This window comes from Pyrgilauda ruficollis, unplaced genomic scaffold (assembly GCF_017590135.1).
Source record: "Pyrgilauda ruficollis isolate IOZ18807 unplaced genomic scaffold, ASM1759013v1 scaffold4, whole genome shotgun sequence".
Classification (NCBI taxonomy): domain Eukaryota; kingdom Metazoa; phylum Chordata; class Aves; order Passeriformes; family Passeridae; genus Pyrgilauda; species Pyrgilauda ruficollis.
In genome coordinates this window covers 19,357,535-19,645,892 of record NW_024525489.1, presented here as the reverse complement: position 1 = coordinate 19,645,892, position 288,358 = coordinate 19,357,535, and the positions used below count along the sequence as shown (strand labels likewise).

Below are 288,358 nucleotides of genomic sequence, written 5' to 3'. Positions count from 1 at the left end.
CAGGATATTTTAATGCTAACATGTAAGGGCATTTACCTAGAGGAAGAGTACAGTTCTAGCTTCTGTGTCCACACAGCCTTCAGTCTGCTGTCCCCCTGAGCAGGTTGGCAGGCATTGCTGTCAAGAAATGGCCATTTATGTGTTGCACAGGAGGAAATGGGTGTTGCTACTCTCTGACTTCTAATTTGACAATGTATATGATGATAACGTTCTCACTATGGCCCTCTCAATTTTTAGGTTGTCTGGATCCACTAGTGGTGTAGAGTTTCTGTTTGCTGGTTCTGTTTCCATTGTGTTCTCAAAAACTTGTTCTAGTTTTAATTTCTCCTCCCACACACCCCACACTTCTTGATCAGAATAAAATCAGTGATTAACAAACAATTAATTTTTCATGTATTCTAAATCTAATTTTTAAAGACACATGGCAGATAATTCACATTTTGTGCTGTTAAACCAAACAGAATATTTTGATTTTTGGCCATTATATTTTTTCCCTAATTTTTGGTTGTTGTTAATTTCTTGGATTAAGAGCTAATGTTTTTGCTTATCTTCCAGTCATGCAAATAAAGCAGATACATTTATTGTCACGGAATACTTTATATATAACTCTTTTTGGAAATTATTTTAATGAGTTTTATCATAAGGAAGATTTGGCAGCTAGGGAGATTTAGGTGTGAAAATATATACGATAAAATTACTCTAACATAAGGATTAAAATTTGGATACCATTCCTAGCTCATAATAGCCTCTTCTTTTATTTGTCTAGACACAGAAGTGCTGAAGCTATTTAACATCTTAATTTGTTCCAGCCAGACAACTATGGCTTCAGATTTCACAGTGAAAGCATAACTCATGAACAACGAATCAATATTTCTGTGCTCATGGTTAAGTAAAAATGGGTTTCATATCAGTAAGCAGATCAAATTAATGCTTACATCTGTAAGTTTTGTAGCTACCAGCACTGCCATTGTAATTGGTGTTGGGCTCCACAGCGAATGGCTCTTGGTCCTTCATATACACTTGCATGCATGAAGTTAACAGGTGTGTTTCTTGTTCACAGAAGGTAACTAATGCAGAATATCTCTGGTTTAGAGATAAATTTATTCAAAAATTATATGCATTTTTGAATAAATGGGGGTTTGGGGGTTTTTTGTTTGGTTGGGTTTGGGGGATTTTTGGGATGTGGGTGTGGGTGTGTTCTGGTTTGGCTTTTTTATTCCCCAATTACTGCATAAAATATGTGAGGGTAGCAAGCCAGCACCATCACAGAAAATATCTGAAGGAGATTGATGAATAATTTTTCACTGTGCAGAAAAAACACTTTGGAAGATGTTACCTTTTTTTTGTTATTTTTTAAGACAGTGTTGCCAGTGAATATGACTAACTCCATCTTTCATTTTTCTTCCGTAGAATCTGACATAATGCAGTTGCTATTTTATATTAATTTCTTCTAATTTTTTCTAAAAATAATGAAAATGAAGATTTACATTCCCCTCTTCCTTAGATTTGGGCTTCTTAATTGTTTCATATTTTGAAATTAATTAATGGGGAATCACACATTCTGTGATTTTTTGGGGAATTAAATTCCCTAACACAAGGCTGTATTTTCTATTTGTTGAGTAACTGCCTACTCACTTAGGGAAAACATAACAATAGAATAATAACACAAAGCTGTTAGAAGACAGTCCATATATGCTGTATTTAGGCACTCATGCTGTATATACTAAAGCATAACTGTTTTCATTTGAGTTTGCCCTATGTTTATTTTGCACATATAGGGAGGGAAGAGCCCACTTTTCTGCATCTATAGCAAATGCATCTCTGTAAGTCCAGGTGAAGGCTGGATGGTCAGCCAGGCACTTTGCTCTTCTACTTTTGTATGATGTGGCCTGGTAAAAGTAATCTAGGAGAGCTGCCAAATCTGAAAAAAAAAATCCGTCTAAGAAAAAACTCAGTGAATCAGGATTACCAAACTGCATTACTATAAAAAAAAATCAGGGGAGAGGGAAATTGTTCAAGTCATTGGAGGAGAACTGTGTTCAAAGCTCTCAAGGTTTCCTCAGTGACTACAGTGGCAAGACCCCCTTTATATTCTTCCAGGGCATGTAAATAAACTTTTGCATAATCTCTTGGTTCCAACAAGTGGTTCCTTGAAAGGTACATAAAATATCTCTGGAGTAATGGTAGGTAGAAAACAGCCTGTGGTGAGATACAAAAAATAAGAAGTAAATCTACTTTGGGTAAGCTAAATCTTGTTTTCCATAAAAGTGACTGTTGAATGCTACTTATTATCTAAATAGGTTATCTGAGTACTAGCAACTCTGGTACAGTGCTGTTGTGGCAAATCCTGGTTTTCAATGAAAGATAAGATTGTGAGCCCTATAGGGGATCTCAATGTACTTTTTCTGAGCTGTCAGTATCCTTTGAGGTGAAAATAATTTCAGACAGCTAAATGCCTTCATGTTTGTGAGGACTGTTACATTTTGGCCCGAGAGAAAATAACACTGGTAACTAAAAGGGGTTTTTCTGTGTATTTGTTGCTTAATGTTGCTATAGGGCTCAACACTGTCAGTCTTTAAACATATTTATTTTCTGGTTTTTTCTCTCTTATTTCTCTTTCCTCCTTTGACCTAGTTTCATAACTGCTCTTCCCACCAAGAGGATCCTTCTACCTGCTTCAGCACTGTGATGAAAGTAATGTTAAGGTACTCCTGACATCTGTCCCTAGTGGCTAAGCACCAAACACAATTGTGCACACATTTGATCATGTGTGATAAAATGCTATGCCTTTTCTTCAACTCCAGCCTTGGGTTTGATTAAGGTGAAAGTTAAATTTAGGAGAATACTGTGAAGAGGAAAATCTATTTACAAAGATTCTGTCTTGCAGTAAAATATGTTAAACATGATAATATATATATGTGATGCATTTTGGTTTTTTTCCCAGGGAAATATAAAGTAAATTGACCCTGATTACTCTTGAGGGCTTGTGTAAATTTCTGTTGCCAGGTCTTGGCTGCAGGGAGTTCTGGCTTCGTCATCTTGTAGAATATATCAGACAAGTTCTGTGGTAGTGATGAAAACAAATAATAACATTAGCTGGCAAAAAAATTCTCCCTCTTTTCTGAGATTTCTGTTTTTATCATAGCTCTTATCACACCAGTGATGTTTCTGTGTGGATAATAATGTTGCAGTACCAGAATTAAATGAAAGAGCAGACTCAGTACTGCGGCTCATTCAGGGAAACAAGTCCAGATGCTGGCTGGTTTCTTTCCAGTTTTGACATATGCAATTTCTGATGAAGAAATCAGTACCATATTCAAGACTGAATGTCTTCACTGTTCAAAGGGGCTACTCAGGTTTGCATCTTATGTATGGCTTTGGTTATACAATCTTGACTGAGCTACTTTTGAGTCAGTCCTTTAAAAAAAAATTAAAATAAATAGATGATGTTTGCAACTCTGAGAGTGAATATGTGCCCTCACAAAATTATAGAGACTAAACATATTTATATAGTTTTTGATAAGTAACCACTAATAAAGAGTACAGAGAAAGATAGATATTCTAAAGAGTGTCTGAACTGCGCATGTTTACTTTGGTGAAGGGTCTGATATCCTTGGAAGAACTGTGAACTAGAAACTGAATGTGACCACAAATTATTAACAAAACTCCATTCAACCAAGAACGTATTTCAGCCATGCAGTATAGTAATAGCTTCCATGACTACTCTACATTTATGGGAGAAGATGCTTGACATGTTTAAAGAGGTTTGGGTTTCTCATCTGAATTTTCCATTACACTCGATAAAAAGTTGACAGATCAATTTTATTTAAGGAATAAGTTGTACAGAGTTTCATTGAAAATTACTATGAGAAATTTTTTTTATTAGGCAAGAATACTGTATATTGTGAGAAATTCTGAATTTACTGCACATGACAAAGAAAGACTTCACTGTTTTCTATGATTCTGTAGCAATTGCATGAATGTACTGGGCTATTGCTGTCACATTTAAAGCAAGAAAATAGCTGTCTGGAACCAGTGAGAAAGAACTTATTTGGTTTGTTAATTGGTTTTTGTTTTTCTATCTTTGATTAATATAAGAAGATGCAGTACATGAAAGGCTAGATGAGAAGTTTTGTTTCTAAAACACATTTTTGTACACATTTGTCTTTTACAACATAAAATGCTCAGCCCAGCCTTTTGGTGTTTTAATTGCCTCTTGACCTTCTCAGGTCCAAACAACCTAAATGACACTGAGCTGCCCCTTCACCCTAGTGATTATGTCATATTGCAAGTTAAGGGTACCAAAATCTCTCCTTTGTGCATCAGTTTGCCAGTTTGGTTGTTATTCCCATATTATCCCTATCTATCTATGCAAAACAATGCCCAGGAAATCCCATTCAAACTCGGTGATCTTGTAACTCTGTACAAAATATGTGAGGTATATAAGAAATGGGTTGTAGTGGAAATGCTAAAAGAGATATAATGTCCTCCAAGTACTTGAAGAAACCAGAGCAGAAATGTACTTGTCAGACTCTGAAGAAGCAATAGGAAGACACCAGCAATATAATTTCTGCAAAAAGGAAAATATTCTGTGCATTTCTGTTTTGATGTTAGATGAAATCACCTCAGAAAGATAAATACAAATGAACTGACTTGCATTAGGACCTACAAGACTTCCCGAGCTGTATGGCTTTGTGATATTGATAAACAACTCTGAAAAATTCATTTCATGCTTATCTACTGTAGCAAAATCATTGATTGAATTGCTACAAAAAGGTAAAAACTGGGTTACAGGAGTGCCAACACAGCATGAGGTGCAGCTACACAAAGGTTTGTGTATTCTGATATTGTTTTATCTGTGACCTTGTCTTGTGGTTCCTTCCTCATGGGAGCAGGAGCTGTGATCTCACACTGATTGCCAGATGGCAGCAGGAAGCCCAGAGCACATGTACTGACAAACAGTGGGGAAAAACCAGCTGCACAAAGTGATTGCACACTGCCAGCAAAGAGGCACTGAGCTGGAGCCCAGAGAGAGCATTGAGATACCTGCCAAGTCTAAAAACCCAGGTGGGAGCAAGGGTCTGCAGTTCTTTTCCAAATGACACTAGAAAAAATGAGCAAGTTTTGACATGTGCTCATAAAACAGGACAAGTAGCTGTGAACTTGCTGTGCTCCTTATTATTCTCTGTAATAGAAAATTTCCAAATAGGCTAAATGTGGAAGTTATATGATTTTGTATGCACATGCATAGGGCATAATTTTCTAATAGTTAAATGAGCCCCAGAGAGCAGCAGGGCTCATTTGTGAAGTACTGAATAAAACCCTAACAGTCTCCTGTCTGTGAAGTGAAAGTCACTTTCTTAACAGTCTCTGATCAGACAGTAACTTTGTCCTATAAGCTGACACTTCTGACAGGTGACTATTGGTTTATTATATCAGGCATTCCAGGAAGATAATGTTTGTGAAGCTCAAAACAAGCCTGGCAAAAATAGAAAAATGTCCTTATTTCTCCTAATAGGGCAGCTCACAGTCATAAATTCCTATTGGATGTAGCCTTTTCCTTTTTTGTGGGCTTTGTCTTGCTTCTCCACAAATGTACAGAGAAAATTAAGAGAACCAGAGAAGTCAAAGGGAAAGCTTTCAGCTGTTGTGCACCCTTTTCTATGTTTCCGTTTGGTTATCCACATCTTATTCTGATGTCTTGAATCCTCATTGCTGTTGTGTGTGTTATTCCCCTGTTGCTCCTGCCTCCAGGAGCATCCAGATGATGTGCTGTCATGTGCAAGACTATTTTTCTTATTGCATGTTTTGGTAGTCTGTTATTTTTTTGCAGACAGCAGTTCCCAGGGTTTCTAATTGGCTTCTTCTAATATAAAGGATGTGTCTTTACTTGAGCTGCTCAGGTATTTCTGTTTGGTTCTGTAAATGTCGCCAGGTTTGATCAAGCAGAAAGAAGCATGTGACACTGGGGTGGTATTGCTGTCATCTGGAGGGAAGACTTTGTTCCCTGGAAGATGTGGTGCATGAAGATATTACAAATTTTTTTTGTAAATCTGCTGGTGCTTGACACCTGCAGTCTGCCTGGAAACAAATCTTTAACGCTATTAGAGAAAAGAGACTTCTTTTTACTTTATTACTTTTTTAAAATGTGAGTTTTATACTGTTGGAAAAACATCACTGATTCCATTGTAGCTAGAGAAGAAGCCTGGGATAGGGCAGAGGAGGGAAAATGCTGCCATCCCAGAGCTTCCAGAAAAAGTGATTTAGGAATGCTTTGGGGAGGTCATTTGTCTTCTGGAAAAATTCTCCAATTTCACTCAGCTGCTTTACCTAGTATATGGGTCGATTTCCCCTTGTCTTTTACCTTTGGGGCTGACCTATGTTGTGCAAAGAATCAACCCCAAAAGTTTATGTGCTCGGTCAGATACAAACCCCTGCTGCATGTGCTGCTGTGACAGGTGTACGGTCAGCACTGTACAGCTGGGAGAGCGCACCTATAAATGCCCATCTGTGGCCAAGGAGGCAGCAGTCAGGAAAACTGTTGATTGCCTGAAGCTTTCTCTTTGTTCATGAGTCAGATCCTGGCTTTCATTTTTCTGATGAGAGAAGAAGCAGAGAAAGAGCTCCCACTGCTTTTGTGCCCACCCACTCGATATCAACCTAAAGTTTTATGTTATTCTAAGTGCTGATTCAGGCTGGATTTCAACTTGTTGCCTAAAGGAAAAGAAGTTGTTTCTTTCTAGTACAAATTTTTGGAGCCTTTTATTTTATTTTCCTTTTCTTCTCGCTTAGGCCACCAATACAACTTGAGATAAGAAATTAAGAATTGATTTTGCCAAGAATTTGCACATTTCTTTAAAACTGAAGACTAATCCAGCCTAGATATGTTTTACAAGCATAAGACTGCTCTTATGCTTGTAAAATTTGTAGGCACAGTTTTCATTGGCTAAAAAATAAGTGCATGGAAACTTTTTCATCACCAGCAGTCTAAACTCTGTCCTTACATTGAATATCAGGACGGATTGTTTTACTCATAAGTACTACAATCATACTCTACCTTGCACATGTGTAACCCCCACAGACTTAGTTACATTTCTTCAAGTGTGACCCATGGAAATTTTCACAGCAATGCTGTTGTTGCAAAGGACAAACCATACCTAACTTTTCTATTATCTTATCTGATTCTGCAAGATTAGCCAGATAGGGCTTTGTCCCTAGGGCAGGCTTGCATGACGGGATGTACATCTGGCAAGGTTTTGATGAGAAAAGCAATTTTGTTTTGTGTTGGTCATTTACTTGAGTTACTAATAGTAGTTTAAATTGTTAACATTTTTTCAGGTTTGAAGCTCAGTTGTTTGGAAGTTGTTTTCCAGCACTGAAAAACTGTACCAGTAGAGTATGATCTTGTCAAAGAAGAGATAACAAACCTCTTTGCTAGCTGATTGAAACAGAGAGAGGCTGCAGGAGTTGCTTCAAGACTTCTCACTATTCTTTTCAATGTTGCTTTGCCCAGAAGATCAGCAAAAGTAGATTTTGTTGAAAAGGAATAATTACAGCTTTCAAACTTCACATCTCTTTTAATAAGACTTCTCATGTTCTTTCCTTATAAGCTGGAAGGAAGAATCCAGTGGTGCTGAGGTAAGCAGGGTCAAAGTGGGAGCAGTTGTTATCCCCTATTGCCCACTATCCTGTCAGGATGTTGAAGGCAGAGACAAGATAGGAAACATGATGTTTCAAAAGTGAGCAACTAGTGAAAAACTCATGACTCCCAGGAGTGAGAGTCCAGTGTTGGAGTGAAGAGTATCTTTTACAAGGACTTCAGTACTTGGAGAGCACCCAGGGTTAATTTAAGTGTTCGTTATAAAAGACTGCTGGTTAAAATAACTTTTTTTCTTTTTTTTAAATAAGTAGTGGAAAAGCTAATGTAAACTAAAAGAATAAATCCTCTACAAAACCCACTTCAACAGTGCTTTATCATGATTGCCCATTTGTTAGTAGATTAACATTATAATTGACATAACTGAATTTAGTTACAGAGCCTGAGCTTATATTTTGCATTTTTTTTCTTTTTGTGTTGTTTTTGTGTCTGTTTGTCTAATTATATCTAGTTAGATTTGTTGGTGGGGTTTTTCTGGGGTTTTGTTTTGGTTTTTTTTTTTTGTTTTTTTTTTTGAGAAAGAGAAAATCCTTCTTTCAGACTGTATTTTTATTATCTTAATCTCCCTCCAAATCCTCCCCCTTCATTTATAAGTCTCATGCCACAAGAAGCCAAACAACTTACACAGCTTTCTCATACAGACATTTTCTTTGGCTAAATTAGAGGAAGCATTTTTACAGTAATCAGCAAAAAATTGGATAGCAAAATTCCCTCTGTTACTGAATTGCATACCCCAAATGTCCAAGGACATCTGGTACAATTAACACCCTCCTTCTAAGAAGAAGAAAGTGCTACTTCCTGCTCAGTGTCTCTTTATTGCTCCTAGCTACAAGGACATGTGTGACAACTTCTCATATCCCCTCACGAAGATGAGATGTTTTATCACAAAAGCCACCAGAAACCCAACAATCTATACTGTGTTATATCGAAAATGATCTGGGTTGCACAATGAACCACTAATCTCAAACTGCCCTTTCTTGTTTTTCAGTTCGTTACCAGTGTAGAATGCCCTACTTTTCCCTCACCAACTCAAATGTTCTTTTGACTGTATCAACAGTAAAAAGTGCACTTCTCATACTAAAAGGGGAAATTCAAATACCAGTTTTGTCCCAGGGTTTTATTTCCTTCTTTAGGGCAGACTTCTGACATACATGTGAGACTTGGTAAAGAACAGCAGTAGGAAGGGGGGGTGTTGACACTCTTTGCCAAGATATGCTCCCCCATTCTTCTTTTCATCCTGAAAGAACTGAATGCAAATGAATTTCTAGCAAATTAATTTTTATTCCTCATTGCAACAGCTTTGTTCAGTCCTTAACGAAAATGCATACACAGAGACTGTTCCATGGTTTATCTGCCTTAACTTTGTATCATGCCCATCAGGAATATGGTTTTGGAAGGGAATGAAAGGCAATCATCTTTGTCATAGGAAAAGTGGAGAGGACAAGACTGAGTGAATTTCAGATCTCCTCCTTTCCCCACTCACTGCTGTACCTAGTCAAGGGTCACCATGGCACAGAGACAAGGTTGATGCTGGCTGATGGTTTGTTGGATTTCGCTCGGATCTCTGCTGCTTTCAGTGTCCTGTTGGAGGTGAGTGTCAGGGAGAGAGAAAAGCAATAGTCTTGCTTTATAAGTTTGTTAATTGAACTATGGAGGGTTTTGGCTGATTTTTTAAAATTTGTTTTTGTTTTGGGTTTGTTTTTTTTTTTTTGTTTTGTTTTTTTTTTTCTCCCCAGGTTTTAAAGATATGTAGGAACTACTTCCACTAAGTAAGTAAGCAAGCAAGCAAGCAGACATCCACTTTAGGGCAAGGAGAGTGTTTTACTCCAGACCTGTTTTGAGAAGCTGAAGGAAGTGGAGGGAAAGCTGTGACACATGAAGTTAATGCAGCCTAGGAGTTATCAGAAAATTAACTTTTCTTTGGGCTTTCTGAAACTAGTGTGTCCCATGCTGAAAAATTAATCAGTAGCTCTGTGTTAGTACAAATGAAAGCCTGTTGAAAAATCCTTCCAGATATTTATACAGTTTATATTCCATCTTCTTCCCAGTTTAAAGCAATTAAAGGAATTTAGTTCCGTACAAAGTTAATGCATACTGAGAAGCTTGGGTTTCTCATAATATTATTTATTAATTATTGATTTTGAAAATTCTCATGGGGCATAAAAAGTAATGATATTTCATCTAAGAAGAGTTTAGATATTATGACACTGCAGAAGGCTTAAGTACATGAGCAAGAGTTCAACTGTTAACAGATTCTACTAGTGTTTGAGAAAATGAAATTGATTGGCAAATTACCAAGAAAAGTCTGTATCTGTAAGTCAAATGCAAAGACTAAACAGAATCAAAAAGAATTTGTCATTTTCTTCTATCTTACTTGTGAATATACTAAGAGCTGGATAAGTTATCATTTAATCTTTTATAAGTGTATTTTGAAAGATATTTTAATAAGCTGCTATTATAAATTATAAGAGACATGAGATAGATAGGGATGGCTACTTCTTGATGGTTATTGATGGGCCCAGAGGACCTACATACACAAATGATTGTGAGCAAGATTTAAACAGGCTCTATGTTTAGAGGTTTAACAGAGTAAACTGAAAATGTTATCTCATACTTAATGTCTTCATAGAAAGAGTAAATAGAATGCTGACAAAGTGAACCTTGCTATTCTTCTGTTCATTGATGAAAATTCCTTGGATCAGATTTATATCTGATTGATTCCAAAGCCCAAGATACAAGTCTTCTGAGGCATGGAGAGGGATGCTTGCTCTCCCCTTTAGTGGAGCTGGCTGCAACAGTCACGCTCCATGTTTTGTTGTACAGCTGATTAAACGTGTCATTGCCTTACTCAGTATGAGGCTGTATCCTGCCTTCTGCTCCATTTCTTCCAGAAATCCAAGATTAATAAAATGTACTGAGAAGAGATAAAACCTGAAATGATCAACGGGAAGATCAGAGGTATTATCACATAGGCAGTGGAAGATTTTATGCCCAGAGGACCACTCTGATTTTGTCACCAGACTGCACAGCACAGACAATTCAACTCTCTAAATGGCTGAACTAGACTTGCTGTGACGTCTCCAATTTATATACCCATTAGTTATGCTTTCTTCTTCAGGCTCAAGATTTTTTTTCTCAGTACCACTTGAATTTTCACCAATTTGCTTTGACAGCCTCTGATAGATAAGGGTTTTAAAATACAATGCTATTGTAAATATGAACTAACCCCACAGCCAGGTGGAATTAAGGATGAAATTTCTGGTTTGTAAACTTCATTATTTCAAGGTGTGTCTGCAGATGCTATGGAGAAGTGAAAAACAGAGAGATGAATGCCAAGGACTGGAAATGCTGATGCCATTAGGTCAGGGCAGGAAATAATTTTCTTTCTTTTTTTCACTCTGCCAAACACTCTTTGAGATAGACTGTCTTCAATCTGAAGCTGACTATTACTAAGAGTGCTCTGAAATTTCTCCAAAGAATAGCCAGGTTTTCTGCCCCTTTCTTAATTATCTCAGTCTTTGGAAAACTCAGTTAGTTGCCTACGCCTTTCAAAGGTAAAAAGTCAAGCCTCAAGCATGTGGCAAGCCTTAGTTCTCACCAAAAGGCTTCTAGGCCTCTACTTATGTTCCAGGGGACAGTTGAAATTGAGTTCTGCTGAACATGTTAAGAAGGCCTGCTTGATCATATTTTCATGCCTAAATATTACTTACTCAGGTATTTCTCCTGGAATTTACCCATTTTTGATGGTCAAAGACAAATGAAGTAATCACAGAACCTAAAAGTGTTTTCTTTTCACTAATTTCCCAAACTGCTTAGATAATGCTAAGCTTGTTGGATGGTTCCCTCCTTCCGTGCCTGATCTTGAAGGAAGAACTGAGCATCTTTGCATAATGTTCTCTTCTGCACTCTACGAATAATAAACACTGATTTTTCACTCAACTTCCATTTTTAAATTTTGCTCTGTCTGTTTCCTCAGTCATAGTGGAAAAATGCCTTGTTTATTTATTTTCTTAGACTCCTTTTTATTTTTTTCTGGTGTTTTTTTTTTTTTTTTTTTTTTGTTTTTTTTTTTTTTTTTTTTTTGTGTTTATTTTTAAGTGTATAGCATTGGAGACATTTCTCATGAGCTGAATTCTGGTAAAAGCTAAAGCTAAATCAGGCTAAAATGGAATATTTTTCTCTTTAGGTAGTGTAGTTTCTTGTGGAGTTATTGTAGGTAAAATTCCTCCTGTAGTCTTCAGCTACTCTGAGTTTTTTATTGACATTTTTCTGCAGACAAGTAGCTTTATTATTCATTTTTGGGGGGAAACCTGAGACTGGGTGGGGGAATGTTATGAAAAAGCAGCAGACAAGAATCAAGGAAATCACGAGAAATTAAATTCTCTGTGAGTTATAGTGTATTAGTGTACATGTCTTTCCTTCAAGCTGAGTTTCAATGTTCAGTCTAAAGGAGAGTTCATTTTTGCCTCTTCCAACTGTATCTCCAGAATTCCTGAAAGAAAAGTCTTGTTTTCACAGCCTGAATACAAGTGACTGGTTTTGTAATCAGTTTTCCTGCCAGTGGGCTATGACTGGCCCGGTCCACTAAATTTTATTGATATAAATTTTATTGATTTCAGTATGAATGTCCACATGGGCCAGGGCTGTAGATTAAAGCATAAAAATACTCTGTGACAGGTGCATGCAGCCTGTTCAGTGGCCTCCTGTTTGTTCCCGCACACTGCTTAACAATTCTTGATTTGGTCACAGATATTAAGTACCTGCAGTTTTGCATTGTGCTGGAGTTGTGCTTTAAGGCTTGATGATAATCAGTATTGAGCAGATTGGGATACTGCTTAGGAATGGCATTGTAGTTACTCCTTTCTCCCTTCCCTGCACTTCCCAGTGAGTTAATGTCTCTTCGGATGCTTCAGCATACGGTGCACAATTTTGAGCATATGTGGGAAACTGATGTTTCATATGTACTGGAGTCGTGATTTTTCCCTCTGCAATGTCTTTATACATTCATTATCACCTGATGTGTGTTTTATTGTTGTAAGTGATAATTTTGCAATGGAGAGATACACCAAAATGCAGAGAAAAAAATTCTATCATTTTTATGCCCCTCTGTCTCCTTCATTCATCTCTTATCCTAGGATTTCCATGAGGATTGAGAATAATAATGACATCCAAGAATCTAACATAAACAAGACTGCAATAGTGCTTTGTTCCCTCTTTGTTTCACAAAGAGAGAGTGTGTAATGGCTGAACTGAAAGATTCTGAGAATGGAGGAAAATTGGTTTGTTCTTGGCTCCTTAGATTATTTCAGCAGCTGATTTCTTATGAGTGTAATAAAACTGTAATTAAACATAAAATGGGAGGAACAATTCAAGCTGTTGTAATCTTGTAAAAAACAATCCTAATTTTCTTACTGTTCCTGGCCTCTCTTTGGCTGCAAATTTCCTTTTCTTGTTTTTTCTACTCCCCCCACACCCATTTCCTTCTCTCCTTCCCATACATGTTCTATATTACACTCTAATATTGTTTTGCCTTTCTACAATTACAGAAGCACACAGAACTTCAGAACTCAGAGCTGCCTTGGAAGGTTTAGTATTAACTGCACAGATCATTGTTACTCAGAGCACAGAGCAGCATGACTGACAAATCTGGCTCAAGAGCAATTTGAACAATTTCTTGTTGCAGTGGTGATTATGGCATGGAACATTATGTAGCTCATTTAGGATGCTTATATTTAGGAGAATTTTATTATTGTTTAGAGCAGTTTTTAACGTTTTATAGAAGGAAAAAATCGTTCTCATTTCTGGATTTCAATTAGACTAAAAAATTTTAATGTTTTACTTTTCTCCTCTTCTAGCCACCACTTAAAACTGGTGCCCCATTTCTCACAGGAGAACTGGATGGTTTTGTTAAATACCTTCCTTTTTTAAGGTGTCAGAATAGGGAGTTTCCTTAATTTAATGACCAGCCTAGGGATAAATTCTCTTACTAAGCCCAGTCCAAAGAGTTCCCAGTTCTTAGTTCTGAATGCTTAAACCTTGATTTCAATCTTAATTCCATGTTGGCTTGAACCTGAGGAACACAAAGTTGCAAAAATTAAGTGCCTTTGGGACATCCTGAGGATGCTAAGACTTGGCTTGTGGATAAGAAATGAATGCCTGGAGATCAAATGAAAGTCTGGAGATAATTTCCCTTGTTCTAATAATGCCTGATGAGTGCAGCATGAAAATACCACCTTTCAGGTGGAAGGGGTATGCTTCCAGCCCTTCCACTTTTGCCAGAGTACAGATCAGCCCAGCTTTTAGGCTGTCCTGGTTACCTAATTGTTTTTGTTTTGGGGTGTTTTGTTTTGTTGGGTTTTTTTTTGGATTTTTTTTTAATTTTTTTTTTTCCTGGCTCTTTGACTGCTGTTTTTGTGGCCAGTAAAGACAACACTTTGGCCATACATTTTCTTTTTCTGCTTGTAGTCCTTATCCTGGTGGCTGTGACTGATAGACCAGCTCTGGCTCCCTGAAAACTGTCCTGTACACTGGGTTTGAAGATTTGCTGAAACAGGTGCTAAAGAATATTGAGACTGTGTTAAAAACCTCAGAACTAAAAACAGTAAATACTCAGGGTCTTAAAATATCTGCTTGCAGGCTGTTGATTCTGTGTTCAGTAGTTCTGTCTTTGCAGCTTGTCTGTCTGAGGGGCCATCCACATGAGGATCTCTGACAGGGGAAGTATGAAATGTATCAATACATTTTGAGGGGACCAGCATATTGAAACCAATGAAAATGAAATCTCGCTGAAGACCACAAAGAACCCATTTAGTTAAAAGCATATCAGTCAGAGGGGAAAAAAGATTATGTGACAAGGTTCTCTAGAAGAAAACGCAGAGAACGGGTAAGATCAATTGAAATTGCAAGCAGCAATGTTGATACAGGCCTGGACCTTATGCACAGGTAGACTGTCTGAGAGTTAATATTCTAATGGATTTGTGGGATACCTTATTGAATTTGCAGTGGATTTTTAAACTGAATGTTCTTTTCCAGCCTCATGAATAGAGTGATAACACTGCTTCTGTAGTGCTGAGGGTCATCTTTGCTTATTCATATCTTATGCTTTCTGGGTGGTATTTTCAGGCACTTGAAATTATCTCTTTTGGAAATATCTTTAGAGAAAACAATGGACTAACCATTTTTGTTTACAATATATAAAAATTAACACATTTATCCACTTAGTTAATCTCTACAGTATAGAATAGGTATTTACAGCCAAACTAAAAAGGTGTTTAGATCATGAAAACAGTGATAAATACTTCACTGTGTGTCAGAGGATGTATCCCTTTTTAAAAAGATCAGGCTGACTCAGCTATAAATTATTAGCTCCTGTGAACCAAAGGTTTAGTAGATTTGCATGATCTCTCTGTAGTGGACGTTAGACAAAACACTTTTCATTTAAAAACATTATTCCTGCTCCTTCTTGAAATAAATCACAGAATCAGAGAGTATTCCGGTTGGAAGAGAATCACAAGGATCACCAAGTCCAACTCTGAAGTGAATGGCCCGTATGGGGATCAAAGCCAGAAGCTTGGCTTTATTATCACCATGCTCTGGACATCCGATCTGTGAGCACAGCAGTATCTGAACACGGTGGCCCAGTGAAATGCTGGTGGAACACTTGCACACTGAACACTAATGCATCTGGTACAATGAAGCTACTTTACATGTTCCATTCCAGCTGCTTTATGTGCCATTCTGCTTCCTTCTTTACCTTTCCTAAGTGTTGGAAGCATCTGCAGCTCAAATATTGATGATGAATTTTGGGTTAATATTTTAGAATAGAATTTTAACTTCAAAACATCATGTGCTGAAGAAAATACTAAAGTCAGGAAAACTCTTGATTGTTTTTTGCATATTTATATCTCGAGAAAAAGTTTCGCGTCTAGGGTTGTGGGTTTTGTTGTTTTCTTTTTTGATAACTTCAATTAAAAGAAATTAAAATGCACACACATGCACACACACACACACCTCCCCCCCATCCCCATTTCCTCTAGTACTAAATAATGATAATGTATTTTTGTGGGTTTTTTTTGTTTGGCTTTTTTTTGTTCTTTTTTTTTTTTTTCTAAAAAGAAATATTCATGTAGTCCATTAAAGTTAATGGTATTTTTTAATTTAGTTAGACTACTATGCTGATGACTGAATTTAGCATGTGAAGGGTTGCAGTAGGTATAACTCTCTTTGTGAGAGTGGCTTCCCCCCTTAGAAATAATGGGACATTCAAGCAGCATTGCTATCTTGCCTTACTCATGGATCAGAATGAGCCACAGAGCAATGACATCACAATAAATTGACTTTCTCTGCTTTTGAGGCTTCTGGAGAACAAGTCTTCTTGTGGTAATTTCTTGATAATCTTCACATTTAAAATTATTTTTCCCTTTTATAATGCAATAGAGTATATATTTTTTTTCTTTAAAGCTGTATTTTTTGTCATTGCAAAACTCTCTTCAGCTGACATAAATTCCACCACAGCTTTTCTCCCCCTCCCCCCCCCACCCCACTTTCAGAAGTGTTATATTCACAACTTCTCCCTTTTCTTTTTACTCAGAACTAAAACTATCAAAAAAATCTCAAACTCCGGACAAAAAGGTTGGAATTAGATTTTGGAATGCGGTCTGTATGTGGAGGTCTTACTGTGTTGCTGTAAATGCAAGGAAAAGGAAGTCAAAATAGGACCCTTATGCCAAGCTGCATCTAGGTGAGCTTTAAGGTTTATTTTTGGTTCTCTGAAAGGGATGACAGAAAGCAGTGTTGTCCTAGGAATAGGAGGTCTGGGTAAAGATTACCACTTGGAGGGATGTTTCTCCTCTCTGTCCTGTAGAAAGAGTGGTGCTGACAATGGGCAGTTATTGGTTATTCTCTTCTGCACTTCCTTACTATTCCATGAGTTTTGGTTGTTTCTTTACAAGAGGAAGTTCTTTCACTGTTTTCTTCAGGAAGCTGAGTGAAAATGTGTGAACTAGAACTTGCAGGGAAACTCAAGATCCCCTTCTGTGCTCCAGGTATTTGTAGAAGCATGTGACGCGACCACTGTATTTCTGGTTCCATGTTTTAGTCTGTTTCCTGCTGGTTGTCTCATGTCATTTTTCAGTCCTGAGATGCTACTTAATACATCTCATAAGAGATCCCTGTCTTTACCGTATTTTTAACCTTCTCTTTCGGTTCTTATAAAACTTTACACTACAAGAAGGCTGTGACACCTCTCAAAGGATTTTGCTCTTTGTTACATTCTGTTCTGTACTTTCTCCCCACCCTTGGCTCTGTACATAATTATACTAATGTGCCTGGTAATGGTGAGACTACAATTTTAAGAGATCACAGTGATACAATTGCATTGCTGAAGATAGGTGTGTTGTTTCTGCCTCCCACACCTCTGGGATCTTTAGGGACCCTTAGGAGGCTTTAAATTGTGAGGCATGAATAGCAGCACAATTTTGAAGGCAAATGGCTGTCATTTAACTGTGAGATCTGAAAGGCTCATTTGCTGGACTTAGAAGTAATGGGTGGGAAAGAGAGTTACTGGTGAAGCCAGCCTGAAGGGGCTTATTTAAATTGCCTGGTTATTTTTATGCACCTGATTGTAATGAGTTTGGTTTAGTTTCATTACTGGACATATGTTATTGGATTCTAGAGGATTTTCAGTGTTGCTACATTGTTTTCCCCTTAAGATTTCCAAGGGTAGAATATGAAGGAAGAATCTTTTAGAGCCCTATAAAAAGAGAGCTGCATCACTACAGAGTGCAAACATTGGGAAATGGTTCCTTAATGTATACAGTTTTCACTTACGAGTCCTTGAGTCGCATTTCTAAATGAAACTCTTCAGGCTTTGTGCTTGCCTACTTGCCATGGACCACAGCAGTCTGGTGTCCACACCTCTATTGAAAGAAATTACTTTGAAACTGTACTAATCAATCCTTCAAATGTTTTGATAGATCAATAAAACTACTTTCAGTCTCTAATATGTTCCATAATCAAAATGTCACTTTATTTACTCAAACAATCAGATGTGATGTGAAATATTAAGTGCATGAAGGCACAAATAGTGCCTGTGGGGACAAATTCACCTCTGTTTTTTTCAGCTATGCATCAGTTACTGATGATTTCGGGTTTCCTCTGAGGATTGCTGGGTATGTATGTTTTGTAGTAATTTTTTTAATGAGCCAGCTCTGTGACCACAGAAGTCACAGTGGTGGCATAAATAAACCCCTCCTTGCACTGGGAAGAAAGGATTGAATTTTCTCCTGTTTGAGTGAGGGATTTGCTGCATATTAGTGTTGTCTTACCTTGTGCACTATGGGATATATATCTCAATGCATACAAGGCTTTAGAGATGACAAGTCAGATAAAACAAAATGGAAAGGAAGAGATGTGGAGCTGAGACTGAGGTAGGACCTAGATAAAGAGAGTGCTTTCTAGTTACCATCATTAACTTTTTAGCTGTTGTAACTGTGTGCATTACACAGAGTTACGAGGATCTTTTCATATTCACTTAGCCAAGATGCAAATCTTACACCATCAAAGATGTCAAAACCATCATTGCAGAGGTATTTATAATCCAGCCAGCTTCTTGAAATTTCTCTCCCCAAGAAAGAGTCTTTACAACAATTCCCAAATTATCCGTTACTAATTTTCTTACATTTCCTTTTGCAGTGTCAGGAATAAGTTGAAAGCAGATTATCCTGCTTCAGCCTACTGTGAAGTACCTTTTGCTGCAGCAACCCAAACTGTTATGAACAACAGTGCATTGATGAGAAAAGCTACAATTCTGATCTATTTATGGCAGTCAGTGGATACACATTTTGCTGTAGTTGTACTTGAGAGTCCTGTCTGAAGCCCACATGGAGCATCAGCTCTTGTTTCTTTATAAGATTAATTATTTGATTCACATATATGTGAGGATTAATATATATATATATATAGAGAGAGAGAGAGAGTTGTATTTTGTTTACTTTTACATTTTTATTTTGTATTTTTACTCTATAAACTTGATGCAATTGTTTAAAACAGTCCAAATTTTGAAATAATACAGATTTTTCATTAAGCTGTATGAATAGTCTTTTAACTTTAACCCCCATATCAATTCTATCAAATTCATACCACATAAGAGCAAAAATAACCTGTAAATATGGAATTTTTTTTTTTTTTTTTTGTAGCTTGAGAAAAATGTTGAGTAAAAGGTATTAGCTGCAAGTGAGGATCAAGATTTTGTATGAGATTTTTGTCATTACTTTTTTTTTCCCCCATCATAATCACCATCTGATGACTACAGCAGTATATCTAAGATATGGATGCATTGTGGAAAAACAATCAAACAATCAAACCTATATTGAATGCTTTGCCTACACCTAACAGAAAGACTTTCTTGTGGCCCAGTTCTTCAAAGAGCATTAAATAAATCAAGTCTGACCGACATCTTCTATTCTACAATCTGCAAAATATTTGAGCATGCTTCCTTGCTTACAGGTAATAAGAATCAAACATGTCTGAAAAAACCTTTGGGCAAATCAGTAGGGATTGTGTAGGTTTCATCCATTAAAGTTGTGCTAATTGCTTAATTGACATTTTAAAGGGAAAGCTGCATTTATTTATAAATACCTTGAGTTTAAAATTATGTATTTTGCAGAACTAGCACTTAGTGCTATGGATAGGGAGCTTGTTTATGCTTGTTTAACAGTAAAACCATTCAGTGCCTTATTGACCAGATGATTTTGAAGCAGCATACCTCTGGGTGTTCAAATTGTGCTTGTTTATTTTGTCATGTCTTCATGACTCTCTTGTATTAATTTCTTATTATTCTTTTTTTTTTTTGTTATTTTGGAGAGATTTGTTTTTCATTGAGTTAGAATAATCCTACCATTTAGTCCTCTTTTTTGAATTAACATCCTGCAATACCACAGACTGACACCTGAGAGGTGGATAAATGCCTCTCCCCCTCAAGCAGACATTCTTCATAGTTATTTAACCAATAAAATTATGAAGGAGTAATGTTTAAAGAGCTGTGACACCAGCCTACAGCAGTGCATTTTCTTAACTATATAGGGCTGTTGAGGTCATTTATTTCTTTTTTCTTCTCTTCACACAAGGGCCCAGTCCTTGTTTCTGTACAAGAAAACATAGACTCTAACAAAAGATATACATATTATAGGAGTATGTAATCAGGACTCTGTCAGCATTATCTTGGATTATTTATTAGGCAACAATCTTCTCTAGTTCCACAGGTTTTGGGATGCTAAGGGGAGGACTAGAATTCTGGAGCAATCTCCTGGAATAAACTGTCAGAACAGATTTTAAGGCAATACCTTGTTAAGTTGCACAGATGTATCCCTGTCTTACATGTATGCATGTAACTGTTGTAAGAACTAATTCTAAAACTTCTCAGTGTCGAGGGCTGTAATGACTTTCTCTTGATGCTTTGTCCTTGGTTGCCAATGCAAGGGTACAGGGTGCAGTCCATCTTCCTGGGCTCCCTTCCAGCAGCTGGCATCCAATTTCTACAGAGAAGGGAAACATATTTCCAATATCACTCAGATTTTACACTGGTGTTGTCTCATTTAAAGTGTGCTAAACTGTTGTGAACTCCTAGAACTGACCAGATTATAGGAGTCCCCTCAGATGCCACTGGCCTTTCTGTAGCAGATCTCCCCCTGCATCAATCCAACAGGAAGCCTGTCGTTATGGAATCACAGAATATTCTGGCTTGGAAGGGGCCCACATGACTACATGGCCCTGTTCTTGATGTTGTGTTGTGTCAAAATACTTGCAAAGTATGCAGAGCTGAGGGTTGGAAATTTACAGATATTGAATGTGTGAAATTCTCTGCAAATATTGAGGGGGCAAAGCAGTCACATTCGGATATGTATCTATAGTTCTTTCAACAAGATGGCAGGGGTGCAGGTTAAGTTAATAGGTTGAAGCAGAAACTTCATTTTCTTCTTTCAGAAGTCATCATGTATCATTAAGCTGCTTTTGAGTTTTAAATGCTCCAAAACTTTTGATTGAGTTGTTAAATCAAACTTTAGGGATGCTACTAGAATGTTGGTTCTCCCAGGATTTTCCCTTTGAATCACTTCCTGCTGGGGCCAAATGATCCAATATTCACCATCTGCTGATGATTATTACAGAATGACATTTGAGATACTGCAAAATTAACTCTTCTTATGGTAGTTCATTTATCTGAACAGAATTAATTATTCTGTGTTTGTTTTGGTTTTTTTTTTTTTTTTAATTTTGTGACCTGTTTTCAGTCAAGCAATTCTAGAGGTAGTGACACTCTAAACTCATGGCTATTTTAAAAGCTGGGGTTTTTTTCTTCACCAATAACTAGCAAGTTAGCAAGTGATTCTCCTGCTAAAGAAGCTGTCAAGGTTGTTACCCCGACATTCTTTTCCTGAGTACTGAATCTCCATTTTCTTGGTGTAAAATTAGGTAACAGATTTTTCCTCTACATTCCAAATAAATTAAAAAAAAAAAAAAGTGTCTGGTGAATCTTTGCTTTTTAAAGTACAGTTTCATTTTTTTTTATCTTGTTTTCATTTAATCCTATGCTGAGACACGTTAATGAGAGGAGAGTTATTAATCAGAAATTATTCTAGTACATAGATATACACCTTGGTTATAACTGTAAAAGATGCAGACTATGCATCATCTCCTCAAATGTAAATTTTGCTCTAGTAGGAAGAACCAGATTATATGCCATTTCTTAACTGAGTCTGAGAGTTTTGGTGGTTTACAGGACTTGTGCTGCAGTTCTTCACAAAGGCAAAATTAGCTCTAAGCATTTTGTTGGCAGTACAATCTACTTTGGTTTGTCAAAATCATTGCATACAGTGATTCTTATCCACTCCTGTAACAAAGCAGGATCTAAAATCTAACAATTATTCTGTTTAGTGTTGTGTCTAGGGTAGGATTTAATATTTTATAGCCAATGTGTAACACTGATATGTGATTATATTTGCAGAATTTTGTTTGGTCTTTATCAGGTGTTGAATTTATGGATGCTATTGAAGAGCTGCTTTATTTCACCGTGAAGATTTATGACCCAGATCCCCAGTAGGTGTAATTCAGTACAGCTGAAGTCAGTGGAGCTATATTTCTTTACAGAAAAACAGTTCTTGAAGTTTGAACTGGGATTTTCTTTGGTGTTGCAAGTATTTTACTTCTACCAAGGAAGAGAGTAGTTTTTAATCACTGCTTTATCTCATCCATTGGAATATTCTGCTAGGGGCTGTTTTCAGGTGTTACTCAGCCTTTTAATAATGTAATTTCAGAAAAGATTAACTCAAACCTGTTGCTATAAATAATACAATTTATTACATTTTAATGCTAAAAGACTGTAAGACTGTAAATATTTTATTCATGATTCCAAACTCAGGGATCATTGTTTTACTGGTTATTTCTAAATTTGACATTTAGTTTGATATTTCTAATATTTTTAGTGTTGTGCTGTTAGTTGGACAACATCTTTTGTAGATAAATAATGGCTTATCAAATATATTATGTTTAGAAATTTAAAAATTTAAAAAATTGCATATTAGTCTGTTCATTTTCATAATTCTTCCTTCCTTCCTTGTTTTCATAAATGGTTGATTCTTAATTTCTTCAAGCAAAAGAAAGAAAACAACCAATAAAACCCCAGAATCAAAACAAAGGAAAAACCCCAACCAAATAACAATTAAAAAAAAACCCAGACCCCATCACTTCTAGGAAATGGGATGGGGTGTTCCCCATTTTTCCTTTTCTCCTTTTTCTTTTCATATTTATGGGTCAGATCTGATTCAGAATGCACTTCATGTCTGTTTTCTATGTTGTTTTGAAATATTTGTTAACTGCTATGTATAGAGTTATGGGTGATACAGCTTCATTTGAAAATGCCAGGTAGTTGAGGTACAGTCTTTTCCAGAATGAGCAAAATGTCTACAAAATTTGCTAAGCTTGATAACTGAGCAAATATTTTTACATACTCCTCAAGGCAAGTGGTAATTGGAATTTGTTGAAATTTCTCTTGAGGGTATTTTGTGTATGTGTGTGTTTTGTTACTGTTGGTAAAAGAACTCTAGGACCTAAACAAATTTTCTTCTCAAATACACTGCCTTAAAGTTGAGAAGGCAAAGCTCCAGTTTTCTCTTTTTTTGTAGGAATATAATTATGTATTTTGAATGTTTTTTGAATTGCACTTTTCTTGTAACCTGAGGAATCCTGATAGTGGTGGTTTTGTTTTGGTTTTTTTTTTTTGGTTGGTTGTTTTTTTTTAAATTCCATTGGTAGATATTTTAATTTGGTTTGGTTTGGCTTTTTTTGTTTGTTGGTTTGATGGGGGATTTCTTTGGTTGTTTTGGTTTTTTTGTTTGTTTCTTTTTTTGTTGTTTTTGTTGGGTTTTTTTCCTTTGTTGTTGTTGGAGTTTTTTGGGTTCTTTTTGTGTGTGTTTGGTTTCTTCCCTCACCTTAGCTTTTCAAACAAACATCCTCCAAAATATTTGTTTCTGAAATGAACCAAAAAACACCCTACATATTGCTTTCACCATCATTATACACCTAGATAAGTCACAGAGTTTGAAACATTCACAAGAGCAGTACTAGGCTGCTAGTGCGGGTGGCACCCTGGAACAGTTCCAGGAAGAATGCCACAAACACATTCAGCTAAAAAATTTCCAGAAATTCCTGAATCTAAATATGTAGAATGAACAGTAGTTAATGAAAACCAAATTTTGTGACATGATTTGTCTAGTGGATTAAACTTTGCTGTTCTGAGACCTGAACTTTCTTTCCAGCTTGCTAGAGGGGAAGATGGCATCCACAATCCAGGAAAATGAGGTAGGAAGGATTCTCTGTGCCTCCTTTGTTGCGAAAATTACAGGATTTTTTTGGTTTTGCTTTTTCCAACAAGAATTATGAGGTACACAGTCTACAATCCACAGTAGCAGAAACATCTAAATTTAATTTTCAAAATATGTTGTCATTCTTAACCATTTGCCGTATTTTGACTAAAGGCCATTCTGACCAGAAGGAGCAGCCTCAGCAGCAGTAGAAAGAACTGTGTGTCCTATCTGTACCTCTAGCTGTTCATGTACATATCACAGAGCAGTCATGGAATCACAGAATATTCCCGTTGGAAGGCACCACAGGGATCATCAAGTCCAGCTCTTAAATGAATGGCCCATTCAGGGATCAAGCCCATGAGCTTGGCATTATTAGCACCATGCTCTAACCAACTGAGCTGAAGTTTTGATGGGACATGCAAGTGTAATGTGGTCTTGGAATGTATCTCAGCATGTTAATTAGCATGTGAAAATGTAAATTTTGTATAATTTATAGTTTTGCTCAATTTAATATTACAAGTAGCATTGCTGTAGTAATCAGACAAAAGCTGTGGATCAATGTTTCACGTGTTTAGTGTTCTATAAAAAATTGAGCATAAAAGTGAAGGTTACTATATAAGTACCAGACAATGTACTATGAATGCAGGAGGAGGAGGAGTCAAAATGAAGCAGTGAGAAAATATTGGTTAAAATAGTAAGTGGAACTTGTGGTATTATAATACCCTAATTATTGCTTTAAATAGGATTTGTAACAGATGTAAAATTTGTGGTGGGGTTTGAAAGAGAGTGAACCTGATTTATGGATGTTTTATGAAGAGCACCTAGTTGATGAAATAGGAGAAGCTGGAAAGAGATGCAGTTATGAATGAAGAAGTCAATGAACCACTTGGTGTTAATTAGAGATGATATCTAAAGTGAGTCCTTTGTAGACCTGGGCAACAGAGGTAAGTAGTTTTGTCTTTTATCCTTGTCTGGCTTTAACCCTAGCCGGCAATTAAAGTACCACACTTGCTAACTGCCCCCCACATCAGTGGGAGGAGAGTGATAAAGAAAATGTAAACCTTGTGGAGAGAGATAGGAACAATTTAATAATTGATACAAAATATAATAATAAGAAGAATAAGAATAAATGCTGTTGCTGCTGCTAATAATAATTGTAATGATTAGGAGAGAAAGAAAGTAACAGGATTCAAGAGAAACAAGTGATTCACAATCAGTTACTCATCACATGCTGACTAATGCCCAGCCTGTCCCCAGTCTGCAATTGGCCTCACTTCAGGTTACTCTCCCAGTTAAAATACTAAGCATGATGTTCTGTGGTATGGAATACCCCTTTAGCCAGTTTGTGTGAGTTGCATTGGCCATGCTCCCTCCCAGCTTTTTGTGCAGCTCCTCACTGGCAGAGCATAAGTTACAGAAAAGTCCTTGATTTTAGGGTAATAACTAATTAGCAGCAACTAAAACATCAGTGTGTTATCAATATTATTCTCATACAAACTCTAAAACCCCAGTACTGTAGCAGTTGCTAAGTAGAGAATGTCCCAGCTAAAACCAGGATAGTCCTGTAAAGAAGTCAGACCCCATCATGGGATTGGAGGTCAATAATGGCATAGCTAAAACTATGATTTAAGAAAATTATCATTATGTTTGGAAGTAGGCAGGGAAGAAAATTATCACTGTGTTTGGAAGTAGGCAGGGGAGCGTGTGTTAGCCAAGGCCAGAGCCAGGCAAGACGATGGTATGAACTCTGTGGATGGTTGGGAAAGCAACATGCTAGAGGTGACACCTATTCTCCAGTAGAGATCACTGTATATGTTTTAATTGCAAAAGAGTGTAAAATATTAGTTTGGATAAACATGCCATCTGAAAAGAAATTTTTATCTTTATAGATTTGCTTGTGATCAAAAAGAGCCCTTCTTTGCACTACCATTGCATTTCAGACTTCTGTTCCAGATAAAGCTGCAAAAAATATGGGTTGTGGGATTTTTGTTTGTGGATTTTGTTGTTTCGTTTTGTTTTGTTCTGTTTTAAATAGTTTTCTCTGTAACTGATATTTTTACAGATGTTTTCCCTGAGAGAGAATCTTGGGAAAGTACCAGCTAAGGAAGTACCACTGAACTCAGAAATATATATGAACTGTATGCACTGCTCCTTTAGGATGAGTGTGGGTGGGAGATAAGTCTTCCAGCTGTGACAAGTTTAGTCCTGCTGGCTGGAAGAAAGAGGATACCGTTGCTATGAGGCAAGGAAATGTTGCAGTAAAGCTGCTTTATAGCATGAAGCACCTAATGTAGATCACCACTGTACAACAAAGAGGCACAAACTGCTCCTGTAACTTGGGGTCTGGCAAAAGAGAACTTCTTTCTGCATGTGCTCCCCTCTTCTGTCCCATCTCTCTGGCTCACAGGGGGATATGGAAAAACAGCTAGCTACTTCTGAATAACCAAAGGTGTGTGTTTGGAGCCTACTAATTTCCCAGCAGCAGCTTGCAAGCACATGTCTTGCAGCGAAAAAGAAATAATTCACAGTAGTCTTACCATCAGTGAAAGAGGGCTGAGGGCTGGCTGTGTATTCCACTGTGTATTCCAATGGCTGTGTGTTTACTGAAGAACCATGGATAGGCTGTAAATGCCAATCTCAGCTTACTCCACAGTTACTCTGCCCAGGTGTGTTTTATGTGAGGCTCCCTTCTCATCTTTCCTGCTGTCTCACTGTAACACTGTTCACTTTCGGCACAGCATGACCCATGAACATCTGCCTGGCCCTTTACCTTACAAGGGGAGAAACAGGAAGATCTGTGCAGTTAAGACTGGCTTATAGAAACTATGTCTGTCCTCATCATGGGACAATAGATGCTGGGTAATTTCCTTCCTACTTCTGTACAGTAATTTCCTTCCTACAGAAGTAGGAAGGAAATTACTGTACAATTGTCCCATATGTACAGTACAGCTGATGAAGCCAAGCTCCTAAATATATAATTCTTTAGCATCTGTGGATTTAAGAGCAGTAGACATCTGCACTTTGCTCCTTCACAGACTTACCTTACAACAGCACACTTACTACACAACAGTGTGGAAACAGGCACAGGTACTCTATTACTAAATGTAGAAATATTACACTTCTCAATGTATTTATGTTTATCCTGTTGGAGGTATTTTACAAGTCAAAGGAGAAGGGTTGGGCTTTTGAAACAGCATTAAATTAGGCAAAATGCATTCTGCATTTGGATCACATCATATGGTTCACATATAATCAAATTTAAAAATATACAAAATATGCTATAAATTCAACAGAACATATTTTTCTTTAAAAATAGTGTATTTGGAACTAAGAAAATCGCTTATTATTCAGAACTCCTGTCAGGGTCAAGAAGGGAAGCAATAAGTTGCTTAAATTATAAGAAAAATAATGCAATGCATTTATTGTATCATAAATTGTCTGAAGTGTAGACAATTTCTAGTGAGGGAAATTTAGAAAATACAGAAGAATAAATAAATTGGATTTATCAAAGAATTTGGGAGGCCAAACCTGCAGCACTTAGACAGAAATGTTTTCCTGAATAAGTCTTCTTAGATGATAACTCTGATCTTGTTGGAAGTTGGTGGCAGTGTCAGTGATTCTCTTGTTTTGGTTCAGTCCTTTACTCTGAGCAGGTGTTTCATTTACACTTCCAAAAATTTCTAATTCCTAAAGAAAATTCTCTGAATGTGAATACCTTCTTTCCAAAGATGATAGTGGAAAAGATACTTATCCCTGAGTCAAAAGATCAGAGCAGTCTAAGTGCCTTCTTTGCTAAACTGATCCATTGATAAATTAGCATTTATGTTCTTGTAGTTGCTTTTTTTCTTTTCAGACTTGCTTCTCTTTGCCTTGTGTTTTCATTTCTTGATCTCATATAATTATTCAGACTGAATTCAACAGATACCATTCTGTCATGGAATGTACTTTTTTTTCTGTTGGGCATGTTTCCTATGAATTTTCAAGTTTCAAACCCTCTAGATACTATATAGCTTCTTGTTATTACTTGCTCCTTAGATATTCAATAAAGGGCTATTATCTCTTCTCTAATGCAGGCTTGCTACTTCAAATTTTTGCCATGTGGACCTTTATTTTCCCTTGAGATGCTTTTTTTCAAAATTATTTTTATTCTTTAATAATTTTATCCTCAAAAGAAGAAGTATGCCTCTCCTCTTCCTTCAGTCTTTCTGTAACATTTTACCTCCATGTTCAGGATTTTTTTTTGACCTTTTATATCTCCTACATCTAATGACATTTGTTTCATCAGCTTTAGTAAAGATGAATGACCTTTTAACTCTTTGAAAAAAAGCAAATCCATTTTCATCTTTCTTTGCTCTCTTTTCTTGTTATAGAAGTAAGCTTTGCTCTTTCCTTTTACTTGCTTTAAAGTCTTAGAGTGAAATCCTGGTCCTTATTAAGTTTAGGGAAAGATTTCTGCTGCTGGTAGTTGAGCCCAGATTCGACTACTGGTTTTACTGTGAAGGCAAAATTGTTGCCCAAATTTTCAAGTAAAGAGCTAGTGTTTTTAGCCTTCTTTTTACTAAATAGTAAACATTTAGTAGGTTTTAATATTTGGTCTTGAGAAATGCCTAGAAGAGCAACTTCAGAAAAAGGGACTAATTGAGATTATCATCGGAGCTAGAAAAAAAAAGTTTCCCTGTCAATTAAAAAAATAAATTAAATGTCAAAATCTAACTCTTTACTCAGAATTGGGAAGCACTTTAATTCTTTATGTAAAGAAACATGACTAATTCAGCTAAAAGAAAGTGTGCCTGGGATGTATCAGATTTATGCACAAAATCATGGTCTACTTTTTATGAAGAACAGACCAGATTCTCTGCTTCTGGAAAATAACCTATCCAGGAGGTTATTTTGGTATGTGGCAAGGATTGCCGCCCAGAGAGCTCCTACCAGGGAAAAAGATCAGCTGTGAAGTCAAAACCCAAGCAAAATGACAGGTTGGCTAAAGAACAGAGTAATGAAAAAAATAAATGTTTTCTGTGCTCTAACTATACTTTTTTAAATTACAGAATATCAATGGGTAACAGCTGAATGATCTGGCTCCTAAATTCTCTTTAGTTTAAAATTAAAGGAAATTTATAGTTATCCTTGTTATAAATTTGAATAGTTTTAGCTCATTTTAATGGTTCTCAGATGAAATTCATGGTTGTCTTGCAGGGACTCTGACATCAACAAGTGCTAATTAATCTCTGTGTAACACTTAGCTGTGTATGAATCATGAAGGAATATTTTTACTCTGATGTCACTGGGTAAAACATCTTTGGAGCTGCGTTTTATTTCCCTCTGCTGTCTTATTTCCAAGTAAGATTGATAAATGCTAAGAAAAATCCCTCTTTTATAGGGAGTGCTTTAGGAGTTGTTAAAGTAAACAAGCTTTTAAGAGTAAGACATGTAAGTGCAGCGTGTCCTGTTACATGGTATCTACCTCTCCAAACACACATTGTACCTAGCAGCTCCCCATGCTTACAGAAAGCCATCTGCTCTTCAAATGCAGTGCTGTAAATAGATTTCAGTCTTCTAGACCTAGAGTATGCACAGATCAGACTCCCAGAGAACAATTGTTTCTGATTCAGAATACAGATTCAACAGAAAGGGGATGGACCTTGGAGCTGGGCCCTGCAAGGAGCAGCGGCCATCCTTGTGCCCCTTGGGCTGTGAAGCCGATGGTATGCAGGAGTCCTTCTCTCTCTGTCCAAAGCCTGTGTTAATGGGTATTTGTGTCTGTTTCTTATCCTCCCTTTCAGCAGTTTGTAGTTCTTTGGGAACTGAAGAAAATGCTCTTTTCCAGTGCTTCAGTTTACCACCTTCAGTGGTCTCAAAACTAAGAGCAAAATTCTCTTCTTAGCTATTTAGTAAAAAGGGGAACTATTTGTAAAGCTTATTTGTGCTTTTGCTGCATTCTAACAAATATAACCAAACATTGTGAATATTTTTCCCCAGTTAATTTGATATAAATAGAAAATCCTTCAAAGGAATGAATTTATCTAATAATATTTAACCATGTGATCAAATCCTGATCAATTGACCTGTCCATTGGTGTCTTGGGCACATGAAGCAACTCAACAAGGTTTTTGTATTGGTAATTTATTCTCTGATGCTGTGTTTGATTTTATTCATCAAATAGGATATTTTCCCATATCATTCCTCATCTGTTAATAACAAGCAGTCCATGGTCTATAACTCATGTTGACTTATCCTCATGGGGGACTTGCTTGCTTTCACTCCCAAGAGCAAATATTAAGATGACATATTATTAAGGAGTGTTAAATATTTAAATTCATTAGCAGATGGGATTTAATTTTTTTTTCCTGCTCATCACAGAGTTGTTTATGGAAGTACAGCATTATTAAAAATTCAATCTTACTATAAAAGGTCTGGCTGAAATATGACAAGAAAAGTCCATCTTTGAAAAGAATGTGCCAAGGCCCTTAGGGCTATACTAGGGCTTTACTTTGATTCATCTGTGAGTTAGCTGCTTCCTCATCTCACCTCTGAACCAAGCAGCAGATGTCATCCACCTTAATTCGGTTCCTTCAGAGAATATGTACTACTGGGGTTGTGTAATTTCATTTTAAAATGATTTTTCAAGGTGCAACCTCTGTTACAGACACAACCAGTGTTATCTCATTGATTCCAGTAACCACCTCAGTTTCCTTTTGCTAGATGGCAAGTAGAGAGCACAGGCTACCTGTGATTGTTACCCTTGCAAAACCAGCTTCACACATCCCTTTCCCTTGTTCATATTAATGTGGAGGTCCTAGAGGAAGCTGCTTGCTCTTTATGGTTCTGGCAGCAAGTTCAGTTTTCTGAGGGAAAATGCAGGAGGCTCGCTTCAAGGCTTCTTTAACCAAGGATTTTCTCAAAGCAGGTTCCAAGACCTCCTTGCTCAAATGCCTCCAAGCATAGGAACCCCTTGTCTTTAGACACTGCCATGAAATGGGGGTGGGCATCAATATCAGTAAGGCACAGCAACCTCCAGATGCACTTGGGGAGTCTTGGCTGGTCCCAGGATGGGACATTGTGTTATCCAAAGGGCTGAGTTACCTTCATGATGAACTTCATCATGAAGCCAAGCAGCTTTTGGAAGGTTCTGGTGTCTCTGGCTTGTCACCATTTCTTGAACTTTTCATGGAGTCTTACAACTTTGTTCTAGTACCAAGGTGGACTGTGCACTTCCTGTGCACCAGAAATTAGGCTGAGTGAACATAAATGACCTGAGCATGCAGTTAATCTTCCAAAGTGAGGAATATATATGAGATTTTTTTCTACTCGGATACCCCAACTCTGCTAGAAGTGATAACTTCAAAGAAGAGTCATCCAGAGTAAAATTTTCTGGACTGCAGTAAGTATGAAAGTGGACACCATGACTTTTTTTTTTTTTTGCCTTAAACTGTACAGAATTAGATTGTTTTTGTGCAACCAATTTTTAAGGCCACCATTCTGTAAAAGTTGCCAGCACTGCCAACCATTTTATGATTGTCCTGACAAGTTAAATGGATGAAGAAAAGGTGGTAATTTTAAAACTGGTTTATTTTCTGAGTTCTGTGAGTGTTTAGGTGTTGTCCCATGTGTCCAAGAGAAGAATGTGTAGAATAATTGCACTGTATTTGAAAATATGATCATGTTTTCTGTCTTCCTCTATTTAATGTATGTTGGCCATAGCTTTGCTTTTAATTGCATTTAGGTCTGGCATGTATCCTCCCTGGATTACATTCGCAAAAGATAGCAGGCTGCATTGCTCCACTGATTTCACTGGAGTTATGACAATTTATGCATCAGTCATGTTAGAAATCATAATGAAGGGTTCATTCAAAACTAGAAATTAACATCTTGCAACCCATCCTCACCCTCTGCCCTCAAGAATAAACTGGAAAGAATTGAATAGATAATTTTTTCTATTTTTTTTTTTTTTTTTTTTACCCCCTGAATACTGAAAATATGCCTTACTCTGGGATAGATGATTTGAGTTTAGTGTAAAATTTTCATCGCCTGTTTGCCATTTTTCCTTGTGCCTGCTGTCGGAAATGCATCAGGAAACACAAGTGAGCCTAATTGACAGCTCTGTGGAGGCGAAGGTAGGCTGTGACCTGAAATGAGGACTGTTCTTATAATGAGAGACAGCTGAAAGATTATGTATATAGAGCTACTAAAATAGATTCCCTGGATCTTTTTCATAAACCAGCAGATGGTAGCAGAGTCTACAGATCTCAGAGAAGGAAAATGTACCTTACTGTAATTGCCCTAATTCACTTGCCATTAATCTTTACTTGTCAACCTCTTGAGTGCCTTCTGTAGTGCTGACCCTGAAATTGCATCATTTAATTTGTAATCATATATTGCCAACATTTCCCCTTTCTATCACATATCAGCTGGGTTAATTCTGCTCTGGACCACTGATAGCTATAGGAGCCTCTGTAGAAAAAAGATATTCATAAAATGGAAGAGAGACAAGAAGAAAGGCTGATTTTCTGGATGGAAAAGGGGTGAGGGAAAGAGGAAATGAGAGGAAAGAGATGCGTGACCATGGATTTGTTTGTCTGTTCTCTTTCACCTGTCTCTGGAACTCTCAATGGCCCGATACTATTATTTAAGAGTTGCCAGAGTGCTCCTTCCATAGCATAAGAAAGCACAGATGTAACACAGGTTCTGTTTATGGAGTTTCTTACTTGAACAGAGGTGCTGCATATAGAAATGAGCCAGAAGAGTATGCTTTCTGAGTTGAAGCCAGCATGTATAATGAATGCGTGAGAGTATTTCTAATTAAATGGGATTCATGGTGTGTTTTTGAGAGAGGATTTGAAAAGGGAGGCTGAATGCTCTAGCTTGTGAAGAGGGGGAGGGACCCAGTGTCTTTGATGACTGATGTATTTTTGCCTGCTCTTCTTGTGACTCTGCCCAAGGATGGCAGGGCTCAAAAGTTCAAATATTGTCAACAGTTAGTCATGTTGAAAGTGTCGTTGAGATGTGAGTTACATGCTGTGACCCTGCCTGCAGTGACTGGTGAAAAATTGCTTTCAGGAGACTCTGACAGACTAAAGAACCCAACATGCCAAAATGATTAAGTCAGATGTACCATTCTATCCACAGATCCACTTTTTCCTCTGAAGAAGGAGCTGTAGGACAATAAAGCACCCTGAAAACTGCATCCATAGAGAGAGAGTATTGAAACTAGCATGCCTGCATAACGGATGCAAAGTGCTCTGTTCTAATTTGGTTTCCATCATGCTGGAATTATCCCCTCTGTGGCCCTGGAAAAAAAAATACAAGATTTCTTCTTACATTGCTCACACTGACCTTAGTGAGAGTCAAGAAAAGCCTTTCTTTTCAGAGTTGCTATAACATCCACAGGCTCTAGATGGTACTATGTAATTGCTCTTTTGAGTCTTGCTTTTTGTGATGGTTTCTTACCTTCTTTTGGCATCTACAAAATTTAGTGAAAGCAAAGCAGGAAAAAGAAATCAGCAAGAAACCTACCAAATAAAAAATAAAAAAGGTCGTGCATTTTTATTTCAGACTCCATATTTAGATTAGCTTTCTTGTATAATGGGATGGATGTTCTAACAGTGCTTAACACATTGGATTCTGGTATTAATGAGTTATGCTGTATTAAGCCAGTGTTTTTATTACATTTGCTGACATGAAGAGAGAGAAGAATAATGTAGGGTTTCCAAAGAGTTCTAAGTTTTCTTGCTCACTGTGGTGTGTGTGTACAGTGTGCATGAACATCTGTGCGTACCTCTGACACTTCAGTGGGGACACCCAAGGATAACAGCTCTCTGTCACTCAGGTGACAGGGTCCTACATGAAAAAGTGGGAAGAGCAATTACACACCAAAAAAAAAAAATCTAACAGCAGAAATTGTTATCTATACACAATTTCTCATGACCTGTGGCTCCAGAATCATCTGTAAACCTGAGCCCTTCACCACTCCTGATGACATGGGAGACACACACACACTTTTACAAGAGAGGGGTGGGAGTCCCTAGCCTATCATGTATCCCATTTTTAAGGAGTGCCTTACTGAGTTCAGAGACACAGTAGGATAAATAGCTATTTTCTACAGAGCTGCATTCAGATATATCTGAGTACATAATAAATGCTGTAATATGGATTTTTCAGACTGCTAAGGAAAAATAAAATACAAGACCGAATGAATGTGCTTCCCTAGATGTTTTAATTCAAAATTAAGTTTTCCTGTGAAACTTTTCACAACATAATTGCACTACAACTCCATGAAACTCCAGTTAGGAAAATAAGTGAATCACAATTGATACATTTTATTTTCCATATCCTATCTTACCAGATTTCTGGCACTTATTGCTCTTAGATGAGCTCCTTTTTATTCTTAATCTACAGTTATTAAAGAACCTGCAATTTCTGACAATCAGCCCAAAGTACAAACTTTAGTCTGACCCCAGAAAAATGAAGACACACAAATCAAAGAAGAAAATTCAAGGAGTAATTCAAATTTTGTCCACGGAAATTCCTACCAGGAATTAGGTATGTATGTCATAAGGCTAGTCCATGAGTAATCAGGGAAGTAGAATATTTATTTGAGACAAGGAAGTGTCTGTGATTATGTTAATATTATATTAACATTTTCTTTAATTTTCTTTTCATGGGTGAGCAAGAGACAATACTTGCTCTGTGTCAATGGTTTCTGGAAGTGTGGGATATCTTTTCCAGCAATGTAGAAAATGGCTTACATATGAATAAAATCAGTCCTCTTCTATCTTAATCTCATGAGCTTTGACTCCATACCTCCACACTTGCAAGTTCTGTTGATTTTGTACTTACCTGTCTGATAGGTGCAATATCTGGGAGTCTTCCAGCACTCTCTTAGAAAATGTAAGTAAACAGCTGCCATTGTTTCTCCATGGAGTAGATGTGTGTTCAGGGTAATGCCTGGGTTTCTGATGTATGCAGAGCTGAACATGTAGCTGGAAGACTGCCTGTTCTTTATCCCTTGTGTTTTACACTGTCTCCCTCCACCCTTGACTTCCTCTGTTGAAGCAGTAGCAATAAATATCCCACTATCTTAGAGCAGGTGTAATCATTTTCCTTCTTACTCGAGCAGTCCAAAGGCAACTTTTGATAATTTTGCTTTGTTTTATTCTTTGTCATTATGAAATATCTGTGTGAAAAAGGTATGCACAAAATATTTTCCATTTTTCAGGTTTATTAAAAAATAAAGCTTGAATTTTGATTAAAAACCTGAAAAATAACACATTTTTAGGAAGTTACATATAAACAAGGGAACATGCAAAAAATACCCAGAAACTTAGAGGAAAATGAAAATGTGGTGTCTTCCTGAGTACATGTGTGGGCACCAGCTCAACAGCTGTTCAGTTGAAGAATGAAGTGGCTGAATGTACCAATTTTGTTGTGTAGTGGGGGGCGTTTGAGCTGTCCTAAATCACATGCAACTGACACAAACCAGGAAAAAACCTGACTTACTCATTCCTCTTCCAGTTTTTGGCATGGACTTTGCTGGCTGTTTCTTGGCCTAACTGCAGCAAATGGAAAAGCTGTTCATCAGAACTGCAAATAATGATCAGTATTAGGTGGCTGCCAAACATCAGCATATGAATTTGTTTGATTCCAGATGCCTAACTTTGAAGGCAGTGATAAAGAAGAAAGGATTTAAATGGGCTGAAAGAATTAAAACTGACAATTACTTGAGGCGAAAATATAAACACTTGTAAGGACTGTTAAAAGCAAGAGGAAAAAATACAGTCATCTTAAAAATGGAGGATATCAGTTTCTTCACATTCTTTGAGATCGAAAATGCCATTGAATGAAACTCTGCCTACTGAAGCAGAAGAATAGAGTATTGTTTGATCTTTCAAGGGAGACATGTTTGATGCTGCTGTCATCAAACCTCAGCTATAATAATTTAATCTGTGTTCAAATCTTTTGAAGTTCAATTTGGTTAATTCAGAAACAATGTTTAGTTTGCATTTGACAACAAAATAATCATGCTTTTGTGCCATGAACACAGATTTTATCTAAGTTTACATGCAGTTATAGATGTGTTTATGTGTATTTTATCCATATAGTCATGCAGGGAAAAAATAACTTCATTCCATATATTTAATATTTAAAGAGTGATGCAAGATAGTGAAATCATTCAACATGTTAAATGCTCTTCTGTATGTGAAGAAGTATTCATGTCCATTCTTTTCTGCACAGATAGGTAATCCTGGAATTGTCATACTGGATCTAAAGTGCAATCTACTTGATTACTTTCCACTCCTGGCAAATATGGAATGCTCCAGAGAGAAACAGATGAAACTCTATCCACACCTTTGTGGAAAAAATGCAAATTCTTAATATTAATGCAAACCCTGAAGCACACTCTCATGTCTTTGTTCAAAATTCTAACAATAAACTCAAAGCAGGAATGGTTTTATTAGCCATACTAATACCCCTTCCACAGGATCACAGAAATTAAGACTGTAGGAAGTGAAAGGTGCTGTAAGTTATCCTTTCCATCCTCCAGGTAGATCATCTAAGTCCTGTGCCTTTCTTCATATACATACAGAGGTTCCTGGAAAAAAGGCAAGAAAAGACATGCATTCTACAGCCTCTAAGGTGAAAATTTGTTTTAGGGTTTTACCAGTCAAGAGTCTTCAGGTGATGATGTTATTATAATAATAAAAGGATAATATTTGACAGTTGGAGGCAATAATGAGATAAACAGGAGGGCTGGTTTCATGGTGATTTTATGATTTATTTATTATTTTTATTTATTGATTAGTTTTCCACAGGCACACCAGATTGCTTCTCCTTTTACCAACAATCTTGTGTCTTCCAATGTGGCGTAGAGGAGCAGTATAGGAGAAAGGGGAGTAAATTGAAAATGGTGGTGTTGATGTGCTGCCCTCTGTCCTTTGCTCGGTGCTCCTGCCCTAGGAAATTTGGAAGGGAATGTGAGCTGCAGCTTGGAAGGTACCATGTTACAGCCTGGAGTATTGTTTTTTGTATGTAATGAAGTACATTGTTTGGGGCATGGCAGTCTCTAAATTCGTCCTTCCTCAGGACCATCATGTAAAGCTTTGGAATATTTGTCATGGAGAATACTGGGTTTGAATGGGTTGGCAAAAGCTGGAGAGTTGGCAGTGCCAGATGAGGAAGGAGTTACTAACAGATGTTTGCAGGAGTTACTAACAGGGTCTGCAGCCTTTAGGGAGTGAGGAAAAGGTGAGCAGAGTAAAACAGTCCCAGAAGCTCTTCAGCAAGTCTCTAGTTTTCTTTTACCACATACCTAATCCCTTTGAAGAACTAAGATTCTGCATAGACATTCATTGCTAAACTCGTTATTTCAAGTTTGCCGTTTCCCTCTGCATTTACATGTAAAAGTGCAAGAGTGCTAGGTGAGGTTTTGCAATCTGCCAGGTTACTTTGGGGGTAGGGGGAAAAAGAAAGCTTCTGAAGCAAGCTTTTGGTGTGAGAGCTAAAGACTGACCTTTATTGAAACATCTTAGTAGATACAGAGACTTACCCCAGACAAGTGAGGTGTGCTTGTGCCTTGCTCCCTTCCTGCAGCAGTTGCTGGAGTTTGCTTTTGTTGAGTTTGGGATAACTAAATAAGGACATCACCATTGCAGTTTGCAAATGCCCAAATATATTGTACACTTCTCTGCTACCATGTGTTTAACTGCAAAGGTAGTAGTTATTTCCCTGTGTTTTTATCTTTTCATGATATTTCCTTTTAAGTGGCAGAAGAATTAAAAATGATGGGCTGATAGTCTCTTGCTGAATTCTGTCTCATGTACATTATAGTTCTTCTTCCTAAGGCAGTATGAAATTCTCTGGCTGTTTAAAAGATGGTGTGCTTCGTGTAACAACACAGAATTAAACTTCAGAAAAACATCTGACACCTACTGAAAAATTCTTAGGCTGCATCTAGCCTGCTCTGTTTATACGACTTATATGGCATAATATTAAAATTTCATGTCATTAATTAGGAAAAGTAAATAAAATGGATCATTTATTAAAGTGCTGAATGTGGATCACTATTAGAAGTTGGGGAGTCCTAAGGTCAAACTCTGTCTACATTTGGATATGATTCCTTTAAATGAAGTACTCGGTGCTTTGAAAATGTTGTCAGCTGGCTTGATAGACAAGTAAGGAGCTATTATTTCTATCATGTCCTCTGAGCAAAAGCACTACTCTCTATTGACATCCTAAGGATAGAAGCACAGGCAGCTTATGATGATATAACTGTTTATATAATGTTTATGTGGAAAATAGAGACTATTCATTTTGGGTGCTAAGGGAAATGAAATTCTTTACCTCAAGAAAGAAAAGAAATTGAAATCACTTTGTTCCTATAATAACAGAAAAGAAGATTCCAACTTGTGCCTTTTTGAAGGTCTGGGGTAAAACAAAATTTCAGCAGCCTGATAAATTGTGTATTTTATTATTTAGCATTCCTCAAATAAAAAGAACATGAATGAAAAGGCCTGAGTTTTTCACAGGTCGCAGCAGAGCTCTGACAATAGTAGATATTTACAGCTAATAGTTGTGCAATTTAAGATCTGCTGTATAATGATACATTTGTAAACAATTTTTTTCCTCCTTTCCTAGATATACATGAATAGCAAACTACTGCTGGTAGGTATAAAAATTAAGTATCACTTTCCTGATGATTGTTATCCTCAATGCTATAATTAAAGCTGTGTGGAACTACACAGGGAAGCTGCTGATAAAGGAGCCAAGAAAACAGGCAGAAGAGAGGAGCAGACAGTCACTGCTTTCCTGGTGGCCTAAACACTGCACTGATCAACTCGTGCTACTTTTGATGTCCTTCTGACAAGATATACTGTAGAACTTTAGGAGTATGTCGTGGTGGAAATAGACTAAGAGACATTTTAAAAGCAACAAAATATGGGAGTTGAAATGAAACATGATGTGCTGATGTAACTAGGCATCTAGCAACGTCCAGATGGACTGTCAAGCCTGGAGAAATTCAAAAGTGCTTTTCAAAATAGAAGTCTTCTCTTGCCCCTGGTTAACCCATTTTTGAATGTTTCTTTTTCTTTTTAATGATTACAATGTAATAAAGTTTTTATTTTATTTTATTTTTTAATTACTTATCTTCCAGTTTTCCTATAGTGGAAATCAGCAGCAGCTATTTCAGTACCTGCACATCTGGTGCCTCATAAAGGAATGTGCCAGAACCATCAGAAATGTTTAAAACAGTGCTTAGACCAAACACCAGCTATCAATTCAGGTACAGAGAGAGAAAGAACCCAATTAGAAATAACTGTGGGACCAAACTCTAGCAGATGTTCAATTACCCATGCTACATACCTACCTTGCAACAGACTGGAGGTGCAGTTGGTGTTGTATACATGCATTGTTTCAGGACTGGTTTCGAATTTCCATGTGTGGTGCCATCTGCACTAACACTCCGTGGTCCTACCACTCCCCTGCAGCCATCCTGCAAGGGATGTCTTGTTGCACAGTGTGCAGTTTGTGTGCAGCTTGCATTTGTCTGCAGCAACGCGCTTCACAAAGAATGTATGGATTGTGTTGGTAAGGATAGTTGAAAGGTAATGGGCTCCTACCAGTGCTCTTCAGCAGACACCCTCTAATTTCCTACCTGCAGAAAGGTTTGCATTTCACAGATTTTAGTTATCCTTAATCAACATGGAAACACAGCTTGAACTGCTGACACCTGCAAAGCTCAGGGCTAGGTAAGGCTCTTGCAGCCCTGAGAGGTGTGACTGCTGCTCTGCTAACAGTGAGCTAAGAGATCCAGCATAAGGAGAGAGCACACTTCCCACCTTCAGCTGGACTCTAGGTCATTCCAAGGAATAATTTCCATATTTAGTCATTAACTTGATCTAGTGATAAATTAAAAAAGCATATTCTATCCTAGCCAGAATAGAAAAATTACTTTTTTTATCCCTGCACAGCTGCAACTGAGAGAAACAGAAATTAATATTGCTCCTAAATGTGGATCTAGACTGGAGAGATGCCAGACTAACAGGGTAAGGGTGAAAGCTTTCTTGCTTTTGACAGGAGAAAGGCTTTAAATTTACTTCCTAAGCTGATGGGTTTTGAAATGGAGTTCTGCAAAGCTAGCAGAAGGGAATTAATTTTTATTGCTGAAATTGTGTGTGTGGTGTTCGAAAAACAGCCAGTCTACAAAAGAGTGCCCTGTCAGTGGAGTATAACATTTGGCAATGAATGAGTTACAGTTTTTTCCTCCTCAAAAGCCTAGAGAAACACTACTGTTTACACCTGAGGAAAAGCTGTAGATTGATAAGTAAGTAAAACAAATGAGGGTCCACAACCTCTCCTTTAGAAGGTGTAATATTTTTAAGTAGTTTTGAAAGAAAATGCTTCTTTTTTACCGTACTTTAATATTCCTGAGCCCAGAGTGATAAGACACATCAATCCTTACTCTCTGATAACCTTGGACAAGTTTTCTTTTAGTTTGAGAGACCTGAAGAACTTTAAAAGTGCCTTCAGGGAGTGCAAAAGTCTCTCAAGGGCTGGGAAGGATGGAGGGGTTTTGCTTTTCATGGAAGGGCCAGCATTCACTGCTGATGACTGTCAGTAAAATTTCATTACTGTGGGCTGTTCTTTTGATTGTCCACCACTGTCTGAGTCCCTAAGAGAACTAATGGGTGAAGGTAAGTGATTTAACCTCACAAAAGTATGAAGAGAGTTGTTCAGCCTAAATATGAACAGTACTAAATCTTCCCTTGACCTTGGTGTTGTCCTAGCCATGGGGTTTGTCCAAATTCAGCTGTGTATCTCTGCATCCACTTCTCTGCTCTCTGTGTTGAGATCCACCGTAATTCATGTGTTGGTTTTCAGAGGTAACTGCATGTAGCACAACTTCTAAGGCATGGCCATCATTTGACCTCACATTTCATTGATTTTCACTGTGTTTAGTTTTGTTCAGAACAGGCTGGTGTGTTGTGTGCTTTCACATCCACTTTTACTTTCTTCCTTGCTTTGCCATGATTTCATATGGGCAGCAACTAGAAAAGAATATTTGTATGAGGAAACTTTATGTACATTTCACTAGAGAAATGTACAAAAATGCAATTCCTGCCATATCTAGATGAGATTGAAAAGGAAAATCTATGTGTACTCTTGTCAGTAATTATTGTGTGCAGTTTCAGTGCTTCATTAGTGTCTCAGCACTATAAGACAGTGTTTATGGGTAACAGTGGAAGCAAAGCTGAAGACAATGCAGCAGCAGGCAGGAGAGAGAAAAGGAAGAAACGGGAAATTTTTTCTGATGGTGGCACTTTGGGGCCCGAACAAAAAACACCCACTTCAAATTGAGAAAAAGCAAATGCTACGTAATTAATAACAAGGGAGAGGAAAATCCTCAGTGCATTTTAAAACATTAAAGAAAAATATTCAGAAACTAGCCTATTGGGAAATGCAATTTCAAAAGTGTTTTTTTTTTTTTTTTTAAATAGCGAACATGCCTGAAGTCCTCTAATCTGGATGTTTTGTTTGGTTTCTTTTTTTTTTTTTTTAATCTAGCTGAAGCTGCATGTTTTATACTTGGCTTTGCATATGGAGCGATGGACGGAAGAAGAATTAAACAGTTGTGAGTTGAGAAAATAAAAAAAAACCCCAGCTCTTCAAAAGGAAAAGTTTCTTCACATGCAGAAATAAACATCAGTGAGAAGAATAGTGAACCTGGTACTTCCATCTGAATCAGTGATAAAGATGCCCTAAGAAAGGAAGATTTGAAGGTCAGGGATTGCTAGTGAAATTTCTGATACAATTTTGCTGTCATTCATCAGTGCCTTCTTTAACTTGATGAGCTTTTCCAACAAAAAATAACAGAATTTAGCACTTTGCATATGTTTTTCAGAGGAACTTAAAATGTGTCGAGTAAGTACAGCTGAAGCTGGTGGGAGTTGTACAAGCTCAGCATCTTTTGGGATCTGTCTCTGTGTACACATTCACTGTGCAAACAGCTAATCGAGTTTCAAAAGCGATAGAAAGAAAAGTTTATTCTCCTTCCTCCAAAAGCAGTTAATTTCCTGGGATCTATTGAGTCAAATGATGTATTTACAATGCTCAGTTCCTCACTTAATCAAAACTAAACACTTAATTTTACACTTCATATCTCCAAAGAGGAGGGTGAATAATTTATAATGAATAATTTTATGAATTTGGCCTTTTTCTGTTCATGAATTATCCACAAGAGATCAGGACTTCTCAGAGGTACTTCCACTCAAATTGATTCACTGAATAATTCTTGATCTGCAGCAGTTTGTTGTGAGGCTTGATATTTAAGATTCCAGCTGTTCTGATTGGACTCTTAGGCAGATATTATAATTGCTAACTCAGTGTGTACATGTCCTAAACTGGTGCTTCCAGGCTGACTCATTGCAACTGCTTCAGCACTTTTTATAACTTGATCTATTTTTTGTTTGCTATATTTTAGAAAATTACTCTCAGGAAGCTTTTTTTAGGAGTCATTGAACGCAAAAGTTCCATAACGTAGTGGAAATCATCTATTAGTGATCCTGATGGAAGGCATAATAAGTCTGGGAAGTAGCTAGTGCTTTGAAAGTCTTTCAGGAGGACAGTGCACTGTAGAAAAGTTCTTTGGCAGTGTTGAAAGCTGAGGCAGAGCAGAGCTCTCAGGCTCTACAGTGCAGCACTTGTGACTATCTAGATCAATATTTATAAGGTCAATGTCAGTCCCACATCAGAGCTGTTCTTTAAATCAGTTTTCAGCGACGGGCTGTCATTACTGTGGAAGAATAGCCAGTGGATGATCTTGCTCCAAAGGTGTTTGCCTGCTTAGGATCAACTGTGTTTACTGTGTTGTCTCCTTTATGCTACTGGTTATGGTATCCCAATCCAAACCTCTTTGGTTGTCTGTGAGGAACTAATAAGGGCTTTGGGGAAGGTCACATTTTTAAGATAAATGGATAGACACTAATTCACATTTTGGCTTTTGTAACCGGAAGAACATATACCCAGTACACTCTGGAGCATGTCAGCATCTTTGTATTTCCACTGGCATTCTCTTAATTCCTATCATGTAACAAACCATCATACAAACCAGGTAACTTAGTTAAATAGATAGACTTATTCTTTGCTCCTCAATCCCTTTTGTGATATCAAAATATTTAACTGGATTATCAGACCAGCACAGTTGGTGACATGGAGGGTAGTTAATATAAGATTTTTAATTTGTTGATAAGCTCCAGAGAAAGAGATAATCACCCATGTAGTTGTTGAAGATATAATTATGAATAATGTATATATCCCTTATGGAAAAGGGAAGATTTGCTGATTACACATAGACAAAATTTGTGCCAGATATTTTTTTTAGAGGGTTGGCATGTGCCTGACCTATGTGTACATAAACAACTAGCATCAAACCTAGAAAATGATGCAGATACCTCTAATTTAAACAGGAAAAAAGCAAGCAATCAGATCCTCAGTTAGTACAAATTAACCCTTTTCCTGGTTCCCAATTCCTCTCAGTTCTGGAAAGGTTAGAAAGTTTTTTTTCTCATATGTAAGCAAAAATGTTATTGCCCCAATAGCTTTGTCATTTCAAAGATCACCTGTTGAACAAAATGCCTCCTTCTAAGCCCTAAAATTACTGGTTTGGTGTGATTAAATGTATTCTAAATGCATTGTTTTAGTGTGATTTTCCATGTTTAGAGCATAGTCTTTCTTGGGATGGGAGTTATTTGAAAGCAATGAAATGTGAGTGAATGCATGTAAATGAGGAGGTCAGAGAGAATAAATTTGTGATGTCCAGAGGCCAAAAAAGACAACTTTGAATTAGAAGACCAAGAAGGTTTTTACCAGTTAATATTGAGAATAACTGAAGTGCGACAAAGTTAATATATTTCATTTAAAATGGAAAGATTTCTTTTTATTTTTACTATTATTAAAACATTATCTTCAGCAGAAGGTTAATGGAAATAAACACAGGCAGAACTTCAGTCAACTCCCCTGTCACTCACAATACGCACAGATGTGTGTGCACACATCCAAGGAAAGCCTGAACACTGACACCAGGGCTGTAACTGGTGGGCTTTGGTCTGCACGTGGGGAAATAATGAAACTTGAATATTTTATGCTGAAAGTCAACGTTTTTCCAAAGTATATGAATGGAATAGACCAGCCTAACAAAACATCTAAGGAAACTTCTCTGCAGAGCTATTATTTCTCTTTTTTACTATCTGCAGACAATTCCACTGCACATAAAATACCCTGACTTGGGGGCATCAGATCAGAGATCACCTCTTTTGCACCCAGCTGCTGAGGCTGTTGCAGTACTCTGGAGGCACACCTTTAACCAAAGTAACAGGGCAGTGATCACTGCAGAGCTATGGGAATTCCTTCTTTCTTCATTCAAGGAACTAAAGTTGCTATTGTTACAGTGACATTGAACCAATTCTTTTACACAGAAAGAACACTTAGTAAGATAAAAATGTCATTTCTCCTTTTACAGAAGAGTCTGATTCAAAGAAAGCAGTTCAGTAAACTTGCAACAAACCTGAAGAATCTCAAAGTGCTTAAGTCATCACATGGAAGTGTGTAATAGTGCCTGGCATCAATGTTTTTTCATTGTTTATAAGCTCTAATAAAATCTGGAGAGCAAATGTCAAGAGCATAAATAAAATCATATGCAAATATACTGGCAATAATATTAGGACTTTAGAAGTAACACTTTAAATATTCACATAATTAGATACTAACTAGTCCTCATAACACATCTGTGCCCTGGGTGGATAAACATTACAACCTTTGGGGAGGTGAAAACTAGAGCAGAAGCCAATGATTTAAGCAGAGGGTAGAATGTAAAGTTTTTCTGTTACTAGTCCTTCCTCTGCTCTGGGTGTGCTTCCTAGAGCACTGGAAGACATACGTACTCTGTGTTCTGACTGGCATTCAGACTGCATGAAAGAGAGTTGCCTTGACAAAGGCAGGTTTTTCATGCTACTGTAAGAGTTCAGGTTGTGATGGATGAGTTTTATGGTGTATTCCAGGGTGTAATTCCTCAAATTCTGGTTTTACTAGTCTCAAAAGTCACCATGAATGCCTCTAGTGTGGTCTTCTGGTTGTTCCTAGAACCTCTAGTATCACAGTACTCATAGAAGGGATTATGAAGTAAAGTACCTACTACATATTTCCTGAACTTCTTACCCAACAAAGTTACTTTGGTTTAAATAAATTGATGCAATTGTAGTGTGTTGTGAGTCTATAACAAATTAAAACCCAAGAAAATTGGTTATAAATACAGCATGAGGAGAGAGAACCCACTTTAAAATCAACTGGCAGCATTTCCCCACGCAGGGCCAGCAGTGTCAGGATCTGCATAGAGTGGATGTGTTCCATGTACAGAAGTGACCACCGTGTCACCAGGCCCCTGAAACCCTGTGGCTGCAGTTTGGCCCCGTTCTCCTGCTGAGTGTGACCATATCCTTTGCTTGCATGGTATCTGGGTGAACATCTATGAAAGGTCAGGAATGCTTTTGGTCTGTGCTTCAAGCTTAGACAACTCTTTTGTGAAAATGAAGAGTGCAGCTATGGTTACTTTACATCCTTAAAGTCTTGCTGCAGAGTTAGAAATTAGTTAAAATGCTGGGATTGATTCCTAGCTGCAAATATTTGAAATGCATTTGGAGTAAGATGATATTCAGTTAGCTTGGGCAAGAAAGTCAGAGGCTCACGGACTCAAAAGTTCATAGGTATTCCCTGACTGAGTGCTGGCACTTATGTTATGAGTATGATTCACTTACTATCTGCCATTTTTTCATTCTCGATGAAAAACCTATTATTGTCACTTTTGTCCATGAAATATCTTGAAAGAACAGTAAAAAACCTGCATGTATTTCCAAGCCTTTTAAGTTGGAAAGCCTGTGGTTAGAGAGTGGCATGTCAAAAGTCAGTCCTTCTGGAAGCCTTGTCTAGGGAGAAAATGGGAGAGGGATGGAGGCGAATTTATGCATTGTTATTGGTTTTTGCATGGTTGAAGAAAACAAACTACTAAACATCCAATCATTTAGAGATGCTGGAAATATTTACTTTTTATAACACACACGTGAAGTCCTGAGTTTGTGTAGCTTGCAAAAACTTTTTGTTGTTGTTTTTGTTGAGTTTCTTTTTTTTTTTTTTTAAATATGATAGTGATTCCTGATAAGCTTCTCACAGACAAGTACATTAAATGAGGATTTAGATGAAAACACTTTGGGTTTTGATCAGTCCAGGTGATGATTAAGAATGTCATTTGAACAAAACTACAGAAGTGTGAGGCAGAAGACTTAAGAGCAGAGGAAATTATAGGAGTGCTGAAGCAGTAACAAGTGTTATGTGATGCCTCCAGAGTTGAGACAAGGACCCTGGAACTCACATCAAGTAGAATGTAGCTAGTGCAGGAATTCAAAGTGAGAAGCAGCAGCATTTTCCCAGGAAATATATAGTGGAATGAGGCCTGGAAGAAGGAAGCTGCAATGATCAAGACAAGAAAATTTAAGAGAAATGAAAAATTATTCAAGTGGAAAGGAGAAAAGAGGAAAAAATAATTTCAGTGTTGCAAGGAAGAACAGCATTATTTGATTGAATAAACATTTTCTGAACAAACTTGAGGTTGCAGGTTTATTTTGCATGGACCCCCTGCTCAAGACAGCTCCACTGCTTTTCCACCTCTTTGGTATAATAAATGCCAACCATGTTGACTCAAATAATTTTCTAGAATGTTCCAGTTTATTTTTTAATTTTTTTTTTTTATTTCCCATTTTTCCTATTTTTCTTCCTGAAACTTCTTGTTGTTCAGTTTATCTTAATAGCCAAGAAGTGCTTCCCTACCTCTTCAGGTATCTCTGAATTATTGTTATTTGGTTTAAAAATATAGCAGTTTGTGAGCAGTAAAGGTACATAGGCATGTGACTAGCCAATATGTTTTTCCTAGTCAGATAATTCTGAAGCCTGCACCTGGAAGTACTGACAGGAATAACAGTCTGATGAACTCTACTCATCTTGTCAGAGGACAGTGACACCTTTTATTTTTCCTTGATGCGTTGTAATGTTTCATCAAAATGGCAATTGGCAAAATGTGCTTCACTATTTGCAAGAAAAAAAAGATGTCAAATCTTGTTAATGTCATTGAGCAAAACTGTGTGGATTTTAGGATTATATAGCTGCAAGTATTATGGAATTATTAATTTAAAAATCTATATATGAATAAAGCATCTGGTGAATGAATAAAAGTAATTTCTCTCGCATGGATAATTTAAATACCAGCTGTCTCCATACTAAACCATATTTTCTCATAAAAGCTTTTAAAGAGTTTGTCTGATGGTTGTGAAATTCCAGGATTTATGGACAGTGTAAGGTCTGTCTATACAAGGATCTGGATCTTGGCTCATAATTGAAAGCCACCTCCAATGAATGGTTCAAAACAAGTGCAAAAGACCCCCAGGAGAAAACAAACAATTAAGCTTTACAGACTGACTCCTCTTAAATATCTTGTCAAAACTGTAAAAGCTTCATTTTAATGTCAGGGATAAACTTGAAGGGGATAAAAGAAAATGTGAAAATGTTCCTTTAATTATTTGCTGGACAGGTGGAACAATGTGACAGTCTGAGATCATACCATTAAAATAAAACAATATACTTGATAAATTGCCATATTCTTTTATGATTACTTTATCTGTACTCTTCATCCTTATCCATTTTCTTTCTGATATTACTGAGTCTAGAAAACTTAGCATGAGCTTCTTTTGAATACACTTTGGTGGTACTTTCTTCTTTATTCTAACACACTTTCCATATTGACTCGTTTTCAAAATTTGTATCTTTTCAGAATATCTAAGAAAAGAGGGAAAATCTTGCCTAAGCCATGGATTCTGTGGGTTGAGACTCTGAGATCTTTGCCAGATGGTGTAGGCTGATGGTCTCTGGGAACTTTTTCATTCAGCTCCAGTGGCATGGGTTTCTTGTGTGTTTGTTGCTTTCAGAATGCAAAAAACCACAGCTGGTTAGAAAACAAAATTCTTTTGGAAAAGTCACATCTACAGTGAGAAAATTTGTTTGGAGTTATGAAGGATTTTGAGTGCAACACCACCTCCAATAGTTTTTCCTGGTGAGTATACTTCTGATGCAATACAAAAATGAACCATGTTATTCATTATTTGCTATGGCAGTAATAGGGACTATGATCCTAGGATTTGATGATGTTGCACCTGTAAAAACAATTTATACAATTTATATCTATCTATTGTCACCAGCTCTTCTCCTTGTGCTTCCTCTACTTCTCAACATTTTTCATCTCATCTTAGCAGATCTCATGTCTGAGTTCATCATGTTATGAACAATGTCCAGCTCACTTTTGCTGTTTGAACATGAAATTGTTAAGTCCGTGCATATTGTTCACAAAAATTGACTCTGCACAACCTTGAGTGTTTTCTGAAAAAAGCTGGGGGAAAAAAAAAAAAATAGAAATCTAACAGATTTCCTGTTAAAGTGCCTTGTTTCACGATTAACATTGTTTCATTTTTCCCTCCATAATTGTGTTTCACATTCTAAAGAAATAGCTAATGACTAAGACTAAAATGGCTAATAAATAATTGATGTTCAGCTTTTTGCAGATTTTTTTCTTTGCAGTGCATGCAGAATTCTACTGTTCTCATTCAGAACAAAGCCAAATATTGCAATCCCAGTAGTCTACCTTCAAACTTATTATATTAGATTAGAAAAACGTGGTAAAAGGTGACTAGAGAAACAACCCACGTCCCTTGGGATTTTCAGTCATGATTTGAAGATATTAGGCATCAATGTAGAGACACAATATGTATGGTTTCAATTCAGCCTATTTCCAGCCGCATGCAAATTTATGCTTGATTTCTCATATTTCTCTTCTAATTCTGAATGGGGAACAGGAAAAAGTTAAACCCAGAGGGGCTTCAAAGAGATTCTTAAGATTTTATGGAATGTAAAGTCCTGATTGATTCTCTTAACCACCTTGAACACAGAACTTCCCACATAATCCTTTATGTTTGTACAGCATGTGTTACAGCAGCACTGAGTTGCTGCCCCGAGATACTGCGTTGCTATTTTGGCAAGTAAATCAGATGCACTTGTTCCTCCAAGTGTCAGTGTTCAAAGAGACGAAAGATGAACTAATTTTCTTAAAATGTAGTGTTTTAAGTGAATGCACCAAAATATTATGACCCCTAATTCAACTGAATTTTTCTAAGTGCTTTCCACAAAACATAGTGTAATGACATTTGCATTTTACAAGGAAAGTGCATTAGCGACTTTTATATGGGAAAGAGAGGTTAATTCAATTCTGGACTGTAATGGAGGTTAAATGTAAAGCTTTAATGTTCTGGAGTTCATCCCAAAATAATAATTCAGCTAATGAAATATCTCATTTGTAATTCAACCAGACTAAATGGAAGCGTTTTTGAAGCTGTGTCTACAAGAATTGATTGCTTAACATTTATGAACCAGCCTAAATCTCAGCACTCTTTGGACAATGAAGCATGTTTTAGAATTGTGAGGGTGTTTCAATATCCTCCTAAACACCATATATTTAAAAGCATGTCTTCAAATTACCTTATAGTGCTGAATTATCATTTTTTTGATGGACCATTTATAGATCTAATACGTTCCTTAAAAGTACATGGTATGATGACTATCTAATGCTGAACAATATTTCCTGAAGTAATTCTGATTGAATTGATTATTTATATATATATATATATATATATATTGCAGCTTTAGCTCTTTCTCTTTTTTTTTTTTTTTTTTTTTTGTCTTCACAAATCATTTGTGAAAACTTTTTGAGCACAAGAGCATGCTCATTATTCATAAATGCTTTTTGGGTGTTTGAATTAAAAAAGAGACTATATCGTCTGCGATCCACTGAGCTATTCAATAGCTAGGTTGTTTTTTGTCACATGTTTTTTGTTGGCTTGTCTAAATCGTGGAAGGTAAGTAGTATGTAACAAACCTGTTCTTGCATGAAAGCCCTGACTTCCATGATGTTATGGGTTTGGAGTGAAAATTTGTCCCTTACTAAAAACATTGTCAGCAAAATTTATCCACAGCATTGCAAATGACTATGGATTCTTGGAGAAAATATAAATATGAATTTGGCAGTTTTTGTTATTGAAAGCATACTTCAAAAACTGAAAAACATATATCTGTAATGTCTCTTCTATCGTCTAATGTCTCTGACTAACCAGGTCAGTCTTTTTCTTTCTCTCACTACCTACCTCACCATGTCAAAAACCTCAAACTCAAACCCAAAACAAATGCAGGCTAATTCAGGTTATAACTTAAAGGCTCAGATTGCTGTCTCTCTCAAAAAAAAAAAAAAATTGACAACTTTTGGGATGGTTTGATCAATTAATAATGCTTAATGTCTTAGTAAGCTCCAGGTACATCTCATGGGAAATAATTTATTATAAGGTAAAACTGGGATTGGAATATATGCACCATTCAAGCCACAGCACTCCCTGCCCACGTTGCTGGTTGTGTTCCAGGGAAGAGGTGTTGTGTTGGGGTTCTGGAGGGGAGCATATACTTCTGCTCTGCCCATGTGGCTTCAATAAGAGACTGGAAATCAGACACTGATAGGTGATGTCCCAATTTCTTTGGTCTGGTTTGCTTAAGATTGAAGAAATATGAGCATTTAAACCAAAATTCCTGAAAATGTTCAAATACTTTTCTAAATTTTTGGAAGTCTGGAAGTCGTTTTTCCCAGAGCCTGTCAGATATCTTTGTAACCAAACACTGTATTCTCTGTTCAGAAGTTGCATTTCTCCCTCTGCTCTTACTCCTTTCAGTGGCAGTATTAGTGGTGACATACAGCTATGATACATCACCTGGTCTAGTAAAATACAGTACTTCTCCCTTGAAGCCTTGCTACACTTGAATGGTATTTGAAGTCTTAGGTTTTAAAGGCAGAAAAACTTGTAGACGGTCCAAACTACAAAGGAGATTTCATGTGCCTGATCTGGATCTAACTTGCATACATTATAGAGTACTTGATTAATCACCTTGCTAATGTTCAGGTCTAAACACTCTGCTTACTCAAAAGAGACCAGAAGTGGGTGTCCTCTGCCTAGCTGTGGACATCTGAGTTAGAAGGACAAACTTCTTTTTAAAATCCTTTCAAAGATACTTAGATTTATTAATCTATTAATTTATTAATTAAGGTTATGTCCATCTTTCCTATACCAGGAAGGCTTCCTTACCAGGCTTGATTTTATGTTTAAATTTAGGCATGAACTATAACACTTATGCTAGTTGAATTACTTTGTACCTTGTCGAAATGAGTGGCTTTCTGTATTTCTCACTATTCAAAGTTCTGTAACTTACTAGAGGGAAAGCAATGAGGTCTGATCTTAATAGCCATAGGGTTGGAATGGATTTCAAGCCTCTTCTCCCCCCAACAGCCCCCTGGGATCTCTGCTGCCCTAGCACAGTGGTTGATCAATCGGTATCCCCCACCATGGGAACCAGCAGCAGATGGCAGAAATCTCCTTCCTGCCCCAAAAAAGCAGAGCTGGGCATCTGCCATTGGAGAAACAGGGGAATAAGAGTAAGGATGGGAAGACCGCTGCCCAAGTCAGAGAGCTGGCCTTTTTGAAGAAAGAGCTGCAGGCAAAATAGAAAATTCCTATGGATCTAATTCCCAGGCTGGCTATTAGCTGAACACGTTCATTTAAAAAATAACTTCTCTGTCAGAGCAATATGTTTCGCAAAGGCTTCTACTCATGATCTAAAGACATCAAGAGATGAAGATGGACTTTATATTTTTTCCCCGTGGCTAATCACTTTTGCAATTACAAATTGGTGCATGATTTCATATTTGGCTTCATTTCTAGCTATGATTCTTTCTATATCTGTCTTTGTTAAAGAACCCTTTAGCTCTTTCTATTTTTTCCCTTTGAAAGTATTTAGACTGCAATCATGTCACTCTCAGCCTGCCCTCTCAAAAGCTAAATTACTTCAGCTGTTAAATTTTTTCACTTTAACACAGTTTCTTCAGCTCTCAAAGTCAATTTTTATGACCTTTTACTTCACCTTCTTCTGTTTTCTAATGTCCTTCTCAAAATTTGGCCCCTTAAACTGTGGGCAGCATACCAATACTCCTCCTACTTCTGCTGCTTAATGTCCAGGGATTGTAATAGCCCATTTTGTTACAAAACTGCCCAAGGAGCATGTTCTGAATTTCTTATCAGCTGTTGCTGAAAAATCTGCTTTGGAGGGACATCTTTCCTGCTCTATGGATGGAACACACACTCATCCTTTAAGCTACATTTTGTTGTGCTTTAATATATTTAAACATATTTTGTTTGACTAAGTCAAATTCTTCTAGTGATTGCTTCCCACCAATCTTTGTCTAAGGTGAAGATTCAATCAATTTTTTAATATTTATTCCAATTAATTAATTAGTGGAAAAAAATGGAATAGGATCAGACTTTTTGCTAGTCATAGACTGCTTTGAAAAACTCCCATCAGCAAATATTCATCATCTGAGAAATACTTCTTGGCCCAACCTAGCTGTTATCTTGTCTGAAGTGTGCCATATTCTACAATGTCAATTTTAATCAGAAAATTCCATAATGCTACAGCAAATGCTGAAAAAAGTGCACTTGGTCTCTGAAGTTACATTTAGTGATCAAACAAAATCCCCTCAAAGAAGGAAATAATGTTTCCTTGGTGAGATTTTAAGTGATTTTTTTTGTCAGTAAGTCTTTATTTCTCCATCTTAATACTTTATCAGCGGGCTCCTTTTTCATTTTTTCTGTAATTTTCTTGAGGTTGATGTCTGGCTAGCTGATATACTGAGCTGCTGCTGAATGGTTTTCTGTTTGAACTCTGGTAAATAATGTTCTTCCACCTTTCTGATGTTGGAGGCATCCAAAAATTGTTTTGCTTTAGTAAAAAACAAAGGTCCTACAACCCCATCCAACAATAGAAAAAATCCCAAACATAAGGAATAGATATTTACTTTGGTGAGTCTTCTTCATATTTCAACAGGATTAAAATAATACAAAGAAAATTTAGATATTGTTGTCTTTTTGATGTAGTGGTTGTTTTGGGTTTGTTTTTTTGTTTGTTTGTTCTTAGTTTTGGGTTTTTTAGTATGTAGTGTTTAGTACTCCTTTTGGTGACCAATATCTTGCACAGTATTCTTTACATATCCAGAACAGGAATATTTAGAACATTCCAGATTTGTAATGGACAGTGCTTCTGTTTTCACCTAGGAAATATTACCACGTGTCTGTGAATGTTTCTCTTTGCTTTCAGCAAGTACAGGCTGCAGGGAGGTGCCAAATCCATTCCCTAGATAGAGGCAATGCTGCTGCAGCTCCAGGTCCATGGGGCCATCTGGGAGATGCCGAGTACATGTTCCCTGTGGGAACACATCCTGTTCTCCTCTGGCTGGTTTGGATGAAAGCCCCTTACTGGACAAAAATGTACCCATGTACAGAGATAAGTACAAAGTGATCCCTGCAGTGGCCAGGATGAGATGCTCAGCCTGTCCTGTCACAGTTAGCAGTGTCTCCTGATCTCCCCTTGCTGCACACAAATGTATGCACAGGTCGGTGCATCCCAAAATGGTCTTCCCAAGAACCCCACCATTGGCCCATGTCTCTGTGGGTCCATTAGCTTTTGGGGTGACCCCAAGAGCCCTTCCTGTCAGTTTGTCTGAGGGTCTGTGGGTTGGCACTTCTCCTGGGACAGCCTCAGGAGCAGTCAGGACAACAGGCTTCAAGGTCTTCAGCTTTGTATTGAGTCCCCACCACTGCTCCTCTGAGCTCTCAGAGGTGATCCTTAGTCCCATAACCCAGCGCAACAACTTCTCGTTGATAGGACTAGGTTCAATACTGCCTCTTTATTCTTCTTTCCCTACTTTCTGGGATTGCTAGCTTGAATTATCCTTTTGTTTGCTTACATGTGTTGTCACTTGCTAGGCATCCTCTCATACATATAATGTCCCAAGTTTTTGGCCTTTTTCTATACTGTGGAAGTGAAGATTTTAACTAAATATTTTTCAGGTGCTTAGATTTTTATTGATGTTGTTGGAGCTCCCTTCCAGTTTTGTTTGTACTTTTTCTTGGCTTTGGAAATTACTGCTTTTGAAGTACTGCTTATCTATTTGGCTGTCTACAGAGCCCTTTGAATCTGGCCTCTCCTGGCCCACGTTGAACACAATTGGATTGCTACTATTGATCTTTAGATAACAGCCAACTATCAGTCATCTGCTTTGTTATACAATAGTTGCCTCCCATTGGGTAGAGCATGGTTTGGTTTTAGGATAGAGAAAAGTGTTATCACAAAAACTCTACTAATGATTTCCTGAAAGCATGCTGATTGAAACCTGCAGCCTGCATTCACTGCGCTGAAGCCTCCAAAAACACACCACTTGTTTCACATCACTGATTAGTCAGGATGAGTTCATCCCATTCTGTAGTTTGGTCAGATGATCTGCAACAACCCTTCAACAGAACCCGCTCATTGATCCATGTATGTTCAAGGTCCTGCTGTTCTAAGTTATCAATAATTCTAAAGCAAGTAATTGCCTTCTAAAATGAGCAAAATTCCAACCTCTTTTCCTTACATAGCCTTTCCCAAACAGGTTATAAGCTATGATTTAATAATCCTAGACAAGAAATGAGTCCCACCAGGTTTCAGTGATGTCAATTACTTTTGATCAACAACAATTTTCAATTATTTTTGTTTATCACCTGTATTTCTACTGATGATATAAAATATGAGAAACTTTTATTATTTTCATTATCTTTGCCATATTACTTCAAAATATATTATGCTGGCTTTAATAGTATGAATTGTTTTCAGAATATGTTTCCTTCCTTGTCTAGTTTTCAGACCTTTTTGAAACTTCCGGATAGTTTCTAACAAGCAAATTATTTACCTTACCAATGTGATACAAGTAACTTCTTCAGTATCACATTTTCCTTCAGGGAAATGCATCCAGTATCCCCATGGAATCCAGACTGTCTGTTTAATTTGTACCTAGCAATCTTCTCAACAATTTTCTACCCTTTTTTTGCCCCTCAGTCTAGAAATATTTCAGAGAAGATCATTAGAGCCTATCTCTTAATCATCTCTTTTCCAAGAAGTGGATAATTTCTCTAATATGTGTAATTGGCCAGATGCCAATTACAGTGTTCTGGCTTCCAGTCCTCCTTCCCTTTGAATGAACTGGTTACCTTATCTCAAGATAATATCACCGATGAGGGCTGTTAAAATTTCAGAGCTGATAGTGCAATGAAAGTGCAGTCCAGTACAAACATTCCCATGTTCTCTTCCTTAATTAAGATGCCTAGATATTTTGATCCAGAACATTTGACAATCTTACAGTATCTATGAATTAAGTTGATTGCTTCCTGGGATCTTTCTTGGATAACAGAGCTAACGATGTACTCACACTTTATGTCACTTGCCCTAAATATATTTAATGTCTTTTGTAAGATTATACCTTTTTTGAAGAGAACAGGAAGACATGCAGTTCAGGGGACTGAAGAAGAAATTTCAGAATACAGATAAAAGAAGGCAGAGGGATTAAATGGGAGAGGGTGTGTGGTATCTCATATGAAACTCATATGAAAGGAAAAATAGAACTCAAATTCCAATATATTTTTCTACTATTATATTTATACTTTGGAGCTCAGTAGCGATATGATTAATGCAGATTTTTTTGAGGTATTGGAGGTATTTGCATCCAAATCAGACATTCTAGACTCCTTCTGTGGTCAGTGGAGATAACTAGGTATTTTTAGTACATTTCTCTCATCCTAAATCAAAAGTCTGCATTTTGTCATGTGACCTCAGTCTTAAAAACACTTATTTTCTCCATGAATACCTTAGTTGTGAACACGGGGACTCTAAAGATAGGTGAGATGAATCCTACCATAGCTGATTAATGTCAAAATACTAAATTTTGTGAAACAGCAGTGTTACCTAAACAACTCTTAAGCATTTAAGTTACCTGGAACTTTGTCTTAAAGCAAAATCTTACATAACTAGACTTCTCAGCTGCTGAGATAAGATATATTAACACTACTCTAGGTATTTTTCTGTTTTCCAAATTACTGTAAACTTACTGATTTAAAACCATAAATTGCATTGCATAGCTAACATTTTATTGCTTTTTCATCATACATATTGCAGATTTAGTTTGTTAATAAGTTCCTGGTTTGTACTGACTACATTTACTTTTCTAAGTGAACAAAAATATCTGTAGAAGAGCCTTGAAATTTAAATTCTTCTGCATAATTTATAGCACCTAATTTTACTGTAACTTAAATTTTAGTTTCTGGGTTTTACCTTTATCTAGGCCATAGGTCAACAGTTTTACGTGCCAGCTTCCTTATTAATTTATAAACATGGAGTCAGCAATGTAACAGAGATGAAGGATGTACATTAATGTCTCACAGCACTATCACTTCCACCTGGGGAATTCAATGTTAGAGTTGTTACATCTTCTTTGTGCTAAATTCTCAGAGCTCTTTCTCTTGAAGCCTCCTCTCTTTTTCTACCTGTTACTGCAAGAACTGTTGCCTCAGTTTTGAGTCAGTAGGTTCTTATTTTCTGAGAGTTAAAAAAGGACCCTTATCCTGGGTTGGACAGCTCAGTTTAAATCCAGAACAAACTACTTTGCCTCTGGAGATTGCTCACTCCATTTTCTAAGGCAGCTCAATGGGAAGAGAACACATCATCTGTCAGCAGCCTGACATGCCACAAGCTCTTGGAAAGACTGTGAGTAAGAAAAGACTATTAGAACATGCCAGCAAAACTGGTTCCTAGTTTTAGGTTTGCCTCAAGCTAGCCATACCCTGTTGACTTTTGATGTGTTTATATTTCTCTTTTGGGTCACCACTGGGCACTACTGTGGTGACAATGCTTCAAGAATCTGATTCAGAGAAATCTTTTAGGCCTTTCCTGAACACTTGGACTAAGGCCATCTCCTATTCATCACAGGGGATACTTGTGCTTCTGACTGAAGGTGCACCAGCTCTTGTTCATCATCCATATTCCATCATCCAGTACTGGCTGCCCACTGCTCCCACAGAGCTGGGAATCTCACATACTCAGCTTTAGTCTCTTTAATGACTTCATGGCACTAGACAAGTCTCTTTTTTATTCTTCTTCTGGATTTCTGGATCCCAGCACACTAGCAGGATCCAAAGATGATTTTGGTTTACTTTTGACAAAGTAAAGTAAGAATAGAGTAGAGGTTGGGACAAAGATGGAGGAGAAGAGACATCTTGGAACAAATACAAACAGTAATAATGTTTTCTTCTTTTTCATCTCTCTGTTCCATCTCTAAGAATTAATCCCATCCAAATATTATTGAAAGACTGAAGACGAACTAGCATCTTTCATCCAATACAAAGGATGAAGATAAGATCTGTTTCTGTATGAAGAGTATCCTGCTCCAGTACTGGCTCAAAAGGGGATCTGCATGTCTTTAAAATTTGCCCCAGACTACATGGTGCTGTGAGTAAACAGATGAGGCCATGAAAGGCCTGTTTTGCAGATAATCCTACATGGAAGTGGCAGATTTGTCCAAACACCTTAGGAGTTGAGATGCTAGATGCTTGAGAGCCCTAAGTTAGGGATCTGCTGGACCTTGGTCTGACCCCAGCATGTGGTGATGGTAGAGTGGGCAGACTGACTTTCCGATCATGATCCATATATTGAGAGACTTCTCTTCCTTGCTCTGGCCATCAATTCCATGCATGGCACCAGAAAGACAGCACGTGTCAACAGAGACTCAGAAGATATGGCCAGACAGTATGGCCTTTTCTGCCCCATCCTTCCTAGAAAGTGGATGTTTTATAGAGGAGGAAAAGCACATAAGCCAGGCTGAGGTGCACCTAAGCTGGTTGGTGGTGGAGATGGATCTGAGATGAAGGGAAGAAAAAGGATGCAAGAGTTTGTATTGGGAGCAGACATGAAATCTGTATTTCTAGCAAGAATTACGCTTCTCTGCTTATTTATGGGAAATGTTTTAGGATTAAAAAACTTGGTTACAGCATGCAGATTGCTAGGATAGATGCTGATTGACTGGGTTACACATAATTGTGCTGTGTGTCATCTTGAATATCTAAATGGTTGAGTCATGTCTGAGAACACGTATCCAGTGTATCAGAGGGAGCAGACACTGAGCATCCCTGTGACTGATTGCTCCTGAGCCAGCAGGCCTGCTCCCTGACAGGGCAAGGTAAATGCCATCAGATGACTGAAATGCCAAATGACTGAGAAAGTTTGTGAATATATAAATACAGACTTCATGGGGTTGAGGGGGGGAAGGCAGTGTGTTTGTGTGTGTATATGTATCAGATAGTGTCTGCAGTCTGTGCAAGATTACTTGTCTGTCAGGTTGTTTAAGCTGTGTGGCTCCCCTCCAAGCTGTGACACAACCTTTGGACAGTCACTTTTCTTTTATGGGTTTTAGCATGGAACCTTAAATGCTAGCTCTGATGAATGTAAGAGAAGAAATGCTTCCCCTAGGAGAGGTGAAGTAGGAATTAGGTATTGAACAGATGAGAGTTCAAGGTGAGCTGAGCATTTGTGGATCACAGCACTGAGGACTGTAACTCACTGATGGTAGCTCACTGCAATTACAAGTGATCACGTAGCAGCTGTTCATCAGTCATTCTGCCTTATACCAGAAATCACAGTTTTCTGAGACACACTTGGAAACATACCCACAACCACTAGATCCATTTCTGCACATGTGAGAGAAAACCAGTACTTTCTTGGTCCTTCCAGTAGCAAGAAACTTGTTTTTGAATTTTTCTTTTCATCCTTGCCTTCAATTTTCTGCCTCCCTCCCTCTGCCCCACATACAGGAGTGTTTCCTCACTATAGTTCCTTGGCTGTATGTAAGGAAAAGTGCTGCCAGACAGTGAAATGGAAATTGCACCCTGAACAGCAATGCCTATAGAAGGGATGTGTTCGGGTTGCTTTTGATTTTTTGCAGACTCAGTTGCATGTGGAATACAGTTTTAAGATTCTTGCCTCCAAACATGTCTTTTTTTTTGCTCTGCACTTTATTGGAGTGTTTGGGAAGAAATGAGACTCTTTTCTCCATCTGTAAGTCTATCAAATATGCAACAAGGTAGAAAAGAAACAGATGGACAACATGGTGATTTGGGGATATGTTTACAGGCAATTAGTTATCACTGTAGATGCATTAATTGTGGATTTGTGCAGGAGGACCTGTGCAGTTAAGAACATTCCAACTCCCTTTTCTCATATGTCTGGGATTGCAGCTTGAGGTGTGTTGGGCTAACCTAACAAAACCCAAAATGCAATATTGTTGATGTATAGGAAAGAACATAAATAGTCACACTCTTTAGAGAACTGGCACTTCAGTGCCTGTTTGTGCACTCTTAAGTACAATGGATTTTCAGCCCTACTCCATTTGTTTCATGTCATCTCATTGCACAAACTGCAGCCAACAAACTGATTTTGGAATGGGAAAGCAAATCCTACCCATTTTTCAGCTGACTTCCATTTGCCTCCTCAAGGTACACTATACGTGCAGAAGAGTGAAAATTTATGATTGGCCAAATTCAGCTATAGAAGGCCACAGAAGTCACTGGGGGCTTATTTATCTCTCCAAAGCTGAGAATAGAATTTGAGCTATTGGATATGTTTTTTACTACAAACACTTAGGTAATTAAATTGAACCTTTCTGAAGTAAAGTGATTTTACTAAACAGGTTTTACCTTGCAGGGAAGAGCAGTTCTGTTAAGAGGTTCTATTCTTATGAGGTTGAGTCAGATGGCTCATAAGACTAATAATAAAAAAAATAAGAAAAAAAAATGTTTACATCTATTTGTGTTTCAAGATACCTGTGTTGTAAGACCCAGCATTACAAATGCATTCATTAGAAAGACAGTGACAGATTTAATAAGTATGGAAACTCCTGTGGTTGACAATAACCTTCTAGATCAGGACTTGCAAGTGTATGAAAAGCAATGAAAGGAATACTGTTTTTAACTGTCACAAAGAGGTTAGAACACTGACAGGGCTCTGAATGGTACTGCTATGTGATTTTGTGCTACCAGAGAGGAAAACAGATGCAATATCCCGCTTCTGGAACAGCCTCTATGAAAACTCTCCGGCCCCACCCAACTATAAGGTCAAACACTAATGTTCCCTAGCTGATGGATGTGGAATTACTCCATAGAAGGGAACTGATGCTGTCTTCACCTGTGTTTTCCAGCTTGGTCAATGATCTATCTCTCACAAATGCTGCATTTATTTAAGTGTGACTGTGTGTAGGAAAGTGTCTTTCCCTCTAGGGCCAGTTGTTCTTGCCCTTAACAGACATGGCTTGCATGACTTCCACTGAGAATGGGATTAGCCCTGCTTTTCCAGTGCAAGAGGCCTGGGCTCGGGATAAGAGAGACAGGAAGCTCAGGGAAGTATCCTCTGGGACAGAGTCTAGGGCATGGGTAACAGCTTTTGTTGCACAGATGATGTTTAGTGGAGCTTTTCTTTTGAGCTGGGTGAGAGGTTTTGCACCTGCCTGGTCACTTCAGAGCAGTGTGGGTGGGAGTTTGAGAAAAGCCCAAAAGGACTTTGGAAGGAGGAGCGGTACCTGTGTGTGAGGGTACTGATTCTGAGCAATAATTAACATGAGGTGTTACGTGAAAAGGTGCTAACTGCAGGACTTGAAGCTTAATACAAAATGTTCTGGCTGGTCCTGCACAGCTTTTCTGTGCCTTACATACTTTGCTAAGGAAGTCTTAGTTTCTGACTAATATTTCTCTTTGAGCTCTGACTAATATCCTGAATACATACAGACCTATTCTTTCTTGATCAAATTTTATCATTACCTGAGGCAGGTACTGATTATGCTGTGTCTGTTTTTATCTCCACACTTAATTCATCATATACTGTATTAGTTTTTTATATTTGCCATTTATATTTCATTGTGCATGGTAATTCAGGCATTCTTTTATATGGCATGAATAGCTGTGAATGTAGGCTCTATGGACTTTTGCGGTGCACGAGTAAAACTGAATTCCATTTCTATATAGCATGCCCTTTCTGATTTTCACATGAGAAATACTTGCTCTTGAGCTATCCAAATGAGAATGCTTTGGCTTGGACCGCTGTGACAGGTCACTTACTCATGCTACTTGTCAGTGACACATTGATGCAAGTTGAAACGCATTGCCTTTTCATTTGTTTTTAACCTTAATCAAAACTTGTGTAGAAGAGGTATGCTGGCATAGCAATGAGGAGTGAGTCACTACAGTCCTCTGGTATCCAGAAACGAAATGTCAGTGCAGCTGCTCAATCTTCATTTCCTTACATAACCAAAGGCCAGTCAGGTCTTCAAATTTTCTTTTCTATAGAACTTCTACTTCTCCAGAGCCTCCACACACATGAGTGTGTGGGGATTGTTTGGCTTGAATTTCAGCAGAACAGCACAAAATTTTAATTCTTGCCCTCCTTCCCCCCCACCCCCCTTATTTCCTCGCTGAATCAGACATACTAATTTAATATTGTTAAAGTAAGTGGGCTGTTCTCACTTTATTCATAAAAGCATATTGTGTCATAAGGAGCACAGCCAGTCATATAAGAAATCACCAACCTGTCCATTTCTGCACAAATACATGTATTCATGTCAAAGTAAAGAGGGCATAAGTCATTCTGGCAGCTGAGGCATGCAATATACTGTGTGTTCTTATTGACAGAAGTATTTAGAAAAAAAATAAAATAAAACTTGTTTCCATAGTAACTGAACACTACGTAACTCTAAAGCTAAAGGAACCTGGAATTACCAAGACAGAGCAGCTGAGGTGTCTTGGGTACTTTTAGTGCAAATGTTGTGGAGGTACACCTTCCTTTTCCAACTGTAGATCATAAAGTACTGCACAAACCTGGCACCAAATATTAGTTGTGTCTGTCACCCTTCTCTGCCCAGAGCTGTGGAGTAGATATGACAGCATCCATGTACATCCTTTCTTACTTAGATCCACTATCCTGGTCTTCCAAGCACCACAGTGAAGACCTCTGCCTTCTTTTCGTCTTTCTTAAGCACCTTGAAGCCTGAGTGTTTTGCTGACATCACTTTTAATTTTTTAATACATATTTTTTAATCTAGATATATATAAATTTATAGAAGGAGGAAAAAAGAAGGCTAAGTTTAGAGACCAGGTGTATTTTTTACAAATTGGAAAAACAATTAAGCTGCCATTCCCACCTTCTCTAGTTCCCAGCACAGGTAATGTATTACAGTTTGTTTCACCAAGGAAGTGGTCTGCAGCAGAGATTTAATTGCTCCCTGTCATACAGTGAATAACTGGTGACAATAAAGTCTTTAGGAGTCCTGAAGCAAAGGAGTCTTTGCTTAGCAAAGGACTCCTCTGCTTCAACTTTTGAATATCTTATGCTCATCATAAATTTTGAAGCTTTTAAATTCAATATGTTGGACCTTCTGAAAATGGGGCTTTACAGTGGCATCAGTCATGGAAAGGATAAATCAACCAAAATGGGTTTTGTAATTCATAAGTTTATAGCTTTTATTTTTTTTTTCCAGTTCTATTTCGTCTTTGGTATTGCATGCAAAATATAAGTATTTTATACAGTAGTGGGAAAAATAGATTTTGATAACAAAAAAATATGGTTTTTACCTGTATAATTGGTTGTGAACTGGCGCTGAAAAGTTTTATTAAAATTTAAAAACAACAAAAAAAAAACCAAAAAAAAAAAAAAAAAAAAAAATTAAAAAATAAGAGGAAAAAAGTATTCTGAACAAAAAAAACCAAGCCCCTACTTGAAGTCCATTGAACCTCTAATAATTACTTCAAAGGGTTTGGATTAGACCCATGCAATTCTTTTTTTTTTTTTTTCTTCAACAATTGCATGTGAAATGGCTAAATGAAGATGTGACCCAGGGCTCTGAGTAGCTTTGATTTTGTTCTTAAGCAAAAAAGGCTGTAGGTATTGAAAGTCAGATGCTGTATGCTTCTTGAAGATTGGGCTACTTTTCTGCATATGGGAAAGAAAATATGCATATTTCTGTGCAGAAATGGTTTTTCATATTGAAACAGATCCTGCAGGCCAAATAATTTCAAGCTTTTTTGAATAAATCTTTAAATATTTCTTTCCTCTCCCTTAATGTTGTTGGAATTGTATATTTATTTATTTTCTAGTGTTAGCATCGCTTGAGAGAAATAAGCCTCCAGACAGTATCCTTAATTTAGAAAATATTTAAATTCTAGAAATCTCTGCATATGTGGTAGGGTTAATAACGAATTCCAATTCAAAATATAATGATATATTTTTGAGTGCTTTCGAATAAAATTATCTGGTGGATGTCAGAGTAAGGGAACCAGACAATGAACACTGGCAGTAAAGGAATGAGATCACCACAGTTGCGGAGAGAAGATTTTTGGTAAAATTCTTCTGGTTTAGAAAATAAAGATTAATTAAAAATGGATTTATTTTAAGAAGATACCGATACCAGCAACAACTGTGCTGTGAAGGAATGATCTCTGAATTTGCTGAGCATCCTGGTTGGAGAGGACCAGCCAGCTGGCCCTCGAATTGGACAGGGGAGAGGCAGGTTTCAAGGTCTCTCATGTCACTAAGATCTCTGTGTGATGTCTTCCCAAAAGAAACCCACCTCCTCAAAATAATTTCAGAGACTTTGCTGTTTAGCCAACATTAATATAAAATGATATGTCACCCTAATATTTTTTGAAGACATTTAGATATATCTTTTTTAGTACTAGGATAACTGGGAATGTTTGTAAGGCCAGTGATGGAACTGGCTGGGGTTAAGCACCCAGCATGGCTACAGACTGACCACAGCACCATTACTAGGAATTTCAGAACCCAGGGGAAATATACCCCATACCACCTTCTTTTTAAGGGGCTGATGACTTACCTTCCTTTTGATAAGACAGCGACATCTGGGGAATAGCTTGCTTCTTTGTATTTCGAAAAGGAACCAAATATTCCTACTGTCACCAGAGAGATCAGGGAAATACTTCTTTTTTTCATCTAGAAGAATGTGAAGGGCTGATGTCTGAAATAAAGCATTGACATAAGGCCTCGTGCCTACAGAAAAAAAGGTCTGTTTTGAAAGCTCTAATGACAGTTTTGTTGTGAATAAACATAACCTTGTATCAGTCTTTAAAGACAAACCAACTTTGATATGATAGAGACGATGTGGATGCTCCATCCCTGGAAATGTTCGAGGCCAAGCTGGAGGAGCTCTGAGCAACCTGGTCTAGTGGAAAGTATCCCTGTCCATAACAGGGAGGTTGGAATTAGATGATCTGTAGGGTCTCTTCCAACCCAAGCCATTCTATAATGCTACGATTCTATGAAATTGCAGTGACAGTGTACTCAAAAGTGAGGACTGGCTGGAAGGGGAAATTAAATTGCACTTGAATATAGAAATTTCCATCTGGATAGGTAGAAGCTGGGAGAAGTATTATGGGTGATAGGTATGGAAAGAGTGTTCAGTGGGTGTGTAGTTGTGGTGTTATAAGAATTAAAAAATGAGGACCTGTTTAATGAGCTAAACACATGAAGCAGAACTGGTGAAAATCCAGGAAGCCAATACTTGGTTGCTGCATTAAACACATTAACCTGCTACAGATGGGCCAAAAAGAGTCAAAACCTTTTTTTTTTCTTTTTTCATTTATCAAAAAAAAAAAAAAAAAAAACCATTTAAATTAAAAAGGGCTGATTTCTGCTACTTTGATAATATGAAAATAGTAGAAATAGTAGATTGTGGTGTTGTCTGACGCTGCAGGAAATATTTACAAGCATGCACACTGACAGACAAAAGCTGTGTTAGAAGTAGTGTTCAAGGAGGATATATGGATTTTTAAAAATAAACATATGTTAAATAGAAACTCTTCATATTCTCAAATCAAACAATCTTAAGACATTTCTGATATTGAGATTGCCCTTAAAAATAATACAAATACATGTAGAAGGCCTAACAAAATAGCTCTGATGATGCTACAAGGAAGATTGTGTGCATTTAGGCAATGGAATGAAAAGGATCATAAACTGAGTGGAATAAAAAGTAAAATAACATCTTTAAAACATAATTTTTCTCTTTTCTGGGTTTTAAACACTTAGCTGTCACAACTATATTCATGCTTGTTTCATGATGTTACAAGCTTGCCATATACACACATTAGCACATGTCTGAAGCATACAGAATATAAAAAAAACCCCAACAATTAACAAGTGAGTTAATTAGTAGTGACTACATAATTGTCCAATTTAATTCTTGCTGCTTATAAATCATCAGACTGTATTTTGAATACAGTTTTTTTTTTTGCATGGAAGCACTCAAAAACTTAATAAAGCATATTTCAGCCCATGGGGTGATTCTAGGCTCTTTCTGTGGACTGTCATCAACCATTTACTTATGAGTAATTGACCTTTTAAAACTGTATCCTATTATCTTTTTCTTCATGATTAAATGACAAGAGAGCTCTAAAAGGGAAGGCAGATCACATATCATTGTGATCCTCCCCATGGGTTTGGCATTTGGTAAGCAAATATTTATTGCAAGTGTGAGACTACTATTCCTGCGAATGCATCAATTGTACTAGGTATTTGTTGACAAGATACAAGGTATATTGTTGATATAGTGAATATCTAGTTTGGTTTTTTTTACTGAAAATTAGGAAAAAGTCTCTCAAAACTTATTTAGACTTGTGAATATGAGTTCAATAAATCTTTGGCATGCTACTTTCAAGTTCTGCAAGAAAATAATCTGTAATTTTAAAAACTATTTTTAGTAAGAGGAGACACATAATCTATATTTCTATATTGACTCTTGGACTTAAAATGCCAGTTATAATCTTGGGACTTGCAAAGGATCAATTTATCAGAGATATTGTCCTCAGATATTTAAGGAAGCAGAGGAAGATGGTACCTGATGTGAGTGTTACCAATGGGCTTGAGAAGAGCAATAGAGAGACCTGAGAGACTTACACCCCTGAGCTGTTGATAGGAGCAGACACCAAGACAAGGTATGCTTTTAGGGATGTTCTTAAACTAGGCTATGTTGGCAATGTTTTACATGGCATGAAGGATATATCTCTGTGCCTGATATGAGAAGAGAAAAGGGCAGCAGGCTGATTTAATTTATCTAATTTTAGTTAGGAAAATGCCCCAAGAAATGGCTTATTTTCTTCAAATGAGGAGTGCAGCTAAGTTTATGTAAGTAAATGTGCACATTTATGGATATTCTTAAGTGAGACCTGCACTTACTGCAGGCTTGGAATTCTCAGTAAATCAAAATTTCCACGTGGGCTGCTTGTGAACAGATCTCATGGTTTGATCTTTTAAGGCTTTGTGTCATCCTTTTGTGTCTGAAAGGATGCAAATACCGAACACACTGTATTTTCTGTCAGAATCAGACCCATTGTCATCTGCATTTTAACCTTCTCTTACCACACTAGATGGGATGGAGAAGGCTTTTTAAGGTAGGCAGGTGTAGGAAGTAGGAGAACATTTATTTGGCCAAATTGAAAGCAGGAGACTGAATTTTCTGGCTGATGCAAATGTACAAGGTATAATGTCTAATCTAAAGTCAGTATAAACACTGTGAAATGGGGAAGTCAGGAGTACTGGTAAGAAATCATACAGCACACTTCTTAACATTGGAGTTGTTCTTTAATACAATTAAACCTAGTGTTATAGGAATGCAGTTAATGAGATGTGTTTCTATTTCTTTTTTTTCTGTATTATTTGTCAGTTATAACTGGCTACAAGGGGGAAAAATATAACTTTAAAATAACTATATTTATATTTTATTGAGGGAACAAAGATATAAACTTTTTAACTGATTTAAATCAAACATAGATCATCATCCTTCTGGACAGAGGAGATTGAAATATCATCCTTGTTTAATATCATAAATGGTAAAGATTACCATCAATTGAAATATGACACTTGTTTGGAAGAGCTGAATATTACGTCTGTCACATTTTTCCTGACAAAACCAAGGAACTTTAATGTGATCCAAGATGAGTTTTCCTCCAGAAAAATCATAGCTGCTGTGGAGTTAAGAGCTTGCAATATGACATCTTACACGGGCAGTACAGCTATGCATCATTAGTAGAGATGTGCATAAACCAACCTTTTACAATATGCTGACACAAATGGATGCTGTTTTTAAATACTGCTGAATTTCCTATGGTGAGGAATGCATGAATGGCAAAAGAGTTCCTAGTGATGGATGGCAGAACTATGAATGTTAAGAAAACAATTGTGTTTTGCTTCTGTTGTGTAAAGTGCTGGGCAACAGTCACAAGTGTTGTCTGAATCAGCTTTTTCTAGATACCTGATCCTGAACAGCAACAATTTGTTATGACAGCCTTTGCTATTCAGCAGGACTACAAAGAATCAGTCATTTGTCAACATGCATTCATACAGTTTACATACCAATGCATTCACTTACAGTAAATTGTGTGCTACAGCTGACGATTAATCTGCTACTTGATACACCGAATACTCCACACGGAGCTATTGGCGCAGCTCTTTTAGCACCAAAAGAAATGTTATCTTTTGGAGTGATACACATACACTTTGCTTCCTCCTCTGGCATGTGTTTTAAAAAATGCTGTTGAAAATAATTGGTGCTCCTGCTGGGATGCATGCAACTGTCACAAAGCTGTTGCTTTATTGGGAGTTTTCCTTAGAAGGTGGCCGCTCTGGGAAAGAAGGTACAGAAACAGTCTCTACTCTTTACAGCTACTCATTGCGATAACCTGACCTCAGGGCCGACAAGGGTTTGTTCTGTTTGCTGTGTTTCCTCTTTAAAAAGAGTTTCTTTTCTTTCAGGGAACAGAAGGTTTTACACAGTATTTTTGCTTCAAAGATTTCAGGGAAGGGGTTACAGTTGAGCAGCTTGGTATAACACATATGTGTCTGGTTAGATGTAAATAAGAGACTGAAATTTTTGTGACTAGCAGAGCACACAACCAAGGTGTAAAAACCAATTTGCTGACCTGTGAGTTTCTCAGTCTATATAGAGCTATTTCTATCTTCTTGGCATAAGGACACAGCTGTAGAGATGTGTAACCTCTGCTGATTTAGCCATCATTTAGAAAAAGATCAGGTCTTAGATCAGATCATATACATATATATCTATAGTAACAGCATGAAAGTTTTGTACAATCTTAACACAAGTACAGTGCCTAGGAAAAACACAGTGGAACATCAGGGTATCATTTTTTTTCATTTGTTACTACAATATAGTTTTCATGGAAAAACTTCACCTTCTTAAATTTACTCATGCATTTAATGTTGGATTTAATAGTGCCACTCTACTCTCTTCTGTGTTGTGTCATTAATAATGCAGATTAAATAGAATGAGCTTTCTACAGCTGGCTTTGCAGTTGCATTTAAAATAAAAATGCATTATGTATGTAACTGCAAATGCTCTTTGTTATTACAGATTACTGGAAGTGCACTTGTGGAATGAAGAGGGGATCTTCATACAGGAGGGATTATAGGTTGGATTGAAGTATATGTACAATAACAATTTTTAAAAAACCTTCAAAGGAGGAAGTTCTGCTAAGGTTATACAAAAGTTATCTCACTGTCCGTAACAGAACTTCTGGCACAATCAAATGGATGTTTATAGCAGAACTGTAGCACTATATAATAAGGAAAAGCATGTAATAGGAGTAAGGGAGAACTGTGTGCCAGGGCTAGTGCCATAAATACCTTTTTGATAAGATTCTTGGGGTAAGGAAGAGCAGAGATGTTAATTCAGAAAATGCGTACCATGAAGTTTTTGTGGCTTCATCCATCTGCAAGGTCTTAGAGGCAAGTTTAAGTTTCCTACAGGGAAAAAAAACTCAGTGAAGAACAGATGATGCCAAATTTGGGAAGTGCTAAGGAAATGCCAGAAGTACGCAAGAACATAGTATTGCTAACTGTTCACTAGAGCTGAACATAAAGAAATATGGCATTGTGTGTAATGTGTGACCAACCTCTAGCTGACACCTCAGAGGCTGGCAAGTTGTAGTGGTGCTTATTTCAAAGAACAGCCTATAGTTAAATAACCCTTTCTCCTTTAGTTCATCTATTGTGTGGCTTTGCTCTTGATGCTCCCTCTGTGATCCCAGATCCAGGCAGAAGTTATTTTTTCACTGTGCACTGGTTCATAGTCTCATTTCCTATTCAGTTAGAAGAGGATTTATCCTATTCCCAGAAACTGAGGTAAGAGGAAAACAACTAATTATAGTTAAGAAGAGAGGAGCAGCAGGGCCATATCAGGGAGATACCATGTCTTCATCATGTCTTGCTTTAAGAAGACAGCAAGCATAACTGAACTTGGATGAGTTAAGTCTTTGCTGTCTATGAGTTTCAGGAAAAGGAAGTGTGAAGAGTGTATATGTATTTTTATAAGGGTTTGAAACCTTCATCTCCAGTCAAGTTACAAGAACTAATGTCATTCAGGAGATTGCTATAATTTGTGTGAGTTCTCCCATTTGAGAGAAGAAGAAACCCTTACAGCTCAGTGGAGAACACAGCTGAAGGGGGGAAAATGACATTGCTGCCCTGCTTCTCAGGGACATCAGTTTGTAGATGTGAATGTGTTAGAAATAGTAAAAATAGAGATGATGTACAATCTGTTAAGAAAGATAACATTAGAACACTAACTCCTGTAAGCATACAGGACACAGATTGGTGTGTTTTCTGGTATCTTTATTTTTATAGTATCACTGGTTCATCACTGAGGGTGAATAATGCTAAAGGAGACCCTATTGCAAGGTTACCTGTAACAGGTGGGCACTTTTGCAGATTCAGTAGACCTTGGCTCTATCCTGGGAAACATGCAGATCTTTATAATGCGTTTTTTAGGCTCTATTGATCATTTCCAGGTTATAATCAGTAATAAGCACTGACTGAGTGTCATTCAGACAAGAAATAAACTACTTTGCAAAAGAAGAAGGGGAATTTGTTTCAGATGCCAGATAATAGCATTATTCTACAGGAATTTTTTTAGGGTTTTCTTATTATGAAAACATTATAACAGTAAGCAATAAATCACTCTGACATTTTAACTATTTGCATTATAGTATATATTTTAACTATTTGTATTATAGTGATGTCAGTCATGGTTTACTTCAGTCAAGATGAGAAAACAGTTTCCTTTCTAAGCTTTTAGGATTCTCTGGGGTTTTTTTTCACCCTACTGTAGCTTAACAGAAAGTTGTTTCTTTCTGTGTAACTTTGTTCATGTGTTACAAGAGTTTCAGATGAGTCTCTCAGCACAAGCCAAGCTGATTTGCAGAACCCTGCACACCTCCATCTGGGTTGGGATCACTGTCAAATGTCACAGGATATGTTGTGAGCTGGGAATATGGATGTTCTTCCTTTATTCTTCCACCAAAATGCTCTGCTAAAGTGTTTGTTGAAGGGGTGAAAAGCACACGGTTATCTTCTGAATTTTGTTTGTTGACCTCTACTGAATGGCTCTGCAGGCATCTAGTGACCTCAGGATGCTTTGTACACAACCCTCTGAAGAAAAAGCAAGAACCAATCTAAAGAGACCATCTGCCTTCAAATATAAATACCAAATATTGTGGTAGGGTATTTTTCTGTTTGTTTTTTGGTGATTTTTTTTTGTTTTGTTTTTGTTTTTTTTGTTGTTGGTGTTTTTTTTTTTTTGTTAAACAAACAAAGGGCCTCTCCAAGCAAAGAAGAATTAACAAAAATAATATACTAGCCCCCCAAAACCCCAAATCAAACATGTAATCAAAAATATAAATGGTAAAGATGTTAATAATATTTAGTTTATTTAAGGATTTAATTACTTTTTTTCTGAGACTTTTCTGAGACTTTTCAAAGCAATTTCAAGAGCACTATGGGGATCAAGGAAGTCTACTACCTGTTATTTTCATTTTAACTTTTCTCTAACATGAACTGAAAAAGAATAGAATTTCCAAAGCATTACTTCATATCTTAGGTTTCTAAACCTTTAGATGTCAGACACCTACCCAGTAATGGATTCTGCATCCAATTCTGACTTGGACTATTAGAAGTGAAAGTTTATTTCCCTAAAGTTCCTGCATGTGTTTTGATTTCTTTTTATCAAGCAAAAATTAGTTTACTTTTAGTAAATACTTTAATAGTATTATAGGTTGAAGGATGTAATGTAATGCATGCTATTATTTCTATTATGTGAGTTACTCTTTCTTATGGAAGAAAATCCAGTACCAGTTACTTGAGTCACATCAACTTTGGAATGACTGCAGGATGGGCTACGTTTGTGCTGGGTTTACTTGCAGCTATGGATACTGATTATGGGCCACATTTCTCACTAATTTAACTACCCTCAGTTAAATGGCTTTATATCAGGTCCTGCATTTTCTGTGACTCAGAAGAGGCCATTGTGCCAGAAAGCACTAATTTTACCAAATCTTAGAAAAATATGAAGTCTTTTTGCTTCTGGTTACACAATATTATGTTAGGGGCTAGAGTTATTTTATGAACATGCATGTACCAAAATATTTCCCTACTGAACAAAAAACTTTTTAGGTGTTGTTGGAAGATCCTGTACAAATGTTGTCAGAGTAACCAAAGGAAAAAATGCATTATTAAATAACAAGATTCTTCCAAATATCATAGAAACAGAATGGAAAAGATTTATCCTTCTTGTAATGAAGTAGGAAATCTCTCCTAATTCCATGACTTTCTGATCATCTACGTGAAAGGCAAAAATGTGGTAGAAAGTGATGATCTGGGAGCTTTGGTCATTATTTGTAATTTGGCTGATGTCTTGAAATGCCATGTGGTCTAAGAGCTGGTGAAAAAATACTTGATGTTTTATGAATAAATGTTAATTGTGGGCACAAATTTGAGTGCTGCTCATTGACGTAACAGTAGTTATAAGCCCATAAACTAAGAAAAGGATAAACTCCCCCATATTACCAATTGCTGATTATGGTTCCATAATTTATTGTGCTGAATCATTTCTGTAACATAGCAAATAAAAAGCACAACCACCTGCAATAGATTATGTTGATTCGTTTTGCTGGCAGATGTGAGAGAGCATCATTGCTTATTAGATGGTAAGCTTAATTGGTTTTCTCTAGAATTACATAGAAAATATTCTATTAATCTGATCACACAGAGGGTGCTTACTTTCCAAATCCCTGAATTATTGTTTAATTGTTAACATTTTTGCAGATAGTGGTTATTCTCTGGGCTTGATTTATAGTAAAAGTGTGGCTTTGTCCTTTAGGTGGGAGGGAATTACAGATGAGACACCCACTGTGACCTGCCTCCTTCATTTGGAGTCAATATACTTCCAGTCTGAGAATGGACGTTTTAAAGACAAGCAGTTGATGGGGAAATTCCAGGGAGCAGGAGGGAGAGGGAGAGAAGGGTCAAGCCCAGGTCCAGAGCATTCAATAACAGGTGACTAGAATCAGTGCTCTGAGATTACCTATCTCTGTTTTCTTTTCTGAGCTATCACACCCTGCAGATGGGGGTGATAGCTAGATCAGCAGTTAGATCCTTAGGTGCTCTGAGCTCCAGGTTGAGCAGAGAATGTTCTAATGCTCAAGCTTCTTCATTTCCCCTCTGAAATGCTGTCCCATGGTGAACCTGAGCCCTTGCTGTTGACTGGGGCAGGGAGGCAAACCCACACCGAGGTGCTGTAAGAGGTGCCCGATGGGCGAGGTCACAGTTGCAGAGCCCATGGGCAACTGAACCCTCTCAGACTTTTCTGAGAGCCTCTGGCTCTGCTCACTTCTGTGCTTTGCTGATGCAGCAGCACATGGTAGATGCTGCACATCCTGCTCCATGGAGCAGCTCTGAAGCGGTACTGCTGGGAGCCATGCTGGGATGATGTCCCTCAGAGCAGAGAAAGCAACCTAGGAGAGGGATGTGCCTCCCTGTCTTAGTCCTGTGGTAATGACAAGAACACAGACTCAGAGGATATCCTGAACCACCATTTTCCTGACTCCAGATGTGCTGTGTTGGATAGTCTGTAACAAACAAATCTAGCTACCCCTAAAAACCAGTGATGCAAGTTGCTCTTACTGTGCTTAACAAGTGCTCTCAGAACCTCACTGCCTGAGCCAAACACTCTTTGAAATGCCAGTTAGGGTGTATTCTATGTCATTGGGACATTAGGTAGCCTGTTTCTCCACTGCTAGGGATGACTGCTCTTACCACTGTCTCTTTCTGTTGCAAAGAATCCTGAAATCCTTTTAAGACAGTTTTCTCAAGAAGCACACACTTGAGCCATGTTTTTCAGGGGTGTCTGAAAACCATGGTTTTATTTCTTACTTTTGCAAGGGGGATGTTACAATAGATTCATTTTCAACTGGTGGACTCTTCTTCCTACTTTCTATGGGTCCTACTGAAGGTCCACTGTAGCAGGAGTCAATTTCTTCTGTTTGTGGTATCTTGTGGAGCAATGTAAGTAGTGTATGTAAAATGACATAAATCACCCAATGACTTTTAACACTCTGTATTAATTCCATATCACAGAAGAAGTTTCTATAAAAGATAATTTTCTGAAAAGGATTCCTAGGCTTTCCAAAGCAAACCTTGAGAAATTTCAACTGTCTTGTGTGCTAGTTAAATGTAATGGAAGTCTTATTTTTAAATTCCCTGAGGCTGTTTTAAACATGTACCTTCTATTTTTCCTTCTTCTGCCTTACACCTCCAACCCAAGTTTCTTTGGCAACAAAAAGTAGCTCAGATTTAGATATTAAGTATGTATTTGTCATGGGTCTGGTTCCTTGTGTTCTCTAACACCACATTGGGGAAAAATCCTTCAAACCTGGAGAAAGACATGAGGATACTTTTTTTGCTAGAGATAGAGAGTTTCCCAATAATTGCTGCAATGCAAATGAATGGATGTTGTAGATAGCTTTTTTGAGGCAGGGAATGCATTAGTCTCTTCCAGTCTCCTCTGTCTGGAACCTGAACTTGGCAATGGTTGAAATGAAGGAAGGGGAAACAGGGAAAGCAGAAATATTTATATGTTCTTTTAAAATCAGGATCAGAGATTTGGATCATATAAAATCACTTATCTGTGTATCATTGAATGGCATAACTAGGTCACAGATTAATTTGTGATTAATAGATAGATTATTTCCTAATCTATCTATTATTTGTGAATAATAGATAGATTAGGAAATAATTAATATTATCAGGTACAAAGGAGACAAATAATCAAAATTACCAAAATCCTTGGAAGAATATATAATGGAAAAAGCATAGCTGGCATGCACTACAGGAAGAGAGGTTTCCTGGGCTTTTTTCAAAGCTTCATGCTTAGGGCTACCTTGATTGAGTTGAAAGCAAAATGCCAGGAGTTTGTCATGTTAGAGTCCAAGGTTGCCATTAAAAAAGGAAAATAGAACAGAATAGCAAAATGAGAATTATGACACTGCTATAAAAAAAAATATTGCCTATCAATACAGTTCAAGCAGATCCTGTAAGCAGGATAAAGAATAAAACAGAACAGGAGAGGCCCCACATTTTAGGAGGCAAAACCAAGCCCTTCAGCTTATTAGGATCTTAGAAGTCATCAAGGTCTCAATAAGAAAGTGCAATCAATAGAGCTACAGAAAGCTTTGTTAATTGTTTTAGGTTGCAAGCCTGCAAATAAGGATTGGAACTAGAAAATGCCTGCGTAATTTAATTGGTTAGACTAGTGCCTTTCTGCCAGCTGGCCTGGCAGGATACGGAATTTTATGGAGCAGCTTGCCATGCCATTTGCAGGACTGTTCTCTACAGATGTCAACACCTTAGGTGACATCAATGTATGAGCTTAGAAAATGTGTAGCATACATGCACAATATCTGATTGTAAAGGAATCTGAAAGAAACTTAAAACTTTTTGGAATGACCATACTTCCCAAAAGAGGGACATGGCATGCCTCCATTCTGATAGAGAGCTCTTGGTAGCCTGTCAATCCACACAGTGCAGGGTTTGTTAGGATTTTACTGGGAAGTGTAATAGTTTTGCAGAGAGGAATAACGCTTGTAGTCCACTGTGGGGGGATAGAATATAAGAAAATAAAGACAGTGCAGAGAGTAATCTCACCCCTGAGGAGTTGCAGCTGGGCCAATTACCAAAGATTAGGAACAGACCTGGCTTTAACAGGCCACAGCTGTGACCAATGAGGAGAAGAGTGCTATAAGAGAGTGGGTTAGCTGGTTGAGATGGGAGTTATTTGGCTACTTGGTGGGGAAGAGAGAGTCAGTGCCCTGAGGAGCTGCCCATGAGAAAACACCAAGGAGGCATGAACCTTTTGTAATATGATGACAACAACACGGAACTCTTGTGGTAATATGACAACAGTCCACAGGAGTTTCAGATATACCTCCTCCCTGAATTTGAATTCGGGTTTCCGAGTGTAACATGGGCACAACTTGCTCAGTTGGACCTGTCCTTCCTCTCAGAGTTAAGAGATTCTTTTTGTGAACTCGCAGGTGGTGGCAGAGGAAATTCAGCCATTACAAACTCACCTTGAAGCAACCAAAAAACCCCAGGTAATTTCCTCACTGACTGTTCCGTGTCTCTAACAACTGTCCATAGCTTAAACCCTCCACTGCTTATTTTCTGTCTAAAAATGCTTCTATATCCAAGGGGATAAAAATCTGGACACAGCCCTTCTATTTTGGTTTACAACAGCAATGCACATGCCCTGGCTGTTCCTGTTTCCTGGTGCTCCAGGTACATGGCAAATGACTACAGCCCATGCTGAGGGCTATCCAAATCAAATACACATTAAGCATTGTATAAAAGGTCCTGTTGAGGGGACCTGACTAAGGTCAGCATGAGGTAAAATCCCCAAACTACTTTTGATGAGGGGGCATCAGTACCAGCTGCTTTGATTTATGTGTCTATCCTTATACTACCAAGGAATTTCATGATGTATGTAGACACAGAACAGATCTGTGCAGTTCATGTGGAACAACAACACTGGGTTACACTAATCCCACACTGGTAGGAAAATAGTTATCTGAGGTCATGTACTCCTTGGCCTTGTTCTAAGAGACTACATAGCCCTGATATTAATAGCCAAATTAAAAGACAATTGGTAATTGTTTGGATAAAATTCATACCTGTATAACTGAAGTTGACTTTTGAGTGTTGTGCAATAGGACTGGCAACAGCTTTTTCTTTAACAAACATATAAACATTGCGCTGTAGCTCACTACAATGAATCTTGTTAATTTGCAAAAGAAAGAAAAAATCACAGCCATACAAAATAACACTGCTAGCCTGAGTATGAGGAGGGTTTAGGGACTTTAAAATAGAAGATTAATTGAAAACATGAAATACCTTGAGATTCTGGTATTTGCTTTCCTGATTCTGAGCCACTAGGGTCCATTTACTTCACAGTTACTGTGTTTTCTCTAAAATGATGTAGTTTAAAATTCTATTTTTCTTAAACAAGAAAAAGGTCTCTTGATTGTGCTTTCCAAAAAAATGTTAATGAAAAGACCAAAATCCTGGCAACACTGGAGCAAACTTAGCAGTTTCATATGGTCTCAGTGACTCAGACTGGAGTCTGTCCAGTGCCTTGGCCTCATGTTATAGCTATAAGAATGTATGGTAGGCAAAAATTCGTGAAATAAAAAGCTGCATTTGCAGTAGGCATGAGCAAGGAGACTGGTTGGAAAGGTGGGTAGTGATCACACAGCTATCCTGTCAAGATTTCTCCGGATGAAGAATCAGTTTTACCTTGGAGTAATATTTATTACCATCCAGCTACTGGTACATGAAACCTTCTGCCACATCTTTCCTATACAAAGGTTCAAGCAGAATTATCCTGGCCATCTTCAAACCCAGAGAGGTGCCTGCAGGACACAGGTGAAGACACGGGTGCCATTTATGTTGATAGAGTGGTGAAGGCTGCCTGACTACCACAAAAGACTCCATTAAGCCCCTTTACTCTCCAGTGCACTTCAATTAGGCCTAAGTGCTGCATGGCTTGTCAGTGAGTGAGCCCGGGCTGCCCAATGACCCTCACTGTTACAGTGATGGGAGGCAGCTGACACCTTATCAGCCAGCTCTTAGAGCTGGCATTTGGAGAAGCAGGTCACTTGCCCATTATATCCTACTTCACCCGGGATCTGGGTGGCCAGGAAGAGTAGTCTGCACAGCTGAGGGGAGTTAGAGAATTCACACCCTGGGGGAAACACCTTCCTTTTCCATAGAAATAGGTTTGGGAAAAGGGTTCTGTCCTTTTAGGAGAAGAAAGTCAGCTAGGGGTTGTGTGGTAAGTAATTAATTTTGACTTATTTCTGTATATATATGTGCTATAGGCTGGTTTTGTTTTAACTAGAAGAGTTGTGTTCCCCCTGAAGTTGAACTATGATTTTGTTCAACCACAAAACAGGAGGAAAAAGTATCACTTCAGGTTTGAGGGTATTAAAATCCTGAAATTACCTGAAATAGCCATGGTAACAAGCTCTGAAGTAATGGCAGCTGCTCGTATTACCATAGAAACAGGACTTAAGAAGTGGAAATTACCTATAATTTATCTCAGTTGCTTACAATGACAATAATATAACACGTATTTTGTGAAAAATACATACATTTTGCCTACCGTAATTGTCAAGAAGTTACTAAAAATTATTTAAACATATTCAAAAGTGGTTTTATTATTTTGTTGCCATGGTTATATTTTGTTATTAGTCCCTACAAGAGTGACATGCAAAAAAGAATGGAGAATTGTAATAAAGTGTAAAATTCATAGGTGATATAACCTGTGATATAGCAAAAACAAACTATAAAGTCAGATTATGTTACTCTTGAATAGGCCAAAAATGTTTGTTGTAATTCTTGATAAATAGTTTCCTACTCGAGCAGCTGTGTGTTTGTGCTTTGTACCTGCTGAAAGGGCAGTAGGTGCAGCAGAGCACAGGCTGATGGCACAAGTCCCAAATGGGCACAGGCCCTCTCCTTGGCTGCTGGACAACTGTGGGTACAGCAGGGAAGCAAGTGCGGTGTTAGTGAAGCCAGAGAAGTGAAAATGAATCACAAAGCCCCTGCTTTGGGTAAGATCAGGCATATCCTTGTTCCTGTGGGTTTTTTGAGACCTAGTTGATAAAAATTGAAAAGGAAGATGTAGCAATTCATCTGTCAGTCTGAAGTTGTGAGCTATTGCACTCTTCTCTGTTTGTGATGATGTAAGAGGCTAAGCCCTTAAAAGCCACAGTCATTCATACATTAAGATGGTTTAGAAAACTGGAAGACCAGTTTTGACTTGTTCCCTTTCTATTACCTGCTTCAGAGCATAGATTCTTACTTCTTGGTCATCTAATGTGCTCCAGCCAAGTTCCTAGAGTTGTTTGCACTGAGTTAGGTGCTCTGCTTGGTTGGGGAGGTTTACATCAGAAACACATTTTCTTTCTGAGCTTTTATGCACATGGATTAGCAATTTCATTAATGATTCTTTACTTTCATTATTTCATTTACATCAGGGACAGTATGATCTGCTATTTATATCAGCAGAGGATAAATTTGTCACTATCCTTTGCTGGCTGAAGGGACAGAAATCTGAGTATGTGCATATCTGGCAAGGCTAGATAGCAACAGAGCAGGTGGGCAGAGATCACCGTGAATAGCAAAGAGGGAGGACCCCTAGGTTCATGTAGACTAGTAAAATGATGGGGGTTTAGTGCTAAATATTGATTAATTACTTCTCCATTAGCACAGCAGAGCCCTAATATACAGGGAAACTCTTAACTGAAACAGTTGAATGTAGCCAGTGGCACTGGACTGCTGTGACAGTCTCTGTACCAGCAGGGATTGAGGCAAGGTAGTGAATGGAAAAGCCAGCTCTTGTTGTGTGGCCTTGGGCACGTAAGGAGAAGGCTTGGTGGAGACTGTCATGCACGAGGTCCCTACGGTAGGGACAGGTCTTCTTTAGAAAAGAAACAAATCACAACCCCTTCTCTGATGGCCCCTCTTCCCCACCCACTCCAAAACAACACAAAACAAAAAGCCCCAGCCACCAAAGAGGCAACACCTGACCCCAATATTTAATGTCATCTGCCATCAAACAAGCATTTACGGTCATGAGCATACTACAAGGTGTTTCTTGTTAACTATGCTAAAACTGAAAACTGTACAATTAGGGATTACTGATAATTAATGCTATATAAATCTCAATATAAATAGCTAGTTAGAAGAACAAGATGCCACTCTTCCCATTAATGTCTACAGATTTGGTGTTAGGTTTAATTGAATTCCTAAGGGAAGGATCACTAGCAATTATTCAAAATTTTTAAACATATTTAAATAATGCCATTAAATAACTATATGGCATCAGGAAAAAAATAGTGACCAAAACACATTTTCATGTTAGAATGAAAGATTTCGCTTTGATAATTCCTCCAGCCTTTTAAAAACTGCTTGTATTTAAGTAGAATTGAAAAAAATATAAACTGGCACATATTTCATTGCAGAGGAAATAATAAAGCCAAGTCTGAGGGGGCTTGTGTTTAATCATGAAATGCACAACATTTTTCTGTAACGAATTAGCCATTTGTCTTACTAATGCAAAGCCTCAAGAGAGCTAGAGGCACAGCGGACAAATTCAGTGTTGTGCGAACTCTAGGGACCTTGGTGAATATTCTGCATGGACAGAAAAAGGTCTGGTTTCAGAGTCCCTCCTCATGTGTCACTGAATGTGATCCTGAAGTTGCAGCCACACCTTGCTTCCCCCTGCATCCTTAGCATATCAGTCAAAGAACAAAATATGACTTTGGGCTGCAAGAAAATGGAATAAGGCACCATGAGGTTGTGTTGTAAGGTGATTTTTCATGTGCCTTCTGTAGGAAAGAAATCCATGGTAGCACTTCTCAGAGTTGCAGCATATCCCCTAATTCACAGCCTCTCTTCTGTGTGTTTAGCAGGGTTTGTTTTGTAGTAGGTTGTTTTGTATTTGTGTGAAAGGTTGACTAAGGAAGGGAATATTTGCTGGGCTTCAAAATATGAAAACTTTTCTTCTTCCAAAAGTGAATACTTCAATTAACTAATTTCTTTTTCATTAACACAAACTGTATTGATCAAATCACTTTTGAAAAAGGCATTAATATTTGAAGCCTCCTTAGACAAGAAAGATGAAGTGATATTAATATTTTAATTTATATAACATCAGTTAAATTATCAGCTCCATCAGGCTTTGCAGAAATCCATGTGTACTGTTCATGTTTCCTAGCAGTAACATTTCATATTTGACTTCATTAAGAGCATGTGAATTCAGTCTTATGGATTCTGCCTTCCTGATTTTTGTAGAAAGAAAATTTTTGCCCAGATGTACATTCTTGTCTTTGCTGCATCTGGGTCAGTTTCAGAGGTTGCCTTTTGATTTCAATTAACATGTTAATTTAGCAAGAGTATATTTTTAGGATTGAAATGTAGCTATTAATATCTTTCCCACAACTGGTGAGAATACAGTGATCTGGAGTCCAAGTAGCATTTGAATGATGGAACTGTTAATATTTCAAATGTTCAGGCTGGGAAACAACCAAGCTTTTACCTACAGAGCCTTTTTTGACAGTGTATAAAGTTGAATTACTGAGAGTTGTGAATTTTGAGAACTCTGAGAATTACTGATGGGTATATAGGAATCTCTTACTTGTGTGAGGTTGCTGGTATTACAGGGAATAATTGCATGACCATGGGGAAAAATACTCCTCTGCCTTCCATCCTGGAGTGTACATTCTGTAGTATAGCTGAAGGATTGCTGGATGCTCTTGGTCTGGGAATGGCATGTAAGATTGATTATATCTGCATATTATATAAAGAAACTACCTGTCAAGTTAATAAAAGGTCTTGTGGCACACTGGGAAGGATTTTTAAATTTTTGTGTTCTCTAGCCATGTGTTGCAGTAATACAGCATTGCCATTGTTAGTATCAAGCTTTAAGCTCTGCCCGGAACTTGTACGGCCTCAGGATTGATATTTATGATGCTTTTAAAACTTTTTTTACTGGCATTAAGTTTTTTGTACTTGATTTATCTGGTTTCTTTAACTGATCAGGTGTTTATTCCAATTTTTTAAAACTTTTATCTTTCTAAGGTACAATCTTTTATATAAATAGGATTAACGAGCAGTTATTCTGAGTAAAATGAGAAATTTATGACTAATGAATTATTGTAGTGTAAAGAAGCCCTGGCAATTGAAGATAGAGGAGGTGACATGGAAGGGCACTGGCAGGGAGTAATAAGATGTGACTTGGCTAAGAAGACCCAACAGACATTAACAACTTGCCAATCATTGCTTAAACAGCCACAGAGCTGAAGCTAGAGAAAACTGGCTTCAGAGGTAAAAAAAGAGAATAAAGAAGTAGTATCTTAGGTATGTAAAAGGCACTGTAAATAGTAAACTTAGAGGTGATATGGAGATGCAGACTGATGAAGAAGGGATGGCAGAGTAAATCAGTGTTACCGGGTATATAAAAAGGACTCCAAATGGAGTGACAAAGAAGAAACCCACAAAAAATTATATTCCTCCAGATACTCATAGCTTGCTGTAATACTTTTTCCCTTGCTTCTACAAAACTCAAAGTTAAACCACCAACTGTAAGACTCAGAGTAGCAGTGTAGGGTACCAAGAAATGGGATGAAGACTGAGTCATTTGAGCAAAATATTGAGTGCTACAACAATTATAGAGGCTTTTTTTGTACTCTAATTATATTATTGTCTTTTCCTCTTTTGTAACAGCCAGTTCTGCTCTGACAGCAATCAGGTTTAAAATTTCAGTTTCATAAATTCCTGGCTTTAAACATAGGATGTGTTTCTTCATTATTCATGAACCAGATTTTGAGCTCAAAAAATGTCCTTCCTACTCTCCAAAGCGTGGGCAAAAGCTTTGTTTTTAAAACTGTGGACATATTTTTCAAATACCTGCTTGTGCTCATGTCAAACTGTAGCAATCCAGAAACTCAGGTCCCCACTTATCCTCTTAAAAACAATTTGAATCACTTAAATTCAAAATCTGATGTCGCCAAAATAGTTCTTCACTTGAAGCTGCACAGTGGGCGCATTCATGAATCTGTGTGGAAAAATTAAAGTATTTAATCTGCAAGTATGTTTTTCATGTTATCTGCTTGAAAAAGTATTTTCTTGGGGCAAGGACTGAGTACTTGTTTGTGTTATTTATAGTGCTGCTGGCTGGCTTGTGGCTGGGAGCCACAAGCAAAATCACCAAGTAAACATGTTAGTCCAAACAATGAAGACTTTAGTTTGTTGGAAGGAAAAGACACAGTGGCTGTAACTATGTCTCAGAGATATTAATATCCATCTTTGTTAAAAAATAATCTCTTTAAAAGTAGTGTAATTAAAATTGAGTGGGTATTAAAATAATCCACCCTGCTTAAAATTCTATTAAAGTACAAGTGATTAGGAGGATAATTAAGTAAACCCAAAGATTATTCTATTGGCACTTTTGAGACGATCCAGTACTCTATGTTGTACAAATTTTCTTCTTGCAAGAGTCCAGGGAGAGACAAAAACAAGCTCTTTAAGGAAATAGGAGGTTGACTAACCTCATTCGTCACATGCTGTGACATGACTGGTGCTCACAGTGCCAAACAGTTACCCAGCGTTCAACACAGATTTCCAAACATTCTGATCCTTTGGCCACTTTGTCCATCAAAGTAACCACCAGAAGATCATGGTCTGTCAAAATCTTTGAACTGATACTTGAGTTTCAAAGAGTAAGCTTTAGGAAAACCTGAATGAAGCCTGGACTCATTTCTGAGCCAGTCATCGGCATCCATGTCCTGGGGGTTCTCAGTGCAAGAATATTTTACAGGGATAGAGGGACCAGTGCAGAGCTGCTGTGCCACTAGAAACTGAAGGCCTATGTGACAGAAACAATAGTGACATGGGAACAGAACAATTGAAATGAGACTGCTGGAAAACTCACAATAATGGAAAAGGGGCAAAGGGAATACAAGAGGATGAGAGCTGAAAACAAAACAGGAACTTAAAATATGAAGAACTGGACCCATTCTTATATACATTGATATAAAGTCAGCACAGCTGTTCTGGTAATTATTCTAATTCAAATTTAAAATTTGGGTTGTCATAAAGTAGTGTGTCTCAGAGGGACATCTATTGCTTGCTGCAGTTTGATCTTCTCATTTAGCACCATTTGCCTTGCAAATAGGAAAGAAAACATCTGGAGGAGAGTTAAAATAGCAGGAGGAAGGAGAAGAGGAAACCTACTCTTTGTGAACAGATTCTTGCTTCAGTAATAAAGCTTCTTTTCAGACTAGCAGTGAATGTGGTACAGATGGATACAAAGTAGTATAGTAAAGCTCTGTGGGCTTTGTGAAAGGCAGGATAGATGTTTTAATACTTGTTATAACCTTTTTCACTCATATTCTCTAAAGAGATATTGAGAAGAGGAAAGTTCCTCTTGAACAAAAAAAGCAGTCTGCAAGGGATGCTTTCACTTCCACTTACATATTATATATATCTGGCTTCCACAGCCTGGGTGGTGGAAACTGGAACAACATAACATGGAATAACCTTAAATATTTTCTCTGTTCTGGGCTTTTTACTGGCTCTACTAGAATCTTGCTGAAAACAGTGTCTCACTAGTTGGTATTTCCAGCAGGACCTTTTGGGTTAGAAAGAACTTCTAAGATCACAGCCCAACCATAAACCAAACACTGCCAAGCCCAGCAGAGGCTAGTCCCATGTCCCCAAGCACCACATCTGCATTTCTTTTAAATTACTTCAGCAAAGATGACTCAACCACATTTCTGGGCAGCCTGTCCATATAATTGACAACACTTTTGTTAAAGAAGTGTTTTCCTTAATATCTAAATTGCTCCTGGAATAATTTGAGAGCATTTACCATAGTCTTATTGCTTGTTACTTGGGAGAAGAGGCTGACATCCACCATCTGCGTCCTTTCAGGTAGTTGTAGAAAACAAATTGGTGTCTTCTGCAAACTGACTGAGAGTACACTTGATCCCTTTGTCCGTGTCATTGGTAAAAATATTAAACAAACCTGGCCCAGACACTGAGACCTGGAGAGCACCACTTGAGACCTGATAGGAAACACCTAAAACTAACAGAACAACGCACACAGAAAAAAACCCAACAAACAACCACCATCAAACCAACCATCAGACCTTATAAACACCACTTTTTGTGGCTAATGTGAAGCTTTGGCTTTCTTTGACTAGAACCACTGCATAAAGCTGTAGATAAAGCAAAGCCCTTGCAACTACACCAAAATACAATTATGTCAGTATTTTGAGTGCCACATTGCAACATGCTGAGAAATGCGTTACCAGCCATAAAGCAACACAAAACAGCAAACTTGTAAAAATGTAGTTACTGACCTCTCATGTGGCTAAAAGTTAATTCTTTTGTAAGTGGTGGTTCAATAGGACAAATAGTCATTGCAGATGATTTAATTATCCTTTTCCCCCCCCAAACTTTAAACATGGAAAAGGGGAAAAAAAGTTTGTCACATATTGTAGGCCATGAAATGGAAGAGAAGGAAGCAGATCTGGTGTGAGGAAAAGCTGAAAGATCTGGTAATGCGGAGCTTGGAGAAGGGAAGGCTTAGGAGGATCTGATGAAATTATAGAAGGGGCAAAGGGAAGATGAAGGGAAGGTGCAAAGAAGATGCCTGGTGACAGGGCAGGTGACTATGGGTACCAACTGAACCACATAGGAAGCTGTCTCTAGATCAGGAAACTCTTTTTTACTATGAGGTGACTAAACCCTGGCACAGGTTGTTTAGTGAAATCATGAAGTCACCATTCTTGGAGATATTAAAAATTTGTCTGGTTCTGGGCAGCCTGCTCTGGGTGACCTGACTTGAGCAGTGAGGTTGGACCAGGTGACCTCCAGAGGTCCCTTCCAACCTCAACCATTCTGTTCTCCAGTACTTAGCATGTTTTAGATTGCTTTGGAGAAGAGAACATTCATGTAGAAAATACATTTCTTCCAGTTGTTGCTCCACAGTGCAGGTCAAGGGGAAAATCATTGGTTTGCCAGGAAGCAGCAGTGTCTCATTGAGCATCTCTTCTAATCACTGGTTAGACATGAACTCTGAAATTCCTACTAGCTTGTTTGCATGTGATTTCTTACTAATGCAAAATTTTCCTCTAACAAGAGAAAAAAAGGGGAAGTGAAGGTACAAAAATGGCAGACCAGAAGTGGTGGGGATTTCTGCTTTGAACACAGTCTTGGGGTATGTTTCAGTAGCAAAGAATTAGAGCTCCTGATGAAAAGGTGGAAAAACAAGAAATTGTTGAAAGATTGCATCCTCTGAAAATGTCAAGTGAACATATTTCTGTGGGATGTTTTGGAGATGGAAATTCTGTAGAGTACTTTAATTTTAAGACTGTGGCATTTATGAGCAGGGGGTGTGAGGTTTTGGTGGCTCATTTGTGAGGTTTTTGGTGTGCATGGTCATGCTAGTGTAAGATGGTCCATACTAGATTGGGAGCTATTATCTGTAAAAAAGAACAAGTTATTGGAAATTTCTGTCCCCTGTAGGGGAAATAGAATAAATGTTTCTAGATATAAGCTCAATGAAATATTCTCTGGTCTAAACGTTCAGCATTATTTCTACTGGCACAGATGAAAATTTAGTTAGTGTATAGTAAGATTTCCTTGAGTCCCACTGTGGGAGAACATCTTTAGTGGTTTTTTTTGTTATTGCAATTGAACAATGGTGCCCCTCCAGCCAGAGATCCCATCAGATCCCATAGTTGTTGCATCAACAGCTAGCTTATAATTTGGTGGTTAAATAAGTGTCAAAAATAACTTCTGCCTCCCTATGGAAAGCTGTTCAATGTCATACACTTTCCCAAAAACTACTTTTGCCACCCAGAAGTAAAATATCAGCCTGAGTAGTTCCTTTGACCTCACTCCAGTGCTTTCTGTGAAAATAGACAAAGCAGAGGAAGTTCTGCTGGACATTATCAGCTGAAGTCAAAAGGACAAATTTAACTTAAAGGAGTTGATCCAGCTCTCTCTTCACTTTGAAAGCAGAACCTGAACTTTAAATATCTGAAACAAAATCTCTCTTTGGATCAATTTTGAAGGCTTTAAAATAAATTCACTCTTTCTGTTGTAAAGTGCCTTTACCACTGCTCCTGGTGTCTCCATTTTTCGCTCCGATCCTCCACTCATGGGCAGTATTTAAGTTATTCTGAACTAGAGCAAGTCATATCCCAGGTGACAGGCTGATTCTGGAGGTGGTGGCAGGTCTGGGATGGACCTTGGGGTTGCCACAAACCAGCAGCAGTTGTTAAATGGCTTCTTTGCCATCCTCACATTTTCAGACCTTGATTTGACCAGAGCTTGACTTAGGAGTGATTCACTGCTGGTCTCCCCATATGTCCATAGTCATTCTCTCAGCTGACTTTTCACACAGCAGATGGTTTACTTAGTTGTTGCATTCATACACCAGATTTTTTACTACCTTAATGTTGCACATTATCAGTGGAAATGTGGTAAATGAGGATGATGATCTCTAGTGATAATTGAAATTGAACTTCTGTGACTCTTGCTGCAACTGTGGTATATACCTAACTTCCAGATTATTCTGCCTTATGTTGCTTTCTGTCCCTGTTCTATTTCACCAGAAGTACAGGGCTGTAAATCTAGATTTCTGATTACTATTTTTTGCCGGATCAAAATAAACAAGAACAATTTTTTTTTGCTAACCCAAAAGAAAGTCCTATATAGGGTTGAAGTAATAGGCAGAAGAGTGCTGAAAATTTTGCTATTTTATTAGCCACTCAATTTCCCATACTTTAGCTGTGGAAAATTTAGCATCAGACTGTCTCTGTTCCCTTTGTTACATGGTAGGGAACATCACTTAGATCTCATGTCCCCTTTACAGTTAACTATTTTGAAGAATGGCATTTATGCTTACATTTAACTGCACCACAAATCTGTTGCAATGAATTCAAGCTGAAAATGTATTTAGGTGTGCTGTATCAGAATGTGTACTCTGTAATTTATTGCTTGTGCCTTGCACAGTAAAACTTGCTGCAATTGCAAAGTTTATATGGTGTTGGGTGTGTAAGTGCTAAAGCAAAGCATGCAAATTCAAAGCAGTGATGACATCTTATAAGAGCTCAGATCAGACAGTTCTACTTGCCTTCATATTTAGAAAACCTTTGTTCAAAAAATCGTTATTCACTGTCATGAGCTTCTTTCACCAGTGTAGGCTAGTAGACAGGTATGGATTTAAAATATTACTTGAAACTCCTGTGGCATTATAAAGTTCTGTCCCCAATCAGGTAGTAAAAATAAATGTAGAAATATGATTACCTTTCACAACACTTAGTTTTGGTCTCAAAGAATCAGTCTGTTTAGATGTCATTTTGTCTGATGACAAAAATTATTTTAAATATTTTTATATTTTCAAGGGAAGTGTTTTCATCATTTTCTTTACAAAAGGTCTAAGACTGGATATGTTTCCTCAAAATAATTAATGAAATTCTGTGTATTAATGTTTTCTCATGTTCCCTTGGAAAAAGCTTCTTGGTTGGCATTGTTCTTTAACTCATCCAAGAGAGTTGTATATGACTTGCCAGTGTGTCAGATGCAGGTCTGTATGTGCTCACATATAAATTTATTTATTTATTTATGTTCTAATAAATGTGCTCTAGGTGTAGTTCTACTCATTATCATTATAGGGTAACCTCTTTAACCACTTTCCTGTTAATTCTTCCAATGCAAAAGTGAATTTTTTATACAAGAGATATGTTAGAGTTACAGTTTCCTTTCAAATTGCAGTATTTTAACTGATTTAAAGTTATTTTGTTTAGTGTCTCTTTGGTACTGTGAATCATATTTAAAAACACAGTAAAATTGTAAGTGTTCTGAGCGACTGAGTTACAGCAGAGCATTTTAAATTTTAATGAGGTGGAATTTGGCTTTACAGTGATAAAGATGGAAACCATCTGAAATTCAAACTAGGTTTAGCAGATAAGTGGGAGTCAACATGACAATAGACTGGAGCTGGTGGGGTCGAGTAGATGACTGAGGCCTTTCTGTCTCTCAGTTTTACAAGTAGATGAATTTCTATAAGGGTGCTCTGGAGGGTGAGAAGGGGATGTAAGCTGACAGAGATGAATCTATGAATATTTCACCCAGAATTTCACTTACCCCTGTGCATCATCTCTGAAACAGAGACTGGCATCTCCCACTTTTTTCCTGCTCCCCATGCCAGAGACAAAAGCTGCTATCCAGTGCAATGTTGTGTCCATTTCTTACCAAATCTGAGCCAGTAACAAGGCAATAGGTCTAGCAGGCATTAAGGACATTGCCCTACATATACAGGACAACTGAGTGCTTTAAGATATGTATTATGTGAAGGAGTTTTAACATAATTGGGGAAAACAACAGAAACCACAAAAACCTCCCACCCACCTGCTTATTGCACTTATTATGCAATAGTCTGTTATAAACGTTTGGATCAAAAGGAATCATGTAAGAAGACAGTTATTTTGGGGATTTTTTTTTTTTTTTGTTTCTTTATTTTTTTTTTCCTTTGGACCAATGAGGAAAGGGTGTAGGCATATAATTAAGAGCATATAATCAGCCAAATGTATCTGAGATCACATTCTTCTTGTACTCTGATCTATTTATTATTGTTTCATTTAGCATTTTACCACCTGGCATCTAGATATTAGAGAACCACAATTGGAGACTTCATCCCATGTCATCTAGAGAGCTGTTACTGATGAACTTCTTGATATTTTTCTTCAAAGAAAATAGCAATCTACAGACCAAAAAGATCTCAGCTGTAGAAGTATATGTCTAAAGTAGATGAAGTTTTCTTGTGGATCGTTTTCTAAGCTTAGCCAATACTACTTGTATTCAGTAATAATGGCTACATTAAATAAAATTATAATAAAAGATCAGTACTTTATCCTAGCAGTTACTGCTACACATTCAGTACAAATTCTCAAGAAACTGTCTAATTTTGTGAACAATTATTTCACTTAACATATTTATTAATTCCTTAAATGCCCGTGGAAAAGTCTGCTTGAAAAAGTAATGTTTCAAAGCTCTAGCCAGTTTTAAACTGTGGTCAGAAGGTCTTTGGTTCTTAGATACTTGAACTCAAGTAGCCACAATTTACCATATCTCGATTGAAGTAGTTATGGGACCTTAACTCTATTTTTGTTTCTGTTTTGTTTGGTGTTGGTTTTGGGGGGAAATGTGTTCATTGCTTGGTGGGAGTTTTTGGTTTGTTGTTGTTTTTTTTTTGTTTGTTTTTTTTTTTTTTGTTTTTTTTTTTTTTTTTTTTGTTTTTTTTTTTTTTTTTTTTGTTTTTTTTTTTTTTTTTTTTGTTTTTTTTTTTTTTTTTTTTTTTGTTTTGTTTTTTTTTTTGTTTTGTTTTGCTTTATCTACAGACCCCCATGGGTTAATGGGCTAAGATCCATTAACCATCCTGTTTCTCTGCCCCTGCCACAGAGCTTGTCTTTTGTGCTCTTCAGATCAAGGCAATGCTGAAATCTCATCTAATAAGTAGTCAATTTAATTTCTATTAGTAAAATTGAAGTCTTAAAAATAAGTAGATGTCATTTAATGATTCATCTTGAAAAACTGAACTAAACAGAAGGAATTTTGTATTGTTTATAATAAATTTAAACAGACTGGACATGTAATATCAATAAAAACATTCAACATATTTCTGATTTTAAGTGTATACAGAGGACTGCTTTTTCAACTCAATGAATTCAGAAAAACTGCATGTGTTTGCTGGTTTTTAATGAAGAAATCTTTACAGTGGAGGATTTTTGAATCTAGCAAATGTGGACAGCTCTTGTTTGGCCTGTGTTAGCAGTATGACTTTTAGTTTTTGAAAGTGCAAATTGACTTTTAGTTTTTAGAGTTTTTTTATTACATTTGGGTAAACTTTTAGTGCATAAAGCACTACAGGAGATTATTTTTTCTCCTTAGATGAAACTGGCCATAGTGCTGTTTCCCAGTAGGGGTTTTATGCAAGTATTTCTGTGCAATGTGTCATAGTCTTCTTTCCATCCATACTGATGTTCACTTACAGCTTTCTCTTAACGTGGAAGATCTTTCAAGCAGCACTACCTTGTTGAGAAAGCCTAAAAATATATGGGCAGGGTATTTATTTGTAAAATATCATTAGCCAAAACCTTGAATTTTCACTGTGCTTTCAAATGTTCGTCCTCTATTTCTGTTCTTACTGGTTGAATAGGTTCAAAACTCCTGATTCTTCCGGGTCATCAGTCTTTTTTTACCGAAAGTGGCAAATGCTACAGGCACAATAGGCAGAAGCTATGCTCGTTGTCCATGCTATAGTGAATTTTGTGTCTTTTCAATAAAAAAATGCTAAATTTTGTCCAGACCTATGTGGCTGTTTATGTATAGTTCCGTGCTGCTTTTATATAAATCCTGATGCTTTATTCTTTAGACAACATTTTTCTTTTCTTCTTTCCTTGTCTCTCTGCCTCAGTTCTGGCAAGCAAAACCCAGTCTTAAGGCAAGAGCAAGGTAGTAGCATGTTCTGTCCTTGGCTGCCTTGGAGCGCCACATTGCAAGAAAGGAAGACCTGAAAAGTTTTTTATAGAAAGCTGCTAGGGCTAAAACCATGGTAAATAGAGGTAAAACATGAATGGCATAATGAGAATTTTTTTCACCACTGCGTCTTTTGTGAGTGCTATATTTTGGTAGTCTATAGAATTAAGAAAATTAGTCTGCTGCCATTGGCATAATTAATCATAGAAACTGCTAACAATGATGTAAAGGGTCATTGCTAGCAGGAAAAGCAGTCTGTATCAATTAAGAATTTGCCTAATTGAATTCTCGGAGTTGTAGAGAGAATCTGAAGAACTGACTAGATGGAAAAGGTTGTATGTTTGGTTTGTGAAGTGTCCAACACTTATACTGAGAGGTATCAACAGTGGCAAGGTCTGTTGAAGTATTTAATTTGAACTGAATATAAAAACATTTGCTGTGTTTTTGCTTAAAATATACTGAAATCATAGCATTGTGCTCATTTCTTATGAGGAGAGAGTAAAATAAAATCAACTATTAACATGTGTAGCTTGAACTTTTTATACAGGAAAAAAACCTATCCCTTACCCCTTTCTCCCTTGTCCCTTTCTTCAGAGAACAGATCACTTTTTTCTATGGATTGTGGATAAGTTTTCCAAAATTGCACCTGGATTTCTGTCCTCTAATACATAATGCTACATTTCATTATTGTTGTTTTGTAACCTTATATCTGGAGAGATGTCTCTGCATGGGGTAAAAAAAATTAATAATCTGTAGAGGGTGACTGAAAATAAAATGGAACATTATTTAGCTAACCAGGCACTGAAAAGCAGCATTTCTGGCATTTCCAAACCCTAAACCACACTGGAGTCCATTCCTTGAATCAGAAAACCTTTACACATCTTCCACACGTATCCCTTTCTATCACTTGCTTTCTTCTGTTAGTCTGCTTTCAGATCAAGGCCCTACTTTCTGTTATTTTCTTGGTAAAACCAGAGGTATGTGTCTTCTTGTGTCTTCTGTGCCAAAGCCCTTTCCCAATTCAAAAACTAATCTATGAAATATTCTAGAATTTCCTCAGGGGATGCTGCTACAGCCAATCACCCTCTCTTTGCAAGAGAAGGCTGAGCTTGCTTTCATGGGGAGAAGGAGGAGACCTGGGACATATCCCTATGCATAGTTTTATGAAGAACTGGTTTGCTGGAGCTCATAACTAAAATTTCATTTTAAAAAATATAGGTTAGCTAACACAAGTTGCAGTAGAAAGTTTAAAGCAGGAGAGATGCCTGAATTTCATTCAACTAATAAGCAGCTTGTACTAACCAGTGAAGGAAATTAGGAAACTAATTTTTGAAAACATTCTGGAAGGAATTTGTGCATATTTTGAGTGATCATATATAGTAAGCATAAGGCTTCTTTACTTGCTCATTAAGAGTTAATTTTGGATTCAGCTGCAGCCCTCTCTCCCCGCTGTAAGGAGGTACCTTGTTTCTGCATTCCAAGTAGGTAGTAAAAATACGTTGTTGCCTATCATGTTACTCACTTATTATATCTGTAGTACTTAATCAGGGAACTGGTGGCATTTAAAAAAAAAAAATCACAAACAAACAACAAGAGCAACATCACCACCAATAAAAACAAAACAAAAAGCAAACAAAAAAAACAATCAAACAAACAAAAACCAAACAAGAAAAAAATCAACCGAGGTAAAAATAGAATCTTGGGGCATGGACTATTAATTTCTTGTGTGCATTTTACATTCCCCACATTCCCCACTGTGTGATATCTGGGGCACAGGACATGTGCTTAACAAGCTTGACTGCTCCCCCACAGAGAAGGAGGAACAGGGAAGACAAGTCTTTCACATGCAAAAAGCTGTGAACTTTTCTTTAGGCTAACACAATTTTATTTGCTAAATTGTCATGTTTGAAGAAGACAGAGCCCTAAGATGGAGTGACTAGAGATTCTCTATATGTTTAATTACCCCTCTAAGCATAAAAATATTAAGCACACCTGAATACTGATAAGCACAAACAAATTATTTGGCCAATGAAAATGTCTAAAGGAGACTTGTTTCCTGCAGGATAAACAGCTTCATCAGGGTTCTCATGTATTATACTGCCCACTAGGAGAGGCAGGTACTTTAACTTACCTTTTTGGTGATCGGCTTTCGGGGGGGAAGGGAAGGGGGGGAGTTTCTTTTGGTTTTTTGGCAACAATTTTCTTTCCTTTTGGGTGGGGCTTTGTCTCTACTATTGTGCCTCAAAGCAGCTGGGAGACAAAACTTGCCCCTGTAGTTTGAGACCAGGATCACTGGGTATCCCTAAATGTTCCAAGAAGCCTACTGCAGGACTAAGACTCTCTGATCGCCTCCTCTGGTACAAATCCTTGGAAATGCATGGCAGTAAATGGTTCAATGGTAATAAAAGGCATATTCCATACTTGGGTAGGAAGGATAATTACAGATATTTTAAGAACTGCCTGAATGTTTTAGAATAGTGACTCATCTGTAGGTTCTTCTGCACAATTGGTACATTCTTGTCGCAGCTATCTTGCAACCAGGGCGTTTTAATTCTGTTTGTATTTGTGTGTATCTATCCCCTGTGTGGCTTAGCCTGCCTTAACAGTGTGTAAATACTGCTGAGTAAATAACAAATGAAAGGTGAGCCTGGAAAGACACTGTTCTATTAGTCATTAAAAAGCTCAGACACCAGGGATAGAATTTTCATGAATCTGTTTTCTGAGAGACTATCAGTGAAGGGTGAATGTCAGTCATCTAGCATGCTGATTTGATAATAGTTTGGGTCTATTTCAGATACCTGTCTGCAAATCAGACTGAAAAAGTTAAATTTGGAAGGAGGGGGAAATGAATTTTTTTAGAATGTTTATGAATACCTCTAGTTATATTTTGGTTTAATACTGATTGAAATCAGCCTTTTCTTTTAATAATATGATGATTCCTCTCCACCCTACCCCAGTCCACACCCACAGATATACTGAAGGTGAAAAGAAAAGGGAATCAACGAAATATTTTGATTTTTCTGCAAGGATTTTGTAGTTTGTTTTTTTTTTAAAAGCTACCAAAGAAATGTGACAGCATGTGTATGTATCTGTTCTCTCCTCTTCTTTTACAGTCCCATTTCTCTGAACATACGTCACCAAAGACCAAAAATCCCAGAATGGTTTGGGTTGGAATGGACCATAAAGATCATCTTGTTGCAACCCTCCTTCCTTGGGCAGAAACACCTCCCACTAGATCAGGCTGCTCGGAGCCCCATCCAACCTGGCCTTGAACACTTTCAGAGACGTGGCATCCACAGCTTTGCTGGGCAATACGTTCCAATGCCTCATCACCCTCACAGTACAGAATTTCTTGCTAATATCTAATCTAAACCTACCTTCCTTCAGCTTAAGGCCATTCCCCCTTGTCTTATCTCTACATGCCCTTGTGAAAAGTCACTCTCCAGGTTTCTTGCTGGCTCTTTTGAGTCCTGGAAGGCTGCTGTAAGGTTTCCACTGGGAGCTTTCTCTGGTGAGGTCTCAAAGGGCAGAATTCCCCCCTTCACCCTGCTGGCCACGCTGCTCTTGATGCAGCCCAGGACACAGTTGACTTTCTGGGCTCTGAGAACACACTGTGAGCTCATGTTGAGGTTCTGCCCCACCAACACCCCCAAGTCCTTGTCCTCAAGGCCGCTCTTTTTACATCCTCTGCCCAGCCTCTACTTAGACCCGACACTTCTTAATTTTTTGGATTTTTTTTTTCAATGTGATATTTGCAGCTTTGTTTACTATCCAGTTACAAATTCAGGTGGCTGTACTCCTATCTGAGATTAGTTGAATCTGTCTGTATTTTTTCTTATTGTGGATTTTTCTTTTCCCTAGTTTTGGAACAAAACTGAGGCCCCTGAGCAAAGTGGTCTGTGAAGAGCAGCTTGCTGCTCTCAAAAGAAATCATTTGATAAATGGAGTGATAGAAGGCTCCAGGGGAGTGCTCTGTCAATTTCAAGAGGAATAAAGTGTGTTTAATTAAAGCAATCTCTGTTTAGATTAAAATAAATCATTTGGTACCAAGGGTGGATTTTTTTAATGACTATGGGATGCCATTCAAAGGAGATGCAGGAAGCTGATATAGTACTTAAAACTCTATTTCCTCAGCTCATGATTGATCACTCAGATGATGTACTCTGCCAAGAAAATGTTTATTAAACAGTATTCCACAGCACACCAGTAATTGGTAGGAGATGTGGCACTGAGGAAAGAGCAACAATTCTGGAACAGAGAAGTTCAAGGGACAGAGACTTTGCAATGCATCACAGAATTGACTATTTCAAAGTGACAACCCATGGACTGTAGGCTGCCAAGTTCTGTCAGCACTGTAATAGTTGCCAAGAGAAGTGTCCTGCAGTTAGACAGCCTCAAAATATTAGGTCTACAGATAAAATTTAGGAGTGTAACTACTCTTAATGAGCTTGGAAAAAATTAATGATCCTGCCTCCAGTTGTGAAGGCAGTTTTATTGGTCCTTCAGTCTCTCACTTTTAATTTTTTTTCTTCTCTGCTTTTTGCTTTTTTCTTTTCTTTTTTTTTTTTTTTCTTTTTAGCTAGCAACTTGGCTCAAACCCATTTTGATATCCCAAATTATTTCTATGTCTTGTGCTGCACAGCAGAACCTAAAACTATCTGAGCTCTGCAGTGGTGGGAGCACCTGCTGTCTCAGAGCTTTCTCCCATGTACAGCTGAACATTCCCCATGATGAAATGTAGTGGGGAAACAGCTGAAGAGCTCTTCAGAACTGATGAAGTGATATGTGATGCTGGGGATCAGGGAGAGTAGAACAATTCGTAACAGAAACAAGCTTTGAAGGACAGAGTTCTCCTGGAAAAGGTGTTGGTGCATGCCTTCATGCCAAGTAATGAGGAGCAGAAACTTAAATTTCTACAGATGAACACAACTTGGAGTTAGGCATCTTTGCTTTCCATGTTCAAGGAATGTAGGCAACAAAAGAAAGGAGGATAGTCATGATAATACTTATTATGACTTATCAGGAAGATACAACTTTTGGTTTTGTGACTGGGCGTCTCCTTTCTTCTCCTTGACACTAGGTTAGAGTTAATCCATTCATCTTTTCAACATATATACCCTGAAATGGCTCATCTAGCATTTGAACTAATGTCCAGGGAAAATCACTGATAAGGCTGGCTCCTACATACTTCTGTACTGCCTCTGTGAAAAAAACATGGGGCTGCTGCTGCTTCCTGTGTACTACACAGAACTTCTAGGATAGGTATCATTTTGTCAAGGTTCCACAGCTCTCCTTGGCTTCATTCAGCACTGAAGAGGCCTTTTTCCTGTTAGCATGTAGCATCCTCTAGCAAAATGTACAGTGAACAAAGCTGAACTGCTAGGGTGAATGTTGTCTGCTCTGAGGTGTGGTTCAGTTAATTCTCAATCCCAGATTTGTAGGTGAAACATTAACCTGAATTTGGCTGCATTCCTGATGTGCTCAGTACCTTTGAGAATTGAGTTATTACATTTCAAATATTTGTGCACGATTTGTCTTTAATGCTCTGTGTCCAAGTGTAGTTTAGTTTCTGAGGGTAATTGTAGTGGAAATCAAGTGATTTTAATAAAATAGGAGAGTGGTGCTGTACTGTGGATTATTTTTTATATAGAGACTTCCTTGGTTGTGCTGTTTAATCCCTGTTGTAGTTTAGGAGTGGTAATCCCTAATTTAATTCTCCTGCCAAGATTCTCTAAACCATGCTGCTGCCTGTTCGCTCTCCCTCCTCCTTTTCTGCTCCCATGGAGAGGAGGACTGGAGACACAAAAGGCAAAGATCACAGGCTAAGATAAGAACCATTTATTGAAAATAGCAATGAGAAAAAAAAAATGAACAGTAACAGCAACAGTATAAACAACAAGAGTGTGCATGGATCCTTCCTCTTCCAGTGAAGAGCTGTGAAGTTTAGTGATCACTGATTTTGATTATGCAATTATCTGTGTATTTTAGACTCCTCATTTTCTTATATAGGAATAGTGCTCTTATACTTTTACAGTAAAATAATTTTTTATAGAGACACTGTAGGAATAGTTTATCTCCTGAAGTTCTTTTAAACTCTGGTATTAAACATTTGTAGTTCTGACTTTCTAATATTAAAAACGAAATGGCAAATATGATGGCAAACTGCTTTCATCTGACTCTCTCTAGTTTTGACTTCCCAGTCAAGCCCTCCAAGATGATCAATTCACTGTAATTTGTTTTCTACAGATTGGTTCATTCTTTTCCAAGCCAGTTTCATGGTTTTGGAGTTAAAAAGAGTGTGTGCTGTATATTTCTGTATTAGTGCCCTCAGGGGGTTACTTGGTAGCAGGAAACAAGTGTCATGGCAACTGAAAGAAAAGCCTCTCTCGAAGCTGCTAGCCCAGCATGGTGCTCCATGCGTGGCTCTTGCCACTCTGAACTGCCATTAAGAAAAGTGCTCCTTGGGGTTTTGTTCATTGTTTTGGGGTTTTTTTTTTCTCCTCTGCAGCAGTCTTCAGTAACTTTCTTCAATTTTTGTTACTCACTCACTCTAAAATTAGGAAAAAAATATAGTTAAAAAATTGTGATGAAATAAGAGATGTAAGCAACTAAAAGCTGTGGTCCTGGCCTGGTAGAAAAAAAAAGAAACAAGGATTATCTGGAAACTGGTAGGAAATATTGATTTTTCAATTAGGCAAAAAATAACTCAATTTTATTCTGTCTAAAAAATCTACAAATTAACTCTTTCCCCTTTGCCCAAGCAGAAATTGAACCAGCAGGAGTTCTCTCAAATTTCTTAAAGCTTTTCTTTAGTGTGTGTCCTTCCTGTATGTTTGAGTTCCAACTCCTTCATCTCTGGGGTTTTTAGTGATTTTGCAAGAAAATATTCAAACATATATTTAAAATATTTAAAAGCAAGACTGCAAAGCAAATCAGCGTAGACAGTCTTAACTAGTCGCTACACTGGTACATAAATAGCATGTTGTTAACCCTTTCTGTCACTCTATGGGTCAGTCTGCATTGTGATGTTTGAGTTAAATAATTGAGGTCCAGAGCACAAGGGTGTTTGAATGGGTTATTTACATCTGCTAAATAAAAAGCATTACCTTTGTAGCAACTTGCTAATTTACTGATGGCTCAAAGATTAAGAGGAAGGCATTATCTGAAGAAGTCCTGATGTTAACCTAAGTGCAGTGAATTCTGAGTTGAATTAATAAATAATCAAGCAGGCTAGAAGCAAAGTGAAAAATTGTTGCTCGATCATGCAATTCTGCTGAGTTTAAAGCCATGTTAGAGTGCTGCTTACAGTCACAGGAGACAGAAAATGGAAAATGTTTGGTTCAGCATGGCTGGAAGCAGCTGTGAACACTTCACAGAACTGACTACTGAGTTGGAGGGTCTTTGTCTTGTCAGCAAAAAATTTTGGATGCTTCTACAACTTCAGGATTTGCCTGCTGCAAGAATTTACAAATCTGCTCACTTTTGGTCAAATACTTTTGCAATGGAGAGCAGGGTTAGGATGAACCGACTTTGTGTTTTGATGTTCAGCAACTGGGTGTCTGCAGACTATCCTGTCTGCCCATCCTGTGGTTTTTCCCAGGGTGAATTACAGATTCACTGAGGAGGAACATGCTTCTGGAAATCATCTGGTCCATAGTCCACTCCTCCCACCATCAGAGAGGGGTGTTCAACTACAGGAGGTTGCTCAGAACTGTGTCCAATCTAATTAGGAATATCTACAAGGACAGACATTTCATAACTTGTTCTCATGTTTGGTCATCTTCGATGTAAAAATGTGTTTTATTAGGTTCAAAAAGGTGCCAGTTTTCTCTTCTTCTGTCTCTTTGTCTCTTTCAATTTGTGCCAGTTGTCACTTCTCCTGTCACTGGGAGCTACAAGTAAGATTCTGGATCTGCTTTCTTACTTCCCATGTCAGGTATCTATACATTTATCAGATGCCCCTGAGCCTTCTCTTCTCCAGACTGAACAGTCACATTTCTCCCAGGCTCTACTCATATGTAGAACAGAATGGAATAATCTGTCTGTTGAAAGGGACCTACAGTGACCAGAATCCAGCTGCCTGACCAATTCTTGGCTGACCAACAGTGCAAGCATGTTATGAAGGTCATTGTCCAAAGGTCTCTTAAACACTGACAGGCTTGGGGCACCTCCCACATGAAAGAATGGGTAGATTCCAGTCACTGGGGATACCCTCAGACTCTCAAGATTTTGGTAGATGATCAAGAGAGGTCCTGCTATATAATCTGCTTGTTCTTGCATTACTCTGGAGTGAACTCCATTAGGCCCAACAGATTTCTAGATATGCTCTGATAGAGCTGATGATCCCTGACAATTTCAGTGTCAGTGTTCCCACAGTCCTCTGGCTCAGGGGCAACACAAACTCTATGGGTATTAAAAATTTAGCCAAAGATTTCATCTAATGCCTGTCTTCAAGAAGTACTGGTCCAATGTTTTCTTACTATTAGCATGTTTTAAAAAGCCTTTCTTGTTATCTGATACAACACTGTCCATCTTCAATTCTAGCTAAACTTCAGCCTTTATGCACCTTCTCCCTGCATAATCAAACCACAGGTCTGTACTCTTTCTGTGAAGCCTAACCTTGTTTCTGGAGATGATTGTTTCTTTTCCTCTTGAGCTATGGGAGAAGCACCCAGTTCAGCCAATCTGACAGCATCTCCTACTTACTTGACTTTTAAAGTGGAATTGCCTACTCTTGTGCTTCTAAGTGGTTCTGAAAAGCTGACTAAACCTCAAAGACCCCTAAGACCTCAAAAGGACATTCCCAGGGTACTCTGCTGTACAGCTCTCTAAATGGCTTATAGCTTGCTCTCCTGATGTCCAGGGTAGAAACTCTGCTGTCCTTTTTTTCTCACTGAATATTCAGAACTCAACAAGTTCATGTTCACTGTGACCTGGCAACCAACCTACTATCACATCCCTCATGAATCCTTCTCTAATTACAAATAGCAAGTCTAGGAGGGTATCTTGCCTAGTTTGCTTGCAAAGAATATGTGGCAAAAATCTCCCACAGACTTCGGGCATTTACAACAGCTGTTTGTCACAGTATGGTGATGTTCCCATGTGATGTCTTGGAATTTGAAATCACCTCTAGGAACAAGGGCTACTGATCTGAAATTTCTCCTAATTGCCTATAGAGTTACTCATGCTCCAAGATTGAGCCATCTTCATGGCTATTCACTAGACTCAATGCTCCAAACTTGCCTCAGCAGTGCCAAGTAGAGAGGAAGGAACACCGACCTTGATCTAGTAATATTCTCCTAATGCAGTTCAGGGTACTGTTAGCCTTCACACAGAAGAACACATGTTGGTGTTATGTGTTCTACTTGTCCTTCATTACACCTAGGTCCTACCTGTAAAGCTGGGTTTTGGCTGGTCAGGATCCAGCACATGCTTGTGAATGGGTTTGCTCCTCTGTAGGTTTGGGGTTTTGCATCATTTGTTGAAGTGCATGAGGCTCCTGTCGCCTCCCTTCTCCAGTCTGTTCACATCCTTCTGCAAAATAGCAAAACAGCATGATTTATCAACCACTCCTCCTAATTCAATATAATCTGAAAACTTGCTAAAGTTGCACTCTTTCCCATTATTAATGGGACTTGTCATGAAGAAGTTCAATTGTATTGATCTCAGAACATGTCTCTTGGGAACACCAAGCGCTTCCTCCAACTGGACTTCAGTGCCACTGATGACAATCTTGTGAGTCCAGCAGTTCAGCCAGTTTTCAGTCTACTTCTCAGTCTATTTACCTACCCCATAATTAATGAGCTGTCTATGATGTCATGGGAAATAGTGTTAAAACCTTACTAAATTTGTTGCAGGCAACATCCATTACATCCCATTCTCCCTGCTTCCTTATCCGTCAAGCCAGTCCCATGACCTTGCAAAGATAATTGGGGTTCATCATACAGTGATGTTGGCCTACTCCTTCAGCACCCATGAATACTTCCCATCAGGTCAACATGTGTTCAACTTGTGTAAGCATTCCCAAACTTGATCCTTGCACATCAAAGAGGTGTCTTCTCTGTCCTCATGAATTTGTTGGTAATACTGGAATTTCAGAGAAATTGCAATGCTTTGCCTTTTCACTGATATCCAGTTCTAATGTCCATTAAGCTGATGAGATTCCCGCTGTTTGGATCAAGCAGTGCTCATCAGAATGCTCTGAAATTTCACAAATCTATTGAAATGAAGGAAATAATGGATGCATTTCCCACCCTCCTCTGCAGAAATCTCTCCAGAGCAATGAGTTTTAGGTACACTGCATTTAATTTGGGTTAGGTTTTTCAGGCAAATGTGGCAGTGGTGAGTTGATGCTTGAATTGAAGCCTGAAGGAATTTAAATAAAGCTAAATTAAGGCACTAGAAGAATGGAATTTTGCGGAAAAAAAATTAAATGGAAGGATATGTGAAATCTAAGTGCTACCAGCTACAAAGGTTAAGAAAAATGCTCAATGAATATAGCGGAAAATAAATTAAATTCACTGTTAATTACCTGAGGCTGGACTGGAAGGTCATCTACATCTCACAAAATTCTTTTGTTTGTTTTTTTTTCATTGCCATTACTGTTAAGTTTGGGAGCAAAGAGTTAACTTAAATGTATGTGCCAAGAAGCCCAATAAAGCTCTTTCTGCAGAATTAGCAGTGTAATTCTGTTAAATCTGCAGTTTACTGTGAAAAGTGGCACTTCTGCATGCTAAACTCTAAATCCAGATTAGAAGGTGTTCATGAATAGTGAAAAAATCCTGCTACCCTGCTTTACTTTTATGGAATTGAGTGGGTAAATTCGTCTGAAAATCTTACGTAATTTTGCTTGTGTGAATGAAAGGCAGCTTGAACAATGATAAAACATTGCAATTGTTTTGGGGGTTTTTAGTGTGCTATATTGGTATGGTTATGCCTTTATTCATCTACTATGATCTTGAGTTTGCTGCTGTCAGTATTTATTTGTTTCTGTGGGTAGCAGTGGATCTCTACTGGGCTTGAGTGTGTTTGTGTTTTATCTATCAGGATAATTGTCATGGTTGTGTTTTGGGGCTTTGGTTTATGTTTTTTGGTCACAGTAATAATGATACCACTAATATACTTCCTAGAAATGATGTTATTAGTAAATTGCACTTACCAACTGGTCTATTTGATTATAAATATTTATCTCATTTGCTAAATCTGCTAATTTTTTTTCTGGGTGTGGCAAACCTGCTTGAGCTGCTACTAAATTTTTGAAAAACCTGAATGAAATGCAGTAGCAATAACAAGCTCTATGGTGATCTAGCAAGTGACAGGCTATCTGTCCACATTTTCTGTGTATAGTTAGTTTCTTCCCTCCTTTTTACTTTATTCTTTGGTGTAATTGTCTGTGTCAAAAATAGTTCAGACTGCTGGCTGTAGCATGGAAATGGAAGAACTGTATATGGGATTCTGACACTGCTGTAATCTTTCTGGTTTGTCCTTGAGGCTACTGTTTGACTGGATTCCCCCCCCCCCACCAAAAAATGATGCCTTTTTAATTCTGGATAACTAGTGTGTCTCTTGTTCAACTTTTTCTCTTAGCTCAGAGAAAAACAGTCTCAGGGGCAACCTGATTGCTGTCTATAACTATGTGAAAGGAGGTTGTAGTGCTGTGGAGATTCAGTCTCATCTACCAGGTAACAGGTGACAAGATCACAGGAAGTGGCTTCATGTTGCACCTGGGGAAGTTTAGACAGGATATTAGAAAAAGATTGTTCACTGGAAGGATTTTCAGGCATTGGAACAAAATGCATAGGAAGGTGATGGAATCACCATCTCTGGAATTGTTCAAAAAGCATCCACAATGTGGCACTTGGGGATATGATTTAGTGATGAACACTGTGATCCAGGGCTTAGTGGTTGGACCTGATGGTCTTAGAGATATTTTCTAATCTTAATGATCCTATGATTCCACTATACACATGTTATTCTTTAAAAAAAAGGTCTACACTTAAATCTTGATAGGACAAAATCCATTTAGGAAGAGGGGTGATTAGCGGTCTATTCTTCAGGCAGACTTGTGTGGAGATACACTTCTGTTCATGACCTTCAGGAGGCCAGTGAGGTGAGACTGAAGTGTCATTCAGCTAAAGGCTGTTGTGCTGTAATGTGTCAGTCACAGAGCTTCACATGAGGCACTGAGTGTCCATTGGCACCCCCAGACAAAGGCAAGGATTGTTTTCTTCTCTACTACGTGCTAAACTTGTCTTCATCTCTCACCTGAGCTAGCTGGTACTGCTTTCCTTCTCCCCTGCTGATTTTCAAAGTTCTTCCCAACCTCTGTTTAATAGTATATTTTTAACCAGTTCAAGAGTGTTGTTCAGGCTCCACATACAGCTTTCTACCTAAAATTATCATCTTTGAGACAGCTGAGGGTAAGAGCACTTTGATTTATAATTTACAGGAAGTGTGTATTTGTAGGTGTGCTGATGAATAGCTCCTTGGAGACAATAGAAAAGTATTAAGTTTCAAACAGAGTGCTGCCTTTGCTAATATAAGTACAAATACACGGCATCAGAAAGTATGCTTTTGTATTCTTTCCTTAATTAAAAGTGGAAAAAATTCCCTTGGGAAGAGAGAAACGTTGGTAGATCCAGCTAAGAGAGTTTCTTTACTTAGAGTACATCTAAATTATTCCTAGGTACCAAGGTGATGTCTGAATTTTACTTCACTTCATATATATGGCTTTATAGCAATTACAGTATGTTGGGAGTATGGAAAATGCAGCATGTATTGTAAAGCAGCAGACGTAAAAACAATAGAATGTCCTTAAAATTAAAATATGCCTTTCTCATGGGCCACATGAAATAGTGTACTCATCTGTGGTATTTCTCCACCTCAAAGTCTGTGGGAGCAAACAGATGAATAATAATTATTCAAAAACTTTTGATGCTTGAATTGAGAAAAACTGAATGTAGGCGTATGGAGATATAGGGCAAGGCATGCAGCCATGATAAGAGAAGGATGAAATCTCTTTCTTAATCATTTGATTCAAGTGAGGGCTACCTCACTTTGCTGGTGCCAGTCTGGGATGCTCCCACCCCCCTAGTTAGGTCTGCTCTATTCCTTTTTTCCTGGTAATCAGCAAGGATGTTGGGCTGGGCCAAAGGGCAGTCTCAAATTTCTGTCCCTTTGTTTTGTGCTTCAATGAGACAATCCTTTTTCTGTGGCTGACAATGGAAATAAGCAGCAGTTTAAGTGGCATGGCTTTGCTGTGCTGCCATCTTTCTTTTTTCTGCAAAAGATTTGTTATTTGTAACAGAGTTGCGGTCAACATAAAGATCTGAATCATGAACAATTAAAAACACATTATTCTTGAGCCACAATTTCTGACTGTGAAATTGTCCATGACAGGTTGCAATGGGCATACCTCTTGTGCTCCAGTAACTATGTCTAGTTTCCTTTTTTTTTTTTTCCCCAGTAACTGGAATGGAATTATCTGAAAGTCAGATGCTGCTGCACAGTGCTTCACTTTACTCTCATGATTCACATCATCCTCTAGTAAGATAGCTTCAAAACTAATGAGAACCTTTGACTGCAAGTCTCATTAACCCACTCTCTGCCTCAGGTGCTTATTAAGCTTTCTCCTCTTGTTTGTTTGACTCTTGAGATACAGAAGTGAGGAGTGGAAGATAGTGTAAAAATGCTGTGGTGAACTTTTTTTAAATGCCCTGACTGGGGGAAAAATAACAGATGTCTCATCTCATTGCATCTCTCAAAACAGAGGAGCTGTCAGTGCCCTGATTTATTTTAAAAAGGAGGAAATTACCTGAGCCACAGAAATGTGCTGCTGACACAAGCTACACTTAGACTAGACTACCCTGGGATGAATTAATGAAAATAATGTTGGGCAATTTACAATATAGCCCTGATCTGAAAAATACAATTAGACAATGAAGAACTGGTGCAGGATGTAACAGGAATACAAGCAACTTTGTGGCTGGAGAAGAGAACAACCTCAAACATGAGGTCCCATGCTGGGAGAGGGTGATGTGGGGTGGTGGAACAGAACAAAAAGCTCATGATCCCTTGGAAAGCAGGATATCAGTGTTTTCCATGCTTGATATATTATCAGTATCTGCCATGCTTGTATTCTTTCTTTTGTCAGCTTTACCAAGATATTGTACAGTGATGATGGACCATTCACAGCCTCATACATTATGTGTCTGGCTCTACTAAAGAATTAGTTGGGATATTAAGTGATACTACAAACATATGAGCCCAGGAATTTGATATGCTACAGAATATTTAATCAGTTTTCTTGGGCCAGCAATGGCTGTATATGTCTCTTACAAAATTTACCAAGTGTTTTCTGCATTAGCCATATCTTATTTACATATTATATGAGAGAAAATTAAAGTTTAATTCTGTCTGTCAGATCTGTGGGGGACAAATATTAGAACTCTGAGGATAAAAAGCAGAATCCCTGTAGGAACAGAGTCAAAAAGTGAAGTGTCCTCTGATTTTATAATGCCATCCTTTCTGCTGAATGTTGATGGCTTTCCCCACACGTGTAATTGAAATTTCTGTGGTTTCCTGTGTTATTGATATCACTGTTGGAACCTATGCTACGTTAGGGTCTATGTCTTCTCTGTACTGTGAGGAAACAGACTGGTCCTGTGTCAAGTGTTTTTGTTTCTACATGAGGTGCAGATATATCACCCACACAGTCATGTAAGAAGTTTTAAATATGTGTTTTCTCACCTGTGAAAATGGGTGCAACTCTTAGCAAGAACATTTTGGAAGTAGATGCCTACCACGTAATACACTAATAAGAGGAGTGAAACGCTGAGCCCTGAGTGTTATGACAGTTCTTTCAAAAATATTATTTCAGTTTTGTAGCTTGTAGTTCCACAAGTTTTCCTTGATCAGCTTCTATCTTTTTTGTATTATGTCCTTTTTAGTTTATTTATAAGCATTTCTTTATGCTCATCACCATTAATTAGACAGCAACTAATTGTAGCCAAGAATCAATTTACGTAGCAGCAATTTATCCTGACTAAAGCAGAAAAAAAAATTAGAAGTGGAAGTTGTATTTTTAAGCACCAGATGATTTAGTTTCAGAGGTCTTGATCAAATTAAATGGAGGATCAAATTAAGTGCCAACTGGTGACTAAATTATACTGTAGACACTGTACTTGCAACAACTAGTTTTCCCATGCAAATGCTTATGAGGTGAAAATGGGTAGTTATTTAGAGCTGTAGCAGCTGTGTCCCATATTTTCGACTCTCTTTCATTCATCTGTCCCTCAGTCACTTCAGAGGAAATACTGCTCCTCCAAGAGACACATTCAAACTGCCCTAATGCAGCAGTTTGGTCTCTTTCCAAGAAATGCCATACAAGTAATGCAGTCACTGATTCCTAACTGAGGCAGTAACTAAGAAAAGCAAGCACATCAGAACTGCTGGTATATCAGCTATGCAACTGGCAGGAATAGAAAACATAGACAGCTCAGCAGACCCATTGTATAGCTTTTCCTATCAAATACAACAAGAATCTCTTGTTCACAGTCTTAATATACATAGTTTTAAAGCAATGCAAATTTTGTCAAATAGCTCAATATTCTTCATTCCAAAGTGTAATTGATTTAAGTGCAGTATGGAGTTCTGTGCCTTTGCTGGGAGAGGGAATAAGCAGAAGAAAATGAAGTACGGTCTTGTAACGTGAGATATTAAAACCAAAACTGCAAATGGAGAATAAAATGTTTAATTGAGAAGTACATTAATGTTCACAGTGCTCTTTTTCTGCTCTAGTTGTGCATGAGGCACCTCAGGCCAAATGCCATCCATGGTGTGCCTGCCTCTCCTTTATGCAGTCATGTGGGGTCAGGCAGAGTCAGTAATTAACAGTTGGTAGAATGAAGTCTAATCAGTAAGTCCTGACAGCCATTTTGCACCGATTACTTTAGACAGCTCTATGCTCTGTAAAACCCTACTGAAGAAAACCGAGTGCTTCTCTCTGAGTCCAGTGGCAGATTTGTGTCCACAGATGCAAGGAGTGTGAAAGCTTCCTTCTAGTCTCCCATGCCTTCTCATTTTTCTGTGCAAGCGGCAAATCCTGTGAATCAGCTGAGTCAGTGTTTTCAGTCTCCAAAGGTGTCTTTTGTGCTCTTCTCTGCTGATTACTTATGGAGGGGTATCTTTCTTGTGAATCAGCTGAGATGGAAATTCCATTGCTGTGTTGGTATGGCTCTTGCTTTTAGCTATCAGTTAGAAAGCCAGAGATAACATATTTTTAGAGAAGAGAACATGACATACCTATAAAGAAATTTTGAATAAATCAATCTTGGTGTGAGGGCTAAATATAACATACTAGAGTGAGACTGACACAGAAGTTTGCCTACAAATGGGAGTCCAATGGCCATTGACTCTCTCTCCCAATCCTGTGTGATGTGAGATTTGGGTCGAGCATTATTTGGGGTTCATCCAGTGATCAGAAAGTTCTCTTCCCCTTCACCCACTCTTTCTTGACTGTCCTGGACTGTAGACAGTGCTGTTATAACAAGGAGCCAGCCCTCATGAGATTGTCTGTGTCTGATAAAGGAGGTTTCAGACAGGAGCAGCTGCTCCATTCTGACATATGTGTGTTGTTTGGACCCTACACGTGGTGTTTCACAAGTGCTCAGGAGAGAATGGCAATTGGGGTAAATGGAGAACAAGGAAGAATCACTGTGGATTTGCAGCTGATGGTGTATTGATTTAGGGAAAACCATGTTGAATTTATTGTAAGAAGTGACCGTATAAAAGCAGGATAGCAAAATTAGCAGAACTAATGGTATGTGTAATGGGTTAGGAAAAAAAATGGTGAGGAGAGGTGTGATAATCTTTCATGTACAGAGTAACTTGATAATATTCCTCTTAGTTTACTTTGATTATCATAGTTTAGGATGTTCTTGGCTTATTTGTGATGAACCTTACAGTAACTGGTCAGGAAAATTGTAAAATATAAAAGGGGTAACATTTAAAAAAAAATATATAGCAACTCTGTTATTGTTATGCCCTTCTGGATTTTGGATTCTAGTTATTAGGAGAAAATGTATGGTAGTCAGTAGACTTATTGAATGGACACATTTTTATTTACTGAGTTGTTCCAATGCTTTTCTTAGCTCTGTGATGTAAGTTATAGCATGCAGTGCTGATACTTATAGCGTGTTGCAGATATTTACTTTCTCAAGTGATGGAAAAAAGGGGACAGTGCCTTTCACACATGGAGAGCTGTTGTTTTATAGTAGCTTTCGCTGACCTGTAGTACGGCTGTGAAAATGTTTTGGTCATTTTTCTTGGAAGAGAGATCAAATACTTGTGGGTTTTCATGTCTGTCACCAAAATCTGAGTGCAACCACCAAGAGACAGTCAAATTTCACTCTTGTGCTGTGTCACTGTGTTGCTGACTTAATGAACATTGTCACTCACTCTTGGCACCTGGGATAGCCAGAGGGTTAAATCCTAGCAAAGGCATTTTTCCTTAATTTCTTAGATTTTTGGCATTGCTTCTGAAATGTTGGCAATAGACAGCCTATGGTTTTTCAAATTGCCCACTCTCAGCAGACATCCTGATTTAAGGTGGCCAGCTGTTCATCATTACTCAGAGTCCTCATGAAAGCCCAAATCTGCTGGACTCATCATTACACTCAAGTTATGGAGTAATGTTATTAGTAATGCAAATTGGAGTTGAATCCAAATGCTTAAATTTTGTTCAGGATCTTAAATTTTAATCAGGCTTCTCTTCAGCTGAAATATCATTTTCATAATGTTAAGGTTTATGCAAAGTAACCTATTATTTATTGTGATTTTACTGAAGATTGACATCAAATTAACCCTTAGTTGTCAGTTGTTTTAATATAGTTATTCAATTGCAGCTACTTGAGAGATAATAGTGAAATAGCTGCATATGGTGCTGCTTATATTACTGATTATAGATTTTTTAATAGTAAGAAATCAGCAAAATCTTAGCCTATGCATTAATACCCCTATATTAGCACAGACATCATGGAAGTGCCATTGGTATATCTGTGATGTTATTGTTAAAGCTAAGGGTTGTGGTGATTTGTCATGCAATTAGTAAAAGCACAAACTGTCGAGCTAAGATTGCAGTAGTGGGACAAGGCAGTCAGCAACTTGGTGCTCTGGGGACATCAGGGTATTTTGATTAATGCTGGACTGTACAGAGAGCAGTGGGTGTGGATTAGTCTCAATTCACTCTTTTACCACAGCAATATCAGGATGGTACTAATGTATAAGGATGGTGTTAGAGTTTGGCCTGAATCTGCTACTTTTTCAGGATTTAGTGAAGTGCAGCATAAACTTATATTAGAAAAGTATTTAATTGAAATTTTGCATTAAAAGCAAAAAATCTGAACAAACTAAACCTAGAAAAGGTTTTGTGTTCCAAACACACACAACAGAAGTACATTTCTTATTCTAGTCTGAACATAGCCAGACAAAACTTTAAGTTTCTGGGAATTTCATATTTTTTGGTCTACTAAATTGAAATGCCTTCTGTCAAGTTTTTATTCTCTGTGTATGTTGATATACAGTTGAAACAAACGTCAATGTTCTCTCTGACAACTAAATGCCCTGGGCGTTTTTTGACTGTTCTTTATACAGCATGTTTTCCAAGTCTTCAGTAGTTCTTCAGGCTATTTTTTTAATAAAGTAATATATTGCCACATTATTTTTTGCTAAGTGCAAATCACATCTGAATTCCTATATAATGCTTATTACACAGGCACATAGGCTTGGGTCTTTCCCCTGTTCTTCAGAATTGGTCCTGTAAAGCATCTCCTTTCATGGCAAGCTTCATGAAAACATTTCCTGGGATACTTAGATCTCTAGAACTCTGCAGCAAAGGACTTTGTAAGATAAACCTAGAAATAGAGGTTGTGTGGTTGTGTCTAATACCTGGCCCAGAAGTCTGTATTTTTAGAAGATGAATGATTTTATGCTTGAGGAGAGGGGATTGTTTAAAAAACTGTTTAGGATGATCCAAATGTTTTGCTGTCCACTCTCTGTTTATCTCTAAATTTATTGCCTAGAATCTGGGATGCCTCTCCCCTCCCCTGAGTAGAGAATTTAATATCTAGGAAGTATGTTAGGTCTCAGAACACATCTCCAGAAATACTGCTGTTCAACCGTGGCTCCACATTTAAAACAACATTTTAAGGTCTATTACTTTGGGAGGTTTGAATTTGTGTAATGCATGCCATGCAGATCTTGCATAATTATAATCCATTAATTAAGGTCAAATCTAATCCTTTACAGAAATCTATTACGTTAACAAGTTTACCACCTATCAGCAAAAGCTCATTTGAAAACAAGATTTAGAATTCATAAGCCCGTGTTCATTGTCATTGATTGCATTGCATTCCTTTTAATACCTAACAGTGCCATAAATTAGTCATTTCATTATTTTATTGGGATTGGTGCCAGGTCTACTGATTGCTGATGTTAAACTAGTCAGCCCATTTGCCTTTGTGAAGTATTGTTCCATCACTGCTTTATTTTCTCGTGCTGTTAAACCTTCTAGGCCTCCAGAAGCTAGTGAAAATCTGCTTCTGTGGTTCAGGTTACTTCTCAGCCTGCTCTTTTTTGTATGAATGCACACATTTTGTGGCTTCTCTTTTTGTGCTTTCCTGAGAAGTTTATATTTGAAATGTTAAACTGGCATTTACATTTCAACAATAACTGAAGATGATGCAGAAGTATTTTGTTATCTTTAAGGGATGCAAATACTTTTCACTATTCCTTCACAATATTCAGGAGAAAAATGTTTAATACTTATGCCCTTTTTTATATTATCATACATAGCTTGTAATCCATAGGCACTATTACTGGGATAATTTGTGTACTTGTTGTGCTTAAAAAATCTTTGAGTGCTAGTCAGAGAGGTACTTTTATATCTATTATTTGCTACATGAAATTTCTGTTCTTTCTAGCTTCTAATTCATATTCAATGTTATAATGCTGTCATCTTCTTTGTGTGAGTGTGTGTGTATTGACAGATTTTTCTAGTCTCTCTAAAAGTGTATTCTTAGTCCAAGTGATTTTCATTCAGAACAGATGGATTTTGACTTTTGGGGACATATCCTAGTTGTTTTAAATCATCTTTAGCTATCTTAACTATAACTTGAATTTTTTTGCTCCTTTAGGGTGAGTAGACTGATGTTTATAGGTTTGACAAAAGGACACATTTACAAATGTTACACTTAGGTTATTAAGTTTCACTTTTACACCTGTATGCAACAAAATAGTGACATCTGACTTTAAGAAATGATTAATTCTCTTTTTTGGGGATTATTCATCTGCCAGGTGATGGCTGATGTAGAATGACCATGTGTTGGATGTGGAATATTTGTGAGTCAGATATTTTTTCAAGTAAAATAAGCAAAAATTGCAGAATGTTTTAATTCTAATATTCTAAGGACTCTAACTTTTGAGGTTTAGTTTGCTTTTCTCCTCAACAGACAGCTTACAGGAGAAGTTTATGCTGTCCTCCAGCCTACAGTGGTGGTCTGTAGAGAGGCCACCTACCATCTTAGTTGGTGATCATTTATCTATAAATGTTTGGGAGCTCTTCCTTCAGAGGTGAGATGGAGTTGGACAGGGAGCAATACTCCCCGCTTTCCCTTAATAGCTGATTCCTATTGGTTGCCTTTAAATAATTAGATTTTAAAAACATTCCACTTTTAATTCACTGACTTTTAATGCTAACTAGTTGGGTTGATGTATGTGAGCCTCTCTTGTTTCTGTGAATGGGTCCTCACTGGTAGTGTAGCCATAATTTCCTCTTTTTCAGGCCATATCATTGGTACAGTGTCCCACTGTGGCCAATTTCTGAAACAACTTATGGCACTTATTTTTCTCCCCAGAAGTTCTCTTAAGAGCATATCTGTATTTCTTGAGTACACATGGGCTCAGAGAGGAAAGAAAGTTAATCCTGAGGGCAAAAAGCCCCAGTGATGTAGTGGAGAGAGTGGATTTATGAGCTATCTGTATGCTCTTGTCCTTGCAAGTTTTTATGTGTAAATAAGAAGAGGAAATTCAGGAGATTATATTTGTTCAAGTAGATGCTGATTCAGACAAGAACTTAAGTGTGTGTCTCATCCTCAGAATGCAAGAAGGCTCATCTCTATTCAACAAAGCTTTTATGTCACCACTTAGAGATAGGCATATGCTCAAGTGCTTCCCCAAAATAGAAATGTAATTATTTTCAGTGCTTTGACTTAAAACACTTTGCTTAGGCTGGCACTTGTCATGTCCTCAGTAATCTATTCCCCATTACTAAGCAAACCCTTCTGTCCTTTCCAGTGAAAGGTTTCAGGCTGAGTTTTGCAATGCACATACCTGTCTGTGCCTCCGTGTTTGCAGTAGTGAACTTCAATGGTAGATGGAGAGCTCAGGTGGGGAATTGCAAGCTATGGTTAGCAAAAACCCATGCTTGATTTCCTTTTACCTGTTTAATCAAATCCAGTATCAGCCCTGATGGATTTTTTTATAAATATATATCAGTGCTAGGAAATAGCTTTTTAACATATTAAAAGTGCTGCCTTTGGAAAATAGATTTTTGTCTGTTGTTTGGTTTTTTTTCCCTTTTGTTCATTTCCCTTTTTGCTGTGTTTGGGTTTTATTTTTTTCTTTGAGGTTTTTGTTTGTTTGCTTCTTTGTTCTTTTTCTAGTTGGGTTTGATATAATATTTACGTTGTTGTCCTCAACTGGATTATTCTGGAAGAAAGGAACTGTACTAACACAGTAGGGCACCTTTGCTTGATTGCTGAGGCTTGTATGCAACAGGGCAGTGCTTCTGTCCATACCCATGGCAAATTAAATTTAACAAAGTATTTTCAAAGCTAACTAAGGTGATCTGAGTAGCTTTTCCTCAAAAGTCCAAAATAATTGGATTCTAGAAACAGTCCTTGTGGGTTTTTTGGGGTTTTTTTCCTATTTTTTTGAGTTTTCAATCTGTCAAAAGTCATGTCAACATCAAAAAATTTCTGCTGCAATAGGGGTAGAGTCTCCTTGGACAAGGTTTTGCTTCTGGAAAAAAGAAAATCTATATGCAACAACTTCTTCTAATGTAGAAATAGAGTGTGGAAGAGAATTTTACTCTGACAAGAGATTTAAAAAATGTATCAATGTCTTATGAAATGTTGCCCCTAAGACAATGGCAATGGTGCAGTTCATATGTTATATTACAGAGTTAATGTGTCCTCTCCTCTGAATGTTATCTGGGAAATTAGGGATTCATTGAGTTCTGTTGTTTTTCAGCATGTAATCCTTAGTGAGTGCATAGCTCCCATTATTTTTAGGGTGAGTTCATGTGCTAAATTCCTTATGCTCCACGTCTTTCTCTGCTCCTTACGTTTTTAAACAAATAGGTTGACTCGTTCTTTACACACATAAGCTGCTCTGTGCCCCGGCGAATCCTGTGTATCTCTGCAGTTCCTCACAGACCACACAAAGTACTCCTAGTCCTGTCATGATTGAGTGGTAACACACTTGTTTGGCTTGTAAGGCTCACCTAAAGGCAAGTCCATCAACTCCTGTTTCTTGTGAGCCAGTGACAATACACGTCTGTATCATCTCAAGGGACTCCACAAAAAATATTAGTATTTTTTTTAATTCCTGCTCATATTTGCACATGTTCTTGCAATATATGGGCTTGTCTGTACTAACACCAGCACTTCGTACAGGCAGCAGGAGCATCCAAATTTGAGGACGTTGTCCACAGGGCTGGCCTGGAAGAAAGGGGATGACAGCAGCAAAGCCCTGAAATAGTGCTGAGGATCTGGGATGAATTGTGTCTTCCCCTTGCCCTCCCCAGTGCTGATCTTTATTTAAATTTGTTTAGGAAAGATGAGTACAGATGCTTGGTGTGCAGTGCCACTATTGAAGATATCCTAACACAATTTTCCATTGATAGGTCACTGCCAGAGTTTGGAGGTCCCAAAAACAACTAGGAAAATCAGGCCATAAAATATTATTTGGATTAGTAACAGAATTAAAATGATATTACTTTTGGTGTATTAAGCTGATATATTTGTCTTCTGTTTCAGGGTGTTCACCCATCTCCCTGCTAAAGTTCTTTGCTTGGTTTTTCAATGACTTGTTTTTCTTTGATATGTGCAAGGGACCATCTGGGAAGATTGTCCTTTTGGGACAGAAACTCTTTTGGCTGTGAAGAGAGATGATGGATGCTCCATTGCCTACCCACTACCAGTGAGAGAAAGAGAAATGACTAGAAGCAGAACTTTTTTTCTTTCCCAAATTTCCCTCCAACCTTATCCTGCTGGTCCTCCAGAGGCCTTGAATTGGGTCAATAGGCAAGTGGGTACTTGCCAATGCAGGACAATGGAAATCTGTGTCACTGGAGGGTGCATGTCAGGCTCAGCCACCTGACAGCCAACACCTTAGTTCACATTACCTTATTACTCCTGGACTATATAATTTCCAGCCTGCTTTGTGGTGCATGACAAGGTTTTATAAGTCATTTTGGATGAGTAAGAGTGGAATGAAGGAGACAGAGTGCAAATGACATGTCCAACTCTTTTACTGGGAAGGAGCAGGATTGCTGAGACTATTTTTTCTTTTAATTCTTGTTACTGTGCTGTTTAGAGACTGCAGGCTCTCCTTAGCCTTTATGCTCACATCCCAGCCTCCCACCAACAGTGCAGAATGAAGAAAAAAATCCCTTCTTTCTCCTGGGCATGTTTCCTCTGAAAATGACTTGAGTTTTAGGTTATTGATATGGTGCCGTGTTGCCGTTTATTTGGTTTTGGTTTCTTTTTACTCTTTGTTTTATTTGCCTGTTTTGGGGGTTGTGACACTAAAGTCTAAGAAAACCCAGCTTGAATTTAGGCTTCTATGCCTAGGGCCCAAAACATGTTCTTGTTTGTACCTGCAGAAGAGCATACACAAGGACTGGAGTATTTAGCTCATTAGTCAGGTGTTTAGTTCCATCTCACAGCAGGTGAGACTTAGACCCAGACTTTTGTTTTTGCTCAAAGCATTATTTTTTGCCAGCCAAACCCTCCTTCCTCATCAGCCAGCGAGAAAAAGGGTTTGAATTTGTTGAGGAAAAAAATAACATTTAACATATTTTCTAATCAAATAATGGGGAACCCAGCAATTTTCACTGAATTTGGTTATAGCAAAATTATAATTTGACCATGCACATTGAAAATAATTTTTAAAGCATTAAAGTCTTGAAAACAGAATATGTTACACGGTGCTTTCCCTTTAGCTCCATATAATAAGGTTGTAGCTATTTCTGCCTGCGCAGAACTTCTCTCATGAGATCTTTGATGTGCAGGAAGATTGAAGAGAAGGCATTCAACTATTTCCTTGTGAAATGTCATCATTGCCGCAGGTTCTAACTCAGATTATTGGACTGGAGAGATGATCAGCATTTGGATCCTTATTTCACAGTCATTTGAGACTTAAAATACTGTGCAGATTATATATTAGTTGGAAGGGTGAAAAGAATAGACATTCCATTCACCCATGCCAAATCTAAATGTCTGTGGTCATGCTAACACAGCCCTTCACTAATTACACCGTGCAGGACACAAGGCTGGATGGGCCATAAACTTTAAAGGCCCTCAGTGGGATCTGTTTGTTTTAGACTCTTAATTATGACAATTTTTTTCCTGATGATACAATGAATTTAGAAATACAGATAGTTATGTGTGCTTGCTGTCCTGGATGGGAACACACTCTGTAGCTATCCAAAATGAGAGATAGTTTGATGTTGGAATTAGAAAATAACAGATATTGTAGGCATCAGAGATGTTCCAAATGAGAATCAATGATTCTCAACTAAGCACAGACTCACAGGCACAGTTAGGACAATAAACATCTACAAAAATCTGGAGGGGGTCCACATTAAGCAGAAACAAAATGCTGTCTGGGGAGGTCCACAAAATATAATGAAATAAAATTTGGCAAAGCAAAAAAGGCAAACTGAAAATTGCAGAGGATAAGGGGACAAGGATCCCCAAACCAGCAACATTCTCTTAAAGAAATTAGCATCAGTTTTCACTTATTTTGAGGTATTTGCCTACTGGGCTATCAAGTTTGTCAGAAAGAATCTAGTACTAAGTACTTCTGAACAGGTATATGTTTAGCGTTCCATCCTCTCAGATACAGACCTTCTAACTGGGGAATGCATTCTATCCTTTAATGTGAGACAGCTTGGGTCAGTTGGGGAACCTTTTGGTTGTGGAGATTTTTACACCCAGGTTCTGAAAGATTTCACTGTTTCTCTATTTTTGGTAGGCTTGTGGTTAGCAGATAGGTACATAGTCACAGAAAGGAAAACCTGCTGAGGAGAGAATGAGTGGATGCTGACAGCTCTTTACTGTTCCTTGAGCACTCTGCAAGGTCCAATGTGGTCTGAAGAGAGGTTTTTTGCTAAAATGTCAAGCCTCACTCCTGCTCCTTTTCTTCCTGGTTCTCAGCCTCTTGCTCAGGTCTTCTGCCGCACATCAGAAGGCTGAGAATGGATGTTGTATTCAGAGAAAATACTGCTGCTCCTCACTCCCTGCCTCTTGTAGCCCTCTGTTCCCAGAGGGAGCTTGCATGCAAGTAGCACATAAATAAAACCATTGAAGCTTGGGCTTCAGGTTACCTGCTTGTTTTTCACGTCCTGCTGAAATTCTGGAGCTCCTCCTTTTCATCTTTGCTCTCTTGGGATGGGAATGTTAAGTCTCGAAGGCATGAGGCAGCTGCTGCTAGTTGTAGCTAAAACAAAAAGTGAGAAAATTTTTTCTGCCTTCCATATTTATCAGGCACCAGACCCTTAATAACATAGAGCCAAACACATAGACCTTGTCTGCTTGAATTCAAGGGATCCTTTGTGAAAGTTGCAAGAGATTTGAGTTTTTTCTGTGCATGGAGGTAAAACAGGGTGTGCACAATAAGCTGTGCTTATATCTTAGCTTGTCAGAAAAAGATAAGGTCATCCTGGCTGTTGTTAAAGGCCAAGCAAGGTAACATGGATAAGCATAAAATGTTTAGTGTGTCTTCAGTCTGGGACAAAGAAATGAAACAACTGAAACAGGTTGTCTTTGGTGAAGAATTAAATGCTGGAATACATATTCTGTAAACTGTGTTTACAGAGTTGGCAGTGAACATAGAGGGAATACCTTTTTTCTAGGAGACCCAAAGAGGATGCATGAGAGCTGGACTTGTCAGGCAACAGCAGACTTTTAAAAACAATTTTATGAAATTTGACAGTTATTACTAAGAGTTGGAAATAGTTGAATGTAAGTAGAGTGACTTGGTACCAGGTGGAAAATTATATAGGGCCTTAGAAGTGCAGTTATATGTGACTTGTGAACTAGTAAACTGACAGATACCAAAATCCCCAGCAAGAGGGACCATTACTGAGCAGATGCTTTTTGAATGAAGCTGTGAAAGTGCCAGTATTCGATCCAGATCTGCCTGTTCGGCACTTTTATTGGTAGTCTAGAAAGTAAACACAAAACTGCTACTGAATTGAGGAACAGTCAGAAATGCACACTGGGAGAGAGAGATGAAAGACTTTGGTTTATCAGAAAACTGTCTAGGGAACATATGCAGTGTAGTATATAAATGCAGAAGGGAAAAAATGGGTTCTGAAATGTATTTAGTGTAGTGAGGGAAAAGGTAAAGATAGAGCTAGTGGCTGAAAGATAAAAGCCAACAAATTTAAGGAGGGAAAATCAGTGTGCACACAAAAATTCTAGCAAGGGATTGACCTCTGGAACAAATTACCATGAGTAAAAAGAGCATTCTGTCTCTCTTCACATCAAAACAGTCTGTAAGATATACTTTAAACCAATATACTTTTAACAGAATTCATTGGTCCTAGGGGTATGTGGACAGACTGTAATATTAGATATAAAGGTGGACAAGGCACATAATTCTAAAATGTCTTTGAAACAGTAGCTGAAACAATAAACCACTGCCTGCAGTGGTTTCAATTCAGCATAAGTCTTTACTATTCACTTTGTGACTTCCCACAGGAGGCTGAAGTGTTATGCATTGCAGTAGAATTCCATCAATTTAAATAGCACAGCAGTGCTGAGTAAGAAGGAGGAGTAACACGTAGTATGGAGCTTTCTTACCCTTGCTCTGGTGTCTGCATTTATGCCTGCAATTGTGGGGTTTGGTTTCAAGTCAACAGTTAGTACACAGTTTCTGGGGTCAGCTCTAAGGACACTGGTGTGTCTGTCTTTGGGAGTCTGAAGCAGATTCTTGTGGAGTGTTCTCAGCTTTCCATGGGAATAACTGGAGTTGTAATGATGCAGCATTAGTGCAAGAAACTCTGTTATTCCTTTTCTTTCTGTTATCCTTACAGAAAAATCAGTCTGCTATAAGGCAATGAAGTTTTAATCACTCTGTAATTACAATGATGCATCAAAAACTTGTTGAATACCATCACATAATGCTTCATTAGAATGAAGATTAGTTGTTCCTCAAACAAAAAGGAGCTAATATATCCTTTTCTACAGGAAGCTTTGTCTTTAAGAGGGATGTTGTAATAAGTAAAATATATTTGGTATGCAATGATGTTTTCCCAACTAATAATAAGTGTCTCATTTTCTTCACCTTTTTTGCGTCATGGTTGTATTTGACAAATAATTCAGTTAACAGCATGTTATTGCTTGTAAAATGCAATAGTTTGTCTCTCAATGTCTAGAAGAGAAGACAGACCAGTGAAGTCTCTGTTTGGAAACTTGTCTTTTGCAAGCCAGAGAATTTACCTGGTGAGCTTAAAATGCCTTGCAAAGTGAGCTGCCTTTAAGAGACTCAAAAAACCTAAAAGTCCAGGGATGAGCGGAAGGAGGCTCCTGTATTTGCCAATTAAAGCCTTCTCACAGCCTTGGGAAAGAGAATAAAGTAGATAGGAACATACGGACTTGCATGTCTGTCTCTCTGCCGCCATAAAGGCTTTGACAGAATTAAGTGAACCATAGTGAATGTATACCATGGGAGCATCTGGTCTGTGGTTTCAGCTGAATGCCCTTCATTTCATTGCCTGTTTGCTTGTGTGCTATGACTTCATGGACTGCCTCAGGTTGCTCCCCCTGCCTTGCAGGCAAAGGATGTTTCCCTCAGCACAGCGCTCAATGTCCTTCACAACAGACTGACTTCCCTGGAGAAACACCAGTGCCATTCAAGCACAGATGATACAATGGGACTCTCATTCTCATAGTTTTCTGAATTGAAACAAATTGTCCCATTTCTAGTAGAAGTGAGCATTCCGAATAAAAATATTACATGGAGAGACCCAGTCAAGAATAGATTATGTTCTTGAATTATGCCACTCGGAAGCTGTCTGGAAATGTTGCTATAATCCTTGAAAGAATGAAAGAGAAACTTTCTCTCTGTTCTCTCTCTAAGTAGCATACCAGCTTTGGTATCTGAATGTCAAGAGGGGGAAAAAAACACCATGAAACTAAGGAGGAATGAAAAAAATAGAAAAAATTAAGATGAAATCCTGACTTTTCAAAAATCTATGTGAGTAACAGTAAACTTTCAGTGTTTCTCTCTGTATGGTCAGTCCTCCAGTTATATTCAATTAAAACCCTCTGTGAAGGTCTTGTTATTTTAAATATGTTTTTGATTGCATCTTCTGTGAAGAAGGATCATGAGCAGAACAAACATGAAACTAGAAGAAACAGAAGTACCACTAGGGCTCTGTAAGAAATGACAGCTCTCATAAGTTTCTCTGGTCATTTCTCTTTCTTCCTATCAACTAAGGAGAAAATTCATTTGTCTTGGCAAGGGAAACACTTCTTCCCTTCTATTTTGTGAAAAGAATATGGATATTGAAAACTTTTGAGGGAAGTGGAGCAGCAGTTGGAAAGCTGCCATCAGACCCTGGCACAGCTATTTTTCCCCTGGTGGGCCACTTCTCAAGGTCCCCCAATCTACTGTAGAAAAGACAGACAGTGGAAGCTGCAAATAAAGGGAGGTGAGTTTGTACATGCAAAGGAATTCAGTCAAAGCAATTAGACAGAAGGTCTCTGTGTCTGGGACAGGAAGGTATAAACATTTTAAAAAATGAAGATTAAAAAACTGTGAGCTTTTGGGGCTGTCATTTTGTATAATTTAGCAAACAATCTTTATCTATTAAGTCTGTGTGTGTAAAACATATTCAATTAAGGGTTTTTATTCTTCATATTTGTTTGTCTAGGCCAAAGCAGTTTCCTTTCCTTACAATAAAATAAATTTATTAAAAAGCTGTGTTACACATGTGTGGATTAAAGGAACACAAATGATTTTAACCTCAAAAGAAATAAGAAGTTCAAAAAGTGTTTCTATGTTGTGGTTCATTTTAACTCACCATTACTCTTGAGACATTGTTCTTGAGTGTATTGTTGATGGCCCGTCTCAAGACAGCCACACAGATTTTGAGTATAGAGGACTTCAAATATCAAGGAGAAGAACTAGGGATAATTGTTCCTACCACTCAGATTCATTGTGGAGTACAAGCTGGTATCCATCCGTGCCTGAACATGCTGCAAATGCTATTGCTGAATAATTATCCTTGTGGCTTCTTGTACACACTAATTATAGAAGAATGGAGCATAATACAACTTGTTTTAAAAGCTACTCCATTTCTGTTTGGGAGATTCTTTCCTGCTAGTTAGTAGAAGCAGGAGGAAAGATAATTCTTGTTGAACCCAGGAGAAAATGTAAGACCAGTCAATTTGGTGCTTTGTGTTTGAGGTGGTTGGAATGTGATTGTTTACAGGGAATTCTATCAGTGCAATCTGCCCTTGACCACATGTTCCATGTGTGCAGGGATGTGCCTTTGTGAGTAAAAGTAAGAATATGCCCAGTTTAGATTTCCCTGTCAGGAGAACTGGGTTTTAGGAATCCATCCAGATCCTTTCTTCACCTTCACAAAATCAATTTCATTTTGATGGTGACCCAGACACATCTTCCCCATCCATGTAGATTCTCCATTTTGCAATCTGGGATGTGTCCTTTCCTGATATGTAAAATCTTGCTCTTAGGTTTACACTAAATCTTTCTTGAAAGATTCCAAATACTCAAGTAGTCAGTTATTTTCCCCCTACTCTTCTCAGAATATTTTCTTTTTTATTATTTTCAGGTAGGTGAGAGAAAATTTCCTACTTTTCCAAACCGCATTTCCTTTATCTGAAAATATTAAAATATGGGGGAATTCTGTACAGAAAACTTCATTTGAGAGAATTGTCTGCATGTGAATTTACAAAGATGTAGTAAATAAACTTTCAAAACGAGTTTACATATACCAAAAAAAAAAAATTAATGAACTTTCATTCACAGAAGTTTATAGTAAAAAAAAATTGCATACACACACACACACACACACACACAAAGTGTCTTATTTTGTTGAATAAGCATATACATTAGCAGATGAGGTTTCTTGTAGAGTAGTGGTAGGGAACAATAGATGAATTATCTTTCCTCAATGTACTTTAAAACTACACAAGGGAACCTGCTTTATAAACTAGTTCACCGTAATCATGAAAACTCATAAACAATAAAGACATTACGAAGCACAGCTTTACTTTTCTTGGAATGAAATGCCCATTTTTGAAGGCTTTATTTTTTCCTTATTTGAAATCCCAATAAACTTTATGAGAATGTTGTTTCTGAAATTCTACTTCTGCAAGAGAAATGAGAGTACACATTCAGGTAAGATTTATGTGATATAAAACCACATGCACTTCTTTTTTCAAACTTTGAGAGTTATTTTTAATCTACAGATAAAAGGAATGCTAGAAACAACCTCCAGAAAATGGAGACAGAACAATATTTTAGTTTCCTTTGTAAAAAATGGTTTAGAAATAAATTGTTCACAGTTATGTCTGTGCAATGGAAACAGATTTTTTTTTTCGCCCTCTGATATGAATGGAAAGATGTGTTCAGTGGCTTAGAATGGGTCTTTACTGCAGTCTTTATAATGGAATTGTTATCAAGGACCTCTATTATGAGGTTAGATGCTTTCACAGCTAAAATATCTGCTTTCATTATTCTATTTCAGGTCTTAATATGAGATTCATAACAATATTTTCAGCACGTTAGTATTTAAATACGAGGAGACTTTAAACTTACATTTTTAATTCAGTGCTTACAAAGAGTTAAGCTGTTTTGTTGTTCTTTAGTCCTTGTGTCAGATAAAGACTTAGCCTTAACAGAGGAAGGCCAGATTAGGGAGATGTTGTCATTGATGTTTTTGGGCTTTTATAGTTGTTCTCCATTCTTCGTCCTCCTCCCCTGCACTCTTCAGGAGACTGCAATGATACTTTTCCTTGTGGCTGGCTACGTTTGACAAGGCACACCATGTGCTCTGGTCAGTGCTCTGTGCTGGGCTTGCAAGGCTTAAATATCTTGTGAGAAGAAATTGTGAGTGGCAAGTGGATTTTACTATAGTAATCTCTAATCTTCAGGACCTTAAGCAATCATTGCCACTTAAAATTGAGACTTTAAGAATTAAAGTGTTTAATAGAGAAACAGAACACTCAGTTCAGAATATGTGCCCTTCTGAACAACGCACATGGCAGGCTTGGTTAAACACACTCAGGAGCACTGCATATCCAAACTATGGCTGTAGAGTTTGCTGCTTCTTCATAGCAACAATGGGTTCTCTTAAGACAAATTTAAAACATAGGTATAAATGCAATTACTATAGTTTCTTTTGAAATGTTTTTATTGCAAATTCTTGTCCTTCAAAATTTTATTGGGTTTTTTGCAAATGTTTCCATTTCAGAGTAAAATAAATACACAACCTGTAATTGTGCCAATGTGTTAAAACTGTGAGTAGCTTCAGTAGTAATTATCATAGTATCATAGAAAGTTTTGGGCTGGAAGGGACCTCTTAATATCTTGTGAACACACCTCCCTCCCTTCCTCTTCACCTCACTGTGAGCAGGGATATCCTTCACTAGATAAGGCTACTCAAAGCCCCAGTCCTTCCAGTTCTGGTAATTTCTCTAAGTAATGCAATCCACTGTCTCACACCCTCAAAATAAAAAATAAAAAAAATTTTAAAAAATTCTTCCTTATGTCCTATCTTAACCTAGGACCTTACAGTTTAAAATCCCTCGTCCTGTCACTACAGGCTTTGGTAAAAAGTCTATCTCTTAAAAGCCTTTTTTATATAGGGTCAATGTGAAACAGTTTTCCTAACGTTAGGAAAAAATGAAAAGTAACAAACTCAAGCTGCCAAATTTGCAGAAGATAAGAAACATTTAGTAAGTGATTCATGAAATATAAAGCCTAGCTACACTACTGTTTCTCAAAAACCTGTTGGTGGTATTTTTTGGCTGCTGAAGATGATGCGTCACAAGATTTTTGCTATAACCAAATATCTTCAGTTCTTGGCCGGGAGTTTGAGTAGTCCATAAGTTCATTTCTTTAATTATGCATGGTGTTTCCAATTGTCTTTAGTTATCTATACCTAAATAAAGAGAAAAAAATATCAAGGTGTCTGCTGAAAAGTGTGCTGCTTCTAGCAAGGTCACCCGGAAGCTCTTGACTTAATCTTATTATGTTTCTGTCTAGTAATATTGCCAGGGAACTGAAAAAATGTCATACTGTGACATTACTAGTGGTTTATATTTCTAGCTGTGCTCCTATTTTCATCATCCCTTCACCTTCATCTTTCTGAGGACTTCAAGGACTGAAAGAAAATCTATAATTGGTGCTGTATCCATTAGCATAATTATATAGAGCAGACTGTGTAGTTGTCTTAATATGCTGTCCATACTGCAGCAACTGCATTTCAACTACAAAATGACTACTCTGGTCTTTTAAACCTTTGATAAGAGGGAGCATAATTACTGAAGTAATCCTCTGTGATCTTTTCCCTCAACTGTCTCTGTTCTGTTCTCCAGGAGACAAGGTTCCGGTTTTTGGGTTAGAAGATGGCCATATTTCTGTTATAGTAGCTCCTAAAAGGAGGACTTTCATGTTGTTTTTTCTAGTTGTTTTTATATCGTTCTTCCATAAATATTTAAATTTTCTCTCCCTAAATATGTTCTATCCAGTATTTTCTCCTCAGGTATTTTATTAGACCAAATTCTTATTTGCTGCCAGTTGTGTGGAGAACAGTCCAACAGTGTCATTTACTGTTCATTGCATTGAGAGAGACAAGATTGCAGATTTCAAAGTAAAAGGAGGATCTAAAGTGTTGAGACAAGCAGCTGATGTGTCCATTGCTGTGGATATGGCAGCTCATGTCCTGCTTGCTGGATAGGCAGGACCCAGGCTGGGCACAAAGGAAACAAGCTGTGCTCAGGGGGATTCAGCTTCTCAGCTGGCCTGCAGTTTGGTGACATATTATTTGATTCCTTCAGAAAATTTTGCCTAGGCATGTTGATATTGTGCGGTCTTCTTTAGTTTTTCAGGTTTTGTTGAATTTTGTTGTGTTCCCCTGGCCCTCCTGTGCACTCCAATATGCCCCCACAAATCATAGGTCTTTAACATGACAGTGAAGCAGTGATGCCTTTGGCTGCTGCAGTCTGCTCTGTGTTTCTACAGAAGTCTACATCACCATTCCTTTTTTAAATTTGTTTTTGATTTAGGGCTGCAGTAATGAGACTACCATATACCTTATCATAACCTCACAACTCTTGCAAAATTTAATTGTGGAGTGCCTCTGGTGCACTGCCAGAATTCCCTGAGAAGTTGGCTCAGTGATGTTTTTGTCATATTTCCTGTAAACTCCATACCTAGTGCATTTCAAAAGTTCCAAATGAACATAAGAAAATGGTACTTGGTGCAGCTAAATTAATGTTTTCCTCCATTACTGTGCAAAGTCTGTAGTTCACTATATCTGAATACAGATTGAAACTAATATGTAAAAACATTATTTCAGAACTGAGTTGCTTGGAAAGCAAGACAAAGGAAATAAACTGCTAATTTGAGAAGAGTTAGCTGATCAAAGCTCCTTTTACCTGCTGAAATTGTCTCCAGTTCTTATCTTAGGTGGGAAGAGTTTCAACTGAGGTGTAATACCAGTTATATAGAATGGCTTCATCCTAGCACCAGTCATCTGTGGTACTTTGGTGATAATGGCAGAGTCTGCATGATACATGATCTTTATCAGCCTTGTGCCTTTTCTAACATTGAGCTGCGTTCTCAAGAGTCATTTCATGCTGTTAATATCATCACTATCACCAGCAGAACTTTATTTGTGAATGGACTGAAATTAAAGCAAATGCTTCTATAATTCCATACTTTTCCTACTTGCAGGTCACTTAGGATTTTTTTTTTTCATTCAGTAGATATTATGCCTTGTTTGGATCAAATTTCATATTATCCCAACTCTCTTGCTCACTGCTTTCTTTCAGGCAATGAATCTTGTTTTGCAGGGGTGTGAACTGGTCTTGTATGAAGTTCTTTGAGCTTTGCAGGTTGCAGTAGTTCCTAAGTGAAGCAAAAAAATGTGTGCTTTTTCAGCATTGCCTTTTAGGATTCTGCTAAACTGGAGCTCTAGGACTGATTCCCTACCTAACTTCTGTAGGAAACTCTCTTGCTTTCTGTATAGACTTGATGCATTGCTGTATCTTGACAATTTTTGTTTCAGTAGCTGGGACACTGAATTAATGCAGCATATTGCTGTTAATTCTCAAAAATATCTCATTAGTGCCTGAGAAAAGATGTTTTAATTCAGACACAGTACAGGTGAAACATAAGTGAGAAAAATAGGCAGCTCTTAGAGAGAGCTGCCTATCTTTCTCACTTCTCACTGCCTATCACATAAGTGAGAAAGATAGGCAGTGGTGTTGCAGCATTGCAAAATAAAAATTGTTTTATTTTCCTCTTAAATCTGTTATTCATCACTAGTGAAATTTTGAAAAGTGAGAGAATTATGGCATAAATAATGCTGCCTCAGTGAGTACTCCCTTACCTATACAGTTAATAAACAATATTTTTAAAATAATAAGCTTATACATTAAATGCTTTATATTATATTTTATATAAAGTATCAAAGAAGGAAGGAGATAAAATTACTTTTTAATTATAGAATAAAACAAGGACAAAATTAGCATCACCTGAAAATACAGTGAGTGATGGAGTATTATTAGCATTGAGGGATCAGAATAGCTTTCATAAAAAACTAATTTGCTAACTTTTTTTGTAAAACAGTTGTCTTGAAAAGTAGCTCTGCAAAAAAAGGGAGTAATTTCTTCTTAAAGCAACTGATAATTGGAAAAACAATTGACTTGACTGTCTCTACTGGATTACTTGTTATATACTAGCTAGAAACTGCAAACTGTGTATCCAACCGCAATTCTTCATCTACAAGTGTTTTTTTTGATGTGTTTGAGAATAGCCAGTACCTGTATTAACATTTTCATGGGGAGTTTTCATTGGGATGCAAGATAACTTTTACTACGTGTTTCATGAAGCCTTTAATTTTTGTGCAGCCTTTAATTTAATGATGCATTCTGTTAGATTTCTATATTTCTATTTTCTATATTACACACAGGGAAGGAAGGTTTTAGTTCCATGATGATGTTCCCAGCTAAAACCTGAAGACTCCTGACATGATACTGTTTATCACATCACTTAGTGTCACTTTCATTGTGACAGAAGAGTACAGTCCCTGAAGGACCTTCCCACACTTCATTAACATCCACTAAAATCCATTAAAAATATTAATGAGAATTGATTTCTTCAATAAAAGGAGTGATAAAGATTAAATGTGGACCATCAGATAAATGCCATGAACAACCAACAGTATCAGGGATGAATCTGTGCAAACTATCACCTTTGAACATAGTGTTAAGTAGGAAGGCTTTGAGCTAGCCATAAATTTCAATCCAGATGAAAGCCTACACTTACAAACTGACTCAAGCAAATGTGTAGTTTAGGAAAGACTCAGACACATATTTCCAGCCACAAAATTCCAGCTTTAAGTTTTTTCTGCTTTTTCCTAGAAGTATCGGTTTGTTTGTTTGGGTTTTTTTTTGTTTTTTTTTTTTTTTTTTTTTTGTTTTTTTTTTTTTTTTTTTTTTTGTGTGTGTTTTGGGGTTTTTTTTTTTTTTTTCCAAAGCATGAGCATATTATAGCTTTTTGTATTAGAAATCCTGAGTTTTTTATAAAGAAAGAAGAACTCTTATCCCTTGTTCTTGCAGAGCCACCAGAACAGTTTTGGGCTCCTCACCTGGTATTTTTTGTCTCTCTTGTGTCTAAGACAAAAGATGGTTGTAACATGAGGTGGACTTGTTGCTCCTGAATGAAAATAGAATTTGGGTAGCACCAGTTGGCTGTTTTGTTCACTTGCTTCGCTGTTGCTGTTCTTTTACCATCTGAATCAACACATTGCTCCACTGGAGATACTGGATATTGAATCTCAGAAATCTTCAAGAGATATTTTGTAAATTTTTAAGAGGTTTGTTCATGTGCTAAACTTGTGTTCTCTTTCACCCTTTACGTGGAGTACCTGGACAAAATTTTCTCTCTTCTGTAATCAATGTGTCACTTTGATGCAAAGGAGACAGAGGTAGAAAGACCTGGTGGGACTGGCTGTACCATTTATTTCCGTTTGCTGACTCTTTTGCTGAACACTGTGGCCAGAAACTACTGGCTAATAGCCACAGATCCTAATGTCTGCCCTTTGTGTTCAGTGACTTGGACAGAGTCAACCACTTCTGTTGCATTGAGTACCACAGTCCCACATGAAACAGAAAACCATACTGACCTGAGAGGGGAAGATCCCCTGACTCAGAAGTTGTGCTGATTTCTTAATTTTCCCCAAAAGTAGGAAATTCAGTAGAGTACATCCCTCTTCTGAATCAAACCAGCCAGATAGGCTTTCTCTCTTGAGGCTGTGAACATTGTTTCTGAAACATTCATGTCCTCTGCTGTCCTGAATAGCTCTTTGTTTCAGATTGTTTCCAAATTCATGGATGCTGCTAAATGAAAAACAAGAAACACCTAGTAAATTGTTGGCGCTCCATGATCAATTAATAATCGTTACTTCTTTTCAAAGGGGCTGCAGACTGTACACCAGGGAGCTGCATCAATAGCAAAGAAATCTGTCAGTGCTACTTACAGTTTGAAAGCTCTTTCCTGTTCATTTGTTGAGCTCCCAGAGTGCTTGTTTCTTCACATTCCTCAGGTTTGTAAGATTCCTTTAGAAAAACAGAGCAGTCTGGCTTAGTTCTGTGAGGTGCTTGTAATGGTTTCTGTGATATGCCTGATTTATACATTCAGCATTCCTGGAGGGGTTTATTATCTTATGACTATTAATGATCTTGCTATCTTATGGCTATTAATGATCTTATTATCTTACATACAAGCCTGTCCAAGATAAGAAAATGCAGACCTAGGTGACTCCCAGTGCAAATATTTTTTAACATCTGTCTGCCCTGAGCATCCAACAGCCATGGCTGAAGTAGGACGTGAGCTAGCCCAGGGGAACTGAGACCAGTGGCAGGAGTTTTAACAATGCAGAGTCTCGCCTGGGTTTCGAACAGCTTGCTGAAAACTAGGGATGGTGTTGGTCTGGTACCAGCCTTAACAAATTAATTGCTGCATTGCAGCTGTTTATACTCATTATATGTCCATGTGTTTTGTATTTAGAAGGTGGCAACCTTAAAAAGACCTTGAAAAATTTCCTACTCCATGCTTCTGTCCCTGAGGCAGATCAGCTATGCCTCAATCTCCTCTAATGATGTTTATTTGTCAGGCCTGTTGTCAAAAACCCTCCAGTGGTGGTTCTGCCAATGAACCCACGCAACCTTTTCAGTGTTTTTCGCTCCCTACTGCTGGAAAGATTGTCCTGAATTTGACAGCAAGAGAGGTCCATGTTGAGCATAACTGTTGTTGTTCATTGGCAACAAACATTGGAGAACAATTTATTTTCTTGTTCTTTGCAGCAGTATGTAATCCACCTGGAAGATATTACCATTCAGCCTTCCCTTACTTGTATTGGGCAGCACCAAGTCCTGTAGACCTTCCTTGGAGGGAAGGCTTTGCAGCTGGCTGGGCTTTTTTTGCCTTTCATACAAACTGTCTCCACCTTCTTGAAAGACGGTAGCCAAGCAGCCTTCTCAGTCCTTAGCAAAAGGACAGCTTTCTGGTTTTCGGGCTCTGTTTCTGTTTTCAAGTCAAACTAAAGGCATTCTTTTTTCAAGAACAGAATGAATTGTATACTTATGGCACGCTGAAATCCTCAGATCCCTTTCCAGAGAACTGCTGCACTGAGACATACTCCATCCCATATACTCCTTTGGGTTACAATTGTCTTGGATGAATGGCATTCTCTGTTTCCAGATCAATTTATGCACCTTGATCTCTAATGCTGGCTTTTGAAGCTTCTCCACCCTTGATGCTATTTGCTAAGCTAAATTCTGGAACAGATTTAAAGAAGATAACATGAGATTCAAAGCACACATAACAAAGCAGCAAAATGATCTCATTGCAAATAATTCCAAATATTTCCGGTAGAGCCTGGTACTGATCTAGAAGCCCCAATATGGCAAACCAAAAATCTTAATGTATTTTAGTTCTGTGGTACAACAGGACCCAAGAGAGCTCATTTCAACACTTTGCTAAGCTCTTGATGATAAGTTGTGGGAAGCAAAGATGTTCTTTTTTCCAGCATGAGAATTCCCTCATGTACACTCTGTGATAGTAATGGGCTTCACTTGTGTGATGTATAAACTTGCTCCTTTTGGGTGGATGGTTTATAAATATATGGAAGCCATATCTGTACAGAGATTGATTTTCTTTAGTTTCCTGGGTAAACTCCTTGCCACGCTCAGCTGTGCTGCTCACTACCTCTTCCGAGAGGATAAGCCATAAATAGAGAATTTACTTAAAAAAGAAAGGGTGCAAAGGGAAAAAAAATCTTATGTCTGATACATGGAGAAAGATACGTTTCCCTTTGAAATTAGGATGTGGGAAAGACACGCATCTAGTAGAATATCTGAAGATGACCAGCTCTTTGTTTTTAATTGAATTGCAATTTTCAGTCATCAGAGTAAGAATTTTCATATTGATCTTGAGTATCACTGCAAAAAAAAAAAAAACAAAAAACCATGGCTTTGTAACCCACGTGAGAGGTTCAGAGCTGAGCTGACGTTTACTATTGTCTTGCTGTACTAAAGAATCTTTTAAGCTTGTAATGGGACATCATTCTTTAGTTGAACAATGACAGATATCTCAAAAGAGTGATGGATGTGTACTTAAACTGCTAGAGTGACTAGCTTCCATGAGAATCCTTTGACTATCACATTCAGTGATAGTCATTTAGATGACCAAAGAATGACACCTTGGCTGGATGGTCTCTACTGTAAACAAGAGGTAAGGAAAGTTTCCTTGGAGTAATTATTGTAATTAAGATAGGGTAGTTCTACTGGGTGGATAAACATCTTGATATCTGAAGGTACCTGGGTTTTTCCTCTGGCAAAGAAAAAATTATCCCTGTGTAACTCACATGGATAACATCCTAATACCTTAGTAGCTGAAGAGCTACTCAGAAATCATCAGAAGAGTTAGAGTACCTCTTCAACATACAAGTTGCAACGTACATTTTTTTTAACTCTCAAAGTTTAGCAGTCTCTTAGTGTAATATGTACTACAGCTTTTTTGTCTGGACCCTGATCGGTAAACACAATCATTTGTGTATTTGCTTGTTGGAAATTTATGATGGCATGGGAATGGCTAGTTGACAGACTATAACAACAAAGTTCTGTGCATCCAAGCATTTAAATATCTTTATTTCTGCTCAATATTAAAATCATTACCCATGGTAACTAGCTTTTGCCTCTTTATGTGGGCAATAGGTAGGCTGAAATAGCATCGAAGAAATCTCTGAAAATGGTGGTAGGCAAGAGACAAAAGTGCTTGCTTGGAGTAGGCATGTACTATGACTCATTGTAGCTGTCAGTGGTGGGAAGGAAAATAAAAAGTATTCCCTCCGCAGAGTTGACTAAGTCAAAGAAATACACAGAAGACTAGAAAGAAAGTTTGAAAGCTGCTTCCCTCCTCCCCCTTTTCTTGCTTCACTGAAGCAATCTGGTATAAGTGCCTTCTATTTCTTAGTGTTTGAGTTTACCGTAGAGAATTGAAAGAAATAAAGCAAACCTTGGGTTTAATAGAACTCTCCTTAATTCTACCACATAATATAGACTAATAGTACTTGGAATGTTAACAATCTTAATAACCCATTAAAGAAAAAGATCCTAAACTACCTCCTGAGAAAGCTGAGTTTTACTATGAGTGTAGAAAAATATCTATATTCTGAAGAACTTTACTTTAAAAATTAAGGTCCTAGATAGGCGGGTGAAATTTGTTAAGAATAGGTATCTAGCTATACTGCTAAAACAAACCCAAAAAAAAAAAAAAAACAAGATAAAAAAAAAACAAAACAGAAAAAAGACCCCAAGCAAAACCTTTCTAGTTTAAACTATGTAGTCAGTATCTCAGGAAAGAATACCCTCTTGTCTTCAGAATTTCAAAATGGACAAGAGATTTTTACACTATCTGCTTCCTTTCAGTACAGGTGCTGTGAAGTCATTCATTGCTGCTAGAAGCTCTCACTGCTCAGGGAGCTCTGCCTGTGATCAGAGACACAACTGGGCCCAGAATTAGTAGCATTTGACTTAGCAGGTGAGACTAATGCCCAATACCCTCACCATGGTAGATGCCATTCTTCTCTTTGTGCCCATAAGAGCTTGGGAGTCCCAAAGTGTTCATCAACACTAAGAGCTTGGGAGTCCCAAAGTGTTTTTTCTTCCAGTCTTAAGAGCTCAGTTTTCTATTTGGGATCCCATAAGGAGGTCATGAGGAGCTTTGACTTAGCAAGACTTGTGTCTCACCTTGACAGGTCTGCATTGTAGATGGGAGCGCTGACTTGCATCTGCAGTGTTCAGTGGGCTGATAACTCACTGAGGCTCTTCCTGGCTTAGGAGTTTAACAGCTGCTGCAGATCAGCTGCTGGACTGTTTGTTTTACTAAACTGCCCTTCTGTCTTCCATGTCATGCAGTATCACAGAGAAATGCCGTGTTATTATAAACTGCCAGAAGACTGTAAAGCAAAGGGTCAAAATGTATGTGTATGTAGTTTCTTTGGTTTTACACAATAATTTCAAATGAGTGTGAAGAGAGCACTGAGAGGTTGGAGATTGAAAGCCTATAGTGGAGAAAATAGACAGGATGTGCTTGTGACTCTGGACGTATCTTTGTTCTGCTGGCTCAGTTCCTGGAGAAAACAACAGCTTTTTATTGCTGTATTATCAGCATTAGCTGTTACCCTGAGAAAATCTTTATTCCTGACACACCTGTCCAGTAGCCAAACCAATATTTTTATACTTAGTCACAAAGAATTATGTGTTTACCCAAAAAAAAACAAAAAAACAAAAAAACAAAAAAAAAACCAAAAAAAAACAGAGAAATCACTCCTGTGGTGATTTAGTGTTTGTTGTTTTGGTTTTTCTGCCCTTTTTTTTTTTTTCCTTGTACTCTTGGGTAAATAGTAGGGTTCTAAGAAAAACCACAAACCACCACCACCAAAAATACTTTCCTTTATTCAGGGAAAATGTTAGATTTTCTATTCTTATATATCTGACCCTTTATTTTAGAGGTAAAATACAGAGGAGAAAAGTGAAAAAATCTCTCTAAGCCTTGAACATATGAATGTATTTTGCAAATGAGAAGAAAAATATAATGAAATCCACAAACCTTTAGAAACAAAATTATTTTATTTAAAACTTAGACAAAGACGTTTCACCCAACTATACCAGCAGACAAAGATAAGATGATTTTTTTTTTTTGACAGAAAAGGAGTCATGGCCAGCAGTTTGGGGAAGATGATTCTCCCCCTCTCCTCTGCTCTCATAAACCTAGCCTGGGGTACTGGATGTTATTCAGGGACTACCAGTATAAGGAGGGGTTGGAGGGAACCCAGAGGGTGGACTAGGAAGATGATCAAGAGCTGGAGTTTCTCTACTATGCAGAGGACAGCTTAAGAGTGATGAAGTGGTTCAGCCTGGAGAAGAGTATGGTCTGGGAAAATCTTGTAGCAGCTTTCCAGTGTCTGAAGGGGCCCTACAAGAAGGCTGGAGAGGGACTTTTCACAAGGGTGTGTAGTGATAGACAAGGGTAAATGGCTTTAAACTGAGAGTAGAGTTCAATTAGATTTTAGGAAGAGAAGTTTTTTACTGTGAGGGTGGTGAGGCACTGGATCAGGTTGTCCAGAGAAGCTCTGGATGCCAAGACTAGGCTGGATGCAGCTTTGAGCAATCTGATCTAGCAGAAGCTGTCCCTGCCCATGGCAGGGGTGTTGGAGCTAGATTAACTTTAAGGTTTCTTCAAACTCAAACTATTCCACCATTCTAATTTACTGCATACTGACTAAAGGTGTTCTCATTGTCTATTTCTGCCCCTATGTCATACCATACTCATCCATTGGTTCTGTCATCAGCACTATTTTGTGCCTTTTTGCTGCTGGAAATTTTGTGATTTTACCACTGCTCCTAATCTGTTGGATGATGAGATTTCTGGCCTAAAGTATTTCAATATGAGGAAGCAATGGCCAGAAGCAACTACCTCCTTGTCTTTAGCTCTGCTCTTCAGTGATGGTATGATAGAAAGACATTAGACCTTCTAAGATGTTTTGTTACAGAATCACATATTTGACTTTCAATATTTTTGGGTCTTCTTTGCTTTTGACTTTGTGAGGTCCTGCACAGTGTGACAGGAGTGCTTTCTGCTAAGATAAGGACCTTTTCCAGTACAAAGCTGTATTATTGTCAAAGATGGAAGTGTGCAACCACACCAGGACTTAGAAGGTGCTAGAAGAAGAAAGGGATGTGAATTCAGTTTTGTTAAATGCTTGGGACTGATGATACTATTTGATTATGGACTCCCTCCTGAATCAGTGTATAAAATTTTGTGATCATAAGGGTCCATTTGAAAATTGTAGCCTTACAAGGAAAACTGACACTGGAAATGTGGGCTGGTTTTTTGCTTTTTCTATGCAGGAAGGTAAAGGCAGTGGGTATCAAGATAATTTTACATAGCAATCAAGAAAAAGCAAAATTAAAAAAAAAGGTGCCCATCAGTTTTGTTTTCAAAGGAACCTATTTCAAGCTGAATTGTCTTTGAGTTATACAATGCAAAGAGGGTGAGCTGGGGACATGCATGAAAGGAAGAATCAGCTGCTATATGATACAGTTGGCTGTTTCCTAATGTTTCTTAATGAACAAGAGCATGAGACCGGGCCTTAAAATAGAATTTGGGGGAGGGAGGAGAGAATAAAGTTCCCTAAAGCACAATTAACTAGAGAGACACTTTTCTATACTCATTTATATTAATCTTCAAAAGTGAGAATAAAAGTAGGAGAAAAATACAAAGGAACTAGGGTGAAGTAATTTTCTCTACTTTCTTAACACTTACAAATTAAGTCTGCTTAAAAAATAGGAAAAGAAAAGAAAAGGTTGACTTCAAGGAAGGGCCTTCAGGGCAACAATATAAAATTATATGGATATTTAACTGCTCTGTATCATGGTGCCATAATTAAGACAAAGTACCTTACAATTATTCCTTCTACGAGGTTAATGCATACAGTGAATTTGAATTCAAAATTAATATATATTAATTTTAAAGAAGATTAAAAAGAACCTGAAACCACAAAAAACCCTATGAAAGGCATATATTATAAATAGATTAACAATATCAGTTTAAAGACAGAAGAACCTTGTTAAACACTGTCTCACACTATAGATAGTGTGACGATTTGTTTGCATGTCTCCTTCTGTGAAGACAGTTAGCAATTTTTGTCATGGTAGACGTTTTATCAAAGCATCAAAATGCTAGCAAAACAGTGAGCTCTCTGTAATTTTTTGTATGAATTTCTGAAATGAGGATGCTGAGTGAAGACTCAGCATTAGGTTTTGTGATGAGCCATGCACCTCTGATCATGTGTCATCACTATGTGCCCCTCTGTTTCAGAGTGGTTACACCACCAGGTGTGAGCACACCACTCAGTCAGGGTGGTGTCTCTGATTTCCATGTGATCCCAAAGCTCTTACCCAGGTGAGCTCAGCTCCCTAGTCTGCCAGTCCTGCTTGAAGAACTTTGGGGACAAAAACTTCAGTCAGCCTGATGCTCACATCTACTGCTAGCAGAGTGCAGCACCATCACATCAGTTCTGACAAAGCTAAATGTAGGGTGTTGCCCTCTTATCAGTTCATGTCTGGGTTTGAACATCCTACATAGGAAGAATGTGTGTGCCTGTTTTGAAAAATTTGGTGCTAAGTATCTTCACTGAAATCCTCCTCCACTGGCAATAACCTTTACTTGGGAGTTGGCTGGCATAACTGTGCCAGCTCTTTGTCATTTTTTCACTAACTCATGCTTATGAATTTGGGGCCTGCTGGAACTAGACAACCTGGGGTGTTAGACAGCTGGCAAATTATGATTTCTGAGTGTGTTGGAAGAACCTAAATGGTAGCATTATATCTTTAAAAAAGTAAAGAAGTGTGAAAATTTTGGAGAATTTGGGCCAAATGCTCTACTGAATCAAAACTTTGGCATTCATTTAAAATTGTGTCCCCTAAGTTTTTAGTCAAGGATTATGATCTCCTTCCCCAGCTTGACATCTTTCTAAACTTAAAAAATGTTTCTGTTGATCTAATGTGTGCCTAATAGGACAAAACTAAAGTTCAGGTTGCAACTTGGAGTATCTGCTCTCCTATATCTCAGTTCAGTCTGTTGCACTTCCAATTGAAAACATTTAAAGTAAGGTTCCTGAAACTATTTCTGTGTTAAAAGTTTGTCACTTCTAGAGATTCTGGTGACACTGTCTTATAGTGAATATCACCCAGATAATACTGTGAAGATAGATGAAAGATAGAAAGGAAGAAAAGAATACAGGGTTCTTCCACTTGTTTTGCTGGAAAGATAAGTGCTTGGCTTGGTGTGGGTGAGCACAGAACTACACAGAAGTTTCTGTCACTGCTATCTGCAGTGATGGATGACAACCACTGCAAGTGTGCTCTCTGAACTAACTGAAGGGAATCAGTCCTACCATGACAAGATTCTTCTTAGCAAGGAGCTACAATTATAGTGAATATGGAATAAATTTTCACTTGGGTGTACCTAGTCGAGGTCAACGCTGTCACCTTCATCTCTGAAGGATTTGATACAGCTAGGGAAGTTAAACTCTGGTGTGAGAGACATAGGGGTGTACATTTGACTCTTGTTAATGACACAAAAATGGGAAATTGGGGTATGCCTTAAGTGCATCTTGATTTAGGGATCTCAGCTTAAAGAAACCAAATGCTAAAAAAAGTGTGACTCTGGATTTGGTGCATACATCCTTTCCTTTAAAATACAGCTCACCTCAGTTGGTGGAGAAGAAGAGCTGCATCTTTTCTCCCTGCTCAGTAGGTTGCTCTAGAAGCTGTGAAACTGTTTCAGTGCTGCCCTGGGGGAGTGTTATCTTGCTATGGAAATGAATTCATAAATTTGACATTTTGCTGGCAGCGACAGGTGGTGTCTGTGAGAGCCTGACTGGCTGCCATCAGTTTGCCTGATGGATTGACTCCCATCACTGCTGAGCCAAAATTCATTGATTTTCTTCTTGCCCTTCCTTGGGATGACCTTCTCAAGAGGGAGACTGTACTGATTTTATACTTTACCCCCCCCCCCGCCCCCACCTTTCAACTCATCCCTGATCCCTTTTGTTTATTTCCTTTTGCAATAAGTCACCTTCTTTAATCTCTTCTAATTATAGATTGAAGATAAGGGAGGTAAGTCAATGGGCTGAATAGAACAGCAAAGTGTACAAACAGCAGCTCTTACACAGAAGTATCAGAAGTTGTTCCAGCTTCCCATAGTTGGGAACTGATGTATTGTCAGAAGAGTTGCCCCTGTAAAAATCCTTGTCATGAAAAGGAGAAGGTGGGGGGTGGGCAGGAACAGGACAGACAGCGTAGAAGCAAAAATCTTTAGAATGAATTCAAGATTGAGTCAACTCAAAGGTTGGTGTGTTAGGGGGCTGTTACTTCCATTAAAAACAATAGGAAAAAATCAATTTAGGAAAAGGGCAGTGCTAAAAACATTGCTTGCAGTGTTTAGTCAAGGCTTTTGACTTTCAGGGTCACCTAGTGGGGATGGTGCAAGAGGACTTTGCTATCCTCAGTAGCAGATAATGTTACCTTGAACAATTTTAGCCTGGTAAACTGACTTTAACCTAAAGCAAGGTAAGGAGATGGTCTGAAAGCAGGAAGCATCTGGTGTCTGGGTGCTGATTTGGCAGGAGTACATCCAGTGGGAGCTGTAACTCTTTCTCAGGTTTTTCTGGTAGTAGTACGTCTGCTGCTATGACAGAATCCACATCTTACCTAGAGACAAATGGGTGCTTATAAGAAGGGAAGGCATAAAATATGTGAATTAAAAAAAGAAATCTGTTTTGTCTTTTTTTCCCCCTATTTCATTAAAAAACACTCAAATTCAGGCAAGTTGAAGCTTAAGTTTTGCCATCTGTTAAGTGAAAGTAGTGATGCTTGCCAAATCAAGGCTTTAGGTCCCATCTCTGATGGGGATTTGAGAACTGACAATGTGCAACTACTATAGTTGTAACTACACTACAATTTTTAACATATTTTTAAGCACCATATAAAATGTGTTGAGCGTAAGCCTGCCCCAGCGTGGTAAAGTCACTATTTTGTCATATGTAAGAAATTTTTGGAGCACCTTCTTCATGGAAAAGAGGGGTAAGGGGGGAGGCCTGGTATGGAGGCTGGGGGTGGAGGGGGGAAGAAACCTGGACAGGCAGGATAAGGGGCAGCACAAGAAAGAAGAGAATGGGGGATATAAAACAGAGGGGAAAGGAATATCCTTCACCCCAGATGATGGGTTCCTAGTCCTTTACTTTGGTTAAAAGGAGTTTGTGGATGCCCTGTAATGGTGCATAGAGAAGTATTCACAAGTCGGAATATGAAGAGCACTGAAGGATGGTGTGTGGGCAAGGAACTTGGGGTGCTGTTGCTAGGGAGGAGAGTGCAGCTCCACCTCTCACCGTTGAATTGTAATGGAGGATATGGGGGAAGGTGCATGCTTCAAATGTGAGTCCAGAAGAGACAGATAGGGCAGTATGGAGCATCCCTCCATAAGGTTTGTAAGCACACTGTGGGAGAATGGGTGGATAAAAGGAGTCTTGAGGCTGAAGGACCAGAAGGGATATGACTCCCAAGGCTCCTCTGCCTGTGCTGCTCATTATTCTGATCCCTGCCAGATGCAGAGGTGCCAAAATCCCCTGACCAAGAATGTTCTCCTGGGACTGCCAGTTCAGTGTTGCTCAGTGAGGAGGTGTAAGATGAGCCATCTGCAGTCAGGAATGCTTTTGCTCACTGAACACTCACTGACCGGTCATTTCTGTCACATACTTACATCCACTGCTGCTTCTTGGTTGGAATCCAGAGTAAAAGGCTGTAGCTCAGTTTTTAGTAGCTACTGAGTCTTGCTGACACAATGATGGCGTAGAGCTGGGAGAGAGATTTCTGTAATCAACTGCTTCATTTCAGCAAGTGGTGGTAAGATTTTTTATGTGGCAATAGTTTCAGAATCCAAACCCTAATTATATTGTGCTTTTTACATTTTTGTTTCTTTCTTTTTAAAATAAGGGCCTGAAGGCTTTAATTCTTTGCTGATAGGATGCTTAGTATGGTACAAAACCAAATTGTTAATGACCAAAGTGTAGTTTGCCAGCTCTTTCAAATCCCCAGCATGGTTCAAGGAGAGCCTAGTGTTCTACTCAGTAAAATGCTCTGGCTGTCTCAGCTTTACCTTCACTGAAAAACTGTAAACACCATATTGCAGATGTTGCCTTCAATTCAACACAGTCTGAAATGATTGACAGCATCTGCTTCACAGAGGCCCAGGACAGAGCTAGCATGAACACTTTTTTGAGCACCTTGTGCTCAAAAAAGCCCCACCATGTCACTGGGAACATCATTTGAGGGAGCCCATACTGTGTGGTGACTTTGATTGTATTGCAGCTGCCTTCAGAATGTAGTTTTTGTAGCTAAGGGACACAGCATTTTCAGTCTTGGGGTTTCATTAGATTTCCTGAGCAGCCTGTCTCCTCCCAACCTAAATACAAAAAGTTCCTCTGACAGCAAAGTTGATAAAACTGGAGAAAGTATATTTCTGTTTGTGCATTAGAGACAATGAATAACTAGTCAGTTATTTATAATTTATGGCACTTTCTAAAGGAAAAGAGAGAGAAACCTAACTTTTAATTAGAAACTTTCCAAGGAGAGAAATAGTTGCCTGTTTGCTGAAAGAAAAAAAAATTCTAGCATGTCTACATGGGCAACTGCTAGCAAACTTTTTTGTTTTGTGAGAAAAAGCAATGTAAAATCCTAACTAACAAGCTGATATGGCATTTCAGTGTAATGAAACCTGACGGTTGGTGTTCTTGGGTCATCCACACCTGATATTCTTTTTCTATTCCATACAAAAACATGGTTGAAAAGTAAAATTATTTTTGTTTGTATGTGGGGCAGTGGGAAAGTTGCAAGGAGGTTGCTTACTTGTCTTTTTGCTTTTAATGGGGAGAAGAAAGGTAGCAAGGAGGGACACAGGAGTTTCTACCACCTTCTTCACGGAAGAGTAGAGAAGGCTGGATGTCATGCCCCTCATCAGCTAGAATAGTGGGGATGGAGGATTGGATGGGTGAGTGACTAGCTACATATTTAACAACAGCAGGGGATGTTTGAAAGATTTTTTTTGTTGTATAGATGAGATTTTTTTGTTGCGATATTAATTTAAAAAAAAACACCCGTGGACCTAGAGGGATGTTTGCCTCCCTGAATGTGGGAATAAAGGAGGACAGAGTGCTGCTGGTAGAGCTCTTCTGCAGAATACTTGTTTTGAAAAAGAGTCTAGCAGATCCAGTGGATTTTTTTGAGTGATTCTGAACTTTAAAAGAGAGCATTTACCTTGTGATTATCTTGATCACACAGTTCAGCTGAGAATGAATGACCACAGCAAGCTGTAAAGTAGCATGAGCAAGCTGGCTGAATGCTACTTGCTGATTTTCCTAAACAAGTAGAATAGAAATTGTTAGAGCTATGTGTGAGCTGACCTGAAAATACATTGAATGCAGTAGGTGGAGATGAAGTTTGGAAATAAGGAAGAAATTTAATACTTGACTGGGGGAAAATAAAGCTCTCTAATTACCCAAATTGTTTAGGTAGAAAACATATTCCCAGATAAAACAAAACGCATAGGTCTTCCTGGCTTCATGGTTGAAACTGCTGTAAAAACCCCCTACAGCTTCAAGTAAGGGTGTTGAGGGACCCTAGGGCCAGGCACTGTGATGTGGGATGCTCTGGGTGAAAGAGAGGGAGAAATGCTCCAGGTCTGATCTGGTGATGCTGTATCTGCTGAAGCCTTTGGTGCTGACAGCTGTGTGCTTTGATGCAGTTTCAAAGCCCAGCTCGTGCAGCTCACACTTGCTTCTGTCATAACGGGGCCTTGCTCCCTGGCGTGCCGAGAGCTGATTCAGAGAGCTCCAGTGACCTGCCTACTGTGAAAGGACAGCTAAAATGTGTCTGCTAGGGCACAGAGGGGAAGGAGTCCCCTTGCAGCGTCAGCAGTGCTCCTCATGGGCATGCCTGCAAAAGGAAAATACATGGCTATGCACACGCAGGGTTTCCCTGGGCGAGACAAAAATGCAGTGGTGGCCTCTGTATGGTTGTTGAAGGAAATGCTGTTCAGCACCCTGTGAAGACATAATACCTCCTCTGGGTCTCAGAAAATTGTCACCAGCATCACTACTTGGGTGATGCATCTCCTTCCTCCCTCTCTCCATCACAGAGCATTTTGGCTTTTTAGAGCAGAGATTGCACTTTGTGTCAGACTGATGGAAAGGTGAGCTGTTTATCAGAGGAACTAATTCTCGAGATTTCATTCTGTCTTGTGTGAGACAGTAAACTTAAGAGTGTAGAAATCAGGCTTTTGTAGGCTTTTACTAGAGGAAGAATCCCTGGTTTCAGCGCTGTATGCTGAGTTTGGTTTGTTTTGCCCAGTGATTTTTTTTTTATCTTATTTGCATTGCCTGTATGGAATACACCTACAGTCTCTGCATGTGCAGGAATATCTGTGTATACTTGCTGCAAGATTCATGACAGGCATTCTAATAATTTTAGGGTGCTCTGGTCATTTAGATCCATTTGAGGTAGTCAAGAATGTGCTATTTGTCATTGTCATTTGGAAAAATTCTTCTCTGTGAAAAGTTATGCTGGCAGGTGAGGTTGCCAAAGTCAACATGCATCCTAACTTGCTCATCTTTTTTCCCCCGAAAAATCAACTCTGAGTGGCACATAAAAGGTACCTGAAACTTCAAAGACCTCATTTGCATAGTTAAACTCACTTTCGTTTTGCTTTATGATGTTAAAGCAGGGGAAAGCAGAAGAATTTTATGTTGAGAATCTATCCTGCAAAGTTTTAAATTAGTCCAGACTGCTCAGAAGCAGGGTTAGCAATCAATTATTTTGTATACAATAGATACATTCAATAGGATGTAATTAACAGCATTTTGAGAGCAAAAAATTAAAATCTTCAAAACTATAAAAGTCACCTATGGCATTAGGCTGATCATTGGAAGATTGTGTAACATTTGGATTTTTTTTTTTTTCCCTAACAGCAGTTTTGCAGTTTTCTGGCTAGAAAATGGACAAAAATAACCATGAGGATAACAGCAACTCTGAATTTGCACGTGTAAATTGAGACTTTCCTCACCTCTGACTCAGTTCCCCAAATATATATACATCCACTTTCTCTCTCCTTGCCCCCAGCTGTATTTGTCTGGAGGTACCAGTTGCAAAGAAGCTATGGGAATCCGTTTCTAATTCTGCCAGGCAGCAGGAGGAGAATTAGCATAGTGACTTTCATTATGGGAAGCAGGAGGCACTGAGGATCTGGATCCAGAATCAGACATTTCAGTGAACCTGTATAACAAATGGAGGGCCCCAGAGATTTACTGCTGTCTAGTGATAAATTGCTCTCCCAATTTTTCTCTCAGCAGTTTTGGACTGTAGTTTCAATCTAACACAACAAAATAAGTTAGCTGGAGTCAAGCAGATGCCTTTAAGTTAGGCATGTGGGGATGTGGGAAGGCTGCAGGACCTGAGCAGTGTGTTCCACTGCTGCAGCCACGAATGCCTGCCCTGGGTGGGTGCTGAGCACAGGCAGCAGTCACAGAGGTAGGGCACAGTCTGTGAGTCCTTCTGCCAGCAAGAAAATGAAGTCTGTCAGAATGAGGTCTTGCTTTGCCAATCTGGGGACCTGCAGCTCTAAGCTTTGCTCCCCACTTCTGTCTCTGGTCACAGGTAATTCCCCAGGTCTTTGTTCCCCTCTTACCAGCTGCAAAGTGAGGAAAGTATTATTAGCTTGTCTCACAGGCCTGGAAGATAAATTCATTAATATTTGTGAAACATCAGATACCATAGTGATGAGTGCCACACAAAAGCCCAAGAGGAAATTAATAATTAGGTATTCAGAGCAGGGAATTGATGTTATGCAGTAAATAAGGTGAAACTACACGTTGAATGAAGAGGATGAAAAGAAATATTGAATAGCGAATTTAGTCCCAGAGCAGCATCCAGCTTGTGCACTGATTAAAAGAAGGGTTGTGTGGAAACTTCCTATTTATAACTGCATTATAAAGAGGGCATTGTACATATATATACCAGAGGTCTAAAGTCAGGTCACGTATAAAGCATTAAATGTAACATTTTCCTAATATTTGATAGTTTATTCTGCATCCAAACTTTGTTTTAATGCATCCCTTCAGTTTTTAACCTAGTTCATTTTAGGGAAGTAATAATGTTCCCTGAACAAAATATATTAGGATCTCATCTTTCATTCCTTATATATTTTGGAATGGAAAACATGGTCTGTGGAGAAAACATGCTGCCCTGTAACAGTAGTGAAAATTGATTTGAATATGTACTGAAGTGAAAATTACATCATCACATGCCCTTCCAGTAGCAGGGAACAGGATAATCTGACAAAGCACCAGTGTATTCAAACAGACTAGAAGTAAATTCCCTGCTGGTAAACACAACTTTGAATGTAGCACCAAAGGAGTTTAATTGCTGTAATCTGAGTGTCAAAAGTTGACACTTACTAGGTAAAGGATTATTCTCAGTACACAAGAGGAAAATCAGCTATGCCTGCATGCTATAAAGAAAGAAAAACCTGGTTATGTTCTGTTTGCTGGGTAGGGTAGTTAATTGTGGTGCTGCCAGTTTCCTTCTCTTATTCCTATGGATGGGACCCCTGTGTACATCAGCTACAAAGGGCTAACCTCTCTTTGTCACAGTGCTCATTCCAGTTAACAAATTTAACAACAAGGCAGCTTCCTTTTGGAATGGGTATTATAACTAGATAAATAGCATCTGAATGCACTATTTAATTACTTTACTTAATGTTTTTTTTTAACAGTATGTTTGCTGGAGAGTACTTGACCAGCTATGGCAGCAAATATTTTTTGCTGAATAAATCTGGCAAATATTAAGCACATATATTTGATGAATGTAGTTTGGCAGGCCCCTCATCCTCAGTTAATTTTTAAAGCCTTTTAATTCACTTGGAATGATTCCATTTTCTTTATTCTTTTTTTCTATAAGTGCATTTATAGGTTTTGCAATCCTAACTTTATTCCCTCATCTTTACCATAATTGTCTTCTGAACCTGTTTCTTCTTCCCCACTTGTGCTTTCCTCTCTGAACTCCATGTCATGTTTGCTCTCTTCTCTTGTATTTTTAATATTCTTCATTTCTTCCTTTTTCTCAAGTTCTTCGTCCCTCTGTAAAACCAGTGACTCTTAACTCTGATGTGCATATCTTGGAAACATGCCATGTACTGAGGAGGTTAGTGTCAACCACTAGGAAATAATGGTGTTGGCAGTAGTCAGAAGCTGTATTTAGATGAGAAATCACTCCTTTCACTACAGGCTTCTGGGAAAGGACACTGAGGTCTTCATGATGGTCATGAGCTACTCGGATATGTTACAATATATGTTGACTGGGTGAAATCACAACCAAATTCCATGTTTTGGTTTATACCCACAAGGTAATTTCCAGTCTCCACACCCATCTGCTTCCAATCCATCTGCTGCTGAGTGGGTAGCTACAAGTAGTTGTCAGTTTGTGCTCTAATGTGATGGGGCAGCTCCAGTTTTACCTCCTACCCATATTTAAGTGTGTTTTGCTGTCCCTTTAAATGCTCAATGTTCCTTACCCCTGCTCAGCCGGGAGCTTCCTCAAACGACAGCCCTGTTTGAGCAGCATTGTATCCCTTGCTTTTTGGTGTTCTGGAAAACACTGGCAGCAAGTGATAAAACCCTAAGTGCTCTCCACTTAGTGGCTTGACTTGAGAAACATCTGAACCGCAAAACAAGTGCTGAAGCACCCCTGACAGAAATGCTGGGTGAAAAAATAGTGCTTTATTTTCATGCCAGGATGGTTTTCTTGCCAGTGATAAAAAGTTAGAAATGTTTCTTTTTGTTGGTTCATTTTTAATTGGCAAACTCAGTCTCTGCAGAAATCAGAAGCAATTGTCCAAGTAAGATGTGTGCCTAATTTCCTACATGGGTCTTCAAGCTGTGTTGCCCTTCACTTTAATCCTGTGTTTAAAAACTAGTTTTCAGCTCTCTTGTTTCACTCTATCTTTTGCAGGTAATTAGCGATTGCTTTTATTCCCACAGAGGTGAGGAAAGAGGTCAAAGCTGGTGCTATTGAGCTGAGTAAATTCTCTCACTGAGATTAGGGCAGAGCTGGGATCGAGCTACTCTAAGTCCCCAGGTGCCAGGTCAGTGTTTTGCTCACAGCCTTGTTTTCTTTCCAGGGGTGAGACGTTTCATGGGTCAGGCCCATCTCTAGGATTTGTCTTTAATCCTGACAGCTACTGCTGCTGACAGCAGGACTGGAGCTGTCCTGCTGCTGCTGCCACTGCAGAGTGGGTGTAAAAAACTTAGGCTTCAGTGTAGTCCCCTTCCGGAAAAACAGCATCTATAAAGATTTGGTAAAGTCTAACCCTGTCAGTGCCTCACCTTAAAAGCTTTGTGACAGAGCAAGCATGGTGTTCTTGTGAAGTGAAAGTCTCTGGATGAGGAATTTGAATTTTTTTCATTTCACTTCCTTTGCTGAGCATAAGCCCAGTACAGTGCTGGCAATTGACAGGCACCCAATAGCTCATATCCATGATTTCCCTGTGCAGTGGAGAGTGATTTTTTTTCAGCTGGTTTTCTTTTATCATTCACTTAGTAGCTGTAGTGATTCCCCTAGGCTGATGCATCCTTATAACTTATGAAAAAGTGAGTAAGACAGAAAACACTTTCTGTTGTCTGAAGACATATTGATCAGCTTGATGTCCACTGACTGACTCAAGTGTTGGCTGCAATCAAAACTAAAGCTTATTATTTTGGTTTCATTTCTTTTTAAATCTAACGTTGTTTGTGAGATTTAGACACAGCTGCTACTATTCTTGCATTGTAGAAATATAGCAAAGGCTTTATTATTTTACTTTTTCTTTTCCTCCCTCTGTTATACTGATAATTTTCTGTAGAACAAAGAAATATTTAGTCTGGTTGTTTTAATTTTTTTTTTCTGTCTGGTCTGATTGGGTGTTGATTTTGCATAGTTAGTCATTACTAATGCATGCAATTCATATCTAATATTGTTAACACAAGTTTGCACAAAGTAAAATAGAAAATATAGTTTTGCATTGATTTAAAACTTGCTATATAAAGGGAGCTACTTTTATCTGATATTTAAGAATGATGTGAGAAAATGACAGAGTCTGAAATCAAGACAAACATATTAAGATAAACACTTTTTTCCTGTGATCTATATGGTCTCTAAGAAACAGGAGGAGAGTATGATTTTATTGGTGGGTGAAAGTGAAAAATTTCTAGGAAGCTGAACACGACAAGAGCACACACAGTGGATAGTCTGAAACCTGCAATTATCTGCCTATAGTTATTATAAATGTGTCATGTATGTGTGATAAAGGTCCATAACGTTTTGCAGAAGTACCTATTATGCACCTGTTATGATTTTGCTGTTTATAGTGCCAATTCCTCATATGGTGCTTAGGTCTTTAAAGATAATATGGATGAAATCAGTGCTCTGTGTTGAAACACTCCCACCATCACCTCAGGTGAGTTGCTAGGCATGGTCTCTACAGACAGATTGTGAGTTTCAGGAATTCTTTTTTGTTTTTTTTTTTCTTTTAAATATTAGCATTTTCTTTTAGATACAAAATTAATATCCTGATTAATCTTTCTTAATAATTAAGTAGTCTAGAATTTTTGTTGGTTGTGTTTTATTTCTGAAACTTTCATGACAGTAAAGCATACAGCACACAGCACACAGACTTGACTGATGTACAAAACAAGAAATCTGCTATAGCCCTGTGTGCTGTAACACCAGTGGTTTAGGTGCTTGCTGCAGGGGAATCTACAACCTTACCAAAAGCTTGTATGCTCTAGAGATTATCCACTAGGGACAATTTTGTTTTATACACTCTGGGAGGTTGGATAAAAATTCAACATCTCATCCTTTGCTTACAAATAACTTCTTTACCATTTTTGGAATTCACTGTGTAGAATTGGTTCTGATAGTAAGTGCCTTTTGAAAGAGTAATGGAAATGCAATGGTGCAAAAGTCACTGCTTTAGCCAACAAACAAAAAACCAACAATGACTTCCCCACAGACAGAGGCTGAAAAGGAATTTGGGGTCCTCTTCTTTGTACTTGAAGCAAAGATCATGCAGCAGTATGGGTGGGGAAGGGGAAAGTTCAGAGTCCTGATGTGCCTTGGGGTCACGGACCCATGTCCTATTCTCTTGATCATCTTAATGCCTTGACTGCAAATTATTCTGGGTTATTATAATTTGCTAACAATATCTTCAGATTCTGGGGTCCCAAATGGAGGAGCTGTTCTCTCTCAGAGAGTTCATTTTGGTCACTACCCTGTTCCATGAATATTTGTTGCATGTCACAAAGGTGAAGTGTTTTGCAGAGGAGTCCCAGAGGCAGTTTCTAGGCCCTTTGTGACACAAAAAGCCTCTCTAATGATCTATCAACTGGACTTTTCATAGATTTTGTTATTTTATCATTTAGATCAAACCTAGGTTTTAAAAAACTTTGATTATGCACATTGTCCAGCCTGTTGAGTGGAAGTGGATGAACAACATTGGAATTAACCACGTTGGTGAGTGAGTGCCTTTTTTAATTGAAAGAATGAAGCTGCGAATGAATCTCCATAACTATGACTTTTGGAGTGCTTTAACTATTGATTGGACTACAAAAGAGATGACATGCTGAAGTGCTGTGTCTTTCCTCTGTCCTTTTCATTTTGAAGGAAGGTGGCAGTAGGCACTGTAGGTTTGCAAGAATTGATCTGATGGTGTTGCAAAGGCTGTGTGCTCTAGACTGAATCCCTCCATCCTCCATCTGCCTTTCCTCTTGATTGACTCCAAGATTGACTCCAAGATGGTGAAAAAATGAACCAGATACTGAGTTACTCAGTCTTGCCCAAAATGGCATCCTCTGCATGAGCAAATGCAACTCTTAGGTCTGGGGAACTTTGATGTGGAAAAGAGTCATACCTCTAAAGTTGGTGACAGCAAGACAAGTAATCTGGGGACTTCAGTTCTGGACTTTTAAATCCCACATTAATCCTACTTCCAAATATAGAATCCTTTTGTGGATTTGGGCTTAAGTAATTTCTAGCAGGAAGGACAGTTCAACACTGAAATTGATTTTATTTAACAAGGTTGTGTAATTTCAATTATCAAATGGTTTTTAACTTGTATTAGAGGTCTGTCATGATGGATTTATATAAAGTAGACTGTCTTGGAGCAGAGGTTGAAGAGGACAGGAACTTAAAGTCACTTTTAGCCCTACTTTCTGCAATCTACACTTAGAAAAAAGTGTAAGCTGTTCTGTTTGGCATGAATGCTTTGTCGTTGGCTTGTTTCTGTGGAATGTAGGTTGAAAATCAAGAAAATCTGCTGAGCATTATTGTTGGTCTCTCAAGCTTTGAAGCCATAAAGTAAGCATGCAAGGCTGTCATAAAATTGATCTGAAGACTCTATTTCACTGTTTACTGCAGGACACATGTTCCATCCTGATTTATAGGCTATGAAGTTATGCTTAGGTATATTCCATCTTCTGGAGCAAAGCCACTGAGACCAATTACGTTCTCTGGATTAATGAAGATACAACTGAGAGTGGTGTTTGACTCATTGACTTCTCTGGACTGCATAAATATGAATCGGGAATGGTTTTGTTCTTACAAATGTGGTTGAATCCAATACTTAAATGCATATGTAGCTGAATACAAAAGTACTCTGTGAGATCACTAGGCTAGGAGTGAGTGCTGTAGAATTAACAAAAAATACTCTAACTGTGCCCATTGTCTGGAGAAAAAGCTTATCAGGCTTTCTTGCTTTTTTTCCTGCAATATATGGTGTTAACTAAATGCTATGGAGTTAATTTCAAATGTGTCTCCCTTAACATGCTTCCTTGAAATTCTGTGAAAGAAAATCTTTTATTCAATAAGTGGCTGTGGTCCACAAGTTCTTTAGAGTGAGAAGGACAAAAATTTTGGACTACCTGTCCAAGAGTACAGTGGAAAGGCAAACTGCTGGTAATTGGTATCGTCAGGACTAATTAGATTGGAGTACTCACTACTGTCCTTAAACTGTAGCACTACTGCCTAGTGTTTGCCAGGTATCAGAAACTGAGAAGTGTTTAGCCCGGTCAACAATTGATTTGATAGATGAAGGTGCATTTGTGACTTAGTAGGCAGAGCTCTAAATTAGAAAATGTGATTTGGATCATTTGAGTTCTGCTGCTAGTCTCTAATAAGGAAAACACTTGTCTGTGACCATTTTAGTTGCTAGAAATTCATGCCAGTCTTTATAAAGTTTCTTTTTTGTCTTGAAAATGTAGAGAACTGATTAAAAATTAATTCATACACAAATACACACATTTTAAAACTGGGATCTAGGTGACCCTTTGTGTATACCAGTGAGCTAACATAGGTGTTTGAGCTGATGTGAGGTATGCTTCTGCTATTGTTCCCTCTCCTGTACAATGCAAGATTGAGCCTATTAAGAACTTTAAAATTTCAAGATGTGTTTCTTAAAGATGAATTCTTGAGATATGCTGACTATTACTGCCTTCCATTTTAATTGACTATAAAAAGTAATGGAATTATTTAAAAGTGGAACCATTTTTCTCCTACAGTGGAATTCAAATAGCTAAATATTCTTCCCATCTGTCTGTGGCAGATTGATCCTGACTGGGTGACAGATGCCCACCAAAGCTGCTCTATCTCTTATCTGGATACAGGAGAGAAGGTTTGTGGGTCGAGATAGGGACAGGGACAGATCACTCACCCATTGTGGGCCAGGGAAAAACAGACTTGACTTGGAGAAATTAGTTTAATTTATTACCAATCAAGTCAGAGTGCAATAATGAGAAATAAAATCAAAACTTAAAAAACACCTTTTCCCCCACCCTTCTCTTCTTGCTGGGCTTAACTGTCTCTTCCACACCAGCTGGTACTGGGGAATGGGGAATGGGCATTGTGGTAAGACATCACATGTTGCTGAAACTCTTTCCTTGTCGGGGGAGAATTCTCTTCCCCTAATCCTGTGTGATGTCCCTCCCACAGGAGACAGTTCTCCATGAACTTCTCCAATGTGAGTCCTTCCACTGGCTGCAGTTCTTCACAAACTGCTCCAGTGTGGGGCCCTTCCACAGGGCGCAGTCCTTGAGGCACAGCCACTCCAGCGTGGGACCCCCATGAGGTCACAAGTCCTGCCAGCAAAACTGATGCAGTGCAGACTCCTGTCTCCATGCATCCACATGTCCTGCCAGTATCCTGCTCCACTGTGGGCTTCTCACAGCTCCTTTGGGCATCCATCTGCTCTGGCATGAGCTCCTCCATGGTCTCCAGGTGGATCGTTGCTCCACCCTGGGCCTCAATGGGCTGCAGAGGCACATCCTTCCTCACCATGATCTTCACCATGTGCTGCAGGTGGATCTCTGCTCCAGCACAAACCTTCATGGGCTGCAGGGGAACAGCTCCCTCACCACAGTCTGCAGGGAAATCTCTGCTCCAGCACCAGGAACACCTTCTCCTCCTCCTTCACTGACCTTCATGTCTGCAGGGCTGCTTCTCTTACACATTCTCAGCCCTCTCTTCTTTGGCTACAGTTCCTGTTGTGCAGGATTTTTTCCCCCATCTAAATTGTGTAATCCCAAGGGTGCTACATCCCATTGATCGCCTTGACTAACAGCAGGTCCATCTTGGAGCCAGCTTACATTGGCTCTGTTGGATGTGGGGGAAGTTCTTAAAATTTCTCTTAGAAGCCAACCCTGCAGCTGTATCCCACTACCAGAACTTTGCCACACCAATCCAACACTGATTCTCTGATTCTTCATCCAGAATCACTTTATACCTTCTACTCCATGTGTTCCTAAGATACCTAGCCTTCTTGTGTTGTTCTACTTTTTAAACAGCCTAATGATAAATTACTGACTGTCTGAGAGCCTATTTGCTGAATTCTTTCCAAAGTTTGATTTAACAAATAATGATGCCATGATGGTGAATCCATTGTGAAGAAAGTGAAAATAAAAACTTTGTAAACTGCAGTACTAGCTGAGCACTGCCAACAGAGATGAAAGAATGCTCTATTTAGATTTTGAAGCTCTTTTTCTGCTATTGCAATGAAATTCCTTGGGTAGTGCAGTCCCTCTTTTCCACAGCACTGCACTACTTTGTGATTGGACAAGGCTGCTCTAACTAGGTAGATTCCACTATGCTTGAATAGATACCTGCCAACAGATGAAAGTGCAAAATTTTGTATGATGACTTAGAGGCATGAGATTGCCTTTTCAATGGTATTTCTCAGATGTACGAGTTCATTTTCTAGCTAGGCCTTTTACCCCTCCAACCCCTGTGTCTTCGTTGCTGCCTGTCCTAATGCTACTTGCAAATGCTGAAGTGCTTCCCTCAGGACACTTACTGTTCTACCTTGTACTTGTTGTGCAGTTGTAATTAAAAGTGTAAGTATTATTCCTTCCTTCTTAAGCAAACTGTATCCACTTCCTGAGATTGTGCAATCTCTCTTACTGGGTTACAGAGATGATGCTGAAAATTATGTGTGTTCTTGCACAGAAAAGCCAACAGGAGCCTGAGAGGCTGAAGCAGGGAAATAGATTTATTAGTTATCCAGAGAGCCTCCTGGCCAATGCAAGGTAATCCTCTACTCATTTTCTTATATGTTGTTTCATCTAAATTTAGCCACCCCCAAAATATGGGATTACTGCTATTTTTGCTGGAGGACTATAACAGGTTAATGCATCTCACACAGAAGAAGTTTCTCATGGTGTTCAGTGTAAATTATTTCACAGATGAAATATACCTTGCTGTCAGGGAGCAGCCTAAATTTTCACTTTCTTAATTTCATCCCATTACTCCTCGTTATATCCCTTGTACCAATCTAAATAATTCATCACCCTTCTTAATGTTTATACCCTTCAAATATTTATAGGCAGTTATCACATCTCCCTTTAGTCAGAGCTTAGCTGAGCTGTTCATATTTAGACCTTTTAATCTTTCTTCATAAGAAAATCCTCCTACATGAGATTGAGGGCCTGATCCTCAAAGGTATGTAGGTGCCTGTCATTGACTTGAGCTGAATTGTGCCCTAGATATTAGTGCCATTAGGCAGCAGGTTTTTTTCTCCTCTCTGAATTACTACTAATTTGTCAGTATTAGATTCTAAGGGGTACAGAAGTGGATGTGATATTCCGGGTGCATCGTGGCCAGTCTTCCCTGGTTTGCTGGGTCGTGTATCACCTCAGTATGCACATCCCCCACGGTGTGTTGTGCCTCTTGCTCTCACACAGAATTGGATATCTGCCTCTATGGTAGTATTCAGTATTGCCCTTGCTTGCCTTCTGGACCTCTATATTCCAGATTTCTTACTAATGAATTGGCTATTCTGTGTGTGTGAGTACATATATTTATTATAGATGCATACATATATTAAAAAATGGTACTTACTGCCCATCGTCTGAACATAGATGAAAATTAAGAGGTTCTGCTGAACATTAATCTCTATATCACTACACTATATAGTTTTCCGACTTCATATGGTGGCATTAATCACTACTCTTTGTTTACAGATTTTTTTCAAACAATTTATTGTCCATGCAGCTCTGCTCGTATCCAAGCCAATTTGAATTAGGATTGTAAGGCAGAATCCCTATATCAAATGCTTTACTAAAATCCAGCTACAGTAAATCTAGTGCAGGACATATTTCGTTGTTCTCAGTGGTCTCTTAGGTCCCTCAGGTATGAAGTTTTCTTTGAATCTTTCGTTTTTTTCTTGTGCAGTATGAATTACTACTGCTGGTTATGGTTTCTGGGCTACCACAACTGGAAAAACTCTCTCATTCCAGCTAGAAATGGAAATAGTCATCCCATGTTTGGGCTCAGTATAGACTGAAATTTCTTTAAGGTATCAATTTCTGCCATCACAAAAGAATTTGGACACACAGGTGTAGGTCTGGAACCAGTCACAGCTGGAGAGTGGTAATGACTGAATTTTTGTGGGCTTAAAATGAAATATTTTCAGGTTTTATTCTTTTAGTCCTTTTTGTCTAAATTAAGGAAATAGTTAAAGCAAATATTTTGAAATCAAAATCAAGTACTATGTAAATGTGTAAAAGCAACTTTGTTTTTGAGTGGATAAAACTAATAACCATATTTGAATGAACTTTGAGGGATTTCTTGGCTACATAAAAGTTTTGTCTGAGTAAATAGCTTTTGCACAACTCTACTTCCATTTTGTGTCTGGCAAATGTGAAATCAAATCTTGGAACTTGATACTGCTATTTCAGATGCCATAGTCCTGGTGCAGAGTGATGCTACGTCAAAGCCTGTATATCACCCACAAGCCTGCCAGACTGAACAGTCTCTCCTTTGCTTGTTTTTCTGACAGTGTTTGGGTGGTGGATTTGAATCTTTTTTCCTGAAAGGGCTTGATGCTTGTCAAGTCTGTAAAAAAACAACAAGACTTCAAAATATTACATGGTAGTAGCACCAAGTTTGAATGACTTTCCTAAGGCTGACTTAGCTCATCTGTGCTATTTTTCTGAATGACCTTGTTTTATTGCAGGGAGCACATTTCTCTTTTTAGTATTCAATACAATACATTTATCATCTTTCATCTCTCAGTATTTCACATTTGCTTATTCTGAATCTCATGGTAGAGATTGTCATCTACAGCAAAAGTATTTTACTGAAGACCCATTTTAATCTCCTACAGGGCTGCTGTGCATTATTTTGAGTCTTATACACCATTGCCTTCCACAGGTATAGAATTTCAGCTTCCATTTTGCAAAGATGGTTTGTTGTTAGTTTTGTCATTTTCTGACATCACATGAATTCATGTGAATTCATTACATGAATTCTTCTGTTGTTTAAACTACTACCTAAAATGCTGTATGCCTTATGCGATGCAACTATGCACATACGTGTCCTACCAGAGACACTCGTACTCAGCCTCTTTCTCTGCAAGGACTGCCATGTGAGGGATGATTTTAGGTTACATTATCAAAAGAAAGCTTTTGATTATGTAAAACCTGGTTTTCCCTGACAGTGTTTGCCCATATATATAGTGAACAATACAGAAGACGAAACTCAGAATCTTCTGTGGGAGAGTGAGCACTTAGATGGGCTTCATGCTGGCTTGGGCCAAGCCAGATCATTCAGACTTGCTACATGAGGAATTTTATTTTTTGGTTTTTTAAACAGTAAGCAAAGCAAACAGAAAAGGAATAGCACCTCTTAAGACTGATGTTCTACTACTTAATATCCACTTTTTTTCTCTTATACTTTTATACCTCTGCAAATGTGTAGTGCTGGGGAATCAGGTCCATAATGTTCCTCTGACTGTCTGTAATGATTTAAAAAATACCAACAGAGATAATGTGTTCAGGAATTAAGGGAATAAAAATGATCTCACACATTTATAACTTTAAAAATCACTAAGATGAACTTTTTGTAAAAGCCAGTTTATTTCAATATTATATTCTAAACTCTGAAAAAAGTACTATATCTTTCCAAAATGTGATTAATCAAATGATCATTTCATTTCTGTATAGGAACAGAATATTAGGTGTTTGATTTCATTAGGCTATTTTCTTTTACTGATTTGAATTAAAAACTTTCAATTTTAATAAAATAAAAATGGCAGGAAGTTGATATACTTCCTACTCTCTTATTGGAATAATAGTGTTAGTTTCTTTAGTTCTAGGAAATGAATAATGACACAAATTATTGATCTTGTGACAGGTTAAGAAGAATATTATCTCAATACATACTAGTCAGCTTGACCTTTTATTGACTTGACCTTCTGCTTCCCTGAGAAACAAAATTAGGACACCTACATAACTTTGTGCTGCAGTTTTGAAATTCTGACATGGTTTGGATTATAATTTTGAAATTGGTAAAAGAGTAATCTAGCATTATATTGTTAATCTGTACCAGTAACACAAGCAGATAGAGTTGAGACAGTCTTTGTTCAATAACCAATGATAACATAGCTGTTGGAGATTTGGGATAGGGTGTTTTTTTGTTGATTTTGTATTACTTTTGTTAAGTTTCACCTTTTTTTATTTGCCTTTTTTTTTTTTTTAAAGGAAAAAGGTCCTTTAACAAAGGGAACCTGAACAAAGGAATTAGCAGGCCTTCCAGTCCAGCAAACAGTGTGGGTTGGTTAATATTGTCTTAATTTCAATCCCCAATACCACTATGCCCCAAAATATTTTTCTTGCTTTCTTGTTGAAAAGACTATTCTAATTTGGCTTTTGCTGCACAAAATCTACTAAAAAGCCAACTTAATAACAATAAGGTCTATATGATGAAGATGAGAGTCTGCAAATAGTGGAGTGTAAACTAGTACAATCTAAAATATTTTGTCATAAAAGAGGTACCTTGGTTCCCTGTAGGTCTTGTTGTAACACCAACATCATCTATCTATCTATCTATCTATCTAATCTATCCATCTATCTATCTAATCTATCTATCTATCTCTCTCCATTTTTCTGCTATCAGAGAAGGAGATAAACATGAAAGGGAGACATGGTGGAGCAAGTAACATGTCTACTTATGTGGGAAAACCGAGGATTATGAAGACAAGTGCATGCACCCTGGTGGGAAAGGCCACATCTCCTTGAGAACACCTGAAAGTGTCTTCTAGTAAGAGAATGCCTGCAAAAATGAAGTATGAAATTGCTGCAAATTGAGCCTTGCCTAGATTTGGGGTAAAATATATTGATCAAGACTGTTTTTCATGAAATATGTAGACTTTCCTCTACAATATTTATAATAGTCACAAAAATAGTGCAAATCTTGTTGACCTCTACACCTGATCTATGCTAACAATGAAAGGTTATTCCTGCTATCAGTCTCTCATCTGAAACAGCAGAGGTTCCTGTGACTGATATGAAGGTTACAACCCTACTGACAAGCAGTCTGATGCCATGGGATAAATCCACTTTTGTAGTTTGCTCTCTTAAAAACCATGGCAACCTCACACACACAACTCCAATCAAATAAACAAATATATCCATGTGAAAAGACAGTGAAGTTGCAAAAAATCCTTGAGTTGTGCAAAAACTAGAAAATGTCAGAATTAATCTGTTAGTACAACTTCTGTGTGCTCCAGTGCACACACGCTTAATATAGTGGCCTACTTGTGTGCTCAAATACTACCCTTTTCTTAGGATTTCTGATTTTTTTATTTAAAATGGGCCTATCTAAAAGAACAGTGAGGAAAATGTAACAAAGAACATTATTTCCCAGAAGTGCTTTATTTGTTGTCTATGTTCTTTTAAGTGTGCTTAGTGAATCAGATAGGCAGTTGCAAGGAGAATAATTATAGTTTCTTGGGTTCTATCCTTGAGTATTAGGCTGTAGAAATGCACTTTCTTCCTCCTCTGCCATGGAAATCCTGTATGCTGTTAGGTGAGAGGACTTCAGGTCATTCTTGTCACAGCTAGCAAGGAATTTTCCACGTTGTTTCTTGCGTGCCACTAACAGTCTAAGATGGGAGCATATTCAGCTGAATTTCTTGGAGTTGTGCTACAAACATGAGTGGAGTGTTGTGGAGTGTTGGGCAGACTAGAAAAAAGTGTTCAGCTCTGGAGTCTAAAGTCAGGTAACTTTTGTTCTTAATAAATTTGTGCCATTGATGCTTATCTTCAGAATGTGGGGAATGCTCCTTCCTCACTTGCAGACTAGGAATGCTGACTCGTTTCCAGGCCCTGCCATGAGCAGTGCCATAGAAAAGGCAAGGAAAAATTAATCATTCACATACTGTGAACACACAGCACAGTAATGAATGAATGACTGTTCAAACTGTCCTCACATTGACCAAAATATGGATCCTGCAGAAATATTAAAGCCAATGTGACTGAAAAACGAAGCAGAAAAGCTAAGGAGCAGAAAGTTGAATGAAGTCACATATAATCATATTTCTGTCACATAACTATATTTTATACCATTTTCATGGCTTTCCCTGCAACCTTTTTCCTTACAATTTTTTGCTGGTTATAGGCAATGCAGCAGGAGTTCCTTTAAAGACCTGACTTCCCCAGGGCATCTTGTAAGCTGTAACTGAGACTGGGATAACTCAAAATTTTCAATTTCTAGACATTCAAATTGGATCTAGTGACAGAGTTAGAAAAATTAAACATTATGGATTAGCAGAGCCTAGCCCTAGGTATTCCATAGGAATAACTGAAGGCCTTCTGTGTTATTTCAGCTAAAGCTAGAAAAGCTTTTCTTGGATAAGTTCATTTTGGTACAAAGGGATGTTTTCCCAGGCTTATGGCAAACAGTGGAAGGAAACTTAAGACTATTTTTTTCACTTTTTTTCTCTCACATGCGTAACCAAAATCCACCACTAAAATTATGTGTTGAGAGGAACTTTTGGAGCTGCATGTGTAGCAGAGTTAAAGACCTTATACGACCTACTTACACAAGTACTTCTCTGAATGGTTTTTGATACCTGTGAGCATCCTACAATTTGTTTAAAAAAAAAAACAAAAAAACAAAAACAACCCAAAAAACCATGATTTACCACAGTTAGGAGCATTCTAGACTTGATTACTTCTATTTCATGGTGAGAAATTTCAAAGAGGCAAATTTCAGCCAGAAAAAAATGCAATCTATTTCCTATGTAATGCAGCTGCTTCCATACCTGTTCACTCTTTTCTGGGATCTTCCAACTGTGACAGGTTATCAGAAAGAGTACCCACCAACCCAGGCTACTTAAACTCTGTGTGGATTATTTGAGCTATGCTTAGCCTGTTGTGTCCTTATTCTTACATGGCAACATTTTACTCTGCCAGTGGTGCTACAGAGTTTTGTTGGCATTCTCAGACTCTGCAGAGTTGCTTTGGGTCAAGAGAGTCTGCTCACCAAGTCTTCCCATTATTTATCTCCCATGTTTTTTTTAACCTTGGGCATCTTTTAATCAAAACAAACGCAACGAAATAAGGCAATGGCACATTTCTGCAGTAAATTGTGCTTTTTAACTGTTCTAAATTTGGCAATTGTGTTTTATTCATAGCATATTGCCATAGGAAGGGAGAAAGCTACAGAGATATAACAAAATATAATGCAGTAGTGTCTTTTTACATGGTTTTGTATTCAGTGGAGATTCAGTGTCTTGGAAGGGTGGGCTTTTGGAAGTTTTGCAATTAGACAAAACAATTTAATAATTGTGCTTCTTGGATGATTTCTTGGATGTTTTTAATTTAATTAGCATTGGAGGAAGAACAGTGTTGACAAGTCAGAGTTTACTTTGATGAAGTATAGGACCTGCTGTAACAAGAGCTCCAATTCTGTTGTTAACAGAACAGGCAGGAGCAGGAGGAAGATGATTTTTGGTATCCTGGCAGAGATACTGCAGCAGCAAGAGTGGCAAAGAATTGTCCTAAGATGTCTTGGCCTTTGGTGTGAGGAGTAAAGCAATCTAAAATGATGGCTATCAAGTAATATCAAATAAAATTCCTGTGGAAATATACACGATATCTTTCACATGAGAATAAGCAGTTCGTATGCCCAGGGTGCAAAGGATGGGGGGGTGGTTCTAATGGCTAGATTTTTGTTAAGGCAACTTGCTTTTAACAGGATTTGTGCTAAGATCTGTTTAGTGTTGATCAGCAGACTGTCATAATCTTGGCCTTGGCTCTTCAGTGGGAAGCTAAGAATGTTGGAAGTGTCAAGTGATGAATGCAGAAACAATCTCAGCATTTACGAATATCCCAGTGTTTGGATCCTTTTGTGTGGGAATTAGATACCAAAAGTAAAGGTTTGATACTTACTCTGTCACTTACTGGCTTATCTTCCTAAGTAATGAAATCCCCAGCTAAGCCTTTTCAGCACTCCTGTCCCATGATGCGTGTTTGGTGTTGCTGCTTTGATCAATGCCATTTTGGGTTCTGATCTCTTCTCCTTCCTGCCTCTTTCTCTCTGCCCATCAACAGTAAAAAGCCGCTTTGCAGAATTTAGAAGCGCACTGAACTTTTGAACTTGTATCAATGGTTGGTTATCCAAATTTCTAGGAGGGCAATTGCTATTTAAAATACTCCTATTGTTCTTTTTGCAGTCTTAGCCCAGATAAAGTGATCATTAGTAGTGGTGTGAATCTCTTTGGTACTTTCCTGTGAATGTATTGGGAAATACATATTAAATACATTACATCCACATGTGTAATATGAATTTAATCTCCAAGTCACTAACTCCCAGGTCTACCTCCTGCTTCCCCTGAGGTGGGAAGCCTTGTAAGCTAATCAGTGATAGCACATAAGCTTCAGCCCTGAAGCATACTGTTCATTTTATTACTTGTGCTGTGTTAAAAAATGGAGGATGCTGCTGGATAGTAAAATGCATGGAAGAAGAAACATTTGGCAATGGAAGAAAGCTTCAGTAATGCTCAGACATGACAGTGCAAGACCATCCTGCAATCACTCATTACATGTGCCTGGTCAACTCACAGCTGAATGATTTGGGAAAGAATCAGAAGACAAATTTTAATATATAAATAAATATATATATATGTAGGGAGAGATGTGTGAGAGCTCTAATTGCCTTCATGGAGCTCATTGGAGGGTTCTCAAGGGGTTGTGCTATGGCTGCCCTCTGGCCCTGAGCCAGTACATTGAAAAATTGTACCTGCCTGGTCTCAGTGATCTAGGTAATAAAATGTTGATTGTACCTTTTCCTTTAAATGCACTCCTGATAATGTTTGGTCTAGTTACAAAGAGATTCATCATTTGTATTCCTTTCTCAAAATGTAGGGGGTTACCCTGTTGCATACCTTAGCATTCTGCTGAGGCTTTAGCACTGTTGGCAGCTGGCTGCTGAAAGATTTTCCTTAGAAAAGAGTGGAGTAAGAAAATATCTTTTGTGAGTGGGGGAGGGGAAAGTGGGATCCATAGCAGAGAGAGATGTTCTAAATAGCAGAAATTAGAAATAAATTATTCAAAAACAGTAGTATTTTTATGGCACTGTAACCTGTACTCCTGCTGGGGCTTCTTAGAAAAGCCTAGAAAATAACAAAAGATGTGGGATGCAAAATGACAAAGGTCAGACACAAAGTTCGCTACTGAGATGGAAAGCTAGGCTTGGAGATTAACTTGCTCTTTGAAACCTCTTTCTTCTTACAGAAATAACAGTAGCACAGGCTCAGTGGCCCTTACCCTTACTGAAACAGAGTGAGTTAGAGCACATCAGGGACTTTCAGTAGCTTTCCAAGCATACCCGTGTCAATACAAATTAGCCACTAATTACTCCAAAACACTGACTTTCTATATCAAAAACTGTGTGGGAGTTCAGTTAACTCGTGCCCCTGTGATTGTAGTAATGATGTCTCAATTACATGTGTACGTGTGTCTGAGAGATGCATGAACACCCATTAATGTGCCTACGCACTTTCTTGTGTTTATATACAAACAGCATACATTTTTTCCTGCACTTGTCAGTGGTTCATTTGTTAGCTGGTCATTTTACCTTCTCCTATGTCAGTATTCAGCTGATATTCCAATTGGGGCCTTTTTTGTCTCAGTTAGAAATGTAAAACCAAGTGCCTGAGTATGTGAAATGTACTGGGACTCTACAGGTGTGACATGAAATGCTACTCTTTATATTTCACATTATTTGCAGTAGAAAGTCTCCAGATTCCAGTGGTGTGGGCAACTTCAAGTGAAATGATTTCACTCTCTCCTGGGACAGGAATTTTGTGTTTCCCTTGAACAAGCCAGTAGAGATAGTAACAGAGTGGATGCTGATCCTATACCTCCAGTGTAACCGATCGTAAGTAGAAAGGTGGGCACATGCTTGATGAGAAAAAGAAGTGGTTATGAGGGTGCTTGGTTGACTTTCCCAAACTTCCAACCCTGATCACTGCATAAACCTATGATCAAGCACAGCCCCATTGGTCTAGTTCCCAACCTTCTGGATCTGATCTACATGTAATAGAATCTGGAGTGCTTTCCCAGACTCTTTGTTGCACTATGTTGCTGCATGGAATTGAGCATCCTCACATCTAAAGACTCCAGAGGAAAAGCTTTTTAAAGCAGGTTTCTTCATGCAAAGTTATGTAAAAGGCCAAGCAGCCCAACCAGAGATGGTGAGGCTGTGCAGATATTGGGTATGACCCAATGAGCTGTCCTGGGACAATTTCAGTACTATAGTGCATTATTGCTTTCTTCTTTGAGAACTAAAGACATATTTTTACTTTCCTCTTGCATACTGGAAGAGAAAAGGCTGGTGATGTTGTTGTGAAGTGTACATCATCTAATCCTGTTCTGCAAAAGAAGCAATAGTTTGTATGATGTAGGATATGCTTGATGTCTGTTCTTGTGTAACACAATGCTCTGCTAAAATCCATGGACTTCTATGGGTTTAAAATTTGCTTGAGTTTGGCTGCAAAATCTCTCAAAGCTGGATTGCTGAACAGCAAAAAATTTTGAAATTAAAAAAAAATTAAATGGCAAATAGTAGATATGTATACAGATGTTCTCATTTTCCTTAACTGCCATAAGGCTATGAAACTCAGTCCTTTTTTTTGTAGTGCATATAGTAGCAAAATAATTCTAGATACAAAACATGAACAGTAATGTATTCCTCTAGTACAGTGACTATGTGAAAGAAATTAGGGAGTTTTACACTATTATGAATTGTTTGAATTTAGTGGTAAAATTTAACTTGAGCTAAGGCCCTAGTAGGTGAATTGAAATGCGTCTTCCCCCAATCATATTCCTAATAAATTGTTCTTTTCTACATTCTCTTCTATGACTCAGTGTCTCTAAGATGTGGTTTCAGGTGGTGCCTCTGATTGCTTTGCTGATGCTTTCCTTAAAATGAGGAAATTAAAAAAAAGAAAAGTTAATCTCCATATGTAGGTATCTTAACATTTTTTAATATATTTTAATTAAAAGTGCATACCCAGTGTTAATTTTAGATGAATGATTGTATAGTGACAGACAGCTGAGGGGACATGCACTTGGCTGTATTCCATTAAGACTGCATGACTTGTAATTAGAAATGAGCTAATGCCAAAGCTGATCTTTTCTGAAGTCTAAGTGTCTTCAGAGAGGAAGAGACTGTGTTTTAATTAGAAATAGAGTGGCCAGTAGCAAAGTTCAGGTCCTCTATGTAGTGAAGCAGCATACCACTCAGCAAAACCACAAAGTAGAATTAAGTTTTGCCATCCTGACCGCAGCAATTTATGTGACTTTAAACAGATTTTGAATTTAGTGGGCTCTAAAAACATACTTAATAAAAATATACAGTTTGGAAATAAATGTATTTTTGCTGACTTTGGATATTAGATTTTACAACTTGGGCTGTACTTTTTATTAAGCATAATTTAAAACTATATGATATTGAAACTTTTTTTTCCCCTAGGATTTAATAATACCCAACATTTTCATTAGGTTTTAACAAAGTCTTTAGAATTCCTCATCCTCCTTTTTAAAATCTGAATCACCTGATACTTTTCCAGCAATGAATTTCATGGGCTCTGGGCAATAAATAGGGCATGAGTTATCTATTGTAAGAATGTGAATTAAAACTCTTGTGATTTTGAGTGCCTGTGGAAGTGGAAGACACCCAAATCATTCTTACATCAAGGATTGCAATGACAGTAGACTCTGGTGGTGCTGATAAACTCCTTATGGTCTCCTGAATGCATACTTATTCTTGTTTCTCTTCCGATGAATGCCATTATAATAAACCCTTTTGTTTACAACCTCCCTTCTAATCCAGAAAACTTGTGAATGCATTCAGCATATTATAGAGAGGGACATAGTCATCTGTTCATCTGTCACTGAAGTGCAATCACCTCTGAAGTGAAACATGGTTCTTACATTAAAGTACTGTCGGAGCACTTCCTTTTTTTTTTTTTTTAATCTCTCAAGATTAAACCTCACCATAAATCAAGATTTACCTTTTCCCTTTTTCTTTCTTCCTGTGACTTCTTATACTGGAACCAAAGTAGTTCTCTGTCCTTTGTCAGTGCCTATTTTTGAAAAGAGACTTTGAGTTAATAGTGAACATGTTGTTTTGAACTTCAGCAAAGGATCTGAGTTTGCCATTAAATTTATGCTGCCAGTAGACACAGAGGGGCAGCAAAAATGCCAGACAGTCCAGACCTTAATATGTTTTCCATGGCTGGAGGTGGCGTGACAGTCCTCTAGTCATTTGACCATGAATTTAAAAATATTTACCTGAAGCCAAAACCCACCACCATATAGATTTCTCACTGTGCTGCAAGATTTAAGCCACCAAGGCTATAATTTTATTAAGGTGTCTTAGAGAGAAGCATTCCTTTGTAAACAGCCCTTGTCTTTTGAAAAGACCTTTCTCAACTTCTATAATTTTTTTGTGCACTGATGACAGAGCAGCCATTAAATCTGGGCAGAGATAAGGCCAGATGATAAATTCTTTTTCTCCTGACCTCTTAAATCAATTGGCAGAACTATACCCTGCTTGGTGTTACAGTGTGCCATTTTTAATTTGCTACTACTGCAGCACAAACTGCAGCACAAACTGCTAAATAATTTTAGCACTTTAATGCTTGCTCTCTGATCCAGTTTGCAAAACAACTCCTGGGTAAAAGCAATGCAATAGGTGGCTATATTTATTGGCCTTATACCAACAACTGGCAACAAGAAAATCATAACCGATGCCAGTATTAGTGCTATTACATCTAGGTACTAGAGAAAAAGGTAGTTGTGTTTGTAGTAAGATTTGTATCAATTCACACTATGCTATTAATATTTAGTTTGACTGTAAAAAGTCCCTTGCTGCTATTTAGGGAAGAGAGGCCGAGATATCTCAAGTTTTAGTAGTCCTAGTTTGCCCAGGGCAAAGAAATCTGATTTTCAACTGGCATAGTTGTAGGTAAGGTTTCAAGAGGACTACATGATCTCATTCTCTTGAGGAGTTTGTGGAAGAAATCTTCACTGATCTATTTTCAGAGTTCTTCTCTCATTTTCCTATTAGTATTTGGAAAGGGCTAATGAAAGTTTCTGAGTGGAGGAATTTGTTTTTCTGTATATAAGGAGTTCAAAAGGTGTCACTTTGCTGACTTTGCCACCTTACTTCTGCCTCCTGGGAACAACTTATAATGCCATTGTATTTTCATAGTAGCTCAATCCCCTCAGCTCCTTGACCTGTTTGTATGGTTGTTGCAGGGTCCGTAGGATTACATGTAAGAATGGATCATGGACATATTTTGAAGTCTAGTGTGGAAGGATGGCCATAGCAGTCTTCATAGAGGAGCCAGACTTCCACTGCAAGAGGATGAGACTTTAAACCAGATGAGAAACCAAAACCAAAGAAAATTGAAAAGAGAAGACATAAATATTTCATCCCTGTCATATTTATTCCTTCAATTTTTTTTAAGAAAAGGTCTGCTGTAATTTTTGTCTTTCAAATGAAGTGCTTGTAACACCATGGGAAACTTCAGCTTAATGCAAGAAAATCAGAGCGGGAAGGAGAAATGAAGGAGTCTGGGCAGCACAGGAATGATAAGCTTTGGGATGCAGTGGAGAGTCAGCAATCTGAAGCTACAAAGGAGAGCAGTTGAGCAGTGTGCAGGTACTTAAGAAGGTATTGTATTCATGCAGAACCAGGCAAGATTATATAAATAAATAGATAAGTAATTCTCTTCACATGAGGAGTGAAGGTATAGGAAGTGATGGCCTTGAACTGAGCTGAAGAGAATCAGCTTTGAGAAGATCACTTTGAGGCAAATCCCCAAAGGAGCCATCACTGTAAGAAAAACATCTTAAGATCTTTGTGTCAAAACAAAAAAGTTACTACATGCACAATTGTGTAAGCAGTTATGTTTTGTCGTTTTTGAAACTGATACTAGCTCTCACATATATTTACAAGTTGTATCTTCTTATGGATTAACATTAAAGTTAATTAACCATGAAGCACAACCTGTTATGTTAACAAAATGCTGGAGTGATGTCCCACTTCTGGCTTTGGGGATATCTTTAAATTTACAAAAACATCAGGTTTATTATATCACCTGTGTCTGCATGGCTTATACAACTTTGGTTGTATGAGAGAGAAAAAATAAACCTTCATTATGGCTGAGTGTTTTGCATTTGTATGTTCCATATGATAAATTCTAAATGTAGAATTATTTGGTTGAACAGAGACTGTGACTCATTTTCTGGCTGAAAATATACTTTAGGGATTTTAACAAAGAGGCCAGTGTCTACAAGGTGAGTCCGTGCAGCCCTCTGAGGTGCAGTAGTTCTCCTGTTTCCTGTGCTTTATTGTATATCTCTCTATATGATATCTCTCTCGATGTTCCCTCATATAATTTTATTCTTATTATATATAAATGTCTATATTTTGTATAGATATATAACATATAATTGGTATTTATCTGTATAAAATCTCTGTGTAGATTATCTCAATATATGGACTGTGCACAAATTACCCATGGTTTTCTATATGTCATATAGTATAAATAGTGTCTATATAAATACATGCATATATAGTATCTGAATATAGTCCTGGGCAACTGGCTTTAGGAGACCTTGCCTGAGCAGGGAAATTGGACCAGATGACCAAGATAAAATTATTCTCTTCTGCCTTGGCCGGTCATTCTGTGGCTAAAGAAAACCTTTGTTTTTCAGTTAATAGTGGACTAATGCTGTAAAGTAAGGAGACGACTGTAAACTAAAATTAAAAACTCACAGTGTTTTTGAAGATGGTTTTAAGAAAGAGGTAATTTTCTTATTATTTTGGCCCAACTCACTATTAATTTTTACAGTTTTGGACTCCTATTTCCTTTTGTTTTCTGGCTTATCTTTTCCTATCAGCAATCCTTTTCTGTTCTAAATTCCTAGAGGTGGGTGGAAGAAGGGAAGCAGAAAACACAACAGTTTGCTGTAGCACCAAAGTTAGTGAATCCCTTTTCTCTCCACAGACATTTTTGTAGGCCTTACAAGAAATGTTTTGCTGTGCAAACACTTAGGAGAACAGACAAACTGCAGCTAAAACATTCTGTAGCAGGAAATCAGGGACATTAAAACTGAGACAATATAATTTCCATGCCAGTGACATTATTGCTCCATCGTTTTCTTTCCCCATCTATCCATGCACTTCAGGAACAATGAGAATGAAAATTCAACAGCTTATGTATTCTTGTACTGATTCACCAAAACTTATTCCTCTTTACTCACACTGCTTTTAATATGAAATACCTGTCTTTTGCTACATTTCATTTCTTTTAGAGTAGGTTTTTGTTTTGACTTAAATACAAAGAGTGACTGGCTTTTAGATAGATGTTTGAATATGTAAAGCCACAGTCTAGTCTGGATCCACCAGGTGAGTTCACAACACTCTTGTTAAGGAAATGGCCCTCTAAGAAATAAAACACAAACAAATGGAGATGGAGGGCTGCAGTATACTGTTGTTAGGTTAAGTATATGTCTGGTGTTTAAAGTGTCCCACAGGGGAAAAATCTGGGTGGTAAAAAAAGCAATAGAGCTAGTGGGAGAATAGGTGTCTGTGAAGCCATTACAAACTCCAAAACTGTACTAGTAAGGTTTAGGTACAGGTGAAGCTAAAGACATACTTGTCATTATGGTTCAGCCTAGACGTGGGTCTCGTAAATCTCCTTGTTCTTTACCCTTCTGTGTGTCTAATCAGTCATACTGGTCAAAGAAATTATCTGTCTTAAGCATCTCTGCAAAGAGAGACAAAAAGAAACAGGAACTCCCTGTAGTTAAATTGCTAATATTTAATTCCACTTTGAACTTGTTTTCACAAGAAACATACAGGACCCACTGGGATGTTTGAGAGTATCAACAATGTATTCTGTTTTGTCAATTTAATTGTGTATTCTCTGTTATTTTTAGTCTTCAATTTGAACTGTAATTCAAAAAGGTGTTGATGCAAGGGAGCACACAGCGATGAGCAATTAAGGGTCATTAACACAGAGTGACTTTGCCTTTGTGATATTTATATCTTTAGTTATTGCTGAAGTTCAGAAAACCCTTGCTTTCTATCCTGGTTTTCAGACAGGTGGCAGACTGATTGTTTTCCTTGGGAATTTAACCCAGAGAATGGCTTAGGACAGGGCAGAGGAAACTCAGGAAGGACAAGGTCTGCTTCAGGTTACTTGCAAGAAAGGACTGAGGGAAACAATGAACATGCTGAAGGAAATCATGGGCAAATAAAATCCCTGAAAGCACCGACATGTCCCGTGCAGAAGGGAAGAAACTGCTCATTCGCTGTATTTTGTGTGTTTCCTTTCAAGTGCTGTAGCTCCAGAACAAATTTAGGGGATGCTTCCTAAAAATACTTTTCAAGAGTAGTACTTGTGTCCTGAGGGTGTAGATAGAATGTATTCTACACAAAAGATCTAAAAGCATATGGATCTGTTGTGTTAGTCCCCATACTGTTGTCTGTACAGTTCCCAAATGAAAGATCACAGCCTACACTAGGACTAAATCACAGGCTGCTTTATTTTTTTTAATAGAAATCTGTTTAATAGCAGCAATTTACTGTCAATAGCAAGTAGGAGTAAATTTGAAGATAATTTCCTGAAATAGGCTCTTACAGATGACACAGTTTCATATACAAGAGCCATTGCAATTTGTAAGAACATCCTTAAAATGTTCTGTAAAGTATCTTAAAATATCAGCATACATTGTAAGGTCCATTGCACACTTCCACAATGCTCTTATAAAAGCATTTATCTACCTAATCTTCTTAGTTCTTCTTACAAATGATTCTTACTGTCAGAAGATGGATACCTCGGGCTTTATCTCATTATCTTTTATAGCTGGGTTAAAAAAACCCCAAACAACAACACCAAAACCCTACCTTTTTTTTTTGTTGGGTAGCCATAGCCATGTGTCTCATCTTTGTGTTGCATCAGCATTCTTAATTATCAGCCTGTTCTTCCCAAAGATAAGTCCTGAAAGAGGCTAATGTGAGCTGATTCTACTGTTTATTTCAATTGTTTTATCCCATGTTGCTTTACTGTTGATTCTTCAGCACTGAAGTTGCTGCATATGATTTAAAGTAAACTTGCAAGGTAGGGCCTGTGAATCTTTCCAAATCGCATCATGGTTTGTAATTTCACTGTTTTCAAGGGGAAAATAGTTTGGACTCTTGTGTTCTTTCAGGTTCTGAATCTCTGAAGTTCAGCTAGCACACATTCTCCCAATGTGCTTCTTGGCTAAGGATGTTGAGGATATTTTGATGGTACAGTGATCAAGAGAATAACACATACTTGCATCAATTAAGAGTGAAGTTCTGTGAAAACACCATGTCCAGAAGACTAGAGAACTGGTAAGTTGTTGTAGATACAGTAAGAGAGAGACAGCAATCTTAATATAAGAAAGACAAATACTGTATTTAGTCTTCATTTTCATCTGGGGTAACACTAGAAATAATATGCCTGATCAATGCAAGCTTGAAATCCAAGGGCAGTGGATAAATATGCACTGATTGGACTGACAGTGAATTCATTTTAAGATAGGAAGGGTAAATTTAAAATTAGAAGAGAGCTGGAAATAGTAAGTAGCAAAAAGTGCATTTCATTTGAGGGCCTAGATCCTGCAAATCATTAAAAAAATGTACCAGGAAGGAAGTTTACAGCATGCTCCTTTAAAGTAAGAGTAGAAAAGTTTACTAATGGCAGAAATAGAAGCTGCAGCTGTGAACATGTTCTAAAGAGTGTTAGATAAGCACTTGAGGGGAAAACCACTACAGGTTACAAATGCTACACTTAATTGGCTATATGCCTTCTTCCATCCTGAAATGTCACTATGCAACCAATGTCAGCTTCTCCACTCATCTTCTCTCCTGGGGATAATAAACACAGCCTTTGTACATGTCAAAATTGTGCTCCTTATATTGCTGTTCAAAATAAATCTGCACATTCAGTTTCACTTTCTTTCCCATTTGTTTTTGTTAAGCCCCCATGTAATCCTTCTGTTCACGGAATGTCAAATTCCTGGTGGATTTTTTTTTTTTTTTTTTACATATCATACATGTAAAATTAAGACATGTTTTCAGGTAATATGAATATGCCTCCTGAGGTCTGTCACCTATCTCTACCTTCTCAAAAGCACAAGGTCAAGGACATGTGATTATCTCAGATCCACAGCATACACTTCATTCATGGCATATCACTACTGTGATTACAATGCTTCAGGTATCACAAAAGAATCAAACTAAAAAGGTGAGTAGCCTAACTCCTCAGCTCTGTGAGATGAAGCCATCAACCTACATGCAAGCAATATTTTTATTTTGAAAAACACTATTAGTGGCATTAGGGATTATAATGTTGAAGTGAACCACATCTTAATGTGGTTTGGGTTTTTTTAGACACTGGAAGTGAGATCTGTGTGTATTTTTTCATGAATAATGGTAAATTAGAGCATCAGTACACAAAAAACCACAAACTCATCTATACAATGATAAGTTTTCAAGGGGAATCCACTTAGATGTGTGGGAACCCTTCAAGAGGAAGTTTATTACTTAGGAAGAGTATGGCCAACTAGCCAAGAAGTTTGGATTGTTTTCCCACTGTCTGACATTGTTGAGTCAGGAACAAATAAAGTGACATGGACTCTAGGTCAGAAGGCTAAGAGGCTAAAAAGCGCCAGTTTATTGGAAATCCTTCTTTTGTACCCTGGTCCAATACACATGGCCCTGATTGGTCATTTAATCAATACATTTCACATGATTAGCTAATTAAGACACCCTTTGGGGTAAATATCTTATGAGGAAAATAATTTATTGCAAACACCACCTGCAGATAGTTTACAATTCTTTCTCTCCAGCTCTTTAAAATTTCCCAGACCAATTAACGGGAAAGTTTATCTGCCTTTCTCTCTCTCTGACCAGGCTGTCATATCCACAACTGACCCTGAGTTTGTCAGCAGGGAATAACTTTCTCAGGATCACTGTATGTATCCAGTTGTTTAGAGGAGCAGCTACACCCCTGATGTCTGTGAAATGATGCTTCACATGAGCAGGCTTCACTATCAGACAGCAATTCTTTACAGTAGTACTGCTTCCTTCCTTCTCTGGCAGTCTAGTTGGCACTTTGGCTTTCCTGCTGCTGAATACTTAAAATATTTGTGTTGTTAGTTTACAAAGCATCAAACTCTTATTACCATATAAAGGCTGCTAGCAACACTCCTGAAGTGTTTTAGCAGCTGAATTTCAGACCTCATCTTTAATCCATAATTGCTGTGGTGACTGCTCTAGACAGACTCTTTTTCCTCCTTGTACAAAGCCCAGAGTATTTTTCAAGGATACTCTGCACCTGGGCTTTCTCAGATAGAGTTCTTAGAGAGGATGTGGTGAATTACAGTTACAACAGTGGTAACACCATCTTTACAAAATCGAGTTTGCCTAATGTTCCAAAATACTAACAATATATGTTTGAAAAGTGCATCGGGCACTATTTATTATTGTGAAGTCTGCACATTAAATTTCATTGTAATGATCAGAGGCTGCCTTTCGTTTAAAAAAAGCTGGATAAATACTGAGGTGTGCAATCAAACACTTTGAGCATGGGACTGCCTCAGCTCTGCCTCCCCCCTGCCTTGCTGAAACTTGTGACAAGGCTTGCTGTGGGAGTGGAAAGGGTACCCAAGCATCCTAGAAGGAGTTTAAGAGGGAGATTTGTGAGATACAGTTCTTCACTCTCCCTCCCTCATTCTTACACTTGTGACTTGATATGAACCTTTGGAGGCAATGGTAAACCAATGCTCTTTCCTAATCTAAAGGTGATTGTTGCCCTTTTTCTTTTGGAATAAAGGGTTCTCTTTAAGAGTCTGAGGAGTTCTGGCAATTCAAGTCAAACTGAGTCTTCCTGTACCACAGCAGCTCAGAGCCAGGCGGAGGCTGCATGGCTATGGTCCTCTGAGCAGCATAACTGCAGTGACTGCTGTGGCATTGACAAAATGAGAATCTGGAGTCAAGGTTGTGGTTTTAATCCTCTTGGATGCTTGCCCACACAGCAGTTATTTAAATATAATTCTCATAACTTATTTGTGTATAATTAATGTAATAATGTATTAAGGACAACTTTTATGGTTTATTTAAAAAAATGTCCTCAGTTAAGACATCTTAGTACATACTATTTCATTAACATGTATATTTCGGTATTCAAAGCCTTCTGTGGGTCTAACTGATCAAAAACCATAAAAAATTTATAAAGTAAAAACAGTCCCTTGGCCTAAACTTACACTACTTTTAATTCAATTTTAATTATTAATATTATGGTTGCTCTTTTCATTTTTGTATTTTAGACTTTGTAGAATCTAGACTTGGTCTTGGTTTTCTGTCCTGGATCAAAAAGTTTAGCATTTTCAGCTGTTCCTTTACCCTTATTTCACCACTTTCCCTTGTGCTGGATTAGAAAGCAGAACTTGAAGCAGACAAAATAATGCCTGAGGGGAGGGTATTTCCTATTATGGATTATCAAGGTACTATCCTTATTTTTGAGCTGTGATTTTGTGCAGTGTGAGATAGAAATGAACCAGTGTTTTGGATTGCTATTTTCTTTGAATCAGTCATTTCATTACCTATTTATTCAGCTTTTGAGCAGGGCATACCTTTTAGAGCGCAGTCATCATCTGTTGCACCTTACTGCTGAGTGGCCAAGATTGGCACACTAGTAATGCTTCTCTGAAAGGAAACACCATCCCCCGAGCAATGAGTTTTTTTTTGCAGTGGCTTAGGAGTCTTTTGAATTTTATTTGACCCCCTAATATTTTGAAAGGGAAAGAATTCAAGACAAAGCAACAGACAACCTTAAAAGATACAACACATGGAATTGTAAAATGGGTTCTATTTTTAACTTATCGCCTATCCAAAGATGCCGAATTTCATCCTATGGTTGTTTTTGCCAGGATACTTGAAGCATGCCCTTAGCACATCCCTTTTTCTGGCTCTGTCTGGAGGAGAGATGTAGGTACACACACATATGTACACACTGTGCATTTTCAGAACTTCTGGTTATTCCTTTTGTCTAATTACAGATAGATCAAGCAAGTTGCCTGAGGGGGAGAAACAGAATAAAAAGGAGAGGACAAAAAATAGTATAAAGAGGCTATTCTATTTTAAGGCTTAGAGTTATCACTAGATCACCTAGTTTAAGTTTTGAAATGCAGGCCCAATAAATGTGTTCAGTTTCTTTTTTCTTAGTGCCAAATGCTTGTGTGAGGTGGGTCTGGACCAGAAAGGCTGGTGTTCACATGACTTACAGATTTTTCTGTCTCTTTTCTGGGGAAACCAGGGTGACAATAGTTCATTAAGATCTTTTACAGAGTACTAAGTACTCTTCAGAGAGCTTGGATCTGCTTGAAGTAGCTCTTGTTAAATCTATGAGCTTTTTTGCTTTTCCATCTTACTTGTTAGAATTATTTTTTTCTGTGTGAAAAGTTTATTACGTCTTTGATTGAAAGCTGTTTATTAAAAAAATAAGTGAAAAAATTGAGATTTTTCTAAAAGCACTGGGGGGAAAATATCTGATCAGTCTTCTTAGTCACTGTTTGTAGTTTTACTTTCCATGAAAAGCAGTATTGTGCAGCAAATATTCTGACAGCCACTGACTTTTACTGTGCCACTTTGGCAAAGCAAGGGAATTATATCTTTATGTCTCATTCATAGTATGAAATAATATTACACACACATATATAGAGAGAGGAAAAAATGTAATAAAAAGTAATAAAGGAAGAAGAATATTTAGTAATGGTCAATCTGCATCTGTTTTCTGCAGTATGTTTTTGCTGAAATTTCTGACATCAAAGGTTTTCCTTGGGGCTCAATACCCTGGGAAATATCTAGCTGCAAATTCTTCACTGCCTTTGTATTATAACCCATATATAATAATATATGGGGATATGATAGTGCAGTAAAACTCATGGTATAGATAATTTTAAATGGCATCATGTTACTTTTAAGAATTGTAAGTAAACAGCAATAAGTAATAGGCAATAAAAATAAATAATGATGGATTTTGGCCATCTAATATCTGTTTACTGATAGGCACCATAGTGAGTCCAGAAAAAGATGAAACATAAAATGTGCAGATATTATGGCTTCTTTTCTGTGCTGTGTTCTAGTGATATAAATAGTCTATTCCTATCTGAGTTACTATTTAAATACAGAAAGAAAAGAAACAGAAAAATCACCCTCTCTCTACTTACTGTATGTGAAATTTCTGTGTTGCAATGACCTGGAGAAAACTGAAATGCCACTAGCACTCAGTAAAATTCACTTGCTTTTTGCCATTAGTAATCATGATCATATATATATGCTATAATGAGGATATATTTTACAATTTGGCTGCTTTCTTCTCTGTGTCATTTCTACACTAACTTCTCTATGCTCCCTATGTAGCAAAAAAAAAAAAAAATAAATACTATCCCATGACTGCTTATCCTCTTCTGTTTAGAAGCATCAGGCTACTCAGCTGAGTCCTCTGAGGATTTTGTAGTCTTCTGAGGAAATTAGGTGTATGAAACAGCTTTTTTTCTGGAAGGAGAATGATAGAAATATATCAGATTTTTTTTTTCTGCCCACTTTTTAGGAATGAACTAATGAAAGCAAATAGAACCTCTCTGTTATTATACCACTCTCTATTTTCTCTCTGGTCTGGAAGGGAGCCTTTCCGTAGATTTCAGGTGGTTTGGGTCTGAGCTGATGGCTACAAGCCCCCAAAGTTTCACTTGTCTCTGACATCAGCACTTCTGATGACAACATGTCACCATGAATGTCCCCACTAGTGCTTAAATTTCCAGCTGCTTATTAACAGTGTGACAATTGTTGATTGTGTATGTGTGGTAAATGGTTCAATATGCAATTACTAAATCAACAAAAGTGATTGTTATGAAGTTCTTAATTTTATAGGCTTAAGATGAAGATATAGATGCAGATAAGAAAAAAAAAAAAGGGAGAGAGAGAAATAAAAGCTTTCTGCAATGTCAACAGCCACTAGAAACATTTTATATATCACAGCCATCTTGCCCAAGGCACCGCAGGAGGCATTGACCCATTACCAATGAGATCATGTGTACAGCATTCAAGAATTCATGATGGAAAATGTCTTTGCTTCCTTCATGCTGCTTTATTTCCTAGTTTCTCCTTAAAAATAGCAGAAAAAACAAAAAGGACAAAAAAAGCCTCCTTATTTTATATCTTTGCTTTTCATTTTTATTTGTGCCTCAGTCCTCTGTGGGAAGTAGCTAATTTTCTTTACTACCAGCCCTTTATGGTAATCCAGAGCTCAGCAGTGCAAATATCCCAAAGGGTGAGGAAGTTGGAACTGCTCTTCTGAGGACAGATCAGGAGAGGTTTCTTGCAGAAGGCAGAACATCATCTGAGGTTGCAGACACCATTTGTTTTCCTCCCACAAGTCAAACTGAGCTGCTGGTTTTGACCCAGTGATAAACCCAGCTCTTCCCATCCTTGTTCAACATTATGTGTACTGCCAGGGCAATTAGAACTTAACTAATGAAGGCATTCTTGATTCTTCACTCTGTGGCTTAATCCTGATGCCATTAAAATGTTTTCTGAGGACAGGGCTAGATCCCTTATTTGGTTCACTGTCACTCAGCTCCCCTCAGAGGAAATAAAGAGTTATTTGATATTTGTTCTTATTAGACAGCAAATCTTAAAATTATATATCTTCTGCACATTTGGGCAGTTTGTGAAATTAGGCAACGGGAATGGTACAGGACTCATATCCTTATACCAAAGCTTCTACAACAATTTGAACCCCAAATCTTCTGTCCTTTCCTTCTATCAGCTTAAGGCTTTCAAAGGTTGTGAATGAACATTGAAAAATTAAACAAAAAAAAAAAAGAAAAGGAGAAACTTGCTTTTCTTAATGTGTTTGAAGTAATAGTTTAATGTTTATCCATTTGGTACATATAAGCCTGAAGAATATGTAGCAATTAAGAATCAGTTGTACTGTGTGGTACCAAACACTGCACTATTTAGCCTTTCATTTAGACTGGAGGAGTTCAAAACAACTTACACTGTTTATGTGGTTCATTTCTTTCCTAAACTCTTCCATCCTCTTTTTTACTGTGCATGAAGTCCTGTTCTGTGAACCACAGCCCTAATTAATCTGAATATGTCAGTTCATCAAATAAAGTGCCAGGTCCTGAGCAAAAAGGGTCAGAAACGGGCCATGTGAGTAATGCCTTGATACCACTATCTACTATCTGGCCCTGATTTTCTGTTGGTGAAGTCATTCAACAGTCAAAATATTTGCCATGAAAAAAGCATATAAATAGAAATATATATGTACATATGTCTATATATATATATATGAACAGAATAATCATGTTATCCAAGTTGTTTATCCACATGTCTTGAAGATACACATAGACCTGATGATCCTGATGAGTCCCTTTCAACTCAGCATATTCTATGATTAATGACCCGACCCCTTAGGATTTCAGCTTTAGCCCATCCTACAGAGAGGTGGCCATTGTCACCAGCGTGGGCCATGCACTGGGAATGTGCAGGTAGCCAAGTGCAGAAGCAGGGCTGCTGTGTCTGTTCTTGCGCTTTAGCACAGATAGAGGCAGGAAGCTCAGAAGGGCTGGTGGATGGGATTTCCTCCCCTGCTCTTCTTCACAAGCCACCCTCCAGCCTGTGCTTCTTCTCTCAGCCCCAGGTACAGACACTGTCAGTGCCTGCCCACACCCCTGCAGTTCACACCAGAGGAGCACAATCTGCTGCCCCCTTCATGGTTTCTGTCAAAACCATTTGGCTTTGGTTTGGGCTGTAAGCTCTGGCTCCTGCTAGGAGGTGGAGATAGACTCTTCCCACTACGCTGCTTGTTCATCTTCTGCAGGGACATTCACAGCCCTTGGTTTGAGTTTTGAATTCAGCCCCATTCAAAAAAGTAGTGTTTTTTTCTTGAGAAGGATAAACCTTTTAATGACCTGTAAAATCCAATAAAAATCAGAAGCAGTCTGTGAAGGGATATAAGTATATCCCCCAAACACCACAAGTTGGCCAGCCTTTAGTGTAGCTATTTTTTGTTGGTTTTATAAGAGCCTCTTGAAAATTCAGTCTCATCCATTTTGTGGGGATTTTGTATGTAAAATTGTGCATCCCTTTGGAATTCTGAGGCATACATTTTTAATTTTCTAATTGATTTGGACTACATTTTTTTAATATAAAGTTCTTACCATTGTAGGTTTTTGTGATCATATTGGCAGCGCTGGCTGCATCATCCACTGGCGGTTTTACAAAACGCTAACCCAAGTGTGCAGTTAAAGTATTTTCCTGTAGAAACAAGCCTGTGTGTGTTCAGTGGCACTTATTAAAGCAGGTTGCTGTGCTGATTGATCTGTGAGGTGCTCAAGGTATTTCTTCATCAGTGCTGACTCAGGGGCTCTTGGGCAGTACACGTCTTCCTCCCTCTGTCCACTGAGAGCCAGTGAAGGCTGCTCTGTCCTTCCCTGTCCTCCTGAGCTGGTGTCTGACTGCAGGCGCCTGAAATTCTGAGCCAGTGTGAGAGTACAAGTTGTTTCTGCTGCCTGAGACTGAGCAGTGGGATGTTTTATGTGTTCCTTGGGCTGACTGGCAGTGTCTGCAGCTCGTCTTTTCCTCCTTGTCTCCTCCTCCTCGTACTTGCATGGGCTGGAAGATGGGACTGCCAGAGTTTGCCTCATGGGGCTGACTGAGCCATAAGACAGATTGTGCTGTGGGAAATAAGAAATAGGCCTAAAGAAATGAATTGAGGTTTTACCAGAGCACTTGTTAAGTGGGTCATGAATCAAACACAACAGGGTCTACTGGCCATTCTTTTTTTTTCCTTGTGGTTAGAGGCTGCCCTTTAGTTCTTCAGGTAAGTTACATATCAGAGGCTGAACAGGTGTGGAGGATGAGACAGAAATTACCTTATCCAAATTCTCTATTTAACACCTGAAGCTTAAACTATTAGTTATCAAAGAGAGATGGCTGTGGTCAGAGGCTGAATCTAAGAAAGCAGGTGCTGAAAGCCATGTGTATTGAGAAAATCTTCATTTCAGCATGGATTAGACTGAAAATGAAGCAGTCAAGCAAAGCTCTGGAACTACTTGCAGGGGTGAAAATGGTCACTGGCAGTGGAGTGTTGTAGCCTCATGAGAGCAGACCTGGCATCCTCTCATTGCCGGTCCATTTGGTTAGCACTTCCACTGTAGGTCTAACTTTAGATCTCCATCAGATAAACCAAACTATTTAGCAACTTGAGGCCAGAATGGTCGAGCTCTGTAATGAGCTTAAGCAATCAATCAAAAATTTAGAGCATTGTGGTTTGATTTTGCTTGATTTTTTTCCCCCCTTGTTAATTATGTTACCTGTCAGACTATTGACTTCATCTGGAATCAGAGGAGACGCCCATAATTTAAGGCTAAAAGATGAGGGTGAACCTTCTTTGCAACTTCTTTCCACTTTCCCAGGAAACATTCTTTTAAGTGTGAAATTTCTCAGTCTCTCTGTCTAAACCTATAGTAGTCTTTTAATTTTAAAAAAATGTATGTACTTCACCAAAGAAAAGTATTCAGAATTATGTATTTTTTCTGGGAAGAAGTATTAAGTGCTTAATTTTATAATCTAAAAGTGAGCTCAGCCTTTCATAAAGAAAGCTGTGTTTGAACTAGGTGTGGATTTAAAGCAAAAAGAAAGTTCATTCTTCTATTTTTCTCTTTCTTTGAAGCTCGTAGGAAAAGCCACTTCTTGAAATGTGGTCACATAATATCAACCAGTGAAAAGTATTTGCTGGATGACACTAAATATGTAAATTAATCTTGTGATTCAGTCATTTCTGTTCTTATCTGATACCAAAAACTTTTTCTCAGAATCAGTTTGAAAGGGGGTTCTGAATTTTATCTGACTTTTCTTCTTTTATTCTGCACAAAGATTTAAAAAAAAAAAAAAAGCCAAATAGCAAAGATAATACTTCCAAGGTTCTCTTTCAAGTGTGACAAATTTAACTGCTCTGCTACAGAACACAGTGGATGCAAGACATTTCAGAAGCCAGTGCTTAATGAGGTAACCAGTGGCAAACATTAGATAAAAGCCACTGAACGGAGACTGTGCATTTCTGTGGCAAGTGAAAAAGTCTATGGGCTGTCTATTTAGAACTAATTCTTCATTTTTATTTGTAGGTGAAGCAAATGTGGCAATGTTTCTACCTTATTTAAAACCCAGGACTCTGTGTTTATGGGTTAAACGTTGCACCAGAGATGTGTATTTGACCATTACTGAACTGCCACATACGATTTCTTTCTTGGTTAGATTTCATCTTGCTGCTCTGTCTTTTCATCTCTGTAAGAAACTATTGATGTCTTGCTTCTCAGTCCCTGCTTCCCTAAATCTTTGGTTTTCTTTTGTGTTCCCATAGTTACAGATATTAAGTGGGAAATGATGGGAAGAAAACAACTGTAGAAATGTCTGAAGTGTCTTTTTCCAATGCAGGTATTTGACATGAGTGTCCTTCCCCTCTTCCTAGCCCATACAGTGCTGTGGTAGGACTCATTTTTTATCTGCATCTACTGTCATTGCTGTGATTTTTCTTTTGACTTCTGTTTTCATCCCAAAGTGGCAAGTGGCTGTAGTTCATTGCATGCAGTTTCTGGAGTTTGGAAGGAGAGGGGTTTCCTAGAGGCAAGGTCTGCTGTTGATCTTTGCACTGATCTCTGCATTATCCTTTGTTTTTCTCATTTGCAAGTTGTTGATTTCATCATGATGTGGCTTTGTGTATACCTGAATATATCTGGGGCTGGGAGAGAAAGTAAGACAGAAAAAAATTACTTTTCTGACTCATCAGATTTATTTTTGATTTATATTTTTGCAGCTTTCTGGAGCTGATTTGGGGGTGGGGGCATGGAAAGTGTGTGTGTTGACGTTACTACTGTGATGGATACTGCTTAACCTTTTTGTTTGGTTCATGAATTTGAACCAAACGAAGGTTTGGTTCAAGTTTTGTTGAATTTGTTTTCAATTATTTGCTATGCCTCTCCCTTGTGGTCAGCTATATATCATATCACTTAAAGAAAAAAACAAACAATGATGTTGCAAGTGCTGGAATTGTTTCTGTATGACTGCAGCTCTCACTGGAATGAAGGACAAAATCTAGAAGATCCTTTTATTTCCCAATGTTGCTAAATCCTTGCAGCTTTGAAGATGCTAGTGAAGACACTATACTTTTTTGACACAATTGCTGAAGACCTCCTCTTCATTCCTTGAGGAATAATCCAATTACAGAAAATAAGACAGTGAATAAAAGCGGTGAGAGGAGGATTTGGCCAGCTCTAAAACACTGAGACAGATTGTTGAGTGATCTGTGCAATGCTCTTTGGAGAGCATTTAACACAGTTTAATCCCATTTCAGGGTAGTTTACACGTATCTTTATATGCAAAATTTGGGAAAAAAAAGTTCATGGACTCACAAAACAGGGGTAGCTTTGACTGCAATAACAAAAATAATAGAATAATATCTTTGCTGAATTTGTTGCATTATTTGGTGTATTGCAGCTACAGTTATCTTAAAATAGTGTAATTCACTCAAGTCATTAGGTCTACACTGCTATATTTAGTGTGATTCACTTCCAAATACCTGCTATACAGCAGTTCCAGCACCATTATTCAAGTGTGTGTATGAGTGACATGTGTGTTACTGGAGGAGGAATTGCTTACCTTTTTCTAATCCTTGTATCAATTCACAAGGTTAGGAGAGGGAAGAGCCATCAAAAAGTCTTTTCATATGGGTGGCAACCACAGTCTTAAGGACTCTACAATCTGGCTGTGATCATCCAGTTCCCATCAGATGCTGCAAGGCTCAATGACCTTGACGATTTGGCATAGCTCTACTCATCTGATGAACACAGTGAGCTGGCTGCTTGTTGTATCCAGCTTTCAGAAAGGAAACAGAGCTCAAAACTGGTAGTTTGTGATGAAATGGCATAGACTAATATAGCACTCTGGATTAGAGTCACTGTGGTGGGTTAGAATTTTCCAGGATGATGACAGCTAGATGTCAATGCCTTTCTCACTTTCTCTCCTGATGCTGATGTAATGGTACAATGGCCAAAAGAAGGTATTGGTGTAATAGTAGTGTAATAGTACAATGGCCAAAAGAAGGTATTTGCTCCTCCCACATCTGTGCTTCCTGCAGCATTACAGGGTAGGCTAAGAATGCCCTGGGCAGTCCCAGGGGAGAGTGTGCAAGCTCCCCACAGAAATGATTTTGAGTTGTTATGAGAGCCTGTTTTGCCCTTTAAGAAGCATTATAAGTATTTCATAAATTGCAGCATGGCAGTTGTTTTGTCAGCCGGATGGGTAGGTTGGAAGGTGCTTGCTGGTGTCTGCTGGAACAGCAGCCAGGAAAAGAGGTCTTGTCCAGAGGTGTCAGACTCAGAGCATGCTCTGACTCTGCCTTGGAATGTGTGCAGCCCAAGATTCAGTGACTAAGATAGAAAAGACTATTAAAATAAACAGGAAGCACCTCTGAGCTATTATTATGTCATAAATCAGTAAAGAGTTTTCAGCCTTATCCTGTGGTTTATTCGTTGTGTATGTGTATGTGTAGCTATTACTAATTGCACAGGGAGAATGCACATACATTCTCAAGGTATTAATTACCCTGTGCTGGGAGGCCAAAACAAAATTCCATCTGTAGTAGGTTGCTAGCAGCTGAAAGGTACATTTTTATGCTAGACACTCAGATTTCAGGTTTTCAGAATGATGGAGAAGAGGATGCCAACAAATGGTTGTGGCTAATGTCTGTGGCTGTGTGGAGATGCAAGGTAGGGAAGTCAGGAACCTGTAATTACCTTACTGTTTAATGAAAAAATTGTAGTTTTGATTAAATATCCTTTTAGAGACGTGAACTTTTGCTGCTCTGCTTTTTCCTTAACTTTCATCCTCTAAAACAGAACGTCCTTATGCTCTTTTGCTATTAGCTTATGAACAGTATAGTAATGCAGCTCTGTATGTTCAAGCCTGTAGTTTCCTTATAATAATATCTTGTTTTAAAAGCATGAAGACTCCACGCTGTGAAGTTACCAATGGAAATCCAAAATGAGGATAAGCCTGCTGAAGAAGCATATTTGAGCTTATGGAACAAAAATTATGTGCAAATTTAAAACAGAAATTTTTCTCCTGAAGTTCTGTTCTCCTACATGAATTTGAAGAATCAATCTAATCTGGAAACATCTATCATATTATTTATATCCTTTTGATAAACCACCAAAATAACCTTTTAAATTCAGATGGCTTGTGCCTTTAAAAGTCTTCTGAGACTTACCCTAAAAATAGTTTACAAAGCAACAGAGTAAAATTGTTGAGGAATTGCACTCAAATGCATTAGAGAGTCTATTCCTGTGGCACTTAAACCAGTCAAAGTAATAAATATAAAATGGTAATTTTTCTCCATGAGCTGTGCTTGCTGCTCCCACATGATTTCATTCCCACCCCAGAGTAATATAACACTGCCTGCTCAAACAATCTCCCGGATTCATGGAATAAGGCAGCATGTGGCTGCTAATTTAAGTAGAAAGTGCTCAGAAAAATCAACAATTGCAATTAATCCCTGTTTGCCTCTGAGCATTCCATTATTATTTCCATACCCCAAGTGTCAGTGATTTTTTAAAATTGTAAGGAAATTTAGACCAAGCAATGGATTAGAAGGATATATTGATGCATTAAACAAGAAGTGAAAACATAGCAAAGTAGGATATAGCTCTATTTTGCTCCTTAGCTGTACTTTTAAATGGTTGCTAAATGCATAGGAGCAATAAGCAAAGTACTGTAGGTAGCCTTTCAATAAAGTGTTGTAGTTCACTTAATTTTTTTTTGTCTGATGAATTGATCACCCATTTCTTCCCAATAAATGTAAACCACAAAAATTTCTGTTAATTTTGGGATTTGTTCTGTGCTATGAAAATTCTGTTAGCTTGCTCAACTTGTAGGTTAGTCTGCCCTACTTAGGTTTTTCTTTGTCAGGACTTTGGCTTTGTCTTGAGGGTGGCTACAGGTGCACATAGTCCTCCTGTGTTGGCCAAATCACCTGTGTGGGCAGTTGGCACATTGTCACAGCTGGTATATTGTTTTGAGTACGAAATTTACTTTTAAGATGTAACTCCCAAACTCCTGAGAACTGTTTTCAGCATTCATCTCAGTGATTAATTATTGGCTTATTTCTAGGTATTTGGTTGTATTTGCCAGTATATATGAAGTGCATATGTTTGCAGGTTAATTTTTTTGACAGGGATAATCATGAGCCAGTCTTTTAAAGTCAGGGATGACTGCAAATGACAATCATCATTTTGTTAAGGCGCTTAAGAGAGGTCTTGGCATACTCTTTTCTATTATTTTTTCTGAATTCAATCAGACTACACCTGTTTTGAAGTTCTTTCAAATGGAATGTATTATAGGAGACCCACATCCACCACTTCATGTGAAATGCAGACCAGTTGGGAAGATAGTATGAGCATAATAAATACATAAATTTTAATTTTTTAGTTTAGGCTTACATAGTTCAGGGTTGCAAATGAAACATTCTCATCATAGATGAAACAAAGGGGAAATACAGGAAAGACACTGGGGACAGTAACTCTGGGTTTTGGTCACCTGTAATATTGAGTTGAACACCTTGTCTTAGTCTGGTGTCTTTCCAATAAGTGGATTTTATATGTTTGCATGTTCTGTGTATCCTATGTCTGAAAATTTACTTTGAAGGCATTCTGACTTTTTTCTGTGTGTCAAATCTAGTAGTACAAAATTTCAAATTGTGGTGAGGCTGTGTAGTGTAACCAAGAATTTTTCCTTGCTTACTATCTCTGTTGTGGTTAAGGGCACAGCAGAGCATCTTCCAAAAACCTGCCAATCAGCTAGAAGAGCCCATGAAATATAATACCTTTCTTGGATTGCATTGTGGAAAAATGAACTGAATGGCTGAAGGATAAGATACCTGATGTATGCCATCTACCCAAGGAGACCTATTCCATATCTTGCTGCTTGGAGCTGAGCATAGTTCCAAGCAAGAGCAAGACTGACACAACTATTTAATTTGAGTTCTGGTTCATGTTAGTGGTAGATTTAATCATAATTCACAGTATGATTACTATCAACAGCTGCCTACACTATATCTCCAAAAATCTAGCAGGACTAGGAATGGCTAAGCATTGGGAATGTTAGCTCATGTGCCATTCTTGTTTTTCAGCTCAGCATGTTACCACAAGGATGTGATTGGTGATGGTTCATATCCATTCAGCAGGATGAAAATTTCAGGAGAGCATGAGTTGGATTTGTGTCCTATTTGGCCACCTTGGTTCAAGGATATTAACCTAGGATTTTGGTAAGCAAAGACTCGCAAAGTATAAGCTCTTCATCCAACCTATCTACTGAATATTTGTCATCATCCTTTATTTTGCTATGTGGACCAATGACGTGCCACCTTCTTTCAAAAACATCTTACATAAATTCGAAAGTTAATGTGGTAGTTTTGACATTGTTTACTCCAGCTAGAGTATCAGGAAGAGGTGAATTTAAAAAGTAGCACATTGCATTACGATTCTTCATGGAGTGTCTCACAACTGAACCACAAGTTACTGTCTGTGCTGCTTTCTGGAAAGAAGGGTTCCCAAAGTGCTTGTGGAGGAAGTCCACTACTGCTTAGAAGAGGAGCAGATTGATGCTTTTTCTTTGGGTTCTTGTATCTCTTGGGAAATTACTGTCAATTCTTTGGGCATTATCTCCATTGCTAAAATATATTTGCCTCTTCAATCTGCAGAAAACCTTTTCTCAGCCTGCCCAAAACAGGGGCTGGCCCAAACAGCTCCATTTTATTGTCTTTTTTTCATACAGATGTCATCTCAAAGGCTTTCTGCATCACCTCAGAGGAATACCTTGAACCACCTGGTTTACAGGTCTTGTTAAATACCTCCTCTTCTTCCTTAGGATGATCCAGATTTTTTTCTGTTTCTGTCATATCTTATTTTCTTACCTTAATCAGTATAGTCAAAGTGCCTGCAGATTTTATATGCCACAACTTGTAAATTTATTTTTTTATTGCTTTTGCCCTGGGCATCAAGTGTTGTTTTTTCCCTTTTGCTTATCAATTATGTGTGCCTGAGGGTTGCTGAGGTGATAATAGGCCATTCTGAAGAGCTCTGCATGCTTTTCACCTGCTTTGTCACTTGGAGCTGCTATTTTTCTTTGCTGGCAAATAGGAAACAGTCTAAAAAGTCTCTCCTCGATTTACTTTGGTTAGGATTTTTTTTGTGCTCTGAACTACACTTTGCTGTGTACTTTTACATCTGTGTGATTTTAGTGAATGCTTCATGCCTATTTCATCCTAGTGCATCTTTTAAATGTATATAGATGTGTATTTGTTTGCAAATTTCATCATTGTTTTTCTTCATGAAACCATAAGAAAGTTGATTAGAAAAGAGAAACAAGTGCCTGTTAAACCCTAAAGCCCAAGAAATGTGGTGGCCTTAATTCACCAATGGTTAATTTTTAATTGTGTGTGTCAACCTCGTACCCCTGTGGAATTTGCCTTGAGTGACTAAGGTCTTTGCATGCTATTTGCTGACTTTCTCAGTTTCTCGTCCTTGTTTACTGGCAAATCTATGCCCCTAAAATACTCCCTAAAACAAAAGTTAAACTATAATATAGTCTCCCCCAAGTAAGGGGGAATCTATGATGAGGCTGCTCAAAAAGCGGATGTGGGAGTTTTTTCACTTCTTAGACAGGAAAGAAACTTTGTCTCTGGTCCTTCCATAGATGTGTGAGTGCTGCTTGCATATTTCTGAGGAGAGCAGCTTTGGCAGGACTGCATCCTACCAGGGAGTGTCAGTGCAGTTTCCTACACAGGAGGCAAGAACTTTTCATCTGCATGGTCACCTGTGTGCACGATGAGCAAAGGGCACGTGCCAATTCACTCATGTACCAACAAAACCAACTCATTTGTATTGCATTACAAAACTGGTTTACCTTTAGAGGCTGCTTGGATAGCACCTAGGCAACCTCTCAGAAAATAAATGGGTGATCAAAGAAAAACTTTTGGGATCCAAAAATTTCTTAATTTTCAAGGAGGGGTCAGTCTGGTAATCACCTTGAGTCTTCTGAAGAATTCTGTAAAGTTGAATATAAAGTTGAAACTGGAAATAGTTTCTTTTCCTAAAAAAATTCTGAGGAAAAGTACAAATGGTTTGATTTGGAGATGTGTGTATTTTGTAAGTGATCCTTTCCTCCTCTCCTTACAACATAAAGGAAGCTCTTTCAAAATATGATGGCAATTCTCAGCTATACAAACAACAATCTTCCAGCAGCTTATATGCTCTAATGTTTCCACTGAATGCTCCAGGACCTGGATGTGCTTCTACTTGCCTGGTTTTCTGTCTTTGGAGTGTGATGTGGGAGGTGGGTTATACCAGAGTTTTATTCTTCAGAGGGGACATATACCTAGTCCTATTGGCTCTAGACTCCACAAAGCCTCAGTAAGACTTAAGACATTCTCAAGACTCCAGATTATTTGACTTATTAAGTTAAAGATGTGGTTTCTTTAGTAACCTGTCAGTTTTGAGAAAGCTGCATGCTTCCTGTGGCATGTTGTGGCAGTGTTTCATTAAAAATGTTGTGTTGCTAGAAGAGCTTTGCCTGTGGGAAATAGCTGAAGTGCAAAGAAGTTGCCATGTCTGATCTGACACTTGTAGATTGATTCACTGACTTTTTTTAAGGGGCTTGGAATTTCAAGTGATCAGAACAAAACATAGGTAATATCAAGTAATTAAAAACAAACAAACAAACAACAACCCCAAAATATCTCCATGCATCAACATTTTTATTGGCCTGCTTTGCAGTATTTGATTTCAAATTCTGCTGTTTCCTCCCAGAGACAGCTGATACCATCTGTAGAGATTAAAGAGATGTCAGCAGTCTTGCCCTCAGGATGCACTCTATGCATCCTAACAGTCCATAAAGAATGTAATAAAAAACTTTGAGGTGTTCATTGTGTTTTACCTGATGAGAAGTTACATAGAAATTACTTCTGTAAAACCCTTGTCTTTCATCAAAGAATGGATTTATGGTGATCCCATAAGCATTCCAGGTTAAAAGTATGAGGTTCCTGCACAATACACAGTTTTTAAATGTTCTTGAACTCATTAATATCAGTGGATAATAGCTTACATTACAGCACTTCTACTCCAAGACAGCAATGTCAAAGTTATCTTACTATACCATTCTGTGAGCTGTTTTCCAGCTCAGCTGGAACTGAGCTTGGTGCCAAGTCCTTTCTCCACTTTGGTATTCTTCACAGTAATTTGCTGCAATTGCTTTGCTTTATTATAACCTTTGTTCTCTGAAAATAGTGTCCATAGGGAAATGAAACCATAAGAATACCTGCAAACCTGCTTTCTGATACTGAATTTGTCTTCTGTCATCTTTCTGCTTTCTTTTATCTGGAGCCTAAATCCAACCTTGTTTAAGGGTTACAAGTTTTATCTTATACGCCTGCACTTGGATGTGAAGGGATTCTTGGGCTGCCTTTTTAGCAATTTGCATTGTGCCAGGTTGCACTTCAAGCTACATTTTTAAAGATGTGTGAAGGAGCTACTTAATAAACTAGTTCCTTGATAATGGGCTTTTACATAGAACCTGCTAACACAATTCTTTCAGGAAAACCTGAAAGGAATCTTATGTAAACTCCAGTGTATTCATTCACCTGAAAATTTCTGTTGTTTTGCCCTAACCTCTCCAACCTGTGTGCATTGACATTGTCTTTCACCTTCATTTTCTGTACTGTAAGTGGTCAAATAGAGAAAACACTCCAGACTGTAGGTCTTCATGATCACCTCGGTCCAGACCTCGCCCCCTGCCTTTTAGCTTTATGTGGTCCCTGGGTTTCTATATGTGTTGTGAGAGGGCTAGTACAAATCTCAGTCCCTGGGGGAAGGATCTTCTGAAATGCAAATCAGCTACAGAGACACAAAACTTCTGCGCTAAAAAATGGCAGGGAGTGAAAATGTACATTGCTCCTTCACCCCTCATCATATAGCTTTCTGCCATAATACTTCCTCAAGAAAAGTGTCTACACATTGGCCTCCATCAGCACTGGCTCTACTCAGTGTTAAATTGTTTTAATCACTTTTACCTGTTGAAAGTTCCATTTGTTAGTAGCTTGCTCAGTTCCATATTTAACAGGACTTTCACCCTCATGAAGAAAGGAACCATTACAGAGACGTATACAAATATCAAGATGACTTTTTCAATGTTGTTTGCAATTACACTGTTGATCCGCTGTTATGCAGTGGGAGAGAAGAGGCCTCTGCACAGGTTATTGTAAGGTTGTCACTTGTTGGGATTTTTTTTTCCTCCTCCTTGGTGGCTCTGATATTTGTCTCAGAGTGAATTGTCAGCTGATACCCAGTGCTCTATAAAAACTCTGTAAAGAAGCTCTTGCCATTACATACTGTTCTAAGTACAGGCTGCTTTTTTTACAGAGGGCAACTATTTAAGGTGGGCCATAAAATTGTCAAGAGTTATAAATCTCTGGAGTTAGTACTGTAGAATATTTAATCTCCAGAGAACCAGCAATATCTGTAGTGGGCATAGCCATATTCCGTAGAGACTGCATACAACATTACACGTGGGATAAGCAGCCACTTCTAGCATGGTTCAGACAACAATTTACTTTGTGAAGCCCACCCAGCTTCACCCATGTTCTTACACAAACAGAATCAATAACCTCATTGGAATTTAGATTAGAACATAACCAGATGTGAGCCTGCAGGTACCTAAACTCATCAACTCTAGCCTAGTCAGATAAACATAGACTGCATCTTTTAGAGACAAATATGACTGTCTCAATCTCTGTCAATTCCAATAATGTGGTTTTAGTGACTCACTTGTCATTTTCTCTGTCATCATGCTCTATGGCGTGAGCAGCCAGAGGGGGAAAGAAATTGCTGCATTTCATTGAAGCTTACTGTTCATCCCTTGTTTAGTCTAAAACAGGTCATTTATAGTGTAAAACATAGGATGCCTCACTTATAGTATTTCACAGCACATTTTTATTCAGGCTGAGTTGTGGGACACCTGTAATGATGGGTGTTTTTTTTACTAGGAATCCAGAAAAATCCTGGGGAAATAAACTGACAGCTACAATTGTGTACAAAAATATAATATGGATTATTAAATGAGTCAGCTTTAGAAAAGCCCTTTAAGATTTTTGCTGCATCCTTACTTTTCAGTGGTTTTCTCCCCACTTCTTGCCCTATTGTCCATATGTCTGAAGTCAAGAACCTGTATCTTGGCAGGACCACAGCTCAACTTTTTTATTTCTCTGAACTGTTCTCATGTTTCTTTTTAAATATGTTATCATCACATTGGGAATGAGCTGAAACCATAAAGCAGTGTTGATGTTCCTTTTGCTGATAACCCCATTAGAAGGGTCAGAAGTTCTGACTGCCCTGCTACTTGAGGAAAGAGATATTTGGCTTTCTTTTATATGCCCTGAGAGAGTGTCATGGATCATGCTCTGATTCTTAACAGAAAAAAACCCTAAATGATGACAACATAGAAAAAATCCCCAAACACAGTGGAGCTATTTAGCAAATTCTTCAAAAAGCCAACAAAGAGGGGAAGGAGACACATGGGTGGTGACTCCATAGACCATCCCTTGTTCCTGGACATTTGTGTTGCGTACCTCTGCCCTGATACACCACGTGTTGGCTGCCAACAGAGGTTGGGGCTTGTTCTAGTGTGCCAGATTCTGTGCTGTAGCTGACAGGAAAGCACAGAGCATCCCTGCCAAGGACTTGGAAACCTGCCAAGGTTTCCATTGGGCTGAGTGCAAGATTCATGGTGCATACCTGCCTTCTGCAAAACACCACAAGACGCAATTTTCAGGCAATTTTTTCTCTACCCATCAGTCCTCATTGTAATCAACTGAAAAAGAAAGGATCTTAAAATGTTGTTGAGATGGGAAAAGAGATATGGTTTTACTGTATCAGACAGTGTCACTAAAGAAAAATCCTTCTGAAAATCCCCCATTTTTCCTAATCTAGGAATATCATGAGAGACTGAGACTGACTTTGCCGGGTGGGGGAATCTGCTCTTATAGTTGTTGCAGTTGAAAATGCTAGTGAGAAAGATGTACAACCTAATTATGAATGTTCTGCTAAAATGAAAAAAAAAAAATAAACATATTAAACTTATATGTTCATTAGGACATTTTTAATTATAAGATCTTTTTGTGTTTGAAAGGGGCTTGTTCTAGTGTGCCAGATTCTGTGCTGTAGCTGACAGGAAAGCACAGAGCATCCCTGCCAAGGTTTCCATTGGGCTGAGCGCAAGATTCATGGTGCATACCTGCCTTCTGCAAAACACCACAAGACGCAATTTTCAGGCAATTTTTTCTCTACCCATCAGTCCTCATTGTAATCAACTGAAAAAGAAAGAATCTTAAAATGTTGTTGAGATGGGAAAAGAGATATGGTTTTACTGTATCAGACAGTGTCACTAAAGAAAAATCCTTCTGAAAATCCCCCATTTTTCCTAATCTAGGAATATCATGAGAGACTGAGACTGACTTTGCCGGGTGGGGGAATCTGCTCTTATAGTTGTTGCAGTTGAAAATGCTAGTGAGAAAGATGTACAATCTAATTATGAATGTTCTGCTAAAATGAAAAAAAAAATAAACATATTAAACTTATATGTTCATTAGGACATTTTTAATTATAAGATCTTTTTGTGTTTGAAAGAACTTGCTGCAGGGAAACACAACAGGTCAGGTATTTCTACCAAACAAATTGTTTTTGTTAATCAAATAAACAGCAGAGAAAAGTTGGACAATGGACAATACTTGACCATTGCCAATAAATATTATCATTGCCTCAGCACTGTGCTGGTCCATGAGGAATTTGCAATGTCTCCTAACTCTAATTAACAATCCTGTAACTCAAGCCTCTTTGCCGCTTGTAGAAAAACTTGTACCATTTTTTTAAAATGTAATTTTTATAGTCTTTAAGATTAAAACTATGTTTCTAAGAAATGTCAAAGTGTATTTTGCCAGCAAGGAATGAATTCATTTTCTGAACACTGCAATGTGAAAATACCATTATAATGTTGTGATAAGGAAAACTTTATTTTAATTATGTTTTTAAGAGGTCTAAGTTGAGTCTGATTGGGATGAGTAGCACTAGGTAAATTCCAATTTATGTTAATGATACCTTTTGCAATAAATGCCTATGTACTTAAGCATAGTTTCGTTCTGTACAAAGGGAAAAACAAGCTAAACTTCACTCGTTTTCCATATTGCATTGCCCTGTTTTTGGTGAATGAGCCTTCTCTATGTTCTTTGTTTCATGTTTTCAGGTGTATATATACTCGATAGTTGAGGTTGTGATTATAACATGTTTTCCATGTTCCATGTATTTCAAGCAGGTTGCATGTCATGACTGGTTTGTCCCACCCTCAAAACCAATGGAAAGCAACAATCACACTCCTCAATCTGTGTTATAAGCTGATATGAAAAAGTTCACTAATATTTTCTGGATCTTCATACGCAAGCGAGCTCTGATTCAGCTTTTCAAACTTGTATAAAATGTGACATTGACTTTAGTTTTATGCCAGATAATATCCCTCTGCCTGGATGGCCTTGCTGTCTTCAGAGTGACTACACAGTTTTAAAACTGGAGAAGAATTTAGTATGTGTTTTTAAAAAGCGGCAAAGATCAAAAGAAATTTCCAGCAACATCCTCTACTGCAATATTTTTTTTCTATGAGGGTTGTGCTTTTCCTTTATATCTTGTATCTTTACATTCTTGTTTGTGAAGTTATTTTGATGAAAGGCAATTTTTCATCTTGTGTAAGAACTAGTCTCCCAAAAAGAAGAATGGATAATATACTATTTTTTTTTTGTTAGGATAATGAAAAAAAGAAAGATTGTGGGGATTTGTGGTTTTTGTAAATCTTTATTTTTTGATGATTTTTAAAAATTGTTTTTGTTTTCCTTAAAGCAAGATATTTCCTATGCTTATATAGACACTAAAAGTCTGAAATGAGAAAAGAAAATTAAAAACATTAATTTTTTGAATCTGTGGCTAAGAAGGAATGAAAAACAACCCATAATGCTTTTTCAACAAATAAGGTCATCTTTACCCTCCCATTTAGCTTTCTTCTCTACTATGGCACTATTTTCCCCCTGTATTCAACTTTGCTCTTTCATCCATTACTGCTCCTAGTTCAAAACCATTTCTTTAAAATATAAACATAATACCAGTAAAGATGAAAAGTCTGCTATAATGACTCCATTTGCGTGGAGGTGATTACAGCCAGCAACAAGGAAAGAAGAGGGAGAGCAGATGAAAAGGCCAACAGTTTGTTGCCATGATGTAGCCAATGATTGTGAAAGAGATATAAATTAACATGTTCCCCTAAATAAGATTCTATATTAATATGATTCTTGGAATATCCTTACAGGCTTTCTCCTCATCTTTTTGGTGAACATTTGAGACAATGTTGCACTGGCTTTGGCAGAAAATTGGAGGCTCAGGTAGAGTTTGAACATAGAGCATGGTGGTAAGTAGATACAACTGGTTACTAACAGAGAAAACTTATGCAAACCACTACTCTAACAGTTATCCTTCCACTCAGAGGTTATTAAAATACATGAATCTCATCTGCCTGGAGAATTATTTTAGTTTCCTAGGTCCTATTACAGTTTTCCTTGAGTTTCTTCTTCATTTGTTTTCCCTTACTAGCAGACTTTTTACCTTCTCCCTTTGTGAGTGCCTTCATTCTGTTTCCTGACTTTTCTAGTCTCTTTCTGCGCAAATCTGGAACCTAGAACTGGCTTCCAAAACCCTTCTAAATCTTACAAGTAGCAACCTTTGCATTTTAACTTTGTTACACTTCAGATGAGTCAAAATCAAGAATCCACTTTAGCTTTTCTGGCTCTTCATTCCCTCTTTGCCATGTCTAGAATATTGCATTATGTAATGAATTGATAGGTGTTCTATGGACCCACCAGACAGGAATGGCAGCATTTTGGTCACAAAAAGCTCCATTGCAGGAAGTCTGCATGTACATCTCCCCAGACCATAGACAGAGAAACTCTAAATAGTGGTATTATTTGTGAACTATATATTGCACATACGTGTGTATTCAGATGACACCTTTTTTATCCCCTTCTGAAATATTCTTCTTGGCTTTGCTTTTAATTAGCACCAGAAAGGCAATTACTGAATTCATAAATCTCAAAGTATATTTAGTTTTCCAGTTAGCAGCACTCACCTCTATTAAGACATTTGAAAATAGTAACCTTGAAAACTGCTACTTTATACAGACAAATGTATCACAGGGATTTTTCTTGTACTTCATATGGTATCTAAATTATTAACTTTCCTGATGAGGCTCACAGAAATTCTTTCGATAAGTTGAATTTGTATTAGCCTTTTGCGTAATACAAAAAATTGTATTTAATGATATAATTAGATATAAATGAAGATATTTTTAATTTCTTTGGTTTTAATTTGATGTTGCTGTACTCCAGCTTTGAACTGTAGAAATGGTGAAATGTGTGTGAGACCACAGTTCTGACTCTACAAACAAAACAGACAAACACACCTTTCAAGAGGTGAACTTGTTTTCTTCCTGTGGACAAGAGTTCTCAGCCCTCTTTGTCCCTTTGTTTTTTGTAATGACACGTAGAAATATTTACTTTATAACAGTGGGTATGATGACAGTCATTTCAGGAATTTCATATCCAACTGCCTCCTACTTTAGGTCTCTCTGTGCATGTGGTCAAAGGATATTTTACTTTTATTTCTACGTGAAGAAAGGATAATTAGCAGAGTGCTCTGCACGTCACAATGTCCCAGGATTCTCGGCTCTGTGCTAACTTGAAAAACAGCTGCACAAACTCCTGGGATAAAAGATTACAGAGAACTGTGGAAGGCAAAGATGCCACTCTGGCTTGAAAGTCCTGACCCCGAGATCACTGGTGAATGAGAGTTTATTCTGGACCTGAAATACTTATGTGTATCTGATGTTTCCTGGGTTTATGCTGCTGACCACTACCTGAAGGAGGCCAGTGGCCTAACTGACCCTTTGCTATGACCCAGTGTGCTCATTCTGCCTAACAAAGTGCTTGCTACAGAAGCCATGTCCTTCAAACACCAGCTAAGGTATTTCTGTGTGGCACTTAGCCAAGTAAAGAGGCATTAAATGAATTACTCATCTTGCTAAATCAGGTCACAGGAGGTTGCATCATGTGAGGTGTAATAATGAGAAGAGACCTCTCTTGCTTGTGGGTCCACCTTGTTCTTCAGTGAGATGCAAGTGACAGGCAATCCTTTTATGAAACTTAATCCTAAAATGAAGAATTTTTGGTCTTTGTCCCATGCTGTCTGGCATCTAGCACACTTCTGCTTGAGGAGCAGGTTTAAAAAGTAAAACAAATATTTGAAGTTTTCTGTCATGTTTTTTTATGAGTTGGGGTGTATTTTAGTTTCATTTATTTTCCTAGGCAATTGCCGATTATATCCATATTCTTTAGAGATGTGTGTGAATGAGCATATTAAAATCTGTGTAACGTTTAGTATCTCTACTGTGTGAGAGACTAAAAACAAGGAAGGATGGATGATTTCCAGGTTGCCTGGGGCATCCAAACTCCTTAGAGGCCAGTATACTGTCCTAGTTCTTTATACGCAATTTCTATTGAATTCCGCCTCAGAGAGAAGGGGAATATATTGCCCAGGACTCGAAACAGAATGCACAGAAGGAATCTTTAGTAAAATATTGTACTATCCTCTATATCAATTTGTACTGAAATAGTTTGATTTTATTTGCTAATGTTAAGAAAATTACTGCTTCTTAGTAAAAGTTATCATGGCATCATGGCAGCAATTATTTCCTAGATCTCTCAAACTCATAATTCATTTAACAGCATTTTTTTTGGACATAACTGATAGAGAGATGTCAAAGCATAAGCACTTTTTGGTTATGGAACCTGCAGTAAGGATTTTTATTCTGGAAGCCCTTAGTGATGACCTGCCCTTAAGTGTAATTTTTCACAGTTTTGCAAAAATTTTACTAGTAAGCCTGGAATTTTCATTTCTTTCACTATATTTTTGAAATACATAAAACAAATTTAAAAATTAAAAAGGTCCAATACATGAAAAATGAACCTTGTTTGTTTTTAGAGAATGAACTTTAAAGAAAAATCATTCAGGTATGAAGTGATAGAAAACACTTCTGTAAGAAGTGTTTTCTTCTTCATGTCAGAAAGATCATCTTGTTTGAGTCAGATTCTAATGGAAATATAGCCACATTTAACAGTCCAAAAGAGAAAAGAATCCTTATTTCATTGGTGCAAGGCTCTGAATGGCAGGCAATAAAAACTCCAGACACGCTGGACTTTGGCCTTGACCATAGTTTTTTCCATGCATCTGCTCCTTCTGCTTGGCAGAAGCATCTAGAACTCCTGGTGTAGGATCTCAGGCAAGTAGTTCTCCAATAATCTTCCCATTGTCCATACATCCGGTGAGCTAGGAAGCTGTTTCTGATAAGGAGAGAGGAATTGCAGGATTTCTTTGGCCAGAAATTTTCTTTCCAAAACAGAGAAAAGTCAGATACTCAGGGTAAAATCAGCATTCCTGAGGGTAGCAGCAGAAGGTCACAATCCAGGAGAAACCTTTGGCTTAAGACCATTACTTTCAATTTAAAAATGTGCTGAAATTCTTCATTCATTATTAATACAGAAAAAATATTTAACTTTTTTACATCTAAGCAAGGATGAGGGAAGAAGAATTCATGGACTTTATCTTAGTATTGATGCCTCACCGTTTTTCCTAAATTAGGTATTCTGTGGGAGTGTTATATTGCAGACTATTCTCAAAGTGAGCTATAGGTTAGGAACATGCTAAGTGAGTGAATGAGTATTTATCAAAATTAACCTTTGATTTGATTGTTCTAGCCCCTCCTTGAAAAGATGTAGAAAGAAACACACACAAAAAAATTCCTTTTGCCTCCTAAGAAACAGGTGCTATGTATGCAGAGTTAGAATGTCACAGGTACAGCTAACTTGCTAGTACACACAGCTGCTTAAAAATACTTGGGAATAAAACCCCTAAACCTGATAGGTGAGTTCAAATTGCTTACAGAATAAACATTGAATCACTTGCACTGAGGTCTAACAGTGTTAAACGTGTATAGCACTAAGTAGCAGGATAAGGGGCTGATTATTCTCCACAGGCAGAGGTAATTGTATAAGACACAAGAATTCATAGAAGCATAAGGAATTTTCAAAGCACTGCTTTCCACTGGAGGAGCCAATCCACTCTTTATTGACCTAGTGTAGCTATTAACCCCTGGGGTTTTTTTTCAGTGCAAATAAACTCAAAGCAATTGCAAGAATGTTTCTGCATGCCCTTTAGTTGGAAATTAGATAGAAACGTGAGTATCTTCTGAGGAACAAGGAGTTAAGATTCAATTGTCTGAACAAAATCTGTCTGAAAAGCTAAATAGAGAAATTGCATGTCCATTAATCTATGCCTGTCATGAGAACCCAGATAAATAATGGTTTTAGTTTGAGCCATTTCCTTAGGTTTATCTAGTTTTCCTCCTTGTTTCAGGGCAAGAGGTAAAATGTCATGAAGTTCATGGAAACCATGATTATGTGCAATGCAGTGGAAAACCAGAGGTCTTTGTGGGCACTTCCAGTGTTACTGATAGTTGGCAAGGTACCTGTCAATTTTAGTTGGGATATAATGAATTATAAAGAAGAAACCAACAGTACTGTCAAAGGGGATTGAAGATGTTGCAACAAGTTCTGCAACCCACATGGGATGAAGTGAAAAATATTATTACACTTTGTGTTAAGTTATTGTTACTATTAGATGTACAGAAATGAAGAGGTATATATAGTGTGTATATATATATGTACATTATATACTATATATATGTATACTATATTAAAAAAATTAAGTTACTTCATACATAAAAGAAGATTCAACTGCTTTAAAAGGTTTTATGATGCAAAGTTTTTGAAATCGTCTGAGTAAGGAAATGCATGCTCTTGATATAATATTTAATTTTACATAGTTGCCAGCATGGGGCAAGGTTAATTCATTGTTCCAGTAGCATAAAACAGCTGACAGCAGCCAGATGTATAATTCCATGCCTGTTAAAGGAAAATTAATATCTTCACTGCATAATTGTTGGTACTTTAGAGATAACAGAGATCTCAATTTGTCTGCTCCGAAAAGAACAATAGGTATTCTTCCATTGGAGTCTTGGAGTTGATTATACACTATGATTTCCAATCCAATTGTTCAGTGCTGCTATTGATTGCAAAATGGAGGCTATTTTTGTAGAAGTAAATCTCTTTGCTTGAAAAAGGAAGGAAAAAAAAAGGCTGCCTGTTACTGGCTACTGTTACTGGCTACTGGCTTAAACAAAAAATAATCTCTATGCACAAATTGTAACCAAAAATTCATACTATGTGTTACTGGAACATTGAAAAATATGTCAAGTTTTCAGGTTTGGCAATGATGCTGGCTAACTGGATTTTTAGCTTTATGAGTTTTATTTTTCTGTTTCTCAGAAATTGCTGTCTGCATGTATTTTTACAAGACTTCAAAACTGTGGAAAATTGCCAAAAGATGTGGAAGTAGAGTTGCTACATAAAATTGGATACCAAGGTAATTGCCTATGGTCTTTGAACAGGTAGGTTTCAAGAAGACACAGAGGTGTCTCATGGATAATCACTGAGCCCTGAAGTACTATGGGGCTTGTATCTTCTACGTGATTGTCTTGCACTTCCAGGAAGTCAATATTTGTCTTGCAAGGAAAGATAACTAGTTGAGAATTTTGTCTCGAAAAACTACCACTGCCTTGGTGGAATGGAACTACTACATTTGGAATGGCGCTCTAATGTAATCTTTTGTGGCTAGCAAGTAGCAGGCAGAAATACAGAAATTCTCTAATGGCAATAATTATTCTACATTGCCAACTATTCTATAATGCCATCGTATTGTTCATATTTATTGTTCTTGAATGCTTTGTAACCAATTATTTTTCCATGCTTTTTAAAATCCATCAAATGTACGAACAATGCTTAAACAAAGTTTGTGTAAGTGCCCCAGATTGAATACAGGGAGAACTAGCAGCGTTTCAAAATATCATCTGAGGAAGCTGAAGATTAATGTATTTTTATGGTCTAATAAGGGTAAAAGACATACATAGACCATATTTTTCTGAAGCTGCACAATGTAAATTCTTTCTCTAAAACTTCAGAAAAAAGGCAAGTCTTTATGAGATAAAGACAATAAACTGTTGGCACTTCTGCCTGTCTTGGCGTCCAGGTCAATATTTGCTCATTCATTTAAATGGAGTGCTAATTTTGAAGCCGGTTGTTTTGAAGACATATAATTTTGTTCCAGAAGTGGGTGGTGTGGAGTCACAAAGAGCTCTGACTTCTATTGTTTCAGCCTTGCTGTAATAGGATTTTGGCAGTGGGTGAAAAATGTGCAGGCTTCTTCAGGAATAGTTGAAGTGATCCTATTCAGAGCTGTGAGACAGAAACAAGGTAATGGTCTCTTACAAGACAGTGGGTCATGTAAGGCAGGACATCTGACTGTTTGAATTGTTGCAGAAGGCTCTTCAGTGGGTGTAGAGCCATAAACATCCTGGTTCTCAAAGAGCAGTGGTCTTCTCTGTGGAGGAATGGCATGTGGTTTTTTTGCCTGTGTTGTGAATTGGCAACTTCTCCCTACCACTGACCCCATCACACTGCCCATGAGGTACAAACTACTGACAGATATAATTTGACCTTGTACTAAAGTCTGTTTAGTACCTTCTGGAATTCTATTTCAATATGAATCACCGAGTTTTGTACTGTTTTAGATTTTTAATCTAGAATAATTTTTATTATGCTTTAGTATATTCACAGTCTAATCTCCCAGGTTTGGCTAATGTTCTTCCAATGGTAATCATTATCTATGGCTGTCTTTATCTTCTTTCTGTATTCTAATCCCTTTATGCTTTATTTTCCCTTTCTTTCTGTGACCTTTTTTTTCTTTGCTGAACTTATTGCATGCCTTCCCCTGGCAGCCTCTGTAAATATGTGCATTACTATTAGTTTCATCTCAATGTGTATGGGATTTATGCCTATACAGCTTGCCCTCCACTCAATTTAATCACAGGTTAATTAGATCCTCCACTTAATTTGATCAAAACCTTCCTTGAGCCAAATCACTTACATTAAGAAGACTAGTGGTACTTTCTACCCTTTAGTTTGATCAATATTGATCTTTTTAAGCAGGTACTTTGGGGTAATTCAATCACTGGCTGTGGATGTTTTTCATTTAATTAATAATAAAGAACAACATCCTTAATGAGGGGAGAAAATAAACATAGACAATATCTGCAGACATGTGAAACAGTAATTTTTTGGCGTTTTTGAGGGGGAACAGTTTTTCTTCTGTTTTTGCTTTTATCCTGAAGCAGTACTTTTGTTAGCAACATGGTCAATTCTCCTGTTACAGTGGGGTGGGTGGGGTTGTACTGGTGACAGTATTAATGAATAGACAGAAATAATAGTAAGGAATTTTCGAACGTTATTGGTACATTCCAGCATAGCACAAGTTTACTGAGAGTCCTGGTATATTGTATGCGGGTGATTACTAATAAAATATTAATTCTAAATGCCAGGCAGAAGGATGTCAATGAAATAATTTATATATCTGTTATGTGTGTATAAGAATATTAGTGTTGAATGAAGTTACAGATAGCACAATTCTTTTCTGAAGCATGGTGCTTGCTATATTTTAAAAAAAATTCTATGCTTAATTTAATTTCTCTAGAGAGGTCATTTACAGACCGTAAAATAACCATGGAAACTGAAGGAAAACTAAATGCTCAACCTTGCCTTTTTCAGGAGCTCTGATTGATAGGTGGCAACCTTCATGTATCACACTGTAGATTAGTTATTTTAGTGAGCATTTGTTGACAGTACTATTTCCACTGGTTTCAGGAAGAGTATTTGCGTTATTTCTTATAAGTTTGTGCTGTCCAATCTGTCTCAGAAAAATGTGCTCAGATATGTATTATAGTTGTGAAATATATGTCTACTTAAGCTAGATTTTCAGAGGCATGTGGTTAGCAGGTTAACGCCACCACTGATGTAGAAATTCCAGTCCTCCAGACGAACGTGTTGTTCTCTCCTTATCTTTATCAGCCACTAAACCAATCCCTGATTCTATTCCAGCAGTTTCTTAAAGGCTGTAATTCCTAAACCAATACTGCTACCTACCATACTGGTGAAAATAACACAGGATTCACAGAAATTGCTAACATTTGAAATCTGGTTGGGGAGAATGACAGAAAAGAGTTAATTTCACCTAATTTTATCCATCAAAAAAATCAGGTGTCTAGTCACCTATTCTTCTCTAAAGCTTGTGTGGTCCCAAGCGCACTTGGTTTTATTTTATTTATGTGGGTTCTTTCTCTGTGTTGATGTTATAGGAATCTCGTATTTCTAGCTTTAATAAGCCATTAAACTGTGAGACAGCTGAAATCAGGCAACTAGAATTTCATCCTTCTTATCAGCTGCTAATACCAAGAACCATTGTGGCCTGTGTTAAAAAAATATTTTTAAAGATCTGATGAAAATCTCTTTAATATTGATGTTATGCTCTTCCTTTAATGTTGATGAATTGTTCTTTCTTACTAATATTCCAAAACATACAAGTCTCATGAGTCTTGTATTAGTGATCAGAAATTAGAGCAGAGACGACTAAGAGATTTTAATGCTAGAAGTCAAGATTTCATTAATGGTTTTTAATATTTGGGACTAAACTGGATTAAAATGAAGCTGTCATCTGTCTTTGCTTACCTTAATGTTTATAAATGGACTCTTTAGACTTCAAGAAATGTAGCTTGTCCACAAGTCCCACTTGGTACTCTGGTAAGTTCAAATATTTCTCAATATGAGCTCCAAAGTTCCAGAGGTAAAAATAAAATTATTTTTAAAATTATTATATACAAATTCAGAGACCACTCAGAGTACCAGCCATAGGTTACTGAAGTTTTAGTGAGTACATATGATGGATTTATTATTTTTTAATTTTTTTTTCTTTTTTCATTTTGGTAAAGCTTGTTCCAGGTCTGAAAATTCTTGTTAGCAACAAATGGTGACCTTCATGGAGAATTATATCCTTTTCCTCTGTTTTGACCGGGTCTCTCAGTTAGGATTGTGGTTGTTCCACGCTCCCTTTACAGTCAATAGATGTATGTGACCATGATGGAAGGCTGATTCTTTCCACCTAACTGGTGACCAGAGGAGACACCCAGGTCTCTCTCTCTGGATCTAGGGTATGACTGTGCTCTCAGTGCAGAAGTCTCACCGAGATGCCAGAAGCACATGGGGCTCAGGTTGGTTTTACAGGTGCAACTTTTTATATGTGCATTGGCGTCTTGATTGTGATGGGAATTTTTGTGTGTATAAATTTAAACTACTTTTGTGACGTCAAATGAATGAAATAGCTTCTTCAAAAAGACTACTTCTTCTGTAGAAAATGCCCTCACTTTCAAATATCTGCTGACCTCCTGTGACAGTGCTTAAAAAGAGGAAAGGAGAGAGAAGCAGCAAAATAACTGTGTGCTTTTGTTTGGGACAAAATTGAAGTAATTTGTAATAAGAACTTATTAATGTTGAAGTGTGTGTGTTGTGATGGCTTATTATGTAAAAAAAAACGTAAGAAATATGTGACTGTGAGTGAAAGCAAAGATTTAGAAGATGAGGAATTTTGGCAGATCTTGCGACTCTTTCATGTTGCTGTTGGTCCATGGCTAAGCAGCAGTCCTGGATTTCAAAAGACTTTGCCATCACTTCCATTTCCTTTGAAGTCAAAGCAGGCTTTGTTCTGCTGGAAATATGTTTCTGCATATATGCAGAGAAAACATATGTGATTCTTATGTTAACAGCTCTGACACAAGTGGTTTGTGATTTTCTGGTTTCTATAGAAACATTAAAAGCATTTGTAAATCTTTCATTTTTAGGTAAACGTATTCTATTTTATAACAAGCCAGATGATCAGACTGTTACCCTTTTTATTTTTAACATTTTCAAAGATTATGGAAAATGGTACTGGTAATCTATACTGAGACAAGAAGTAAACGATCATATCAGGCAGTACCTTTCAAACTGTTCTTTCGTAATTATAAAGTTAAACTGCAAAAACTTTATGCTGTCAAAAAACTCCTAGGTCTTGTGTGTAGAAAAACAGACTAGGAAGAAAGCACTCCTGCATGGATAAGAAACAGGTCTGGTACTAAGGAGACCTGGTTTATATACCCAGTTCTACTACTATCCTTCTGGTTTTGTCAGAGCAGTTCTCTCATCTTTCATGTGGCATCTCAAAGAGTGATCTAAATGACACTTAACCATTTTACTGAAGTGTTTACTTATGTGTTATAAAAATGATACAAGCAGCTATATGTGTGATCACACCACCATCTTGCTGCCTAAGTGACCTTGTGCTGTTTTACCCAAAACACCCTCATTAAGAACACAGACCTCTGATCTGGTCAGTAGAAGAGTTTGTACTCACCAGAGGGAGGGATTAGGTTGGTGTGGCATGCATGGTCTTACGCCTGGCTTCTAGCAGGAATAGTATTTAAAACTCTGAAGAGGCAGGAGGGCTGGGTGAGGAAGCTGTTAGCAGGGACGCTGATGGGTCTCTCAGCAGTTGTTTCCCACAACAATGAGGAAGTGGACAATGAGTGTGGATAACTGTAATTCAGATAAAGTGTCATTCAGTTTTTTCAAAGCAGCTGACATTATATATGTTTTTCTTAACTTCTCTTCTTACTACCTTTTACCATGACTGAATTATTTCTCCCTCTCACCTTAGTTCAGAGAGGATATTAACGAAAGGTGAAGTATCCCAGAAAACTGATATGGGATGGAGGAACTGGTCAATCAGTGGCTTTCTGTTAGGTGCTGTACAAGACTGATACATGTTTCTGCAGCTGAGTCTATGTAAGGCTAGCAAGGTCTCTTGGGTCAGTGAGGCCCCCCAATAAAGCCACTTAAATCTAAATGCATTTACCTTTCTTTTGGCTTCATAGACAAGTTTTCATGTCAATCACAGCTCTTTGTTTTTAATGAGGGCTCTCTCCCTCCCAGCCCATCTCCACCAACCATTACCATTTTTCATGCAGAGCAGATATAGTGACATAGCAATATTTTTCATTGTACAAGTCATTAAGGGTGTAGACAGCAACTTGAAATTTGTAAATATTCTGACAAGTTGATTGCCCCCTGCCCATTTTATGCCCATAATCTGCCACGGAAGACCTGCCAGTGCAGACAACATTATCACTAACCCAGCATGGGCCATCATAGAGTGCTATCTGGCAGCATGTTAATAAAAGACCAGAAGAACAACAACAAAAATGCATCTCAAAATTACAACTATAAACAACCTGCCAGTCGCAATAAAAATGTTGCCGCTAGGAAATTAAAAATTGTACACCACAGTGATCATAGCCAATGCATCACTATTCCAATGCATAACGTAAGATTATGGACTTCTGTACAGATGAGTCAGAGTGTGAGGTATAGCAGAGATATTTTTTTCTCAAAAATTTAAAACAAATGCAAATATGCAATATTCTTGACAGATTTTGTATTTTCTTGTCATGTTTTGTTTTATATTTTCAGGTTTGCTTTGGAAGAATTCCACTCTAATGAATGTGCAGAAAGATAAATTTAAAAATACAGTGATATTATTATTAGGTACATTCTTGGTGCTTTAAGTAAAGAGAAAGCAGAGCAGATGCTGTTTGATGTAATCAAAACAAATTACAATCTTAAAAGATCATAAACATACACTGTGTTTTGGTGTTATTCCATTATCTCACTGTTGGAAAAATATATTAAGTGAAATCTTGAATAGTTAACATTTAAAGTACTATGACTAATACACTCTTTGCACTGGATGTTTACATGTTTAGCTAATGATTTTAAAATCATGTTTAACTTCCCTTAAAACTCTTGGCAAACTGAGATCTTCCATCCTGTTTTGTACAGTGGGGGAATTGAAGTTCTCACTTTTCCTTGAGTTAGAGAATATGTTCTTTCCTGTCCCCAGAGTGCTCTCTGTGCTTGGAGGGTCCCCTGGCTTCCCAAAAGCCTGTTGTCATTGCTGAAAAGTAGTCAATGTGCTTCTTAGATTGGAGCCATGGGCTGGAATGGTGATTGGCTATTTGATTATTTAATCTCGACCCTGTGAGAATGTTGTAGGGGAACACTGAGATTGTGTGCTTTGTGGTTCTGGGGTTTTTCTTGCTCCTTAAATCTCATGTTCTGACCAAAACAGAGGCAATGACAAATAACTCCTTCTTGCATTCTAGAACACTAGTGACATCACTTTTGCTTCTGACAGACAGGTTAATATCCTGCCAGGTTATTCATGGGCAAGAGATTGGTTTTCTGACCTCTCCATCACCCTGTGCCTTGGATGGTTCACAATGGGGATGGCTCTTTCTCCAGACAGATGCTGAAGTGAGCTTTTTGATGGCTCTTAATGGTACTTACCAGTTTCGAGGAGCTTGTGTAGAGCTGCTGTCCCCTTTCTGTAGTATTTAGGGATGGGCAGGGCTTTTATTTGGAGCAAGGGTGAGGCTGAAATCAGTCACTGATTGGGATGGTGAGCTATGGGCTGTCCAGCACAAGACTAAATGGCAGCACAAGCAAAGGTGCCAGGTCTTGGGTACAGCTGCTTCAGAGGACAGGAGGGAACAATGTTGAGTGATTAAGTGATGCTCATGTTTTGAAAGTGCCAGCATTTCTGAGCCCTGGTGTTTGAGTAATATTCCCGTCTCTTCAGATTTTGGACAGGACATATATTCAACATATACAATGTGAATTTGTAGTAGAATTTAGCCCAGGTGCAGTTTTACAATAAGTTTTTATCACTATACATGCTGGAATGCAAACTCTTACTTCACTCTGGTGGGCAGACACTTCTAAATTGAGACCCACTGGGTTGGGTCTTGTTCAAAGGCAGCATTGTGAGGGATTTTCCACTATAACATCAGTTCTGTGTTCTGTGAGTGTCTGTTCAGATTTGGGTGGTTGCAACGGAGTGTAGGTGTTTCTTTTCTTTTCAAAGGGATACAGCATTCATTCTGCTAGCAGTGTAAGAAATTGAAGCAGTTGGAAACTGCCTGGACTTGGTTACCATGTGAATCAGTGAGTCCTTAGCTTTACTGTAGAGGTATATTTCAACACATGGTATCACTGCTACATGTCTCTTATAAAGTAGTATTTTCCTATGGATAAGGCCATAGATCATAACTCAGCTATGCTGGGCAGTTATTACCAGTTTTGGTTGTAATATGAATCAAACACCCTGTAATTATCATGTGGGCATTATTTTGCCTCAAACTGATTTAAAGAAAAAACGGATTTATTATCTTTCTGGGTTAGGTATTTATTTATGAAACTACACCAGTGCTATTTCACTGTGCTAGAAAACTAGCCGAGAAAGACAGACTTTCTGACTGAGGAGATCTGATCCAAATTTCCACCTCAGCTTTGGGGACTGACTTACCAAAAAACAAGAAAAAATTGCTGTGGCTTGGTGTCACCGGTGGAAGCATCAAACTGCATCAGTCAGGACCCTAGTGAACAACAAACAGGGAAGAACAGAGGGACTGCTTCATCTTCTCTCACTTTCATTATTCATGTAGGGAAAGTGCAGGTTCCTAGCTTAGGAAGAATAGTTAGATGCTTCAACTTAAGAGTGAAGAATCAGTATCTTAATCATTGTGCTTTAATTCTTCTTTATTTCTTCTATCTGCTGTTACATATATATGGACTGCTGGTACACCCTCACTCACAGTAGCACAGGGAAGCTCTGTTTTCTATTTGTCAAGAAATCCTGGTAATTAGGAATAAGAAGTTAATGCCATTTACTAGTCAAATATTGTTATTTTCTACACCTATGTTTTTGGTTTTTTTCCCCTGCTTTTGTTCATGCATCTAGAGGATTGTCACACTCCCTGCTTTTCATGTCCAGGTTCAAGGTGATGTGAGCTTTTAATCAGCAGGCTCCCCAAACAGTAGCTTCTGAGTTCTGTGACCATCAATCGAGTGCCAAAAACTGTCTTAAAATTGAGAGGTTAAAATTTTAAATATTCTCCATTGTTTCCTTACCATTTTGGGAACAGGTAGCATGATTTGCCCTCTTTACAAAGAGACTTTTGAAGGTTTTTTAGATGTAAATATGGAGTTTTTCATGCCAGAATTTATTTATGTGAGTAGAAATGGCAGTTTTATTCGAAACATTTAATTGCTTTTTGAGTAGTGTTTTATGATTGTCACACTGCCACGTTTAATGGCTGACCTCTCTGCTATCGCTGCAGAAGAAACTACAAGCAGGGAGTGTCTTACTTCATAGCTGCTGAATAATAACCTCAGTTATTTTCATGAAGACACAGGAACCCAAGATATTAGTATAATGGATGCCTTTGCCAAAGGAAAGCAGTGGCTACTGTGATTGCTGAAGCCTTTAACCTGCCTCCTGTTCCTCAGGACAAGTGTGTTAGAGGTGGCAAGAACACCAAACAGAGCCAAGATTGGTGTTTGTGTCTCTCCTTCCCATTCCCATTTACCTCCTGAGCAGCCTTAGGCATGATGATTCATGTACAGGCTCTGTGCCTTGGCTGACCGGTGTGTACAATGGCATGGTAGAATTCACTGATAGTGGAGGTGTCTTTTGTTCTTTCAAATAATGTATTTGAACTGCTTGGACCTTTGCATGGGAGATGTTCTCTATGTGCCATATTCCAAAATCTTTCAAACTTCTAATGTTCTCCACTTATGGGATTTATAATATTGTTTAACTATATATTTAAAGACATTTTTTAAAGCTGTACAGTCTTGAGACTAACACCACCAGAAATTATTTGGATCTCTGATTAACTGTGTGATCAGCTGTTATGTACAAGACAAAAAAAAACCTCCCAAAAAACCAGATTATACTTTTTGCAGACAAGGATGCTGGAAAAGATAAATCTTTCTGGAGAGTGATGGCTGCTGTAACCAGGCCAAAAAAAGGATGTGCTTAGAAAGACAGGAAAAAACCCAAACTGCCTCTAGCATCTAGATCAATAATTATCAAGTAAATAATGCAGGCAGAATCACTGCTAGGAAGAACAGAAATGGATTTATGTGAATTAAGTTTGGCTGAAGTTTGGTTTATCCCAGCGTGTCAAGAAAAATCATGAAATGAATACAAGGAATGTGGTGAATGAATGCAGTTATGGGGAGCGGCTGTAGTGGGTTTCAAGTTTAGTTTAAGAATAACCAATTATTTCTGAGCAAAAACTAGTCCAGTCAGTGTCCAGACTGTCTTTCATTTTGGAATAGGTATTTGAATTTCTTATTCTGATGGTATGTAAAATAGGAAGTTTTGCCTTTTTGTCTCTTTATGGTCAGATGGAGGTTCAGTGGAGTCTGTTGGTGGTCTGACTAAATTTATTTGAGGTTTGTTTGGTGGTTTATTTCTTTTCATTTCCCCTTTTTAGTAAGGGATACTTTCTCATTTAGCATTTTACTTACTGTGGTCTTCACCAGGATATCCAGGAAATCCTGGGTATCTGTAATTTTGGAATGACTTGGAGAGATTCCATGTACACTGGTGCAGTCACAGGTCCATTAGCCCAGCTGAGTGCAGGGAGTGTTTTTATTTTATTTATTTTTATCAAAACATAAATGAACCCACTTACAGGTATAATTTCTGGCAGAAAATCTCCTAAGGGAATGATGAGGCTAAAAGAATCAGAAGCCTTGTGCTTCACTTATGTTTTCAGAGATGAGAGCCCTATGAACCTTGATTGAAAGACAGACAACAAGGTGAAGATCTCAGAGTAGGAGATTTGAGAAATTTCTCTTTTTTAAGGGAATTATACAAGCTAGCTGGAAACTTATAAGATCTCCAATGGCATTGTCATGGAGTTTTCACAGAAGCTTCTAAAAACTGAGATGTTGACACATTTTAATGAATTATATTTTTGATGGAAATAAATTTACCATAAGAATTTTGGTCCCTTTTAATTGTATCTGCTTACAAATTTCCACTGAAGTCCAGAAATATTTCATTTACTTTGTTTACAAAGCTATAGCTTCCATCTAGAAGCTTCAGTGTAGGTGGTTTGCAGAAAGAAGTCTTCTTTGTCCTGAGTGCTGAGTGATCTGAATTACCATAAGAAATACAATTCTAATACCAAGTTTTGGGTCTCTTGGTCATAAGGCATTTTTGTGTAGTGAAATGCCACAAGGCAGGGTGACAGCATGTGTGTGAGAGACAAGGCAAGTGATACAGAACTCCTCATTTTCACAGCTGGAGCCTTGGACTGACATAAGAACAAGTGGCTTGGCATGTAAGTAACAATTCTGCACTTTTAAGTAGCAAAACATAACCTCCATAAACTGTGCATTCGGACTTTTCCTACAGAATGGCCTATAACACAATTATTTGCTTATTCTAGTAGATAAATGGCTGTTGAGCTTGGATTTGATCTCTGGAAGCCCTTGTAAAAGAATTCCTGCATTGACACCCAGTTTTACCTAGTTCTCCAACATCTAAATATCTTGCCAAAATTTAAACAGTTGTGATATTTACAGTGTGAGGTTTTCAGCCTAGCTCAAGAGGTGAAGAAGCTGGCTGAGCCATAAGTAAGTCTCTAATACACTTTGGTCTTTCTGAAATGATTCTGATTTGCATAAAGTAATGCAAAGCTATTTAGAGCACACTGAGTTGTAGCTGCACTAGTGAAGCTACTTGGAGGCAGAGGGCAAAAAACCTTAAAAGCCTGAAACCTGTTTACAACAGGTTTCTGCATGCTCTGGAGGTGTCTGGCTCCAGCAGAAATCTGCACTTTGGCTCTGTCCTTTCTGCCCTGTTCCATTAATTAAGTCAGAGGATGACCCAGGTCTGATTTGCTCTCTCTTGGCAGTTTTTCTGCTCTGAGCACAATGGAAAGTGGCTTCTTACTGTGCATTTCACTTGTGATGAAGAAAATAATGTTCTTTGTTATCTGTTTCTGAAGTCAGGTGATAGGATAGCAAAATACTGTGGAAGCTGTTAATCCCAGCTATTGCTCTAAGTTATTGAATGAAGAGCTTCAAATCATGAAAGTATTATTGCTCTTGTTTTCAATCTTAAGACTGAAAAACAGGAGGAATTCAGATTATTCATAAAATCAGATGCTCCTAACTCATCTGCAGGAGGCATCTTAGGCTGATAAAAATTCTGCTTTTGAGATGTCAAAGCAAAAGAAAGGCTTTGCCAATAGCAGCATAATGTTCTTGCTTAAACCAAGCTGAAATAAATCCATTATCTAATGTAGCAGAATTGAAATAAAGAGTGACTGGAGTTCTTATTGTATAAAGAATTGCCTCAAATTAAAGAACAGTGGGTACAGATACACTTGGATCTGCTCCATCAAATAATTTATTTTTCCTGTACCAAGTGAAATGAGGAGGATGCTAATTCTGTTGAGTAATATTGAAATACACTGTGTGTCCCTGATGACTAAATGATTTTTTCTTGGATGAGTTCTGTTTAATCTGGCAGAGCTAAGACTTGGTCTGCTTTGTTTATAATGTCTGGTACCCCAGTAGCTGATTTGTCCAGAGTCTCTTGACGTATACATATCTATGAGGATGTTTATTGGGCAGAAGAATTGCAATTCTCAGGTGACTCAGTAAATAAGAAAATATGAGTGTACACATGCACGTGAGATAGTTTGATTCCGTAAGCATATTATGGATATAACATCGAGTGAAGATACATGATGTGGGAGAGAATAAGTCCGTGAAAGGTATTGATAAATTGACATATCAGGCTAATGTTTTAATCAAAGAGCTATTTCAATGGGATTTGAAAGTGGGATTTTTTGTGTGGATTCATGGAGCCTTTTTTAAGTTTGTGTGCTCAAGCTATGGCTTGAGCACACAAACTTAAAAATTATTATGGACTTCTTCAGGCAAGCCCTGAAAAAGTCCATAATGAATTAAAACCAAAGTTGCCCTGGTGTCGAAATTGATTGAAACATGGGAGAACTGTCTTTTCCTAAATGTAGTGTGATATGGTGTTCTTCCCTCATTTTATTACACAGTGATGTCTCTGTTTGTATATTTTTTCTCCCATTTTCTTGAAGTCTGGTGAACATAATGAGAACAGACCAGCCTCCTTAGGGACATGGGGAAAAAAGCCAGACAGACAATAAAACCAAAGGGCAGCAATAGAACTAATAAAAGAATTACTGTTTTTTTTGACTAATGCATAGTCACTGTGTCATGAAACTCCGAGCCCTAGGAGGTTAGCCAGACAAATCTTGTATGTATTTGATAACATTAGAATCATAAATAATTTTCGCAGTTATGCAAGATAAGACAGTAACTTAAGCTTGAAGCTCTTCATTGAATGAGGGAAATGCTCATTGAGGGAGCAGGAATTTTCCTATACATATATATGCATATAATATTTCCAATTACCAGTCAGTCTATTTAGGGCTCTTTGTCTTTCAAAACTCTGCTAATCCTCTGGTAACTCTGTGAAATCCAAAGGCCAAATGGAGTAATAACCTGATCACATGGGGAAGCATTGGTATAGATGTCATATGTCTATCTGCTTTTTTGAATGACATCTTGCAAGAATCTGCTAAATGAAAGGACTCCCTGCTCCATGTCTGATTTTGGAACCTCTTGAATTTGACACAGTTCTACAGCAATAAACAGAAGCATCCAAATACAAGATTGTTCTTTCCTTTTCTCCCCACATCCCTTCCTGGTTCTACTCCCGTTAGTAATAATGCTAATATGTCCACGAGAAGTGACAGAACACAGAGCTGTTCATGAGGAGGAGTTCAAATTTAAAACTCCATCCCTGCCCCAACACACACACTCTACTGCAAACCACTGCATTTTACGTTATAACTACATTAATCCTCTAACTGTTGGTGCAAAGTCCTTCCTCCATCCTCCTGACTTGCGGTGGCTCTGGCCCAAATATTGATATGACATATGACTGAGTGGTGTGACAGTTCAGGTAGCCAAACTGGAAGAAAATGCCATTAGGATAATTTAGCTATATCATGAAACTGCACTCTGCAGGGCTATTTTGTGTTTCTTCCCCACATCCCTCATCTAATTGTCAAATTAAGATGTATAACGTGCTGTAAGGTACACATCAGTGGTTTAGGGCCTTTATACTTGCTAAGAGATGCTTGATAGTTCTGGGAAGTGGGGGAGGATGGGGAGGGGAAGATAATAAAAAAGAATCGGGGGAATGAAGAAGAAATAATTTAAAATAATTCTAACCCGCTCATCTAGTCTTAACAGTCTGTGCCTTATATCAGCTTAGAAATCTTTGCCTCCAATTCCCTATATACAACATCACTGTCTTACTTAAATACCTTCAATTTTGTTCTGCATGTGCCTTATCAGGTTTGAGAAATTATGAAATGAGGCATTATAACTCCCCTTATAACAGGATATTGTTCCTCTTCTTATGTACCAGAAAAGCCATTTCAACCTGTTTAGCTACATCTTATTGTGACCTCATTATGAAAGGTATTCCTGGTATTCTTTATAATTTTTGCTATATTTTCCTTCATTTTATCTCAGATTTTCCTGTTATTAACCATATTTTTTCTTAGCACCAATCCCTTGGTGCTTTGTCCTTTCTATGATATGTGTTGCCTCATCATTACTGAATTTAAATCTGAGTAATTTTCTGAGTAATTTTTCCTCAAGTTGCTTCTCAGTTAAGCTCCAAAAAGGTCAGAGCATCTTCTAGAGTTTAGATTCTTAATCACATTCAAGCAACATAAAAGAAAAAGTAATTGATTTAAAAGCTTCCCATTATAGTGTTTGTACTCACTAGTAAAATATTTCAGTCACTAATGAGGTGCACTTAATAAGGAGGCTTTACTATACAGATAATGGAAATTTAATTTATTATAACAATTTTTTTTTTTTGCAATGGAATATTTGTGACTGACAGTCCCAATGTCTTATTGCAAATGCCATTAAGATTGGATGGCCTATGTACACCATTAGTATGTTCAGATTAATTCCTCTCTTCAGAACAATGACAGTCCCTTGGGAAACACCACAAACATTTGAGATATAATTTGGAATGAGGAGGAGTCTAGTGAAAACAGCATTAAGTTGCACCTTAAAGCTATTTATTTCTCATTACCTGTAAGACTTGGTTTGTACACTCTCCCAGAGCCTCTGATAGCTTTATGTCTATGAGGAGGTGAGCTTAAAAAAGTTTATGTGAAAAAAAAAAAAATCTCATCTCATAAATGTTTACCAGAATTAGAACCTGTGTTGCCATCTGCACTGTTTGTAAACCAGCAAACACAGGGGTTTTACAACAATGTGTGCTGATTGTGATACTGCAAATTCTTCCTCTTCAGCCTGGATGACTGCACTTTATTCATCCTAATGCTACATAGCTCGTCTGACATTTCTTATATGTAGGTGGAACTTGGAAGACGTTACATAGCACTAATCAATTCTGAATCTGTCTGAAGGTTGTGAAAATCAGAGCTTTGAGCTAAGGATCAGGCATATAAATACAGAGCAGCAAAACCTCTATAGTAATTATCTGGTAATGTTGCATAAAGAAGAAAAATTACAGGGATCCACTTCAAAAGTTCTAGAAATTGGGAACATATAAAGAAGAAATGCATAGAATATTTAGTTTTAACTGAAGGGAGCTGTTTTCTGCACAAAAGAAACTATCTGCAACAGTTAATGCTTTCCTGTTGCCCACTGTGCCAGCCAGTAATTCCCAGCAGTCCAGAATCAATGTGCTGCATCTATTCGATAATATCACACCAGAAGCTCCAAGGGGTAGAAAGGATGATGTGCTACCTAAGAAATTATGTGGGAAGAAAAAACCAGATGATTACAAAACACCTGAGTAGTTCTGAAAGTCTAGTAATGGCAACTACCTCACTTCAGTAAGGAAAACAACCCAAAAACTTTCATACCAGTAGATGAAAACAGGCAGTAAAGGGTTTGGTCTGGCCAAGCATATATTGGATACTGTCTGCATTACCTTTCTTTGCCTTGAACTTTTCATAGTCTGAACTGAGACTTTTGCTTTATAATTCTGTGTTTCCATAGCAGTAATATGTCAGAACCCAGGACATCCCGCTGGGTACCCTGGAGCCCCTGGCAGGAAGCCAGAGACATTTGGGACTTCATTTTTAACCCATGGAGTAAATTACCAACCTTGTATGAAGAATCACAAGTCACAGAAGTTTAAGTACAATGATAATGTATTTATCACAGGGTGAAAAGTAGAATTTTGGGGATTTTACTATAGGGGTCCAGGAGGCAAGATGGAGGGATTCAGGCATTGTCCTGTCCTTCTTCCTTCTTCTTCCTAGCCTCCATCTTCTGTGTGATGCTGGTATTTTTGAATTGGTTTAGAGTAGAAGTAGACAGTCTAACATAGGTGCTAGGTATTGGAAAATAATGGTAAATAAAGTACACGTAGTTCATAGTATAAAATGTTGGCACCAGCCCCAGGGTGGGCAGAGTGTGTGCCTTTGACAGACCTGCTAGACAGAGCTCTGCGGGTCCAAAAAAGAATGTTTTAGATAAGACACAATAAACAACCTTGCAAACCAGAGCCGAGGAATTCTACTTTTTTCGACCATTGGGCTGGGCAAAAGGACTCTCGGGATCATCCTGGCAACAGGAAACCCGAGAGTAATAGAGCTGCTGTAGCTGCCATAAAAGGGCTACTGTGTCAAAAGCATTGTGCTTTTTCTTTTCCAGTTAAGTTGGCCTTGCAAAAGTCTAGACTAGACTGGAGTAGAGTATTTAAGTTGGAAGGGACCTACAGTGATCATGTAGTCTCTGTGCCTGAACAATCTTGAGCTCAGCAGACGTTGAAGCTTGTTTTTGTTAAGGGCTTCAGTGGTGCCTCTTATGTTCCTAAAAGAAAAGATAGTGTTAAATGATCTGTATTCTGGAAAACCTTTTACTTCTGTTGCTGTTCTGAAAATTGCAAATTAGAACCATCCCTATAAAATGGGGGTGGGGACATATATTCAGGGAAAGCTTGCCTATTATTGTGTTCAGCAGAAGGAAATTAAATTTGGGGATTTTCTGTAATATTGAGCATTTTCTTCTAAATTTTATCATTCTACTAACTGTGTGGTGCATTTAACTTCTAGAAATTATGACAAAATATCAGTGAAAAAAATGTCATCTGCTCACTATTGACCCAACTCATCACTAGAGGTAACACTGACCAAAACCCCTGCTGACTGGCACATTCTGTGGGTGAGCCATGCAAGGGCAGTGGCTGCTTACAGAAGGAGAGGGGAGGCTTGAACTCACCATCTTCCTTCCATGCAAGTGTGCTTTAATGGCCAAACATCCCCCTTCAGCCTGCTTTATTCCTCTATACCCAGTCTCATCTGCCTTGCCTTCCAGTTTTGTTACCTTTCCTGGCAGATTCTGGAACTCCACCTGTATCCATCCTTTTGGTCAGAAAATTTACCTAGTCATCTTCTTGGGTTGTCTACATCCACTCCTGAGTTACTCCTCTGCCTTTACCCAGGTTCTTTTCTTTGGCATGACCTGCAGAATTTGCTTTTTCTTCCTGTAGACCCTGCTCTTCATCCAGTTAATTGGCTCATTCAGGCCTGGTCTTGCACACTGGGGTCTTATTGAGTACATCCCCCCTGCACACTGAGTACCATTTCCCATTTGTCTTGTATAGGTGATCTCAGTTACCTCACAAAACACCCTTGGCCTGAAATGCACAAAATCTACACCCTCTCCTGTAAATCTTTCAGCCTTATTCAGCCAGTGACCTGATCTCTTTGGCATAGTCCAAGTCATAATTCCTCCAGTCCGCATCTCCTCCCCACATTTATTTGTAACATTGGATGCTCTCCTATCCAGTTCTTGGGAAGCTTCTGGGCTCTGACAGTGGTGGAAAGAGAAGTGCTCTTAGTTCAGGTGCTTGCAATTGCAGGGAAACTCCATTTGACCTAAAATAGAACATCCCATGTAAGGAGTGAAAAATTTATGGGTTTGTTTTTTTCTTCTGTGAGGAAGAGTGTTGTTTCTAAAAGGTGAGCTTCTACCATATCAACTGTAACTTTTTAAGTCCAGCTAAGCTTTGACTGACTTCCTGCAAGAAAAAGGCTCAGCACTCGACACAAGGAACCCAACACCAACTAACTTGTGATTGCAAAAGTGGTGTCCACAGGAGTAAAGCAGTCTCTCTGAGTAGATTATTGTGTGGTTGGTGTTTTGTTTAAACAGTTCATTTTTAAGCCAGTAGAGGTAAACTTTAGCAAACCAGTGAGCAGTGAAAAGCAATACCCATAAAAGGAGATGTTAAGAAATTTCAGTTGCTGTATTTTTCATACAGGCAGTATTTTGTAGCTAGGCAATTACTCAGTTGTAATTTTCCAAGCCTAGAGTACCTAGTAGTGGTTATTGCATGTAGCCCTCAGAATCTGTAATACTCAAAAGGTGGTTGTATCGTAGACTAGGTAAGTCTCATGTGAGTGGGTGCACACAGAGCTTGTGCAGAATGTTAGTTACCTTACCTTTCACAGAGTGGTCTTAGGGAGTTGCTTTTCCCTGAAGATTCTTTGTTTATTTCAGAGGTGGAGGAACAAAAAGGTAGTCATGCTGAGCATAGGTTGTTCACAAGTGAGCGCACAAATTGCACCAGTTCAATACCTTTTTTTCCTGTGTTTTGTTTTATTTTTAACATTCGAGGTTCGTCATGACCTATGCTGTGTAATCCTCTGCACTGTACCATCCCACATCATTTCATAACCCTGGCTTGCAGAAGGAGTTTATTTTAATGACAGGCATCAAGCTTCATAAACTTAGGTGTATACAAAGCCACAGAGCACAAATGATGAGGGACACGAACGAGCTATTTGCAGTTCAGATGCACATGATGATATTTTTTATTTTTTCTCCAAAGGTTCTGTCCATAATATTTTTTACTCTGCTATGGCTCATACAGTAATTTGTATTTCTGTTGAGGAGATCAGAATCTTCTGTTTCTCAGCAAAATTTGATTTCCCATCTGCTTCTGACAGATTTCTCTATTCAGCAGACTCTGAGAAAGTCTTGTCATTCTTGACACATGGGAAGTTATGAGCATAACTCATGCCCTTTTAATGTTCATGGGTGTTATCTGAATAAATCACTGACATTAAAGTCTTAACCCTATTTAGTCTGAAAATTGACATTTTCAGAGCTTAATCTCTTTCTGGCTAATGTTTCTCTTGTTCTGCCAGATGTATGCAATGTCACTCATTTCAAAACTGTTTTCACTGCGCCTTGGAAGCTGTAACATCTTTAAATGGAAGTAATTACAGCCTTATTCAGGGGCTGTCATGCTCCCTTTGCATCTTTCATCACTGTTACCAGTGGCACAAGGAAGCCAAGTAGAGAGGGTTCTTTTGTCAGGTTTTGCTTGTTTCTTTCCAGATCAGAGAGAGCCACTCTTAATATTGTCCTGGAGGCCAAGGTGATGAACTGCAGGTGATTCAGCCAATGCATGACCTCTGAATATCACTCCATGTCATATTTCCTTCCCTCAACCCTCATGAGTTATCACTGTTAAGATGAACTCTCTCTAATCAGTTTCTCTGACTGTACTTGCTGCTTCAGTTCCCCATCACTCCTGATTATTTTAAACTGAAGAAGAGCTATTAGATAACTGAATAAAGCTTTATTATTTTTATTTTGTTTTGTTTAATTGTTTTTTTACCATTCAAATTTATATCCTAAATTTTAAGTATCCCCCTACCTCTTTCCCCATAAATATAGATGGTACTTGCTGTAAGAATTATTCTGCTAAATAAGTTATGTTCTTTCAAAATGATTAATTTAAATGAGTTAAGAGTCAGCCAAGTTAAATGAACAAGCTTCTTTGATATTGATTCTTGTCAAAGTTGTCTATGAGTATGATGCAGCATGATAAGAATTAACTAACCAATGACTTTGATGGGTAAGGAAGTGGGCTGTGGGAGTGAGCAGCATTCAGATTTTTGTATATTGTTAGCAGAAATTCCTTATGGAACACTCACTCTCTAACTCTTTAGTATTCCTCATCATCATCATCACTTTAGGCTGAAGTTGTCTCATGCTTCTGTGACTACTAAGTTCAGTAAAAAAAAAAGCCTATTGCTGTGGAGGAGCACCAACGAGAGACCTTAACTTAAGCAGTAAAGCTTTTATTTTTCACTTATTTCTAAAGAATATGGCCTGGTTGCCCACTTTTCTGTCTGCTGGCTTAATGTCATCTTGCAATACAAAAAAAAACATCATTCAGAAGTTAAGGTACCAGTCTGGGGTTAGGGTAATCTGTATTTAGCTCCCTGTCATGACAGCTGTGCAAAATTATTTTTAAAGTCTGTGATGCAGATAGGGTGCAGATAGGACTCTTTCCAGTCAGCGAGACCTGTGCTCCTACAGTTTCCTTAAACAGAAACAAGCAATAAAAGAACTCATTAGTCTTTAAAAACAACATGGAATAATCTGTTAAATGTGAATAGCATCATTTCCAGAGGCATGTGGAAATGAAGACATTAAAGAATTTAAAGCACTTAGATGTTAAAGTAGCTGGTGACACATCAGTTCTAAAAGAGAGGAGTTATTTTCTCAGAATGAGAAGGCAGGAGTTTATTTTTCCAAGGAAAAAAAAACTGCCTGCATACTAGTGTTGGCTTGTTCTTTGGAGACCATAATAGGTAATATAATAAGCAGCATACATAATTTAACTGTACCATCTTCTACTTATACACTTTTGTATGTAAGTCAATATAATATTTCCCTCTCTTTTTACCACTCTATCTTGCCCATTCTGCTGATACAATATGACATGCTTTTTTGAAATCCATATAAAATTCTGGATATCATATATTTTTATTATACAGTCATTCTGGGTTATATATTCCATGCAACCTAAACTCTTTTATTGGCAACATTTGATGCTTGGATGATGTAAGGAGCTCTGCACTGACAGTCAGATTTTTTGGCAATAGCACTGCTGAATTTATGTTTCTCTAAACTATTCTGTCACTTTAGATCTCAATTAATGGTTCTAAGGTCTGTTTTAGTATACTTTGTGCCAAAATCTTGCATAATTTTAAAATCTAAATAAACCTCAAAAATGAATGTTTAGAGTAAATTTTACAATTCTTCTTGTTCCATTGCTCTCAGCAATTTGTTTGTTTAAATTTTACTTTAGAGAACCTTTATCTTTTTTTTTTTTTTTTTTTTTTTTTTTTTGCTTTCTTTGCACTTGTGCTAAGTAGGTCATATTTCATAGATGTCATGTCTATGTTCTTTTCTCATCCAAAACACTCCTATGCTTCAATTTACTTCAGGAAGAAACATCCCTGCACAGCAAAGCAGGAGGAGAGAATGTAGCAAGCACACCACATGTAGTCACAGCTCTGAGGAATTCTTGATGTCCATGTAGGATTGGTGCTATGCCAGCACAGGATGAGGTGAGTGCTCACACCTTTTCACAGATTTTGCTGCCTGCACAGCCCTAGGTACCTTGTCATTTGCTTCTGTGCTGGCTTTTTTTCACACTTGGTTGTGAGCATTTGGCAGAGCTTAACACTGCTCTGAAAAATGTTGCTGCTTAGAGCAAGAGTTGCACACCTTTTTGAAAGGAGGGCTTTGCATCATTTTAATAGCTGCAAGAAAGAAAAAGAAACACATGGGTTACAGTTTAAGAGTTATTTGAAATACTGGGGTGGCAGGGAAAGTACCTAGTAAATTATGAATTTTATAACTGAGGGTTTGATCTGTAGTAGTTAAAATGAGGCAAAAAAAAGAAACTGCATTAGTTTGGTAATCCATTTTTGGGATATATGTGAAATTCTGTACCCAGAAAGGAATCTTGTTAATGTAAATGTTTCCAAATGCCAACCTCAGATGGATTTATGTTCTCTTTTTGGGCTTTCTCCTGTACTATTTCATGTTGGTCTTGATGTTGTACTGAATAAGCTGCAGCTGGCTCATCTTCAGTACCCTTCCTAATCAGAATCATCTGTACTTCATATCCAGCAGGGCATTTGGATAACTTCATATTTGGATACCTCCATTATTGCCAATAATCATACCTTGTTTTCTTCCAAAATGTCATCTGGGGCTGTCAGAGAGTTCAGCAGTGTGAAAGGGGTCACAGAGGGAGGAAATCAAGACAAGGAATCATGGGCTTCCTGCTTCCATGCTGGAAGCCTGCAGGGTGAGTGGAAACAATGCCAGGAGTCAGGGTATTGGAAACTCCAGACTGATCTCAACCTGTGGAACTCCCTGTTCTGAGACGAACTGTTGTTTGGGATCGAGGTGAGGGCCTGGCAGGACACTACAGCCTAGCTGGGAAACAAACCCTTCATTAGCGTTGTCTCTAAACTAAACACTTTAGGACTTGTAAGCATAATGCTGTATCCACAAATGTCTCTCAGGACTTCTTGGACAACATTTGACAAGACATTGCATGTGGTCTTACATTGTTACAGTTTTATAGAAAACTGTCATCCCACTTACTGGAGAATGCTCATAAATCATACTCAGTAATTTGATCAATAGAACATTGCAACACAGCTACTGTACTTTATTGAATAACACAGGTTCATTACAATTTCTATAAGAGCCATGTCATTAATTTTCAGAAGCCTCTTGAATTACAAGGGAACCTTTTGCTTTCCTCCCTATTATTCCTTATAGGCTTTTTTTAAAGAACAGTTTCTGCTTAGCTAGGTGTTGGTGGTGCTCTAGTCTCTGTCTCTTTATAAGGCCAGGAATATCAGCAACACTCTCCAAGTGCTGTGGACCAGATCCAAAGTACACTCCACAGTCAGTGAAAGTATTTTCATTTATTTAAAGAAATGTTGGCTCAGGCCCTGTAATAGTAGCCAACTTTTTCTCTGTCATAATGGTCATGATATGCTTTTAAGAAGTCTGTCTTTTTCTTTCTTGGTAAATGGACCATATGCCAGCATCATAATTGGTTCAGAAAACACAGTGTATATGTTCAAAGGGCACTGAATTGATCTGTGTATGGAGAGCTATCAGACGTAGGAGGATGTTTCTGCTGAGCCATTTAGGCACATGTTTACTGTTGGTATTCCTGTCTCTTCCTGCTATGGTGATAAGTGCACTAATATACTTTTTTTTTTCTCCAATGTTGCTGCTTTTTTAAAGTTATTTCTGCTTTGGGATCCAAAAGAGCATATCTAAGATAATATATATAGGATGTCGTGTCTGTGAGTAATATACAAAGAATTAGCTACCATCTTCATTATTTTTCCAGTATTTCTACTGAACACAGTTGTTTAGTCATTTCCAATATAATATTTAATTTATCAAAAGGAAAATGCAGTAAAATTGCAATGTAAAATCTCTGATTAGGAGTGTGAAGCTGAAGGCTTGGAGTTTTTATTTGTTCTCATTATTTTTACCCTGAAAATGAACTCATTTATTATTCTCTGAGCTTGCTTCTAGAGTCTGTGCAAAACATTGTAATGTCAGTCCACTTGGTGGGTGAAACCCTACTCTCTAAGCAACTGTGGTTTAAGTACAGCATTTCTTCTGTATTGTCCATGGTATTCACTGCTAGAGCCATGGAAGTAATAATGTAACAGTACCTCAACCAGCTTCAATATTTGGACCTCAACTTCATTTCCCATGGATGAAAAGTTTGATGAACCCCTCTTAACCACAGAAAAGGGAGGGCTGAAATAGCCAGGTGTATTTAAATAAATCAATAAGACCACCTAATGCATGATACAGAAGACAGTCTGACTTGGCAACGATGGAAAATTCCCCAACTATTTCATGGGTCCAAACTTTGGACAGTTTGACACTTTTTGCCCTTAAATAGAATTGGATTAAAAATATGGATTTGAGCCAGTGTGGTGATAAAACATGATGGGTAAGGAAGTGTGCAACTTATATCTATCTGGATTTACCTTTTCGTATTGTGATGCACATGCTCATGGTTAATTAAATTACTGTGTGCCACGTTGGTGATGTGCTCTGTCTCAGCTAATTCACCTTAACAAACTTTTGATGAGTAGTTCACCCCAAACAGCAATCTGTGGGAAAGATGAAGGGCACTTTTTGGAATGTTTAGTAGAGATGCACTGAAGATGGATACTAGGTATACATCAGAAGGAGGTATTTTAATGAACAATAAAAGAAAAAACGTAGGCAGAATATAGGAGACAGTACCCTTCTGATACCAAGTAGGCCTTTGGCATGTTGTCCCCCATGCAGCTGGTGACAGGATAGAGCTCTTGCAAACAAAATTTTTTTTTCCTCTAGCAAGAGTTTTCCAGCCAGTGTTGCTGGTCTCTCTGTGAAAGTGGCTGTGCATGAGGCTTGGATGGAGGCTATAAATTAAGCTGCTGTCTTATGTTCACACAAAAATAGTGCCACGCTTATATGCCTTTAGTCAACACGCAGCATGGGCCAGTGCTGGCTATCAGCATCTGTGTTCTCTAAATTTGGCTCCTTGAACATGAAATATCTGACCACTCCAGAGCACTATGAATGTTTGGATGAGAGTTTTTCACTGACAGCTTTTACAAAAGTAGATTTTTTTCCCCTTAAATTGAACCAGAGTAGCAATGGTGGCTGACACATTTTGCTCTCAACTGAGAGAGATTTTTAATGCATCTTGGATTGGTGGGGTGCAAAAGTTTGATAGTTTCTTTTCACTGAATGCACAGAGGAGCAAGAAAGCTGCCTTTTATCTGCTCTGTTTATTTGTTCAAGCTTTGAGCTGAGCATTTCACTTCAACCTTTTCTCTTATAATACTTTATGGTTTCTCCAATTCCCACTTTGTTAAGTGCTGGGACTTCCTTGATAGGATAAACACAGTTTTGCAATCCCAATACCCAGAAATTTGCTAATTAATGATAATGAACTGGTCCTGGAAAAAGAAAAACCCCAATCTATACATCTTCTCAAAGAGTGACATATTACCAGATTCTTGGAGTATGACAGATGATTCTTATTGTGAGAAATGAGAATATTCAGGTAGTGAGTCCACTACATTTTCATCTGGCTTCGATTTTTTCCTATCAAGAAATACCACATACTTCAGGCAAGGCTTATCAAAGAAATCATGGTGTGACCAAAGCTTTTCTGCAGAATGTCAAGGAAGGTCTTGTAAACTCTTCCTGAGCTAAACTTTCTACACTCTTCATAAATAGTCTCTCAAAGTTTATCCATACATTCTCTGTATTTTTGCACGCTCTCACCCTTCTTTTTGATAATTACTTTCTGATGTAGCATTCTTATAATTTCCTTTTATTTGAAATACCCAAGGCGAAGACTGATTTCAGAGGTTTTCATTTACGTATCTTGTGTTTGGCCAAATTTTCTTTTGGATTTGAGATTTATTCTTTTTCCAGAACCACTATCCATACCCAGAGCAGTGGGTTTTTGTCAAATGGTAGCAGTTTTTGCATAAGCTGCTACTCTGTCTCAAGATAAAATTTCTTCAAAGTGTTTAAAGGTTGGACCAAAGTCCCTGTCAGCTTCAGAAAGAGCAGATCTGGACCTTGATATTCAAAGGATTACAGGATTATATGGTTTTGTCATATTTGTTATTTATTGACTAAGTAACAGTGATAGTGACATTTCCCTTCCAAATGACTCTCAATTTATAATGGTGTATGTTAAAAAATGTGGTCATCAATTTCCTGTCACAAGATCAAACCGCCTTATCTGCAGGCTCCTGAGGTCTCATTACCAAGTCCTGTTCTTACATTAGACCCATCAGCTTGGAAAATCACAGGTTTAAAATGTGAATGTTGGTAGAAGTTGCACAGAAAACTATGAAGCAGAGTTTCAGTAGGCATCTTGGTGATTCCATAAAGGTTATAGAGAAAAAGTCTTTCTAAGCCTCTAAAACTTATAGGACAGTGCTGAGGCCAAAACCAGAGACATAATCCAAAAAAAAAAACCCAAATTTTCTTTCAGAACCCCCCACCCATTTCAAGTGGTAGTGAGTAGCATGACTTAATAATTTTAATACATTTAAAATGTATTTGGATTCAACTATTTTTAAATCATACTGGTATTTTAGTAAAACGGTTAGCAATGTGAATATAGAAATAGGAAAAAAAAATTAAAAAAGAAAGATTAAAATATTTAGAAAGTCATTAAAGAAAAAGAATTGAGTCTTTGCAATGCAGATTGTGCTCTACAGATTCTTAGTTGTCATCCTAAAGTAATGCTAGTAGCTCAAAAATAGTATATTAAATATTTCTGGAGTTCCAAATTGAAATAATGCATTTCCTTAAAACTAAGACAAATCTTAGCAGAAAAAAAAAAAGAAAAAAAAATTCATTTTGTAAAAATACTAGTTGGTCCTATTCAGTAAAAAACTAGTTTTGATATGATTGTCTTAGGTTGGAAATGGTGAGGGGAGGCTCTGGCTTTCCCTGGCAGACACCTGTCTTTTCAAACCCAGACAATGGTCAAAGCAATTTGTCCAATGCTGCGCTGCCTAGATATTTTTGTAATATTTTTCCAAAATGGAAGATTTTCTACTCAAATCTGTGGGATACCAATACAGAATATTTGGTTTCACTTCAACCCATTCTTAGAAATCTATGGCTTAAATTTTGGATGTTTGCATTAACACATCTACCACCACATATCCACAGGCAAGAAGTTATTAACCTGCTGCTGGCAGACCAGCAGCATGAAAACAGGAAGGCCATGTGATTGAATGCAGAGCTAGTCCCCATCTGGGGCAGTGGAAGTGGAAGCTTGAGGCTGAAGTGATCATCCTGGTCTTTCATAATGGCACAAAAGAAGGAGATAATATAATGAGGGAACCAAGAAAGGTATCCTTCACATGACTTCTTGCACTTTCAGCTTCATCACTATAAATAACATTTCTTGGTTTATTTTTGATTTAACTATCAGCTCACACATTCCTCTAATAGACTTTTAGCACAAGTGTGTAATTGTAATTGATCTGTTTTTAGGGTGGATTGCCATAGAGGAGTATTAGCTAAGAGTAAAATTGACTGACTTGTATTCCAGATGTCACGGCATCACTATGAAAATACAATAGCAAGGCTTCTTTTCTCTAAATTTCAATTCAGTAGCCCTCAAAGATAAAATATGGAGCCATCAGATGTGGACATCTGCTTCACTATCAGCCAGTAAATAAATTTATTTACTGGCTGAGATGTCCTTGATCCGTCGCAACACAATACTTGTGTTACTCATTTCAGGTGGATTGTTTCAGAAACCACTGTGGGGCCTGGGTGGCTAAAAGGGGGAAAGGGAAATATATCCTCTTTTTTTCTAATCAAGATACTGAATTTGTTATCTCAGGGGAAGCAATGCAGTAAGGGCTTATCTCAGGGCTGAGAAAGCAGTAAGATGCTGAGGGTGATGCTAGGTTGCTGGGGGTAATGGCAGAGGCAAAAGGCTGAAGGGGTGACAGAACCAATGAAAAGCTATGAGCAAGATCCCTGGTACATGGAAAACTCATTCTGGAAAAGGGAAACTGTTTGGCCAAGGCTGAGGAGTTTGTGCAAAAAGACTGGGAGTTCTTTATGTGACTGTGTGTCACAGAACATACCTCAGGCTTTAAAATCTAACAGTTTATGTAAGTTGTATGCACTGTTTGGTTTGAGATTTTTTTTTCCACCAGTATACGCCAGACTGGGTGAACTTGCCCTGCTTCTTAAAGCTCTTAAATGTCTTTTGATAGATGTATGTAATATCTTTTATTGTCTGTGAACAAGAGAGTGGAAAGACAGGGGAAATATAGGAACATAAATGAAATAAGACTTTTATGGAAGCACCAACTCAAACCATTTAGAAAGATTTGTGTTATTGCATTTAATTTCCTCCAGATGTTCTTGCAAAGGGGAAATTTGGATTAACCTAAGAAGGTCAATGGAAAAGCATATTTTCCTGATTTTCAGAATAGGGGAGAAAGGACCCTTATGGCATTCATCTGACAGCTTTACAATTACCAGAACAGTCATTTATTTTGCCTACAGTGCAGAGAGGAGGAAAAATTTTGGAAGAAGCACCAGCATGACAGCTATTAAAATTCTAGGAACTTTCCTGCTATTCAGAGCCCCTGAAAAGCTGATGGGGAAAACGGGCCTCTGTGTTAACATTGGATTGTTTGCATTTAGCCTGGATTTCATGTGACTAAATGTTGACACTGACTGAAAGAGAGAAGGAACAAAGAAAATAAGAAAATGCTATCACCAGAAATTAGCATCTTGTATGACAACATCAGCAAAGTTTGAAGTTTCTTATCACTCTTAATCGACTCTTTTGCAAAAGGTTTATCTTATGTGGAAAAGTAGATTGAGAATGGATTTAATATGATAAATGTGGTGGGAAACCTAGATGGCTTACAGAAGTCACATGAACTAATGTAGTGTCAGATATGGTTTTGTAGCCTGGGGAACTAGAGATACATTATCTGTGTAAATTGCTTATTTGAGTAGTGAAGATTGAATGTATGGGGTTTTTCCCTATCTTGTCTTGCTCATTACATCTCTATTTAATCTTTGCTAATGATTCTTCTGTTCCTGGAAAGACCAAAAGCTGCTGACAAGATAGTGAGAAAGGTATCTGTTTATGTAGCTGCTTTTCTGCTCAATCTTCACTGAGACGAACTGAATTGTGAAAACCTATAGGCCCAGAAGGGCTAGTAGACAAAAACATTACATTGAGTGTCTTCTCTAGAACTTTTCTATGTTTCCTTAGCCCACTACTCAGCTGCCTTTATAAAGAAAATTAAAAATAAATACCATACCATAACACAGAGTTGAGCTGCTGGAAAAAATAAGTTATTGTCAAAACCATGGTAGTGAGTGGCTTTCCTGTAGAAAGAAGATGATTGTGAAGTTTTAGATAATTTTTCACTATCTTGTCCAGTGCAGGGAAAGTGCCAAGGTTGAGATGTGTGCTAGACTTAGTGTGCTAGACAAGCATTTCCCCATGTCTCTTTGCTTCAAAGAAATAAGGTTGAAGACCAAAAGTTCTTTTCACCTATAGTAAAACTAGATTTTCCCAGATCTCAGTTTGCATGTCTGCTATTTTGCTGCCTTGGCCATTTTCAGTAAAGTTTACTCGAAGAAATATGCATTAATTAAAATAGAAACTTACTTCCCTCTCTTCCATTTATTGGTCCCTATCTTCCACAATGGAAGTAAGAAATATTAGTCATTATTAAAAAAAACTAAAAGGCAAGAAGTTTTCCCATGGTAGTTTAATGAAATTTTTATTTTCCCATTTATTTGTTTGTGCTTTTGCTTCACATAGTTCTATACTGAAAATAAGTACAACCTAAGATTTACTCATTTGCTTTCCACTGCCTGTGGCTCTTCTTTCAAATATAATATCTTGTTTTCTTGGCAATGTGCTGCTTTTTGCAACTGTTTCCAGATGGGATGGGAACCATATTTCTGAGTTTCATTTAGAAGTAAATAGTGATGGATTTTCTTGCTATTTGATGAAAATGACACTATGTATTTGTGAAAAATCTTAAGCTTATAAATGTTTTCAAAAATTACTATGAAAATATATAGGAAACCCTCATCGTAGTCTGACTGATGACCATTCATTAATGTAAAAACAACAGCACCCAAACCCAAAAAAGGAATTAAATATGACCAAAATGAGACAAAAATGTATATGCGTCAATTGATTGGAAGGGAAACTTCTCTAATCTGCTTAGACTTCAGAGTTGTTAGATTGGAAGAGCCCAGGGAAGAGAGGGCAGAGAGTGTCAGTAGGAATTGGCAGGGTTTCTGGAAGGCAAGACGCAGAGCCATCAGTCGCCATCATATTTATCTGTACCAGTCTGTCTTCAGTCACTACAACACAAGGGAGTCAGATTTATGTTCCAGTGTGAGCTGCTCCAAATATCATTCCAACTCTTTTAATTTTTTTAATATTTGCTTCTGTGTATGAAGGTGAATTTAAATACTCTTTTTCTAAATATTATTACAGAATCGTGGAATTGTTAGGGTTGGAAGGGACCTCTGAAGGTCACATAGTCTAAACCCCCTGCCAAGGCAGAATCATCTAGAGCTGGTTACACAGTTTAATATCCAGGTGGGTTTTGAATGTCTCCAGAGAGGGGAATTCCATGACATCCCTGGGCAGCCTGTTCCAGTGCTCTGCTATCCTTGATGTAAAGAAGTTCTTCCTAGTGTTGAGACGGAACTTCTTGTGCTTTAGCTTATGTACATTACTCCTAGTCCTGTCACTGTGCACCAAAAGAGTTTGGCACCATCCTCTCAGCACCCACCTTTGAGATACTTCTGTATGTTGATGAGGCCCCTTCTGTCTTCTTTCTCCAGACTAAACAGGCCCAGATCCTGCAGTCTCTCCTATAAGAAACATGCTCCAGACCCCCCATTACCTTTGTGACCCCCTTGCTGCACCCTCACCAGTTAATCCTTGTTTTTCTTAAACTGTGGAGACGAGAACTGAGCACAATACCCCAGATATGGCCTCACTAGGGCTAAACCTGCACTGTTCCCAATGCATCCCAGGATCTCATTGGCTCTCCTGGCCATGAGAGCACTGGTGGCTCACGGTCAGCTTGCCATCCAGCTGCACTCCCAGATCCTCCTCAGCAGAGCTGCTCTCTAGGTCAGTCCCCAGCCTGTGCTGGTGCTTGGGGTCATTCCTCCCCAGGTGCAGGACCCTGCACTTGTTGAACTTCATTAGGTTTTTCTCTGTCCAACTCTCCAGCCTGTCAAGGTCCCACTGAATGACAGCACAGCCTTCAGGGGATCAGCCATTCCCCCCAGTTTTGTATCAACAACAAACTTGATACGGATAAGGATACGGATACTTGATAACTTGATACCGGTGCTTCGTATCCCTTCATCCAGGTTGCTGAAAAACAAGTTGAATAAGACTGGACCCACTGATCTCTGGAGAACGCCACTGGCTACAGGCCTACAACTGGATCCTGCTCCACTCATCACAACCCTCTGAGCTGCTCCATTCAGCTAGTTCTTGATCCACCTCACTGTCCATTAATCTAACACGCATTTTCTGAGCATACTTATGAGTTTGCTATGGGAGACAACATCAAAAACCTTGCTGAAGTCAAACAACATCCCATCGACCCATCCTGCCATGCCATCATAGAAGGCTATCAGATTGGTCAAGCATGACTTCTCCTTGGTGAATTCATGCTGACAAATCCTGATGAACTTCTTTCCTTCTATGTGCTTGGTGATCACCTCCATAATGATCTGTTCCACCACCTTTCCAGGACTGAAGGTGAGGCTGACTGGCTGGTAGTTTCTCAGATCCTCCTTGTATTCCCAGGTCTAGAATTGATCAAATCATCAAAATGGGCTAAAATAAGAGTCTCTCTACCACGTATATCCAGTTATGGTGGGAATAGATAACTGGGATTACCTAACTCTCTCCTATGCAATGCAACAAATGCTCGCTATTGTTGCGGTGCGTTTTGAGGTGGGGTACCTCGGGATGTCCCCGGAGGGCCCCCTAGGCTGTGAGTTGGCTGGCAGTGCAATGCAACAAATGTTCACTATCACACCAGACAATGTTTTATTCCCTCTGAAACATAAGTCCTATGTAATCCATATCCTGACTCTGAAAAGGAAATGAAATAACACAAACCAATGGTAGATATTTTTCCCCTTCTGATTCAGTTTCTATGCCAGTGCCCAGTGACTCTTCCAGTCTATCACATCTTCTCCTCCAAGGATCTGCATTACCCGAGTGAAAAGCTATCTTTGCCAGAAATATAATTAAAGCCCTTGAACACAATTATCAGCTCTTCACGGCCTCCAAACTCAGTCTTTGTGTGGTAACCATTCATTACCAAATCGTATTGATGAAAACATTTCCCTGTGGAATCCATTTTTGTGCCATGTGTGTCAATGGCCACTGTGTGATGACTTCAGTGGGTGTTGCTGGAGCAGACTGATTAGGGAAGAAGTAGAAAAGGACAAGGAAACTGAAGAGAATGGAGAAAAAATAAAGCAAAAAGTAAACCTGAATCAAAACACAAAGCCTTCTGTGCTGTACAGAAACCACATCAGGCACATGTGAAATGGAGAGAACTGAGGGTGGTAGAAAGCCTTGGGCTCAATGCTACTCTTCAATTCTCAAACTGCAATTTTCCAGCCAGTGCCTTCCTGTTTGTGATGATTTGTGACATGTGGGTTAAGTGTAGCATTTGGTTTTCCTTGGAGGTGCTATGCATTTTTGTGTGGTTTTAAGCTTCACAGTTGGTCATCAAGGGAAAAATAATTACACTTTTTGTTTTCTGCTTGTGTGCTCAGCATAGGAGAATATTATGATAACATAACACAACAGCTTTGTCTTTAGTTGTTGTTTTCCCCCATTAATTTAGTTTCTATTCTTTTCCTAGAAGTATCTTGGGCAGCAGTAAGGGGACAATTGTCTCCCTTTTTCTTACCACAAGTGTTCACTGAACCACTTTTGATTAAGAGAATGTATATTGACATGCATAACGTAATCAGGCCAGGGACTTGAGATGAAATTGAGTGCATCTCTTCTATACTTATTTTAATTTATGACTGTTCAGATGAAGATGGGTAGAGAAAAGGTTTAATTTCATTTATGTTGTTAGCACAGTCCTTATAATGTAAGCATTAACTGAACATATTTTGTGTTGGTGTGGAGCAATCATGCGTGTCCAGTTTCCATAAGTGGGGTTTGGAGGTCAATTTTCTTAGCAGGTTCCAAGTGTGCTAGTTACAGAAACATATTTACATTTGATCAGCTACAGTATAAAAGATTATGTTGCTGGAAATCCAGCACTAAAAAAGTAAAATAAAAGTACTGTGGAATAGCAACATTTGCGAAAAAGTAGATGACATTTTTAATTTTATGAGTTATGGAGATGTAGATGTGACATGATTTCTTGCTACTGTTCTCTGCAATCTTCTTTTTTGGTTAGGTCATCATGGATATTCTTGTAAACTCAGGATTTTGCTTCTAATATTCATTTATCATTAAAATCTAAATACACCAAGTTGTTTTGACCTGAAATCCTCATGGTAATAATGAGTTACACTGCTTTTTCAATGTTTGTGGCATGCAGCATTCTACATCTTCTGAGTAATATTCTCTACATCTTCAGCCAAGCAGTATAGAAGGTTCTAAAATCTGTGATTTGTTTGTTAAAGTGTTTTATTCTTTTAATGATCTTTATGCTTTCCATCTTATGAACAAATCTATTTTTTTTTCCTTGCACACTGAATCATGGGTATATGACACATTTTCTATCACCCTTCTTTTCTCATATTCACATCATGATTTGCAAGTGTTTAGATCTTGAATAGAAAACATGCAAGTAACTTTGCATTTTGTCCTAAAGAGTAGTCTGATTTATTTATTTATTCGTTTACTTACAGGGGAAACAGACCATTAAGATACACATCTCATTTCCAATTTAGATACCTCATAAATTCTGCTTGGTTGATAAATTAATGGAAAGGTCTAGGGATTTCAATCTGGGAATTTCTGTCACATAAAACATTCCTCTTTCCCCTGGGATTTTATTGACTTAGAAAGAAAAATACAACCCCCCATTTCTGTAAATCTACCTCAGGGGGTAAGGGCCATAACTTAAAAGGTATTCAGAATGGTGCAGCAAAGTACTGTACCGTACAATATATAGAACAATAATTGATTTCTTAGTTCACCTGCCAAATAAAAAGAAAATGCCACCAAGTGCAATTGGTTGTGATTAAATCAAAAATAAAGATTTTCCCTTTTAAGTCCCTGATTTTCCTTGAATTGTTTATTATATTTTTGTTTTCATCTAAGAGAGGCAGCAAATAACTTGAAACAGGTAGTTGTCATTCTTTTACACTAAAAAATTGTTCACAATTGGTTCAAGGCTCCTTGATTAACTATTCCCTTTTTCCTGCAGTCTGTGAGTTTGTGTTTGCTCAGAGAGGCCATGGACATGCAAGGGGGATGGCCTCTCTCTCATTCTGCATTGCTCAGGCACATTTTCTTTCTCCAGTTATAAAGAGAAACACTCTAAGCTCACTGATTTTAGCTATGCAATGAGCATACTAATCAAGATAAGTGAGCAGGTCGCTCTTCCTCACACTGACACATGCATATCATATGAAACAGTAACATATGCTATAGCTTATCAGACAAGATACACTCATGGAAAGTGGAACATGACGGCTCAAACAGCTGCAATAGGCCATGAAAGTTGAATTCAGAGTTTGTACTGACCTTTTGCCATAGCCAGCAAGAGTTTGTGACCTTTCATTTTTTCATACTACAGAAAATATTTTGCCTATTTTTTAATTTTTGTGCTCTTAAATGTGAGAAGAAATGTACAGGTTTTTTTTTTTTTTAAAGTTCTTGACTATCTAATTCCTATTGAGTCAGAAGACATTCAGGAATTTAGACTTTTTAAAGTTCTCATAATGCTTGACATCTGCTTAAATATACATACATGTGCATTTTAAATATCACCCCAAAGTATTTTCTTGAAAAGGAATTTTTGTGAGTGAGTGAAATGGAACTTCCTTGTAAAATCACGATGTTTTCTCTCTGCTAATTGTGCATTAAGACAGAGGCATGGTAAGGTTTAACCAGACTCCAAATCAAATTCACATTCAGCATATTTTTCAGTGTTGATCATAAATGTCAATATATCTTGACGATATGCCTCACTCCCACCCGTACTCTTCCTGCCTTATGTGAATACATGACATGACAGACAGAAGGCAGCCCACTCCTCCTTTCACATGGCCAGCATGAGATCAGACCACAGTTGGAGAGATGGAAATTGGAAAGTCTCAAGTAAGTGGAGGAAATATACGTGAGAGAGCAACCAGCTCTTGCTATTTCTATCTACTGCTAAGGTGGATGAATGTTGTTCGGGCCTGGGAATCTACTCTGCACAGTGGGAAGTTCTATCCTTCAAAATGCAAATTATCTTGAACACAGCTTAAATGTAACTGGCAATTACTAATACTCAGTGTATATGTCTACTTTCAGGCACGGGGTTAGGCGAAGGATTAGGCAGCATGCTTGATTCTTTCTGCACACAAAATTCCTTGGTCCAAAATTCATTTCTGGTGTTAAATTATTTGAAAAAACAAGAAAAAAAATTACGCTATCATTTAAAAGGACATATATTAGAACAGACATGGTGTGATCTGTGCTTCTGTCAGGTGATTATTTGTGGCTGCCTGCAGCAGAGGATGACAGGTTGCTTTTGGGAAAGGTGGTCCTCAGTGCTTGCAGTTAATGCTTGTGTTTGATTCTCATTGACCAGTGACTGCCTACATTGCAGACCTTGTATTTGATGGTGCTTTAAAACACTGAGTCAGACCAGCTGCTCAGACATTCTGGAAAAGGTATCTCTTTACAGTTCCTAAGAGATATACTAAAATACCATATACTATCCATCCAGGGATATCTAGTTTTATTCAAAGGAGGTCAGATCAACCTCTGGATATACTGCTGAATGAATATTCTTTAGGATAAAATTACTTTCCTTGTTATTTGTAATTTAGTATGCTGTTATCTCTAGAGCAGTGGTAAACTCACCAGACTGATTATATCTTCTATCTTTTAAACTGTGTCATACATTTTGCAGTTTGTTTTCACTCTCAAATAAAAACCTTACTCTCTATCGTCCTTCATGGACTGGTATAAATCAATGTCTCACCATGAAATCCTCTAAGGCAGTTGGCCTCTGCAGTCTCAGCACAATTGCATCATCTGGGCAACCAACTCACACCTCGTGTTTCTATGCTTTGAGAGCTGACACAGCTTCCCTGTAGCTGGCTCTGGGGAAGGGTTTCAGTTCTCATTTAGTTTTAAATATCTCTAAATGTACCTAAAGCTGCTGCATTGGAAAGGACCAACATGTTCAGGACTCCATGAGACTCCTGTCTCCTGTTCTGTTGAGGCAGACAGCATGGTGGGGCTTGTCCTGTGGAATTCCTTTTGGGGGGATCTGGGTATGCATCCACATCATGCACAAACATAGAGAAGGGTGTTGGGAAGAAGTGCCCTGGGCATGTGTTGACTTATGCCAAACTCCTAAGATTTATTGTAAAGCTTCTGGAATATTCAAATGGGTACTTCTATGAAGCAATAGATGCTTGATTTCTTCATTGACTTATCTGCATTCACTTTCACAATGAATACTAGAAAAATTAATGCAGTCAATACTAAAACATAAACAGACAATTATGTGACTCAGAAGTGAAAGAATACTTTTACTGAATAACAGTGACAGTGCCATTAAACAGCTCTACGTATTCAAAACTCATTTTGTGAGCTGGCATGACCATCAAATTGTCCGAGAAATCCAGTTTTTCAGACAGGACATTTATACTAAATTTTATAATATTACTGCTGTTCATCCTTGAAAAAGGTATCTATATCATTCTTAATTATTTATAGGAAAAATTCAGTGCTGATTTAAGAGTTTAAAACTAGGCATCTTGACTGGTTTTCTGATTTTCTAAATTGCTTTTTGACTTTTTGTGATAGGAGTGGCTTTCAGTGGTTTGGTAAACTGAGTATCTTTGAAAGCTGGTTTAAATAATTTTGTAATTAAAATACTTGCATTAGTGAGAAGGCAGATGGGATTGGGCAGTTTATCTTAGAAGCAATAGTCCCAACAGGAAGCACTACCAAAGACAAGGAATATGTGCCACAGACAACCAGCCTGCTGCTCCTGGGAGAAAGGCAGATAGATCGGCACTGAACTGATGGCAGAAAAAACAATTCACTTTGGCTGGAAAAACAGAAAAATTTCAATTTTAAAAATGTTACCAATTTAGTTTCAATTTTTCTTATGAAAAGTGAAGGGGTATGCTTTGTTCTGTTTGATTTATCCTAAATCCTAGGGACTGGAATTTTCAAAGAGCTATGATATCTGTTTGTGGGTCTTTGGGGTGGAAATTCAAGACAGAGAAACCAGTCTGCTTACAGGCTTTTGGTTTTTTGTAAGATGATGTTAAATAAATGCAATATGTTTTGTTAAAGAAGTTGTCTGTGATGGGATCAGTAGTAAGTCACACAAGCAGCAAGGATGAAGGCTGCTCTTCCAGAGTAGGATGGGAAAGGGGAGAAAAGTCACTTGTTTGTTTAGAATCTGACTTGTTAAAGAGTAAAGTTCAGCAAGTCCTCATGTCTTTCAAACAAAAACAGACAGAAAACAGAAACAAAAATGCTGTAATCTGGAGTAAATGGAGAAGTTATGCCAGGTGTCTGTGTGGATTTTTGTTTTGCTCATTAAACAGGAACAGTAAGGAGTAATAGCAAAAGGGCAGTCTCACAAACTAGATTTTCTAGCCATAAGCAACCATGAAAGTCCTCTGCTACTTTGGGTTCTTGCAATTTCTAACACATGGAGATATAAACCAGGCAGTGGAGGAAAAATTTCTTTATAAAGTTCTGAAATGAAATTCCAAATCCTGAAACATGCCTTCTGTAGGGATATGTTTAGAGCAATACTGAAAAACCCAACTTTCAGAATACAAATTCCTGGAAATCTAGAGCAGGCTGATAAGAGAATTCGTGTTTGATAAGAATGTGTTTGCTGATTTGGAGTAAGCACAGCTGTCACCTGAGTAAGCAGAGCTGGCACCTGATCTCTACAAAGCGGGAGGGGAGGGCTACTTAACTAGAACAGAAATTTAGACATACTTTTTCTCCAAATGGATTATCAGCTTAAAGCGTAAGTAGAACTGAAAATTCCATCTTTTCTGCTTAATATAGATCTCTTTCATGAGGGTTAGCTAGAAATACTTCAAAGATTGTTGGAGTCATGTACACAAATACAATTCTCTCCGTAAATCACAGCGTGTTTGGTTTTGATGTGAATATTGAAAAGCTCAATCAATACTATTTTCCTTTTTCTTCTTGCTCTTGAGTTGAAAATCATTGTACAGCACCATGTATGACATATCTTGGAGGGGTAGAGGTGGGGTAATTTTTGTGCATGTAGCCACACACCAAACATTTATCTTTTACCTGCACCCCAAACTAAGGCTCAGCACTGCTTTTGTTACAGTCAGTCAAGAAATCCATGCTGACAGGGATGAATTGAGACATTCAGCTCCACAGGCAAACCACATGGACAGTCCCTCTACAGAGCTTACTGGAGGAAGGAAAAGACAATGCTAACAACAAATATTTTTTACACTCTTCATGTGCTTAACGGATGTGATGGACTATCAAATGTCTGTGAGAAATAAAAAAAAAGTCTTGTCTTTTGAATAGCCTATCATTAAAGCTGGCAGTTTTCTAAGTAGAAGAGAAAATGCTAGTTTCAAGAAGATGAACTGTGACAATTTTATCAATTTTTTAATTTATAATATAAGGAGTTCTTAGTCCTTCGTATTTGAAGCTTAAAAAACCCTGTTCATATGGTTTATCTAAGTTAATGTATCTGAACCTGTCTAAAACTATTTGGATTGGAAACTGAGATGGAAATTTCACGAGAATGTAATGGGAGAAGTTTTCAATAGCTCATAGACCCAGCACTGGTGAGGTCAGCCCTTGAGTTCTGTCTCCAGTTCTGGGCCCCTCAACTTGGGAAGGACACTGAGGTGCAGGAGCTTGTCCAGAGGGCAGCAACAAAGCTGGTGAAGGGTCTGGAGCAAAAGTCTGACGAGGAGCAGATGCGGGAGCTAAAGGAGGCTCAGGGGAGCTCTGTACAGCCACCTGAAAAGAGGGTGTAGCCAGGTGGGGAGCATTCTCTTCTCCCAAGCAACCAACAACAGGATAAGAGGACACAGTCTTAAGTTGTGCCAGGGGAAGTTTAAGTTGGACATTAGGGGGAATTTCTTCACGGAAAGGGTGATTAGACATTGGAGTGTGCTGTCTGGGGAGGTGGTGGAGTCCCTGGAGGTATTTAAGGAAAGACTGGACATGGCAGTCAGTGCCGTGGTCTAGGTGACATGGTGGTGTTTGGTCATAGGCTGCTCTCAATGATCTCAGAGGTCTGTTCCAGTCTAGTTTGTTCTGCAATTCTGGTATTAGTTCTGCCTGTGTTGAAAATAATGCAGAGAAGAGCCTTCTTTTCTCTCTGGCCTAAGAAAAATTGAGATTTTCCAAGGACAGGAAAATTCAAAGAAATAACTTTGAAATCATAAATTCTGTGAGATGATTAATTAAAGATTATTTTTTATTTTATTGAAGGCAGTTGAATTCCCTCTTTTAATTGATGTAATGATGTAACTGCAGAGCTTGCCCACCCTTTTGTCATTCTCCTAATCTGTCCATCTGAGAGAGAAGGGCTTTGCTCTTAGTGGGCAAGTTGTTCTATAAGACCAAGATAAAATACATAGATTAAAATTTTAATAAGAGATTACAGTGCTATGATAAGTGTGTGATAATTTAGAGCAGAAATTTCTTCTCACTGTGGGATCTTCTGTTTTGGGAAGCAGAACTGCAAGTATAATTTGTGATGTTTTGTGTTTTACTGATACCTGCTGGTCTGTTGTGATACATCAAAGCTAAACAGAAGTTGAGCAAAATATAGACCTTAGATTAGATTTAGCACTCCAAGGAGTGATCATGCATGATCATTCTTTGTACAGAATTGTTCAAGACTGGTGAGACATTCTCACCAGACAAGAGAAGCTTTGTACACTGCATTTCTTTAAGCACTGTGTTTGCCCTAAAACATACATGGAAACTATAAAATCAAATTGAAGTTCAGACATGCCCATTAGAAATGTTGTTCTATGTTTTGCTTTTCTACTCTTGTCAGGAATTTCTGCTGAGATAAAATGCTACTATGAGTCTCTGGGAATCCTTTGTTTTAACAGACTAGTGGACTATGTTACCATGATAGAAGTACCAGATCAAATATATTACACTTCAGTTCAGTAGTGATGTCCTGACTAATATTATTTTGAGTGGACACATTAAAACATGATAAATAATTCTAGATCTGGTCTTTACGACTCCTTTTAAAAATCTACATGCTGTTCTTCCAGATTAAAAGCTTGATGATGAAGACTGTTCTTCCTTAACACAATAAATATTAACAAGTTAACAAACTCAGGCCTTTGAGGATGCTTGGAAAAATATTATTTTAACTACTATTTTGTGTTCTAAGAGGAAATAATGGGGTAAAAAAAGTCAGTCCTTAGGTTTTACAACTAAGATTATAAACATTTTCCAGTTTTATTTTCCTATTACACTGATAGACCCTTCTTTTGACATGAATTCTAAACCTCTAAAACCATTGGCCATGAGCAGCAAAATTTTGTGAAAACTGTCTTCCTGTAATTTCTGTGATGAAGCTCAAAGAGGTCACAAAGCAAAGGAATTGTATAAGTCATGTCTTAACCTGACTGTTTCTGGTTACTAACTTTTTTCTCCCAGAAGATCAAGCTGTCAGTTAAATTTCAAAGATTTTTCTGAAGTCTTAAATTCTTAAAATTCATCACCTTTGCATAGTCTCCTGCTATTTAGCAACCTCATTAATCATAGTACAAGTACCAAAATGGCCAGCCAGTCAAAATGCACAAGGTCAGAAGCTCAAGGCATCAGGAAGGTTGATGCCAGTTGGTGCCTATTGCTGCTCCATGCCAAGTCAATGCTGCCTGTGTCCTTAATTGTTATCACTTATAAAAATCATAACCCTATTGATTTTGGTAAGGTTTTTAGATTCGATAGGGATCCTCATAAATGATATCCAAATCTGTGTAAAAGGAGTAGAATGTGATTAAATCTAATAACTTAATCTTAATTGTGCTGATGAAAAAGATGGCATTAAGACAAGGCAGAGTTTCTTGCAAGAAGTTATTAAGAAAATTAAGGATTAGAGACTGAGACACTGATTATAACAATTTAGCAGGGAGGAAAAAAATACATATCAGGAGGAAATTGTTACTCTTTTAAAATGGTACAAGATCAGAAGACTAATCTCTGATCTCTCTTAAGACTGGTCTCAACTCCTGGGCTGTGCCTCTGACATAGTATTTGAGAATTAGGTTTTTCTTCATCCAGATTTTATCGTAAAGGTCTTGTGCCTTAGTGTTCTTTGGTCAAACAGCTGGTTCCAGGTAAACAGGTAGTTTGTCTTCTTGTGTAGGTAGCTCTAAAAGAAAACATGTGTAACAGCAGGTATGTGAAAAATTCAAATCAGGATTATTTCCATGCCAGACAGCCAAGAATAAGATTCAGTATCTCCTAGGATCTCTGCCAAGAAAAATAATGTTTTACAGGAACATCTTCAAAATATTGGTTACAATGTAGCTACCCCAAAGCTTACTACTTTTTGGACAATCTATCTTTTAAAAAAAGGTGAATAGATATGGAAAAGAAAATATATTTACACTGATTATTGCAGTAAGAGTAATACAAAATTGTGTCACAGATGTCCTTCCCCGTCTTGCTTACAGTGTTGTGTTTAGCCTAATTATTGTCAGAAAAGGGTCAGAAGTCCAGCTGTATAAGATGTAAAGATACGTTAGCTTCGTTTGGATCACAATCTTCAGCTTGCATTGAAATAGCTTAATTGTCACATTTTCTGTCATGTACTAATGCTCTGCTCTTTTACACATAAACTTCCCACTTCTGGGCAAAACCAAAATTAAATTTTTGTATATTCATGTAATCGAGCACTGGTGATCAGTAAAATAATTTCTAGATATAAGATAAAACTTACTCTTTCTACAGTATTTAGTCTTACGGTTTAGGTTTCTTCAATATGTATGTTTGTGCCTATTAAACTTTAAAGAACAGATAAAAATCTACAGACCAGTAAATTATTTTTTTTTTATTAGTAGGGTGGACATTACAGCAGTGGGAAGCTATAGTTACTTGAATTACTTTAATAGTAATTACATTAATTACATTGCACCTCTGCTACTCTAATGAGAAGCTGGTCATGTGTGTCCATGCAAGTAAATAAAGAGTATTTCTCATGCAAAAACACTGAAGGTGCACTACTACTGAACATAAACTGAAAATGATTGTTTCTAAGGCAGGGAAATGTGTAGAGGTTTGGATATTTTTTCTTTTTAAAATACATTTATCTGTATCAGTGACCATCATTAAGTTGAATGAAGTACTGAAATATTTGTGACCTTTGGAGCTCACAGCAACTTAATTTCTAATAACCTGCTACTTCATATGAGATCCAGGAAAATCTGCTCCTAAAGAGTGAGCACAGTGCTGACTTTCCCCAAAAAAATCTCATTTTTATCTAAATGCAAACAAAAAGGGTTCTCAAGAGTATATCAGAGCGGTGGAGCCATTGGTGTTCTGATGTCTGGTTTTTCCACCTAACAGCAAATAATTATATATTGGCAAAAGTAATTTGCCATATTTATTTTTCAGTCTTGGGAAGGGATTTCAGCTTTCTAAATTTTTAATTTGATATAATATTAATGTTCATAATATTGATGTTCATATAATGAACATCATTATGGTCTGCCCGGCAAGGTGGTAGAGTCACCATCCCTGGATGTGTTTAAGAATGGATGTGGCACTCAGTGCCATGGTTTAGTTGAGGTGTTAGGGCATGAGTTGGACTTGATCTTTAAGGTCTCTTCCAACCTCGTCATTCTGTGAATTCTGTGAATAACATCAGACCACTAAATAGTGTATTTTTCTCATTCAGGAGCAGTCCATTAGAAAAGTTTCTCTGACCCAGCTTTTTGTTTTTTGTGCTGTGTTCTGCAGGATGTGACAGTTTGGCAGTTTTCCCATTGGTTGTGATGATACTGTAAAAAATATATTAAGAAATATATATAATGCATCATAATAGAATAATTATTATATATTATCTTGTAATACCTACGTATAGTCTTTAAGAGTTAAATGTGTGATGCATATTCACAATTAAGTCAGCATTAACTGTGGTGTGATATGAAAAAAATTCTGAAGAACAGAAGCAGCACATGCACTCTCCCAAAACCTAATCTCTAGCAAGAGGAGCTATCAGGCACAATAACTATTGCAGGTCTGGAGACAGTACAGAGGAAAAGAGCTTTGTGGAAGAGTGGAGTCAGAATAGTGCTTTTCACATTGTTATCAGGAAATCATTCTTTCAAGTCAACGAATGCAATTAAACCTCCAGGATTTTTTTTTTTTCCTCTAGAAGACTACTATGCATGTAGGATAAGGAGTCTTTTTTATTTGTTTCTGTAATCACAGTACACCTAATTATGAAACCTGTTGCCTCAGTACAGATTTCTCTTTTTTTCCATAGGCTCAACTTTTGCCCTTTTAGTGCAATGCTGCAAAAAATGTACTACACTGCCAGCTTTCAATAATACTTTAATGTAAAAACAGATCTGTGAGTTATGTATCATTGCATGATTTCAAAGGAAGGAAAGGCAGTGGAGGTCTTCTGAGAGTTTAAGTCTTTTCTGTCTTTTAATGAAAACCTGTACATTGTGTTTCCTACATAACTGACACCTTTGCACACAGTTGCATCTAAACTGATGTTACATGTACTGTATTTGAAGTAGATCACAAGACTTTTGGTGCCAGAGACCTTGTGTTCTACTGTATTTCATAAAGAATTTTTTGTGCTTACTGTATTCCCTAAATAATAAGTTTAAAAGGTAAAGAGCTTTGCAAAACCTTCAAACAAACATGAATGAGATTTCAGTCTATCAATACGAAAGGACCTCCTGCTGAGGTGTGAGATTACAATAAATTATTATTGTGAATTAATAGGGATTTTTTTTGTGTCAAAACAGGTGTTCAAAAAAATTGTACAGGTCGTTTTATCTCTGGTTGTCAACACTGCAGAAGCTGAACACTGTAACACTAATGAACTTAGAAAAGCTGTGTTAAGCAGTGCAGCTTACAATGTCTGTTTTTTAATAGTGAGTTAGGTGGGCTATGAGCTGAAAGATAAACTGTTCCTGCTCTGATTTTCAAGAATTACTGAGTACATAAAGATGCTGAGATGCTCATCTCCTGTTACCTTGGGCCAAACATTTGGTGGGCTGCCTCAAGCTGTGCAGAGGGGCCATGGCAAGGTGGGGATTGTTTAACCTACCTGGAGCTCCATCTTAGCATCTTTCTTGCAAGGGAAGAGGACATTGCAGCTTATAGCAGGAGGGAAAAGGCAGCTATTCCTTAACTGTGAACAGCAGAACCTTGAGGGCTCAGAACTGAGGTCAAGGGTCTCATGCTCCACATTACACAGCAACAGGAGGAAACTCAGACCATGTGAACCTGGTCTAGCAAAGTGCAAGGAATGAAAGGAAAACCAGGGGCACAGAGGAGGGAAGAAATAGCCACAGGTCTTGCTGCAAGTCATTGATAGATATGTATGCACACTTCACACTAACAGAAACCATTTTCCTGCTTTGCTGTTCCTGTGAATAATTGACCAGCTGAACAAGATGTGTTTAAACAATTGCCAGCTTGCTCTGATCTTCAGCACACAACTGGCCAAGTGAACTCCAGCTGTGGGAACTGAACATCTCATCCCATGTTGTGTAAATTTCCTGTATCAGTAGTGTATAATTGGCAGTTGCCTGTTTTTCTCTTTATATTAACAGGATGAGAAAAGATAATTGTAGCAGCTGGTTATACAAGAGCAATCAATAACCAAACCTATTTTTGTTTGAATTTCTACTAGGAGGTAGACCAGTACTGTATTTTTTTTTATTATTAAGCAGTGAAAAAAGGGATGAGTGTTTTGAATTAGGTAACTCTGCCATAGAGAAATCACCACTACTTCTGCTTACTTTGCTGGAGGAAAAAGAGAGCTGGTTTTTCCCTTCAAACAGATCTTATTCCCAGACTGCATATGCCACTTGCCTAGAGATCTCCTGGATGCTGCAGGTGATCAACATAATGTGACTCACAACAGCAGAAGACTTGGAGTCAGCAGTATCCTTCAAAAAGATTGGTGGGAGAAAAAAATGAAAGTAAATAGTGATATGTGCAAAAAGATTTCCATGTGGTTCTTACTCCTACTTTCTCACATCTACTGCTGCTCTGCTGATGACAAAACTCACAAATTATTAAAATTTAATGTTATTCAGAACCATCTTTACCTACACATTCCAAGCACTTTTCATTTCTCACACCTGTCCTCAGAAGTACTGCCATTCCTCAAGAATAGCAGGGGAATAAAATATTTCTACAATGTATATTATGTTTAATATATGGTGGCTGATCTTTAGTTGTGTACAAAAATGTCACATAAGATCAATTGCTTGGTATTTTTTGTCTCTCTGAGGTACTTAGAGATTTTTATTCCCTTTCCAAAAAACTGTGTATGCTTATGAACACAGAAGATAAGGAATTATGCTATTTGAAAAAGATACTGTGCATTAGGATGTGAAAAATACTCAAAGACACACACTGTGCCGTCAGGACTGCAGCAGCAGCTGCTCTGCTGCCCTTTGCTCTCTCCAGGGAAGAGGCTGGAAGTAGGGATGTTCATGTGGGTGTTTTGTGTTACAGCTTGGAGCTTGGCCATGCCTTTGGGTGAGAAGTACCTTGCTGTGCTGGAGCCCTGAGATCATGAATAACTCAAGTAGAGTTAAAGGAAGATGCTGTGGCTGTGCACACACAAGGTAAGCAGCACAGTTTTAAAATACAGAAGAAGGGGATCTGTGTGTCATTTGCCTTCCCAATCAGGAGGGTCTGTCCCTCAGCTCAACTCACCTGCTGCAGCTTTTTCTCATGTACACCTCATTAGGAATCCTGGACTTGTGTCCATTTAACACTAGGGGTTGTATGCTGTGGAAAAACCCCTTGTGGATGCTCGCTTTTATAGTGCGTCTGAAGTCCTCCAGGAGGTACACACAGATTTAATCTTCCTCTCCACGATTTCCCTCTTAACTGAACTAAATATCATTTCCTGACAGGTGCCAGTTCTCTCACTTAGTCCAAGTGCCAGTACTTGCCCAGTTAATTAATGGCTCTTTGCTTTGAAAAGATAAAGGTCTCCCTTACACAAACACACACACAGAGTTTTGTGAGAGAGAGACCTGCTCAGCGGCCGCTTAGGCTGGTCTATTTGAGGCTGTCATTGCTCTTTGTGCTCCCTGGCTGTGTAGTCCTGCTGACTTTCCTGTGAATGTGCAGTTGCTGTTCAGGGAACGGAACAGCTTGAAAAATGATCTTCTCTTTGTTTTGCTGGGTTGCTTTTGACTGGGGTGGCCTACTTGTGCTGCTACAGCGGAAGGGATAGTGCCATCCTGCAAAGTGTCAGAGCAGGGAACAGGACTGTGGCAACTTATCTGGCTGTGGAGCCATTTGAATTGTCACTTTTCACTGGGATGTGTATTCTCCACTGACTTCTTTTAGGTTTTATGTTAGTGCAGACAGGAACAAATATTTTGCACATGAACAGGTGGATGGGATAGATGATCTAGCTTATTATTAGCTCTTAACTTCTGTCACATACTACATAACCAAGCTTTTACAGGTGACAGTAGGATGGGCATATTGACATCCCCCACCCCCCCAATATTTTTCTTCATTGACCTCTGTGGGAGTTACCAAATTTGAAGTGACCCCTCAAATGTGAGTTTTTTTCTGAGGGAAACATACAGGGAATAGAATCATGCTTCCAGATATTAAATTTTCTTCTATCAGGAAAATTGACATAATAATTTTCATTATGAATTTAAAATATTTTGGTTTCTTGAAAAAAACAAAAATATTTACTCTTGAGTCACAGAAGATTTTTTAAAACTCTTAAAATTACAGTGTGGGTACTTGATCACTTATGTCTTTCACCCATAGTTTAGCTGTGCCATATGTTAACAAGACACATAGCACAAAAGTAAAGAATGGATTGGTAAAGGAAGCTAAAAGCATCAATAATTTACCCCAAGATAATGACAAGTAAAAGGGTAATTGTAATTTAATATCAAAAAGATTTGGAAACAAATTTGTCAGTTAGATTCAGTAAACCAGACCACTTCCATACAAGAATACTGACATGATTATTTCAACTTCAATGTTGCAGTGGAATATTTTGCTCTGTTGCCTTAAAAACTTGCTGAGACTTTGAAATCATGGAGCAGGTGAAGCTGGGAGAAGCCCATAGTGGTCTCTGATCAGAAACAGGGTCCAGGCTAGAACAGGTTGCTCAAGGCAACATTCAGTTGGGTGTTGAATATATCTAAGGCTGGAAACTCCACAATTTGTTTGGGAAACCTGTGCCAGTCAGCCAGATCACTCTCACAGTAAACTCTTTTCGTTGAATTTTCTGTCTGTATGTTTGTGCCAATTGCCTCTTGTCCTCTTGCTAGGCACCACTATCTCCCTCTTTTCAACTTGTTCCTGTCCCCTCATTAGGTATTTGTATACAAATCAACTATCAAAATATTAGAATATCCTACACAAAGAGTATTCCAGTTTTCTTTTAGAGTTCTTTAAACATTGGACTGATGATATGCAGGTAGAAGAGACGAGGAAAATGCAGACTTTTCTGGGGATGAGCTAGTGTGCATAAAATAGCTCCTATTCTGAATTTTTTATTAGATATGGTAAGACACATACAGGACACTCAGTAACATTTCTGTTCTGTGTACACCAAGACAGATCATTGCAAAAGCCACTACTGTTTTTATTAGACCCATCTGAATAGCGTTGCAAAGGACACTTGGGGCTGCCTTTTAATTTATATCCCAGACTGGGCTATAAGTATATGTGTACGAAAATGCCTCTTTCCGTAACCCTAAAAATTAAATATCACCAGCACAAAGCTGCAGAGATCACACGCTAGTCTTTCCTTGCATTCAGATGCAAGCAGTCTCTGGTTTATTTATCTTTGAAGTGCAGTTGTGTATGGCCTAGAGGCCAAGATTTCCTAAATGTTAATAATTTTTTCGTGAAAATTTAAAGCAGCTAGTATCCAGGGTGTAATTTCCTCTTTTTTTTTTTTTTTTTTTTTCTTCAGTGAATTGCATCTGAGTCCTTGGTTAAGAGGAACTGTCTCCTACAAAGTAGGAGATGTGCATCTCTGTAGAAGAGGGATGTGATGTGATGTGATGAAGGGATTGCTGTGATAGAATGGAGCTCATGACAAACACTCTGACATTACTTCAGTGATTTCTCTCAGTGGTTGATACAAGACTCCTGACCATTTGCTGGGAGCAATGGGAAAAATACCGGGGTACTTTGATATTGTGTCCTTTTCCCCAGTATTAAAGCATTCTCTTTTATTCTGTTCTTTTCAATAAAAGCCAAGATGCAAGTCTCTCTCCAAGGCTGGCTAGCTACTGGGAAAAATAAGAATGCCCATGGAGTAGTAGCAGGTAGGAGTTCATTCTGCAGCACCTGAGTGCAATAGTACTGAGGTCTCTGTGGACCCCTGTGTGAGTTTTGGATAGAGAAATAAAATTTTCCACATTGAAAAATTCTCCTGTACTCAAGCCCCACTGTTCCAACAGGAAAAGGCAGGGCAAAAAGGCAGGTGCAATGTGGGTCTATGCATAGGGTAGTGTACCTTCTTCATTGAATGTGTCCTCCACTCCATGCACAGCAGATATGTACTGATTGTCTTGCAGTGGGGTTTATTTTCCCTCTTCAGAGCATGCTGAACTTACCCCTTTTTAAGTACTGCATTTGCAAATGTCTTCCAAATGAAGAATCTCTGCTTGATAAAGCATTTTTATGGTTCTATTGAGCAATGTGAGGAAGGAAGTTGAAATTTAAACGGGACACTCATCCCATATATTTTGACACTTGTCCAGACTGTGACAGTAATTTTGAATTCTGTTAACCCTATTATTGTTATTAGGTGGTCTATAGGAGGTTACAGTCTTCAACAATCTTCAGAGGTTTCACTTCAGTCCATAAATGGCAAGACTTTGGCTGTCTTTCACTTCACAAGAGCAATAGGAAAGGGGAGAAGGGATGCTGAAGAGATTCCCTTACAGAGGTAATCAGGGGACAGCTGAGATGAAAGAGGTTTTTCTTTCAAGCAGTATAATGCAGGTTACAATCATTAACTCATTTAAAATGCCTCTATTTTGTGAATGTATGCCAAGAAGATGGAATGATGGACAGAAAAATTCAGTGGCTCAAGTGAAGTTGGCAGCTTTCCATATGCAATAGTGTTTGTAAGCATCCATAGTAATGACAGAAATGTGAATAATATTGCAGGATGTTATATTAATGTTACAAAGAGCTATATGTAATTAAAGAATTACATACATGTAAATGATCTTAAAGCTGGGTTACAATTAACTACAAGTCTACAGCATAATGATATCATGTTGGATTGGTGCCAGTCCTAAGGAATGCTTACCCACTAACTCCCAGTCTGGAAAATTTCCCCAGCACAGTAAAAGGGTTCTTTGTGCTTCAAAATTACCACACAGATAGATTATCACAAGTGATTTTTTTCTTCATTTGTGATGTATTCTGCTACAAAAAAACAATTAAAGCTGTGTTTCTAACATAAAGAAGGAGTTGACTACTGTGGATTACCAATTTTAATCACCATTTAAACCAGAAAACAGGAAAATTAGTTATAAATAATCAATTTTAATCTTGGTTTGCATTTTTACTTATTAGTCACCTTCCTAAAGGAATATTGAACTCTACTGATTAGCAACCATGGGAGGGTGTTGATTTTCATATAAATACAGCTTGTCTGCTAAATAAACTACTCATTTTAGTGAGGTGAATATATTATATGGATTTAGTCAGGGTATAGACTGATATACATTTAGTTGGATTATGATTAGAAAGTAATTTAGAAAAATGGTGATAGATACATTTACTATTTACCCTCTTATGATAATGCTTGTATTTGTGTTTCTTGCCAAGGTGCAATTGGATGGAATTTGCAAATCAATTAAAAGTGCAAACCTAGCTTTATAAAGTTGTTTGTTTTAGTTAAATTAAATCACCTTAAATAGCTGGTTACTTAGGCAAAACATTCATTTATTGAAATGAGTTTTGAAACTAATTGATTCATTAAACAAAGGAAGTATTGTCCGCAGTTAACAAACAGTACTAATAGTTTCTGATCATCATGTCTGTCATGATTTTAGAACTACCAGATCTCATGCTGTTACACCTCATTTATATTTATGGATTGGAAGAGGGATAATAAGCTATCCCATTTTCAGCAGCCAAAATTTTCTCAGCTATGAATAAATTAGCCACTGAATTTAAGTAACTAAAGGAATAAAAATGCAGAAAATATTATCCCTGCAGTTGCAGAGGAGTCTATAGCTTTTTAACTAACTCAAAACGTTTGTAGATTCAGATCTAGGACTCCATAGCTCCTGAATTACCTGGTTCATAGATTTCGCTTTACCAGTTCACATATACTACAGAGATATTAATGTTTATTTAATAGAAATATTTTCATTAATTACAGTAAATGCAGGCTTGGATGTCAGTTGCTAGTATTTACATTTCAGTTTTATATATGTTTGCTAATAAATGTATGTGGATTTTAAATTAGGAGTCTGTTTTGAATGTAGGCTTCCCCTCTGAATCCTCTTTACAGAGTTATGTAAAAGAACAGAAAAGAAAAGGTTGTCCATCAACAAGTAGCTGTTAACAGAGAATGTTACAACAATCAAAACCCATCTTGTACCTAGACTGAAGCTGGACTCTTTCACCTTAAGTGAAACAACATTAATGATCAACTCACACTTCTAAGGTATGAGAGAATCTCCCCTGGACTAATACAGAAAAAAATATTATTGAATGATGCTAAATCCGCTTGAGAGAGAGTGTTAGTATGGCTTGTTGGTGCAGAACTAACTGCTGATTCATCCTGACAGTCAGGTCAGGCAGGCCGACTCATTAACTCAGAAGTATAAAACATTGAACTTTCTTTGAGGCAAGAGAAAGAGAGAAGGGACATCAGAGGTCTTGCAGGCAGAAGTCATAAGAACAGTCAATTCAGGAGGGACTTGAGGACTAAAGCTTATGTTTATGAATACATTTCTGCCTGCAGCCATTTCCTCTACTGGAAATAAGAAAAAAGTCTATATCTGAACTCTGTGGGAGGACAGGTATGTAGATGGGTCCAAGAGGCAATCACGGCTCAAGAGCTCAGCTGTCCTGGGCTCAAGAGCACTCAGCAGCAGCTTGGCTTTCCTGCTGTCCTCTGCTGCTGCTGCTGACAACCTCTTCTGGGGCTCAAGCATGCTTCTGAGTTCTCCAAAAGTACAGGAGAGCTGAGAGCTGTGAACCCACAGCCCTCTAGCAACATAACCAGTGGCATTGTCTTCCTAAAACTGACTCTTTGAGTGCCCATGGCAAAGCATTGCTCCATGGATTAGAGTCACTAATGCTGATAATTGTCCACACAGCTCTTGCAGGCTATATTCTGGATGTCCCAGAGATGGTAGTTTTAAACTACATCAAATGGATGTGTGAAATGGCAACAAAATCATGGTGTTCTTATAATCTCCTCTAAAACCAGTGATATGGTTTCTTTTATCAAGTGATTAGTAAATTTTCAGAAAATGTCCTGAAAAACAGTGTACAACATTTCCATTTTGAATCAGACACATTTGTTTCCAAAACCAGCAGCATCTCTTTCAGCAGATTGTTCCATGGTGGGGTGGCTTAATTCCACTTGATAATTAAGTCCCACACAGCTGCTTGCTCACTTCCACCTGCCAGGATGAGGGAGAAAATATGAAAGTAAAAGTGAGTATACTTGTGGGTTGAGCTAGAGAGTTCAATAGGTAAAACAAAAATCACACAAGCAAGCAAAGCAAACCAAGGAATTAATTCACTGCTTCCCATGGGCAAACCGGAGTTCAGCCATCCCCAGGAAAACAGGGAGTATTACTTGGGTATACAAATGCCATGACTCCAAATGTCCCCCCACCTTCCTTCTTTCCCAGCTTTATATGCTGATGGTGATGCCATATGTTACAGAATATCTCTTTGGTCACTTGAGCTCAGGTCCCGGCTGTGTCCCTGTACAACTCCCTGTGCATCCTCAGCCTACTTGCTGAGCAGAAAAGGCCTCCACTCAGTGAAAGCCCTGCTCAGCAAGAACTACAACATCCCTGTGTTATCATCACTGTTTCCAACTCAAATTCTAAACTTTGTCCCATACCAGCTATTATTGTGATGAAAAACAACTCAACCCAGCCCAAACAAGCTCACATAGATAAGGGGCTACTATGGATGGGGGCCTCTCCTTCAGGCTGGAAAAACATGAGTCTGTTTGAAGAACAAAGGTACTGAGTCTTGTAGTGCCTTTCTCTATGCTGCTTTTGCAAGCTGCCCATTCTTTGGAAGAATTTGTAATTCTTTGTTGCTTCCTGTAAACAAAAACAGGATAACAGATATTTTGAGGCGTGTTGAAAGGCAAGGCATTCACACCACAGAAGGGCTGTTTTCTAATGTGGACATGTGTTAACATCTCTACAGGTACCAAAGGAACGATATGAAACTATTGACTAGCTTGTTTCCAGGCGTCAGTTCTGATCTCACTCCTACAGCTTTGGAACTGTCTGGGAGGATTAACAAAGGCCAAGATATTGATGGACTGCATCTGACACACTGCAAAGGCGATTACTTGTAGTGCTTTCCCATGATAGTGATCCTACAAGGTATTGAAAGGTCCACAGAAGGAACAGGAAACCTTACTTAAAGAAAGAGAAATATCCTTTTAATTCACTGGATCACTAAAATCTCATAACCACTCAGTGTTCCAAGGTATTGCAATGATAGAATGATGAGGGACAGGAACAAGAGTTGAGTTGCAAAACCATTCTGGCACTTTATTCCATAAGTGATCTTGGGGTAAAAAAAATGAAAAAGATAAAAAAAAATAGAGAAAAGCAAGCCTAACAGGTTAAAAAAAAATTAAATTAAGTTAGGGGACAGGGCTGGAAGGAGAAGGTTGGCTCTTCAGGTAAGCCTAGTCCAACACAGCTTTACCTTGTCTTCTTGTAATGACAGATGGTTTAGGTAGACTACCTGAATTCATCCAGGAAACATACAAGCAAGCACATTTTGCTAGGCAAGACCTGTATTTTTACATGATTTAGAAAATAACATAATACTTATTCAAACTGACACACAGCTAAATATTGCATACTAGATTATTCTATTTTGCATGGAAAATTATTGCTTCACAATTCTGAAATATCTATTAAATTAGGAAAATTATTTTTTAAACCACTGAATCTTTTTCAATATTTTTCTGAGCCAGAGGAATTATTTTTAAGTATTGTTCTCCTCACTTCTTTTGATATTAATGAGCTACAAAAGTCAAATTCAGTCTAACCCAGAGACCATGCATTACACATTCATGAAGTAAAATAGATGCATAACAGCAAATGATGATTTATGACAAAATATTAAAATAAGGGAGTTTTTGGCATAGGCCACTTATAATGAGCACTAGTGTCACAAGATATTCCCAAACCAAATCATGCATATTCTGCTTTATATTAAATATATGTGTCTCAGAGGGCTGGAAAGGACTCAGTAGACCTTTTCAACAGGACATTGAGCAGACAAAGCACTTGTTAGATCAAATATACATACCAACTTGTAGATGAGTAAATGATGCTGAATGTACCACTCACCATGTGGATAGAAAATCAAAAGAGAAGTTTTAGAGGAGCAGAGCCTTCTCTGGAGAAGCTTGCTGGATCTTTCCTGACTGAAAAGACTAATTCATGTGTAGACAGTGCCAATACTTCCAAAACTGCCAAAACTACGGGAAAAATCCGGGGTAAAGTAGTAAAATAAGATAATGACAGCCAAAAGAAAATGTGAAAGGATAAATTTGAAAAGGTGCTGTGCCCCCATGCCCATCTCTTGGGATAACAACTGGTCTCCCCACTGGTTTTTCTCACACCTGTATTGGCAAAGTCACACTTTTTCTCCCCTAGACACACTGCAAGTAGAAGTGCAAAAAAGGGATGTTGTCTGTTGGCTTCTGGCACCACTTCCCTGAATGACATCTTTTGTGTCATGGGAGTTGTGCCAGCATAGCAGAACTGGTTCCATATCCCTCCCTGGAAGCAAATCCTTGTTGGCCAAGGATTTTGGGTTTTGTCATCCCAGAAGGCTGGACAAAAATAAGACATTCATCCCACATGCCTTGCTCAAGCTTGAAGGCAGCTGGTGTCCTAAAATATAAACCTTTGTTATTCCCGTGAACTGTCTTCCAAGAAAATAGACTGCTATTCCTGAATTGGAATCATCAGCAGCAGCTCTAGTGATTTACACTTCTGTCAGGTCTTTCATCCAGAAATACTGTTCATAGACTGTTGTTGGTTTATCTTTTTCAGGCCAAACACGGAATTTTTAGAACGTGGCTTTTATTGAGTGTCGGATGGATTTTGGCCAATATTGACACCATGAACTGAGCCTTTCACTGTCCTTTCAGAACACTGCAGAAGAATGTGGCATAACCTATAGATCATTTATCCACAGCTTGCACACAGCTCTGGCTGAGTTCCAGTATGTCTACTGCCTAACAACCAACACTGCCCATTGTTTTTGCCAAGGGGAAACTCATACAGGATATAAAACTGCAGCATGAATACACATGAGGATTATAAAGTTAACTGCACTGAACTGAACTGAACCAAACTAAAACAACTCTGTCTTCTTTTGGACACTGCCACCTTCTCAGGTTTAGGAATGGCATGCCAGGATTCCCATAAACTATGAAGCCAGGGGAATAATAGACTGCATGAAATGACTGTAAAATGCTCATAGAGAACTCAGAATCAGTTTTGAAGTACCTTATGGCTGACCTCAAAAATAAGTGTGCAGGGAATGAATTGCATTTGTGTATTGAGAGTGGGCTTGGAGGCTATGAACCACTGAACCTGAGATTCCAAGAGAAAGAGGAGATATAGAGGAGGAGAAGAAGGGATGGAGGAGGAGCAGGAGGAAGAGGAGGGCTAGAGGATGAGAAAAAGGCAGAGGAAGTGGCTGAATCAGTCTTTTGTGGGGGAGGGTGGGTTTTATGTTCACAAGATGCTTGATGACTTCTGAAGATAGATTTGGGCAGGAGGACCCTCAAGCCAACATACTTACACCTTGCTTTCCCCGCGACCCCAAACAGTATTTTTCATTCCCAAACCTTGAGTGGCTGAAGAAGGAGGCTGTGAGGAAGAAGATGTTCCAGAATACCCAGGCAGGTGAGGAGGAAGCTCTCCCTCTCCAGCTTTCCCTCTCTCTTCTCTTCCATCTTTTATTGGAGCATCACCCCCAGCTTCTGGCCATCACCCAAGTCGGCTTTCCAACATTATACAAAAGAAAGGGAAAGTGCCTTCTCTAATGTGACTTTGGGTCTTCAATTGGATGAGGTGACACCATTGTTTGGGCTCCTCTGTACAAGAGAGACGTGAAGCTGCAGGAGTGGGTTCAGCAGAGGGCTGCAAAGCTGAACAAGGGACACTGGAGCAGCTCTCTGGGGGAGCTGGGCCTGCTCAGCCTCGAGAAGAGATGCTGGGAGGGGACCTCATTGGTGTCTAAGTATCTGAGGGTGGGGCCCAAGAGGATGCAGCTGGGCTCTTCGTGTTGGTGCCAAGCAATAGGACAAGAGGCAATGGGATGAAACCGATGCACTGAAGTTCCACCTATAAGGAAGAACTTTACTGTGCAGGTGACTGAACACTGGAACAGACTGCCCAGAGAGGGTGCGGACATTTCTCACTGAACCATTTCAAAGACCACGTGGACACAATCCTGTGCTCTAGGATGATTCTGCTTGATTAGGGAGGTTGGACCAGATAACCCACTGTGGTCCCTTTCAACCTGATTCATTTTGTGATTGCTAAGGAAGCAGACATCTTTCTGCTAGGAAAATTAGAAGTTTAAGGGGATGTTTATTCTGTCTGTGTAATGTTCCCCAAAGACACTGTTGTGAAAATGGTAGAAAAGTTCAGATCTGCATATTCTTTGAATAGTTTCTTGCACTCAGATTTTTCCTCCTCAGGAATATGGTAGATGGAAAGGTTATGATGTTCTTCAACACAGTGCTCAGATGCAAAATATCAGTCATGCCAATCATGATAATGGTTAGGGCAAATAGACAAGTAAGATCAACATCTACTTGGTCTGCATTGTGGGACATAGTTAAAGAGTAAATCAGCACAGGTGAGTAATGTAGACAAAGGCTTAAAACAGTGAAAATGCCACTGTCACCCTTTTCCCTTTAAAGACTTGATGCTTTATGTGATTCTTAATGTCCACTAAATCCCACATTCCCATCTGTCACAGTGAGGTGTCCTCTGCTGAGAGCTGTGGCTGCCTGCCACTTCTTTGGAAAGAGTAGAGAAAAAATAAAGGCTCATCATCCCGAAAGGAGATGGATGCTCTCCAAGAAACCAGCCTATGTAAAGGGCATTCCTTACAGGCACCTTTTCTGTCATCACTAACAGCACTGGACTGGACTGACAACAGCTCAAGGCAAGTAGATGGAAGACAAACAACATGTCTGCCCACAAGCACATCAGTTAATGAAGCTATTGTTACACCTTGATTCATTGTCTAGTTGGGAGTCAAGAGTAGTTATTAAACATTTCAGAGAGAAGAAGGATTGCTATGACAACAACATAATTCATCTGAAGGGGAGAGGGGACATACAGTAATAGAACAATTGCTAAAATTCTTATTACAGGATTTGTGTGCATCAAAAACAATAATAAAAAAAAGAGGCATTTTAATCTATGCTGTATTTCTAACTGCAGCTTAAAAAACATCTGTCATTTGTGGTAGCTTGAGTAATAGAAGCTAGAGTACAAAGTCAGCAGCTTCTTACTTCTTATAAATAAAGAGCAAGGGCACAAAAACCCCATCAGTTACCCTCTCTGAACATTGATGTTTTGGGTGTCTGGATTAAAATTTTGGATTTTGTTTTTGCTATAAATGTTGAGCCATAAAAGTCAGTGACATGACCCAAAATATAATAAAATACTATAAAGAAATGTTCTTTAGATTAAGTTCTATTTCCATGGGAACTTTTCAGTCTCTTCCAGAAAAATTTAAAGGAACTGGAGGAAAAGTAATTGTAATATAAAAGTGAAAGTGGTCTCATCCTCTCCATTGCTTTAAGTATCATTCCAATCTCTTACAAAGAAGATTTTGCCTTGCATTTTTTTGATTCTCTTCAACGTGCAGCATAGTATTTTTAACAAAGCATGGGAATTCTCACTAAGAATATTTTTCAAAAAACAATGGTTCATCTTTCCTTTCTATAGAAAAAGGACTATAAAGATAGTAATCCATAAAGTAATTAAATAAAAAAACCAAAGCTACCTTAAATTCATCTACAAAAGCAAACAGAGTAAACATCTGCAATTACTTTTTTTCTGGCCTGTTTTCTCCCTCTGGACCTGAAGTAGAAGCTATTTTGGAGACTGATCATGATGCCAATTCAGGCTTTTGTCTCTCTTGTACCATGGAGAAGTGTGTAACCTCCTTACCATGTATTCACACACGAGAAAACCTAGATGAGATCAAGACAGAGAAAAATCTATTCTGAGTCTAAAAGGAAGGGAAGATCATTTACTGTTTTAAAGGCAATAGTATGTGAAGGTGATTGACAAAGGAAGAAAGAAAGGGAAAAAAACCTAGGATATTTGTACCCAGTAAAATAGGAATGTATCCAGCTCTGAAATCTTAAACTAAAAGCCTCCTCCATGTCTCTGATTACATAAATAAATACATTAAAATAGAGCAACATAGATTGGGTTTTAAAATTATATTTGCATAAATTAAAGTAAATTTGAATGATAATGCAAATATATGATTAGTTGAATAAAGTTTGATATCTGGTACTGTTTTCATAGAATTAATTTAGGTAGCTTTTTTCCTGCGGTATAAGAACCAGTTACTGTGGCTACATTGCTGTATTATTATACTCAGTAAAAATGTCCTTAGGATTCTTTTACCATGTGAAATAAGCACACAATACTATCACCTAAACTGATAAGAAAAAAGGTCATAATTCCTTTATCTGCTATATGGTACATGATCTGAAATAGATCTACACAATGTGCCTGAAAAATCAGCTCTGTAGAAAGTCTTAAAGCTCATATTCATGATTACCGATCACTTTTTAAAATTTTCTTTTCCCAGTGTGAACTTGCATAGAAACTAATGTGATTCATTCCAGAGAAGCTCTCAAATTCAAAATAATCTTTAAAAGTCAGGTGTGGACTTACTGCAGCACTGAATTCCAGAAATAAGCTATACTTTGCCTACCTCTATGAGGCTTTTCATGTGATTTGGACTTACGTTTTACCTTCAGTCTTTTTACCCTTGTATTTTGAAACAAGTTTAAGAAAACTCCTTCTCCTTTACCTTTTCCACATATTAATTGCTTCTTTTCTTCCCTTTCCTTCTTCCTTGATGAATTAAGCAGATAAAATAAGATTACACTGAAAAAAAAAAAAAACCAAAAAAAAAACCCAAGAGAAGAACATATAGTTGCTTGTTTCATTTTGCAAGGCAAAACTGCTCAAGATCAGGAGTCACTGATGTGTGCTGCCCACACCTGCAGGCATGGCAGGGATGTGCAGCAATGTACAGCACATTGCCATGAGGAAGAATAACAGGGTTACCAGGCCAGAGAATTTAGGTCCAGTGGCTGTGGAGTTCATGAGACTTTGTGTGCGATATGGGAGGCTCAGGACTTGTTCATATAGCAAGATCAGTGTCTGAGATGCAATTTCTTCACTTTCTTGTGAGGACTCAGGAAAAAGGTAAGGTTATTACAGAAAGTAAGTATAATTTTGCAGCAGCTAATACAAGACAGAAATCCTATTTGTGCACAGGGTGGCTTACTGCATGGCTCAGTCCCATCAGGATGGAGCTGTAAATTATAATTAGACCTCTATGTGTTTCAACAGCTGAACTTGGCTATGTAGATTCCACAGTAGATTTTACAGGTAATAACAGAACTGTGAAATGATATCTCCTCTTTACCTGTGTTCTCTCAAGAAGGAATGTGCTGCCTGGCCCAGATACAATCACCTTCCAGAATGCAGCTTTTCTGAATCTCCAAAATGCAAATTTCTCTTTGATTTCCTCTGTAAAGACATGTCTATAATTCCTAATTTGTATTGAGAACAGAAATGCAAGTGTCCAAATATCAAGGAGAAATCTCACTCTAGGGTTGCTTCTAACCCAAAGAAAGTGTAAATCTCATTGATTTCATTAAGCAATGATGGAAAACAGCTTACTTACAAAATGACCAGAAGGAGTGAAATATGAAGTTGTACAAGCCATGCTAACCTAGTGATATTTCCAGTTCATTTGTGCAGTCAAAATATTTAGATAGTCCAGGACAATACTTGAACTTTACCTGTGAATATGCAGCCAATATCAAAAGTGGTTTATTCACTCTTTCTCTGGAAGTGCTGTTGATCTACATAGTTATTATGCTTTATGGGAAGAAATCAGAAAACAAATGTGTCAATTCCCATTTAGTTAGTTGAGTTAGTTTAAATTATCTCAGTTAACATTGCCAGTAATGTCGTGTAATACTGTAAAAACTTTCTAAAAATGCCCTCTGAAACTTATATTCTGAGAAGCACAATAATGAAAGAAGTGTCCTTCTGTCTCTCTTTTTTTTCATAAGCCCTTAATTATAGAGTAATCTTCCTGCCTGTTGTGAAGTTGCTAGTACTGTTTTTATTGCAAATAATGCAGCAGTTTCTCTCAACACATATTTCACATTGTTTCTCTCTCTTCAGGGAGAGTTTGGCCAAGTACGTCAAAAATAGATACCCAAAGTTAGGCTTAAGTTTGCACAGATCATTTAGCACCTTCTGTTAATGTCAATTAGAGTAAGAATGTGCATCACCTGATCATCACTCGGTAGTTTAGGTAAATTTTACAGATGTCTACACATGAATTTGTTTGTCTTTCCAGTTTTGTTGACAGTTCAGGCTATTGCAGACCTAAGGTCTCTGAGTGGGAAATGCAGTAGGAGAAACCTGGGGTAAACCTACAGCTATTGTTAGTGAGCTTGTCTGCATAAATTGTGAGAAGCAGAAGTGGAAGAAAAGCAAGGTGTTTTTCAAAATCATGCAATGACCAGAAAGGACCACGAGCAAATACACCTCCCAAACATCAGTTAGTGAGTACTCAGTGAAGGTTAGGATCAGTTTTTCTGTGAATATTTATTCATGTTTGAGAATGAATTCAGATTTCATGGTGTTGATTGCAAGCCATTTTTGTCTGCCTTTCACAATTATTTGCGTGCTTAGGGTCTTCTATTACTGTGTAAAGCAAATATCAGCCTGAAATGCACAAACATTTACCAGGAGAATACTTCACGTACTGTAAAATGTCCTATTTAGACTTTGTGCTGGGATGAAGAATTACGCAAATCATCCAGAAAGAAAGAGATTGAATTGTGTAACAAAGCATCAAAGTATGAACTGTGAATGGGGAGTCAGTGGAACAAACTCTTTGCAAATGATCTGTAGGCCTGGAACAAATTGCTGATGGCATTTCCATACAATCTCTATTAAGCCTGAGACTTTTATATTCTGGATGACGATTATTTCCCAGAGAAGAGGATGAATGTACCTGCTTGGAAATTCTTCCCATGACTAATCTATTTATTTGCTCATGTTTTCAAACATACAGGTAAAAAACACAGGTAATGAATACTGCTCAGCTAAAGATTGTGTCTTCCTAATGCACAGTTAAATGGATTTAATTTTTGAGTGTCTTTTGTACACAGCTCACTGGATGTTAAAAACCCTGTGAAAAGAAAAATATTGGAAATATGGCAAATATTGCTTCTAATTAAAACCTTTGGTCCAGGATCTGGGAATCTTATACAGCCATTGCCACCAGACATCATCTGGAGACCGAATTTTAAATCATCTGCTGCCATGGACTCTAGGTTATCCCCATTCAACTTCTTGTTGCAAAGAACCTTTAAGATACCCTAAGAAGAAAATGCAGTCTAAAACTAAGGCCAGCTTTGCTCTCCCAACACATCATGAGATTTGCAAGGTGAAAGGAGGTATGAAATCTAGCTCTCTCTGCAGTGTATATAGCTTGGTGGAAATTCAAGATAATTAATGTAGTCAGGCTATGCTGAGACTCTTCTATACCTCCCCAGAGCACTTAGGACATGTATATCAGAGAGGTCTTTAGAGATAAAAGAAATGTAAGGTGAGAGCTTTGATCTCAGAAGGGGTTTAATGATTTGGACATTGCTCATGATAACAACTATGAGCGCTCTAAAGAGGAGAGCACATTTCTGTAGTTATTTAAAGGAGTGCTTCCCTCTGCCATTTTTTTTTTTAATTGCAACCTACAAAATCACGAGTCTTTTTTGGACATATAATAATGGACAACTGTCTGAACAATCAGCTGAAGATGAGATTATCTCCTTAAAAGACATTATCAGAAAACAGTAGCAATAGAGAGTTTGTTGTTTTGTTTTCTTTTCAAAATTTAAAGAATATGAAAACCTTTTAACTTGGTTAAAGGGCATAAAGAAGACAAAAACCAGGGAAAAAAATAAAGCGCCAAGAACCAGTTGTGTTTCAATGGAAGGGCCTGAAGTGAGCCATATGATGAAAAATTATATGACCGGCTTTTTCAGAGTAGGTTTCCATTTCCAGAACAGAAATTATATGAAGATTAATGGTTCCTTCCAAGATATTCTTCAATAAAGAGCTCAGCAAGTCATCAGGGATGGGAGCTATTCTTAGCTTGCAGCTTGGGTATCTGTGATTGTGGGGCAGTGTAAAAGGTCTCCCTCCAGCTGCAGTGGTGGGCACCACTGTCCCCGTGGGCACAGTGGTGGGAGTTTGGAGAGATCCTTAGAGAGGTGTCACATCTGAGTGACAGCTGACACAGCCCCTGCTGCCTGCTTTAAGGCCCTATCCAGCCTCTTTGGGAAGCTACAGGAAGGAGTAGTCTCATGCTTCTAAATGAGATGCCAGCAAAATTTTGTGCCATCTGCTAAGCCTTCCCTGTGTTTCTTATCTGTAAAGTGTTAGTAATATATCTTCAAGCTCCTGAAATGGAATAACCTGAAGTCAAAATAGTCTTCTTAATTGTGCATAGCCATTTATAATTATGTCTAGTTTGTTTTGTGCTTGCATATATGGTGGTAGTCATTTAGAATGTGGCATCCTTCCCACACAGTGATGTTAGAAGTAACAAATCTCTGCAGTACACACAGAAGGTTGTTGTACTCAGTATTTTTTAAAGTGGTACTTTTTTAAATGGTACCTATAGTATGGTGTGTATATATGTGTGTGTCCACATGCAACCATAGCAATGTCCACATACTTCCCCTGTAGGAATCAAACAGGAAAAATACAGGTGCAAGAGGCTCCTGCTTCTACTCAGCATTGCAGCTCCAGTGAGCAGTGATAACTATGTTTATGGTGCACAAATTGCCCCTCTGAAAGAAGAGGGGGAATGGAAATTAGCAGAACTCCCAAGAGAAATTTTTGAAAGTTCCCAAATATATGTCAGACTTTTACTGTCTGAAACTGTCATTTTCTCACTGTTGACAAAAGGAGATCACAAGCAACAATTATGGAATATCTTCCTAGCTACCAATTGCAGTTATAGTATTAGAAACAATTTGCATAGCTGGAGGGAGGGAACACCTTGCAATTCAAAACACATACTTTGTTTAGAGACAGCCATGGGTGAAAGGAGCCTTAAGCTAAGTGTTAACTAACTTGGAAGGTTTCTAGCAGGTTGTGGCAGTGAAAATGTAATGAATGACAAATGCTTAGGGCCAGTCACTGGGAGAAATCTCCAGGGAGTTCATTCAAGAACCTACTTAAAAATTTATGACACAATTAATATACATACCTATATATACACACATACCCCTACAACAGCGCAGAATCCCAGCCCTCAAAATAGCTCTGGAAAAGTTCAGGATATGAGAAGCAAGAGTAAAATCTTTGAACAAAGATTTTCCTGTGGAACATCTGTGCTATACCTTTTTGAGTGACTTTTTGTGAGACTTGTTGGAAAAAGGCAGTTTGAGATAAATGACTAATATTTGTTCAGGGGAAATGAAGAGAGGAAAAGCAAATGCTGATGGATTTTTCTCTGCAAAACGGAAGATTTCAAGGTGACTTAGAGAAGCACTCGAAATGATAAAGGACTTTGTTAAAGCTGAAAAAGATAAACAACATTCACCAATGAGTAGATGAAAACATGGCTTTATAATGGCCTCTAAGTGGATTTTGTGTTATTTGGGCTTCAGCTGGGGAAACGTAGGGTGAGTTGACAGCAGGAGTGACCACCCTTAATTAATTTCTAGGTTTAAAGGTGTAGGCTACCCAGAAAAGCCTTTGCTCTTTTTAATGAAAGCACTTGTTTCTTGGAACATAGATGAAGGAAGAAAGTGGGTTATTTATGTATTTGAATTATGACTTGTACAGAAAAATTAAACACAGTGGGTAGAAAGATCCTGCACAGATGTGAATTGATCTTGTGTGTGTTTGAACTGACAGAGAAATGGACAAACTGGCTGGATTAAATGGGGAAAAGTAGCTCTCCATAATGTTCATGGGAAAACCAAAAAGTTATTTTATTAGAACCTGAAATATTTTTTGCTTTGGCACAATTTTGTGCTTTTTTCTTTCAGCAAGGGCAAAGGTACTGAAAATATGGATTTATCATTACCAAGTCACTTTCTTGAAACAATTTTTGGACAGAACTAGAAAGATGCAAAATCTGTTCACTTTTTCATGGGGAGACTTAAAGCCTTTGGGATACTGTTCTGCTTGAATATTGCTATGGTAGTTTTTGGTTGCTTTACAGAGGTTTGCCTGTATTTTAAGGAGATAACAAAAGGATGCATAGAATCTGTGTGACTTACCCAAAACACAGAAAACTATGAGCATAAAGTCCATTTTCCCAAACATTCAGTTTAAAACACAAAACTCTGACTTGGACCTACTCTTACAGTAAGGAGGTGACACAAAAGCAGCAAAGGATTTATCTCTGTGTGAGTCTAAGGAAGGCTGGAAAAAATGTGAAGCAGGCATAAGAAACAAATTGTGGGTACAGATGCTCTTGGCATGTTTATACTGCAAACTAAGGCATGTTTGTGGTCTTTAACAGCATCTTTGATAAGAACTTTTTAGGAAACTTCCCTGTCTGACCATTTGGGAGCCACTCTGGCAGTCACATTCCCACCACCAGTAGCTTTAGCTGCTGGGATTGAAGCCACTTCTCAGCGAGTGGCTCCAGTAAGGCAATGGATGCCCTACTTGATTCCCTACACACTTCACTCTCTCACAGTCAGGCCATGTTTCCTTAATGGCATGATCCCAGATTTCCCATAGCACTATCATACCCTCAGTTCCTTTAATTTTATCATGGAGCAGCAACAGAATGAGAGCTCAGGCTGATGCCTCTGGGGAGGGACCCCTCAAAAAAGGGGGAAACTGGCTTTTTTGCCCTTACAGTCTATGCACACAGGGGTCTTCTAGTGGTTGATTTAATTTCCTCTACAGGGGATTCAGAGCCAGAACAGGTCTGCAGTGTGAAGCAAAAAGTACTAAATTTTGCTAAACAAATGACACGTCAGAAATCACTCAGGACTTCTGATGTATCTTTAGAGTGTGTGCTTCCTGAATACCTTTTCTTAGACACTGCAAGTCATTAGTCAGGATTTATAGCATTTTAAACAGTGGGAAACAATTTGTCCATGATGACTGCAAACCTCTGAAAATAGGATCTTCAGTGAGGCTGCACCTCAAATACTGTGTCCAGTTTTGGGCACCTCCCTACCTGAAGGATATTTTGCTTCCCTAGTGTGCCCAGAGAAGGGCAATCTTTTGAGGCAAGTAGCAAGGCAAACTATCTCATCTGTGTCTAATCTTTGTTTTTCTCATACCAACTGCACACTAATAATTGATGAATTTCCACAGTTTTCTGAAATATTTTGCCATATAGGAAGTACATGGCTGCTGTGCAATCCTGTTGGATTTGATCCCACTAAACCCTCCTTTTATCTCTTTGCTCCTTACTGAATATCCTGTGGAGTCAGATGAAACCTCTTATGGTTAACTGCAGGGGTTTCCCATTGTTTTTTTTTTTTATTATCTCATTATCACTTTTGCAGGGATTATGAATAAAGGGATTTTTTTTCTGAATAGGAATTCATATAGCCTGGGAACCCAATAGCCTGGATGCTGCAGGTCAAGCTGTGTTTCCTTCTGCTTCTCACATTATCACCACCAATAAAGAATCTGCAGCTGGGGACTCAGTTGACAACTCTGTCAGTGATGCATGGAGAAAGAGAGACTATAGTTGCTCTTCCACAGCTGCAGTGGAGCTATGGTAGGAACTGATGCAGAATCTTTTTTTTTCTCTTGTAAATAAAACAAGCAGGTAACAGGTGACTACATAGAAGCCAAAAATATTTGTACTACTCAAAGTACTTGTATGTTGAGTTTGATTTCTAAATCGTCACAAAACTTCATCTTGATCATTCTCTTCTTCTACATATGATGTGCCCCCAGAGGTATCTCCTGCAACAACTTTTCACTCCATTCTATCTTTATTCCCACTTCAGAGTTGCAATTAATATAATTTTTGGCTTCTGCACTGTGGCCAGCAGGTGTAAGGCAATGATTGCCCCTCTGTACTTGGCACTGGGGAGGCCACCCCTTGAGCCTGGTCTTCAGCTCTGGGCCCCTCAAAACAAGAAAGACATTGAGGTGCTGGAGCAAGTCCAGAGAATGGCAGCTGTGGAGGGTCTGGAACACAACTCTGATAAGGAGTGGCTGAGGAAGATGGGATTGTTTAGCCTGGAGAAAAGGAGACTTGGGAGAACCTAGCACTCGCTAGAACTGAAAGAAGGTTGTAGCCAGGTAGGAATAAGTCTTTTCTTCCAAGTACCAAGTGACAGGATGAGATTAAATGGCCTCAAGCTGCACACAGGGAGGTTTAAATTGAATATTAGAAAAAACTTCTGCACCAAAAGGGTCGTTAGGCACTAAAAAGGTTGAAATGGGGAAGGTGGTTGAGTCACCATCCCTTAAGATATTTAAAAGGTGTGTAGATGTGGCATTTAGGGACCTAGTGGTGAACTTGTCAGTGTTGGGTTTATGGTTGGACTTGATGATCTTAGAGGTCTTTTTCAACCTAAATGATTATATGATTCTATGAACTCTAATTCCTCTGTCTGCACACCAATTACTGCTCTTCTCTCAAGTTTTCCAGAACTGCAGCAAAGCTGCATTCTTCAGTCTGAACACATGAACATTTCCACTGGTCCCTGATGACTAATTTTGAGAGAGATATTCCTTTATTAAAGAAAAAAAAATGTGGGGTATTATCCAATTACTCAATTTATAATTTAAATTTGTTGAGTTTTTTCCCAGGTAAACTGGATGAAGAAAATTTTCTTTTATGAAAAAGGTCAAAATCTTTGCTGTAAGAGATGATCAGTTATGTAGCTGCTGTGACTAAGACCAGCTTTAAAACAGTGCTAATATATCTAGGGGACACAGATGTTCATCTGAATGGACATAAGATTTTTAGGTTTTTGCTTCTAAATGGTGATTCAGGTGGGGAGAGACTGGGAAGCTACCTGATGATTAGTGTGAAATTATTGCTTGGCTTTTATCTTAATCTTAATTTAAAAATACATCACCAAAAAGAAATCCCTAAACTAACAAACCCTGCATTGCAATCAGTAGCAACTGCCCCAGAAGGAGATGGTATATTGAAGAAGAAAAAGAACAAGTTAGAAAATAAGCTGTCTTCTTTTTTGTTAAGGCCAGAATTGAAGGGTTTGGGGTTTTGGTCAGACAGAATTCAACTTACCCTGGACTTAGAATCCTTCTGGATCTTAGGATCCATGCAATTTTTGTAAAAAAAAAATAAATTAAAAATGTTTAGAAAGAAGAATTGTTATGAAGGAAACATCTAGAATTTCAGTGGATTGGAATACATAGGAAAAGGCAATCCTAACCCTGGGGCATACTTGTCCTTCTGACTGCACTTTATGCTCAAAAAAATTCAAACAGAGTTTTTACTTCAGCACTCAGCAGTGGAGGCACAACACAAAGGTAGCATCACCCCTGGTACCATGGATTCAGCACTTTTTGGTACGGAGCATGTCAGAGTAAAGAGTGGCTCTTTTCCAACCCGGTCTTATCCAGAGCAACAGGTTATTCACTTGATATTTCTAAGAGAAATCATCTTTGTTCTCCCATTTCTTTGCATCTTTGAAGGGCTCTCCCACTTTTATTTTCTTTATAGAGTTTCAGATCTTTAACTCCACATACCCAGAGAAAATCAAAGCTGCTATTCTCTGTTTTAGAACTTAACAGCCCTCTGATGAAAGTCTACTAAAGAAGTTGCTTGGCTTTTCTTGGTTTGATAGAGCCACCCGATGGGTGCATGCTCTGTGAGCTGCACACCCCTAGGGTCATTCACTGACAGGATGTCACGCAGATGAAGAAAAGGGGAGCCAGCTTTGATCATTGGCATCGAGCAGATTCAAAGGAAAATAACAGGAACTAAAGAAAAATGTGAGATAAATTGAGGAACAGCAAAGGTAGCACTGAGTGAGGCTCTGTTCCCACTGTCAGAGGCATGGATATGAGCTATTCTGGAAGTGCAGTGTGGGAGCAAACACTGGAGTGACATGGGAGATGGCACAATGTGCCTCACTTCTGGCTACCTTCAAGTGAAAGAGCCCTCTCTGTACTGTAGCTTTATTGAAAAAGTATGCATGTGCTGTTAATGTGCAAAAAGATAGGTGAGATGATCCCTTTCCTTTAACCACAGAATATTCTAGAGGGATTTGGAAAATGTTGGCTTCCACTGGGATCAGTAGGAGAGAAAGAAAAATTACCATGTTTATTTCTGGGTCCTCCCTCCAAGGCTTTGCGGGTGACAGACCCAGTGAAAGCATCCATCTCCGCTCTGTGCTCAGTAAGCAGAAAATGAAACAGAAGAGTCAGTGTGACAGTGAGTGATTTCAAGCCACTTGTAAAGGCATGCATTCAACCCAAGGCCATCAGCTCGGGAGCTCTCACAACAATAGGGTAAGTTTTAATAAAACCACAGTCACCAGAATCCAAAGGGATCTTGAACAAGACAAACAACAAACACAAAACCTTCTAAAATTCATGCTGCTCATCAAGGTACAAAAGTTCCCCAAGGCACTTTGTCAGGATTTAGAGTTACTATGGGTATTTTTTCCTGTCCTTGTTTGTCTGCAGCCCAGCTCAGCTCAAGAAATTCCTCCCAAAACTAAACTGCACCAGCAAATGATAATTGCTGCTCTTCTCTTTTTGTCTTGGGAGATCTGGATAAACTGCATAGCTCCTTTCACAATGCCTTGGTTTCCTCAAACCATTTGTTAAAGGCTGGATGCAGAAGAGTGACTTTTTTGTAAGTATTGGGACTGATGGAATTTTTGCCATTTGCTAATAAACTCACAGTGTATTGCTCTATGCAACATACATAAATACGCTATTTGCCAGAACAGGCTACTCAAAACTGCACTAAGGTGGCTCACAAAATTTTAGTATCGTGTTCTCTTCAACTTTGAACAAGCATTGAAAAACACAACAGGATCTTTTTCAGTGGAGTCCTAGATGCTTAGATAGAGATATGGACTCACTCCAACATTATCAGGACTCCAGTGTTTGGATTCTGAAACATGATAAAATGGCATTAAAATGCCAAAATAATAGGCACTTTTTTACCTGGATCTTCCTGAGACCAAATAGTGTCTTTATCCAGCAATCTGTATTCAGCCTTTCTCTTCATCTGTTCTGGAGTTTGCACTAAACACAGCCAGGTGATTCAGCCTCTTACCTGTGATTTGGGAGATGAAAGACCAAAGCGAAGCGCTGTGTCTGGGCCAAGAAGTAGTTAATTTTTCTATATGAAGTGGAAAAGTTGTAATGGGAGGCATAGAGAATGTTTTAATCCATAACAGATTCAATGGGAGTCAGAACTTTGCAAGCAAAACTATGCAACGGACAGGTTCAGAAAGTGGCTTTGGGCAAGCGAGCTAGAGACTTCAGGCTGGCTTTTGTGCATCTCAGTTGCAGGTTTTAAACACTGGCTGGTGGGATTTTTCCTCTCTTTCTTTTACTGGATAAAGACCAAGTTTGAAATGAAAAATCCCAGCCTGATTTTCAAAAGGAGATTCCTTTTTTACCATCCTGTTGTAATTTTCAGCTTTTTTTGAGCACGTGTGCTAAGATATGCTTTCTGCTGCAGCAGAGATCAATAGCAAATGATACCTTTGAAGAGGGAGATTTAAGAGATTCTGCAGGAAATCAAAGGAAACAGCATTATACAAGCCATTTCTTCCTTGTTGACCTTGTATACTATTTGTTCTTTCCAAGCAGTGGCTAGGTGTATATATCCCAAAACAGTAAGTTATAAAGCAATTTGAATAATAAAACAATTACTTCATTGGAGTTTCACAGTCAATGTATTCTGAAGGCTTCGTCTCTTGCCCCCCTCAAAAAAGTGTTGAAAGGGAACCAAGAGTGCAATTTTCACCTTTGATAGCTCAGTCTAACAATTATGTAGGCAAGGCCTTCCTACAAGCCTTATTTTAAGGTAGAAACATGTATTGAGGTGAGAATTGCTGCTTTCTGCATTTCTTCATGAAACAATGCAAACAGGCTCTTTTTAACATTCTGATCTTCTGAAGGACTCAGCCTCATGAACAAGATACTGAAATGCTATCTCTGCCAAGAAACCTTACTGGGCTTTCCTTCTCAAGCAGAAGCACAAAGGGAGAAAGCAGAGCTGAGGGGTGGTGCTGACTGTGTGTGCAGTAGCATTAATATATCTATCCACCACCTTCTTGAAGAAACTTATGCTTGTCTAAATAGTGACTTTTAGAAAGTCTTTTAGGGGTGGGTCTTCCCTCAGAAACTTGGTAAAAGTTGGCTGTCTCATCAAAGTAAATTATCTCATCTCCCTCAGTGACCAGTAGAGAGAGCCAAGCACCTTTAAAAATCAATCAATCCTTGTCCCTGGCACTAATTTCTGAAATAGATGATGTGGGGTTTTTTTCTGCTTGTTGCCTCTTTTTCCCCATTGATAGTAGGGACAATATAGAGGAGCACTAGGAAAAGCAGGATATTAGGCAAATGCATCAGAAAATAGCAGAGAATCCTCTCTTAATATGAAGGCTTCATTGCTTTTCATTCTGAAATGGAGGAGATTTGTTTGTTGCTCTCAGGTCTCTCCTACCTCAGTTTCAATCAACTGTTTATAAAAAAAATGGGAGTTTTTTTTTGCTTTTGTTTTGTGTGTTTGGGGGTTTGTCTTGCTTGGGTTTTGGGGTTAATTTTTGGTGGTGTTTTTTGGGGTTTTTTGGGGTTTTTTTGGGTTTTCTTAATATAGAAATGTACTAAGAAATGCAAATTTCAGGAAGATATTTACCTTTGAAAGAGCTGAGTTAAGCAGGGAGGGAATATAATCAGAAAAGACAGACTTTGCATGCAATGTTCTGCAGTGCAAAAGGATAAATGCTGTAGATCTGGGCCTCAGTGTGCTGACAAGAGCTTACAAGTTTGTGTGTGTGTGTGTGCAGAGAAACACTGGTTGAGGAAAGGTTTAGACTGGATTGTGGGATAGTGATTTGCTTGGAGTAAAGCCTCCTGTATACCATTTCATTATGCTCTAATACAGAACACACCTGCACGGTGATTGGTGCCTTTAGTATCCTCTTGGTCATGCAGAAAAGGTTCCATGCCCTGCAGAGTTGCAGGGTCGTGTGTAAGCTTTCTTCAAAATTGAGCCACCTTTCAGGGAGTTCATATGCTAGTGAGCTCTGAAGATGACAGCTCAAATATATATGATACATATAATTTTTGTTTGAAAAAGCTTTCTCTACCAAGTTTCTACTAAAGCTGTGATTTAGAGTGTGAATAGCGACCAAACCTTAAACACTGGCATTGCAGTCAGGTTCTTAATGATTAACTTTCCAAAAATACATCTTCTTTGTAGTGAGTCTCAGCAAGAGTAAATATGAAAGCATGGTTTGGGGAATTTTTTTGTCATTTGTTTGGTCTTATTGCTATTAAATTGCACCAGTTTAGTCATTTATATATCTAAATCCAGTGAGCCAAATTTTCAGCCTGAAGTTACTGAGTGTAGGTACCTAGACAGCAGCAGTGTGGTGTCATTTTACAGTAGGGAGGACCTCAGTGGCTATGATGAGAGGACAGGATCTCGAAGTATTCAATAATGCCTATCAACAGCTTGTAAGCTGACGTGAAGAAAGCAGCATGTCACATCAAAACAGGTGGAGTATTGTTTACCTGAATTGGGATTTGGGACAGGACTACACAATAATATAGTGTTTGCCATCTAGTTTTCTTCCCTTGGCATGACCATCAAAAGTTATTAAGTGAACTGTAAGTAAATGTGTAAGTAAAGATGATGGGTGTAACTTGTGGGGTTTAATTTCAAATATTGGTGTATATTAAATCAGAGTCTGTGCACTATCTGTTCCTTTCAGCACAGCTCCAATTTAAAGTTCTAAGTATAAGAGAATGCAACATAATATAATTGTGGTCGTTTTATTTTCTTCAATAGAATCAACCATTGCCTGTAGCTGGTTTCAGAATGTTGTGAGCAACTTGAAACTGTTACTGACTGTCTGTTAAAAGAAGTCTCAAGCCTGGCAAATGCCTTTGGAGAGTTTTTGTAATTGACATTATATTTAGCTTTTAGATGGAAAAGCACACACTGTTCAGAACAGCTGGCAGTGACTGAAGTAAAATGAAAGGCATTGTTTTGCAAAATCTCAGGTGAGTACAAAGTAAACAATAGCCTAATTATTTTACCTTAGTCAATTAAAAGTTAGTATGTGTATTAAGAGCTTGATCTTTATTATACTGAAATTAATGGTAAAACTCACACTGACTTCAATAGCAATAACAAAATGCAAGATAAAATCACTCTTCAAAATGAGCTGAAAGAGCTATTGCCTTTAAGTTTCCAACACTATATTTAATTACAAGAATAATGTTTTGAGCAAATGTCTAGTAATCAGGAGCCCTGTATCGTGTTCCTGGAAGAGAAAAGCAAATGCTCAGATTTAAGGACATGTCCTGAATGAAGCTGCTTTCTGGAATTAAAAGATTTATTCTGATCACTGATCACTATTCTCTGTGTCTTTGGCATTATCAGTCAGGGCATAGCCTTGCCAAAGTGGCAGACACTCTTGCCATTGGTGTTAGGGTAATGTCATCTGGGTTAACTCCTTGCAGGTCCAGGATCTTGGCAAATATCTTCATCTTTACAACAGATGAGCTAATGCAGATGCTATGAAGTTAAATAATTTTATATGTTCTGCTGTGTTTAGAGATTAAGTGATATGTAAATGCAAGGATTTACTGTGATATTAAAATATAATTTCAGATGTGAAAGACATCTGGCTTCCTAGGATGCTGGTTCTCTGATTTAGATGTTTTTATTGACTTATAAATGAACTATTTGGTTAAGAGCTGAACACTTTCTATCTAAGCCCTAACTCCCTTTTTTTGCAAGGTGGAGGACAACTGGGGAACATTCCAGTGTAATGTTTTGCCAGCAGCAATCTCTCAAAGTGCTTAGAAGTCTCTGTCTAAAGCTGAGCAGCAGTGAAACAAGGAAAGGATGGTGATTAATAGAGGATTACTTATGCACCTTAAGATAAGATGAAAAGCTGGAGTGATTAGTAAGTTCTTAAATTTGCTAAAGTGCCTTGTTCATATTGCTTTTGCATCCTTGGAGTCTGAAACTTGATTTCAGTCTACTATTTTCTTCCAGAGTTGGAAGTTCCTTCCTCTGAAGAAGTGTGTTGATTCTAGTCTATTAACTGCAGAAGAGCAAAAGTCCTGTCTTATTCCACCTTCAGTCTGACCACAGCCTTTTTGGAAGTTTATGGTCATGTCCGTATCCAAAGGTATGCTGCGCTCTTGCCTCTTTTCTCTTTAGCTTGGTTTTCTTGCATAAACTGCTAGAATATTCTGAAAATGCTCTGTGCTTTCCCTCCACATAAATTGAGAGCTCTGCTTGTATGTCTGCTTGTTTATCCATCCTGGCTCTCACATGGTCCTCAAACAAGGACCAAGGGGGAGCTTTGGATCATGGTTGCACTAACTTCCCACCAAAATGCCCAGGCAATTTCCCTGGCAGCAATGCTGACCAAAACACATTGTAATAATGACACAGAGACCCAAATCGTAGGTAGAAAAGTTACAGCACAGGTCTACTTGGAGGGCCTGAGGTAGCTGATCTGTTACAGTCTTGCAACCTCAGTGATGATTGCTTATCACTCCAAGAGTTTAATAAGGGGCAAAAAAAAAAAAAAAAAAAAAAAAAAAAAAATTGAAATAAATTCTCCACAAGTTATAAAAAAATTAGTCTAGAATGTGCAATTGTACCTTGGTTTGAGCTTCAGCAATGGGTCTTGGGGGCAGCCACAGTTCTGGAAAGGCCCTGATTTTGGGGGAGCCACAGTTCTGGAAAGGCCCTGATTTGGAAGACAAGCAGATTCAGATCTAGATCTAAATTCCAGGGCCTGTATCCACTGCAATATGGCATGTGCTTGATGGAGTACTGAAATAGGAACTGAGAAAGTTAATAAACCGTTTTTTCCCAGTGTTATATCCGTGTTTAATTTCTCTTCATGTGTTGTTTACCTTTACAACATATTTGAAAGTCTGGCATTTTACAGGAATATAATAAGACTGGTAATTAGACCAAGCTGAAAGAATCCAAGCCAAAGTCAATAGTTACCTATTTTCTTTTTCTTTTGTAAGCAGAAGCTTGTCAAGTTCAACAGAAAAATTTTCTTCATTATAATTTATTACAATATAAAAACAAGGTATCTTGAAAGAGTGAACCTGTATGTTTCTTTCCAAAACTGTTTTAGCAGGTGGAGAGAAATTAAACTGAAAGGGATTATATTTTTAACTTAAGCTTTCCCTGCAAAAAAAAAAAAAAACCCACTCCACAAACAAAAACACTAAATGACACAATTGCAAAACTGGGCTCTATTCACAGAAGAGGAAATGCCTGGCTGGGATTCATATCGTCCTCTATGGCTCCTCTATGAGAAACTGGGTCTTGGGCAGGGATAGCTGTGCTGCTTGGGTACCCACATCTACAGGGCTCTGGGACACAGGAAACGAGAGGGGCTGTTACACCTGACAAAGGTACTAGTCTAAGAGATGGAGAATTTCATAGGGTGTTTAAGCATCTTGCAAAGCGTTAACATCTAATAAGAAAGCTTGCGGCCCAAATGCTGCACTTCTGCAAACATTAATACAGGCTGTTGTTAGCCAAGGGAAATACTTTGTGAGGCTCATTAGTTTAATTGGTCCCTGTCATCTAGTTAAAAAGGAGGAAAGAAATGCTCCTGACAAAGGCACAGGCTCTGTGCAAGTGGTGTTTTGCTGCTGTAGCTCTGCTGTGTGCTGGCTGGCTAGCATGGGGTGCAAGCATCCATCTCAGCCTTGTCCTCCATTAGCACAGGGCAGCACCAGGCAACAACTCCCTGGCAAAGTTATGTGCCTAAACCACTTGTCTTGGTTTTGAAAGACAGGTGTCTGCTGAGAAAGGCAGGAGCCTCCCCTGAAATGGAAAATGTAACTCCCCCCCTGCTCCAAATTGCTATAAATTTTAAATTAAGGGGCGCTCAGGCAAAAAATATGGGAGCAGGAAATAACAGTTCAATAGGGAAGAAAATAAAAAGATAAAATAAACAAAGCAGTAAACCAAAACAACACTGACAGAGTCAGAACATGACCTGACACCCTGTTGGTCAGGGTGTTGGTAGCAGTCCCATTGGAATTGTGGCTGCAGTCTTCCTGGAGTGTCAGGTGTGGTTCTGTTGGAGCAGGGATCCTGTAGAAGGGTGTAGTCTTCCTCTGAAGATCCAGTGGAAGAGGCAGCTGTTCCTCTGAGAAATCCAGTGAAGAAGCCATGCTGGTATTCCAGAATCTCAAGATTATATCCAGGTAGGAATGCTTGGCTCCTCCCTCTGGGTGGAGCATCTCACAATGGGATGCTGTAGTTCCTGTCATTTGTGCAGTGGCATTCAATAGCCTGTTATCAGCAGATGTCTCCCTGGAGGGAGGATTGGTTGCGGAAGAGATAAAGAAAACTCCCCAATTAACAGAAGACAACTGCCATATAGATGGCAAATAGAATACAATTTACTTGTCAGTCCAGGACACCGCTACTATTATAACCAGCTTGGGTGTGTGCATGTCTTGGCCACCATGGCACAGGTTTGGAGCACCACCTGCCTGAATGCTGTGGGTGTTGTTGCTGTGAGCAGCCATGGGTGCTTCTCCTACTTCATTACTTCTGAGGGTGAGTGGCTCACAAATATGCTCATCTCTAAAATCACTGTAAGCACAGCTGTGTGGGAAGCAGGATTCAGTAGGGACTGGTTTTGGAGACTAGTTGCATGAATGTCCTGTTGTACAAGCTGGGATAAGCCATGGACCTCTACTTCCTAATCTGTGGTATGGAGCTAATATTTACTTAATGCACAGCCTGTTTAGATGCAGATGTGTACGTCAGGAGGGAAGGCACTGCATGCAGGTGATTACAGCTGTATCTGGCTCTCCACATTTTAGTGGTGACAGAGGTATCAATGGGGGTGTATCGCAGTGCTGGACTGTGCTGGTCTAGGCTGGGCCCTGCTGAACCCAGCCAACAGACATTCAGTGGTGGAGTTAAGATCCATGAAAATTTATTCCTGCAGGTGTTTCTTAATTGCAACCCTGGCTGCTGTGAGGTTTTACTGAAATTTTCTTCTGTTGCAGTACCTAAGTCTACTAAGGTGAAATGTGTAGTCTGCTTTCTAGATCATTTAAGACCCATGGCAAAATTAACTATATTGGTTTGGTTAATTGTCCACATCCAAGAAACATTGGTAGCTCCCCTGGGTCACTACAGCAATTTCTTTCATGCTGTAAAATGTTTACTTCTCTAGAGTGAAAATGTCTAGGCTGTCATTATGTGACTCTACAGCTCCACACCAATAAAGGCTACCTGTGCTTTTATTTTTTTAAGCTAGAAAGAAACTGCCAAACTCACTGGAACAGTCCCAGAGACTTATTTCTATATTTTTTTCATTGTTTTTGATTTGATGTTACATGATTGATAACAACATTTTGTGCTTTGGAAATCTTGCTCTCTTTGACTGTTCTGGTTAGCCTCTGCTTTTTCCACAGAAGAAGCCAGCCAAGCTAAGTCTTTCCTTTTGATTCATGCAGGTTGTAAGGTCAGTTCTGGTAGGTATGATTTGCTAATGAATTTGTGCTCCATTTCTCAGCTGGATGGTTCTGCAAGTAGGCCTGGACAAATACATTTGAATTTAAGGTGACATTGAGACTTAGGTAAAAAACATTTGAGAATAGATTCAGAAACCTGTACGAAGCAAAATAAATATTAAGTAGAATAAATGAAAATGCTTTGATATATGTGTATGTATATATGTCTCTATGTTACAGATTACAAAGTTTATATAATTTCATGTATATCAGCATCAATCTGAGGGATTCTTCTGTGCTTCAAAGAAAAGGGAAAAGTAAAGCACAAGCAAAGGAAGGGAAAGGGTGCCATGTGGCAAACAGCATTTCCAGTGCATTCATTCCTAACGTGGTAAGAGCCAGCACAGAGTTGACTTAGAGGGTCACTATTGGGTGTCATTTCCCATGTGCACAAAGGGGGTGGGACAGAGCATGGGCAGAACTGAGTGCATCGCTCCCCTCACAGCACCAGCCACCCCAACTGGGTCATCTTAGCCAGGTGAAGTCTAGTCTGGACTAAGTTTCCTACTCCTGAAATGGGAAATTATTAGAAATTAGAAATTAATAGAATTTGAATCCCAGGCTGCAGCTGATCTTTCAGCACCCACCACAACTATGCCTGAAACTGGGAGTGGATTCTAGAGGCAGGACCTCTCTGTACCTAGGCTGTTTTTACATCTTTGACTCAGCACTGGAAAATTTTTCTTTTGTTCAGAAAAGGTCAGTCCAACAGATGATGCAAGGGTAGGGGCCAAGGCACCACCAGGGACTTCAACTTTGGATGAATTTTCCATTTTTGACTTTTACTTCGTGTGTGAGTGTACTCAAGCTATTTCTTTTATACATGTCTCCATCCACCCTGATGTGAAACACAGTGTGCAATACTGCTTCATTTTTACTGTGATTTGTTTGTAAACAGCTCAAGGGGAAAAAAAATCTGTCTCATTATTTCCCTGGGCAATGTGTTCTCCATCCTTAAAAATTATTTTTGGTCCTCCACAGTGTTAATTAGAAATGATTAATGAACTGATGGCTTTTCAAAAGACAGTAGCATTGTGTGATCCTTGGGATGTAAATGTACCTCAGAGGTAGGAGGCAAATAGGAATATCTATGAGGGAAACTCCAAACTTTATCTCAGCATTCTCAGTGGTTCTGACCAATAGAGATTTCATAATTCATTTAGGGTACATTGGGAGTGTTGGGCTCACCCAAAACTAAGCTTAATTCCAATGGTGAGAAGGCAGCATCTCGTGGATAGAACTGGGAATTGGCTTTGACTCACTCCCGGATCAGAGGACATTCAAAACTACATTCGCCACTTCCAAGGAAGGAATCCAAAATACCGTATGGGAGTAAGAGATATTTTTTGCATGTCATACTGAAGTAATTTTCCTGCAGAAAGGAGAAATCCAGAAAATTTACTGAGAGTCAGAGATGGATGGACAGAAAGGCATGGAAAAATAGGGGTGTTATGCTAGAGTAGAGAAAAGGGGGACAACAGTGAGAGGAGACAGTAGCTCTTACTATATAGGATGTGTCTATATTTTGTGTTAAATGCAAAGTGAAAAATATGTGTTACTGTTATCACCACCACTGTTACCTAGACATATTTTTTTCCTTTTGCCACTTATTAAAGGAATGAATGGCATTAAATGAATGAATGGCTGGAGACATGAATGAATTCTGAGAAAGAAAATGAGAGGCTGTGATTCAGGAACAGGCTCCAAACAGAATGTCCCTCTTTGCTGCTGGTGCATAGTGCCAGAGCAAGAGAAGATTCCATGTTTTTAGTTTGTTGCTACTTTCTAGTCCTCCTGACAGAGTCCAGAATCTTGACTCTGAACGCCCTACAGGTTGTGAGAATCTGGCATTTGAAAAGTAAATACTGTCGCACCTAATTCCTAATCACTGAGATCTGTTACAGGTTCTTAATCCTTCCCATGGAATTAAATCTTAATCCCTTTAACCTCAGATTTAAGGTAATAATCTGAGTTTTCTGGAAAATGTCTGATATAAAACTACCTTGATTTTGAATAGAACACACCACAGGTATAGTTATTTAACTTGCTCAAGAACACCTGGCCAAAATTAATTTTTTGGAAGAACTGGTAATTCAATTTCTTTGCAATAATTTGCATGTAAATAGGCATGCAAAATCTTAATTTTAGTTTCTCTGAAATCACAGCATTCAGTGTAGATACATTAAGGTATTTCAGTGGAGCATAGATAAGCTCCAGAAATATTGAATCCTTTTGATTACCACTTTTCTGCTATCATTCAGCAACTAATTCAATTTTTTATGATCTTGCCAAGATGTTCAAACTACATTAATTATGTTAAATTCTTTGATTGGTATTTAAACTGTTTTCTCTTCCTTTCAAAAATGTTGCCACTTTAACTGCCCAAGTGTAAAACACAGTTGCAGAAGGGTTTATGTGTGGTCATGAAATACACTAATCTTACCTGTTCATTCAATGTAGATTCAGATTTGTGTGTCTGAAAATAGTATAATGTGTCTGAGATTAGTATAATGACATACTCTTGCTTGTGTTATGCAGAAGTAGTGCATTAAAGATATGCATGGAGATTAGTGTCAAAACCTCTTTTCTTTTAGCGGATAATATCTTGAGGACGGGGGTCTTAGGTTCAAAATAGGATAATTGCAACTAATTAAATGTAATTTAGAAAGCAACATCTTCTAGAAACGGTGGTAAGGTAATGTGTAGTCCAATACATCTAGCAGACAGATTGTTGACCGCAAAGCAATTAATTTGATCTTTCAGTGTCATTTATCTCTGTTCCCACATAGCAAAGGAAACACGGAACTCCAATGACCCACAATGTCAGGAAACAAGTAGGTGCTGGATTTTTTTGGTAATATTATCAGTCTCTGACTGGCTTCTTTAAGCAATCTTTACTCACAAGGTTCATGTTTCATTCCTTCTGGCACTTAACCACAGGACCAGATCTCATATAAATAGTATTCAAACAAGTTTCTTACCAAAATTAAAAGGTAGTTTTAAGCATAGAAATGATGTACATTCAGTTGGTGTGGCAAGTCTTTAGTAGCAGGGGTGCCAGGGGTGACTTCTGACAAAAGATGCTTAAAGCTTCCTGGGTCTGACAGAGCCAATTCCAGCTGGCTGCAAGACAGACTTGCCAGTGGCCAAGGCCGAGCCTGCCAGTGACAGTGGTAGTGTCTCGCTGTTAAAATACTTAAAAAAGGGGTAAAAAAACTGCAAAACAAAACTACAGGTAAAGAAGAGAGGAGTGAGAGTATGTGAGAAATGACATTGCAGACACCAAGCTCAGTGAAGAAGGAGGGAGAGGGCTTCTTCCAGGTGCTGGAGCAGAGATTTCCCTGCAGCCTTATGGTGCACACTGTGGTGAGGCAGGTGTGCCCTGCGGTACATGTACTTCCACAGGGAGTAGAAATTCACCTGCAGGCTCCGGAGAACCCCATGCAGGATCAGATGGATGCCCAATGGAGAAGTCTGGAGCAGGCTCCTAGCAGAACCTGTGGATCCATGGAGAGAGGAGCCTGTGCTGGAGCAAGTTTTCTGGCAGGTCTTGTAACCCCACAGGGGACCCACACTAGACCAGCCTGTTCCTGAAGGACTGCACTCCATGGAAGAGCCCCATGCTGGAGCAAGTCATAAGGAGCTGTGGCAAGGACTCACTTTGGAGAAGTTAATGGAAAACTGCTTTCTGTCAGATGGATCCCATGCTGGAGCAGGGCAAGATTGTGAGGAATCCTCTCCCTGGGGAGGACAGAGTGGCAAAGACAACTTGTGATGAACTGACCACAGCCCCCATCCCCCAGTCAGGAGTAAAGTTAAGGTTTGCAAGAAGGAGAAGTGGGGAAGGTGTTTTAAGATTTGTTTTTATTTCTCCTTATCCTATTCTAATTTGATTGATAGTAGGTAAAGTAATTTTTTCCTCAAGTCAAGTCTGTTTTGCCCATGACAGTAACTGGTGAGGGATCTCTCTCTGTCCTTATCTTGACCCATGAACCTTTTTGGTACATTCTCTCTCCTCTTGTCCAGCTGAGGAAGAAGTGATAGAGTGGTTTTGGTGGGCACTCGTTGTCTTGCCAGGGTCACCCCACCAGAAGCAAATATTCTGTTCAACTAGTTCTCATTAACAATAGCCTTGTTAGAAACTTTATCCAGTTTTATTCATTTTGTAGCATATCAGTTATTAATCAGATTCATTCAGTGATCTATATCTTTATGTGGCAGGATAAGCACTTGTGCTAACATACGGGAAAATCTGGAAATGAGCAACTATGGGAAAGGGATAGTGGCACTCCCTTCTGTGGTATCATTGTCCTTGTGTTTGCCCTCCTTGTCTGTATGCAAAAGGACAAGCAGAAGGTGGTCTGGCTCAGCCTAGCCCATGGCTTGATTACAAGAAGGATATTCTTTCTTATGCTGGACATGTCAGATATCTGCTAGAACAAAAGGTTGAATCTGGGTTTCCTAAGCATGTCAGACTCAAGAGGAAGGGAGTGTAGTATTCACATGCCCTCTGAATGGAGAGAAGCAGAGAAAAGAATGATCAAAACAATTCTTATCTCATTTGCTGCTCCTGTGTTTTTGAACATGTCAAATGTGTTGAAAAATTATTTACCCAAAGTGATCACTTGATTAGATTCTAGTGATAGTGTTTAAATTCATTCAGCAATTAGATCCACGTGTAAGTATCAGGACTGTCAGCAGACAGTCACAAGTTTTCAGTAGTTAGTTAGAAGAAATTAGAAGTAAGTGTGATGTAGTATAGTTATAGTATAGTATAATGTAATATAATATCATTTTAATAAAGCGAGTCTTCAGCATTCCAAGGCCATGGAGTCAGATGCCAATCATTCCCAGAGCTGGGGTTGCCTGCTTTTACTATAAGGGAGTATTAAACAAAGCTGCAGAGAGAATAGGCAATGACACAGACCTGCTCAATGTCCAGTTATGTCTTTCTTTACAGACAATGTTATATGCTGGGATAAATACTTGAAATAGCCGCTAAATAGGAGGCCGGCAGCAATCAGTTGTCTTTGTCAAAAAATAACATCTCCCTGAATTGCAAGGAGGAGGTGAGTTACTTAAAGTATCTGACTTAGGAAAAATCACAGGGAGAAAAGGTGAGATAAAATTACAGAGCCATGAAAATAGCTGCTTAACCCCTCATTTTCCTACTTCAAGGTACAAACTGTACTCTACTGCAATAAGTCCATAGCTGAGAAAAACTGGACTGCCTCTGTAAAGCCAGGTAGTTATCAAAAGCTCTCCCATAACAGACCCTTTAACAACTCAACAAAGCATAATTAGAGAGGAAGCAAAATAACCCATCACAAATCAGCTGGTTTTATGCTTCTTTTCCTGTCCCATTATTTGTGCCCCAGGGCATTTTAAAGACTGATCACTGAGATTTCTGGAAGAGGTGAGAAAGGTGCAACATTGGCAAGCCAGACAAGTGTACGGTCATGTTTTGGATGAAGAGCAGCAAGATATTGAGATGTACTGAAAACATCTAACAGTTCCTCTCTAAATGGAATGTTCTTACTTCTGATATATAGAAACCAAGAAACAATATATTTTGCAGAGCGAAAAAATATTCCTTTTTCTAGGGCAGAGTGTCTCAAAGATGTCTTCAATAATCTCAGTGAAGATCCAGGATCCCAGGAGATCATTTGCAGCTCTTTAACAAGGAAGAGGTAAGTTGCCTTTGAAGAGTTTACATAACCACCTGAAAGATTGGTGCTTTTTAGAGTTTTTAGTTGCCTATTTTTCTCTCTTTTATGTTTGCTTTTCTGGAAGTACATTTAAGTAACTTCTGTTTGACAATTGGTTCACCAACAATCATGATTTTAAAGAATAGTGCCATTTACTCTTATACCAGCCAAACACCATATTATTGAACACTTTTTAGAGAAGTGTTTTATGCTAGTGTTAATTAGGATTCAGCAAACCCAACTACCAGAAACATTGTCCCCGAGCTGAAATACAGATGATCTTCTGTAATACGTGTGTAAACTGGTATTAGTGTCAGTGTCATGTGAACACCAGAGCAAGACAAGAAATACTGCAAAGACAAATTAATTAATGTTGGTGATCTGCTCCAATGTTACAGTAAAAGGAAAAGCCTTTCTTTGAATGGGTAGAAAGTTCTGCCCTGGGCTGCAGGTTCAATTTGAAATGATGGGTTAACAATCATTTACCATCTCTACAAAAATAGCTGGAAGCCTTCCTCTTTTTCTACTCATCTGATTTCTGACACTAGCCTAGGTCTAAGAATCATAGAAAATTTTGGTATTCATTTATTTAGATTTTGGAGGACCATACATTTTCAATTGGTCCTGAAGTGCATGACCTATTTCATTGCAAGATGTTTTAAATTTTCTGAACCATTTTCATAGGGCAGTCCTTCACACAGAGTGACTGGAAAGAAGACTCGTTTAAGTAGAATGTGTTCCTTTCTTTTTTGCTCTTCTGCTAGATTCTGGTAGGAGTTTGCATTCCTATTTCAGCTGAGGCTTGTCTCAGCTTAGAAGCCCTCATTTCATTGTGACAGCCTCATAAAATCTGGGGTGTTGTGCCCTGTCACAGAAGAAAAAGGATTGCAATCAGTGTTGTGGGCACATACATGGGTCTTGGAGAAAAAAAACAGGGAACACTGCTGTGGACTTTGGGAGTATAAGCCATGGGAGGGGCAGCACAGCAAAGGAGAATGGTGAAAAGACCCCCTAGAGTAGGATCAAGCCTGCCCCACAACCTCACACTGAGCTCCAGTGTGCCCTCCTGCTGCCCCACCACCGGGGCAGTGGGGATGATGAGGGCAGCAGGGGCACAACCCCACAGTGGGGCACACTGAAGTGTAGGGCGGCAGGATTGCCCCAGAAGGGACTGCTAGTGAGCCCAGGTGCAAGGTCCCCCTGATGTCTCAGACTGGAACGAGATCCTGGTGTTAGGCAGCCCAGAGTGGGGGATTGGCACCAGGGCTAGGCGACGTAAGCTTTATTGGTCCACACGAAAATTAGCTTTTCGCAATCCAAGTTAGTGTATACCAGCTGCCTCATTAGCATTAAGTAGATAACATGATGGGGGGAAAAGTCATGGGAAAACCTACCAGAAGTTGAAAGTGTTTTGTCTTGTTCTCTTTTTAACTGGAGACCTGCTGGAATCCAGAAATGACATTAAACTTCCTTTTAGAAGAGGTAATTGAAAAGAAAAAGGCAATAAAGGAATGAACAAATGAAGCCTTTTCTTACTGCTGTATGAATAAAAAATGTTATTAATAAGCCCTTTCATTTCAGGCTTCCACTCCGCAGTCACACATTTTGAATGTATAACCACACAAATGAAAATGTTTACCTCTTAAGTCCTTCACACTACTACAGATGTTTATGAAAATAGAGAAAGGGAACCAAGAAGGCATGGACACAGAGTGACAGAGGACAGTGAGAATAGAGATTTAATCAAAAACCCTTTGAAAATTACTCTTTTGTTTCTCAGTTTTCAGTCTTTATATTGCATAACCAATTGTTTTATAAGAACAGACAGTCTTATTTTGCTGGTTTAATTTTTAAAATTTTATTTCAATATACATTTGTAGGTGATTAAAAGGAAAATCTAAATTGCAGCAGTGAGAGCAGCATCCATGTGTTTTGGTTCAAATCCAGCTGTTAAGGTCTGGAAAAGCCAGAAACAGCAGCAGGCTGGCAAAAAAGGGGTGATAAGCAAAGAGAAAATAAATCAATATCGTGCCAAATACAATTTCACCCTACAGAGCCTTTCTCTCTTTGCATTTCTGTGAGGAAACCAGTATCTTCCTGTATAATTTTTGGGTTTATATATAAATCTGAGTTTTTGTAAGATTAGTCTATGTCTTTAAGGACATGCTGACTATTCATTTTGGATAGTCACAGTGCGATGAGAATATAACAAGTGTTCAGGGGTGGCAAATGTTGGTTTCTGTAGTAGTCTTTTGAAAAAAATATTGAACAGAACTGATTTTGTCTCTTTGGTACCCTCGGCATGGTTAAAAGGAGGTGTTTGAGCATGCATGTCATTGACTAATGCTGAAATTAAGACCGATTTAAGAGAGTTTCCTCAGACCCCTGATGGTCAAAGAAAAGCAAGCTCTATAAATCTAATTGGCTATGCACTACAGTGAGTTTATCCCTATTGTTAATTGTATTAACCTACAAAAGGACTCAAGGATTAATTAGAAATAAAGACCAGGAGATGAACTGAAGATTCTCAAGGGAGGTACTGTCACGTATTATCCTTGAACTGTATAATTATCAAAATCCGTACTGTTTTAGAGTGGGGTGCTCACCTGAATGTAACCTTAATTGCCTCTTTTATTCTTAGCTCCATGTTTTTGTACAGATTGCTAATCATATTTCAAACCAGAACCACCTGCTGAAAACCTGCAGAAACAAAAGTGGAAGGATTCTTAATGTCCTCATTTGAGAGGAGGTTATAGCACAATGTTATTAAGATCAAACTGCCTCGTGCTTGAAATCAAGAACAAACCACTCTTCTTTGACAAAAAGGTAGGATTTCCCTCAGCTTGTACTCAGATTTTCCCTTAGGTTAAGCTTTAGTCAAAAGAGAAGTGGTGCCTGATTAAAAGGTGGGATAAATGAACTCAAGTGCTTTCTGAAGGGAAATACAGACCTCAGAGCTCTCATTTTGATGAGTGACTGTAATACTATACAACGTTGGGCTTGTCCTTAGCACTGATCTATCCTAGTCCTGAGCACTACCTGACACCTGTGAAAGGCCACAATAAACACCAGCTGGGTGTAATGGGAAGGTACCAGGGACTGACTTGCTCTGGAAAGATCTGTTTTCCGCCCCTGTCACTTCCCGTGGGCTTTCAAAAGCTTTCCTCCCAGTCTGTGGCTGCCTTTTTGTACCAGTGTATATATAAGTAGCATCCTTACAAAGTGATCGTGCTCCCTTTTAAAAAAGATGTGTTAAACATAAAAGTAAGAAATTCTGAAATACATATTGATAAGCTCAAAAAAAAAAAAAATAAAGGCAGCAAAGTACCTTGCAGGCAGTCTTAAAAAAAGGTGGTAGAATAAACCTTTAGATCTGTTTCTTTCATCCAAGCTCCCATTGCAATGACTGAGAAACCTTGTTCATTCATGTCAATGCAAATATGTGACTGTTGTGTTTGAATATAAAACAACTGGTATTCTTTCAGCCTTTTTTTTCTTTTTTTTTTTTTTCATGCCTACAAGATTATGATGTATTTTACTACTTCTGAGAAGGACTATTACTACTATACAGCAAAATTAAATTTTTATATTATTCTGAACTAAATCAAGTAATATTCCTTTGTCGTCCCTGTATTTAAGCCTAAATATTAATTGAGAATTCTGGATATTTGGGGCCCTGATCCAACACTCACTCCGTGCCAATGTTGTGCTTGATAACAGGGGAAACTCTTGCAGCCCAGCAGTGATGAATCTTGATGTTCTCAGCTGTCAAACAGACCTGAGCAGTGGCCCAGAGTGAAACAGTCTCAGCAAGCACTGCTTTTCCAGCAGCAGCTGTGAGCCTGCCCACTGCTTGATGTGTAACGCATTTGTCATACATCCTGGGCTGAAAGAAGTCAAACAGAGTAAAAATCTATTGTCTGAAGCTTCAAGCAGAAGGGAGGTGACTACTTAACTTCTCTCCTGATGCTGATGTGAACACAGCATGTACTGTTCATAGGTGGTGACTGATAAGAGGATCTGTGGTGGGGCTCCTTACCTGAGGTGAGGTTTTTATTGTAATACTAGGTAGGCAAACATTATTAGAGGGGTGGATTTGAAATTGCAGTGCTTGAAGCTGTTTTAGAAAAACATATTAAAGCAAAGTGATTGGGAAGGGAGGGACAGACAAAGAGAGTGGATTTTAGCCCATTCTTTTAGAGGGATCAAAAAAAGCCCTTCTCAAGCAGAGCAACCTTCTTGAGTAATCAATGGCTCTTTTGGGCCATTGGCTTCAGCTGTTTGGATAACATTGTGTCTTACTAAGACTGTGTACTAGTCAGGTGGCAATAAGGACAATCAGCTGGCAAGAGCTATGATCCACAATTTTTACTGTAATTATATAGACAGGTACCATCTCTGAATTTCTTTTCCTGCTTTGTCTCTTTGTACTCATAGAATGACTTGGGGGCAGATGAAATGTCACAGTGCACATGACTGAAATGTGTGAAAACTTAATTAACAGAATAATTACACAGTAGACATGAGATCTTGTCTCTGTGAAAATCTGGCAGGAAACTTGGGCCCTATGGAATATGAGTCCACACATATAGTCAGTGGAAAAGCCATTAGTCACAAAGTGGCTGCATCTGCTGGAAAGAGTTAATCAGGTCCCTAACTTCAAAGAATATGGTATGCCTTAAAATACCCTTCTCCAGATTTCTCAGGCATGCTGTAAATGAATATGTGATTTTCTCCCAGCTACCAGGGTAAATCTGCATAGCTCAATTAACTGCAGTTGATTTATGCCAGTTACACCAACAGAGGATCTGGACAGAACCTAATAGCATCTCTGTATCTAATAGTCCAGCACAGCATATGAAAATCGAGCATTATTCTGCATCAGCTATCCCTTTGCAGCTAGGATGAAGAGCAGAAGGATTTGCGATTTATTAAATGAACTCCTCCTCTACAAAGTTGAATCTATGCTGCTTCCCATGAGTTTCTACACTGGAAGGCCATGAGTTTCTTCTGCATATCATATATTTTCTGTGAAAAATATTAAGATAATAAGACAGTCAGTGTAATTTTCTTGATATCTGGTTAGAGACATATTGCCTAATCATTTTACTCTTATCAATCAAAATTCGCATCATGCCAGAAATTGATCACCTTCCTTTTTATTTTCTAGCTTCCTAAATTATTTTTATTTTTGCCTGCTATCAGACTGAACTCCTAAGAATTAATTTGGAAATAAATGAGTATAGATATTAGTTGCAGTTCATTTTTTTAAGCAGAATGTGAGTATAAATCTAGAAATTTTTAGTATTCCTCTTTCATGTTATTATACATATAGGGCAATATTTAGGCCACTGAGTTGAAGCAAATCTTGAAGTGTGATTATCTTCTCATTGAAATGCTCTCTATTGTGCCTATTTGTTTGATGTGTTTTTCTTGTACGTTGTATTTCTGATGGCTTTGGGGTAAGATAATCATTATATGTCACCCATACTATCTCTTTTAATCTCTAGAAGATTAAGCATGTTTATTTAAAAACCTCTTTGATAATGTCTTTACTAACTCAGCTATTTTATAAAATTAGAAATAATGAATCAGGGAGATGTAATTTTGATAACGCCATTTACACAACTCCTATGAGGCTAGCTAGAAAAATAACTGGGGTAAGGAAGTATCTGACATACACACAGTGAGAATGGGAAAATATTGTAATTTCATGTAGGTTATGAGGCACTGGAAAAATACAGTCAGCAGAAGCAGTTCAGTTAATGAATCACATTCTTCAGGGACTGCTGGACTCAGGAGATGGGTCATGGGATCAGGAATGGTTCCTTTAATCTCTTTGTCACTGGTTCAAGTCAAATCTCTGGGTCACTGGTTCAAACCCAATATGGATAGATAGTAATTAGAAGTCACTGTTATTTGAGGGCTCTGAGATGAACCTTTTGAAATGGAACTAGTGAAGGGACATTACAAAACAAACCACCCCAAAAACTAGAATATGGGGAAAAATCACATGCTTCGTAGCCAGTAGACAAAAGTCAGAGACTTACTGGAGCTGGGTGTGGGCTGCTTGTTGTTGTTGATGTGAAACTGATACAGATCCATAACTCAAGGGACACACACCTGAGCTTGTGAAAGAGCGGGGGCAGAGACAATCACTGGTGATGCTTCCCGAAGCAAAGGTTACATATTACTGGGAAGTCCATACTACTCCCCTGCAATTACAGCTCTTGCCTGGTGCTCCATGGAACACCACTCCTCCTCACTCATCTTGAGGAGGTTGTTAAAGTCCCGGGCTCTGGGAGCTCTCTAATGCCCAGCTATCCTCCACAAGCTGGTAACGTCAGGGCATGCTTTATCCTGTGGGCTTCCTGAGTGTCAGGATTGACACCATGCAGTGGTGTGAGGACTAATGTTGGCCATCATGTCTGGAGTTTCAGACTACAAGAGGGAACTGAGAAGTCCCAGTGCCCCCATGGTTTGTAGTGTTTAAGTTATCCCAAAGGAGAGGTGCAGAGGGGTCATTGTGAGTGGAAAGGCACATAGAGGACATCACATGCCAGTCAGCACTTTGGCAGGCTACAAGAAGAGGTGCTTTAGAAACAAAATCTGTAAGTCTGAAATATACTCAGATTGGACAGGTAAACTGCTTATACCTGACACTAAGGGATTCAAATCTATACTTTTTTTTTTTTACTATCAGTGCAAAATCAGAGTAAAGGGACTTCTGAGTCAACCATGGGATGATACTGTCTGCTTTCCCAAAAAACACCTCGTAGCAGGAGCCATGTTAGTTGGCACAGAAATATGTTTTTTTGATTATATATACCTTTGTTTTCTGAAATTTTGTATGCTTCTAATCTGTAAATCCAAATCCTCTGGAATTTATATAAGACTGTGGAAGAAGCTTTTGTTTTTGTGAAGTACAGGGCTCTGTAGCAACCAAATCAAAGACTGGAGAGATTAATCTATTTCAGCCATCTGAAACTGTGATTTGGCATACAGTGAGAACAGCTGAGACAGTGGGGGAAATTTCACACAGATTCTGTCCTGCTAGCTGTTAAAGCAATTCCATTTGTGCTCTGCATTTCGTTGTTTCCTAGAAAATAAACTCACCAAGCTACCCAGATTAGCTGGTCCTGAAAAACTGAGGATATTTTTAAGGCAAGAGGTATTCTTATTCCCTAAGGAGAAGAAAAAAGGAAGGAAGAAAAAACACCCAGGAGAACAGTCAAACAGGAGTTGGGCATACTGTTAATTAAATACCCCAGTTCATGCCTTGACACAAATGTGAATTACCTATCCTCATAGCAGAGAGAAAAAACCCTGGCTCATATTCAGATAGGTGAAAACACAAAATTTCCAATAAGCAAGACATATCTCACCAGGCTCTGGGAATGCTTTCCACAATGACCTGCATAATTAAAGTCTGCATTGCCTTCTTGGCCCAAGAGAAGTTAATGGCAAAGCAGCTGCTAGCATCCATTAACTGTATTTGAGTGCTGTTTATAGGGAAAGACCAAGGTGCCCTTTTGGGCACTGGGAAGTAAGATATAAATACCTCTTAGCCATTATCAACATGCATGCTTGTAACAAACTGCCTTCAGGGACTGAAAGCTGTAGTCACATATTTCAGGTGTCACTGACAACCATATGTGTAAAATGAGCAAGCTATCACAGGAACTATACTGTAGGGGTATATTTTTGCATTTGAATGTGAAATGAGGCCTTCACTTAATGACCAAGTTTCTTGGACCTTTCAGTCACGTTGCCTGAAACATCAAAACAGAGAAATTATCAATGAGTTTTGTGTCAGGGAATTAATATGAATGTTTTGGAAATAAAGCATTTTTATTTTCATATTTCTCCTAGAAATTTTATATTTTTCCTATTCTAAAAAAAGATTCCCTGTATGTCAAATCTCAGTTTTTACTAAGTCTTCCTTGTCTAGACAATCCTTGCTTTCAGAAAAATTAGCAAGCACCAGTGACAGACTTCCATGATCTTTTTTTCATTTGCACCTGGGCTGAGTTTTGAAAAACTCTGAGTAGAGAAAGAAAGGAAGGAAGGAGGCAAGCAAGCAGAAAGAAGAAAGAAAAGAAAAAGAAAGAAAGAAAGAAAGAAAGAAAGAAAGAAAGAAAGAAAGAAAGAAAGAAAGGAAGAAAGAAAGAAAGATAAAGAATTGGGAAAAATGGGGCATTATATGCATTTCATTTTTGTAATATATTTAGGGATGGAAAGAAAAAAAGTGTAATGAAAACAGGAAAAGCTGTTTTGTAAGCTGTTGATATAGTGTGTTGTTGGTTTTCCTATGGATTTGAATTTGTGGTTGTTTAGAGCTCTGATGGAAAATCCCTAAGTGCTGGAACATTTTAAAGTGTTTATTTCTGCATGAACTCTTTGATGTAAATGGGTGTAAATGGGTGAATGTACATTGCTGTCTCTTCTCCACAGAGCCACTGACAGGGTCTCACTCTTTCTGCTCAGCCTTCCAAAGTTTATCCTGAAGATAGCCAAGAAATATGCACAGCCTTCATTATTTCTGAGGATTCTGTATATTTCACTTAACTCAGGCAAGGGATACAGATTTGAGAAAGCAAGGCACAAATTGGTATGCAAGCAGCACTCATGATTCTTTAAATCATGAGTTATATTTTTTTTTCATTGATGGTACTCAGTGTTATAGTTTTGCTTCAGATTTCTTGTAAAATTTAGCCAAAATATAAGTGAATCCTATGTACTAATGAATTCTTTCAATTTTTATTTTTTTTTAACCTCTTTCCTTCTGTCGTAAAGTTCTATCTGCTCCTTTTTAAGAAACAGAGAGTCAAAGAAATGTCCCTCCCTCCTCTGGTCCCAAAGCAGATCTTTTGTTTGTCCTGTCCAGAGCTGACCTGGCATATAATGGGCCACTGCGGAGCCTCAGTTCAGAGCTCTCATTGGCACCAGTGAGAGGCTCTTCATGGCTTTTGCTGCAAAGATCAGGATGACTCTTGGACTTGGACTGTCAGTACAGATGGGAATGAACTCTTTACTACCAGATGGCAAATAACATTGACTGAGATATAGCAAAAATCTTTTGCTTTTGTATGTCACTGAGGAAAACTTAGTTCACCATTAATTCAACTATTCCTTGTAAGCCATTTTTTCGGGAATGGCTTTTTTCTGTGGTGTAGGCAAAACAAATATTCCCTCTGGGATGAATCCCAGCTCCTGCCTCTTTGCAAGTAAATGCTCTCCTCACTCTCTCCCAAAAAGCTGTTCTGACAAGACTGCTGAAAGCAATGGGCTTCCCATGACAGATGTTCCACAAGAAAGCCAAAGCAAAGAGCCTCTTGACTTACTGGTGCTATCATACTTTATAAGTAGCAGGTTGTTACAGAGACAAGATGATAAAGAGGTATATCTAAGCCATAGCAGGCAGTCAACTTTAAAAGTCTTCTGTCTTGCAAAAGATCCAAGAAGGCCTGGCATCTGCTTCAATGTCTACAGCAAAGACCTTTGTATGGACACAGATGTCAAGCAGGGGATCTTTGGTGGTAGCTGAAGGCAATACATCTGTCTGCCACCTTTTGCTAATTTTCTTTTTAGGTCAAACTCAGAAATCGAGCAGCCTGGCTTGCCCGACGCACAGCTTGGTACTAAAGCTTCCTCTGCTGAGGTTCCTGCCAAGAGTGGACAGGAGATCAACCTTCCCCAGAGGGATTGCAAGTAGGCTGGTGAGGAGAGCGTGCTGCCTCTGCTGGGCTGGTATGGGCTGCTTTGGGGTGGCTTTCTACTGCAGCACAGATGGTGGTGATAGGCAGCCTCGTGTTCTTTGCTCTGGAAGGTGTGGCTTCTCCTCCTTGTTGGCACTTTCGCTGCCCTCAGTTTGACAAAGGCTGCTAATTTTCATTTCCCAGTTGTACCAAGGAATAACATTATCTGGGAAAGCAAATAAGGCTGTTTAGTGTTCCACTATAACATCTTTTCCCTCAAAGATGGGCAAAACCATCTAAATACAATGATGATTTTATATAAATACATTTATATAGATATGCATAAATAAAGTAATACATATTTAGTACATATATAGAAAATCGCTTCAACACAGGCCTCTTCCACTTAGATCATGAGTTTCTGACACGTGAAAGGAACAAGCAGGCATTACATGGGGCCATGAAACACAAGCAACCCTCTTAGCATGAGGACTTCCTGGCAAGGAGGAGATCACTGTGGTGAGCTCTCACTGCTAGGCTCTCCTGGACTCCAGTGCCCCAGGGGTGACAGGCTCCCGTCTAGGCCACTGCAATGGGCACATCTGTGCTTCTGCTTCCCAAGGCCTGAAAAGCAGGCATGGGCCATGATATCCAGAGTTGTGGTCAACTGCTCATTTCCACACGGAGACCAGTGACAAGTGGTGTGCTTTGGGTCGGTACTGGAGCCGGAAATGTTCAACATCTTTGTTGGTGATATGGACAGTGGGATCAAGTGTGTCCTCAGCAAGTTTGCTGAAGACATCACACTCTGTGGTGCAGTCACCACGCTGAGACAAGGGATGCCATCCAGAGGGATCTGGACATGCTTCAGAGATGGGCCCATGAAAACCTCATGAGGTTCAACAAAGAGACATGCAGGTTCCTACCTGGTGTCCCTGGTGTAATCACAGACACACCTACAGGTGGGCAGAGAAGTGATTGAGAGCAGCCCAAAGGAGAAAGGCTTGGTTATGGTTGATGAAAAATTCAGTATGAGCCAGCAGTGTGCTCACAGTCCAGAAAGCCAACCACGTCCTGGGCTGCATCAAAAGCAGTATGGCCAGAAGGAGATGATTCTGCCCCTTTGCTCTGCTCTTGTGAGACCCCACCTGGAGCAATGCACACAGTTCTGCTGCCACCAACATAAGGACATGGAGCAAATCCAGAGGAGGGCCATAAAGTTGATAAGAGGACTGGAGCACGGAAAATGACAGGTTGGGAAAGAATCGCTAAGTATTCTGAATTAAAAGGGACCCACATGGACCTATGAGTCAAACTCCCAAGTGCATTGCCTGAACAGGGTTTAAACCCCCAACCTTGACACTATTAGTGCCATGCTCTAACCAGCTGAGCTAATCTCAGGGCTGGGGCTGTTCAGCCTGGAGAAGGTTGTGTGGAGATCTCACAGCAGCCTTCTAGTGTCCGAAGGGGGCCTACAGGGGAGCCAGAGAGGGGCTCTTCCTCAGGAATTCTAGTGAAAGGACAAGGAATAATGGGTGCAAGCTGAAAGGGGGGAAATTTAGGTTAGATATTAGGAAGAAATTCTTTACTGTGAGTGTGGTTAGACACTGGAACAGGTTGCCCGGGGAGGTTGTGGATGCAGTGGTCACGGCCAGATTGGATGGGGCCTTGAGCAGCCAGGTCAAGGGAGGTGCCCCTGCCCATGGAAGGGGGGTTGGGATTGGATAATCTCTAAGGGCCATTCCAACCCCTTAATATTCTGTGATTCTGTGATCCAGCACAGCC

The 288,358-nt window shown here is 38.2% G+C and overlaps 1 long non-coding RNA gene across 1 annotated transcript; it reads left to right on the top strand.

Moving 5' to 3' along the window:
* The first annotated feature begins 267,393 nt into the window (after window positions 1-267,393).
* LOC121358643 lies at window positions 267,394-279,837 on the top strand. The gene is made up of 4 exons (XR_005955923.1): window positions 267,394-267,554; window positions 267,647-267,782; window positions 276,771-276,857; window positions 279,517-279,837. It is a non-coding gene; the product is annotated as an uncharacterized LOC121358643 (long non-coding RNA).
* Window positions 279,838-288,358: the final 8,521 nt, after the last annotated feature.